This window comes from Zophobas morio, unplaced genomic scaffold (assembly GCF_036711695.1).
Source record: "Zophobas morio isolate AGI-343-1 ecotype UQ-CSIRO unplaced genomic scaffold, CSIRO_AGI_Zmor_V1 ptg000040l, whole genome shotgun sequence".
Lineage (NCBI taxonomy): Eukaryota > Metazoa > Arthropoda > Insecta > Coleoptera > Tenebrionidae > Zophobas > Zophobas morio.
In genome coordinates this window covers 3,105,946-3,394,303 of record NW_026972145.1, presented here as the reverse complement: position 1 = coordinate 3,394,303, position 288,358 = coordinate 3,105,946, and the positions used below count along the sequence as shown (strand labels likewise).

General features: G+C 32.5%; 1 protein-coding gene and 1 long non-coding RNA gene across 4 annotated transcripts; both read left to right on the top strand.

The window, feature by feature from the left end:
* The first annotated feature begins 119,388 nt into the window (after positions 1–119,388).
* On the top strand, positions 119,389–236,736 carry LOC135140559 (LIM/homeobox protein Lhx5). 2 transcript variants are annotated; one of them, XM_064071164.1, is made up of 8 exons: positions 119,389–119,692; positions 135,545–135,740; positions 165,110–165,336; positions 184,766–184,846; positions 203,173–203,336; positions 213,358–213,612; positions 235,604–235,892; positions 235,942–236,736. In XM_064071164.1, the coding sequence occupies exons 2-8, from the start codon at positions 135,568–135,570 to the stop codon at positions 236,142–236,144; spliced, it is 1,392 nt and encodes a 463-aa protein (XP_063927234.1). In that variant the 5' UTR covers positions 119,389–119,692; positions 135,545–135,567; the 3' UTR covers positions 236,145–236,736. The 2 variants fall into 2 exon arrangements, with proteins under 2 accessions (XP_063927234.1, XP_063927235.1); XM_064071165.1 differs by lacking the exon at positions 184,766–184,846.
* On the top strand, positions 194,802–195,733 carry LOC135140560 (uncharacterized). 2 transcript variants are annotated; one of them, XR_010282263.1, is made up of 3 exons: positions 194,802–195,121; positions 195,182–195,315; positions 195,376–195,733. It is a non-coding gene; the product is annotated as an uncharacterized LOC135140560 (long non-coding RNA). The 2 variants fall into 2 exon arrangements; XR_010282262.1 differs by having other exon boundaries at positions 194,802–195,315.
* Positions 236,737–288,358: the final 51,622 nt, after the last annotated feature.

Sequence of the window (288,358 nt, the reverse complement as noted above, 5' to 3'; positions counted from 1 at the left end):
TTATGTTCTTTTGTCGAGCGAGAGTGGCAACTAATAGAATCTAGGATGTGAAAAAAGTGAAAAAAAGCGCTAATCGTAACTCTTTTTGGTCGAATGTGGCAAAAGTGCCGAAATCAGTCTTATCTTATCAAATATTATCCCCGCCCACCCACCCTCTATTTTCTTGTAGGATTTGTCATTTGCCAAAATCTGTGTTATTTTAGCAAATATTAGCCCTACCCGTCCACCCCTTCTTCTCATTCTAACGACTAATTTTATTTCTGTTCAGTATAAGATCATTCCACCCATTTAGAACGGATGAAACCAATCACCAAAATGGAGACCGGGTGGGGCTAATTATCTTTTTCTGTCGAGTGGTAGTGGAAACTAATAATAAAATCTAGGATGTGAAAAAAGTAATATTGCTAAGCTATAACTTCTTTTGTTATACCTACTATTTGCTATTAAATTTATTTCTTATTTCATGCATCTGACCTGACTTGACCTACCGTGACCTGACCTCTTCTAGTTAGAAAAATAGTCGAAAATATCAAAACTGCCAAAATCAGTTTTATCTTATCAAATATTAGCCCCGCCCACCCACCCTCTTTTTTTTTTGGAAGGTATTTGATTTGCCAAATCAGCCTTATCTTAGTAAGAACTAATCCCCCCTTCTCTTCTAATTCTAAGGACTAATTTTACTTCTGTAAAATATAAGATCATTCCATCCATTCAGAGCTGATAAAATTAATCACTGAAAAAGAGGCCGGGTGGGTGGGCGGAGCTATTTATTTTTTCAGACGAGTGGTACTGGAAACGAATTATAGAATCTAGAATAGTCTAATTACAAAAGTAAAAAAAAAACGCTAATCGTATTTTTTTTGTTATACTAATATGTGCTATAAAATTTATTTCTTCTTTCATGCATGTGACCTGACTTGACTTACCGTGACCTGACCTCTTCTAGTTGGAAAAATAGTCTAAAATGTCAAAAGTGCCAAAATCAGTTTTGTCTTATCAAATATTAGCCCCGCCCACCCACCCTCTTTTTTTTGGAAGGTATTTGATTTGCTAAAATCAGCCTTATCTTAGTAAGTACTATCCCTCCCCCCCTTCTAAGGACTAATTTTATTTCTGTTTAGTATAAGATCATTCCACCCATTGAGAGCAGATAAAACCAATCACCGAAATGGAGACCGGGTGGGTGGGCGGGGCTAATTATGTTCTTCTGTCGAGGGGGAGTGGAAACTAATAGAATCTAGGATGTGAAAAAAAGTAAAAAAAGCGCTAATCGTAAGTTATTTTTGGTCGAATTTGCCTAAAGTGCCAAAATCAGTCTTATCTTATCAAATATTAACCCCGCCCGCCCGCCCCCTCTTCTCGTTGTAACGACTAATTTTATTTCTGTTTATGAGATCACTACTTTCATTCAAATTGGATAAAATCAACCATTGAAAAGGAGACAGGGTGGGTGGGCGGGACTAATTTTTGTTATACAATTTGTTATAAAATTTATTACCTATTTCATGCACCCGACCTGACTTGACCTAACGTGATCTGACCTGTTATGACTTCTTTATTGTCTCAAATAAACGAATTTTAAACATTTCTGTGAATATATGAAAACCACAAAATACACTCTTACAACTATTGTTTTTTGTAAAACAAACTTTATTAATAATTTCCCTTTTTATCTACAAAAATTTTATACTGAGCGATTTTGACGGAACTGTAAAAATTGCTATATTTCAATTGGCGATTTTGGAAAAACGGTAAGAATTTGCAAAGAAACGACGCCTAAAATGAATTTTGGATGTCGAAATCTACAAAAATGTTTTCGGAAATCGTTAAAAAATGGTCGAAAATGCCAAAGTTGCCAAAATCAGTTTCATCTTATCAATTACTAGCCCCGCCCACCCACCCTCTGTTTTTTTGGAAGGTATTTGATTTGCCAAAATCAGCCTTATCTTTGTAGGTACTAGCCCCCCACTCCTCTTCTAATTCTAAGAACTAATTTTACTTCTGTTAAATATAAAATCCTTATTTGATTCAGATCGGATGAAATCATTCTCTGAAAAAGAGGAAGGGTGGGTGGGCGGGGCTAGTTATGTTCTTCAATCGAGTGGGACTGGATACTAATAATAGTATCTAGAATAGTCTAATGAAAAAAGTAAAAAAAAACCATAATCGTATATTTTTTTGTTATACTATTTGTTATAAAATTTATTCGTTATATGTATCATGCACCTGACCTGACTCGACCTAACGTGACCTGACTTGTCCTGACTTCTCTATTGTCGCAAATAAACCAACAAATTTTAAACATTTCTGTGAAAATACCTATAAAAATCACAAAATACATTCTTAAAATAATCGTATTTTGTCAAAGCAAATTTAATAAAAATATCCTTTTTTTTATTTACGAAAACTTTATATCAAGCGATTTTGATGGAATTGTAAAAATTGCTATACTTTAATTAGCGGTTTTCGAAAAACGGTAGGAATTCCTGAAGAAATGAAGCCGAAAGTGACTTCTGGATATCGAAATCTACACGACAATGACTTCAACTATTTCGAAAATATTTGAAAAATAGTCGAAAATGTGTCAAAATCAGTTTTATCTTGTAAAATATTAGCCCCGCCCACCCACCCTCCATTTTTTTGTAAGGTATGTCATTTGCCAAAATCTGTATTATCTTAGCAAATATTAGCCCCACCCACCCCCTCTTCTCATTCTAACGACTAATTTTATTTTTGTTCAGTATAAAATCATTCCACCTATTCAGATCGGATAAAACCAATCACCGAAATGAAAACCGGGTGGGTGGGCGGGCCTAATTATGTTCTTCTGTCGAGCGAGAGTGAAAACTAATAGAAACTAGGAGGTAAAAAAAGTAAAAAAAAACGGCTAATCGTAACTTATTTTTGGTCGAATATGACAAAAGTGCCAAAATAAGTTTTATCTTATCAAATATTAGCCCCGCCCACCCACCCTCTGTTTTTTTGGAAGGTATTCGATTTGCCAAAATCAGCCTTATCTTAGTAAGTACTACCCCCTCCCCCCCTCTTCTAATTCTAAGGACCAATTTTACTTCTGTTAAGTATAAGATCATTTATTTGATTCAGATTGGATAAAATCATCACTGAAAAAGAGGCAGGGTGGGTGGGTGGGGCTAGTTATATTTTACCGTCGAGTGGGACTGGAAACTAATAATAGAATCTAGAATAGTTTAATGAAAAAAGTAAAAAAAACGTTAATCGTATTTTTTTTTGTTATACTATTTGCTATAAAATTTATTCCTTATTTGTATCATGCACCTGACCTGACTTGACCTAACGTAACCTGACTTATTCCTGACTTCTCTATTGTCTCAAATAAACAAACAAATTTTAAACATTTCTGTAAAAATACCTATAAAAACCACAAAGTACATTCTTCATATAATTGTATTTTGTGAAATAAAAATTTTTATGGATAATAATTTTATATCTAACGATTTTGATGGAAAGGTAGGAGTTTCCGAAGAAACGAAACCGATAATGACTTCTGGATATTGAAATCTACATGAAAATATCTTTAGGTAATTTTTGAAAATAGTTGAAAAATGTCACAAGTACAAAATCAGTACTGTCTTATCAAATACTAGCCCCACCCATCCACCCTCTTTTCATTCTAACGACTAATTTTATTTCTGGTCAATATAAGATCATTAATTTCCTACAGATCCGATAAAATTAATCACTGAAAAGGAGACAGGGTGGGTGGGCGGGGCTAGTTATGTTATTCTGTCAAGTGGGAGTGGAAACTAATAATAGAATCTAGGATGTGAAAAAAGTAAAAAAACCCGCTTATCGTATATTTTTGTTTCACTATTTGCTTAACTTATCAAATACTAGCCCCGCCCACCCACCCTCTATTTTCTTAGAGAGTATGCCATTTGCAAAATCAGTCTTATCTTAGCAAGTATTAGCCCCACCCACCCGCCCTCTATATTTTTTGAAGGTATGTCATCTGCCAAAATCAGTCTTATCGTAATGGATACTACCCCCGCCTAGCCCCCCTTCTCATTCTAACGACTAATTAATAAGATCATTCATTTCACTCAGATCGGACAAAATTAATCACTGAAAAGGCGACAGGGTGGGTGGGCGGGGCTAATTATGTTCTTTTGTCGAGTGGGAGTGGTAATAATAGAATCTAGGATTTAAAAAAAAGTAAAAAAAATGGTCGAAATTGTTTCGACAGAACTTCCCTTGCTTCTGAAGTACAATGAAACATATCCAGCATTTGTGGAGTTGATTTTTTTCTTTACACAATTTTGTGATGACGTCATTAATGTTGTATTGAATAATGGAGTGAGCCGTTCCTGATTAAATCAATAAAATAAATTCACGCATTCATTAATTTTTCGGGTCACTGTGTATATGGAAATCCAAAAAATTTTCGGACCTATTTCTGCGTACTGTTCGAAAAAACGTAAAAGTAGAGCATTCAGCATGAAACGTCGTTCGCGAAGTTTGAAAACAACACCACACTCAACCCGGACCCCGGCCGCACTCCTTCAAGTCGCACTTTTTCCGCAAAAACCCAAAATCGCGTCCATGCGTCCGGCGAACGGAAACCCATTTATCTGCATTACAACCAAGCCGGAGCTCAACCTCGACCCCAACTATCGCTCCGCGGCGAATTTCTCAATTCCCTCTCGCGTCCGTCCATCCTGACCCTCGACCGGGTGTGGACCTCCAGCCGGGCGATCCTCTCCTCTAGATAAACAGCTATCTATCAAGCATCAGACGAAATTATTAATGAGGCGACCTTGGCTAGGACTCGCGTGTGGCACATACAGGAAACGACAACAATACTCGTCTTATCGAAATCAACTAATCCTCTCAATTCCTCGTCTGCGCGACTGCCAGCAGGACACCGGCCAAAGCACCCATTGTGTCGTCCTCGGCCAGGGCCGGACCCGCTCGCACGCACCTGTTTTTTACCGACCCGATTTAAAATTTAACACAAAATCACCGAAGGCAATTCATCTCAAGATTCTCCATGTGCAACAATAATTGTTTAAAAACTGCATGTGACTGTGTTCCGGAAACCCTGACTATGTTCCAGAGGCCCTGACACTATTTCAGAGGCCGTGACTGTATTTCGGAGGCCGTGACACTATTACAGGGGCCTTGAACGTATTCTGAACGTCTTAACTGTGTTCCGGAACCCCTAACATTATTCTAGAGACCCTGATTGTATTCCGGAGAGTCTGACTATATTCTGGAGGCTCTGAAATTGTTCCGGAAGCCCTGACTATGTTCCAGAGGCCCTGACACTATTTCAGAGGCCGTGACTGTATTTTGGAGGCCCTGACACTGTTACAGCAACCCTAACTGTATTCTGGAGGCTGTGACACTATTCCATGGGCCTTGAACGGATTCTGAAGGTCTTAACTATATTCCGGAACCCCTGACTATGTTCCAGAGGCCCTGACACTATTTCAGAGGCAGTGACTGTATTTTGGAGGCCCTGACACTGTTACAGCAACCCTAACTGTATTCTGAAGGTCCTAACTGTGTTCAGGAAGCCCTAACATTATTATAGAGACCCTGATTGTATTCCGGAGAGTCTGACTATATTCAGGATACTTTGAAATTGTTCCGGAAGCCCTGACTATCTTCCAGAGGCCCTGACACTATTGCAGAGGCCGTGACTGTATTTTGGAGGCCCTGACACTGTTACAGCAACCCTAACTGTATTCTGGAGGCTGCGACACTATTCCATGGGCCTTGAACGGATTCTGAAGGTCTTAACTATGTTCCGGAACCCCTGACTATGTTCCAGAGGCCCTGACACTATTTCAGAGGCAGTGACTGTATTTTGGAGGCCCTGACACTGTTACAGTAACCCTAACTGTATTCTGAAGGTCCTAACTGTGTTCAGGAAGCCCTAACATTATTCTAGAGACCCTGATTGTATTCCGGAGAGTCTGACTATATTCAGGATACTTTGAAATTGTTCCGGAAGCCCTGACTATCTTCCAGAGGCCCTGACACTATTTCAGAGGCCGTGACTGTATTTTGGAGGCCCTGACACTGTTACAGCAACCCTAACTGTATTCTGGAGGCTGTGACACTATTCCATGGGCCTTGAACGGATTCTGAAGGTCTTAACTATATTCCGGAACCCCTGACTATGTTCCAGAGGCCCTGACACTATTTCAGAGGCAGTGACTGTATTTTGGAGGCCCTGACACTGTTACAGCAACCCTAACTGTATTCTGAAGGTCCTAACTGTGTTCAGGAAGCCCTAACATTATTCTAGAGACCCTGATTGTATTCCGGAGAGTCTGACTATATTCAGGATACTTTGAAATTGTTCCGGAAGCCCTGACTATCTTCCAGAGGCCCTGACACTATTTCAGAGGCCGTGACTGTACTTTGGAGGCCCTGACACTGTTACAGCAACCCTAACTGTATTCTGGAGGCTGTGACACTATTCCATGGGCCTTGAACGGATTCTCAAGGTCTTAACTATGTTCCGGAACCCCTGACTATGTTCCAGAGGCCCTGACACTATTTCAGAGGCAGTGACTGTATTTTGGAGGCCCTGACACTGTTACAGCAACCCTAACTGTATTCTGAAGGTCCTAACTGTGTTCAGGAAGCCCTAACATTATTCTAGAGACCCTGATTGTATTCCGGAGAGTCTGACTATATTCAGGATACTTTGAAATTGTTCCGGAAGCCCTGACTATCTTCCAGAGGCCCTGACACTATTTCAGAGGCCGTGACTGTATTTTGGAGGCCCTGACACTGTTACAGCAACCCTAACTGTATTCTGGGGGCTGTGACACTATTCCATGGGCCTTGAACGGATTCTCAAGGTCTTAACTATATTCCGGAACCCCTGACTATGTTCCAGAGGCCCTGACACTATTTCAGAGGCAGTGACTGTATTTTGGAGGCCCTGACACTGTTACAGCAACACTAACTGTATTCTGAAGGTCCTAACTGTGTTCAGGAAGCCCTAACATTATTCTAGAGACCCTGATTGTATTCCGGAGAGTCTGACTATATTCAGGATACTTTGAAATTGTTCCGGAAGCCCTGACTATCTTCCAGAGGCCCTGACACTATTTCAGAGGCCGTGACTGTATTTTGGAGGCCCTGACACTGTTACAGCAACCCTAACTGTATTCTGGAGGCTGTGACACTATTCCATGGGCCTTGAACGGATTCTGAAGGTCTTAACTATGTTCCGGAACCCCTGACTATGTTCCAGAGGCCCTGACACTATTTCAGAGGCAGTGACTGTATTTTGGAGGCCCTGACACTGTTACAGTAACCCTAACTGTATTCTGAAGGTCCTAACTGTGTTCAGGAAGCCCTAACATTATTCTAGAGACCCTGATTGTATTCCGGAGAGTCTGACTATATTCAGGATGCTTTGAAATTGTTCCGGAAGCCCTGACTATGTTCCAGAGGCCCTGACACTATTTCAGAGGCCTTGACTGTATTTCGGAGGCCGTGACACTATTACAGGGGCCTTGAACGTATTCTGAAAGTCCTAACTGTGTTAGGAAGCCCTAACATACTAGAGACCCTGATTGTATTTCGGAGAGTCTGACTATATTCCGGAGGCCCTGAAATTGTTCCGGAAGGTCTGACAGTGTTCCAGAGGCTTTGACAATATTCCAGCGACCCTGACTGTGTCCATTCCAGCGGCGTTGAATGTATTCTGAAGGTTCTAACTGTGTCCCGGAAGCCCTAACATTTCTCTAGGGACCCCTCCGGGGAAAATGTTGACAGCAACCTCGGTGATTTTTTTGTGTTGGCCACCTCGATTTTACGTTTTTTCCAAGCCACGTGTAATACTAACAGAGCGTCTATAAATAAAAAGAGTTCGTTCGAAACTCTTATCTAAATATTCAAATTAATTGTTACGAAACGAAACACTTGCGACGACAAAATATTTAACAATGCTTTCATTTAAAAGCTCCAGCGATCATATCATCCATCTTTGTATAATTTCACTAGTAAATAAAAGAGAAATAATGGCATCCGGTCCGGCCCGAGCTTATCGCGATCAAATCCAAACCACTTGACACTGCCATATTTCAGGCCAGCACCGAAATCTACTAATCTAGTTGCATAAGTCAATACGTAATACCTAAAGAGCGGATTTTAGGCTAAAAAAAGTCTGGTTATTAACGAATTAGATATTTTTCTAAATTATTGGCAGAACATGTTTTTTTTTGGTCGGTTGGAACATTTTTATACGTAGACAAGGATCTCTCAAAAAAGAGAATATTTAAAATTATAAGTTTCCCGAGCGTAAGTAAAGGAAGTATTGTAATCGAATCCGTGGCCGACTCTACCTTTACGTTTTCTCGACCTTTCTTGACCCCTAGAGTACGAAGAAATAGGTCTCCCGTTTCCGTCTGTCTGTCCGTCGCTCAAAAGCTAGTACTTGCTAAGATAAGACTGATTTTGGCACTTTTGACATTTTCGACCATTTTTCAAGTATTTTCGAAAATTAGTTGAACACATCTTCGTCTAGATTTCGATGTCCAGAAGTCATTTTCGGCTTCGTTTCTTCGGAAATTCCTACCGAAATATAGCAATTTTTACAGTTCGGCTCGGTATAAGATTTTTGTAGATTAAAAAGGAAATTATTGTTAATTTTTCTTTCACAAAATACAATTATTATTTTAAGAATTGTATTGTAGGTGCGAGGGAAGTTCTGTCGAAACAATTTTCGACCAATGTTTTTGATTCAAAAAGTTGAAAAATCGAAAATTGAAAATCGGAAAAACTTGAAAAATTGAAAGAAAAACTAAAGAATCGTTAAAATTGTGAAGTGAAAACTGTATTATTAAAAAATTAAATATAAAGAAACTAAAAAATGAAAAATCGAAAAATTGAAAATTTTCCCATTAAAAAAGAAACATTAAAAGACCGAAAAATTGACAAAATACGGACAATAAAAATCCGGAACGAAAAATTGCAAATCCAAAAATTGAAAACATCCAAAATTTGAAAAATCGAAAAACTGAAAAATCTAACAATGAAAACTCTAAGAGTTGCATGTCGTAAAATTGAAAACACCAAAAAAATTAAAAATTGAAAGAAATGAAAAAACAAAGCAAATAAAAAATCGAAACGAAAAATTGAATAATAGAAAAATTGGAAAGTCGAATAAATGAAAAAGTTTTAATATCTGAAAAATGGAAAGCTTCTAAAATCGTAAAATTGAAAACGTGAAATATTTTAAAAAATATTATTATTATTACATATTTAGAATGAAGAAAACACTAGAAAAATTGCAAATCAAAAATTGAGGAAGCGTGAAAATTATGAAACTGAAAAATCTAAAATCGAAAAAACGAAAAATTGAATTCTAAAATTTGTAAAATCGAAAAATTTAAAAATTTCATATTGAAAAAATATATAAACATTTAAAAAGAAAACTCGAAGAAGAAGAAAAAATTGAAAATTCGTGAGATCATAAAACGAAATATTCCAAATCTAAAAATTGAAATATTCAGAAGTTGGAAAATCAAAAAACTGAAAAATTCAAAATGAAAAATTGCAGAATGAAATAAATGGAAAAGTTTTAAAACTGTATTCGATTCAATCGTAAAACTGAAAAAGTGGATAAATTTTAGAATTATAATTATCTATTATTTCTACATATTTAAAATGAAAACTAAACAAATTCCAAATCAAAAATCGAAAAAAAAACAAAATAGAAAAATCGAAAAACTGAAAAATGTAACATTGAAAAAACGAAAAATTAAAAAAAAATAATTTAAAAATTATAATTATTATTATTTCCTCTATTTTCCTAGCAGGTATGTCATTTACCAAAATCGATCTTATTTTAGCAAATTGAAAAATGAAAAGTAGAACAAACGTAACACAAAAAATTGAAAAATTGCAAAATTTACAAATTAAAATAGTGGAAAATCGAAAAATGGAAGATCATAAACTTAAAAAATTGAGAGGTGGAAAAACAAAAAATTAAAAAATTGAAAATTAGAAAAAGAAAATTCAAATATCGGAAAAATGAGACATCAAAAAATTGAAAATTAAAAAATTGAAAGCTTAAAGATTCTAAAAATTAAATACGGAGAAATAGAAAAACCAGTAATTCAGAAACTGATAAATGGAAAAAATCAAAAACTTCAAAATTAAATAACTCAAAAATGGTAAATTGAAGATCCGAAAATTCGAAAATAATTGAAAAATAAATAAAAATATATTGGAAACCTAAAAAAAAAGAAATTAAAAAGCCGGAAGAATAAAAGATCGAAAAATTTTGAAAAATTTACAAATTAAAATAGTGGAAGATCGAAAAATGGAAAATCAAAAACTTAAAAAATTGAGCGGTGGAAAAACAGAAAACTAAAAAATTGAAAATTAAAAAAAGAAAATGCAAATATCGGAAAAATGGGACATCGAAAAATTGAAAATTAAAAAATTGAAAGCTTAAAGATTCTAAAAATTAAATACGGAGAAATAGAAAAACCAGTAATTCAGAAACTGATAAATGGAAAAAATCAAAAACTTAAAAATTAAATAATTCAAAAATTGTAAATTGAAAATCCGAAAATTCGAAAATAATTGAAAAATAAATAAAAATAAATTGGAAACCTAAAAAAAGAAATTAAAAAGCCGGAAGAATGACAGATCGAAAAATTTTGAAAATCGAAGAACTGAAGAAACAAGCATAGAAACATTAAAAAAAAATAATGAATCGAAAATTAGAAAGAAAAAGAACGAAAGCCCAAAAATTGTAGAATCGAAAAGTTATAGATTCGTTGTAAAATCGAAAAACTGTAACACAGATCGAAAAATTGGAATATTGAAATTTTTTTTAAATTATAATTATTATTACATATTGAAAGAGAAAACTAGAAAAATTGCAAAACAAAAGTCCAAAAAACGAAGAATTGAAAAAACGAGAAATTGAAAAATTTTAAATGAAAAAACTAAACATTTTAATCGAAAAATTAAAAAATACAAAAATTGGAAAATTTCACAAAAAATAGAACATTAAAACACCGGGAAATAAAAAACCGAAACGAAAAATTGTAAATCTAAAAACTGAAGAAATGAAAAAGTGAAAAATTAAAATCGAAAAATCTAAAATTCAAAACTGGTGAAATTGCAAAATCAAAAAAATGAACGTCTGTTCAAGTGTTACAGTTTTTCAATGTTTTAATACTATAATCCTGCAGTTCTTCGATTTTCCAATTTTCAATTTTTTTTTAATTTTCCGTTTCGATTTTTCAACTTTTCGAATCAAAAAATGGAAAAATTGCAGCTCTGTCCAATTTTAAAGATGAAAAATGAAATTACGAAAAATTAAAAACTTTGAAAGGTCTGAAATTTGGAATCAAGAACTTGAAAAATCGAAGAAATAAAAAATTAAAAACCGAGAAACCGGAAAAAATGAAAAATTCCAAAATCGAAAAATAAAAAAATTGGAAAAATCAAAAAATTTTTCTGTCGAAATAACCTATTAATTTTTCAAGAGCTCTAAGAGATTCACTAGAAGATTTAATTTTTGTAGTTATGAAAAGCTTTAATTAATTTTTCATTTTTCATTTTTAATTTTAGGCTGTCCTTGTTTTGTGAAGATCGTCATCTTCCGATTTACCTCGAACCCTTAACGAACCATATCATTCAGTACGATCCCAATCTCCCCAGCTTTCTTATTATTACCCCAAAGAAAATCCTCCCTCTGTACACCATATATACGCATTCACACTTTTCCCTCGCCCAATTTTTCCTCCTAATAAAGAAAAATCCCCAAAAAAACCAGTGCACTCCACCCCCACGCTCCGGATTTCGTATGCGTCCCACTAACTCACGCCAGGTTTAGCCTAAGCCGGCTCTAAAATGAATACTGTAAACCATCCCTTTTTGCCCCGTCGCGTGACACCGGAACAACATCTCCCTGATACAGTTTAAGTGAAACCGCAACACGTCCCGAATATTTAAAACCGCCAGATTGTTTTCTTATTGCGCAAGGTTTAATGGAAAAGCTCCGGCGCGTATGTGAAAAACGGGAAAAAAGCGCGTGTGTGTGCGTTGCGGCCGGGCGGCGGCGACGGATATGAGCTCTGCAATGACAGGAGATTAAACAGGAAGCTGGATTCTTGCGGGAGATCGAGGAGTGGGCTCTGGGGCCCTGGAGATGCAGATGGATGGCAGGTGACGGGGAAATTGCTTTTTAAACGTTGCGAACGAATGAATCCATAACTGGAATTTGATTAAGCGGAATTGTTCGCCGAGGGGGCGGAGGGAGCGCTGTTTGTGCGGGTGCGAGTGTTTGCGATTATTTAGAGGGTGCAGCGCAATCTGTTTAATTAGCGGGGGTTGTTTGGAGCGATTTGGGCTGCAGTGGTTTGTGAGGGATAATCTTGAGTAAAATGCTCAGTTTTCACTTACTAAAGTACGAAAAAATTTGTATACCATGAAACCTTGTAAAATTGATTCGCGTATCCCCTTCCAAACAATCGATGACGACATTTCAAAATTTTGCGGAAAACCTAAATCCTCTCTGAAATGTGGAAAATATGGCCTAAACTTTTATGATTTTTCGAAAAATCTTGATTTGTTTACCTTCGACCAATTTTTTGATATCACAGTTTTCCGTTTTTTAATTTCCTTCAATGTTTTTTTCGATTTTATAATTTTTCGTTTCTTCAATTTTTCAACGTCTTGATTTCCAAATGTTAGATTTTTCAAAGTTTTCATTATATGATTCTTTGTAATCTAATTTTTGATTATAAAATTTTCAGTTTTGCAATTTTTCCATTTCAAAAGTGGACATGTAAATTGAAAAATTAATGAATCGAAAAATTGGAAAACCCAAAAATTATGAAATGGAAAAATTATAGATCGAAGATATAAATTAAAAATTGAAATTAGAAAAATTAAATATGGAGAAAATAAAAAATTAAATTCGAAAAATTGAAAAGTCGAATTAATGAAAATTTTTTCGATTTTTAATTTTTGAGTTTCTCAATATTTAATTTTACGATTTTTGCAAAATCGCAAAATCAAAAATGAAAAAAAGAAAAATCTAAAAACTAGAATTCAAAAACTTAAAGGATCGAAGAAATGAAAAACTCAACATCCGAAAAATTAAAATTGAGAAATTTAAGAATCTAAAAAGGCGCAGAATCAAAAAAAGAAATACATATAGGTATGTTGTAAAATAGCAATATTGAAAATGGAAGAAATCGAAAAATCGGATAACTGGAAATCGAAAAATTGCAAAATTAAAAAAATTTGAAACTGGTAAATCGACTAATTGGAAAGTCAATGATTGAAAATTTGAAGACTTTAATAAACGAAAAATTATAGGGTAATATTGTCTAATATAATGGAGAAAATGTAAATTTAAAAATTCAGAAAACGAAAAATAAAAATCTTAAAATTGAATTGAAAAATTGCAGAATCACAACATTGGAAAACCGAAAAATTGAAAAAAGAAAAACTATAAAAACCAAAAGGAAAAATTTTAAGATAAAAAAACTGAAAAATCGAAAAATTGAAAACTCGAAAATCTGCAAATAATCGAAAAATTGCCAAGTCTAAAAATTTAAACATAAAAAAATGAAAAATTAAAAAATGAAACCGCGAAAAATTTTATTTCGGAAACTTAAAAAATCGAAATGGATGAAAAATTATAAAATTACATATCGAAAAATTGAAAAAACGTAAAAACTGAAAAAATTAAAATTGAAAAAACAAAAAATTATTAATAAACAGATTTTAAAAATTTAAAAAATCAGAAAAATTCGAAAAAAATCAAAGAATCCAAAAAATTAAAAAAATGCAAATGGATTCAAAGGATCCAGACACTCCAAAGAATCCAAGGAATCCAAAGAATCTAAAAAATTCAAAAAATCCGAAGAGTACAAAGAATCCAAAAAACCAAAGAATCCAAAGGATTCAAAGAATTAAAAGAATTAAAAGAATTAAAAAAACCAGAAAATACAAAAAATTAAAAAAATCCAAAGAATCCAAAAATCCAAAAACTCCAGAAAATCCAAAAATTAAAAAAATCCAAAAATCTAAGAGTTCAAAGAGTCCATAGATTCCAAAGAATCCAAAGGATCCAAAGAATCAAAAGAATTAAAAAATCGGAAAATACAAAAAATTAATAAAATCCAAAGAATCCAAAAATTCAAAAAGTCCAAAAAATTTAAAAAATCCAAAATTCGAAAAAAATCAAAAAAATCAAAAGAATCCAGAGTCCAAAGGATCCAAATAATTCAAAGAAACCAGAAAATATAAAAATTCAAAAAATTCAAAGCATTTGTACAATTGAAAAAAATCCAAAAAGTCTAGAAAATCCAAAAAATCCAAAAGATTTAAAAAAAAAACTAAAAAATTTAAAGAATCGAAAGAGTACAAGGAATCTAAGGAATCCGCCAAAAAATTTAAAAAATCCAAAAAATCCAAAGAATCTAGAGAACCAAAAGAATCCAAAGGCGCCAAAGGATCCAAAGAATCCAAAAAATCCAAAGAATCCAAAGGCTCCAAAAGATTCAAATTATCCAAAGAATTCGAAGAATCCAGCAAATACAAAAAATTAAGAAAAAATCCAAACAATCAAAAAAGTCGAGAAAATCCAAAAACCTCAAGATTTGAAAAAAATCAAAAAAATTAAATGAATCCAAAAAATCCCAAAAATCTCAAGAATCTCAAGAATCCAAGGAATCCAAAAAAATTCCAGAAATCCAAAAAATTCCAGGAATTCAAAAACAAAGAATTCAACAATTGCAAAAAATCCAAAAATCCAAAAAATCGAGAAAATCTAGTAACTCGTTGAATTCGAAAACTATCGAATTATTTATATATTTATTTATTTATTATCCGATTTCCCGATTTATTTAAGTTTCGATTTTACAATTTGTTTTTCGATTTTGAAGTTTCTCAGTATTTAATCTATCGATTTTTCAATTTTTCAAGTTCTTGATTTCCAATTTTTAAATTTTTCAAAGTTTTCATTTCATAATTTTTCGGAATTTCGTTTTTAATTTTTAAAATTTTATAGTTTTTGAATCGGAAAGTTGGAAAATTTAAAAATTACTAAATCGAAAAATTAAATATACAAGAACTAAAATTCGAAAAAAAATCCAAAAAATCCAAGATTCGAAAAAAAATCCAAAAAATCAAAACAATCCAGAGTGCAAAGGATCCAAAGAGTCCAGAGCCCCAATGAATCCAAAAAATCCGAAGGATACAAAGAATTCAAATAAACCAGAAAATATACAAGTTCAAAAAATTCAAAAAATGTAGAAAATCCAAAAATCCAAAAGATTAAAAAAAAAACTAAAGAATTCAAAGAATCGAAATAGTGCAAGGAATCCAAGGAATCCGCCAAAAAATTTAAAAAATCAAAAAAATCCAAAGAATCCAAGGAATCCAAAGAGTCTAAAAAATCCAAACGCTCCAAAGGATCTAAAGAATTCATAGAATCCAAAATCCAAAGAATCTAGAGAATCAAAAGAATCCAAAAAATCCAAAGGCTCCAAAGATCCAAAGGAACCAAAGAATTCGAAAAATCCAGCAAATACAAAAAATTGAGAAAAAATCCAAACAATCCAAAAAGTTGAGAACCTCCAAAAACCTCAAGATTTGAAAAAAATCGAAAAAATTAAATGAATCCAAAAAATCCAAAGAGTCCAAGGAATCCAAGAAATCCCAAAAATTTCAAGAATCTCAAGAATCCAAGGAATCCAAAAAAATCCCTGGAATCCAAAAAATCCCAGAAATCCAAAGAACCCAAACAATCCAAAGAATCTAAAAAATGCAAAAAATCCAAAATTTGTTTAATGCTTTTTTCGAGTTTATAATTTTTCGTTTCTTGAATTTTTCAAGTTCTTGATTTCCAAATTTTAGATTTTTCAAAGTTTTCATTACATGATTTTTAGTAATTTAATTTTTGATTATAAAATTTTCAGTTTTGCTATTTTTGCATTGTTTGATTCGAAAAGTTGTAAAATTGAAAAATTATTATATCAAAGAACTAAAAAATCGGAAAAAATAGAAAAATTGAAATAGCGAAAAACGGAGAATAAAAAAATCGAAAAAGAAAAATTATAGCATCGTCGAAATTGTAAAGTCAAAAATCTGTCTTTATTGCAATTTTTGATGATTCAGTAGGTTTTTTCGATTTAGTACAATTTTTGGTTTTCCAATTTTTCAATTTCGATTTTTCTTTTTCCTAATTTTTCGATACATTAATTTTTTTCTAATTGGAAAGTCGATGATTGAAAATTTGAAGACTTGAACAAACGAAAAATTATAATACTTTCTAATATAATGGAGACAATGTAAATTAAATAATTCAAAAAACGAAAAATAAAAATCTTAAAATTGCAAAATTGAAAAATTGCAACTCGAAAAATTGAAAAAATTGGAACGAAAAAACAAGAAATTATAAAATCGGGACATTAAAAATCGAAAAATCCTAAAAACGTAACATTGAAAAAGTGATTTTTTTAAATTGTCATTATTATTACATATTTAAAATGAAAACTAGAAATCTTGAAAAATTCAAAAATCGAAAAATTTCACACGGAAAAAATAAAAATTGCAAAATCACAACACTGGAAAACCAAAAAATTGAAAAAAGAAAACTATAAAAACCGAAAGGAAAAATTTTAAGATAAAAAACTGAAAAATCGAAAAATTGAAAAACTGCAAATAATCGAAAAATTACAAAGTCTAAAAATTTAAACAAAAAAAAAAAAATGAAAAATGTAAAAGTGAAACCGCGAAAAATGTATTTCGTAAACTTGAAAAATCGAAGAAACGTAAAAACTGAAAAAATTGAAATTGAAAAAACAAAAAATTATAAATAAACAGATTTTAAAATCTAAAGAATCCAAAAAATTCGAAGAGTACAAAGAATCCAAAAATCCAAAGAATCCAAAGGATTCAAAGAATTAAAAGGATTTAAAAAAATCAGAAAATACAAAAAATTTAAAAAATCCAAAGAATCCAAAAATCCAAAAACTCCAGAAAATCCAAAAATTTCCAAAGATTGGAAAAAAAATCCAAAAATCCAAAGAATCCAAAGAGTTCAAAGAGTCCATAGATTCCAAAGAATGCAAAAGATTTAAAGGATCAAAAGGAACAAAGAATCCAAAGGATCCAAAGAATCAAAAGAATTAAAAAATCGGAAAATACAGAAAATTTAAAAAATCCAAAGAGTCCAAAAAGTCAAAAAGTCCAGAAAATTAAAAAAATCCAAAATTCGAAAAAAATCAAAAAAATCAAAAGAATCCAGAGTCCAAAGGATCCAAATTATTCAAAGAAACCAGAAAATATAAAAATTCAAAAAATTCAAAGCATTTGTACAATTGAAAAAAATCCAAAAAGTCTAGAAAATCCAAAAAATCCAAAAGATTAAAAAGAATAACTAAAAAATTCAAAGAATCGAAAGAGTGCAAGGAATCTAAGAAATCCGGCAAAAAATTTAAAAAATCCAAAAAATCCAAAGAATCAAAGGAATCCAAAGAATCCAAAGGCTCCAAAGGATCTAAAGAATCCAAAAAATCCAAAGAATCCAAAGGCTCCAAAAGATGCAAATGATCCAAAGAATTCGAAGAATCCAGCATATACAGAAAACTAAGAAAAAATCCAAACAATCAAAAAAGTCGAGAAAATCCAAAAACCTCAAGATTCGAAAAAAATCGAAAAAATTAAATGAATCCAAAAAATTCAAAGAGTCCAAGGAAACCAAAAAATCCCAAAAATCTCATGAATCTCAAGAATCCAAGGAATCCAAAAAAACCCCAGGAATCCAAAAACAAAGAATTCAAAAAATGCAAAAAATCCAAAAATCCAAAAAATCGAGAAAATCTAGTAACTCGTTAAATTCGAAAAATATTGAATTATTTATATATTTATTTATTATCCGATTTTCCGATTTATTTAAGTTTCCATTTTACAATATTTTGTTTTTTCGATTTTGAAGTTTCTCAGTTTTTAATCTTTCGACTTTTCAATTTTTCAAGTTCTTGATTTCCAATTTTTAGGTTTTTCAAAGTTTTCATTTCATAATTTTTCGGAATTTCATTTTTAATTTTAAAAATTTTATAGTTTTTGATTCGGAATGTTGGAAAATTTAAAAATTACAAAATCGAAAAATTGAATATACAAGAATTAAAATTTGGAAAAAATTAAAAAATCAAATTAGAGAACAACGGAAAATTTTAAAAATCGAAAAAGTGGTAAATTGAGAACTGAGGAAAAAAAAAATTGGAACACTGAAAAGCTAAAAAATCGAAAAATTGGAACACCCAAAAATTATGAAATGGAAAAATTACCTATAGGATCGTCAAAATTGTAAAGTCAAAAATCTGTAACACGATTTTTCGATCTTTCAGTGACACAGTTTTTCACTTTACAATTTTTGATGATTCAGTAGGTTTTTTCGATTTAGTACAATTTTGGTTTTCCAATTTTTTAATTTCGATTTTTCTTTTTCCTAATTTTTCGATACATTAATTTTTTCGATTTTTATATTTCTCAATTTTTGGTTTTTCAGTGTCTCAATTTTTCGTTTCTTCAGCTACTCTATTTGCAATTATTGGATTTTCAACTTTTCGATTGAAAAAAAAATGGAAACATTGCAAAATTGCAAAATCAACAATGAAAAAAAAAGAAAAATCTAAAAACTAGAATTCAAATACTTGAAAGATTGAAGAAATGAAAAACTCAAAATCCGAAAAATTGAAATTGAAAAATTTAAGAATCTAAAAAGGCGCAAAATCAAAAAAAAGGAATACATATATATTGTAACTGGTAAATCGACTAATTGGAAAGTCAATGAATGAAAATTTAAAGACTTTAATAAAGGAAAAATTATAATATTTTCTAATATAATGGAGAAAATGTAAATTAAAAAACTTAGAAAACGAAAAATAAAAATCTTAAAATTGAATTGAAAAATTGCAAAATCACAACATTGGAAAACCGAAAAATTGAAAAAAGGAGAACTATAAAAATCGAAAGGAAAAATTTTAAGATAAAAACTGAAAAATCGAAAAATTGAAAACTCGAAAAACTGCAAATAATCGAAAAATTGCAAAGTCTAAAAATTTAAACATAAAAAAATGAAAAGTTAAAAAATGAAACCGCGAAAAAATTTATTTCGTAAACTTGAAAAATAGAAGAAACGTAAAAACTGAAAAAATTAAAGTTGAAAAAACAAAAAATTATAAATAAACAGATTTTAAAATCTAAAGAATCCAAAAAATCCGAAGAGTACAAAGAGTCTAAAATCCAAAGAATCCAAAGGATTCAAAGAATTAAAAGAATTAAAAAAAATCAGAAAATACAAAAAATTAAAAAAATCCAAAAAATTCAAAAAGTCCAGAAAATCCACAAATTCCCAAAGATTCGAAAAAAAATTCAAAAATCCAAAGAATTCAAAAAGTTCAAAGAGTCCATAGATTCCAAAGAATCCAAGAGATTCAAAGGATCAAAAGGAACAAAGAATCGAAAGGATCTAAAGAATCAAAAGGATTAAAAAATCAAAAAATACAAAAAATTAAAAAAATCCAAGGAACCCAAAAATTCAAAAAGTCCAGGAAATTAAAAAAATCCAAAATTCGAAAAAAATCCAAGAAATCCAAAGAATCCAAAGGCTCCAAAAGATCCAAATGATCCAAAGAATTCGAAGAATCCAGCAAATACAAAAAACTAAGAAAAAATCCAAACAATCTAAAAAATCGAGAAAATCCAAAAACCTCAAGATTCGAAAAAATCGAAAAAATTAAGTGAATCAAAAAAATCCAAAGGGTCCAAGGAATCCAAAGAATCCCAAAAACCTCAAGAATCTCAAGAATCCAAGGAATCCAAAAAACTCCCAGGAATCCAAAAAATCCCAGGAATCTAAACATTCCAAAGAATCCAAAAAATGAAAAAAATCCAAAAATCCAAAAAATCGAGAAAATCTAGTAACTCGTTAAATTCGAAAAATATTGAATTATTTATATATTTATTTATTTATTATCCGGTTTCCCGATTTATTTAAGTTTCGATTTTACAATATTTTGTTTTTTGGATTTTGAAGTTTCTCAGTTTTTAATCTTTCGACTTTTCAATTTTTCAAGTTCTTGATTTCCAATTTTTAGATTTTTCAAAGTTTTTATTTCATAATTTTTCGGAATTTCAATTTTAATTTTAAAAATTTTATAGTTATTGAAAAAAAAATTTTTTAATTACAAAATCGAAAAATTGAATATACAAGAACTATAATTTGAAAAAAATTAAAAAAAAATATCCAAAAGCTTTAAAAAATAAACCAAAAAATTCAAAGAATCGAAAGAGTGCAAGGAATCTAAGGAATCCGCCAAAAAATTTTAAAAATCCAAAAAATCCAAAGAATCCAAAGAGTCCAAAGAATCCAAACGCTCCAAAGGATCCAAAGAATCGATAGAATTCAAAATCCAAAGAATCTAGACAATCAAAAGAATTCAAAGAATCCAAACGCTCCAAAGAATCCAAAGAATCCAAAAAAATCCCAGGAATCCAAAAAATTCCAGGAATCCAAAAACAAAGAATCCAAAAAATCCAAAAATCGAAAAAATCGAGAAAATCTAGTAACTCGTTAAATTCGAAAAATATCGAATTATTTATATATTTATTTAGTTATTATCCGATTTCCCGGTTTATTTAAATTTCGATTGTACAATATTTTGTTTTTTCGATTTTGAAGTTTCTCAGTTTTTAATATTTCGACTTTTCAATTTTTTAATTTCTTGATTTCCAATTTTTAGATTTTTCAGTTTTCATTTTATAATTTTTCGGAATTTCATTTTTAATTTTAAAAATTTTATAGTTTTGATTCGGAAAGTTAAAAAAATTTAAAATTACAAAATCGAAAAAACTAATAAATCGAAAAATTGGAACACCCAAAAAGTGCAAAATCGAAAAATTATGGGATCGTCAAAATTGTAAAGTGGAAAAACTGTAACACTGAAAGATCGAAAAATTTACAAATAATTTAATAAATAATGAAATTAAAAATTGGAAAAATTCTGAAGTAAAATTGAAAAAGTGAAAATTTTTTAAAATTATTACTACATATTTAAAATGAAAACTAGAAAACTGCAAATCAAAAATTGATGAAACGAGATCTCGAAAAATCCAAAATTTCAAAATTTTACACGGAAAAAAGAAAAATTACAAAATTACAACATTGGAAAAGCGAAAAACTGAAAAAATAATAAAAAGTTAAAATTGCAAAAAAAAACTTATCAAATCAGAACTTTGAAAAATATAAAATTTTAAAATAAAAACAATAAAAAAACCGATGAAGACTCAAGAAATGAAAAATTGAAAAATTAAAGTTGTACTTAATAACACAAAATTATAATATGAAACATTAAAAAATCGAATAATTGAAGAAACAAAGAAAATAAAAAACAGAAGCGAAAAATTGCAAATCAAAAAATTGAAAAATTAAAATTGAAAACTCGAGAAACTCAGATCGAAAAATTGCAAAATTTAAAAATTGAAAAATTCGAAAGTTGAAAAATTAAAAAGCCAAAAAATTAAACTGGATCTTTTTTAAGTTCTTAAAAGAAAGACAATTAAAAAAACACAGCAGAAGTCCTGATTTTTTTTTAAATTTCTTAAAAAAAATACTACGGGCCCTTGAAATTTTATTGTTATTTTTTGAAGCGTTTAAGAGAATCTTGAAAACTTCACTGTCAGTTTTTAAGAATCCGGAATCCCTAGTGTCTTTTTTTTAGACTATAAAAGAATCTTGAGGCCTCCACTGTCTTATTTAAAGACTGTGGAATCTTGGGACCCTTATTACTTTTTTTGAAAGACTTAAAATATGTTCGGTTCTCTACTGTCTTTTTCCGGAATTTTTATTGTTATTTTTTGAAAGACTAACAGAATTTTAGAATTTCTAATGTCTTTTTTTATTAAAACAATCTTGAAACCCTTGACACCTTTTTTTAAAGACAATCAATTCTCGGGCTTTTTGTGTCTTTTATTTGAAATTTTGAATGTATCTTGGAGCAATAACAGTCTTTTTGTAAGAATTTGAAGGACCTTCCGGGACCCCTAGTGTCTTTTTTTTAGACTATAAAAGAATCTTGAGCCCCCCACTGTCTTTTTTAAAAACATTGTTTGAAAGACTTAAATTATGTTCGGATTTTTACTGTCTTTTTCCGGAATTTTTTTTTGTTATTTTATGAAAGACTAAACGAATGTTAAGGTTTCTAATGTCTTTTTTTTTAATTAGAACAATCCTTGATGCCCCTGATTTTTTTTTTAAAGACAGTCAATCTTGGGGTCCCAAGTATCTTTTATTAGATTCTGAAAGATCTTGAGGCATCCACTGTCTTTTTTTTTAAGGAAGTTAAAAAATGGAAGTACTATTTTTTTTTTCAATAAAACAATCTTTTTTTGAAGACAATCGAACCATTAATACAAGAAAGGATCAGAAAAGTGCACGATTATTGACTTTTGTGAATTAAAAATCAGTCTACTCGATCCTTCCGTTTTCGTCACACCGGGCTCCGGCCCGGAATTTTGGGCGAGTCGCCGCTGGTTCGGCTGGATGCTGCGCCCTGGCTTTTTAGAAACAGATTCCAGATAAGAGAGATCGGCCAGAGAGGTAGCGATGGTGACGAGATGGGCTTGGGTCGGATGGTGAGTGTGGGTTACTGTCACCTCGGAGATAAGCTACGGTAGCTGAAACGATTTGGGTTGTCTCTTTCATTGTATTTATTTTTTTTATGAAATCGTATGACAAGGAACACGTGTTCAGTTTTGGGTTCGTTTTCAATGGGATATTAAGTGGTGAATGGAGACCTTTCACTATCTGCGGACGGATCAAGTTGACTCGGTCGGAGAGAAATCCGGGTGATGGGTATTGTTTTTGAATATGAACTTTCGATGAAGCGGAATTTTTGCTTCGAAATGACGTCATCAGGTTTTTGGAAGGGAAGGCACCGACCGACGCTTAGTTCTGATCGGGTGACTTGATTTTGTAGCGTAATCGAAATATTACACCTAATTTCAGAACAACAATGGCGCCCACAAAGCATTTACGAGGGCGTCGTATTTTTTGACAATTAATTGACATTTGAAAACTGCCAAAAATTGTGTCGTCGTAGGAAAAATATTGTGTGCAACTGGCATTCAATGACCATTAAGACACTCATCTTCGTGCAGCAGTAATAACACGGTTCTTCCCTATTCGATCACGCAATCTCGAAAAAATCGTGTAAAAATCAACTCCCGACTTCCGGCTACGTAATCGGAGATCCAGTCGTTACGGGAAATCGCATAGCGTGAGCGCGTGCCAACTTCAAACCACTATAATCACAGTCATGCCAACCTACCTCTTTGACAACCTACCATTATCCCTAGTCCCGAAAAGGGACGTTCCGATTCGAATATATTCAAGTACGAGTATATATGTACTATGTACCTGATCAAAGTGGCTTGTTTTTGGGAAAAATTTTCCCACAACCCTCCCACGCCTCGTCGATGATGGAAAGAGTGTTTTGTAATCAGACCTCGCTCCACCTATAATCTAATAACTTCGAAAATATTCATAGCCTACTAATTACAGGTCTGCCATCCAACCGTCTATTATAAAGAAGCAGAGGCGGTACCGGGCCGAAAACAGAAGAACGGAGCGTTTGGCCATTATCTGGCCCGAACGCATCAAGACGGCCGGGCTCCGGAAAATCGCCACCGAACCACAGAGCGTCGCTCGCTAGATGGCCGCGCCACTTTGCGGCTCCGACCAACGGCGTCTCGCTCGCTCTCATTCCGCGGCATCGCCGACGTCACGTCTCTACCTTTCGTGAAGTTTATGATCAGGTATGCCTCGGTGAAAACAGATGAGCGTTGTGGGCGTGTCGGTGGCCCATGAATGATGATCCTTGGCGAACTCGAAGTTATTAACTGGGGCCCGCTTGCGTCTCGCCTCTCGTGAATATAAGGCAATAAAAATTCCGAGGGTTGATGGGGAAAAAAGAGTGGAAATGCGGGGAGAGGCGGCCGTGGAAAGTCGTTGCTTTGTTTCAGCGAACGCGGCTATCGCAGTAGGCCCTGACGACTTCTTAGCAGCGGGGCGCAACCAATCTTGGCACTCTTGACGTGTAACAAATAGACAGGCATCAGTCATCGCGGGATGAATGATGACCTCGTGGCCCACTCGAAACGTCGGAGGGTCTTGAACCTGGGGAAGGTTCGGAGACGAGGCGATCACGGAGTTCACGAACAAGAAACGTCGAATGTGGGTTTTATGCGCTATGTTGAAAAAATGAGAAGACTGCCTTTTTGCAACGTTGCCGAACTGGAATTATCTGCGTCGATATGGCAACATGCCTGCGCGGTCGTGGTTTTAAAAGTGTCCGATTCTGCGCAGATTATAGGAAGTATAATCGAATTATAAATTTATATAAAAATCTAGAAGCCAAAATCTCTTCTTCTAAATTGAAAAATCGAACCACCACATCGATTTTTATGCAAACGATGTATTCTAAAAATCTTCGGAGCTCCTAGTACTTTTTTTTTAACTGAACAAATTTTGGAACCCTTTGCTGTCTTTTTTAGAATTTAAAAGAACCTCCTGGTGTTTTGTATGTCTCTACTGTTTTTTTTTTTGAAGGAAGATAAACATTTCCGAAACTTTTTTTTGTCCTTTTGCAATTTTTCGACTTTTCAAGTTTAATTTTTTGGTTTTTTAATTTTGCAATTTTCAGTTTTTGATTTTTGCTTCGTTTTTTTTTCTTTATTTCTGCAATTATTCAATTTTTTAATGTTTCGATTTTACAAGTTTTTGTTTTTCAATTTTTATTTTTTATACTCTTCCTTTTTTCAGTTTTCCGGTTTTCCATTGAATTTCTCGTATATTCAGTTTTGATTTGCAGTTTTTCTAGTTTTCATTTTAAAAAATTTTGTAAATGGAAAAGTTTTGGAACTTTTTCATTTCTTCGATTCAGTAATTGAAAATTTGAAAAATTCTGACAAGAAAAAAATTGAAAAAATGAACAATTTTTAAAAACTGTAGGGGAGTAACTATTATTACGTATTTAAAGTGACAACTAGAAAAATTGCAAATCAAGAATTAAAAAACGAAAAAATGTTTTAAAAGTTTTAAAATCCAATTGTTAGAAAATGAAAGGACTCTGAAATCGTAAAGTTGAGAACGTAAAATATTTTAAGAATTATTTTTATTATTACAGATTTAGAATGGAAAAACACTAGAAAAAAAGCAAATCAACAACTTGAAAAAAAGTTTAATAATGAAAATACGAAAAATTGATAAAAAGAATTGAAAAACCGAAACGCAAATTGCAAATAAAAAATTTAAAAACGAAAAAATGAAAAATCTAGAAAGTGAACAATCTAAAATTGAAAAAACAAAAAATTAATATAGCGATTATAATAATCGAAAAATTGAAAAGTCGAGTTGAAAGGTTTTAAAATCCAATTGTTAAAAAATGAAAGGACTCTGAAATCGTAAAATTGAGAACGTAAAATATTTTAAGAATTATTTTTATTATTACGGATTTAGAATGGAAAAACACTAGAAAAAAATCAAATCAACATCTTGAAAAAAAAATTAATATTGAAAATACGAAAAATGGATAAAAAGAATTGAAAAACTGAAACGCAAATTGCAAATAAAAAATTTAAAAACGAAAAAATGAAAAATCTAGAAATTGAACAATCTAAAATTGAAAAAACAAAAAATTAATAGGTATAGCGATTATAATAATCGAAAAATTGAAAAGTCGAGTTGAAAGGTTTTAAAATCCAATTGTTAAAAAATGAAAGGACTCTGAAATCGTAAAATTGAGAACGTAAAATATTTTAAGAATTATTTTTATTATTACGGATTTATCATGGAAAAACACTAGAAAAAAATCAAATCAACAACTTGAAAAAAAGTTTAATAATGAAAATACGAAAAATTGATAAAAAGAATTGAAAAACCGAAACGCAAATTGCAAATAAAAAATTTAAAAACGAAAAAATGAAAAATCTAGAAATTGAACAATCTAAAATTGAAAAAACAAAAAATTAATATAGCGATTATAATAATCGAAAAATTGAAAAGTCGAGTTGAAAGGTTTTAAAATCCAATTGTTAAAAAATGAAAGGACTCTGAAATCGTAAAATTGAGAACGTAAAATATTTTAAGAATTATTTTTATTATTACGGATTTAGAATGGAAAAACACTAGAAAAAAATCAAATCAACAACTTGAAAAAAAGTTTAATAATGAAAATACGAAAAATTGATAAAAAGAATTGAAAAACCGAAACGCAAATTGCAAATAAAAAATTTAAAAACGAAAAAATGAAAAATCTAGAAATTGAACAATCTAAAATTGAAAAAACAAAAAATTAATATAGCGATTATAATAATCGAAAAATTGAAAAGTCGAGTTGAAAGGTTTTAAAATCCAATTGTTAAAAAATGAAAGGACTCTGAAATCGTAAAATTGAGAACGTAAAATATTTTAAGAATTATTTTTATTAGGTTACGGATTTAGAATGGAAAAACACTAGAAAAAAATCAAATCAACATCTTGAAAAAAAAATTAATATTGAAAATACGAAAAATGGATAAAAAGAATTGAAAAACTGAAACGCAAATTGCAAATAAAAAATTGAAAAACGAAAAAATGAAAAATCTAGAAAGCGAACAATCTAAAATTGAAAAAACAAAAAATTAATATATCGATTATAATAATCGAAAAATTGAAAAGTCGAGTTGAAAAGTTTTAAAATCCAATTTTTAGAAAATGAAAGGACTCTGAAATCGTAAATTTGAGAACGTAAAATATTTTAAGCATTATTTTTATTGTTACAGATTTAGAATGGAAAAACACTAGGAAAAAATAAAATCTACAACTTGAAAAAAAGTTTAATAATGAAAATACATACGAAAAATTGATAAAAAGAATTGAAAAACCGAAACGCAAATTGCAAATAAAAAATTGAAGACATTAAAAATTGACAAATTCTAAAAAATGAAATTGAAAAATCAAAAAATTTAGAAAACATTAAAATGGGAGCGCAGTGAGCACGTTCAGGAAATTTCAATTCTACAGACTTTGGTGATCACAAACAATCTTTAAATTCACAACAAAATTGTTTAAATAATTTAGCTTGTCAGGAACACAAATAAATATATTTTTTAAATTACACCTGAACGTGCTCGCTGCGCTCGCATTTTAATCTTGCTTTCTTTCAGCTTTATTCTTACTCAAGTGTGCAAAAAAAATCTCAACAAAGCTATCTAGTATCTGGGTTTTGTTGTAATAATAAATCTCTAAATTTATTACTTAAAAAAAACCTATAGGAGAGCGCAGCGAGCATGCTCAGGTTACCATAGAAATAATATTATATGGAAGTAACTTAGAGAGAGATGCGCGTTGTCAACACAGTCGGACAGAGATGGGTTTCTTTGGGTGGCAACACATTGGCGCGAAACTGCCCGGCAATGTGTTTCTGGGAGGTTTCTTTCGTGTTCTCGCATGGTGTGTGAAGGTGTTTTGTTTGCAAAATTACGTTTAGTGGACTCAAGTTACAATTATTCAAATTAGTAGTGTTCTTAGGTTGCATTTTATCGAACTATTTGTTAAATATGGTGAAATCGTGTTGTGCATATAACTGCACGGAACGTGCAAACGGAAGCAATTTTATTTCATTTCACAGGTAGTAATTACATGTTGTATACAAACGAAGGATTTCGCATAATATAAAAATTTTGTTAGATTCCCTAAACATCCCAATTACGAAAAAAATGGATTATAGCTACAAAAAGGGAGGATTTTATACCTATTGAAAATACTCGTATTTATGGAAAACATTTTCTAGAATCAGATTTCATAATCCATTTTGGTAAAAGACAATTGAAGAAAGATGTTATTCCCAGCGTCTTTAATTTTCCTGAACATTTATGCAAAAATAAAAAAAAACAAAAGAATACTTAAGCGAAGGCGTTCATTTCCAACAAGGTACGTAAACACACTTACTTTACTCATTAATCAATATTATTATTTTTTAACTCATTTTTGGTTATTGTGTTAGTTAATTGTATGTGAATTTAAAAAATTGATCTTGGTAGAGAATTCACACAATTTAATATGTTTAATTAAATTAGTCAAACTGTTAGATTTTCCGAAAGTTTAATTACTTTTATCCTAAAAATTCAGATTTCCAAATGTTAGCTTGAAAAAACAATTATTGTACACTATTAGATTTCGGTAACTTGTAGAAGATTGTTGTATTAACTGAATTCGTAATGTATTGTAGATTCTGCACACATTTCATTTTATTAAAAGAGGATTTCCATCGCTTAACACGATTTCTGTTATTTTAGATTATATATAATTATAATGTAAGCTGTGAAAATATAGTTTTCATTAATAAACGTTTGTTATAATAATTTGTTTGAACAAATTCGGAAGAAAACGTATTAATTCCCGTGCAAATGAAGCGTTTCTTGCCACTCAGCACGTGACACCCAGTCCGCCGTCCTTTCCCCACTGACGCATAACCGGTCTAGCTATTTCTCTCTTATGTTGATTACACTCGCCTGCGTATGGAAACGTATACAAGGCTCCATCCACTCCTTTATTATATCAATGCAGGTTACTCAGTTACTCAATTCTTTTAAACATTGAAAAAATCCTCTCGTTAACAATAATTTAGCTTTCCAGCTACTCCAACGAATAAAATTCGTCTTTAATAACTTTTTTATCTTTTTTAATTAATTTAGTGTCATAAAAATATTTAAGAATACTAAGTTTACTTAGTTTTTTTTATGATATTTCCAGAGATCTCCCTGTGAAGGTAATTACTGTAGAAAAATCTTTAAACTTACATTTTAAAATAACAACAAAATTGTTCTTAATAATTTAGCTTTCCAGCGACTCCGACGAATAAAATTCGTCTTTAATAACTTTTTTATCTTTTTTAATTAATTTAGTGTCATAAAAATATTTAAGAATACTAAGTCTACTTAGTTTTCTATGATATTTTGAGAGATCTCCCTGTGAAGGTAATTAATCTAGAAAAATAAAAAAGGGCGAGCGTAGCGAGCAGTTTCAGGTTTTTCCAGTTTAGCAGATATTATTGTTTACAAAAAATCTTTAAACTTACATTTTAAAATAACAACAAAATTGTTCTTAATAATTTAGCTTTCCAGCGACTCCGACGAATAAAATTCATCTTTAATAACTTTTTTATCTTTTATAATTAATTTAATGTCATAAAAATATTAAAGAATACTAAGCCTACTTACAGTGGCGTAAATAGCACCCCCGCAGACCCCGCAATGCGGGGGGGCGCAGACCGTAACGTAACCGATATATTTTTTTTAAATGTGCAATTTTTAAAAAAGGGGTTTTCATTGGAATTGAAAATGAGATCAGGTAAATTAATAGCTATTTAACGAACAAGTTTGTTAATAAAGGCGATTAATAATCGAGATATTTTAACGCGCGAGGAACGAGTTTTTATATTTTTTCTTTTTCTCAATTTGAAATTTTTCAGTTTTTGGATTTTTCAATTTTTTCTGTTTTCAATTTTTCGTTTCTTCAATTTTTGATTTGCAGGTTTTCTAGTTTCCATTTTAGATATGTAATAATAATTATAATTTTTAATAGAGTTGTTCACTTTATCAATTTTTCGTTTTTGGAATTTTTTAATTTTTCGATCTTTGAATGTTAGTTTTTGGACTTTACATTTTTCGATTTAATTCGTTCTTTGATTCTTTAACTTTTTCTCGATTTTTAGTTTTTCAGTGTTTCTATTTTTCGTTTCTTCAGTTCTACAGTTTTGTCAAATAAATGTTATATAAATTAAAAAAAAGTAACAGTGTAAAATAAAACAAAATTGAATTACAATTTTTCGATTTCTTGATTTCTCAATTTTTAGTTTACTTAATTTTTCGATATTTTAGTTTTACAATTTTTCAATTTTTGCCTTTTTTAAATTTTCATTTTAACATTTCTCAATTTCTCTATTAATCAATTCTTTGATTTTTCGATTTTTCCTCTTTCCAATTTATCGATTTTTGAAGTTTTCGTTGTTCCAATTTTGGGATTTTTCAATAACTCCAATTTTTTAATTTAAAATTTTTCAGTTTTTTGATATTTCGATTTCTCGATGTTTCGATTTTTAAAATTTCTGATTTTTTGAATTTTGAATATTTTGATTTATCGTTTTTTTTTAAGTTTAAATATGTATTTCAGGTTTAAATTTTCCGGTTTTTCGATTTCGGGCTATTTCGATTTCTGGCTATTTCGATTTCTCCATTTCTCGGATCTTTTGATGTCTCAATTTTTTAATTTCGATTTCTCGGCTTTTCCATTTTTCAATTTTTTATTTCTTCAAGTTTTTAGATTTTTAAAATTCTCCATTTTTCGATTTATGTTTTGTTATGCTTCGATCTCCCGATTTTAACCTTTTTAACGTGTATTCCAATTTTTCGATTTCTTACATCTCGATTATTCGTTATTTCGATTTTAAAATGTTTTTACTTTTCGTTCTTTTTTTCGATTTCTGGATTTTTCAAGTTTTCGATTTCTCAATTTTTCAACATTTCAATTTTGAGAATGTTTTATATTTTTCAGTTTTTTGATATTTTCATTTTTCAACTTTTTAAATTTTAATTTTTCGACTTACCGGAAATCGATTTTTGGATTTTTCAATTTTTCGACTTTTCAGTTTTGAGATTTTTCAATTTGTCGATTTTTTAGTTTTTCATTTCTTCAGTTTTTCGGTTTTTCAAGTTTTAGAATTTTTAAATTTAAAATTTTTCAATTTTTCGATTTTATTTTTTTTTACGTTCGGATTTCTCGATTTTAATTTTTTATGCTTTTCAATCTTTGGTTTTTCTAAATTTTCATTTTTCCATTTCTCGATTTCTCGATTTTTCGACTTTTTAATTTTGTGTTTTTTTTAATGTTAAATTTTTCGTTATTGTAATTTTTCTATTTTTTAAATTTTAGATATTTAGATTTTTCGACATCTTGAATTCTCGATCTTTTTTCAGTTTGAATTCCTCGGTTTTTCGATTTTCCAAATTTCGATTTTTCAATCTTTCGACTTTTCAGTTTTGAAAATTTTCGATTTCTCGATTTTTCAGTTTTTGATTTTCCAAATTTTAGATGTTTCAAATTTTAGAGTTTGCAAATTTCACGAGTTTTCAGTTTTTAATTTCGTCAATTTTTCGATTTGTAATTTTTCGTGTGGGTTTTTAATTTTCTTTATTTTTTCAATTTTCGGCTTTCAATTTTCCGTTTCTTTAATTTTTCATTTGCAGTATTTCTAGTTTTCATTTTAATTATGTAACACTCCTAATAATTATAATTTTTAAAGTTGTTCACTTTTTCAGTTTTTCGTTTTTGGAATTTTTCAATTTTTCGGTGTTTGAATGTCACAGTTTTTGGACTTTACAGTTTTCAAGATTCTATAATTTTTCGATTTTACAATTTTTGGATTTTCCAATTTTTCAATTCGAATGGTTTTTCTTCTTTCCCATTCTTCGATTCATTCATTTTTTTTAGATTTTTAAGTTTTTCGGTTTTTAGTTTTTCATTGTTTCAATTTTTCATTTTTTCGAGTTTTTAACTTTTCGAATAAACAAAATCGAAAAATTGTAAAACTGAAAAAGTACAAAATGAAAGCTTCGAAAAATAAAAAAATTGGAAATCAGGAACTTAAAAAATCAAAGATTGAAAATGTAAAAAATTGAATAAACAAAAAATTATAAAATCCAAAGAAACATTTAAAAAATAAAGGTAATGGAAAAATGAAAAACTGTGATATAAAATCAAGAAAATGAAAATTACAAAATCGGGAAGATGAAAATGTCGAAAATCTGAAAAATATAGAAATTAAAAAATTCCCAAAATTGCGATGTTTAAAATTGAGATAGCGAAAACTTAAAAATCGAGAAATCGAAAAATTTTTTAAATTGGAAAATTGAGATATGAGAAATCGAAATTTCCAAAAATGGAAAAAGTGAAACACATTAAAAAATTAAAATCGGGAAATCGAAACATAAAGATTATAAAAGGGAAAAATGAAAAATTTAAAATATATACTAGAAAAATCGAAAATTTTGAAAATCGAAAAACCAAGAAATCGAAATCGAAAACTTGAGACTTCAAAAGATCGAGAAATCGAAATAGGCCGAAATCGGAAAATTCAAAATTGAAATATTTACTTAAAAAAAAGATAAACGGAAAAATCCAAAAACTCAAAAAATTCGATAAACAGAAAATTCCAATTTTTTGATTTTCCGATTTTTCAATATTTCGAATTTTCTAGTTTCCGAATAAACAAAATGGAAAAGTTGTAAAATAGAAAAATTGTAAAATTGAAAACTCAAAATGAAAAAACGCAAAAGTATAAAATGAAAGCTTCGAGAAATCGAAAAACTTGAGAAATTGAAGAAACGGAAAATTCAAAAATCGAAAGATTAAAAATTGAGAAACTTAAAGATCGAAAAATTGAGGTCGAAAACACGAAAATTATTGCAAAATCTAAATATTGAAAATTGGAAAATCGGGGAATTGAAAATGTGAAAAATAGAATAAACGAAAAATTGTGATATAAAATCCAGAAAATGAAATTTGATTATTTTAGTTTCATAAAAATATTTACGAATGCACAAGTCTATGATATTTCCAGAGAACTCACTGTGAAGGTAATTACTCTAGAAAAATCAAAAAAGGGCGAGCGTAGCGAGCAGTTTCAGGTTTTTCCAGTTTCACAGATATTATTGTTTACAAAAAAATTTTTAAACTTACATTTTTAGATAACAACAAAATTGTTCTTAATAATTTAGCTTGTCAGAGATACCAATTAATAATTTTTTAATTACACCTGAACGAGCTCGCTGCGCTCGCATTTTAAACTTGCTCTCTTTGGGCTTTATTCTCATAGAAATGTGTAGGAAAGGATCTCAATAAAATCAGTCTTATCTTTACAAGTAAGAGCCCCACCCACCCGCCCTCGATTTTTTTAGAAGGAATATCATTTGCCAAAATCAGTTTTATCTTAGCAAATACAAAGCCCGCCCACCCGCCCTCTATTTTCTTAAACGGTATATGATTTGCCAAAATCAGTTTTATCTTTACAAGTACCTTATAAGGTCCGCCCCCTGACTAACGAGGAATAGAAAAAATCATCACAATTGAGATAGGATGGGTGGGTTATATTTGATTTGATTTATAATCAAATTGGTTAAATGTGGCAAACTGTCGTTAACAACAATTTAACTTTCCAGGGAAAATGGGCGTGGGTTCAACTTGACAATTTCTTTCTTACTAACTCGAATTTACACTACTAACTATACAACGATTATGTACAGAATAACTCCGACTCGACTGGAATGGATTTGACCAGACTCTACTTCTCCCATTGTCTGGACTTCACTCGTTGACTGAATAATAATCATCGTTCCGTCACCGCTTCTAGACTTGTCTGGAGCACCCATTCCCGACTTCCGCTTCCAGGCTTCGTAACAATATGTATACTTTTTAATGAATTTAATGTAATTAAAACATTTACGAATGAACGATTATCAAAATTACTTAATTTTTATTATAATAATTTAACAAAACTGTCTCTGAAGGTAAATTATTCTGGAAAAATCAACCTCTAAAAAAATGCAACAAATGACCACGAACTCCACTTCATTACTATCAGAAATTTTCTCATCAAAACTAGATTAAGTGGAACTCCTTCATTGTTTATTCCAAACTCATAATTTACATTATCGCACACATTGTCGCCAACAAACGCAATTGATTTATCTAAGAAACTAAAAACGCCATTAAATTTTAGTTTTATGCGATTTTGAGCGTCTAGGCTCCAATTACAACAACGAAGCATTATGTTCGAAAGCTCGTCGCCCACGCACCTGTTAAAAAGAGGAAAATCTAATTATATGCGTCAGTTACGGCTCAATAATATGTATTGTTGCACCTGAAAATGGAAAAATCGCCTGTGTGCCGAGCTCTCGAAGGCGAGGGGAATTTTCCCACAGCCCGGTGTGACGAACACGTGTGTGTTTTACATATTTCGGCGTGTTTGTTTTCGACCTGCTTCAAACACACTTCATCCGGATCTCATTTGCAGTATCTTAGTTCTGACGTCGACGAGTCGTTCGTTGCCATGTCAAAGGGAATTTATGTCTTCACGGGACAAGTAGTGACCATTCGTCATAAACAACGACGTCATTCCGATGTGCATGAGCACTAAAGAGCGGATTTATATGCATGAGTGTGTGTCGTAATAATCGGGGTTTTTCCGAATTTTCCGTGGAAAATTTCGTACTATATTTGTACTTACTAGATTAGATTAGATTAAGATTATTGGGGAAAAATCAAAATTTTATACATATATTATCCGTTCACGATGCGGAAGAATAAAACTTCCCTGAACTTTTTTCGTTAGGTTATGTTTTATTAAATTAAAGATTAAAAAATATGCCAGAAATATAAACATTGCTTTTTGTAACTGTTCACTTCGTATGTAAGGAACAAACACTAAAATTTCACTTAAACATTGTTTTTATATGAATGGGGGTTCAGCATACGACTATTGTCGCATGCCACATTTAGCACCTCATCTTTAATTCTCAATCATCAGTTCGTTCTGCTCGCCCACTCTTCTTAGAAATGGAAATTTCGACCTTTGTGAACAGCCTATTTCCATATCTTCCAACTTCTTTTTTCACTTTTCTAACATTACTAAACGGGTTGGTAAAAGACAACAACCTTGCTCTAGTGCTTTGATGGGTTTAGCTCTTCTGAAACATTTTTCCGGCCTTAAATTGAATGATTTATCTTTATAGCTATTACTAATGCTTACGTAAGTGCTCTTTATTTGCTTTTACTAAGTACCTCCAAACGTTTATTAATAAGAACGTTACTATACGCCTTCTCCACGTCCTTGAAGACTTACAAAAAAAAATGAAAATGCTTAAAATTTGGTGCAAAGTAACAACGTGGATGATCTAACTAAAATTATACTTATTTTGTTGTGCGTCGGATAGTTTTTCACATACTACCTTGGTAAATTTAGATCGAAAGATGCGTAAAAATATCACCCCCCCGACAAGCTACAATTCACTCCATTTCCATTATTTCGCTATGAAAATCTGTATCATCACCGTCATTTTCAAATTCAGATTCTGAATCAGATTCACCTAGCGAAATAATGAAAGGTGGTATAGATTCGTACGAAAGATTTCCCATATTTTTTCCCAATCTGCCAAAATAAGTTTTTCACAATGTTTTTCAAGCCATAAATTCTCCACCCTATTTTTTAATGAAGGTTGAGAATTTATATGCTTGTTGTAATAGTTCTTACAAAACCCCTACGCCATTTCAATTGGATTATATTGACAATGGTACGGAGGTAATCTAAAAACTTCATGGCCACTTTTCCTTAATGTCTCGTCTTTCAAATTCTTTCAAAAACAAAACATCAGAAGGTCTCACGATCTTTCCAAACTTTTCCAAAAACAAAACATTAAGGACCCCCGAGATTATTTCAAGTCCTTTCAAGAACATCGAGGGGTCTTTGACGTAAGAAAACACTATGTGATCACAACAAGATCTTTTCACATTTTTACAAAAAGATTCTTTCGAGAACAAAACACCTGAAGTCCTAAAAAAAACATTAAGAAACCTCAAGATTCCTTCAAACTCTTCCAAAAAGAATTAAATACCAAAAGCTCACGAAACTTTCAAATTCTTGCAAAAATTGAACACTCGCAACCCCCAAGATTCTTTCAGGTTATAAATAAAAATGAAGCAAAAGGAGCCTTTTAGATCTTTTCAAATTTTTTTCAAAATCAAAACACAATTGGTTTAGAAGATTGTTTCATATTAAAAAATATATAGGGGATCACAAGATTCTTTCAAACTCGTTCAAAAGTAAAACTTCTGGAGGGCTCAAGGTCTTTTCAAAAAATTCAGAAAAAAAACACCAGAAACCCCCAACATTATTTCAAGTTCTTTCAAAAAGAAGAACGTCCAACAAACTATGAACAAAACACAAGTAGTTATAATTTTCTCTGAACAACACAATTACTTAGTTAAGAACTTGTGTCACATGGTAATTTTGCGTAAAGAAATAAAGATTTAAGAGATGTTAATATTATTCTCTTTTTTTTAATACACGTACTTTTATTTTCCCAGCCAGAAACATAAAACATGTTTAAAAAGGCACATTTTTGTTGTGAAATATGGATTTTGAAATTATGCCTAGCCCCTCCGTCTGACAACAAATAAAAACTAGTACTTTCTAAAGTACGACTTTGCCAAAATCAGTTCTATCTTAGAAGATGGTAGCCCCACCCACCCACCCTCTCTTTTTTTTAAAAGGTATGTATCTGCCAAAATCAGTTTTATCATAAAAGATACTAGTCCCACCCACCCACCCTCTCTTTTTTTAAAAGGTGTGTCATCTGCCAAAATTATATTTTCTAAGATAGAACTGATTTTGGCAGATGACATACCTTCTAAGAAAAGAGAGGGTGGGTGGGCGGGGCTAGTCCTTAGTAAGATAAGACTGATTTTGGCAAATCACATACCTTCTAAAAAAAAGAGAGGGTGGATGGGTGGGGCTAGTACCTGATAAGATAAAACTCTCGTCTTAGAAGGTATGTCATCTGCCAAAATCAGTTCTACCTTAGAAAGTACTAGCCCCACCCACCCAACCTCTCTCGTCTTAGAAGGTATGTCATCTGCCAAAATCAGTTCTACCTTAGAAAGTACTAGCCCCACCCACCCAACCTCTCTCGTCTTAGAAGGTATGTCATCTGCCAAAATCAGTTCTACCTTAGAAAGTACTAGCCCCACCCACCCACCTTCTCTTTTCTTAGAAGGTATGTCATTTGCCAAAATCAGTTTTATCTTAGTAGTTACTAGCCCCGCCCGCCCACCCTCTCTTTTTTTGGAGGATATGTCATTTGCCAAAATCGGTCTTACACTCAAAGACGAGAAAAGAAAGAGTGAGGAGTGAGTGGGTGGGGCTAGGACTTGATAAGCTAAAACAGATTTTGGCGGATGACAGACTTTCTAAAAAAAGAGGGGGTGGGTGGGTGAACTAGCACTTTATAAGATAGGACTGATTTTGGCAGATAACATACCTTCTAAGAAAAGAGAGGGTGGGTGGGCGGGGTAACACTTTCTAAGGTAAAACTGATTTTGGCAGATGACATACCTTCTAAGAAGAGAGAGGGTGGGTGGGTGGGGCTAGTACTTTCTAAAGTACGACTGATTTTGGCAAATGACATATCCTCTAAGAAAATAAAAAGCGGTTTTTCTTAGAAGGTATGTCATCTGCCAAAATCAGTTTTATCTTATCAGGTCCTAGCCCCGCCCACCCACCCTCTCTTTTCTTAGAAGATATGTTATCTGCCAAAATCAGCCCTATCTTAGAAAGTGCTAGCCCCACCCACCCACCCTTTTTTTCTTAGAAGGTATGTCATCTGCCAAACTCAGTTTTATCTTATCAGGTCCTAGCCCCTCCCACCCACCCTCTCTTTTATTAGAAAATATATCATCTGCCAAAATCAATTTTATCTTATCAGGTCGAATGTTTTAAGGTTACAGGAATATTATATAAAATTTGTCCGTTTTTTGAAAAGAAAAAATCAAAATTTCATGCCATTTTAACCGCTGATGCTTGTAACCTGAACGTATTAATAGTCGAATTGATTCGAAATATAAACATGAAGCATGTACTAAAAAAAAAATTATGATTAAAAGAGTTTCGCGTATAAATTCTAGAAGTTTTCCAAAGTATCATTATACAGTTGCTGAAAAAATCTAGGGAATGGAATTGAGTTTAATTGATCGCTGAAAAAAATCTTTCAGGAGTTAATTTGTTTTGTGTTAATGTGCATAACGGAAAAAATCTCGGGTATAAATTCTAGTTAAGTTTTTCAAACTATCATTATACAGTCGCTGAAAAAATCTATGAATTGGATTTAAGCTTAATTGATCGCCGAAAAAAATCTTTCAGAAGTTAATTTTTGTTGTGTTCATCTAAATAACTGAAAGAATCTCGGGTATAAATTCGGTAAGTTCTTTAAAGTATCATTATACAGTCGCTGAAAAAATATAGGGAATGGATTTAAGTTTAATTGATCGCTGAAAAAAATCTTTCAGGAGTTAATTTGTTTTGTCTTAATGTGAATAACGGAAAATATCTCGGGTATAAATTCTAGTTAAGTTTTTCAAAGTATCATTATACAGTTTTATCTTATCAGGTACTAGCCCCACCCATCCACCCTCTCTTTTTATAGAAGGTATGTGATTTGCCAAAATCAGTCTTATCTTACTAAGGACTAGCCCCGCCCACCCACCCTCTCTTTTCTTAGAGGATATGTCATTTTGCCAAAATAATAATAATCTTATGAGGTGCTATCTCCACCCACCCACCCACCCTCTCTATTCTTAGAAGGTATGTCATCTGCCAAAATCAGTTTTATCTTATCAGGTACTAGCCCCACCCATCCACCCTCTCTTTTTTTAGAAGGTATGTGATTTGCCAAAATCAGTCTTATCTTACTAAGGACTAGCCCCGCCCACCCACTCTCTCTTTTCTTAGAAGGTATGTCATCTGCCAAAATCAGTTCTATTTTAGAAGATGGTAGCCCCACCCACCCACCCTCTCTTGTTTTTAAAAGGTATGTATCTGCCAAAATCAGTTTTATCTTAAAAGATACTAGTCCCACCCACCCACCCTCTCTTTTTTTAAAAGGTATGTCATCTGCCAAAATTATATTTTCTAAGATTGAACTGATTTTGGCAAATGACATACCTTCTAAGAAAAAAAGGGTGGGTGGGTGGGGCTAGCACTTTCTAAGATAGGACTTATTTTGGCAGATAACATACCTTCTATGAAAAGAGAGGGTGGGTGGGTGGGGTAATACTTTCTAAGGTAGAACTGATTTTGGCAGATGACATACCTTCTAAGAAGAGAGAGGGTGGGTGGGTGGGGCTAGTACTTTCTAAAGTACGACTGATTTTGGCAAATGACATATCCTCTAAGAAAATAAAGAGCGGTTTTTCTTAGAAGGTATGTCATTTGCCAAAATCAGTTCTATCTTAGAAGGTGCTAGCCCCACCCACCCAGCCTTTCTTTTTTTAGAAGGTATATCATCTGCCAAAATCAGTTTTATTTTATGGGGTTCTAGCCCCGCCCACCCACCCTCTCTTTTCTTAGAAGGTATATCATCTGCCAAAATCAGTTTTATCTTATCAGGTACTAGCCCCACCCACCCACCCTCTCTTTTTTTAGAAGGTATGCCATCTTCTAAAATCAGTTTTAGCTTATCAGGTCCTAGCCCCGCCCACCCACCCTCTCTTTTTTTAGAAAGTCTGTAATTTGCCAAAATCATTTTTTTTCTTAAAAAGTACTAGCCCCACCCACTCACTCCTCACTCTTTCTTTTCTTGTCTTTGAGTGTAAGACCGATTTTGGCAAATGACATATCCTCCAAAAAAAAGAGAAAAAAGAGGGGGTGGGTGGGCGGGGCTAGTAACTACTAAGATGAAACTGATTTTGGCAAATAACATACCTTCTATGAAAAGAGAGGGTGGGTGGGTGGGGCTAGTACTTTCTAAGGTGGAACTGATTTTGGCAGATGACATACCTTCTAAGACGAGAGAGGGTGGGTGGGTGGGGCTAATACCTGCCAAGAAAAGACTGATTTTGGCAATAATATACCCTCTAAGAAGATAAAGGGTGGGTGGGCGGGGCTAGTACTTGCTCAGATACAAGATTTTTTGGCATTAATAAACCACTAGGGCAACCCAAGATTATTTCAAATTTTTTCAAAATTATCAGGAGAAAAACCTTTTCGAACTCTTTCATAAAATACCGGAAGCTCAAAGTGATATTTATAGGTTTTAATTTAACTAATAACAAAGTACCACGAATATCAACCAAATCGCAGTCTTATTATTCAGAGAAATGCAAAATTTGAAGAGTTTATGTATCAAGATTTCCTAACAAATTGTGTGCTAAACTCGCTTTAGATTTTAATTCCCTAGTTGGTTAAAATTGTCTTTGTATGGACGACCCAAGCATAATAATCCCAACAGATCAAGTAAACTATTCGTACAGAAAAACTAAATAATATTTTGAGTTGTAAGTAGAGAGCGGATTTCTAGGTTTAATGCTTTTTGTGAAAAATGTAAGCACTTCAAAACTTTTTTATATCTGTAAGTATGATACAATTTGGAGTCATTTGACATATTTTTTTTATGCTTATTTGCTTTTTTTTCAATTTTATGCATATTATTATTATATTTTTTTCAACGAATATGAGTTTTAATGCATATTTTGTTCAAATGCCGGCCTTGTCGGGATGACAAATACTTGTTAGTTAGCCGTATCGTATCGTATGCATTTTACCTGGACTTGACCATTGAAGTACACTTACTCAAGACTCTTTCTGTGAATAGGTTCCGGTCGTTTGGGTAATAAAATTTTATTATAGGATTGGAAAAATACTCCATAGATTTGATGACTTTAAATCCTTACTTCCGTTGATAATGAATTAAAGCTTTTAATCAGATGTTCTTTTTCGGCATTTTGCGGCAAGACCGTTGAAGATTTTCTAGAAAAAAGGATTATTGTACCCAACTACCTACCTTAAAATTTTTCTAATGGAACCTTTTAAGTAAATGAACCGTTTATTTCACAACCATCAGTCTATCGCATCTGTCGTAGTACAGTGTTATACGTGGTTCTCCCTTGTTACATGTTGAGTTCTTTTTGGTAATATTACTAATATTTTAAAAGAATGCCGAAAGTAAAATCGACGCCGGATGAGTGGATTTTCCAGAATTAAAATTAGAAAACAACAAAATATTCTGCAGAGCTTGTGTGAAAACAATAAGCCCACTAATTTTTTTCTATCTATTTTCCTTTGTTAATCCTGTATATGTACGTTGTTTTAGATTCAAAGTGATAAAAAATATAACGTGACGCAACATGTCAGAACGACTCTTCATGTAGAAAGGAAGAAAATGTTTGAAGTTTCTAAAATTAAACAGCAGACCATACATGAATCTGTTGCATCTACTTCCACAAAAGATGAGCAGTTTCAGTTTAATTTCGATTTATGTAAAATGATGATCCAGTCCAATATACCTTTAAAAAAATTGGAGAAAAGCCCTCTTCAAGAATTCCTGGAAAAACACTGCAATCGACATATTCCGGTTGAAAGTACTCTCCGAAAAAATTATGTAGGCCCAGTGTTTCAACAAGTTTATACAACGAAATTAAACATCGCATTGGAGATAATTATTTATGGTTCGCTGTTGATGAAACAACCGATATTTGTGGAAGATACGTTTCAAGTTTAATTGTTGGAATCTTAAATGAAAATTTCCCTAGTCGAGGGTATGTAGTAAGTTTGAAAATGTTAGATAAAACAAATGGCAATACGATTACCAGATTTGTAAATGACAGTCTTACGTCACTATTTTTGCCAATAAAATTTTATTGATGATCTCTAATGCAGCTCGTTATATGTTGAAAACAGGGAATAATGTAAAAATATTGTACCCCAATTTAATTCACTCCACTTGCATTGCCCACGGTTTAAACAGAGTGGCTGAAGGAATAGTTTGCAGCTTCCTACTGTTAATAAATTAGTGGCAAATGGTAAAAAGATTTTTGTTAAAGCCCCACTAAGAGTGCAACATTTTAAGGAAAAATTTCCAAACATACTATTGCCCCCAGAGTCGATTATAACGAGGTGGGGAACACGGTTACAGGCCACATTTTATCATGACAAATATATCAAAGAATTTGAGGAAGTAGTTACGGAATTTAGCGAAGATTCTTCTCAATCGATTAAAGATTGCATAAATATTTTGGAAAACAAAGATTTGCGACAAGATCTAGCTTTTCTAAGAAGCAATTATCAATTCGTATGTGAGGTAATAGAAAAGTTAGAAAAACCCAACATGTTGTTGGTAGATGCCATAAACTTAGTGAAAGAATTTAAACAACAAGCAAACGCAGTAAGGGGTGATATTGGTACTAGAGTATCTCAAAAACTTGACGAAGTGTTAAATAAAAATGCAGGTTTCGGTGTTCTTTCCGACGTTGCTCGTGTTTTACAAGGCCAGAAGGTGGAAAATTTGGAGTTAGATTCAACATTAGTTGCAAAATTCAAATTTGCGCCAACAACGAGTGTGGATGTTGAACGCACATTCTCCAATTTTAAACACATTTTAAATGATCGGCGAAAAAATTTTACAGTGGACAACTTGGAACATATTACAATCATAAATTGTTTTAAAGAAAACTGAAATACATGTGTAAAATATAAAGTTTAAGTGTTCTTTGATTTGTAATATGATTATGTTTTTAATGCTTTTTTGCTTAAAATAAAACTTTTTTAATGAAAGTGTTATGTTTATTTAATGCTTTTTTGCTTAAAATAAAACTTTTTTTATTGAAAATGTTGTGCTTATTTAAGCGCTTATTCATAATTTTTTTGTGCTTATAAATCCGCTGTCTATAAATAAATTTAGTTCGGTTTTTTTTTTATTTTTGGGGCATATGCAACTGCATATCTCTGCATATATTAAGAAAGTTACTGCATAATTGCATAAATTTGATGCATATCATATGATCATATTTCCCAAAATTTTGCTGCATATTTTCCGCTCTCTAATAATGAAACTTTAAAGAACTTCCCGAATTTATACCCGAGATTCTTTCAGATATTTAGATGAACACAACAAAAATTAACTTCTGAAAGATTTTTTTCGGCGATCAACTAAACTTGAATCCAATTCATAGATTTTTTCAGCGACTGTATAATGATACTTTGAAAAACTTAACTGGAATTTATACCCAAGATTTTTTCCGTTATTCACATTAAGACAAAACAAATTAACTCCTGAAAGATTTTTTTCAGCGATCAATTAAACTTAAATCCATTCCCTATATTTTTTCAGCAACTGTATAATGTTACTTTAAAGAACTTACCGAATTTATACCCGAGATTCTTCCAGTTATTTAGATGAACACAACAAAAATTAACTTCTGAAAGATCTTTTTCGGCGATCAACTAAGCTTAAATCCAATTCATAGATTTTTTCAGCGACTGTATAATGATACTTTGAAAAACTTAACTAGAATTTATACCCGAGATTTTTTCCGTTATTCACATTAACACAAATCAAATTAACTCCTGAAAGATTTTTTTCAGCGATCAATGAAACTTGAATTCATTCCCTAGGTTTTTTCAGCGACTGTATAATGATACTTTAAAGAACTTACCGAATTTATATCCGAGATTCTGTCAGTTATTTAGATGAACACAACACAAATTAAGTCCTGAAAGAATTTTTTCGGCGATCAACTAAACTTAAATCCAATTCATAGATTTTTTCAGCGACTGTATAATGATAGTTTGAAAGACTTAACTAGAATTTATACCCGAGATTTTTTCCGTTATGCACATTAACACAAAACAAATTAACTCCTGAAAGATTTTTTCAACGATCAATTAAACTTAAATCCATTCCCTAGATTTTTTCAGCGACTGTATAATGATACTTTGGAAAACTTCTAGAATTTATACCCGAAACTCTTTTAATTATAATTTTTTGTTTTTAGGGATCGTCAATCTTTCAGTACATGCTTAATGTTTATATTTCGAATCAATTCGACTATTAATACGTTCAGGTTACAAGCATCAGCGGTTAAAATGGCATGAAAACTTTGATTTCGTCTCTTCAAAAAACGGACAAATTTTATATAATATTCCTGTAACCTTAAAACATTCGACCTGATAAGATAAAACTGATTTTGGCAGATGACATAACTTCTAAAAAAAGAGAGGGTGGGTGGGTGGGGCTAGTACTTTCTAAAGTACGACTGACTTTGGCAAATGACACATATCCTCTAAGAAAATAAAGAGCGGTTTTTTTAGAAGGTATGTCATTTGCCAAAATCAGTTCTATCTTAGAAGGTGCTAGCCCCACCCACCCACCCTCTCTTTTCTTAGAAGGAATATCATCTGCCAAAATCAGTTCTATCTTAGAAGATGGTAGCCCCACCCACGCACCCTCCCTTTTTTTAAAAGGTATGTCATCTGCCAAAATTATATTTTCTAAGATAGAACTGACTTTGGAAGATGACATACCTTCTAAGAAAAGAGAGGGTGGGTGGGCGGGGCTAGTCCTTAGTAAGATAAGACTGATTTTGGCAGATGATATACTTTTTAAGAAAAGAGAGGGTGGGTGGGTGGGGCTAGTACTTAGTAAGATAAAAAATCTTTCAGAAGTTAATTTTAGTTGTGTTTATCTAAATAACTGCCAACCCGCCCTTTATTTTCTTAGAGGATATATCATCTGCCAAAATCAGTTTTATCTTATCAACTACTAGCCCCACCCACCCACCCTCTCCTTTTTTAGAAGGTATGTCACCTGCCAAAATCAGTTTTATCTTATCAGGTCCTAGCCCCGCCCACCCACCCTCTCTTTTCTTAGAAGGTATGTTATCTGCCAAAATCAGTCCTATCTTAGAAAGTGCTAGCCCCACCCATCCACGCCCTCTTTTTTTAGAAGGTCTATCATCCACCAGAATCTGTTTTAGCTTATCAAGTCCTAGCCCCTCCCACAAACCCTCTCTTTTTTTAGAAGGTCTGTCATTTGCCAAAATCAGTTTTTTCTTAAAAGGTACTAGCCCCACCCACACACTCCTCACTCTTTCTTTTCTTGTATTTGAGTCTAAGGCGAATGGTATATCCTCCAAAAAAAAGAGAGAGAGGGTGGGCGGGCGGGGCTAGTAACTACTAAGATAAAACTGATTTTGGCCAATAACATACCTTCTAACAAAAGAAAGGGTGGGTGGGTGGGGCTAGTACTTTCTAAAGTACGACTGATTTTGCCAAATGACATATCCTCTAAGAAAATAAAGAGCGGTTTTTTTTAGAAGGTATGTCATCTGCCAAAATCAGTGATATCTTATCAGGTACTAGCCCCACCCACCCACCCTCTCTTTTCTTAGAAGGTATGTTATCTGCCAAAATCAGTCCTATCTTAGAAAGTACTAGAACCACCCACCCACGCTCTTTTTTTTAGAAGGTATGTCATCTGCCAAAATCAGTTTTATCTTATCAGGTCCTAGCCCCGCCCACCCACCCTCTCTTTTCTTAGAAATTATATCATCTGCCAAAATCAGTGATATCTTGTCAGGTACTAGCCCCACCCACCCACCCTCTCTTTTCTTAGAAGGTATGTTATCTGCCAAAATCAGTCCTATCTTAGAAAGTGCTAGCCCCACCCTCTTTTTTTTAGAAGGTATGTCATCTGCCAAAATCAGTTTTATCTTAGAAAGTGCTAGCCCCACCCACTCACCTCCTTTTTTTTTAGATGGTCTGTCATCCGCCAAAATCTGTTTTAGCTTAATCAAGTTCTCGCCCCGCCCACCCACCCTCTCTTTTTTTAGAAGGTTTGTCATTTGTCAAAATCAGTTTTTTCTTAAAAGGTACTAGCCCCACCCACTCACTCCTCACTCTTTCTTTTCTTGTATTTGAGTGTAAGACCGATTTTGGCAAATGACATATCCTCCAAAAAAAAGAGAGGGTGGGCGGGCGGGGCTAGCAACTACTAAGATAAAACTGATTTTGGCAGATGACATACCTTCTAAAAAAAGAAAGGGTGGGTGGGTGGGGCTAGCACTTTCTAAGATAGGACTAATTTTGACAGATAACATGGCCTCTAAGAAAAGAGAGGGTGGGTGGGTGGGGCTAGTACTTTCTAAGGTAGAACTGATTTTGGCAGATGACATACCTTCTAAGACGAGAGAGGGTGGGTGGGTGGGGCTAATACCTGCTAAGATAAGACTGATTTTGGCAATAATATACCCTCTAAGAAAATAGAGTGTGGGTGGGCGGGGCTAGTACTTGCTAAGATACAAGATTTTTTGGCATTAATAAACCTCTAGGGCAACCGAAGATTATTTCAAACTTTTTCAAAATGATCAGGAGAAAAATCTTTTCGAACTCTCATAAAATACCAGAAGCCCCAAGTGATATTTATAGATTTTAATTTAACTAATAACAAAGTACCACGAAAATCAACCAAATTCCAGTCTTATTATTCAGAGAAATGCAAAATTTGAAGAGTTTTTGTATCATGATTTCCTAACAAATTCTGTACTAAACTCGCTTTAGATTTTGACTCCCTAGTGGGTTAAATTTCTCTTTGTGGGGAGGTAGTTCGGTCAAAATAGACATAAAAATAGTGATCAAATAAGAAAAACTTCGACAGAGCTGAATTTTGGTACAGACCTTGAGTACACCAGTAGAAATAAATTGTCAAAAGTCTCCATAGATCCCATGTGTGCTAAAAAAGTTATTCAAGGTCAAAAGTAGATTTTTTTGGTTTTTTCGATTTTTCTCGAAAAGTTCAAACAAAAATTATAGAGCTTAAAATTATCTAGAAAAATGGTCCTTATACTTTTTTGCCTAAGAATGACCATTCCTAAGATATCGCCGTCTGACCTATATTTTTGATAAAACTTACCGTTTTCGAGAAAAATCCAAAAAACCAAAAATGTTGACCTTTGACCTTGAATAACTTTTTTAGCACACATGGGATCTATGGGGACTTCTGCCACTTTATTTCTACTGGTGTACCCAAGGTTTCTACCAAAATTCAGGTCTGTCGGAGTTTTTTTTATTTGAAATGTCTATTTTGACCGGACTAACAACCCAGCCATAATAATTTCAACAGATCAGGTAAACTATTCGTACAGAAAAACTAAACAATATTTTGAGTTAAAAGCAAAAAAGTAATTCATTTCAATTACTCATTACAGTGACTCATTACTTGTAATTGAATTACTTACTACTGGTATTTTAAAGCAGCGCAATTCGTCGAGCTATGACTATACTTTAAGAAAGAATAATTCAGAAATCAAACCTTTTATTTTTTTTCTATCCAAAAAAACCGCTTCGGCGAAAAATCCCGCGACCGCAGCTGGCGGATGTCGTTCAATTGAAAATGAGAGAGCTTTCGGAGATCTAGGCGAGCTTTGACGTAAAGTCCATGAACGGGCCGAACGCCACAGTTTCGGATATGGAGAGCAAAGCGGCCGTGCAGTGCCCGGTTTCAAATCGGCGAAGGGCTTAAGCCGGGGCTTATTGACTGTCAACGGGTTTAGGACCCTTTCCGCGCTGCGAATTTACGTGTCGGATCGAAATTCTCTCATTATCCTGTGTTTGCTGGGGCGGCACGTGGAAAATGAGCGCTCGGAAAAAGTGCTTTGTGGAAATGGGCGGAAAGCGGGGCGGGGGATGATCGGGGGAAATGCGGGCTGGGTCTAAATGCAAATTTGGGGATGGATTTTTGCGAGCACTCGGAGGGGCGACCTGATGGTGCTTGGCAGGTCATGGAGGGGCAGGTCAGGATCGGTCAGCAAAAAATGATAAAATTAATAAATTGTAAAATAAAGATCAAAAAACTAAAAGGCAAAAAATGGAACTTAAAATCGTAAATGTAGTTGAAAAATCGAAATATCAAAAACTAGGTAGCCTTGTAGTCGAAATAAGTCTACACATATTAAGAAAAAATGGAAAAATGAAGCCCCGCCCACCCACCCTATCTCAATTGTGATGAATTTTTCATTCGTTGTCAGATCGAGGGCGGGGCTTAATTGCAAGATCCATATTTGTCTACTAGAATTTACCATTTTAAACATGTTTTAAGTTTCTTATTATGAAAAGACGACCATGTATATTAAGAAAAAAGACAAAATATAAGCCCCGCCCACCCACCCCATCTCTAGTGTAATGATTTTTTTTATTCATCGTAAGCCGAGGGGCTGTAACTGTAAAATCCTTATTTCCTTACAGAAAATTACCATTTTAAATGCGTTTTAAGATTCTTGGAATAAAAAAATCATCACAATTGGGATGGGGTGGGTGGGCGGGATTTATATTTTTCCTTTTTGTCTTAATATACATAGTATTTTTAAACAGCGCGATACCCAAAAACATGTTTTTAATTTCTTGTAAAGAAATAAGTATTTTGCAGTTAAGCTCCGCCCCCTTGGTCCACGGCGAATAAAAAAAATCATTACAATTGAGATAGGGTGGGTGGGCGGGCCTACATTTTGCCTTTTTGTTTTAGTATGTGCAGATTTCTTTTCACAACATGAAACTTAAAATATGTTTAAAATGGAAAATTTGTATAAGGAAATATCGATTTTGCAATTTCTTGTTATGAAAAGATGACTATGCATATTAAGAAAGAAAAAGGCAAAATATAGGCCCCGCCCACCCACCCTGTTTCAATTGTGATGATTTCTTTTATTCGTCGTAAGCTGAGGGGCGGAGATTATCTGTAAAATCCTTATTTCCTTACAAAAAATTACCATTTTAAACGCGTTTTAAGATTCTAGGACTAAAAAAAATCATCACAATCGAGATGGGGTGGGTGGGTGAGGTTTATATTTTTCCCTTTTTTCTTAATATACATATATCTGAAATAAAGCGATACCCAAAAACATGTTTTTAATTTCTTGTAAGGAAATAAGTATTTTGCAGTTAAGCTCCGCCCCCTTGGTCCACGGCGAATAAAAAAAATCATTACAATTGAGATAGGGTGGGTGGGCGGGCCTACATTTTGCCTTTTTGTTTTAGTATGTGTAGATTTCTTTTCACAACATGAAACATAAAATATGTTTAAAATTGCAAATTTGTATAAGGAAATATCGATTTTGCAATTTCTTGTTATGAAAAGATGGCTATGCATATTAAGAAAGAAAAGGGCAAAATATAGGCCCCGCCCACCCACCCTGTCTCAATTGTGGTGATTTTCTTTTATTCGTCGTAAGCTGAGGGGCGGAGATTATCTGTAAAATCCTTATTTCCTTACAAAAAATTACCATTTTAAACGAGTTTTAAGATTCTTGGAATAAAAAAATCATCACAATTGGGATGGGGTGGGTGGGCGGGGTTTCTATTTTTCCTTTTTGTCTTTATATACATAGTATTCTTAAACAACACGATACCCAAAAACATGTTTTTAATTTCTTGTAAAGAAATAAGTATTTTGCAGTTAAGCTCCGCCCCCTTGGTCCACGGCGAATAAAAAAAATCATTACAATTGAGATAGGGTGGGTGGGCGGGCCTACATTTTGTCTTTGTGTTTTAGTATGTGTAGATTTCTTTTCACAACATGATACTTAAAATAGGTTTAAAATTGCAAATTTGTATAAGGAAATATCGATTTTGCAATTTCTTGTTATGAAAAGATGGCTATGCATTTTAAGAAAGAAAAGGGCAAAATATAGGCCCCGCCCACCCACCCTGTCTCAATTGTGGTGATTTTCATTTATTCATCGTAAGCTGAGGGGCGGAGATTATCTATAAAATTCTTATTTCCTCACAAAAAATTACCATTTTAAACGAGTTGTAAGATTCTTGGAATAAAAAAATCATCACAATTGAGATGGGGTCGGTGGGCGGGGTTTATATTTTTCCTTTTTGTCTATATATACATAGTATTCTTAAACAACGCGATACCCAAAAACATGTTTTTAATTTCTTGTAAAGAAATAAGTATTTTGCAGTTAAGCTCCGCCCCTTGGTCCACGGCGAATAAAAAAAATCATTACAATTGAGACAGGGTGGGTGGGCGAGCCTACATTTTGCCTTTTTGTTTTAGTATGTGCAGATTTCTTTTCACAACATGAAACTTAAAATATATTTAAAATGGAAAATTTGTATAAGGAAATATCGATTTTGCAATTTCTTGTTATGAAAAGATGACTATGCTTATTAAGAAAGAAAAGGGCAAAATATAGGCCCCGCCCACCCACCCTGTCTCAATTGTGGTAATTTTCTTTTATTCGTCGTAAGCTGAGGGGCGGAGATTATCTGTAAAATCCTTATTTCCTTACAAAATATTACCATTTTAAACGCGTTTTAAGATTCTTGGAATAAAAAAATCATTACAATTGGGATGGGGTGGGTGGGCGGGGTTTATATTTTTTCTTTTTTTCTTAATATACATAGTATTCTTCAACAACGCGATACCCAAAAATATGTTTTTAATTTCTTGTAAAGAAATAAGTATTTTGCAGTTAAGCTCCGCCCCCTTGGTCCACGGCGAATAAAAAAAATCATTACAATTGAGACAGGGTGGGTGGGCGAGCCTACAGTTTCCTTTTTGTTTTAGTATGTGTAGATTTCTTTTCACAACATGAAACTTAAAATATGTTTAAAAATGCAAATTTGTATAAGGAAACATCGATTTTGCAATTTCTTGTTATGAAAAGATGGCTGTGCTTATTAAGAAAGAAAAAGGCAAAATATAGGCCCCGCCCACCCACCCTGTCTCAATTGTGATGATTTTTTTTATTCATCATAAGCCGAGGGGCGGAGCTTAATTGTAAAATCCTTATTTCCTCACAAAAAATTACCATTTTAAACACGTTTTAAGATTCTAGGAACAAAAAATATCATCACAATTGAGATGGGGTTGGTGGGCGGGGTTTATATTTTTCCTTTTTTTCTTAATATACATAGTATTTTTAAACAACACGATACCCAAAAACATGTTTTTAATTTCTTGTAAAAAATAAGTATTTTGCAGTTAAGCTCCGCCCCCTTGGTCCACGGCGAATAAAAAAAATCATTACAATTGAGACAGGGTGGGTGGGCGGGCCTACATTTTGCCTTTTTGTTTTAGTATGTGTAGATTTCTTTTCACAACATGAAACTTAAAATATGTTTAAAAATGCAAATTTGTATAAGGAAATTTCGATTCTGCAATTTCTTGTTATGAAAAGATGGCTATGCATATTAAGAAAGAAAAAGGCAAAATATAGGCCCCGCCCACCCACCCTGTCTCAATTGTGGTGATTTTCTTTCATTCGTCGTAAGCTGAAGGGCGGAGTTTATCTGTAAAATCCTTATTTCCTTACAAAAAATTACCATTTTAAACGAGTTTTAAGATTCTTGGAATAAAAAAATCATCACAATTGGGATGGGGTGGATGGGCGGGGTTTATATTTTTCCTTTTTTTCTTAATGTACATAGTATTATTGAACAACACGATACCCAAAAACATGTTTTTAATTTCTTGTAAAGAAATAAGTATTTTGCAGTTAAGCTCCGCCCCCTTGGTCCACGGCGAATAAAAAAAATCATTACAATTGAGATAGGGTGGGTGGGCGGGCCTACATTTTGCCTTTTTGTTTTAGTATGTGTAGATTTCTTTTCACAACATGATACTTAAAATAGATTTAAAATTGCAAATTTGTATAAAGAAATATCGATTTTGCAATTTCTTGTTATGAAAAGATGGCTATGCATATTAAGAAAGAAAAGGGCAAAATATAGGCCCCGCCCACCCACCCTGTCTCAATTGTGGTGATTTTCTTTTATTCGTCGTAAGCTGAGGGGCGGAGATTATCTGTAAAATCCTTATTTCCTTACAAAAAATTACCATTTTAAACGAGTTTTAAGATTCTTGGAATAAAAAAATCATCACAATTGGGATGGGGTGGGTGGGCGGGGTTTCTATTTTTCCTTTTTGTCTTTATATACATAGTATTCTTAAACAACACGATACCCAAAAACATGTTTTTAATTTCTTGTAAAGAAATAAGTATTTTGCAGTTAAGCTCCGCCCCCTTGGTCCACGGCGAATAAAAAAAATCATTACAATTGAGATAGGGTGGGTGGGCGGGCCTACATTTTGTCTTTGTGTTTTAGTATGTGTAGATTTCTTTTCACAACATGAAACTTAAAATATGTTTAAAATTGCAAATTTGTATAAGGAAATATCGATTTTGCAATTTCTTGTTATGAAAAGGTGGCTATGCATATTAAGAAAGCAAAAGGCAAAATATAGGCCCCGCCCACCCACCCTGTCTCAATTGTGGTGATTTTCTTTTATTCGTCGTAAGCTGAAGGGCGGAGATTATCTGTAAAATCCTTATTTCCTTATAAAAAATTACCATTTTAAACGAGTTTTAAGATTCTTGGAATAAAAAAATCATCACAATTGGGTTTATATTTTTCTCTTTGTTTCTTAATGTATATAGTATTAATGAACAACACGATACCCAAAAACATGATTTTAATTTCCTGTAAAGAAATAAGTACTTTGCAGTTAAGTTCCGCCCCTTTGGTTCACGGCGAATAAAAAAATCGTCACAATTGTGATGGGGTGGGTGGGCGGGGTTATATGTAAAAGTAAGTATAATTTTAATCACTGGGTAGAAATATGGATCGTATTAATTTATAGTAGGTATTACTTGATGAGATTGTCCGAAAACATGAACTGGGTTCCAATACAAGAGAAATGAAATAGACTATATAAAATTATATTATATTACATTATATAAATAGCCCAAAATTTGATTAAATCGACCACCTTCGACCAATTTTTTAACTTCGATAAAATTTCTTTTTTGCCTCTCGTCGCGATCTCGGCCTCGGCGCCGCCTCACTGCGCGCTTTGTCTCCCCCCGTTGACACAGCGCTCTCTTAATTAGCAAAAACGCCGCCGCCGCCTCAAAAAGTCGCTGAATTTTCCATTAAAAACCGAAACGGCAGCAGCTGCGCTGATGATGATGACCATGATGATGAAGAAGCACGCTGCTACGCGATGATTAATGGAGGAATAGTGAAGCAGCGCGGTCTCACTGGACGCAATCTTAGACGGTGATTTTTTCCCTTCGAGTGCGTTGCCGTGGTCTTTTTAGAGCCTCCGCGGCTCCCATCTTTTAATTGCAAATGGCGTTTCGAGGCACGCCAGCTCGAATTTTCGAACTGGTTTGCTCGTTTTTTGTTGCCGGACGAGCGCGTCGAGCTCTCCTCTTCTGCTTCTTTTATTTAAAGGGATTGGGATGCGTCTTTGAATACTTATTTACAAAGCGTAAGGATGGGTTTAATCGTTTTGACGGCCGTAATCCTCGACACCGTTAAGTCGGAGTTGATACTTTAAGCCCTTTTTCGGCGGATGACTCGGCGGCCGGCCGGCGGCCGAGTGGGTGGCTTTTTTGGTTTTGTTTGGGGATTTCGAGAGGTGTAAGGGTTTGAGTGGAAGACAGAAGGATGATGTGTGTTGGTGGCATTAAAGACGGAGTTATTTATACTTTTGTGTATGGAAACAAATCGAAATTTTGGAATCATACAAATGTTTTAATGTTACAGGAATCATTATAAATCGTTAATCAAAATTAGTCCGTTTTTTGGGGAAAGAAAATCAAAATTTCATTTAATTTTAACCACTGATGCTTGTAATAATCTGAACGTACTTATATTTAGTCGAACTGTTTCGAACTATAAACATAAAAAGTCGAAGTTAGGCATGTACCTACCGAGAGATTGATGATCCTTAAAAAAGAAAATTTCAGGAGTTAATTTGTGTTGTGTTCATATAAATAATTAAAAGAGTTTCGGGTATAAATTCTAGAAGTTTTCCAAAATATCATTATAGTTTCAATGAAAAAATCAAGGAAATGGTTTCGTCATTCGCTGAAAAAAATATTTCAGGAGTTAATTTGTGTTGTGTTCATCTACATAACTGAAAGAATCTCGGGTATAAATTCGGCAAGTTTTCTAAAGTATCATTATACTATCGCTGAAAAAATATAGAGAAAGAATTTAAATTTCATTGATCGCTGAAAAAAATCTTTCAGGAGTTAATTTTTGTGGTGCTCACCTACATAACTGAAAGAATCGCGGGTATAAATTCGGGAAATTTTTTATAGTATCATTATACAGTCACTGAAAAAATGTAGTAAATTGATTTAAGTTTGGCTGTTCGCTGAAAAAAAAAAACTTCAGGAGTTAATTTTTGTTTAGTTCATCAAATACTGAAAGAATCTCGGGTATAATTTCGGATTTTTTTTAAAGTATTATTATACAGTCACTGAAAATATCAAGAGAATGGATTTAAGTTTGATTGTTAACTGAAAAAATATTTCAAGAATTAATTTGTATTGTGTTAATGTAAACAATTGAAAAAATCTCTGTTATAATTTCAAAAGTTTTTTTAAATATCATTATACAGTCACTAAAAAAATCTAGGGAATGGATGTAAGTTTAATTGTCCTCTGAAAAAAAATATTTCAGGAGTTAATTTGTGTTGTGTTCAACAACATAACTGAAAGAATCTCGGGTATAAATTTGGCAAGTGTCTTAAAGTATCATTATACAATCGCTGAAAAAATATAGGGAATGAATTTAAATTTCATTGATCGCTGAAAAAAAAAAATTTCTGGAGTTAATTTGTGTTATGTCCATCTACATAACTAAAAGAATCGCGGGTATAAATTCGGGAAATTTTTTATAGTATCATTATACAGTCATTGAAAAAATCTAGTAAATTGATTTATGTTGGGCTGTTCGCTGAAAAAAAAAAATCAGGAGTTAATTTTTGTTTAGTACATCAAATACTGAAAGAATCTCGGGTATAATTTCGGTTTTTTTTTAAGTATCATTATACAGTCACTGAAAATATCAAGAAAATGGATTTAAGTTTGATCGTTAACTCAAAAAATATTTCAAGAATTAATTTGTATTGTGTTAATGTAAACAATTGAAAAAATCTCTGTTATAATTTCAAAAGTTTTTTTAAATATCATTATACAGTCACTAAAAAAATCTAGGGAATGGATGTAAGTTTAATTGTCCTCTGAAAAAAAATATTTCAGGAGTTAATTTGTGTTGTGTTCAACAACATAACTGAAAGAATCTCGGGTATAAATTTGGCAAGTGTCTTAAAGTATCATTATACAATCGCTGAAAAAATATAGGGAATGAATTTAAATTTCATTGATCGCTGAAAAAAAAATATTTCTGGAGTTAATTTGTGTTATGTTCATCTACATAACTGAAAGAATCGCGGGTATAAATTCGGGAAATTTTTTATAGCCTCATTATACAGTCACTGAAAAAATCTAGTAAATTGATTTAAGTTTGGCTGTTCGCTGAAAAGAAAAACTTCAGGAGTTAATTTTTGTTTAGTTCATCAAATACTGAAAGAATCTCGGGTATAATTTCGGATTTTTTTTAAAGTATTATTATACAGTCACTGAAAATATCAAGAAAATGGATTTAAGTTTGATCGTTAACTGATAAAATTTCAAAAATTAATTTGTTTTGTGTAAATGTAAACAATTGAAAAAATCTCTGTTATAATTTCGAAAGTTATTTTAAATATCATTATACAGTCACTAAAAAAATCTAGGGAATGAATTTAAGTTTAATTGTTCTCTGAAAAAAAAAAATTTCAGGAGTTAATTTGTGTTGTGTTCAACTACATAACTGAAAGAATCTCGGGTATAAATTTGGAAAGTGTCTTAAAGTATCATTATACAATCGCTGAAAAAATATAGGGAATGAATTTAAATTTCATTGATCGCTGAAAAAAAAAAATATTTCTGGAGTTAATTTGTGTTATGTTCATCTGCATAACTGAAAGAATCGCGGGTATAAATTCGGGAAAGTTTTTATAGTATCATTATACAGTCACTGAAAAAATCTAGTAAATTGATTTAAGTTTGGCTGTTCGCTGAAAAAAAAAAAAATTCAGGAGTTAATTTTTGTTTAGTTCATCAAATACTGAAAGAATCTCGGGTATAATTTCGGATTTTTTTTAAAGTATTATTATACAGTCACTGAAAATATCAAGAGAATGGATTTAAGTTTGATCGTTAACTGAAAAAATATATCAAGAATTAATTTGTATTGTGTTAATGTAAACAATTGAAAAAATCTCCGTTATAATTTCAAAAGTTTTTTTAAATATCATTGTACAGTCACTGAAAAAATCTAGGGAATCGATTTAAGTTTAACTGTTCGCTGAAAAAAAAAAATTTCAGGAGTTAATTTGTGTTGTGTTCAACAACATAACTGAAAGAATCTCGGGTATAAATTTGGCAAGTGTCTTAAAGTATCATTATACAATCGCTGAAAAAATATAGGGAATGAATTTAAATTTCATTGATCGCTGAAAAAAAAATATTTCTGGAGTTAATTTGTGTTATGTTCATCTACATAACTGAAAGAATCGCGGGTATAAATTCGGGAAATTTTTTATAGCATCATTATACAGTCACTGAAAAAATCTAGTAAATTGATTTAAGTTTGGCTGTTCGCTGAAAAGAAAAACTTCAGGAGTTAATTTTTGTTTAGTTCATCAAATACTGAAAGAACCTCGGGTATAATTTCGGTTTTTTTTAAGTATCATTATACAGTCACTGAAAATATCAAGAAAATTGATTTAAGTTTGATCGTGCGCTGAAAAAATATTTCAGGAATTAATTTGTATTCTGTTAATGTAGACAATTGAAGAAATCTCCGTTATAATTTCTAAAATTTTTTAAAGTATCATTATACAGTCACTGAAAAAATCTAGGGAACGGATTTAAGTTTAATTGTTCGCTGAAAAAAAAATATTTCTGGGGTTAATTTGTGTTATGTTCATCTACATAACTGAAAGAATCGCGGGTATAAATTCGGGAATTTTTTTTTAGTATCATTATACAGTCACTGAAAAAATCTAGTAAATTGATTTAAGTTTGGCTGTTCGCTGAAAAAAAAAAACTTCAGGAGTTAATTTTTGTGTAGTTCGTCAAATTCTGAAAAAATCTCGGGTATAATTTAGGTTTTTTTTAAGTGTCATTATACAGTCACTGAAAATATCAAGAAAATTGATTTAAGTTTGATCGTTCGATGAAAAAATATTTCAGGAATTAATTTGTATTCTGTTAATGTAGACAATTGAAGAAATCTCCGTTATAATTTCTAAAATTTTTTAAAGTATCATTATACAGTCACTGAAAAAATCTAGGGAATGGATTTAAGTTTAATTGTTCGCTGAAAAAAAATATTTCTGGGGTTACTTTGTGTTATGTTCATCTACATAACTGAAAGAATCGCGGGTATAAATTCGGGAATTTTTTTCTACTATCATTATACAGTCACTGAAAAAATCTAGTAAATTGATTTAAGTTTGACTGTTCGCTGAAAAAAAAACTTCAGGAGTTAATTTTTGTGTAGTTCGTCAAAAACTGAAAAAATCTCGGGTATAATTTAGGTTTTTTTTAAGTATCATTATACAGTCACTGAAAATATCAAGAAAATTGATTTAAGTTTGAACGTTCGCTGAAAAAATATTTCAGGAATTAATTTGTATTCTGTTAATGTAGACAATTGAAGAAATCTCCGTTATAATTTCTAAAATTTTTTAAAGTATCATTATACAGTCACTGAAAAAATCTAGGGAATGGATTTAAGTTTAATTGTTCGTTGAAAAAAAAATATTTCTGGGGTTAATTTGTGTTATGTTCATCTACATAACTGAAAGAATCGCGGGTATAAATTCGGGAATTTTTTTTTAGTATCATTATACAGTCACTGAAAAAATCTAGTAAATTGATTTAAGTTTGGCTGTTCGCTGAAAAAAAAACTTCAGGAGTTAATTTTTGTGTAGTTCGTCAAATTCTGAAAAAATCTCGGGTATAATTTAGGTTTTTTTTTAAGTATCATTATACAGTCACTGAAAATATCAAGAAAATTGATTTAAGTTTGATCGTTCGCTGAAAAAATATTTCAGGAATTAATTTGTATTCTGTTAATGTAGACAATTGAAGAAATCTCCGTTATAATTTCTAAAATTTTTTAAAGTATCATTATACAGTCACTGAAAAAATCTAGGGAATGGATTTAAGTTTAATTGTTCGCTGAAAAAAAATATTTCTGGGGTTAATTTGTGTTATGTTCATCTACATAACTGAAATAATCGCGGGTATAAATTCGGGAATTTTTTTTTAGTATCATTATGTAGTCACTGAAAAAATCTAGTAAATTGATTTAAGTTTGGCTGTTCGCTGAAAAAAAAAAACTTCAGGAGTTAATTTTTGTGTAGTTCGTCAAATACTGAAAAAATTTCGGGTATAATTTAGGTTTTTTTTAAGTATCATTATACAGTCACTGAAAATATCAAGAAAATTGATTTAAGTTTGAACGTTCGCTGAAAAAATATTTCAGGAATTAATTTGTATTCTGTTAATGTAGACAATTGAAGAAATCTCCGTTATAATTTCTAAAATTTTTTAAAGTATCATTATACAGTCACTGAAAAAATCTAGGGAATGGATTTAAGTTTAATTGTTCGCTGAAAAAAAATATTTCTGGAATTAATTTGTGTTATGTTCATCTACATAACTGAAAGAATCGCGGGTATAAATTCGGGAATTGTTTTTTAGTATCATTACACAGTCACTGAAAAAATCTAGTAAATTGATTTAAGTTTGGCTGTTCGCTGAAAAAAAAAACTTCAGGAGTTAATTTTTGTGTAGTTCGTCAAATACTGAAAAAATCTCGGGTATAATTTAGGTTTTTTTTTAAGTATCATTATACAGTCACTGAAAATATCAAGAAAATTGATTTAAGTTTGATCGTTCGCTGAAAAAATATTTCAGGAATTAATTTGTATTCTGTTAATGTAGACAATTGAAGAAATCTCCGTTATAATTTCTAAAATTTTTTAAAGTATCATTATACAGTCACTGAAAAAATCTAGGGAATGGATTTAAGTTTAATTGTTCGCTGAAAAAAAAATATTTCTGGCGTTAATTTGTGTTATGTTCATCTACATAACTGAAAGAATCGCGGGTATAAATTCGGGAATTTTTTTTTAGTATCATTATACGGTCACTGAAAAAATCTAGTAAATTGATTTAAGTTTGGCTGTTCGCTGAAAAAAAAAACTTCAAAAGTTAATTTTTGTGTAGTTTGTCAAATACTGAAAAAATCTCGGGTATAATTTAGGTTTTTTTTTAAGTATCATTATACAGTCACTGAAAATATCAAGAAAATTGATTTAAGTTTGATCGTTCGCTGAAAAAATATTTCAGGAATTAATTTGTATTCTGTTAATGTAGACAATTGTAGAAATCTCCGTTATAATTTCTAAAATTTTTTAAAGTATCATTATACAGTCACTGAAAAAATCTAGGGAATGGATTTAGGTTTAATTTTTCGCTGAAAAAAAAATATTTCTGGGGTTAATTTGTGTTATGTTCATCTACATAACTGAAAGAATCGCGGGTATAAATTCGGGAATTTTTTTTTAGTATCATTATACAGTCACTGAAAAAATGTAGTAAATTGATTTAAGTTTGGCTGTTCGCTGAAAAAAAAAACTTCAAAAGTTAATTTTTGTGTAGTTCGTCAAATACTGAAAAAATCTCGGGTATAATTTAGGTTTTTTTTAAGTATCATTATACAGTCACTGAAAATATCAAGAAAATTGATTTAAGTTTGATCGTGCGCTGAAAAAATATTTCAGGAATTAATTTGTATTCTGTTAATGTAGACAATTGAAGAAATCTCCGTTATAATTTCTAAAATTTTTTAAAGTATCATTATACAGTCACTGAAAAAATCTAGGGAATGGATTTAAGTTTAATTGTTCGCTGAAAAAAAAATATTTCTGGGGTTAATTTGTGTTATGTTCATCTACATAACTGAAAGAATCGCGGGTATAAATTCGGGAATTTTTTTTTAGTATCATTATACAGTCACTGAAAAAATGTAGTAAATTGATTTAAGTTTGGCTGTTCGCTGAAAAAAAAAACTTCAAAAGTTAATTTTTGTGTAGTTCGTCAAATACTGAAAAAATCTCGGGTATAATTTAGGTTTTTTTTAAGTATCATTATACAGTCACTGAAAATATCAAGAAAATTGATTTAAGTTTGATCGTTCGCTGAAAAAATATTTCAGGAATTAATTTGTATTCTGTTAATGTAGACAATTGAAGAAATCTCCGTTATAATTTCTAAATTTTTTTAAAGTATCATTATACAGTCACTGAAAAAATCTAGGGAATGGATTTAAGTTTAATTGTTCGCCGAAAAAAAAATATTTCTGGGGTTAATTTGTGTTATGTTCATCTACATAACTGAAAGAATCGCGGGTATAAATTCGGGAATTTTTTTTAGTATCATTATGCAGTCACTGAAAAAATCTAGCAAATTGATTTAAGTTTGGCTGTTCGCTGAAAAAAAAAACTTCAGGAGTTAATTTTTGTGTAGTTCGTCAAATACTGAAAAAATCTCGGGTATAATTTAGGTTTTTTTTAAGTATCATTATACAGTCACTGAAAATATCAAGAAAATTGATTTAAGTTTGATCGTTCGCTGAAAAAATATTTCAGGAATTAATTTGTATTCTGTTAATGTAGACAATTGAAGAAATCTCCGTTATAATTTCTAAAATTTTTTAAAGTATCATTATACAGTCACTGAAAAAATCTAGGGAACGGATTTAAGTTTAATTGTTCGCTGAAAAAAAAATATTTCTGGGGTTAATTTGTGTTATGTTCATCTACATAACTGAAAGAATCGCGGGTATAAATTCGGGATTTTTTTTTAGTATCATTATACAGTCACTGAAAAAATCTAGTAAATTAATTTAAGTTTGGCTGTTCGCTGAAAAAAAAACCTTCAGGAGTTAATTTTTGTGTAGTTCGTCAAATTCTGAAAAAATCTCGTGTATAATTTAGGTTTTTTTTTAAGTATCATTATACAGTCACTGAAAATATCAAGAAAATTGATTTAAGTTTGATCGTTCGCTGAAAAAATATTTCAGGAATTAATTTGTATTCTGTTAATGTAGACAATTGAAGAAATCTCCGTTATAATTTCTAAAATTTTTTGAAGTATCATTATACAGTCACTGAAAAAATCTAGGGAATGGATTTAAGTTTAATTGTTCGCTGAAAAAAAATATTTCTGGGGTTAATTTGTGTTATGTTCATCTACATAACTGAAGGAATCGCGGGTATAAATTCGGGAATTTTTTTTTTTGTATCATTATACAGTCACTGAAAAAATCTAGTAAATTGATTTAAGTTTGGCTGTTCGCTGAAAAAAAAAACTTCAAAAGTTAATTTTTGTGTAGTTCGTCAAATACTGAAAAAATCTCGGGTATAATTTAGGTTTTTTTTAAGTATCATTATACAGTCACTGAAAATATCAAGAAAATTGATTTAAGTTTGATCGTGCGCTGAAAAAATATTTCAGGAATTAATTTGTATTCTGTTAATGTAGACAATTGAAGAAATCTCCGTTATAATTTCTAAAATTTTTTAAAGTATCATTATACAGTCACTGAAAAAATCTAGGGAATGGATTTAAGTTTAATTGTTCGCTGAAAAAAAATATTTCTGGGGTTAATTTGTGTTATGTTCATCTACATAACTGAAAGAATCGCGGGTATAAATTCGGGATTTTTTTTTTACTATCATTATACAGTCACTGAAAAAATCTAGTAAATTGATTTAAGTTTGGCTGTTCGCTGAAAAAAAAACTTCAGGAGTTAATTTTTGTGTAGTTCGTCAAATTCTGAAAAAATCTCGGGTATAATTTAGGTTTTTTTTTAAGTATCATTATACAGTCACTGAAAATATCAAGAAAGTTGATTTAAGTTTGATCGTTCGCTGAAAAAATATTTCAGGAATTAATTTGTATTCTGTTAATGTAGACAATTGAAGAAATCTCCGTTATAATTTCTAAAATTTTTTAAAGTATCATTATACAGTCACTGAAAAAATCTAGGGAATGGATTTAAGTTTAATTGTTCGCTGAAAAAAAATATTTCTGGAATTAATTTGTGTTATGTTCATCTACATAACTGAAATAATCGCGGGTATAAATTCGGGAATTTTTTTTAGTATCATTACACAGTCACTGAAAAAATCTAGTAAATTGATTTAAGTTTGGCTGTTCGCTGAAAAAAAAAAACTTCAGGAGTTAATTTTTGTGTAGTTCGTCAAATTCTGAAAAAATCTCGGGTATAATTTAGGTTTTTTTTAAGTATCATTATACAGTCACTGAAAATATCAAGAAAATTGATTTAAGTTTGATCGTGCGCTGAAAAAATATTTCAGGAATTAATTTGTATTCTGTTAATGTAGACAATTGAAGAAATCTCCGTTATAATTTCTAAAATTTTTTAAAGTATCATTATACAGTCACTGAAAAAATCTAGGGAACGGATTTAAGTTTAATTGTTCGCTGAAAAAAAAATATTTCTGGGGTTAATTTGTGTTATGTTCATCTACATAACTGAAAGAATCGCGGGTATAAATTCGGGAATTTTTTTTTAGTATCATTATACAGTCACTGAAAAAATCTAGTAAATTGATTTAAGTTTGGCTGTTCGCTGAAAAAAAAACTTCAAAAGTTAATTTTTGTGTAGTTTGTCAAATACTGAAAAAATCTCGGGTATAATTTAGGTTTTTTTTTTTTAGGTATCATTATACAGTCACTGAAAATATCAAGAAAATTGATTTAAGTTTGATCGTTCGCTGAAAAAATATTTCAGGAATTAATTTGTATTCTGTTAATGTAGACAATTGAAGAAATCTCCGTTATGATTTCTAAAATTTTTTAAAGTATCATTATACAGTCACTGAAAAAATCTAGGAATGGATTTAAGTTTAATTGTTCGCTGAAAAAAAAAATATTTCTGGGGTTAATTTGTGTTATGTTCATCTACATAACTGAAAGAATCGCGGGTATAAATTCGGGAATTTTTTTTTAGTATCATTATACAGTCACTGAAAAAATCTAGTAAATTGATTTAAGTTTGGCTGTTCGCTGAAAAAAAAACTTCAGGAGTTAATTTTTGTGTAGTTCGTCAAATTCTGAAAAAATCTCGGGTATAATTTAGGTTTTTTTTTAAGTATCATTATACAGTCACTGAAAATATCAAGAAAATTGATTTAAGTTTGATCGTTCGCTGAAAAAATATTTCAGGAATTAATTTGTATTCTGTTAATGTAGACAATTGTAGAAATCTCCGTTATAATTTCTAAAATTTTTTAAAGTATCATTATACAGTCACTGAAAAAATCTAGGGAATGGATTTAGGTTTAATTTTTCGCTGAAAAAAAAATATTTCTGGGGTTAATTTGTGTTATGTTCATCTACATAACTGAAAGAATCGCGGGTATAAATTCGGGAATTTTTTTTTAGTATCATTATACAGTCACTGAAAAAATGTAGTAAATTGATTTAAGTTTGGCTGTTCGCTGAAAAAAAAAACTTCAAAAGTTAATTTTTGTGTAGTTCGTCAAATACTGAAAAAATCTCGGGTATAATTTAGGTTTTTTTTAAGTATCATTATACAGTCACTGAAAATATCAAGAAAATTGATTTAAGTTTGATCGTGCGCTGAAAAAATATTTCAGGAATTAATTTGTATTCTGTTAATGTAGACAATTGAAGAAATCTCCGTTATAATTTCTAAAATTTTTTAAAGTATCATTATACAGTCACTGAAAAAATCTAGGAATGGATTTAAGTTTAATTGTTCCCTGAAAAAAAAATTATTTCTGGGGTTAATTTGTGTTATGTTCATCTACATAACTGAAAGAATCGCGGGTATAAATTCGGGAATTTTTTTTTAGTATCATTATACAGTCACTGTAAAATCTAGTAAATTGATTTAAGTTTGGCTGTTCGCTGAAAAAAAAAACTTCAGGAGTTAATTTTTGTTGTGTTCATCGAAATACTGAAAGAATCTCAGGTTAATTTCGGATTTTTTTTTAAAGTATCATTATACAGTCACTGAAAATATCAAGAGAATAGATTTAAGTTTGTTCGTTCACTGAAAAAATATTTTAAGAATTAATTTGTATTGTGTTAATGTAGAGAATTGAAAAAATCTCCGTTATAATTTCAAAAGTTTTTTAAAGTATCATTATACAGTCACTGAAAAAAAATATTTCAGGAGTTAATTTGTGTTGTGTTTATCTACATAACTGAAAGAATCTCGAGTATAAATCCGGCAAGTTTTTTAAAGTAATCGCTGAAAAAATATAGGGAATGAATTTAAATTTCATTGATCGCTAAAAAAAAATCTTTCAGGAGTTAATTTTTGTCGTGTTCATGTAAATAACTAAAAGAATTTCGGCTATAAATTCGGAAATTTTTTATAGGATCATTATACAGTCACTGAAAAAATCTAGGGAATGGATTTAAGTTTCATTGTTCGCTGAAAAATTTTCACTAGTTAATTTTTGTCGTGTTATTGTAAATAATGGAAACGATCTCGGGTATTAAGTCGAGTTAAGTTTTTCAAAGTATCATTATATACAGTAGCTGAAAAATCTAGGAGATGGAGTTAAGTTTCGTTCTTCGGACTAAGATAATACAGTTCGTTAAGACCATTAAAAAATATTTCAGGAGTCCATCACTGAAAGAATATCGAATATGATTACTTCTCAAAGCAACAAAAAGGTGAAAATATCAATTATTAGTAATTAATAACGATAAAATTCTAGACATCTCAGAAAGTCTAAAAATCTTGAAACCAGCTTGGAGCTATGTCTACTATTCATAATTTTCGCTTTGTTTTCGTGTTTCTACCATAGAAATAATATTACTCCTTTATTAGATCAATGGTTTCTACTGTTTTAAATTTAGTTCTCGGGACAATGCCAACCTTGTTGCTTCTCCGTTCATCCCCCAACCCCCAATAACTCGCACCTGTTTACAACCGCCTCACTTTTCCATCGCCCCTTCCCCCCGCCGCCTCCTAAACGAAATCGAATCGCCGTTTTCCTTCTACTCGAACGGGGCGGCTGGGGGAGAAAAACTCAATCAAAAAACAATTTCAACTTTACAGTATTGACATTATTGGCGTGCAAACGCAGAGAGAGAGCGCCGCCGCCTCCGCCGCCGCCCGCCAGACAAGGACGCCCGATTTTCGGATGATACACTCGCCGAAACTTCATTACGATCTCATTCCCGTCAAAATAAAATTATCGAATTAGATTTGGGGAGCGACAGGACCGGACCTAATTATAATAGACCGCGCGACATCTGCGTACACGAGGGGAGCAAACAAATCGGCGAAGTTGGCGGAGTTTCGACGAAATTTTTCCTTTTTGCTCGCCGCCCCCATTAATTGATGTTTTTCGTTTTGGGGGCGGCTGCGTTCCGCCAGGTCATCATATCACCGCGCGACAGACTCACTGAATTGTGAAATTACATCGCTACAGGGCAGGCTCCCCTGGCGGTGGCGGCGGCACATTTCCACGAAAATTATTCATGGAAACGTTGCATTTTTATTTGGGGGCGGCCGCCCTCCGGCACATATCCGCGCTCGACAACTAGCTCTTATTTAATGCCACTCACCCTTTGGAAGGGTAATTTACTAGCGTAATTTAACTATGATGAATTGGGGGCAAACACGACGGACGCACGCTTATTCTTCCGAAATTAGTGGACAAATAAACATTTGCAGTGATTTTGAGACCGAACTATATCTATAAGAAAACCCTGTAGGTATAAATAAACCTTTTTTCGGACAAATATTCTCTGGTTATATTGTACTTTCCAACTAATAGATACTAGTTTTGAAGTTTTTTAGATCTTTACTGTACATTCAATAATAACACGAATTAATAATTAGCAATTAGGTACGGAAATTAATCACAATTAACAGTAAAAATATGCAAAAATTAGTAATTACAGATGTAGATTTCAGGTAATTGAAATTAAATGATAATTGAATGGACAGTTTTTGCCTCCAGCGGTCAGATTCAATCGAATTTCAGCAAAATTAGTTAACAATCAAATGTAATTAATTGTACTTAGCTCAATTACGTGCAATTTGCTAACGACTTCGTAGAAATTTAAATCTTTATTCTACATTAATTTTACTAAAAAGTTCGCCCGCAAGATGAGAGAATTTCACAACAAAACAATTATAATTAACCGTAATTACTTGTAATTTATTGAAAGTAAAGGCTGTTTTTTAGCAATTAAGTTTAGTCAACAGTAATTAACTGTGATCAAAAGAATTATCGGTTTGTCAACATAATAAAATTACAAATTAATCGTAATTAATTGAATTCTAAAGCTAATTAAGTGTAATTAAAGTACTTTTTGGACATAGTAACGTAATTACAATTAGTTAGTTCTTGATTATAATTGATTAAGCTTAATTACACCATACAATTGAACAAAAAATCGTAAAATTCCATTTTTACCGCAAGATTTAGTGCTCGTAAACATTCCGCGGTCCCAAAACTAACCGCTCAATCGTCCACCCGATTGACAGCTGTCTGTCCAACGCCAAAAACACCATCTCACCAACACTTGTCGACAACATGGCGCTCCACCGACTCCCAATTAAGTCGCACACAATAACCAGAAAATTGTGAACCCGGACACCTGCCGCCTAATTTTTCTCCCAATTTCGGCACTTCCGCCATTTACGGGCATTATTCGCGTAACGTCCAATTATTTTTGTCTCTTAGCAGGAATTTTCCGCGCCGGAGAGCCCCGGCGCGATTACTTAATTAGTCCTCGAAATGGAAGAAAAACGGATCGTGACATTCATGCGTCGCTTTTTCGACCACCCTCTATTTGTTATCGCCCTTTCGAGCCCTTTTTACCTGTGGCGCATTAAATATGAAATAACATGGCTTTTGTCGGCTCGGGACCGGGCCGTTCGCGCCCCCCGCCGAGATGTTGATAGATTGATTTGTTTTTTCTTTTGTTTAGGGGGCCACGGGTACGAGAACGAGGAGCGGAGAAGAAATCCAGGTTTTTTTCTTCTCGGAGTTCGAATTTTTAGTGGTAGATAATTTTTCTATTTTTTTTAATTGTTTAAAGAAATTACTAATACACTGTGCATGTCAGAGCGCTTTTTCTTTTTATTGGATTTTTTGGCTGTTCAATAAAATTTGATAAATAACAGAGATAACTAAGTAGTTATATATCAGGTGTCATTAAGTCTAATTGATTCAAATTAAGCTTAATTAATTTAACCTGATAATTGACTAATTGTAATTACATTAAATATTATTACCAGATTAATCACATTTAATTGCCAAAGTCTTTACCTTCAATAAATTACAAGTACTTTAGGTTAATCATAATTAATTTATGTTGCTGCATTCTTTCAAGTGTTGAGCGAATTTTTATAATAGATTTAATATACCTACAATAAAGAACTATAATTCTACAAAACTGTTGTTCACAGGAAAATGTAATTTCAGTAAAGTGCACCTAATTACGTTTAATTATTATTATTAATCATATTTGATTGCTAACAAATTGTACTGAAATTGGATTAAATCTAACTACTAGAACCACGAACTAACCGTTCAATTAGTATTTAATTTCAAGAAATTATAATTAATTTCGATTAATTTCTGTTTAATTTGACACAATTTACTAACAATCTATATCTGCTTTTTGGCGCAAGAAAGTAACTCAATATCTGCTTGTCATTAAGTCTAACTGACTCTAACAATTAACAAGTTGTCATTTTGGACGAATATATCACTTATAATTAATTACTATTAACTATACTTATTTACTAATGAATTACTTTTTACGTTCAATAAATTACAAATAATTTAATTTAATTATATATCTACCGTGACAATTTTTGTAATACTAGAGTTAATGTAGAATAAAGATCTCAAATTCTACAAAACTATGGTTCACAAAAAAATTTAATGTGAGTAAATTGCAAGTAAGTATGCTTAATTATTATTAATCACTTGCGTTTGATCACTAACTGGATTGAAATTCGGTTGAATCTCTAAGAATTTCTAGAAATTATAATTACTTTCGTTTAATTCTGTGTAATTTTATATAATTACTAGAAACCTATAACTGCTGTTTAACGAAACAAAGTAACTCAGTAGCTGTATATCAGCTATCATTAAGTCTAATTGACTTTAATTAAGCTTAATTAATTAGAACCAACAACGAACTAATTGCAGATACATTAATAACATTATAATTTTGGATGATTATATTACTTACACTTAATTACGATTAACAACACTTAATTGCTAAAGAATTAGTATTTACGTTCAAGAAATTGCAAGTAATTTAGGTTATTATAAATGTTTTTTGTTGCTGATTCTTTCATCTACCGTGACAATTTTTGTAATACTAGAGTTAATGTAGAATAAAGACCTAAATTTCATCAGGTCTATTATTCACAAGAAAATTTAATGTGAGTAAATTGCACGTAAGTACGCTTAATTGTTATTAATCACTTGCGATTGGTCACTAATTCGATTGAAATTCGGTTGAATCTGACTGCTAGAGGCAAAAAATGGCCATGGAATTAGTGTTTAATTTCTGGAAATTATAATTATTTTCAATTAATTCTGTTTAATTTTATATAATTACTAGAAACCTACAACTGTTGTTTAACGAAAGAAAGTAACTCAGTAGCTATATATCAGCTTTCATTAATTCTAATTGACTTTCATTAAGCTTAATTAATTAGAACCAACAATGAACTAATTGCAGATACGTTAATAACATTATAATTTTGGACGATTATATTACTTACACTTAATTACGATTAACAACACTTAATTGCTAAAGGATTAGTATTTACGTTCAAGAAATTACAAGTAATTTAGGTTAATTATAAATGTTTTTTGTTGCAGATTCTTTCATCTACCGTGACAATTTTTGTAATACAAGAGTTAATGTAGAATAAAGACCTAAATTTCATCAAATCTATTATTCACAAGAAAATTTAATGTGAGTAAATTGCACGTAAGTACGCTTAATTGTTATTAATCACTTGCGATTGGTCACTAATTCGATTGAAATTCGGTTGAATCTGACTGCTAGAAGCAAAAATTGGCCATGGAATTAGTGTCTAATTTCTAGAAATTATAATTACTTTCGATTAATTCTGTTTAATTTTGTATAATTACTAGAAACCTATAACTGCTGTTTAACGAAACAAAGTAACTCAGTAGTTATATGTCAGCTATCATTAAGTCTAATTGACTTTAATTAAGCTTAATTAATTAGAACCAACAATGAACTAATTGCAGATACATTAAGAACATTATAATTTTGGATGATTATATTACTTACACTTAATTACGATTAACAACACTTAATTGCTAAAGAATTAGTATTTACGTTCAAGAAATTGCAAGTAATTTAGGTTATTATAAATGTTTTTTGTTGCTGATTCTTTCATCTACCGTGACAATTTTTGTAATACTAGAGTTAATGTAGAATAAAGACCTAAATTTCATCAGGTCTATTATTCACAAGAAAATTTAATGTGAGTAAATTGCACGTAAGTACGCTTAATTGTTATTAATCACTTGCGATTGGTCACTAATTGGATTGAAATTCGGTTGAATCTGACTGCTAGAAGCAAAAACTGGCCATGGAATTAGTGTCTAATTTCTAGAAATTATAATTACTTTCGATTAATTCTGTTTAATTTTATATAATTACTAGAAACCTATAACTGCTGTTTAACGAAACAAAGTAACTCAGGAGCTATATATAAGCTATCATTAATTCTAATTGACTTTAATTAAGCTTAATTAATTAGAACCAACAATGAACTAATTGCAGATACATTAATAACATTATAATTTTGGATGATTATATTACTTACACTTAATTACGATTAACAACAATTAATTGCTAAAGAACTAGTATTTACGTTCAAGAAATTGCAAGTAATTTAGGTTAATTATAAATGTTTTTTGTTGTGAGATTCTTTCATCTACCGTGATAATTTTTGTAATACTAGAGTTAATGTAGAATAAAGACATAAATTTCATCAAAACTATTATTCACAAGAAAATTTAATGTGAGTAAATTGCACGTAAGTACGCTTAATTGTTATTAATCACTTGCGATTGGTCATTAATTGGAGTGAAATTCGGTTGAATCTGACTGCTAGAAGCAAAAACTGGTCATGGAATTAGTGTCTAATTTCTAGAAATTATAATTACTTTCGATTAATTCTGTTTAATTTTATATAATTTCTAGAAACCTATAACTGCTGTTTAACGAAACAGAGTAACTCAGTAGCTACATATCAGCTATCATTAAGTCTAATTGACTCTAATTAAGCTTAATTAATTAGAACCAACAATTAACTAATTGCAAATACATTAATAACACTATAATTTTGGATGAATATATTTACGCTCAATAAATTACAAGTAATTTAGGTTAATTATAAAGTTTTTTTGACATTTTTTTCATCTATCGAGCGAATTTTTGTAGTATTTAAAGTTAATGTAAAAAAGATCTAAACTTCTATAAAACTATTGTTCACAAGAAAATTTAATTTCAGAAAATTGCACGTAAGTACGCTTAATTGTTATTAATTACATTAGATTGTTCACTAATTGGATTGATTGAATCTGAGTGCTAGAAGCAAAAGCTCACCGTCGAATTATTACTTAACTTCAAGAAATTATAATTAATTTCAATTAATTCTGTTTAATTCCTGCAATTACTAGAAACCTACATCTGCCGTTTGGTGAAAAAAATATAACTCAGCAGCCGTGTATATATGTTGTCATTAACTTTAATTGACTCTAATTAATTTTAATTAAAAATAACCAACAATTAACCAATTGTCAGTACGTTAAACGACATTATTATTTGCGATGAATATGTCACTTATGGTTAATTATGATTAACCACAATTAATTTCTAAACAAATAACCTTGACGTTCAATAAATTAGTAGTAATTTAAGTTAATTATAAATGTTTTTTCTTGTGATTCTTTCATCTACCCAGAGAATCTTTGTAGAATCTAAAATTATTGTAGAAAAAAGATCTACTATTCTATAAAACTATTATTCAGAAGACAATTTAATTTCTGTAAATTGCACGTAAGTACGCTTAATTGTTATTAATTACATTAAATTGTTCATTAATTGGACTGATTGAATCTGAGTGCTAGAAGCAAAAGCTCACCCTCAAATTATTACTTAATTTCAAGGAATTATAATTAATTTCAATTAATTCTGTATAATTTCTACAATTACTAGAAACCTACATCTGCCATTTGGTGAAAAAAATACAACTCAGCAGCCATGTATATCTGCTGTCATTAACTTTAATTGACTCTAATTAATTTTAATTAAAAATAACCAACAATTAACCAATTGTCAGTACGTTAAACGACATTATTATTTGGGATGAATATGACACTTATGGTTAATTATGATTAACCACAATTAATTTCTAAAAAAATGCCCTTGACGTTCAATAAATTAGAAGTAATTTAAGTTAATTATAAATGTTTTTTGTTGTGATTCTTTCATCTACCCAGAGAATTTTTGTAGAATCTAAAATTAATGTAGAAAAAAGATCTACTATTCTGCAAAACTATTATTCAGAAGACAATTTAATTTCAGTAAATTGCACGTAAGTACGCTTAACTGTTATTAATTACATTAAATTGCTAAGTAATTATAATTGATTTCGGTTAATTTTGTTCAATTTCCCACTATTATTTATTACTAGAAACCTACATCTACTTTTTAGCAAAAAAAAAACTCAGCTGATATGTCATTAAGTTTAATTGACTCTAATTAATTGTAATTAATAAGAACCAACAATTAACCAATTATCACTACCTTAAATAACATTGTTATTTGGGATGAATATATCACTTACAATTAATTACGATTAACCACAATTAATTTCTAAAGAATTAGCCTTAACGTTCAACAAATTACAAGTAATTTAAATTAATTATTTGTTTTTTATTGTAAGGTTCTTTCATCCACCGAGAGAATGTTTGTAGTAGCTATCTAAAGTTAATGTAGAATAAAGATCTATAATTTTACAAAACTAATGTTTAATTTCAGTTAATTGCAGGCAAGTACGCTTAATTGTTATAAATCACATTCGATTGGTCACTAATTGGACTGAAATTCGATTGAATCTGTCTGCTAGAAGCAAAAACTCTCCGTTCAATTAGCATTTAATTTCAAGAAAGTATAATTATTTTCGATTAATTCTGTTTAATTTGATACAATTAAGAACTGCTTTAGAGAAAGAATTAATTCAGTATTCATATTTCAACTGTCATTAAATCCAATTAACTAATTGCTATTACGTTAAATAATATTAAGGTTTTTGCCAAATATATTAATTATAGTTAATTACGATTAGTTATTATTCATTTATGTTGTTAAGTTAAAGTTAATGTTGAATGAAGATCCAAAATCTACAAAACTATTGTTCACAAGAAAATTTAATTTTAGCAAACTGCACGTAATTACGCTTAATTCTAATTAATCACGTTTGAGTGTTTACTAATTGTCCTGAAATTCGGTTGAATATGACTGTTAGAAGCAAAAACTGGCCATTCAATTATCATTTAATTTCAAGAAATTGTGATTACTTTCGTTTACTTAATTCTGTATATTTTGATTCAATTGCCTGAAATCTACATCTGTCATTTTAGAAAAAAAAACTGTTTCGACTGAAAACAAAATAGTAGATTTGATGATTTTTTTCAACAAACTTTGTGTGATAATTAATTACTAATTTTTGCATATTTTTATTGTTAATTGTGATTAATCCTAGTACGTAATTGCTAATTATTAGTTCATGTTATTATTGAATCACTTAATTACTCTAAATGGGTCTGATTTGAAGAAATTATAATTAAATTAAGTTAATTGTGTTTAATTTGCTTCAATTGCGGGACGATTTTTAACATTCTGTTAACGAGTTTTGTATGATAATAATATAATCTAATTAAGATCAGTTCAGATCGATCGACGTGATTAGGTTTTAATTTTAAGGAAGTGAAATTAATTATTATTAATTAGTAAAAACTTTATATTTCCTTTTAATAGGAAACTGAGTATAAAATAAATGAAAGCGAACTACGATTAATTAGTATTATTATTATTATTAATTACAGTTGTCTGCTAATTACATAACGTGATTTATTTTCTCTGTTACGGTTAATTATAATTAAGTACTCTAGTTTAACTTAATTTCACTTCTTTAAATACCATCCCGGGCCCATTGTTATCACCCCATCCAGTGCCATCCCACGATCCACCGCCACCTATTCACACCTCCGCTCCGTCCAGAAGCCGGCTAACAGTACCAGCAGTTAATCTACTTTTCCAGAGGCCGCAACAAAGCAGCTCTCCCAAAAAAATAGCGAATGTGTTTTTAATTTAAATTCCGATTTGTTCGTAACAGCAGTAAAAGGTGAACACACAAGAGAGGAGAACCGAAAAAAAAGTAAAAGAATAGACCGGAGAATGATCCCATGCTACTAAGATCGACAGCTAATCTATGCGTCGTTATTTTTTACAACGTGCCGTGAAATTAGACGCTCGAGATTTTTGGCTGTCATGGTGTGCCTTCACTTGTTCAATCAATCGCTCGCTTATACACATAGATTGCTTGATAGGCGTACGAAAATGGAATTCTCACAAGTGCGCGTATGGCGGCGACAGGCGAGACGAAGCGTTCAGGGGTCTGGTCTGGGGTCGGCGCTGTTCCGACTTTGCGCTAACGATCTGCGACGATTTTTAGACAAACGTATTACAGTATTATATAATTGGAGAGAAAACAAACTTCAAGGAATAAACCTTAATTTTTTAAACAGAAATAAAGTATTCTTAAACAAGAATGGAAAAAATGATTATATATCCCTCCAGAACTCACTTCCGGTCTCGTTTCTTTGAAACCTGCAACCATTTTTCCGGAATCGACCGTCGAAATATCGAAATTTTTAGAACTTCTCAAAAATTCGCATTTCGAGGCCGATTTTTTCGAAAATGTTGCTCCGTGACCATCAACACCCTATATTTTTGGAATCAGCACGTCGAGATCTACGTCCCTGAATTTTTTCAGAATTTTTAGACAACTTTTTTAAAACTGAAATTTTTCCGATGGTCCCCCCTTCTTCAAATTTCGGCCAAATTTTGACATTTTCGAAACTTAACTGAATACATTTTCTTGTAGATTTCGAGGCCTAGAACTCACTTCCGGTCTTGTTTCTTTGATACCTGCAACCGTTTTTCCGGAATCGACCGTCAAAATATCTGGATTTTTAGAAATCTTCAAAAATTCGCATTTCGCGCCGATTCTTTAGAAGATGTTGCTCCGTGATCATCAACACCCTATATTTTTGGAATCAGCACGTCGAGATCTACGTTCCTGAATTTTTTCAGAATTTTTAGACAACTTTTTTAAAACTGAAATTTTTCCAATGGTCCCCCCTTCTTCAAATTTCGGCCAAAATTTGACATTTTCGAAACTTAACTGAATACATTCTCTTGTAGATTTCGAAGCTTAGAACTCACTTCCGGTCTCGTTTCGTTGATAACTGCAATCGTTTTTCCGGAATCGACCGTCGAAATATCGAAATTTTTAGAAATTCTCAAAAAATTGGCATTTCGCGCCGATTCTTTCGAAAATGTTGCTCCGTGACCATCAACACCCTATATTTTTGGAATCTGCTAGTCGAGATCTACGTCCCTGATTTTTTTCGCAATTTTTAGACAACTTTTGTAAAACTAATTTTTTTCCAATGGTCCCCCCTTCTTCAAATTTCGGCCAAATTTTGACATTTTCGAAACTTAACTGAATACATTTTCTTGTAGATTTCGGGGTCTAGAACTCACTTCCGGTCTCGTTTCTTTGATAACTGCAACCGTTTTTCCGGAATCGACCGTCGAAATATCGAAATTTTTAGAAATTCTCAAAAATTCGCATTTCGCGGCAATTCTTTCGAAACTGTTGCTCCGTGACCATCAACACCCTATATTTTTGGAATCAGCACGTCGAGATCTACGTCCCTGAATTTTTTCATAATTTTTAGACAACTTTTTAAGACTGAAATTTTTCCAATGGTCCCCCCTTCTTCAAATTTCGGCCAAATTTTGACATTTTCGAAACTTAACTGATTACATTTTCTTGTAGATTTCGAGGCCTAGAACTCACTTCCGGTCTCGTTTCTTTGATAACTGCAACCGTTTTTCCGGAATCGACCGTCGAAATATCGAAATTTTTATAAATTCTCAAAAATTCGCATTTCGCGCCGTTTCTTTCGAAAATGTTGCTCCGTGACCATCAACACCCTATATTTTTGGAATCAGCACGTCGAGATCTACGTCCCTGAATTTTTTCATAATTTTTAGACAACTTTTTAAGACTGAAATTTTTCCAATGGTCCCACCTTCTTCAAATTTCGGCCAAATTTTGACGTTTTCGAAACTTAACTGATTACATTTTCTTGTAGATTTCGAGGCCTAGAACTCACTTCCGGTCTCGTTTCTTTGATAACTGCAACCGTTTTTCCGGAATCGACCGTCGAAATATCGAAATTTTTAGAAATTCTCATAAATTCGCATTTCGCGCCGTTTCTTTCGAAACTGTTGCTCCGTGACCATCAACACCCTATATTTTTGGAATCAGCACGTCGAGATCTACGTCTCTGAATTTTTTCAGAATTTTTAGACAAATTTTTTAAAACTGAAATTTTTCCAATGGTCCCCCCTTCTTCAAATTTCGCCCAAATTTTGACATTTTCGAAACTTAACTGAATACATTTTCTTGTAGATTTCGAGGCCTAGAACTCACTTCCGGTCTTGTTTCTTTGATACCTGCAACCGTTTTTCCGGAATCGGCCGTCGAAATATCGAAATTTTTAGAAATTCTCAAAAATTCGCATTTCGCGCCGATTCTTTCGAAAATGTTGCTCGGTCACCATCAACACCCTATATTTTTGGAATCAGCACGTCGAGATCTACGTCCTTGAATTTTTTCATAATTTTTAGACAACTTTTTAAAACTGAAATTTTTCCAATGGTCCCCCCTTCTTCAAATTTCGGCCAAATTTTGACATTTTCGAAACGTAACTGAATAGATTTTCTTGTAGATTTCGAGGCCTAGAACTCACTTCCGGTCTCGTTTCTTTGATAACTGCAACCGTTTTTCCGGTATCGACCGTCGAAATATCGAAATTTTTAGAAATTTTCAAAAATTCGCATTTCGCGCCGATTCTTTCGAAAATGTTGCTCCGTGACCATCAACACCCTATATTTTTGGAATCAGCAAGTCGAGATCTACGTCCCTGAATTTTTTCAGAATTTTTAGACAACTTTTTAAAACTGAAATTTTTCCAATGGTCCCCCCTTCTTCAAATTTCGGCCAAATTTTGACATTTTCGAAACTTAACTGAATACATTTTCTTGTAGATTTCGAGGCCTAGAACTCACTTCCGGTCTCGTTTCTTTGATAACTGCAACCGTTTTTCCGGAATCGACCGTCGAAAAATCGAAGTTTTTAGAAATTTTCAAAAATTCGCAATTCGCGTCGATTCTTTCGAAAATGTTGCTCCGTGACTATCAACACCCTATATTTTTGGAATCAGCACGTCGAGATCTACGTCCCTAAATTTTTTCAGAATTTTTAGACAACTTTTTTAAAACTGAAATTTTTCCGATGGTCCCCCCTTCTTCAAATTTCGGCCAAATTTTGACATTTTCGAAACTTAACTGAATACATTTTCTTGTAGATTTCGGGGTCTAGAACTCACTTCCGGTCTCGTTTCTTTGATAACTGCAACCGTTTTTCCGGAATCGACCGTCGAAATATCGAAATTTTTAGAAATTCTCAAAAATTCGCATTTCGCGGCAATTCTTTCGAAACTGTTGCTCCGTGACCATCAACACCCTATATTTTTGGAATCAGCACGTCGAGATCTACGTCCCTGAATTTTTTCATAATTTTTAGACAACTTTTTAAGACTGAAATTTTTCCAATGGTCCCCCCTTCTTCAAATTTCGGCCAAATTTTGACATTTTCGAAACTTAACTGATTACATTTTCTTGTAGATTTCGAGGCCTAGAACTCACTTCCGGTCTCGTTTCTTTGATAACTGCAACCGTTTTTCCGGAATCGACCGTCGAAATATCGAAATTTTTATAAATTCTCAAAAATTCGCATTTCGCGCCGTTTCTTTCGAAAATGTTGCTCCGTGACCATCAACACCCTATATTTTTGGAATCAGCACGTCGAGATCTACGTCCCTGAATTTTTTCATAATTTTTAGACAACTTTTTAAGACTGAAATTTTTCCAATGGTCCCACCTTCTTCAAATTTCGGCCAAATTTTGACGTTTTCGAAACTTAACTGATTACATTTTCTTGTAGATTTCGAGGCCTAGAACTCACTTCCGGTCTCGTTTCTTTGATAACTGCAACCGTTTTTCCGGAATCGACCGTCGAAATATCGAAATTTTTAGAAATTCTCATAAATTCGCATTTCGCGCCGTTTCTTTCGAAACTGTTGCTCCGTGACCATCAACACCCTATATTTTTGGAATCAGCACGTCGAGATCTACGTCTCTGAATTTTTTCAGAATTTTTAGACAAATTTTTTAAAACTGAAATTTTTCCAATGGTCCCCCCTTCTTCAAATTTCGCCCAAATTTTGACATTTTCGAAACTTAACTGAATACATTTTCTTGTAGATTTCGAGGCCTAGAACTCACTTCCGGTCTTGTTTCTTTGATACCTGCAACCGTTTTTCTGGAATCGGCCGTCGAAATATCGAAATTTTTAGAAATTCTCAAAAATTCGCATTTCGCGACGATTCTTTCGAAAATGTTGCTCCGCGACCATCAACACCCAATATTTTTGGAATCAGCACGTCGAGATCTACGTCCCTGAATTTTTCCAGAGTTTTTAGACAACTCTTTTAAAACTGAAATTTTTCCAATGGTCCCCCCTTCTTCAAATTTGGGTCAAATTTTGACATTATAGAAACTTAATTGAATACATTATCTTGTAGATTTTGAGGCCTAGAACTCACTTCCGGTCTGCAACCGTTTTTCCGGAATCGACCGTCGAAATATCGAAATTTTTAGAAATTCTCAAAAATTCGCATTTCTTGCCGATTTTTTCGAAAATGTTGCTCTGTGACTATTAACACCCTATATTTTTGGAATCAGCAAGTCGAGATCTACGTCCCTAAATTTTTTCAGAATTTTTAGACAACTTTTTTAAAACTGAAATTTTTCCAATGGTCCCCCCTTCTTCAAATTTCGGCCAAATTTTGACATTTTCTAAACTTAACTGAATACATTTTCTTGTAGATTTCGAAGCCTAGAACTCACTTCCGGTCTCGTTTCTTTGATAACTGCAACCGTTCTTCCGGAATCGACAGTCGAAATATCGAAATTTTTAGAAATTTTCAAAAATTCGCATTTCGCACCGATTCTTTCGAAAATGTTGCACCGTGACCATCAACACCCTATATTTTTGGAATCAGCACGTCGAGGTCTACGCCCCTGAATTTTTTCATAATTTTTAGACAAGTTTTTAAAACTGAAATTTTTCCAATGGTCCCCCCTTCTTCAAATTTCGGCCAAATTTTGACATTTTCGAAACTTAACTGAATACATTTTCTTGTAGATTTCGAAGCCTAGAACTCACTTCCGGTCTCGTTTCTTTGATAACTGCAACCGTTCTTCCGGAATCGACAGTCGAAATATCGAAATTTTTAGAAATTTTCAAAAATTCGCATTTCGCACCGATTCTTTAGAAAATGTTGCACCGTGACTATCAACACCCTATATTTTTGGAATCAGCACGTCGAGGTCTAGGCCCCTGAATTTTTTCATAATTTTTAGACAACTTTTTAAAACTGAAATTTTTCCAATGGTCCCCCCTTCTTCAAATTTCGGCCAAATTTTGACATTTTCGAAACTTAACTGAATACATTTTCTTGTAGATTTCGAAGCCTAGAACTCACTTCCGGTCTCGTTTCTTTGATAACTGCAACCGTTCTTCCGGAATCGACAGTCGAAATATCGAAATTTTTAGAAATTTTCAAAAATTCGCATTTCGCACCGATTCTTTCGAAAATGTTGCACCGTGACTATCAACACCCTATATTTTTGGAATCAGCACGTCGAGGTCTACGCCCCTGAATTTTTTCATAATTTTTAGACAAGTTTTTAAAACTGAAATTTTTCCAATGGTCCCCCCTTCTTCAAATTTCGTCCAAATTTTGACATTTTCGAAACTTAACTGAATACATTTTCTTGTAGATTTCGAAGCCTAGAACTCACTTCCGGTCTCGTTTCTTTGATAACTGCAACCGTTCTTCCGGAATCGACAGTCGAAATATCGAAATTTTTAGAAATTTTCAAAAATTCGCATTTCGCACCGATTCTTTCGAAAATGTTGCACCGTGACTATCAACACCCTATATTTTTGGAATCAGCACGTCGAGGTCTACGCCCCTGAATTTTTTCATAATTTTTAGACAACTTTTTAAAACTGAAATTTTTCCAATGGTCCCCCCTTCTTCAAATTTCGCCCAAATTTTGACATTTTCGAAACTTAACTGAATACATTTTCTTGTAGATTTCGAGGCCTAGAACTCACTTCCGGTCTCGTTTCTTCGATAACTGCAACCGTTTTTCCGGAATCGACCGTCGAAATATCGAAATTTTTAGAAATTCTCAAAAATTCGCATTTCGCGCCGATTGTTTCGAAAATGTTGTTCCGTGACCATCAACATCCTATATTTTTGGAATCAGCATGTCGAGATCACGTCCCTGAATTTTTTCAGAATTTTTTTTTTTTAAAGTGAGATTTTTCCAATGGTCCTTTTTTGGCTAATCACATATCTTCTAAGAAAATAGGGGCGGGTGGGCGGGGCTAGTAATTCGTAATATTAGGCTGATTTTGGCACTTTGGCCATTTTCGACAAGTTTTCAACAATTTTCGAAAATTTCTACATTTCTTGCAAAATCGCCAATTGAAATATAGCAATTTTTACAGTTCCAGTAGCAAATAGCATAATAAAAAATTTACGATTGGTGCTTTTTTTTTACTTTTTTCACATCCTGGATTCTATTAGTTTTCACTACCACTTGATTGGAAAACACAATTAGCCCCGCCCGCCCACCCTAACTTCATTTCAGTGATTAATTTCATCTGCATTGAATGAAATTAATGATCTTATACTGAACACAAATAAAATTTGTCGTTAGAACGAAAGGAGTGGGAGAGGGCGGGGCTAGTACTTGCCAAGATAAAACTGATTTTGGTAAATGACATACTTTCCGAGAAAATAGAGGACGGGTGGGCGGGGTTTGTATTTGTTTAAGACAAGACTGATTTTGGCTAATCACATATCTTCCAAGAAAATAGGGGCGGGTGGGCGGGGCTAGTAATTCGTAATATTATGTTGATTTTGGCACTTTGGCCATTTTCGACAAGTTTTCAACCATTTTCGAAAATCTCTACATTGCTTCCAAAATCGCCAATTGAAATATAGCAATTTTTACAGTTCCAATAACAAATAGTATAATAAAAAATTTACGATTGGTGCTTTTTTTTTACTTTTTTCACATCCTGGATTCTATTAGTTTTCACTACCACTTGATTGGAAAACATAATTAGCCCCGCCCACCCACCCTACCTTCATTTCAGTGATTAATTTGATCTGCATTGAATGAAACTAATAATCTTATACTAAACATAAATAAAATTAATCGTTATAACGAGAAGAGTTGGGGTGGGGGGGGCTAGAACTAGCTAAGATAAAACTGATTTTGGTAAATGACATACTTTCCGAGAAAATAGAGGGCGGGTGGGCGGGGTTTGTATTTGCTTAAGACAAGACTGATTTTGGCTAATCACATATCTTCCAAGAAAATAGGGGCGGATGGGCGGGGCTAGTATTTGGTAATATTAGGCTGATTTTGGTACTTTGGGCATTTTGGACATGTTTTCAACCATTTTCGAAAATTTCTACATTTTTTCCAAAATCGCAAATTGAAATATAGCAATTTTTACAGTTCCAGTAGCAAATAGTATAATAAAAAATTTACGATTGGTGCTTTTTTTTACTTTTTTCACATCCTGGATTCTATTAGTTTTCTCTACCACTTGATTGGAAAACACAATTAGCCCCGCCCACCCACCCTAACTTCATTTCAGTGATTAATTTCATCTGCATTGAACGAAATTAATGATCTTATACTGAACACAAATAAAATTAGTCGTTAGAACGAAAGGAGTGGGAGAGGGCGGGGCTAGTACTTGCCAAGATAAAACTGATTTTGGTAAATGACATACTTTCCGAGAAAATAGAGGGCGGGTGGGCGGGCTTTGTATTTGCTTAAGACAAGGCTGATTTTGGCTAATCACTTATCTTCCAAGAAAATACGGGCGGGTGGGCGGGGCTAGTAATTCGTAATATTAGGCTGATTTTGGCACTTTGGCCATTTTCGACAAGTTTTCAACAATTTTCGAAAATTTCTACATTTCTTGCAAAATCGCAAATTGAAATATAGCAATTTTTACAGTTCCAGTAGCAAATAGTATAACAAAAAATTTACGATTAGCCCTTTTTTTTACTTTTTCAACATCCTAGATTATATTATTTTCACTACCACTTGATTGGAAAACACAATTAGCCCCGCCCACCCATCCTAACTTCATTTCAGTGATTAATTTCATCTGCATTGAACGAAATTAATGATCTTATACTAAACACAAATAAAACTAATCGTTATAACGAGAAGAGCAGGGGTGGGCGGGGCTAGAACTAGCTCAGATAAAACTGATTTTCGTAAATAACATACTTTCCGAGAAAATAGGGGGTGGGTGGGCGGGGTTTGTATTTGCTTAAGACAAGACTGATTTTGGCTAATCACATATCTTCCAAGAAAATAGGGGCGGGTGGGCGGGGCTAGTAATTCGTAATATTAAGCTGATTTTTGCACTTTGGCAATTTTCGACAAGTTTTCAACCATTTTCGAAAATTTCTACATTTCTTCCAAAATCGCCAATTGAAATATAGTAATTTTTACAGTTCCAGTAGCAAATAGTGTAATAAAAAATTTACGATTGGTGCTTTTTTTTACTTTTTTCACATCCTGGATTCTATTAGTTTTCACTACCACTTGATTGGAAAACGAAATTAGCCCCGCCCACCCACCCTAACTTCATTTCAGTGATTAATTTCATCTGCATTGAATGAAATTAATGATCTTATACTGAACATAAATAAAATTAGTCGTTAGAACGAAAGGAGTGGGAGAGGGCGGGGCTAGTACTTGCCAAGATAAAACTGATTTTGGTAAATGACATACTTTCCGAGAAAATAGAGGGCGGGTGGGCGGGGTTTGTATTTGCTTAAAACAAGACTGATTTTGGCTAATCACATATCTTCCAAGAAAATAGGGGCGGGTGGGCGGGGCTAGTAATTCGTAATATTGGGCTGATTTTGACACTTTGGTCATTTTCGACAAGTTTTCAACCATTTTCGAAAATTTCCACATTTCTTCCAAAATCGCAAATTGAAATGTAGCAATTTTTACAGTTCCAGTAGCAAATAGTGTAACAAAAAATTTACGATTAGTGCTTTTTTTTACTTTTTCAACATCCTAGATTATATTATTTTCACTACCACTTGATTGGAAAACACAATTAGCCCCGCCCACCCACCCTACCTTCATTTTAGTGATTAATTTCATCTGCATTGAATGAAATTAATGATCTTATACTAAACATAAATAAAAAATTAATCGTTAAAACGAGAAGAGTGGGGGTGGGCGGGCTAGAACTTGCTAAGGTAAAACTTATTTTGGTAAATGACATACTTTCCGAGAAGATAGAGGGCGGGTGGGCGGGCTTTGTATTTGCTTAAGACAAGACTGATTTTGGCTAATCACATATCTTCCAAGAAAATAGGGGCGGGTGGGCGGGGCTAGTAATTCGTAATATTAGGCTGATTTTGGCACTTTGGCCATTTTCGACAAGTTTTCAACAATTTTCGAAAATTTCTACATCTCTTGCAAAATCGCAAATTGAAATATAGCAATTTTTACAGTTCCAGTAGCAAATAGTATAAAAAAAAAATTACGATTGGTGCTTTTTTTTACTTTTTTCACATCCTGGATTTTATTAGTTTTCAGTACCACTTGATTGGAAAACATAATAAGCCCCGCCCACCCACCCTAACTTCATTTCAGTGTTAATTTCATCTGCATTGAATGTAATTAATGATCTTATACTGAACACAAATAAAATTAGTCGTTAGAACGAAAGGAGTGGGAGAGGGCGGGGCTAGTACTTGCCAAGATAAAACTGATTTTGGTAAATGACATACTTTCCGAGAAAATAGAGGGCGGGTGGGCGGGGTTTGTATTTGCTTAAGACAAGACTGATTTTGGCTAATCACATATCTTCCAAGAAAATAGGGGCGGGTGGGCGGGGCTAGTAATTCGTAATATTAGGCTGATTTTGGCACTTTGGCCATTTTCGACAAGTTTTCAACCATTTTCGAAAATTTCTACATTTCTTCCAAAATTGCCAATTGAAATATAGCAATTTTTACAGCTCCAGTAGCAAACAGTATAATAAAAAATTTACGATTGGTGCTTTTTTCTACTTTTTTCACATCCTGGATTCTATTAGTTTTCACTACCACTTGATTGGAAAACACAATTAGCCCCGCCCACCCACCCTAACTTCATTTCAGTGATTAATTTCATCTGCATTGAATTAAATTAATGATCTTATAATAAACATAAATAAAATAAATCGTTAGAACGAGAAGAGTGAGGGTGGGCGGGCTAGAACTTGCCAAGATAAAACTGATTTTGGTAAATGACATACTTTCCGAGAAAATAGAGGGCGGGTGGGCGGGCTTTGTATTTGCTTAAGACAAGACTGATTTTGGCTAATCACATATCTTCCAAGAAAATCGGGGCGGGCGGGCGGAGCTAGTAATTCGTAATATTAGGCTGATTTTGGCACTTTGGCCGTTTTCGACAAGTTTTCAACCATTTTCGAAAATTTCTACATTTCTTCCAAAATCGCCAATTGAAATATAGCAATTTTTACAGTTCCAGTAGCAAATAGTAAGTATAATAAAAAATTTACGATTAATGCTTTTTTTATTTTTTTCACATCCTGGATTTTATTAGTTTTCACTACCACTTGATTGGAAAACATAATTAGCCCCGCCCACCCACCCTACGTTCATTTCAGTGATTAATTTGATCTGCATTGAATGAAATTAATAATCTTATACTAAACTTAAATAAAATTAATCGTTATAACGAGAAGAATAGGGGTGGGCGGAGCTAGAACTAGCCAAGATGAAACTGATTTTGGTAAATGACATACTTTCCGAGAAAATAGGGGGCGGGTGGGCGGGGTTTGTATTTGCTTAAGACAAGACTGATTTTGGCTAATCACATATCTTCCAAGAACATAGGGGCGGGTGGGCGGGGCTAGTAATTCGTAACATTAGGCTGATTTTGGCACTTTGGCCATTTTCGACAAGTTTTCAACAATTTTCGAAAATCTCTACATTTCTTCCAAAATCGCCAATTGAAATATAGCAATTTTAACAGTTCCAGTAGCAAATAGTATAACAAAAAATTTACGATTGGTGCTTTTTTTTACTTTTTCAACATCCTGGATTCTATTAGTTTTCACTACCACTTGATTGGAAAACATAATTAGCCCCGCCTACCCACCCTACCTTAATTTCAGTGATTAATTTGATCTGCATTGAATGAAATTAATGATCTTATACTGAACATATATAAACTTAGTCATTAGAACGAAAGGAGTGGGAGTGGGCGGGGCTAGAACTAGCCAAGATAAAACTGATTTTGGTAAATGACATACTTTCCGAGAAAATAGAGGGCGGGTGGGCGGGCTTTGTATTTGCTTTAGACAATACTGATTTTGGCTAATCACATATCTTCCAAGAAAATAGGGGCGGGTGGGCGGGGCTAATAATTCGTAATATTAGGCTGATTTTGGCACTTTGGCCATTTTCGACAAGTTTTCAACAATTTTCGAAAATCTCTACATTTCTTCCAAAATCGCCAATTGAAATATAGCAATTTTAACAGTTCCAGTAGGAAATAGTGTAACAAAAAATTTACGATTAATGTTTTTTTTACTTTTTCAATATCCTAGATTATATTATTTTCACTACCACTTGATTGGAAAACACAATTAGCCCCGCCCACCCACCCTAACTTCATTTCAGTGATTAATTTCATCTGCATTGAATTAAATTAATGATCTTATAATAAACATAAATAAAATAAATCGTTAGAACGAGAAGAGTGAGGGTGGGCGGGCTAGAACTTGCCAAGATAAAACTGATTTTGGTAAATGACATACTTTCCGAGAAAATAGAGGGCGGGTGGGCGGGCTTTGTATTTGCTTAAGACAAGACTGATTTTGGCTAATCACATATCTTCCAAGAAAATCGGGGCGGGCGGGCGGAGCTAGTAATTCGTAATATTAGGCTGATTTTGGCACTTTGGCCGTTTTCGACAAGTTTTCAACCATTTTCGAAAATTTCTACATTTCTTCCAAAATCGCCAATTGAAATATAGCAATTTTAACAGTTCCAGTAGGAAATAGTGTAACAAAAAATTTACGATTAATGTTTTTTTTACTTTTTCAATATCCTAGATTATATTATTTTCACTACCACTTGATTGGAAAACACAATTAGCCCCGCCCACCCACCCTAACTTCATTTCAGTGATTAATTTCATCTGCATTGAATGAAATTAATGATCTTATACTAAACATAAATAAAATTAGTCGTTAGAACGAAAGGAGTGGGAGAGGGCGGGGCTAGTACTTGCCAAGATAAAACTGATTTTGGTAAATGACATACTTTCCGAGAAAATAGAGGGCGGGTGGGCGGGGTTTGTATTTGCTTTAGACAAGACTGATTTTGGCTAATCACATATCTTCCAAGAAAATAGGGGCGGGTGGGCGGGGCTAGTATTTCGTTAGATTAAGCTGATTTTGGCACTTTTGACATTTTCGACCAGTTTTCAACCATTGTCGAAAATTATCTATCTATATGTCAAATGGGGAACCCACATTTATTAATTACATTACATACAAGTGTTGGTGAAACATCCTATACCAGGTCTCTTGAAAATGACGGATTAACTCTCCGTCCTTTTTTTTTTCTTCAAATTTCGGCCAAATTTTGACATTTTCGAAACTTAACCGAATATATTTTCTTATAGATTTCGAGCTCTAGAACTCACTTCCGGTCTCGTTTCTTTGATAACTGCAACCGTTTTTCTGGAATCGACTGTTGAATTATCGTCCACACTGTAACTATTTCACAGTACAATTTGGTCCCATAACCTGTTACGACAGTTTCATTGTACGAAAATCCAAACATACGTCACTCGCTGAATATTTTCTTCAACAACCTATACATTTTCCCCTCTCTCCCCATCAATCCGCCTCCCGGGGCGTCCGCGTCGCCAAACAAACGGAAGTGTAGTACAAAGTGCAAATAATTGAATGTCAATAGAGGAAAACTCAAACACGCGGCCCACTTAGATCGGCAAACACGATCACGACTTGGAAAAACTCGCTTTTTCGGCGGGCCAGGGGAGCGGGGCAAACGTGATTATTTTCGTTTCGATTGTTGACTTCTCCCGCTATAAATCTTGTTATATACAGTGTGTTGAGGATGGAAGTAGTGTCGCTAATAGGGCGTCCCGCGGCGCCCCACGGGGGTCCGGCACCCCTTCACGGCCAACTGTTACTTGCTGCACTCCCCGAGGGCCGCGATTTTACACCAGGAGTCCGTCAGGCGGAAAACGCGCACAATGTAATAAGTCGTTGACGAAACCGCTGAAGAACACCGGACCAGGTCACCCTGCGCGACTCCAGATTTTTCGTTCTGTTCTGTCGGCGGAAATAAGCCGGCTTGTCGCTCTTGATGCGACGTAACGCATGGTCGCCTTTCTGGCTAATTATCTCTGAAAAATCGCGGCTAATTTGTAGCTGCCAAAACACGGGGTGTCGACGCGTCGCCGCCTCGTCACGACACCCTCGCACGGATTTTTCCGTTATTCGTCGGCGTGGCGAGAATTCCAGCAGCGCCCCGGTATTTCCGGTCGTCAATTCGAGAGCAAATTGCCAAATCAAAACACCATTCCGAAACATGATTATGTTTTCGTTGCCGTTAACCGAATTTCGACCGCAAGCCGAGGCGGCGAGGAAACACCGAAATAGCTGCGATTAAGCGCGGAACGGACGACAGGGTGACGTGGGGAACGAAGGCAAACGGGCGACGAACGGAATTTCAAAGTTATCTAGACACATTTTTTGTGAATTTGGTTGGTTTCGGTTTTGTTTCTTACTTGACTGCCACCATTTTTCCGGAATTGTCCATTGAAATACAACAATTTTTGTTTTTTTTTTCACATTCTCAAATTCCCCCTTATGAAAATTTCAACCCATTTTAGACCATTTTCGAAAATTACCTAAACGCATTTTCTTGTAGCATTTCACTCTCTAGAAATTACTTTCGGCTTCTTTTCTTCAATAACTCCTACCATAATTCCAGAATCGTCAGTTGAAAGATGGCAATTTTTTAAATTTTGAGAAAATTTGACTTTTGAAGTGAATATTTTGAAAAAATTACTACTGATGGACCATAAACACGCTATATTTTTTGAATCAGCAAGTCGAGATATCCCAGAATTTTTTGCGGATTTATAGCCAATTTTTTTCAAAATTTAAAATTTCCTATACTTATGAAAATTTCGCCCATTTTCGACCAATTTTGAAATTTATCTAAACACATTTTCTTACAGATTTAAGCCTCTAGAAATTACTTTCTGTTTCGCGTCTTCGGCAACTCCTATCATTATTCCAGAATCACCCGTTGAAATTTGGCAATTTTTAGGATTTAAAAAAAATTGTATTTCAATCCGAATATTTCGAAAATTGTGATCCGAAACCACAAACACACTATATTTTTCAAATCAATACGTCGAGATTCGTATCCTAGAATCTTTTGCGAATTTTTAGGCAATTATTTCAAAATTTCAAATTTCGCAGATTCCATCCATTTTCGAAATATTCCTAAAACTTTTGTAGTAGATTTTACTCTCTAGAAGTCACTTTAGACTTCGTTTCTTAGATAACTCCTACCATTTTTCCAGAATCGCCAACTGAAATTTAAGTATTTAAAAAAAAAATGAATTTTAAGCCGAATGTTTAAAAAATCGTGATCCGAGACCACATATATGTCATATTTTTCGAATCAGCACGTCGAGATTTAAGTATGTCCTAGATTTTTTGTGAATTTTTCCAAAACATTTAATTTTTATATTTCCTATTTTATACAAATTTTGACCATTTTCGACTATTTTCGAAAATTAGCCAACGATATTTTCTTGTGGATTTTGACCCCTAGAAGTTACTTTCGGTCTCATTTTTCCCATATCTTTCGTCATTTTTCAGGAATTATCAATTGAAATACAGCAATTTTTAAAATTGTGAAAAAATTTGACTTTAGAACCAAATATTTCGAAAATTTTACTTCCGTTATTAGCCAACATGTCGAGATCTACAGAACAGATTTTTTTTGGGAATCTTTGGACTACTTTTCCAAGAACTCAATTTTTCAACACTTAGAACAAACATTTTTACTATTTTCGATTATTTTCAAAAATTAGTCAAACACGTTTTCTTGTGGATCTCGACTTCTAGAAGTTTTTTTTTCGATCTCATTGCTTCAATATCTGTTGTCATTTTTTGAGAATCGCCAATTGAAAAATAGCAATCTTTTGAATTTTGAAAAAAACTTGATTTTCCAACGCAATATCTCGAAAATCTTCATCCGGAACCGTAAATTACGCTATATTTTTCGAATCAACACGTCGAGTTTTACATACAAGAATTTTTTGTGAATTTTTAGACAACTTTCCCAAAAGAGCAATTTTTCAACCATTTTCAAAAATTAGCCAAAGACATTTTCTTGTGGATTTCGACCTCTAGAAGTTACTTTCGGTCTCATTTCTTCCATATCTTTTGTCGTTTTTCGTGAATCATCAATTAAAATACGACCATTTCTACAATTTTGAAAAAATTTTACCTCTAACCAAATATTTCGAAAATTGTTCCTTGGAGACCATAAATATCATATATTTATCGAATCGACATGTGGAGAATTTTTTGTAAATTTTTTGACAACTTTTCCAAAAACTCAATTTTTCAATACCTATCCCCTCATATAAATTTTGACCATTTTCGACTATTTTCGAAAATTGGCCACAGACATTTTCTGGTGGATTTCAACCTCTAAAAGTTACTTTCGGCTCATTTCTTCGATAACTCTTGTCATTTTTTGAGAATCATCGATTGAAAAATGAAAATTTTTAGAATTTTGAAAAAAATTGATTTTCCAACCCAATATCTTAATAATCTTGTTCCGGAACTCTGAACTACGCTATATTTTTCGATTTTTTTTCGAATTTTTAGACAACTTTTCAAAGAGGAATTTTTCATACAAAATTTTGATCATTTTTGGACCATTTTCGAAAATTAGCCAGACATTTTCTTGTGGATTTCGACCTCTGGAAGTTACTTTCGGTCTCATTTCTTCGATATCTTTTGTAATTTTTCGGGAATTATCACTGAATTGTGACCGTTTTTAGAATTTTGGAAGAAATTGAATTTTGAACCAAATATTTCGAAAATTTTACTTCCGAGACCAAAAACACGCTATATTTTTCGAATCAATACATCGAGATCTATATACACAAGAAATTTTTGGACACCTTTTCCAAAAGCGCAATTTTTCAGTACTTAGAATTTTGACCATTTTCGACTAGTTTCGAAAAACAGTCACAGACATTTTCTTGTGGATTTCGAGTTCTAAAAGTTACTTTCGGTTCATTTCTTCGATGTCTTTTGCCATTTTGCGAGAACCATCAATTGAAATACAGCAATTTTTAAAATTTTGAAAAAACTTTATTTTTCAACCCAATATCTCGAAAATCTTGTTCCAGAACCGTAAATTACGCGATATTTTTCGAATCAAAATGTCGAGTTCCATGTACCTGGATTTTTTGTAAATTTTTAGACAACTATTCCAAAAGAGGAATTTTTCACTTATAAAAATTTTGACGATTTTTCGACTATTTTCAAAAATTAGCTAAAGACATGTTCATGTGTTTTGCAAACCCTAGAAGTTACTTTTGGCTTCAGTTTTCTGATTTCGAGAATGACAAATGGAAATAAGGGAATTTTTATAATTTTGAAAAAATTTGACTTTCCAACCGAATATTTCGCAAAAATTTCTCGTGTAGAGATCTCAATATATTGATTGGAAAAATATCCAATCAATATATTGATATACACGAGAAATTTTTGTGAATTTTTAGACAACATTTCAAAAGCTCAATTTTTCAGTATAATAACATATACGAGTATATATAAAAATTCTGGGCAGTTTCAACTGTTTTCGAAAATAGGCATCAACATTTTCTTATGGATTTTGACCTCTAGAAGGTACTTTCAGCTCATTTTCTTCGATAACTCTTGTAATATTTTGAGAATCGTCAATTAAAAAATGGCAATTTTGAGAATTTTGCAAAAAAACTTGATTTTCCAACCTAATGTCTCGAAAATCTTGCTTCGAAGCCGTAAATTACGCTATATTTTTCGAATCAACTCGTCGAGTTCTAGATACCAGAATTATTTGTGAATTTTTAGACAACTTTTCCCAAAGAGGAATTTTTCAATACTTGCCCCTTTATAAAAATTTTGATGAGTTTTCCAACATTTTCGAAAATTAGCCAAAGACATTTTCTTGTGGTTTCAACTTCTAAGTCACTTTCGGTCTCATTTGGTGGATATATTTTGTCATTTTTTGGAAATTATCAATTGAAATATGACAATTTTTAGAATTTTGAAAAAAAATGATTTTTGAACCACAGATTTCGAAAATTTTACTTCGGGAACCTTAAACACGTTATATTTTTCAAATCAACACATCGAGTTCTATGTACCAGATTTTTTTTTTGTGGATTTATAGAGAGCTTTTCAAAAAGTTCAATTTTTCATAACTTAATAAAAATTTTGATCATTTTTCGACAATTCTTGAAAATTATCCAAAAACATTTACTTGTGTCTTTCGACCTCTAGAACTTACTTCGTTCCCAAATTTTTCCGTAAGTCGTGTCATTTTTCAAGAATCGCCAATTAAAAAATGGTAATATTTTAAATTTGGAAAAAAGTTGACTTTCCAACTGAATATTTCGAAAACTTTGTTCGGAAACCATAAACACGCTATATTTTAAGAGTGAGGACGTTGATATCTGTATATATACCAGATTTTTTTTATGAGTTTATTGACAACTTTTCCAAAATTTCAATTTTTCAATAATGCCCTCTTACAAAAATTGTGACCATTTCAACTATTTTCGAAAATTAGCGAAACACATTTTCATGTGCTTTTCGATCTTTAGGAGTTATTTTCGGCTTCATTTTTCCGATAACTTTTGTCATCACCCATGAAATAAGGCAATTTATAGAATTTTTAAAAAATTTGACTTCCCAACGGATATTTTGAAAATCTTGTTCCGGAACCATAAATACGCTATATTTTTCGAATCAGCACGTCGAGAATTATGTATTAGAATTTTTTGTAAATTTTTAGACAACTTTACCAAAAGAGGAATTTTTCAATGCCCGCTTATAAAGATTTTGACTATTTTTCGACGATTTTCGAAAATTAGCCAAAGATATTTTCATGTGTCTCTCGACCTCTAAAAGTTACTTTCGGCCTCAGTTTTTTGATAATTATGTCATTTTCTAGAATCACCAATTGAAATAATACAATTTTTAGAATTTTGAAAAAGAAATAAATTTCCAAGCAAATATTTCAAAAATCTTTTTTGGGAACCATAGACATGCCGTATTTTTCGAATTAGCACGTCAAGATCTATATACCAATACCAGATTTTTTGGTGAATTTTTAAACAACTTTTCCAAAAGCACGATTTTTCAAAATTAATGACCCCTTGTAATAATTTTGACCATTTTTGAAATACTATCAAAACATAGGCAAATAAATTTTCTTGTGGATTTATTTATGTACTAGAATTATTTGTAAATATTTTGATAACTTTTCCAAAAAAGAAATTTTTCAATATTGCTACCTTATAAAAATTTTGATAATTTTTTGACAATTTTCGAAAGTTAGCCAGTCATTTTCTTGTATCTTTCGACTTCCAAAAGTTACTTTAGTCCTCATTTCTTCCATAAATCTTGTCATTTTTCGAGAATCACCAATTAAAAAATGGTAATTTTTTGAATTTTGGAAAAAATTGCCTTTCGGAACGAATACTTGGAAAATTTTGCTCCGGAACTATAAATTCAATAAATTTTTCGAATTAACACGTCGAGATTTACCTCCCAGAATTCTTTTGTGAATTTATAGACAACTTTTCAAAAAGCTCAATTTTTCAATACTTTATAAAAATTTTAATCAATTTTCGACAATTCTTGAAAATTAGCCAAAGATATTTTCTTGTGGATTTCGACCTCTTGAAGCTAGTTTCGGCTTCATTTTTCCAATAAATCTTGTCATTTTTCGAGAATAACCAGTTGAAATAAGACAGGTTTTAGAATTTTGAAAAAAATTGACTTTCTAACTGAATGTTTCCAAAATCTTGTTCTGGAACCACAAACACCCAATATTTTTAGAGCGAACAGATTTTCTTTTGAGAATTTTGTGACAACTTTTCCAAAATCTCAATTTTTCAATACTTCCCTGTTATAAAAATTTTGACCGTTTTTCGACTAGTTTCGAAAATTAGCGAAAAACATTTTCATGTGTCTTTCCACCTTTACAAGTTACTTTCGGCTTCATTTTTTCGATTACTCTTGCCATTTATCAAAAATCTTCATTTAAAATTAAGCAATTTTTAGGAATTGGAAAAAATTTTGCTTTCCAAGGGATATTTCGAAAATTTTGTTAGGGAGCCATAAATACGCCATATTTTTCGAAACAGCACGTCGAGAATCATGTATTAGATTTTTTGTACATTTTTAGACAACTTTTCCAAAAGAGGAATTTTTCTATACTGCCCCCTTATAAAAATTTTAATAATTTTTTGACTATTTTCGAAAATTAGCCAAGGACCATTTTCTTGTGTCTTTCGACTTCTAAAAGTTACTTCCGTCCTCATTTCTTCCACAAGTCTTGTCATTTTTCGAGAATCACCAACTAAAAATGGTAAATTTTTGAATTTAGGAAAAAATTGACTTTCGGACCGAATACTTGGAAAATTTTGCTCCGGAACTATAAACTCAATGAATTTTTCTAATTAACACGTCGAGATTTACATCCCAGAATTCTTTTGTGAATTTATAGACAACTTTTCAAAAAGTTCAATTTTTCAATAAATTTTGATCAATTTTCGACAATTCTTGACAATTAGCCAAAGATATTTTCTTTTAGATTCCGACCTCTTGAAGATAGTTTCGGTTTCATTTTTCCAATAAATCTTGGCATTTTTCGAGAATAACCAGTTGAAATAAGATAGATTTTAGAATTTTGAAAAAATTTGACTTTCTAACTGAATGTTTCTAAAATCTTGCTCTGCAACCATAAACACACAATATTTTTAGAGTGAACACGTCGACATCTGTAGATATACCAGATTTTCTTTTGAAAATTTTGTGACAACTTTTCCAAAATCTCAATTTTTCAATACTTCCCTCTTATAAAAATTTTGACCGTTTTTCGACTATTTTCGAAAATTAGCGAAAAACATTTTCATGTGTCTTTCGACCTTTACAAGTTACATTCGGCTTCATTTTTCCGATTACTCTTGCCATTTATCGAAAATCTCCATTTAAAATAAGGCAGTTTTTAGAAATTTGAAAAAATTTGGCTTTCCAATGGATATTTCGAAAATCTTGTTAGGGAGCCATAAATACGCCATATTTTTCGAAACAGCACGTCGAGAATTATGTGTTCGATTTTTTTGTAAATTTTTAGACAACTTTTCCAAAAGAGGAATTTTTCTATACTGCCCCCTTATAAAAATTTTAATAATTTTTTGACTATTTTCGAAAATTAGCCAAGGACATTTTCTTGTGTCTTTCGACTTCTAAAAGTTACGTCCTTCCTCATTTCTTCCACAAGTCTTGTCATTTTTCGAGAATCACCAACTAAAAAATGGTAATTATTTGAATTTTGGAAAACATTGACTTTCGGAGCGAATACTTGGAAAATTTTGCTCTGGAACTATAAAATCAATAAATTTTTCGAATTAACACGTCGAGATTTACATCCCAGAATTCTTTTGTGAATTTATAGACAACTTTTCAAAAAGCTCAATTTTTCAATACTTTATAAAAATTTTGATCAATTTTCGACAATTCTTGACAATTAGCCAAAGATATTTTCTTGTGGATTTCGTCCTCTTGAAGCTAGTTTCGGCTTCATTTTTCCAATAAATCTTGTCATTTTTCGAGAATAACTAGTTGAAATAAGACAGGTTTTAGAATTTTGAAAAAATTTGACTTTCTAACTGAATGTTTCCAATATCTTGTTCTGGAACAATAAACACACAATATTTATGGAGTGAACACGTCGACATCTGTAGAAATACCAGATTTTCTTTTGAGAATTTTGTGACAACTTTTCCAAAATCTCAATTTTTCAATACTTCCCTATTATAAAAATTTTGACTGTTTTTCGACCATTTTCGAAAATTACCGAAAAACATTTTCATGTGTCTTTCGACCTTTACAAGTTACTTTCGGCTTCATTTTTCCGATTACTCTTGCCATTTATCAAAAATCTTCATTTAAAATTAAGCAATTTTTAGGAATTGGAAAAAATTTGGCTTTCCAACGGATATTTCGAAAATTTTGTTAGGGAGCCATAAATACGCCATATTTTTCGAAACAGCACGTCGAGAATCATGTATTAGATTTTTTGTACATTTTTAGACAACTTTTCCAAAAGAGGAATTTTTCTATACTGCCCCCTTATAAAAATTTTAATAATTTTTTGACTATTTTCGAAAATTAGCCAAGGACCATTTTCTTGTGTCTTTCGACTTCTAAAAGTTACTTCCGTCCTCATTTCTTCCACAAGTCTTGTCATTTTTCGAGAATCACCAACTAAAAAATGGTAATTATTTGAATTTTGGAAAACATTGACTTTCGGACCGAATACTTGGAAAATTTTGCTCCGGAACTATAAACTCAAGAAATTTTTCGAATTAACACGTCGAGATTTACCTCCCAGAATTCTTTTGTAAATTTATAGACAACTTTTCAAAAAGCTCAATTTTTCAATACTTTATAAAAATTTTGATCAATTTTCGACAATTCTTGAAAATTAGCCAAAGATATTTTCTTTTGGATTCCGACCTCTTGAAGCTAGTTTCGGCTTCATTTTTCCAATAAATCTTGTCATTTTTCGAGAATAACCAGTTGAAATAAGACAAGTTTTAGAATTTTGAAAAAATTTGACTTTCTAACTGAATGTTTCCAAAATCTTGTTCTGGAACCATAAACACATAATATTTTTAGAGTGAACACGTCGACATCTGTAGATATACCAGATTTTCTTTTGAGAATTTTGTGACAACTTTTCCAAAATCTCAATTTTTCAATACTTCCCTCTTATAAAAATTTTGACCGTTTTTCGACTATTTTCGAAAATTAGCGAAAAACATTTTCATGTGTTTTTCGACTTTTACATGTTACTTTCGGCTTCATTTTTCCGATTACTCTTGGCATTTATCGAAAATCTCCGTTTAAAATAAGGCAATTTTTAGAAATTTGAAAAAATTTGGCTTTCCAACGGATATTTCGAAAATCTTGTTAGGGAGCCATAAATACGCTATATTTTTCCAATCAGCACGTCGAGAATTATGTATAAGAATTTTTTGTAAATTTTTAGAACACTTTTCCAAAAGAGGACTATTTTCGAAAATTAGCCAAAGCCATTTTTTGTAGATTTCGACCTCTAGAAGACACTTTCGTCTTTATTTCTTCGATAACCGTTATCATTTTTCGAAAATCGCCAATTAAAAAAATTGTAGTTATCAGATTTTTGAAATTTTTTTTTTTTCAAAAGCTCAATTATTCAAAAAATCACCACTTTTCGACCATTTTCGAAAATTAGCCAAAAACATCTTCATGTGGATTTCCACCTCTAGAAGTTAATTTCTTCCGAAACTCCAACTATTTTAGCGATTTGATCGCGTAAGTTCAAGAACAGCCGAAACCGGCGTCCCGATTTCTCGTTTTCCCGGACGTACCATACGCTCCCGACTTTTCGCTGAAGGCTACATAACAGTGAAAAATTATGTGTGATACGTTGCAACGTATTTGCTTCAATTTCAATCGTTTCGATGCAGTCAATAAAAATTATATCGTTTGTAATCTGGTTGGGAATATGCGTGAAATAGAGTCATGGTAATGGAAACGCGGCCACAACTAACTACAGAAGCCGTTTAAATGCACGTAGGCGGCTGTTTGTTTTTTTTAATTACGTCGATCATCCAATAATTCTAATTAACTCTAGGTATACGAGTACGTACATACGGGTTTTTTAATTACCTCTCTTGGCTGAACTGTCGTATAATAAGTTGTCGTGTGCGCTTATTTTACCTATAAATTGAAAATTAAATTAGTTAATAATAACAACTGCAGTGGCGATAAAAAATTGGTAACTTTATAAAATTTGATTTTTCGATTTTTGCTTTTTAGCTCTCGATTCGAAAATCAAAAATTCGAGAACTTGAGAAATCAAAAAAAAAATGGAATTGGAAATTTGAATAAACGAAAAGTAAAAAAGTTGAAAATCAAAAATCTAAAAGTAGATTGAAAATTCGAGTGTCGAAAATCGAAAACTCCAGAAATCAAAAAATCGAAAAGTAGAATAATTGAGAAATCGAAAAACTGAGGAATGGAGAAGCTGGAAATTGAAAAGTAAAAAAAAATCAAAAGTCTAAAATCTGAAGAATGAAAAAAACAAAAATCGAAAGTCGTAAAATCGAAAATTCGAAATATGGAAAATTTGAAAAATCGAGAAATACAAAAAAGGGAAAAACCGAAAAATCGAAAAATTAACACATTAAAAAATCGTAAAATTATAAAATTGAAAAATCGAAAAATGTAGCATTTTTCAATTTTTGAAGATTCGAAAAATTGAAAAATCTCAAAACTGAAATGTGGAAAAATTGGGAAATCGAAACATTGAACAATTGGAAAATTGATAGATGGAGAAATCGGAGCGTCCGGAAACCGAATTCGAGAAGAAAAATTGGAAAATCGAGAAATCAAAATAGCCCAAAAGCGAAAAAATCGGAAAATCAAAATTTGAAAAATTGGAAAATTTAAATTTAAAAATGATCTAAAAGTCGAGAAATCCAAAAATTGCCAAATAGAAAAATCAAACTGAATAATTTGAGAAGTCGAAAAACTGATAAAATTGAACAATTTAAATTTAAAAAAATCTAAAATTCGGAAAATCCAAAAATTGGAATATCGAAAAATGTAGACATTGAAATCTCACTAAATGGAAAAATCTAAAATTAAATTAGGCTAAAATATTCAAAAATTTGAAACAAAAAAATTTAGAAATCGAGAAATATAATTTTTTTTTTCGAAAAATGGAAAAATAAAGCGAGGAGTGGAGAAATCGAAAAATCTAAAATTTTTGAAATATAAAAATAAAACATCAAAAAACTGCGGAATCGAAAAATTGAAACACGAGAAATCTAAAAATCGAAAATTAAAATGGTCCAAAATTCTAAAACTGAAAAATTTAAATTTAAAATCGCCAAAAATTCGAAAAATCCAAAAGCAGAAAAATCGAAATCTCGACAAATCGAGATACCGAAAAATTGATAAAACTGAAAAAACTCAAAAATTTAAAACCGATAAATTCAAAAGTCGAAAAATGTAACATTTAAAAGAGGCAATAATTGAAAAATCCAAAAACCGAAACATGGAAATCTCGATAATTTGAGAAATCAAAATCGAGAAATCGAAAAATCCAAAATTTAAGAAATAAAACAATTAAAATGTCAAAAAATTGAAAAATCGCAACTCAAATATTCACAAATTGAAAAATTTTGAAAAGTAGAAAACGCAAAATCCAAAAACTGAAAAACCTAAAAATTTAAACATAGAAATCTAGAAATCGAAAAACCGACAAAACTGAAAAATTAAAAAAATTGAAAACCGAAAAACTGAAAAATCGAAAAACTGAGAAATCAAAAAACGAGAATTCGAGAAATCGAAAAATCTATAATTTAAGAAATAAAAAATTTAAATTTCAAAAAACTGTAGAATCGAAAAATTGAAAAATCCCGAAACTCAAAATCGAAAAATTCATCAATCGATATATCGAAAATTTTAAAATTGAAAAACAGAAAAATCCCAAAAATGAAACATTGAAGATCTGAGATTTCGATAAAATGAAAAACCGAGAAAATCGCGAAAAATTGAAAAATCCCAAAACTTAAAATCGAAAAATTGGTCAATCGGTAAATCGAAGAAAAATTGAGGAATCGAAAAACAGAAAAATCCCAAAAATGGAACGTCAAAATGCTGAAAAATCAAAAAATCTAAAAGTCGAGAAGTCGAAAAGTCAAAAAATCCAAAAATCAAAGTTTGGAAACGATAAAACTCGAAAAATTTAATAATCGAAAAATTAAAAATCGAAAAACTGAAAGAACGACAATCAGTGAAATCGAAAAATAAAAAAATTGAGAAATTGAAAATTTGAAAAATCGAGAATTGAAGAATCGAAAAATTGAAAAATCCCATTAATGAAATTTCAAAAAATTGAAAATAACGAAATTGAAACATTGAGAAATTGAAACTTGAAAAATCGAGAAATCGGATGATATAAAACTCGAAAAATGGAAATGTCAAAAAAAATATATAAATTTCAAAGAAATCGAAAAATTGATTAAACTGAAATTTGAAAAACCGAAAAGAAACTGAAAAATCAGAAAACGAGAAATCGAGAAATCCAAAAATCTAAAATTTAAAAAACAAAAAAATCTAAAAATTGAAGAATCAAAATATAAACTTTAAAATATGCAAAAATTAAAAAATTGAAAAACTGAAAAATCAAAAAACGAAAAATCTAAAATTGAAGGAATAAAAAATTGAAAAATCCCAAAACTCAAAATCGAAAAATTGATCGATCGATAAATCGAAAAATTGAAAAGTAGAAGAAAAATTGAGGTATTCAGAAACCGAAAACTTGAAAAATAGAAGAAAAATGAAACATTGAAAATCTAGGATATCGAAAAAATGAAGAATCGAGAAATCGAAAAGTCGAAAAATCTCGAAAAATTGAGAAACGAAAAATTGAAAGATCCTAAAACTCAAAATCAAAAATTGATCAATCGATACATCTAGGAAAAATTGAGGAATCGAAAAACAGGAAAATCCCAAAAACGGAACGTCAAAATGCTGAGATATCGAAAAACTGAAAAATCTAGAAATCAGAAAGTTGAAAAATTTCGAAAAATCTGAATAATTGAAAATTCAAAAATCGAAAAATTGGGAAATCGAGAGGTGGACAAACCGAAACATCGAAAATTCAAGAGATCGAGGAATGGGAAAATCCAAATATCGAAAAATCTACAAATCGAAAATTCTATAAGTCGAAAAGTCAAAACGTCCAAAAAATTTAAAAATCGAAAAACTGAAAAAATGGCCAACAGAGAAATCGAAAAATAAAAAATTGAAAAATTGAAAATTTTAAAAATTGGGAAACTGAAGAAAAAAATCGATAAATTGAAAATTTGAAAAATCGAGAAATTGAAGAATCCCAAAAATTGAAAACTCCAAATAATAAAATACCGAAAAATTGAGAACTTGAAACTTGAAAAATCAGAAATCGAAAGATTTAAAACTCGAAAAACTGAAAAATCGTAAAATAAGGAAATCGAAAAATAAAAAAGAGAGAAATTTAAAAATCCCATTAACGAAATTTCAAAAAATTGAAAATAAGGAAATTGAAACTTGAAAAATCGAGAAATCGAAAATTTGGAAACTACAAAACTCGAAAAATTTAAAAATCGAAAAATTGAAGAATCGAGAAATTAAAAAACCGAAAAACTAACTAATCTCGATAAATAAATTGAGAAATCGAAAAATTGATAAAACTAAAAAATTCAAAAATTTAAAAACCGAAAAATATAAACTTTTAAATATGGAAAAATTGAAAAACTAAAAAATCAAACAACGAGGAATTGAGAAATCGAAAAATCTAAAATTGAAGGAATAAAAAAATTAAATATTAAAAAATTGAAAAATCCCAAAACTCAAAATCGAAAAATTGATCGATCGATAAATCGAAAAATTGAAAAGTAGAAGAAAAATTGAGGCATCCAAAAACAGAAAACTTGAAAAATAGAAAAAAAATGAAACATTGAAATTCTGAGATACCGAAAAAATGAAGAATCAAGAAATCTAAAAATCGAAAAGTGGAGAAGTCGAAAAGTCAAAAAATCGAAAAATTGAAGAATCAAAAAATTAAAAAATCGAACAACTGAAAGAATGGCAAACAGAGAAATCGAAAAATAAAAATTGAGAAATTGAAAATTTTAAAAATTGGGAAACTGAAGAAACGAAAAATTGAAAAATCCCTATAATGAAATATCGAATTGAGTAATCGAAAAATCGAAAAATTTATACATCAAAAACTGAAAAATCCCAAAATGAATCGATAAATTGAAAATTTAAAAAATCGAGAAATTGAAGAATCCAAAACTTGAAAACTTGAAAACTTAAAATAATAGAATATCGAAAAATTGAGAACTTGAAACTTGAAAAATCAGAAATCGAAAGATTTAAAATTCGAAAAACTGAAAAATCGTAAAATAAGGAAATCGAAAAATAAAAAAAGAGAAATTGAAAATTGGTAAAAATCGAGAATTGAAGAATCCCATTAATGAGACTTCAAAAAATTGAAAATAACGAAACTGAAACATTGAGAAATTGAAACTTGAAAAATCGAGTAATCGATGGATTTAAAACTCGAAAAATTGAAAATAAAAAAAATTAAGAATACATAGAAAAACAAAAATTTCAAAGAAATCGAAATATCGAAAAATTGATAAAACTGAAAAATCGAAAATTTGAAAAACCGAAAAGAAACTGAAAAATCACAAAACGAAAAATCGAGAAATCGAAAAATCGAAAATTAAAATAGTCCAAAATCCAAAAACAGAAAAATCGAAACATCGAAATCTCGACAAATCGAGATATCGAAAAATTTATAAAACTAAAAAATCCAAAAATTTAAAAATCGATAAATAGAAATATTAAAAAAACGCAAAAATTGAAAAATCAAAAATCGGAAAATCGAGTAATCTGAAAGTCTAAAATTTAGAAAATAAAAAATTAAGTATCAAAAATTGAGAAATCGAAAAATCGAAACACCGAACTCTCGATAATTTGAGAAATCGAAAAATTGAGAAAACTGAAAATTTGGAAAATTTAAAAGCCAAATAAACCAAAGAAAAATTAGAGAATCGAATAACACAAAAATTCCAAAACTGAAACATCTAAAAACTGAGATATCGAAAAACTGACAAAACTAAAAAATTCAAAAATTTAAAAACCGAAAAATATAATTTTTAAAATATGCAAAAATCGAAAAATTTAAAATCGGAGGAATAAAAAAAATAAAATATTAAAAAATTGAAAAATACCAAAACTCAAAATCGAAAAATTGATCGATCGATAAATCGAAAAATTGGAAAGTAGAAGAAAAATTGAGGAATCCAAAAACAGAAAAATCCCAAAAGTAGAACTTCGAAACACTGAGATATAGGTAGGTATGTAGCAAAACTGAAAAATTTTGAAATCGAAAAGTCGAATTGAATAACTGAAATTGCGAAAATCGAAAAATCGATAAATCGAGAAATGGGAAAATCCAAGTATCCGAAAATCTAAAACTCAAAGAGCCGAGAAGTCGAAAAAAATCGAAAAATTTAAAAGACGAAAAATTTTAAATAAAGAAATTAGAAAATTGAAGTATCCAAGAAATCGAAATATGTAAAACTAGCAAAATTGAAAATATAAAAAAACTGAGAAAAATTTGAAAAATTTAATTTTAAAAGAAATCGAAAAATTGAAAAATTGACAAAACTGAAAAATTAAAAAAAAAAACTGAAAGACCACAAAAAAACTGAAAAATCCAGAAATCTAAAAGTCGAAAAATTGAAAAATTAAGAAGCTGAAAAATCGCAAAACCGAAAAATTGAAAAATCGAAGAAATGAAAAAACGAAATAAAAAACATTGAGAGAAAATTGAAAAATTTCAATTTAAAAGAAATCGGAAAAACCAAAAATTGATAAAACTGAAAAATCAAAAGTTTGAAAAACCGAAAAAAAGCTGAAAAATCAGAAAACGAGAAATCGAGAAATTGAAAACATAAAATTCAAGAAATATAAAATTGAAAAATGGAAGGAAAATTGCAGAATCGGGAAACACAGAAATCCCAAAATTGAAACAACTAAAAACTGAAGAAAATCTGAAAATTAAAAAATCGAGAACCTGAAATTGAGAAATCGAGAAAAGGGAAAATCAAAATATCGAAAAATCTATTTAGAAACGCCGAAAATTGAACTATTGAAAAATCGAAACTTCACAAATCGAGATATCGAAAATTTGAAAAAGTGAGAAAACGAAAAACTGTGCAAGTTTGACTTTCTTCCCAAAAATCTCTATCTCTAGGATAAAAATTCAACACGGATTCATGTTATTTTTTAAGATTTAAGTAACAAGTAAGTTTTAACATACATATAACATTTGACAACGCTCGGTCCAGTAGTTTCGGAGATCATCTGCACAAACAGACAGACGGAAACCGGGGACCTATTTTTTCGTACTCTAGGCGCCATAAAACGTCGAAAAAACGTATAAGTGGCCAGTGGTTCAATAAACCCGATCAATATTATATCTAAATATGTAGTAATAATAACAATAGAGCAATAAAATGGCCCCAGCCCACTTCCTACAAACAAACTCTCCAGCTAATGCACTCTCCGCATCAGAGGTGCAAACAAAAGGAAACAAGCGCTCTGAAAAGAATTAATTACTGAAACAACAATATAATCAGCGGCATAATTACAGCCTGAAAAACCGTAATCAATAATTAATTACGTAATAAATTACTATCCAAATAAATTATCACGCAATCCCAACGCCGCGAGTAATAAACATGTCATAAAAATATCCTCCATTATACATAACTAGGTATAAAAAAGCGGCGACATGACACCGTAAAAGTACACAATCGACACACGAATTCGCCTCTACGAGGACGACCCCAAACAAAACCCGCACCGAGCTATGGCCATCCAGAGGGGACACTTCATTTTCGGTGTCCCTCGTACCCAGGCGACGAACACAGAAAAAGAACGTCGGCGTAATTGAGGCCCCGGCGTGTTTTGTGGCGTGTTTGGGAAGGTTTCGGGACGCCCCGCTGAGGGGCTCTGTTTCGGCGAACGTCCTGGCCTGGGGGGGCGCCATTACCTCGACGGGGGGTCTTTCACAAACTCATACTCCACCACGCCCCGTCTAGTGTGCTGCGTTCTGTTGTTTATCCATCAGAGCCGACTTGTCTCAGAAACGAAACAATGTGGAAAGGTGCACACGGCCGGGAAAAGGGACGAGGGCGAGGGCGAAGGGACAGAACGCGAAAACGTGTCGGCAAAAAACACAAAGACTTCGGTGGAAAAACAAGAATTTGTAAATTGTTAGCGACGAGATGGGGAAATGTCTTGGGTGTTTGGATTGACGGTCGCAGATGTTGGGCTAAATTAAACACGGGAATTGGAGCGTGGTGGAAATTTCGGAAACTGGTTACTTCGAAATTTTGCCGGATAAATCCGTTGGAATCAAACCGATTTTAAATGTTAACAACCTTTTGACAGCCCATCAAATCGGTCCCATTTACATACATATCTGGGTTCAGCCGGAAATGAACCAATTAAAAAATTAGCCGTCGTTACCTCACAATCGTAACTTATTATAATTACCCCCAAGCCGGGCCTGATTAAGGCTGAAATACGACCGGACCGTCGCCACCTCATCGCCGCCTTCCCTGCTCGGATTTTTATTCATAATGATCCCGTCTCCCGCTAATCCATCCCGAATGAAGAACCGGGAAACGACTGCAGCGCACACACGCGGGGGCGGCGGCGTGGGGTGGCCACTCGATCGAGAAATAGAGTTTAGGAGAATTAGCGGTCGGATAAGCGGAGGGTCGTCGCTGGAGCACACACACGAAATCGAATATTTATAAGCTATATATCTGGTATACATCTATATAGATAGAAATACAGAGCGGGTTCTAGGGAAATGACTTTTCATTTTGGTTGATTACAGGGTCGCTACAATTAACAAAAACCAAACATTCAGTTTTTCTATGCCATCTTTTGACGAATAATTAGGGCACATCTGATTGTAGGTACCTCTGTACCTAATTTCAGGTGATTTGTTCTCACGATATTGATTTTTTGCGAAGGTTATATTTAATATTTTCGGTACTATGAAGTGCTTGCTAAGATAAGACTGATTTTGGTAGATGATATATCCTGAAAAAAATAGAGGGTGGGTGGGCGGGGCTAGTATTTGATAAGATACGACTGATTTTGGCAAATCATATAGCCTGGAAGAATTTGGGTCACGTGATTCTTTCAAACTACTTCAAAAACAGACACAAGGTCCCCGACGTTCTTTCAAACTACTTCAAAAATCAGACAAAAAAGAGGTCCCTGAGATTTTTTCAAACTGCTTCAAAGAGCAGTCTTGAGAGTCATTCGAACTACTTCAAAAACCAGATAGCAGGGAATCCTGAGATTCTTTCAATCTACTTAAAAAAAAAAGACATAAAAAGGGTCTCTGAGATTTTTCTTCAAATTATTTCAAAAATTAGATATAAGAGATATTCAAAATTCTTTCAAACTACTTCAAACAACAGACACAAGGGATCCAGATATTCCTTAAAGCTACTTCAAAAACCAAACACAAAGGATCCTCGACATTCTTTGAAATTACTTCAAAAACCAGATAGAAGAGGTTCCCGAGATTCTTTCAAGTTACTTCAAAAACCAAATACAAGGGCTCTTGGAGATTATTTCAAATTACTTCAAAAACCAGATAGAAGAGGTTCCCAAGATTCTTTCAAACTACTTCAAAAGCAAGACAGAAAAAGGTCGGCGAGATTTTTTCAAGCTACTTCAAAAACCAGACAGAAAAGAGGTCTCCGCGATTTTTTTTAAACTACTTCAAAAACCATACACAAGAGTCACATGATTCTTTCAAACTACTTCAAAAAAAAGACACAAGAGGTCCCCGACATTCTTTCAAAGTACTTCAAAAACCAGACAAAAAACAGGTCCCCGAGATTGTTTTTCAAATTATGTACTTCAAAAATCAGACAGCAAGGATCCCGAGATTCTTTCAAACTACTTCAAAAACAAAACACAAGAGGCCCCCGAGATTTTTTTCAAACTGCTTCAAAGAGCAGCTTTGAGAGTCATTCGAACTACTTCAAAAACCACATAACAGGGAATAATGAGATTCTTTCAATCTACTTCAAAAAAAAAGATAGAAAAGGGATCTCCTAGATTTTTTTCAAATTATTTAAAAAATTAGATATCCCAAAAACGACTTAAAGACAAAACAAAAGAGATCCCCGAGATTCTTTCAAGCTACTTCAAAAACCAGACAGAAAAGAGGTTTCCGAGATTTTTTTTAAATTACTTCAAAAACCAGACACAAGGCTCACATGATTCTTTCAAACTACTTCAAAAAAAGACACAAGAGGTCCCCGACATTCTTTCAAACTACTTCAAAAACCAGACAAAAAGAGGTACCCGAGATTTTTTTTTAAATTATGTACTTCAAAAATCAGACAGCAGGGGTCCCGAGATTCTTTCAAACTAATTCAAAAACAAGACACAAGAGGTACCCGAGATTTTTTTCAAACTGCTTCAAAGAGCAACCACCAGGGATCCTTGAGGGTCATTCAAACTACTTCAAAAACCAGATAACAGGGAATCCTGAGACTCTTTCAATCTACTTCAAAAAAAGACATAAAAAGGATCTCTGAGATTTTTCTTCAAATTATTTCAAAAATTAGATATAAGAGATCTCCAAAATTCTTTCAAACTACTTCAAACACCAGACACAAGGGATCCAGATATTCCTTAAAGCTACTTCATAAACCAAACACAAGGGATCCTCGACATTTTTTGAAACTACTTCAAAAACCAGATAGAAGAGGTTCCCGAGATTCTTTCAAGCTACTTCAAAAACCAAATACAAGGGCTCCTCGAGATTCTTTCAAATTACTTCAAAAACCAGATAGAAGAGGTTCCCAAGATTCTTTCTAACTACTTCAAAAGCAAGACAGAAAAAGGTCGCCGAGATTTTTTCAAACTACTTCAAAAATCAGACAAAAAAGAGGTCCCTGAGATTTTTTTCAAACTGCTTCAAAGAGCAGCCTTGAGAGTCATTCGAACTACTTCAAAAACCAGATAACAGGGAATCCTGAGATTCTTTCAATCTACTTCAAAAAAAAAGATAGAAAAGGGATCTCCTAGATTTTTTTCAAATTATTTAAAAAATTAGAGATCCCAAAAACAACTTAAAAACGAAACAAAAGAGATTCCCGAGATTCTTTCAAGCTACTTCAAAAACCAGACAGAAAAGAGGTCTCCGAGATTTTTTTTAAACTACTTCAAAAACCAGACACAAGAGTCACATGATTCTTTCAAACTGCTTCAAAAAAAAGACACAAGAGGTCCCCGACATTCTTTCAAAGTACTTCAAAAACCAGACAAAAAAGAGGTCCCTGAGATTTTTTTCAAACTACTTTAAAAAGCAAAAACCAGGGATCCTCGAGATTCATTCAAACTACTTCAAAAACTAGACACATAGGATCCTCGAGATTCTTTCAAATTACATACTTCAAAAACCAGACAGAAAAGAGGTCCTCGAGACTTTTTTTAAACTACTTCAAAAACCAGACACAAGGGTCACAAGATTCTTTCAAACTATGTGCTTAAAAAATCAGACACCAGAAATTTCGAAATTGTTTCAACCTACTGTAAAGACCAGACACAAGAGGCCCCCGAGATTTTTTTTAAACTACTTCAAAAACCAGAGACAAGGGTCACAAAATTCTTTCAAACTACTTCAAAAAGCAGACACAAGAAGTCCCCGAGATTCTTTCAAACTGCTTGGTGGCCACTCGATCGAAAAATAGAGTTTAGGAGCATACACACGAAATCGAATATTTATAAGCTATATATTTGGTATACATCTATATAGATATAAATACAGAGCGGGTTCTAGGGAAATGACTTTTCATTTTGGTTGTATATAGGGCCCCAATTATATGGTAACTAATAATACCGAACCAAACATTCAGTTTTTCTGGACGCTGTGTGTGGATTTGCTCCATCTAGGCCATCTTTTGACGAATAATTAGGGCACAACTGATTGTAAGTACCTTTGTACCTAATTTCAGGTGATTTGTTCTCAAGATAATGATTTTTTGAGAAGGTCACATTTAATATTTTCGGTACTATGAAGTAGGTACTTGCTAAGATAAGACTGATTTTGGCAGATGCTATACCCTGAAAAAAACAGAGGGTGGGTGGGTGGGGCTAGTACTTCGTAAGATATGACTGACATTATTTGCCAAAGTCAGTCTTGTCTTAGCAAAATACAAGCCCCGCCCACCCGCCCTCTATTTTCTTACAAAATACATTATTTACCAAAATAAGTCTTGATGTACTCTGTAAGAAAACAAAGGGCGAGTGGGCGGGGCTAGTACTTGCTAAGATAAGACTAATTTTGGCAGATGATGTACCTTCTAAGAAAATAGAGGGCGGGTGGGTGGGGCTAGTACTTCGTGAGATATGACTGACATCATTTGCCAAAGTCAGTCTTGTCTTAGCAAATACAAGTCCCGCCCACCCTCCCTCTATTTTCTTACAAAGTATATAATTTGCCCCATCTGTCTTTTTTTTAAAGAAAGTGAAACCTTCTCGAGAGCCCTAAGTGTGTTTTTGTGAAAACGGGGACCCTAACTGTCAATCGTTTTTGTTTAAAAATTTTAAAAGAAAAGATAATACTGATTTCGGCAAATAATATAGCCTGTGAGAATTTTTTGACGAATAATTAGAGCACAACTTCTTGTACCCTTATATACCTAATTTGTATAATTTGTTCTCAAGATATTTAACCGTTTCCATACATTCTAGCCACACTGTTGGTTTAAAGAAACCAAACATGGTAAACATTTTTTAGCTTCTTAGGGACATGAATAAATAATTTTTTTAATTACACCTGAACGTGCTCGGTGCGCTCGCATTTTAAACTTGTTTGTTCAGCTTTTTTCTCATTTTTTTAAAATTAATTTAGTGTAATAAAAACGTTTACAAATGCACGATCAGCAGGACTATTTAGTTTTTATTTTTATAATTTAACAAAACTCCATGTAAAGGTAAATTAGTCTGGGAAAAATCAAACTGTAAAGGGCGAGCGAAGCGAGCATGTTCAGAATTTTTCAGTTCTACGGACTTTAGTAATCACAAACAATCTTTAAACTCAAATTAAAAAAAAAATATTGTTGTAATAATTTAGCTCCTCACGAACACCAATAAGTCAATTTTTGTAAAGTACACCTGAACGTGCTCGCTGCGCTCGCATTTTAAAATTGTTCTTTTTTCGACTTTAATGTCATAGAAGTGTAACGAAAAGAATCTCAGTCTGATAAATGTCGAGACTTATTACTTTAAAAAATCCGTTAGAATGCGAGCGCAGCGAGCAAGTTCAGGTTGCCGGGGTCTTTCCGTCTTTATTAATTGTGAAGGTAAATTACCTTGGAAAAATCAATCTCTACCTAAAGGGTGAGCGAAGCGAGGACGTTTAGGATTTTTACTTATCACAGACATTAGTAATTACAAACAATCTTTAATTTTATGTTTTTGAATAACTAGTAAATTGTTCTCCATAATTTAGCTCCTCGGACTCCAATAAATAACGACGCGCGCCGGAATAGGATGTCGAGTTCGGACTCGAATTCGGTGTCGGTGTCGGTGTCGGTGTCGGTGACAACAATTGACATTACATGGATATTTACTTTAATTAACCCAATCGTCATCATTAATCATCATTTTATCAAAAAATACAATATTTTTGGGTCGACGCAGTCTTTTTTTTTTTCAACTTTAGTGTCATAGAAGTGTTCAGGAAAGTATCTCAGTTCTATCTTAATCTTAAAAAAAAGCACATTTAGAATTTTTACTTTCCACAGACATTAGTAATTACAAACAATCTTTAAATTTATCTTTTTGAATAACTACTAAATTGTACTACATCATTTAGCTTCTCAGGGACCCCAATAAATATTTTTTAAAATTTCACCTGAACGTGCTCGCTGCGCTCACATTTAAATCTTGTTTTTTTTTTCAACTTTATTCTCGTGGAACTGTGCAGGAAAGAATCTCAGTTCTATCTTATTCTGATAAATCTCGATACTTACGACTTAAAAACAAACGTTAGAATGCGAGCGCAGAGAGCACGTTCAGGATTTTTCAGTTCCACAGGCATTAGTAATTACAGATAAATCTTTAAACTTATACTTTTGAACAACAACAAAATTGTTCTTTATAATTTAGCATCCAAGGACGCCAATAAAATTACACCTCGCTGCGCTCGCATTTTAGTTTTGTTTTTTTTTTTTCAACTTTATTCTCGTATAAGTGATGTGTATGTAAGAATCTCAGCAAAGCTGTCTAGGTTTTATTCTGTAATAATATAATAAATCTCTAGACCTGCTTTAGAAGAACAAACCTTTAAAATGCCAGCGCAGTGAGCAGGTTAAAGAGATTTCGGTCCAGCAGACTGTGGTGATCACAAATAATCATTAAACTCATATTTTTTAAACAACAACAAAATTGTTCTTAATAACTTAGCTTCTCAATGATATCAATGAATATAGTTTTTTAATTACACCTGAACGTGCTCGCGGCGCTCGCATTTTAAGCTTTTTTTTTCAAATATATTCTCAAAGAAGTGTCCACGAAAGAATCTCAGTTCTATCTCAATCTCGAGACTTATTACTTAAAAAGAAAAACCTTTAGAATGCGAGCGCAGCGAGCACGTTCAGGTTGCCGGGATCTTTCCGACTTTATTAATTGTGAAGGTAAATCACTTTGGAAAAATGAACCTCTAAAGGGCGAGCGAAGCGAGCACGTTTAGGATTTTTACTTTCCGCAGACATTGGTAATTACAAACAATCTTTAAATTTATGTTTTGAATAACTACTAAATTGTTCTTCATAATTTAGCTTCTCAGGGACTCCAATCAATATTTTTTTAAATTTCACTTGAACGTGCTCGCTGCGCTGGTATTAAAATTTTTTTTTTCAACTTTGTTCTCGTGGAAGTGGTGCAGGAAAGAATTTCAGCAAAGTTGTCTAGGTTTTCTTCTGTAATAATAAATCTTTAGACTTGTTACTCTAGAAAAACAAACCCTTAGAGTGCGAGCGCAGCGAGCACGTTTAGGAGGTTTCGGTCCCACAGACTTTACTGATCACAAATAATCTTTAAACTCACATTTTTTAAATAACAATAAAATTGTTTTAATAAATTAGTTTCTCAGGAACACCAATCAATATATTTTTTAAATTACACCTAAAAGCGCTCGCTGCGCTCGCATTTTAAGTTTGTCTTTTTTTCAACTTTCGTCTCATAGAAGTTTCCAGAAAAGAATCTCAGTTTTATCTCAATCTTATGAATCTCGAGACATATTATTTAAAAAAAAAACTTAAAATGCGAGCGCAGCGATCACGTTCAGGCTGTCGGGGTCTTCTCGACTTTATTACCCGTGAAGGTAAATAACTGTGGAAAAATCAACCTCTGAAGGGCGAGCGAAGCGAGCACGTTCAGGATTTTTCAGTTCCACAGACATTAGTAATTACAGACAATCTTTAAACTTATATTTTTGAACAACAACAAAATTATTCTTCATAATTTAGCTTCTTAGGGACACCAATAAATAATTTTTTAAATTACACCTGAACGTGCTCGCTGTGGTCGCATTTTAATCTTTTTTTTTTTTTCTTTAGTACCATAAAAAAAAAACTTTAGAATGCGAGCGCAGCGAGCACGTTTAGGTTGCCGGGGTCTTTCCGACTTTATTAATTCTGAAGTTAAATTATTTTAGAAAAATAAAATTCAAAAGGGCGAGCGTAGCGAGCACATACAAGATTTTTCAGCCCATAGACATTAATAATCTCAAACGCTCTTTAAACTTACATTTTTTATCTAACAACAAAATTGTTCTTAATAATTTAGTTTCTCAGGAACTCCAATAAACATATTTTTTAAAGTACATGTGCTCGCTGCCAGGCGCGGATCAAGGGGGGGGGGGGCAATGGGTTGATGATTATTGATTGATACACGACCTAGGTAGGTACTTTATATTGACCAAATCTCAAAATTTTGAAATCGCATTTCATTTTGTAAATACAGTACCTACAACCTCTATAATCCGAATTCACGATTATCCGAATATCCAGTAATCCGAACAGAAGCTATTTGAAGTCGATGCTTCTTTAATCCGAAGAAAAACTCTGCAATCCGAACTGAACTTGGAAACACGCACCTACTTGCAAAAATGACGCAAGATCTTTCTACATAATTATGTTGTATGGAATATTTTGAAATTTTTAAAAATTGTCATATTTCAATGCACTGAATTAATTAACTATTTCTGGAATAAGGTTGAAATTATTATCGAAGAAATGAGGCCCAAGAAAAGGTATTTAGGTAGTTAAATTTTGAAAATAATGAGTCGAAATTTGCATGAGGAACATTTCATTTTTGAAAACGTTTCCTAGAAATACTGAAAAAATTCAGGGATATATGTCAAAATTTGGCCGAAATTTGAAGAAGAGGGAAAAATTTCAGTTTTAAAAAAGTTGTCTAAAAATTCTGAAAAAATTCAGGAACGTACCTATATCTCGACATGCTGATTCCAAAAATATCGATTCCGGAAAAACGGTTGCAGTTATCAAAGAAACGAAACCGGAAGTAAGTTCCACACCTCGAAATCTACAAGAAAATGTATTTAGTTAAGCTTCGAAAATGTCAAAAATTGGCCGAAATTTGAAGAATTTCAGTTTTAATAAAGTTGCCTAAAAATTCTGAAAAAATTCAGGGACGTAGATCTCGACATGCTGATTTCAAAAACATAGCATGTTAATGGCAACAGAGCAATATTTTCGAAAACTCGGTGTGAAATTCGAATTTTTCGAAATTTTTAAAAATTGCGATAAGTATTTCAACTGGACGAATCTGGAAAAATGGTTTAAGTATCGAAGAAATGAAGCCCGATGTGACTTCTGAGACCTAAAATCTACAAGAAAATGTATTTAGTTAAATTTCGAAAATCGTCCACAATACATAATGGAAAATTTCATTTTTGAAAAATTTATCTAAAAATTTTAAAAAAATTCCCGGCGTGTTGATTCCAAAAAGATAGCGTGTTTATGGTCACGGAGTAATATTTTTTTTGAATGTATCTATTATCCATTATTGCTTAAGAATTCTTTAATTTTGTTTAATAAAATTAAGGTTTATTTCTTCAAGTTTGTTTTCAAGTGTGAATGAAGTTGTTATTCAATTTCCTTTCAGATTTTTGGGAACATCGCTGATCCGAACAAATCATTAATCCAAACACACCTTAATTCGGATTATCGAGGTTCTACTGTAGACTGACTATACCTACATGTAACGAAAAGAACCAAATGTGACCCATGTTATCTGAAAAAGAGTATATGTACTAGTAAAATTTTATAATTTTTTTGTTTAGAACGAATTTCTGGGAGATAGGTAAAATCGCAGAAAAATTGTCTCCCCTAAACGAAATCCTGTATCCGCGCCTGCTCGCTGCGCTCGCATTTTAACCTTGTTTTCTTTCAGTTTTATTCTCACAGAAGTGTATAGGAGAAAATCTCAACAAAGCTATCTAGGTTTTGTTGTAATAATAAATCTCCAGACTTATTACTTAAAAAAAAAGAAATCTAAAGAATGCGAGCGCAGCGAACACGTTCAGGTTGCTCAGTTTCTCAAGATCTACTTCTATTAGACACTAAAAAGTCCTGTTGTTAACAATAATTTAGCTTTCCAGAGACACCGACGAGTAATAATTTATCTTTAATAATATGTCCTGTTTTAATTAATTTAGTGCCAAAAAAACAATTTACGAATGAAAAAGTCTGCTTAATTTTTATTATAATATTTCCAGAGATCTCCCTGTGAAGGTAAATTACACTAGAAAATATAAAAATTACAATTATTATTGTTTGAAACTCGAAACCCCATCGTTTTAAGCTGATTAGTATTTATTAATTGAAAACTAGTAGTAACTTCTGCATTTTCACTGTTGGTTGAAAGTCCGTAGGTGTTGATGAAGTTGATTCAGCAACAGATGTGTTAAGAACATCAGCAATGCGTTTGGAAACAACTATTTTGTTTGAAGTGGATTCTTCAATATAGCCATATTCACGCTCATTCCACTATTTGCCATGATGGCAGCCGAACTTCGTCCAAAAGCATGACCAGTGTATTTCTCAGCGTCTGTGAGATTCACAAAACGGGCTACATGAAAAGGACATTTTCCAAAAGTATTAATTCCAACAACTTGCTTAGTGCATTTTCCATTGGCATACTTCAAAAACACTATCTGTAGTTAGATTTTCTGGACGGAGGGACAGATATTTGTTGAATAACTTGACACACAATACGTCAGAATCATTAATAACCGCAAATTTTCGGTTTTTTTTTAGATTCATAAAAGTACGGAATTTATAAAAATCGGCTGAATTAATCCTTTTTTTAATTCTCAACATCCTCTTCTATGCACAAAAATTTTCCAACAGACAAAAGGAAAATCCCGTCATTGGAAACACGAGTAAATGCACCAAGAGGAAAAATCGTGTGTGTATCGAGTGCGATCGCGTCTATAAAAGCGAACGGTATTAGGAAATGTCAATCGGAGAACGATCAGGCTTGATGTAAGCAATCGGTTTTTAATGGTGGCGTTAATGGATTTATGGGTTTGTGGTCGGATCGGGAGGAAAATTGGAATCTGGGTCGGGTCATGGACGGGGCGACGGGATGCTGCTGAAGTTAGCTCGAGCGATGAATGCAGATTTCGGGAACGCGAAAATTAAATAAAACCTAAAAACATTTTTTTACATTTCGGATTTCTCCATATCCATTTCGTGCTCCATCAAAAATCCATAACATCAACTTTACGCACGTCCTCGCAGCGGTACGTCTCGTACTCCCGCTGCGTTCCCCTGTCGACACTCCATTCCCGCGCATCCCGATCACGTGATTTATGTCAAACCCCTCGCGTTCCTGGACGTCCGGCTCCCGTTTAAAGGAACTGCCGTGACGAATCTGTTTTGCCATAATTCTGTGTACACAAAAACATGTGTGCAGTCGGCCAGCGCGCTAGTACCGGTGGTACCGCCCGGCGACAAAGCCGCATCGACTTGGTCCAGCGCTCACTGCGTACAGACAGCAGCCTTGATTTCAGCTAATTGCGTGTTAATTACGAAGACGGGATGTGTAAATGGACCGTCCATTCTCGGACCCGACGGGTACTACCACTACACAATACTACTTTCATTCTAATCATACCACTACACAATACTACTTTCATTCTAATCAATTTCAAGCCAAAAACGTCGGGTAGTACCGCTCTCAAAACCGATATAGTAGTGGTACTCGAGGGGTGTTTTTGGCACCCGCGGTACTCCCGCCCGGCCGCAAGCAATTTCTCGCTCGTTACGCCATTCTCGTCGGTAGTACCGCAATCCATGCGGCACGCAGCCGCTCATTACGGATTTGTCATGTGTCATTAAAAAGTACGATGGTTTTTCGGCGAAGTGTAGGCTAAGGAGGCCCGGCAAAAACTCCAATACATCATGCTATCCGTGGACAGTTGAAAAATGAAGATCGGACCGCCGAGACCGGTCAGACTGTGACCCAACTCACCCTCCAGCCGTCGGGACCGTCACGTTCTAGCGCCCATGATGCGGTAGTCAAAATGTTTTCCTATATGCCATGGGAGTTTATGGGGTTCTCGAGTCGGGTTAATTAGTATGGTAATTAGAAAGGTGATTTTGCTTTTCTTTTCGATTACAGGTAGTTTTATGGCTGGCGGCGCTTTTTTGTGTCTCGGGACCAGAGAGACCATTAATTTCGTTTTTTATGAAATATTTCGTTCGTTATTTATATGTTAAACGTGGACCTAATGATTTTTTTCCCATCGTCGGAGGAATCATTAATTTAATTACCATAACTGATAGGTACGGGCAGTACTGGGGAAAATCAAAGGCCGATATCGATCGGGGGATTAAATGTACGCCGGATGGTATAAATTAACTCGAAATTAGAAATCAACGCGGTAGTACCGCCAGGTACTGCAACAAAAAAACCACCCAATTAATGAAAAAAGTCACCAAAATAGAATCAAGTATCATCCACCAAACCAAGATTAACCCCAAAATAACAAAAGTAGTACCCAATCGTAGTACCGGCGACGAAAACGAGAGTCTAATTTAAAACAAACACTCAAAACCCAAACCACATATCAGTACCACTCAATTACTATAAAGTTCAAACACCGTGAAGCAGTACCTACGTACTCTCGCCAAAACTCAAGATTGGCTAATCACGAGATTGTTGTTTTTCACAAATCTCGAAACAATCCAACTTTAACTATTCATTAAAATCGTACCTACGTTTAATCAGAAGTACTAGAGTGATTTATCTCGGAAGCATCAACGTGCAGGCAATAAATAATTATTCTTTGTACTGCTAAGCATCTAATTTAATTACATGGTGTAAATTGAAATAACGCAAAAGCAATTTGTTCGCTGTAACGTAATTATTTTGACGTCAGAAATTAAATCTATATCGGTACTGAAATGGTACCATCACGGCTCCAGTAGCGACTAAAGTGATTGGATTTCAAGTACCACCAGTACTAAAAATTTTAAAATTTTAACTATGCCACTAATAACTACAAACTCGAATAACAAGTCAATTTCGGTAAGTATATAAAATTAATTATAAGTAGTACCTTCATACGCGTTACACGATAATTTATCGAAGGAACTTGTCAAGATAATTTGCAGTTACACACTAATAAATCTTAAACATTTTAATTATAATTGTAATACCTATAATTTTTGTTTTTATCTAAATGGTACGTCGATGAGTACCATCCGCAGTGATTTTAGCACCACTTCCACTTCCATTTCACCTCCAGTCCTGATACCATCGACCCTTGTCGTTCAAATTTGTAAAATCACGAATAATGCGCTGCGGTACCTTGCGGTACGACCAATATTTTCGTGTCTAATTTTTCGTCTTTTCGTGTGTATTCTTAGTCGCTCTAGTAATGCAGCTTTTCAGTTATAATCAAAATATTTCAATTTTTTGTTTTTATTTTAGTCGTAGGTCACTCGGTACTGCGTCCACAGCTATTATAGTAGTGTCGGTTTGTAAAGATTTTTTTGTCGTTTCCGATCACCCTCTCACTAATTTTCAAATTTCGTCTCACTGTTAATTATATCGCGCGGTACCGCCGGGTACCGCCGCCACCTTCACCCTCAACCACCGGACTTCGCACGCCCGCTTGACACCCCTTCCCGCGACGAATCCCGGCACGCGTCTTCCTATCGCTTGCGCCAAACACCCTCACCCCCATCCGCCGCCCCCGATATTATCGTTCAATTAGCATAAACGTGGCGTCCGAATCAGCGGCGGCGATTCGTTTCGCGCGTGTCCGATTATGACGTCACACGTCAATTTTTGCCGAGTCGGTCGGAGGGAAAAGGGGTGAAAAAGCTATTAATTCGGATCACAATGGGACGGTATCGGTACAAGGGGTCCCGTCTCTGGAGGATTCTAAGCCGGCGAATTCCCCAGCGCTGAGCTATTCAAGAATGGAGTGTCCCTGATGCGTGCACGAGTTTTCGCTGATACCGACATAGAGATGCGGAGTCCCGAGGGAAGGGCCCTGTGTGCTGGGCTGTCCTGTGTGTGATATAACACGGCCGAGTAAATTACGGTGCGGTGATTCTTATTAAACGCGCTTGGGGTCGGATTTGGGGTGGGGGAGGGGTTGTTTGGGTTCGTTATTAATTGGAAAATTAGTGTCGGGGTTAAATATGCACTTGTAGAATGATGAAAGTGCGAGAGGAATTCGTAGAAACGATACAATGGTTACTGCAATTTACATATAGCGGAGTACCGGAGAAAACTCTTTAATGTATAAAAGTAACTTTTTTTCGTACTTTTAAAGCTTATTCTAAAGATAGAAAGTATATTATACAAATTAAGCTAAGAGGTACTACCATATAGTGTGTTAAGTACTCTCTCCACGTGTATCTATGAGTTATTAAGCTTAAAGTTACGCAGGTGTGGACCCCAAAAATAAATCCTCTTACGCATTTTAGATTTTAATTAACAGTACGATGCGATATAGAGTAGTACCCATTATAATATGAAACTATTGTCACAAAGAAACAACAGATTTTCAAATAAGTTTGATCATTTCGACAACAATAACGACAATAACAAGATATATTGAACCGAAGAGAGTACTTTGTGGTACCAACTATTAAATAAAAATTGTTGCCTGCCTTAATTGTCTGAAAGCAACTGTAGCGTCACCAAAATTTTTTTTTTAAATAAAGAACAATTGAATTTTAATTTTTTATTGACTCGACAATCGATAAATTTAGGTTCTGTTTTCGATAACTCTTCCAAATTTAAAAATGTCAACAATCTGTCAATTTTGATAGCTAAAACTCAACTGAACTAAAAAATCATGAAAGGATATTAATTAATACAAAATTTATTCATAAAGCCGAAAGTACTACAAAGTACTCATAGCTTATTCATTAAATAAATATTATTATTATCAATTTCCCCTAGTACTACAATCTAGATCCGCACGTACCACGCCAAAAATTAGCACTCACACTTGCATGTAAACTGTACAACCCAATAACACGTGTAACAAATTACATTAAGTACCAACACAAAAAACGGTACTACTTACTACGACAGGTAATTAATTGTTCAAGTTTTAAGTAAGTTTTTATGGTAGAGTGCGTCCAAACCGTGCAACTATTACAGTTATTGTAATTTGTAAAAATGATACTCGGTACTACTTGCTACAAAAATCCAACTACATGTAATTTGATTAACATTAAAACGTTTCAGTTTACTAATGCACACTGATTGTCGTGACAAGCAACTCTGCGATAAATTATCCCGTACCGTACACAAAGGTACCACCTATAATTAATTTTATATTCTTACCGAAATTGACTTGTTATTCGACGCGAAGTCATTAAGGAGATACTTAAAATTTTATAACGCGCCTAAGTTTTAATATTTGTAGTAAAACTAGGAGTACCGTGCTGGCGTATAGGTATCTGCGTTCCGTCGAAACTTTGAGTACCGGTTTGAATTTTGCAGGCGCAATTCCGAATATTGTCGTATATAATGTTGTAGTACTTGACGGTACTACAATAGATTATATAACGCGTCGTATTGGAAAGTGCTGGTAATGCGTACGTAATATGGAAGGTAATTAATAATGATAATGAGAAAAGTCCACAAAAATTGCGTTTTTAATCGATGAGGATGGTAGGTAATTATGTAAGAGTACTAAGCGGTACTTATCAAGTAAAGCGGTACTTGTAAAGTCTTATTGGTGAAAAAACGCGCAACTTTTTCGCTTTAAGTGTGCTTAACGCGAGGTCTATAGCTTGTGGTACCACCTCGAAGAAATCCGCTCGATCTTTTCCAAGTTCAAAGAACAGCTAAACAAGAAATTTCCATTTCGTTCCCCGTCCGGAGGAGCCCCAAAAAAGCGCTGATTGCGTTTACACGAAACCGTTACGGTACTTTAGTTCCAGCCAATATAAATAAAAATTAATCAGAAACTATGTATGAACGTCGTTTCCGTCTTCTTTCATCGGCTTAGACGCAAATAATAAAATTTAACCGTCAAATTGGCCGCGCTTTTTGCCGGTGGTACCGCGGGGGTCGAACGTGACGAAATTCAAAAAAATGGCCACCACAATGACTGTGCTGCGGTTCTTCCCCGACGGTACTAGCGCGACTGCGAAAACCGTCCCGCGGTACTGCCGCGTCCGGCGCTGCGCTCGCTCACAAGATTAGAGAAAAAATCGTTCCACAGCCCACAAAAACAAATTTCCCATACTCTCCAGTAGTCATAAACACGATTTACAACCGCACCGAACGCATTTCGTTTTACACATCACCTCGAGGTGAAACTAATATGAAAAGATGCAAAACAGTAGCGCAAGACGGGAAAAAGGCCGTGAGCCTTATGTCGGGGGACATAAGGGCGGCGGTCCGGTCCGCGCGATAAGATCGCGAGCTGATGGCTACCTGCCGTGGGCGGAGTCTAAATATGGGCGTGCCGCGGCGCCGCGATTGGCCGGCGAGTCGGAGAGGGGACGGATCGATGCAAAGGAGGGATGCTGACAGCCGAGAATCGCCCGTCAGTCGCTTGTTTCGTATCGTTAAGGTCGCATCGCACGTCCTTCGTCCCCGGGTACCATATTAACTTTTTTTTTGTTTTTGCTTTTCGGTCTCCGTAGTGCCGCAAGTGTCCAGGAACGTAGCGAGTGTTTTTTAAGTGGGTGTTGTGCAACGAGTCAATCTGGCGGCCTACCTTGAAGGAGGGCCCGCTTGCACCTCTGTCGGGGCCCTTACGCTGAGGGCCGGCCTGGCCCATGTGCCCATCGGGCCCAGTTCCAGCTACATCCAGCACTCAGCCCACAATATAGGTCAGTGCGGCCCCGACTCCGGCCCTGCACTCGCGGTACTGTTTTCGGTACTCGTTGGATCCGTCGCGCTCGACCGAGCCGACTTTTTGGTGCGCGGATTTTTTCGCCGGTCCGTCGGCAACGTTTCGACGGCCGTCCTCAGAATCCCTCGACCGTCGCCGCCTTGATCGCTTGACTAAACCCAAAGTTAAAAGTGTGACGAATCGTAGGTCATGAAAAATCGCTTTTTTCCGTCCTATCGGTGTCAATATCACCGAGACCTCCGCGCCGTCGTAAACCAGATTCGCCCTTATCGCGGTACTCACAATATAAACTTTACAGCCGTGGAAACGGAGGCGGCCACGGGAATTAATCACTCACCGATAAGGTTTTACTGTTGGGAAATGTCATTTTTGCGTTCGACTGCCAGCTTTTTCAAGCAAAAACGCAACTTTGATCCGCCGCCCACCGCCTAACCTCGATACATGAACTAACGTTACGTACACGATCGTAATTTGAATAAAACATCGCGCGGCGGCACACCATTTCCATGTAAATTTAGCCACAACTGAGGATGCTTGTTGATTTAGCGCGAAACGTCGCCAGAACCGTCACGAGCGCGGCTCGCAGAATCCATGCACCGAGTTGCGTCCGGATGGGGCGACTTCCAGGTAGTACCTTTGGGTACCGCGGCCTGCGGTCGCCCGCCGCACCGCAAAATCGCCGGAATTTTCGACAATTCGTCGTGGTCGGACCCCTCTCCGCCCCTAGACGAAGCCACCACGCGATAATAACAGTAATAACAATAATACGCGCGCATAAATTGATCCTCATTAGATTAAGAGATATCGTAATTATTGGACGGGACTCGATTCGAGTCGGGTGTCGCGCGATTATAAAGTACCATACGGTTGTGTAAACAAACGCTATATTTTCTCCGGCGGAGAGGCTGAATGGGTGTTGAAATTGTGAGAATCTGGGTAATTTACGATGAAGACGTTTCGTAAGTGGACGCGGTCATCCTCAGGCGGATTTTGTCACAGCGATGACACAAGTTGCGGTGTGGAGAAATCGGACAATTTAAAAATAGAAGGATGCCTAATTTTTCCCGTGTGTTCCCAATCGCAATTAATTTGATTGATCTAAACCACCACACAAACACCACCAGACACATGTTCCCAAAATCGCTTCCGTTTGATCTTCGTAAAAACACAGAATTAATGGTAAAAAAACACAAGACCGCACGTTCCTAATTCGTTTCGTGTCAATGTTGAAATTAATTACAAGTAGGCGCACCTGCACATGTTTTTCTTTGGAAAAAAGCGTTTTTAATTTTCCCCGTTCACCTACAGCGTGGTCGCAAAAAATAGTCGCGAACTAGTGAACCCGAAACTTGGAAATTGTGATTAGGTGTGCTATACAGGGGGCGCAGAAATTCCGCCCAGCCCGTCGGATTGTTTGACGTTTCAGTCCCGGCCACCTTCGATCGCTGGTATTTCCAGCTTGTGTCGAGAAAGTCATAGCCACGCTTGATTTGCCGAGAAAATATGGTACGAAAGTTGCAGCGTTGTGATCGCGGTCGGAGGACGAAAAAGTCGGAGGCGGTAAAAAAGCACAAAAAGCGTGAAGAAATTTGTAAGAAAGGCGGCGTCTGGCGTGCGGGGAAAATGCGTCTTTTTGGATTCGGAGTGGTTTGGGTTTAATGGGTTTGAAAAAATATCGCTGGTCGCATTTTCTCTGATATGTAAATCGAGTGTAATAGCAGATACGTTCATTATTTAATATTCTAAGCAAATTTATTCATTGGGTTAATTATTTAACAAGTAATTAGAGATTAGCGCTAACTGTTTTGACTAGCATATGTTATTAAGTTAGATAGGTATACAAATTTGATGCTTGGTTTTCTTCGTTAATAATAACCTCTTGGAGAAGAAAGTCGGAAAAAAATTAATTTGGACTTTGCTGTGCCTTCAAAAACGTAGTCTTCAGTTGTGACAGTTTTGGTTTTTTCCATTTCAAAATGTTTATAATAAAGTTTGTGTCTGGAATTTCAAAATTGAAGGTTATCGGACTAAGGATAAATCGCTTGTCGAAATTTATCCGTTTACGACCCCCTAAAACCTGATTAATTTTTCGTCTCGCCATATTTTAATTCTCAACTTGGTGTTGCGTTTTCTTAATAGCATTTATTTCAATCAAAAGTATATAACAATATTTTCCATTTAATTTTGAAATTGTAAAGTGCGAAACCAAATCTTTTGAAATATTGAAATGTTTTAGGTTATCAGAAACAATTAATCATTAATTAAAATTTTATCTCAAATTTTTGCCTATTATTTAAAACAAGCAAAATATTTTGACTTTATTCTTTTACCAAAATATTCATTGCTTTTTTTATTACTTCTACAGGGTGACTGAAAAAATTTAATGAATGGGCTAGTCTATTCTATTGATCAAATCAAGAACGGCTCACCACATTTTCCTGAAAATATTATAACTATCTTGAGACCAAATCAAATACTTATCTATTTCTCACTATTCGATGAGCTTATCTTCTAGAAATTCATTAAAGCTGTAATAGCTTTTATCAAAAAAAGAACTAAAAGGTTGTTCACAAATTGATTTAAATTAAATTAAAACCCTGTATAGCTATTTGACTATATTATTCCTGTATAATGAGGATTATTTTCCTAAGAAGATATCCTGATGAAATAATTATAAGAAAGAATCTCAGCCAAACTGTCTAGGTTTTTTTTATACCTAATAATATTCTCTAGATTTTGGTACTACTTAAAATTTAATTAATTATTCTTAATAATTTACCTTCTTAAGGACACCAATAAGTATTTTTTTGAATTACACCTGAATGTGCTCGCTGCACTCGCATTCTGAATAGGGTAAATGTGTACAAGAGTACGCACTTAGTGTAAAAGTGTCAATAACTTTTTAATTTTTTTGGATAGACAAATTTTATGATATGGGTTCGTTATATACATGTTTAGAGATCAGATATATTTAATTGTACGTCTCAAGACCACTATATTTTAAGAGTAATTTCAATTTTTGTCAAGATGTGTAAATGCGCACTCTTAGACAGTTCATTGCACAAGAGTGCGCATTTGAATACTTATGAGTGCGCATTACATTTTATAAAAAAATATTTGTTTCTAAGGTGAAAATAAATGGGAATAAGTGACTACAGACTACACATAAAACGGGAGACCTATTTCTTCGTACTCTAGGGGTCTTGAAAAGTCGAGAAAACGTAAAAATAGAGAGTCGGTCGACGGACTCGATTACAACACGCTCAGGAAGTAAAAATAAAAAAAAATCACCATAACCACCACCACACAACTTCGGAAGCAGTACAAAGTAGTATAGTTAAATAATTCATTATCGTATGATATGTATCTCCAAGACTATTAGACTACGTATTGCAAGCAATGCGCACTCTTATACAATACCTCGCTGCGCACTCTTGTACATTTGTACATAACCTAATGTTTTCAAAGTTAAAAGCTTTTGATGGATAGAAAGTATAAAAGTGTTAGTGTATAACGAGACCTTAAAAGTTACAACTAATGAAAATTATTACTGTAAAATAAAAGAACTGGTACGTACCTTACAAAAAACTAAAACTATGAGCGGTAAAAATTACATCCACACAACGTGTGAACATAAAATCGTCAGAACGACCAAACTATAAACTATATTCAGGTCACTTTTGCACCTTTATCTCAGGTTTAGCATTAAATTCTGATTGGTATAACTTCATCTTACCCAGATGGCACTAATAAGCAGAAATCATGAGTGCGTACTCTTATACATATTCGCACTCTTGTACACACTTACCCTATATATATTTTTTAATTAATTTAGTGTCATAAAAACATTTCCCAACGAACAAATCTACTTACCTAATTTTTATTGTAATATTTCTCAAGATCTCCCTGTGAAGAATTTTTCTCAATAATTTAGCTTCTCAGATACACCTTTAAAATTAATTTATATCTTAAGTATGATAATTGAAATATGTACATCCGAACATGCTCGCTGCGCTCGGATTTTTATCTTTTTTTTCCGACTTTATTGTCGTAGTAATGTGCAAGAACGACTGTCAGCAAAGTTGTCTCAGTTTTCTTCTATAATAATAAACCTCTTATTACTGTAGTAAAATAAACCTTTAAAATGCGAGTGCAGCGAGCACATTCAGAAAGTTTCAGTTCTACAGACTTTGGTGTCTTTAAACCCACATTTTTTAAATAACAACAAAATTGTTTTAATAATTTACCTTCTCCGGGACACCAATAAATATATTTTTTAAATTACACCTGAACGTGCTCGCTGCGCTCGCATTTTAAACGTTTTTTTAACTTTATTCTCATAGAAGTGTTAAAGGAAGAATTTCAATTCTGTCTCAATCTAATAAATCTCGAGACTTATTATTTAAAAAAACCGTCTAGAATGCGAGCGCAGCGAGCACGTTCAGGTGTAATTTAAAAAATCAATCATTGGCGTCCCTGAGAAGCTAAATTATTTAAACAATTTTGTTGTTATTTAAATACGTAAGTTTAAAGGTCATTTGTAATAACTAGTTTCTCTAGGAGTGAAAAATCCTGAACGACCGACGACCAATTTTGCATTATACCTAAATGTGCTCGCTGCACTCGCATTGTGAATATATACCTTTTTTCAATTAATTTAGTGTAATAAAAACCTCTGCGAATGAACTTAGTTTTTATTATAATAATTTAAGAGGTCTGAATGTGAAGATTAATTACTCCAGAAGAATCAACTTCTAAAGGGCGAGCGCAGCGAGCAGTTTTAAGACTTTTTAGTGTCTTAGATTTTAGTAATCACAATCAATATTTAAACTAAAATTTTAGATAACAACAAAATTGTTTTAATAATTTAGCTTCTCAGGGACACCAATAAATAATTTTTTTAATTACACCTGAACGTGCTCGCTGCGCTCGCATTCTAAACGTTCTTTATTTACAATTTAGCCTCAGAATAATTACTCAAGAAAGGGTTTAATCGAAGTTGTTTGGGTTTAATTAAAACAATAAAATCTCTAGACATAGATTTTGAAAACACATTCTTAGAATACGAGCGTAGCGAGCCTGTTTAGTTTTACCCAACTTTAGTTTTTTAACTTTTTTTTAATATTCAATTTTTTGTAGACGACAAATGCATTTTTTTTGTAATTTAGCTTCTCCAGGACAGCAGTGAATTATTTTTAATAATACTGGCACAAATGCATTTTTTTTGTAATTTAGCTTCTCCAGGACAGCAGTGAATTATTTTTAATAATACTGGCACACGCTCGTTTCGCTCGCATTCAGGCTTTTTTTCAATTTTAGTCTCAGACGTGATAAAGAAAGAATCTCTTTTTCAATTAATTTAGTGTAATAAAAACCTCTGCGAATGAACTTAATTTTTATTATAATAATTTAAGAGGTCTGAATGTGAAGATTAATTACTGCAGAAAAATCAATTTCTAAAGGGCGAGCGCAGCGAGCAGTTTTAGGACTTTTCAGTGTCTCAGATTTTAGTAATCACAACCAATATTTAAACTAAAATTTTAGATACCAACAAAATTGTATTAATAATTTAGCTTCTCAGGGACACCAATAAATAATTTTTTCAATTACACCTGAACGTGCTCGCTGCGCTCGCGTTCTAAACGTTCTCTATTTGTAATTTAGTCTCAGAATAATTACTCAAGAAAGGGTTTAATCGAAGTTGTTTGGGTTTAATTAAAACAATAAAATCTCTAGACATAGATTTTGAAAACACATTCTTAGAATACGAGCGCAGCGAGCCCGTTTAGGTTTACCCAACTTTAGTTTTTTAACTTTTTTTTAATATTCAATTTTTTGTAGACGACAAATGCATTTTTTTTTTGTAATTTAGCTTCTCCAGGACAGCAGTGAATTATTTTTAATAATACTGGCACACGCTCGCTTCGCTCGCATTCAGGCTTTTTTTCAATTTTAGTCTCAGACGTGATAAAGAAAGAATCTCTTTTTCAATTAATTTAGTGTAATAAAAACCTCTGCGAATGAACTTAATTTTTATTATAATAATTTAAGAGGTCTGAATGTGAAGATTAATTACTCGAGAAAAATCAACTTCTAAAGGGCGAGCGCAGCGAGCAGTTTTAGGACTTTTTAGTGTCTCAGATATTAGTAATCACAACCAATCTTTAAACTAAAATTTTAGATAACAACAAAATTGTTCTAATAATTTAGCTTCTCAGGGACACCAATAAATAATTTTTTCAATTACACCTGAACGTGCTCGCTGCGCTCGCGTTCTAAACGTTCTCTATTTGTAATTTAGTCTCAGAATAATTACTCAAGAAAGGGTTTAATCGAAGTTGTTTGGGTTTAATTAAAACAATAAAATCTCTAGACATAGATTTTGAAAACACATTCTTAGAATACGAGCGCAGCGAGCCCGTTTAGGTTTACCCAACTTTAGTTTTTTAACTTTTTTTTAATATTCAATTTTTTGTAGTCGACAAATGCATTTTTTTTTTGTAATTTAGCTTCTCCAGGACAGCAGTGAATTATTTTTAATAATACTGGCACACGCTCGCTTCGCTCGCATTCAGGCTTTTTTCAATTTTAGTCTCAGACGTGATAAAGAAAGAATCTCTTTTTCAATTAATTTAGTGTAATAAAAACCTCTGCGAATGAACTTAATTTTTATTATAATAATTTAAGAGGTCTGAATGTGAAGATTAATTACTGCAGAAAAATCAATTTCTAAAGGGCGAGCGCAGCGAGCAGTTTTAGGACTTTTCAGTGTCTCAGATTTTAGTAATCACAACCAATATTTAAACTAAAATTTTAGATACCAACAAAATTGTATTAATAATTTAGCTTCTCAGGGACACCAATAAATAATTTTTTCAATTACACCTGAACGTGCTCGCTGCGCTCGCGTTCTAAACGTTCTCTATTTGTAATTTAGTCTCAGAATAATTACTCAAGAAAGGGTTTAATCGAAGTTGTTTGGGTTTAATTAAAACAATAAAATCTCTAGACATAGATTTTGAAAACACATTCTTAGAATACGAGCGCAGCGAGCCCGTTTAGGTTTACCCAACTTTAGTTTTTTAACTTTTTTTTAATATTCAATTTTTTGTAGACGACAAATGCATTTTTTTTTTGTAATTTAGCTTCTCCAGGACAGCAGTGAATTATTTTTAATAATACTGGCACACGCTCGCTTCGCTCGCATTCAGGCTTTTTTTCAATTTTAGTCTCAGACGTGATAAAGAAAGAATCTCTTTTTCAATTAATTTAGTGTAATAAAAACCTCTGCGAATGAACTTAATTTTTATTATAATAATTTAAGAGGTCTGAATGTGAAGATTAATTACTCGAGAAAAATCAACTTCTAAAGGGCGAGCGCAGCGAGCAGTTTTAGGACTTTTTAGTGTCTCAGATATTAGTAATCACAACCAATCTTTAAACTAAAATTTTAGATAACAACAAAATTGTTCTAATAATTTAGCTTCTCAGGGACACCAATAAATAATTTTTTTAATTACAACTGAACGTGCTCGCTGCGCTCGCATTCTAAACGTTCTTTATTTATAATTTAGCCTCAGAATAATTACTCAAGAAAGGGTTTAATCGAAGTTGTTTGGGTTTAATTAAAACAATAAAATCTCTAGTCATACATTTTGAAAACACATTCTTAGAATACGAGCGCAGCGAGCCCGTTTAGGTTTACCCAACTTTAGTTTTTTAACTTTTTTTTAATATTAAATTTTTTGTAGACGACAAATGCATTTTTTTTTTGTAATTTAGCTTCTCCAGGACAGCAGTGAATTATTTTTAATAATACTGGCACACGCTCGCTTCGCTCGCATTCAGGCTTTTTTTCAATTTTAGTCTCAGACGTGATAAAGAAAGAATCTCTTTTTCAATTAATTTAGTGTAATAAAAACCTCTGCGAATGAACTTAAATAATTTAAGAGGTCTGAATGTGAAGATTAATTACTCGAGAAAAATCAACTTCTAAAGGGCGAGCGCAGCGAGCAGTTTTAGGACTTTTCAGTGTCTCAGATTTTAGTAATCACAACCAATCTTTAAACTAAAATTTTAGATAACAACAAAATTGTTTTAATAATTTAGCTTCTCAGGGACACCAATAAATAATTTTTTTAATTGCACCTGAACGTGCTCGCTGCGCTCGCATTCTAAACGTTCTTTATTTACAATTTAGCCTCAGAATAATTACTCAAGAAAGAGTTTAATCGAAGTTGTTTGGGTTTAATTATAATCATACTAATCACAACTTTTTTTTAATTGGTAGATATTCAATTTTTTCTAGACGACAAATACATGTTTTTTTATAATTTAGCCTCTCAGGGACAGCAGTGAATTATTTTTAATAATACCCGCACACGCTCGCTGCACTCGCATTTTACATTTTTTCCAATTTTAGTCTCATAGAGGTGATAAAGAAAGAATTTCAGCGAAGCTCTCTACCATTTGTCGTAATAATGAATCTCTAGATTTATTACTGCAAAAAAACCTTTAGAATGCGAGTGGAGCGAGCACGTTCAGGAACTTCCAGTCCTACAAACTTTGATGATCACAACCAATCTTTAAACTCATAGATTTTAAATAACAAGAAAATTTTTCTTAATAATTTAGCTTCTCACGTACAACAATTAATAATTTTTTAAATTACACCTGAACGTGCTCGCTGCGCTCGCATTTTAATCTTGTTTTCGTACAGTTTTATTCTCACAGAAAGTGTCCAGAAACAATGTTAACAAAGTTGTCTCAATTTTATTATAATAATAAATTTTTAGATTTATTACAGTAAAACCTCTAGAATGCGAGCGCAGCGAGCACGTTTGAGAAGTATCAGACTTTGGTGATTACCAACAATCTTCAAACTCGCATTTTTTAAATAACAACAAAATTGTTTTAATAATTTAGCTTCTCAGGGACGCCAATAAAAATATTTTTTTAATTACACCTGAACGTGCTCGCTGCGCTCGCATTCTAAACGTTCTTTGTATGTAATTTAACTCAGAATTATTCAAAAAAGGGATTAAGCGAAGTTGTTTGGGTTTAATTATAATATCGAACAAAATCTTTATAGATTTTGAAAATACATCCGTAGAATACGAGCGCAGCGAGCCCGTTCAGGTTTACCCAACTTTAGTAATCACAACTTTTTTATAATATTCATTTTTTTGCAGACGGCACATTTTTTTTTTAATTTAGCTTCTCAGGGACAGAAGTGAATTATTTTTAATAATATCAGCACACGCTCGCTGCGCTCGTATTCTAAGTTTTTTTTGAATTTTAGTCTCTTAGAGGTGATAAAGAAAGAATCTCAGCGAAGTTCTATACCTAATATTTGTCGTAATAATGAATCTCTAGTTTTTAAATAACAACAAAATTGTTCTTAAATTTAGCTTCTCAGTTACACCAATAAATATATTTTTTAAATTACACCTGAACGTGCTCGCTGCGCTCGCATTTTAATCTTGTTTTGTTTCGGCTTTATTCTCATAGAGAGTGTCCAGAAAGAATGTTAACAAAGCTGTCTCAATTTTATTATAATAATAAATTTTTAGATTTATTACAGTAAAACCTCTAGAATGCGAGCGCAGCAGAAAGTATCAGACTTTGGTGATCACCAATAATCTTCAAACTCGCTTTTTTTAAATAACAACAAAATTGTTTTAATAATTTAGCTTCTCAGGGACGCCAATAAAAACATTTTTTTAATTACACCTGAACGTGCTCGCTGCGCTCGCATTCTAAACGTTCTTTGTATGTAATTTAACTCTTAATTATTCAAAAAAGGGATTAAGCGAAGTTGTTTGGGTTCAATTTTTCAATTTTTCAAATTTTCAAATCTTTAATTTTTCAGTTTCTCCAATTTCCAGTTTTTAAATTTTTCAATTTTCTAATTTTCAATATTTCTATGCTAGAATGCATATTTCGCTTTTTCGATTTTGCTCTTGTTCTGTTTTTAGCTTTCTCAATTTTTAATCTTCCAATTTTTCATTTTTCTTTTATTCAATTTTTCAAGTTGTTGATTTCCAATTTTTAGATTTTTCATTGTTTTCGTTTCATATTTTTCGTTACTTCATTTTCGATTTTTTAATTTTACAGCTTTGCAATTTTTCCATTTTTTTTATTCAAAAATTGAAAAATGAAAAAGAAGAATTAACGAAACGAAAAATTAAAAATTGAAAAAGTGATAAAGAAAGAATCTCAGCGAAGTTCGATAATATTTGTTGTAATAATGAATCTCTAGTTTTTAAATAACAACAAAATTGTTCTTAATAATTTAGCTTCTCAGTTACACCAATAAATATATTTTTTAATTACACGGAAGGAAGGATTTCAGGAATTTCAAAAAATTAAAAAAAGCTAGAGAAGCCGGCAATTTAAAAACTCTAAAGGGTTTAAGGGATTTCAAAAATTCCGAAGATTTCACAGATTCCAAATATTTAAAGATTGGAAAGACGATAAAAATCCTAAAGTTCTAAAAATATTTAATTTCTAGAGACACTGAAATATCTAAAAATAATGAAAATCTGAAAACTCTAAAGATTATAGAAATTCTAGTGATTCTAGATTCTAGTGATTCTAAAGATTCCAAAGTGGTTTGAAAAATTCAAAAAGTATAAAAGCTTTCACGGATTACACATACTAGAAACTGTGAATTGTAAAGACACTTAAGATTCTAAATAAACTAAAGCTCTAATATTTTAAATATAAAAAAGATCCAACAAACTCTTAAAAATTTTAAAGAACCTGGGGGTACTAGTGATCCTACAAATTGCAGAAATTTTAGGCTTTATGAAACTCCTAAAGTGTTCAAAATTTCCCTAGATTGGAGAGGCTTTAAAGGGTCTAAAGACTCTGAGGATTCTAAGGAGTTAAAAGCTAAAATTCTGTTTCGAATCCTTGAAAATTTCTAAAGGTTCTAGAGAAATTCCAAAAGGCCAAAGATTATAAAACTTGTAAAAATCGCGTGAACTCTTAAAATAGCAACGATTTCAAAAATTCCAAAGACTTTAAAGAAAACAAACATCTTAAAGACCTAAAAATCGTAAAGATCGGAAAAATGCTTTCTTTAATTTTTATAAATCCTAAAAGCACTGAAGGCCTTGAACACCCTAATTATTATTTCATAAATCTTGAAGACTGTATAGATTCCAGAGATTCCAAAAATTCCAAAGATTTAGACTCTTGAGATCTATAAATTTTAGAAAATTTGAAAAAATTTAGAAAGGATGAGAAAAATGTGGTAGACCTAGAAATCTTGAAAATATTGGAAAAGGTTGAATTTCAAAATTCTGGTATAACTGGAGCCTGTTAAATTTGGAAATTTTGGAAAATGTGAAAATTCTTGTAATTTTGTGTACTTCGAAAAGTTGGACTAAATTAGAAAATCTGAACATTCTGGAAATTTTGAAAATTTAGCAAATTACAAAATTTCCCAACAATGAAAAGAAAAAAAATGGACTCAAAATTTCAAAAGTTTACACAATCTTAAGACTGTAGATATTCTAAAAATTCCAAAGTTTCCAAATGTTTGATATATTTACAAGGTTTCAAACTTTTCAAAAATTCTAAAAATCTTAAAATTTTCATACACTAGAATAAAATTGAAAACGGAAATATCGGAGAGCTTAAAAATCCAAGGATGGGAAAATTGAAAAATCCAAAAATCTAAAATTTGAATCAACGGAAAATCGAAGAATCGAAAAACTCAATCAAGAAATTAAAAAATTTCAAAACAGATATAAAAAATTGAGAAACATCGAGAAATCGAAATAGCAATTTTTCAATTTATCGGTTCTTCAATTCTTCAGTTCATCGATATTTCTATTTGTTTATATGTTTGCTTTTTTCCTTATTTTACATAGTTTTCTTTGAACAACCCGATACTCAAAACCATGTTTTTAATTTCTTGTAAAGAATTAAGTACTTTCCAGTTAAGCTCCGCCCTCTTGGTTCACGACGAATACAAAAAAATCATCACAATTGAGACAGGGCGGGTGGGCGGGCTTACATTTTGTCTTTTCGTTTTAGTACGTGCAGACTTCTTTTGATAACATGAAACTTAAAATCTAACCATGTTTTAAGCTTCTTGTTGCGAAAAGATGGCTAGGTATATTAAAAAAAGGCAAAATATAAGCCCCGCCCACCCGCCCTATCTCAATTCTGATGATTTTTTTATTCGTCGTAAGCTGAGGGGCGGAGCTTAATTGCAAAATCCTTATTTCTTTAGAAGAACTAAAAAAGATGTTTTTGAGTATCGTGTTATTCACAGAATACTATGTATGTCAAGAAAAAAGCAAGCCAAAAATTAAGCACCTCCCATATCCATCCCAAGCTCAATTGTGACGAATTTTTCATTCGTTGTCAGACCGCGGGGCGGAGTTTAATTGCAAAAAATCGATATTTCCCTTTAGAAATTTGAACATGTTTTAAGTTTTTTGTTGTGAAAAGATGACTATGCATTTTAACAAAACAAGGAAAAATATAAGCCCCGCCCACCCACCCAATCTCAATCGTGACGAATTTTTTATTCGTCGTGAGCCAAGGAGGCGGAGTTTATCTGCAAGATCTTTATTTCTCTACGAGAAATTACAAACATTACAATTTTCCAAATGTTTGAAATACTTAAAAGGTTTCAAACTTTTCAAAATCTTAAAGTTTTCATACACTAGAATAATAGTAAAGGCACCAAAGACGCTAAATAAACTAAAGTTTTAGGTTCTAAATCGAAGAAACATCCAACAAAATCTTAAAAATTTTAAAGATCTTGGAAGTATTAATGTTCTTAGAAATTATAAAAATTTTAAACTTTATAAAATTTCTAGTAATTTTGAAGTATCCAAAATTCCCAAAGATTGTTAAGACTCTAAGGACTCTAAAGATTCTAAATACTCGAAGGACTCAAACAATAAAAAAGTTATAAAAATTCTGTTCCAAATATTTCAAAAAAAACGCATGAACTCTTAACATGACAAAAATTTTAAAGATTCCAAAGACTCTAAACAAAACAAAAATTCTAAAAATCTGAAGAATGCTTCTTTTAATTTTTATCAATCCTACGAATATTCGGGGTCTTGAACCCCCTAATTATTATCTTATACATCTCCGAGATTCTAAAGATTCCAGAGATTCCAAAAATTTCAAATATTTAAAGACTCTTGGGGTCTATTAATTTTAGAAAATCTGGAAATATCTAGAAAGTGTGAAATATGTGCAAGACCTGGAAATCTTGAAAACTGAGGAAAATGTTGAATTCTGGCATATCTGGAGAGTGATATTTTTATAACATTTACAAAATCTGGAACTTCTGGAAATTTCAAAAATTTACTCGATTCTAGAAATTCTAAACATTTTACTGAATTTGTGAAAATATTTCAAATAGTGTGAAACTTCAAAGTCTTCTCTAAATTTCAAAGAGGTGAAACCTTTTAGTTTTAGACTCTTGAGATCTATAAATTTTAGAAAATTTGAAAAAATTTAGAAAGGATGAGAAAAATGTGGTAGAGCTAGAAATCTTGAAAATATTGAAAAAGGTTGAATTTCAAAATTCTGGTATAACTGGAGTTTGATAATTTTAGAAATTTTGGAAAATATGAAAATTCTTGTCATTTTGAGTACTTCGGAAAATCTGAAAAATTGGTCTAATTTGGAAAATCTGAACATTCTGAAATTTTGAAAATTTTGCAAATTACGAAAATTCGCAAAAATTAAAAGAAAATACAAAAATATTGAATCTCAAAATTTCAAAAGTTTACACTATCTTAAGATTGTAGATATTCTAAAAATTCCAAAGTTTCCAAATGTTTGATATATTTACAAGGTTTCAAACTTTTCAAAAATTCTAAAAATCTTAAAGTTTTCATACACTAGAATAAAATTTAAAAAACGGAAATATCGGAGAGTTTAAAAACCCAAGGATGGGAAAAAAAAAATAGAATAAAATTGAAAAAACGGAAATATCGGAGAGCTTAAAAATCCAAGGATGGGAAAACTGAAAAATCCAAAAATCTAAAATTTGAATCAACGGAAAAATGAAGAATCGAAAAACTCAATCAAGAAATTAAAAAATTTCAAAACAGATATAAAAAATTGAGAAACATCGAGAAATCGAAATAGCAATTTTTCAATTTATCGGTTCTTCAATTCTTCAGTTGATCGATATTTCTATTTGTTTATATGTTTGCTTTTTTTCCTTATTTTACATAGTTTTCTTTGAACAACCCGATACTCAAAAACATGCTTTTAATTTCTTGTAAAGAATTAAGTACTTTCCAGTTAAGTTCCGCCCTCTTGGTTCACCACGAATACAAAAAAATCATCACAATTGAGATAGGGCGGGTGGGCGGGCTTACATTTTGTCTTTTCGTTTTAGTATGTGTAGACTTCTTTTGACAACATGAAACTTAAAATTTAACCATGTTTTAAGTTTCTTGTTGCGAAAAGATGGCTAGGTGTATTAAAAAAAGGCAAAATATAAGCCCCGCCCTATCTCAATTCTGATGATTTTTTTATTCGTCGTAAGCCGAGAGGCGGAGCTTAATTGCAAAATCCTTATTTCTTTACAAGAACTAAAAAAGATATTTTTGAGTATCGTGTTAGTCACAGAATACTATGTATGTCAAGAAAAAAGCAAGCCAAAAATTAAGCCCCTCCCATATCCATCCCAAGCTCAATTGTGACGAATTTTTCATTCGTTGTCAGACCGCGGGGCGGAGTTTAATTGCAAAAAATCGATATTTCCCTTTAGAAATTTGAACATGTTTTAAGTTTTTTGTTGTGAAAAGATGACTATGCATTTTAACAAAACAAGGAAAAATATAAGCCCCGCCCACCCACCCAATCTCAATCGTGACGAATTTTTTATTCGTCGTAAGCCAAGGAGGCGGAGTTTATCTGCAAGATCTTTATTTCTCTACGAGAAATTACAAACATTGCAATTTTCCAAATGTTTGAAATACTTAAAAGGTTTCAAACTTTTCAAAATCTTAAAGTTTTCATTCACTAGAATAATAGTAAAGGCACCAAAGACGCTAAATAAACTAAAGTTTTAGGTTCTAAATCGAAGAAACATCCAACAAAATCTTAAAAAATTGTAATGATCTTGGAAGCATTAATGTTCCTAGAAATTATACAAATTTTAAACTTTATAAAATTTCTAGTAGTTCTGAAGTATCAAAAATTCCCAAAGATTGTTAAGAGTCTAAGAACTCTGAAAACTCGAAAGATTCTAAATACTCTGTTCCAAATATTTCAAAGATTCTATAATTTGTAAAAAACGCATGAACGTTACGGTTGCTCGCATTGTGGTTGTATATCTGTTTTTTAATTAATTTAGTGTAATACAAACATTTACGAATGCACGATCAGCAAGACTACTTAGTTATTATCTTTCTGTGAAAGTAAATTACTTTGGCAAAATCAACCTCTAAATAAAACATAATTTTTTAAATTATACCTGAACGTGCTCGCTGTGCTCGCATTTTAAACGTGTTTTTTTTCACTTTTGGAACTCACCATTTTTAAATAATACAAATTATGAACTCGGGGATGTCTTCTCGAAATTCTTCCATAAATAACATATCTTAAACCTCGAAAAAATGATCCCTAAGTCTAGGAAACACTGTCGGGTGTCAATTATCTGTCAACCCGACTGCATAATTTGTAATTTACACCAGTTATTACTTTCTGTCATTTTATTTATAAGTTCGTACGGCGTCATTAGACATTTCTCAACCCCCTCTTAATCAATTCGCTCCCTTTCTATTAGTACCTCGCAACCAACACGAAAAATCACGTCTGTTTGGAATTTCAGGTCGGTGCGAGCCAGCCGCCGGTATGTTGATAGCCTGCGCAGGCTGCGAGAAGCCAATCCTGGATAAATTCCTGCTGAACGTCCTGGAGAGGACGTGGCATGCGGACTGCGTCCGCTGCTTCGACTGTCACGCCCCCTTAACAGACAAGTGCTTCTCGAGGGAAGGAAAGCTGTTCTGCAGGAGCGACTTCTTCAGGTAACCCACCAAAACCACTGAAAATCCGCGCCACACGTGTTCCGACACGTGGAGGGTGCTCACTTGCACAAAACCAGCACCGAGTTTCTCACCCGTCACACTAAACCATGACGCACATTCCCGACTCCATTCCCATTGTTCATTCGGTATACTTAAAGGAAACTACGATAACGTGAAAGTTTTATCGGAGCTAGTTCAATACAATCTCTATCAGTGCAACATCTGTGGAGATCTGAATGCAATTGGAATGTTAATGAGTGTGCAGGGAGCTTTTACGGAATTCTCTTCCTTTTTATGTCTTCGAGACAGTCGTTATACGGCTGAACATTACATCAAGCGGAACTGGAAAGCAAGCACTATATGCGACGAGATTGGTCGACAATGTGGTTTTTCGCAAGTGCGGGTTTAATTTTGATGTTAAGTATCGCGCAAACTGCACTTCGTTATCGATTCGGGGCGCCCACGAGCCACAGCGGAACGAAAGGGCCGATTACGGGCTAAAATCCGGCGTAAATTGTGTGATGGAAAACGCATCGATCAAAAAATTAAACGAAGTAAAATGAAGCTGCGACTGCTAACTTTCCTAAAATTAGGAAGACAGTGACGTGCCTACAAAAGTTATCCCACGTCCCATTATACCGGAACGAAATAATAAAATTTTTAAAAGGCACCATAAAACAATGATGAAATAGTAGTCGAAGAAGAAATTGTTTGTAGCTCACTTATAAGAAAGCGATGGCCCCGCCCACCCACCCCATCGTCATTCTAGTGACCACTCTTAATGCTATTACTTAATTACAACAATTATTTTATTAGAATTCTACTCAAATCTGTTATATCGTTGGTGAAAAAATAAATCCGTTGTTAAACAAAACGTCTAGAAAATGTTAAGCCGGTGTTAAATAAGCATAGCCGACGTGAGAATCATTTACAAAGCAATATTACCGATGCCCCTCCCACTCGCATAAGCACCACCCTAATAAATCATTCATTGGACAGAAGATCATGACGACACAGTCGTTAATTTGCTTAGAGGGTCTGTGATTTGCCAAAATCAGTCTTGTCTTAGCAATTACTACCCCCGCTCTCCCCGCCTCTCATTCCGACAGATAAAATAAATCACTAAAACACAAGGCGGGTGGGTGGGCGGGGCTAAGTATATTCTTCTGTCGAATGGGAGTGGAAACTAATAGAATCTGGGATGCGAAAAACCTAAACAAAGTAATTTCTTGTATAAAAAGTGTATTTGTTATTTCAGAAGAAAAAAAAGAGAACGGACGGGTGGGTGGGCGGGAAGAAGTTTAACTTTTCCTTAGTGAGTCTTTTTTTGACGATTTTCGAAATTTAACTAAACACATCTTCTTGTAGATTTCGGGCCACAGAAGTCACTTGAACCTCATTTCTTCGATAACTAAAACCGTTTTTCCAGAATCGACCTATGAATTATCGTAATTTTTAAAAATTTCAATGAATTCGAATTTCACACAGTATATTCCGAAAATGTTGTTCCGCTACCATAAACACGCTATATTTTTGGAATTAGCACGTCAAAATATATAATCTTCGAAAAATGTTTAGAATTTCTAGAATCGAGTAACTTTTTGCAATTTACTAGATTTTTAGAATTTTTGATAGGTTTGAAACCTATTAAATATTTCAAACATTTGGAAACTTTGAAATTTGAAAAAATTGGGACCCCTGAGAAGGTTTCACATTATAAAAAAACAGTTGGGGGCCTGGAGAAGGTTTCACCTCTTAAAAAAAATTGAGTTGGGATTCCTGACAAGGTTTCACATTTAAAAAAAAAACTGTTGGTGCTCCCGAGAAGGTTTCACCTCTTAAATAAAATTCAGTTGGGACCCCTGAGGTTTCACGTTATAAGAAAAAAAAACAGTTGGGGACCCCTGAGAAGGTTTCACATTATAAAAAAACAGTTGGGGGCCTGGAGAAGGTTTCACATTAAAAAAAAAACGGTTGGTGCCCCAGGAAAGGTTTCACCTCTAAAAAAAAATCAGTTGGGACCCCTGAGAAGGTTCACATTATAAAAAAAAAAAACGGTTGGTGCCCTCGAGAAGGTTTCACCTCTTAAAAAAATACAATTGGGACTCCTGACAAGGTTTCATATTATAGAAAAAAAAACAGTTGGTGCTCCCGAGAAGGTTTCACCTCTTAAAAAAAATACAATTGGGACCCCTGAGAAGGTTTCACATTATAAAAACAAGCAGATGGGGGCCCCGAGAAGGTTTCACCTCTTAAAAAAAATTCATTTGGGACCCCTGAGAAGGTTTCACATTATAGAACAAAAAACAGTTGGTGCTCCCGAGAAGGTTTCACTACTTAAAAAATACATTTGGGACCCCTGAGAAGGTTTCACATTATAGAACAAAAAACAGTTGGTGCTCCCGAGAAGGTTTCACCTTTTAAAAAAAATACAATTGGGACCACTGAGAAGGTTTCACATTATAAAAACAAGCAGATGGGGGCCCCGAGAAGGTTTCACCTCTTAAAAAAAATTCATTTGGGACCCCTGAGAAGGTTTCACATTATAAAAAAAAAAAAACAGATGGTGCCCCCGAGAAGGTTTCACTTCTTAAATTTCACATTATAAAAAAAAATGAAGTTGTGAACCCTGAGAAGGTTTCACCTCTTAAAAAAATACAACTGGGACCCATGAGAAGGTTTCACATTATATAAAAATAACAGTTGGTGCTCCCGAAAAAGTTTCACCTCTTAAAAAAATACAGTTGGCGCCCCCGAGAAGGTTTCACCTCTTAAAAAAATACAATTGAGACCCCTGAGAAGGTTTCACCTCTTAAAAAAAATTCAGTTGGGAATCCTGAGAAGGTTTCACCTTATAAAAAAAAAGTTGCGGCCCCTAGATTCTTAAAAAAAAACAATTGAGGGACTCCTAGAAGGTTTCACTTTCTTGAATAAAAACGAAGCCCCCGAGGTTTTATCTCTTAAAAAAATTGGTTGAAAGTGATTTCGACAGAACTTCCCTTCAGTTTTTCCATATATTTTTTTTTTGATAATTTAATCTTAATAGACTCCTTAGAGTTGTGGCACTTTTAGAATCTTCGAAAGCTTTGAAATTTAGAGAAGACTTTGAACTTTCGCACTATTTGGAATATTTTCACAAATTCAGTAAAATGTTTACAATTTCTAGAATCAAGTAAATTTTTGAAATTTCCAGAAGTTCCAGATTTTCTAAATGTTATAAAAATATCACTCTTCAGATATGCCAGAATTCAACATTTTCCTCAGTTTTCAATATTTTCAGGTCTTCCAAATTTTTCACACTTTCTAGATATTTCCAGATTTTCTAAAATTAATAGACCCCAAGATTAAAGACTCTCTTTGAAATTTTTGGAATCTCTGGAATGTTTAGAATCTCTGAGATGTAATAATTAGGGTGTTCTAAATTATAACATAATTTTTATTATTTAAAAATGGTGAGTTCCAAAAATGAAAAAAAAACAAGTTTAAAATGCGAGCACAGCGAGCACGTTTAGATGTAATTTAAAAAATATGTTTATTGGCGTCCCCGAGAAGCTACATTATTAAAACAATTTTTGTTATTTAAAAAAATGTGAGTTTTAAGATTGTTTGTGATCATCACTGGAACTTCCTGAACGTGCTCGCTGCGCTCATATTCTAAAGATTTTTCTAAGTAATTTGGAAAGTTTGGAATTTTTACAATATCTACAATCTTAAGATAGTGTAAACTTTTGAAATTTTGAGATTCAATATTTTTGTATTTTCTTTTAATTTTTGGGAATTTTCGTAATTTGCAAAATTTTCAAAATTTGAGAATGTTCAGATGTTCCAAATTATACCAATTTTTCAGATTTTCCGAAGTACACAAAATGACAAGAATTTCCATATTTTCCAAAATTTCTAAAATTATCAAACTCCAGTTAAACCAGAATTTTGAAATTCAACATTTTCCAATACTTTCAAGATTTCTAGGTCTACCACATTTTTCTCATCCTTTCTAAATTTTTTCAAATTTTCTAAAATTTATAGATCTCAAGAGTCTAAAACTAAAAGGTTCCACCTCTTTGAAATTTAAAAAAGTTTGAATTTCACACTATTTGAAATATTTTCACAAATTCAGTAAAATGTTTAGAATTTCTAGAATCGAGTAAATTTTTGAAATTTCCAGAAGTTCCAGATTTTCTAAATGTTATAAAAATATCACTCTTCAGATATGCCAGAATTCAACATTTTCCTCAGTTTTCAAGATTTCCAGGACTTCCACATTTTTCACACTTTCTAGATATTTCCAGATTTTCTAAAATTATAAGACCCCAAGAGTCTTTAAATCCTTGAAATTTTTGGAATCTCTGGAATCTTTAGAATCTCTGAGATGCATTAGATAATAATAAGGGTGTTTAAGACCCCTAATACTTGTAGGATTGATAAAAATTAAAGGAAGCGTTGTTCAGATTTTTACGATTTTTAGATTTTTAGGATTTTTGTTTTCTTTAGAGTCTTTGGAATCTTTAAAATTTTTGTCATGTTAAGGGTTCATGCGTTTTTTACAAATTAAAGAATCTTTGAAATATTTGGAACAGAAATTTAAAAACCTTTTTAACGTTTAAGTCCTTAGAGTATTTAGAATCTTTAGAGTTTTCAGAGTCCTTAGAGTCTTAACAATCTTTGGGAATTTTGGATACTTCAGAATTACTAGAAATTTTATAAAGTTCAAAATTTTTATAATTTCTAGAAACATTAATATTTCCAAGATCTTTACAATTTTTAAGATTTTGTTGGATGTTTCTTCGATTTAGAACCTAAAACTTTAGTTTATTTAGCGTCTTTGGTGCCTTTACTATTATTCTAGTGTATGAAAACTTTAAGATTTTGAAAAGTTTGAAACCTTTTAACTTTTAAGTATTTCAAACATTTGGAAAATTGTAATGTTTGTAATTCCTCGTAGAGAAATAAAGATCTTGCAGATAAACTCCGCTTCCTTGGCTTACGACGAATAAAAAATTCGTCACGATTGAGATTGGGTGGGTGGGCGGGGCTTATATTTTTCCTTGTTTTGTTAAAATGCATAGTCATCTTTTCACAACAAAAAACTTAAAACATGTTCAAATTTCTAAAGGGAAATATCGATGTTTTGCAATTAAACTCCGCCTCGCGGTCTGACAACGAATGAAAAATTCGTCACAATTGAGCTTGGGATGGATATGGGAGGGCCTTAATTTTTGGCTTGCTTTTTTCTTGACATACATAGTATTCTGTGAATAACACGATACTCAAAAACATCTTTTTTAGTTCTTCTAAAGAAATAAGGATTTTGCAATTAAGCTCCGCCCCTCAGCTTACGACGAATAAAAAATCATCAGAACTGAGATAGGGCGGGTGGGCGGGGCTTATATTTTGCCTTTTTTTAATATACCTAGGCATCTTTTCGCAACAAGAAACTTAAAACATGGTTAAATTTTAAGTTTCATGTTGTCAAAAGAAGTCTACGCATACTAAAACGAAAAGACAAAATGTAAGCCCGCCCACCCGCCCTATCTCAATTCTGATGATTTTTTTGTATTCGTCGTGAACCAAGAGGGCGGAGCTTAACTGGAAAGTACTTAATTCTTTACAAGAAATTAAAAACATGTTTTTGAGTATTGTGTTGTTCAAAGAAAACTATGTATATTAAGAAAAAAAAGCAAACATATAAACAAATAGAAATATCGACGAACTGAAGAATTGAAGAACCGATAAATTGAAAAATTGCTATTTCGATTTCTCGATGTTTCTCAATTTTTCATATCTGCTTTGAAATTTTTTAATTTCTTGATTGAGTTTTTCGATTCTTCAATTTTCCGTTGATTCAAATTTTAGATTTTTGGATTTTTCAATTTTCCCATTCTTGGATTTTTAAGCTCTCCGATATTTCCCTTTTTTCAATTTTATTCTAATGTATGAAAACTTTAAGATTTTTAGAATTTTTGAAAAGTTTGAAACCTTGTGAATATATCAAACATTTGGAAACTTTGAAATTTTTAGAATATCTACAGTCTTAAGATAGTGTAAACTTTTGAAATTTTGAGATTCAATATTTTTGTATTTTGTTTTAATTTTTGTGAATTTTCGTAATTTGCAAAATTTTCAAAATTTCAGAATGTTCAGATTTTCCAAACTAGACCAATTTTTCAGATTTTCCGAAGTACACAAAATGACAAGAATTTCCATATTTTCCAAAATTTCTAAAATTATCAAACTCCAGTTATACCAGAATTTTGAAATTCAACATTTTCCAATATTTTCAAGATTTCTAGGTCTACCACATTTTTCTCATCCTTTCTAATTTTTTTCAAATTTTCTAAAATTTATAGATCTCAAGAGTCTAAAACTAAAAGGTTTCACCTCTTTGAAATTTAGAGAAGACTTTGAAGTTTCACACTATTTGAAATATTTTCACAAATTCAGTGAAATGTTTAGAATTTCTAGAATCGAGTAAATTTTTGAAATTTCCAGAAGTTCCAGATTTTCTAAATATTATAAAAATATCACTCTTCAGATATGCCAGAATTCAACATTTTCCTCAGTTTTCAAGATTTCCAGGTCTTCCACATTTTTCACACTTTCTAGATATTTCTAGATTTTCTAAAATTAATAGACCCCAAGAGTCTTTAAATCTTTGAAATTTTTGGAATCTCTGGAATGTTTAGAATCTCTAAGACGTATTAGATAATAATTAGGGTGTTTAAGACCCCTAGTACTTGGAGAATTGATAAAAATTAAAGGAAGCGTTCTTCAGATTTTTACGATTTTTGGATTTTTATGATTTTTGTTTTGTTTCGAGTCTTTGGAATCTTTAAAATTTTTGTCATGTTAAGAATTCATGCGTTTTTTACAAATTATAGAATCTTTGAAATATTTGGAACAGAAATTTAAAAACCCTTTTAACGTTTGAGTCCTTAAGAGTATTTAGAATCTTTAGAGTTTTCAGAGTCCTTAGAGTCTTAGCAATCTTTAGGAATTTTGGATACTTCAAAATTACTAGAAATTTTATAAAGTTTAAAATTGTTATAATTTCTTGGAACATTAATACTTCCAAGATCTTTACAATTTTTAAGATTTTGTTGGATGTTTCTTCGATTTAGAACCTAAAACATTAGTTTATTTAGCGTCTTTGGTGCCTTTACTATTATTCTAGTGTATGAAAACTTTAAGATTTTGAAAAGTTTGAAACCTTTTAAGTATTTCAAACATTTGGAAAATTGTAATGTTTGTAATTTCTCGTAGAGAAATAAAGATCTTGCAGATAAACTCCGCCTCCTTGGCTTACGACGAATAAAAAATTCGTCACGATTGAGATTGGGTGGGTGGGCGGGGCTTATATTTTTCTTTGTTTTGTTAAAATGTATAGTCATCTTTTCACAACAAAAAACTTAAAACATGTTCAAATTTCTAAAGGGAAATAGCGATTTTTTGCAATTAAACTCCGCCCCGCGGTCTGACAACGAATGAAAACTTCGTCACAATTGAGCTTGGGATGGATATGGGAGGGGATTAATTTTTGGCTTGCTTTTTTCATGACATACATAGTATTCTGTGAATAACACGATACTCAAAAACATCTTTTTTAGTTCTTCTAAAGAAATAAGGATTTTGCAATTAAGCTCCGCCCCTCAGCTTACGACGAAAAAAAAAAATCATCAGAATTGAGATAGGGCGGGGCTTATATTTTGCCTTTTTTAATATACCTAGCCATCTTTTCGCAACAAGAAACTTAAAACATGGTTAAATTTTAAGTTTCATGTTGTCAAAAGAAGTCTACACATACTAAAACGAAAAGACAAAATGTAAGCCCGCCCACCCGCCCTATCTCAATTCTGATGATTTTTTTGTATTCGTCGTGAACCAAGAGGGCGGAGCTTAACTGGAAAGTACTTAATTCTTTACAAGAAATTAAAAACATGTTTTTGAGTATCGGGTTGTTCAAAAAAAACTATGTATATTAAGAAAAAAAAGCAAACATATAAACAAATAGAAATATCGACGAACTGAAGAATTGAAGAACCGATAAATTGAAAAATTGCTATTTCGATTTCTCGATGTTTCTCAATTTTTCATATCTGCTTTGAAATTTTTTAATTTCTTGATTGAGTTTTTCGATTTTTCAATTTTCCGTTGATTCAAATTTTAGATTTTTAGAAATCTCAATTTTCCAAGTTTTTGATTTTTCAGTTTTTCAAATTTTAGAATTCTCAGTTTTTCGAGTTTTCGATTTCTCAGTTTTGGGATTTTTCAGTTTATGAATTCTTCAATTGAAAAACTGAAACATCGAGAAATCGAAATGTCGAGAAGTTGAAAAATCGAAAATTGAGAAATCGAAACACGAAATAACACGATACTCAAAAACGTGTTTTTAATTTCTGGTGACACAAGAATTTTGCAGTTAAGCTCCGCCCTCTTGGCTCACGACGTATAAAAAAATCATCACAAACGCGATAGGGTGGGTGGGCGGGGCTTATATTTTGCCTCGTTTTCTTAAAATGTATAATCATCTTTTCACAACAAAAAGCTTAAAACATGTTTAAAATGGTATATTTTGAAAGGAAACATGGATTTTGCAATTATGGGGCGGTGCCTAGTTGTAATATTGATATGTCCTTATACAAATTTTCCATTTTAAACATGTAAGTTTCATGTTGTAAAAAGAAGTCTACACATTTAAAAACAATAAGTCAAAATGGCATGGATTTACTCGGCAAAAGTTTGTGAAAACGTCATCAATTTTTGGAAGGAGCGAAACGAATAAATTCTGCGTAACTATTTACCATGATTACGATAACGTTAAACTATTTACAATTTCCACCCATGCCTCTCGATGGAAAATAGCGTTTTCAGAAAAGCTCTAACGTTTCGGGCCGCTACACCTCTGGAACAATGGTCAATCCATCTCCAGTCAGATGACCCAATTTCCAACAGCCCGCTCCTCTGTGCATCGCCTCAAAACGCCTCTTTCTTCTTCGGCTCAAGACCTCTTTATGGTCCTTTTCAACATCTCTGGCGCAATGCAGCATGACGTCACCGCCTTCATAAATCCGTACGCACGTCGCATCTCCCGATTCAACCGAAAACTATAAACCCATCAATCTGTCAAAAGATCGTTGATTTAAAATCGCTTTAAGGCGCTCCCAGACCACGTTTTATAGGCATATTTGGCCTTGGCTTCGGCTGGCCGCTGCACGATTTTTCACATCGAGGAGCGCGCATTTGCGCCCAAGGCCGCACCAAACATCTACAGGGTGTTGCCGATCCGGCTCGAAGGAGCGAACGCCAACCAGCCCGCGGAGGCCGGGTCAAGGGTGAGAGCGCGACCCTCGATAAAAAAAATTAAGACGGCGCTGCTTTAATTGCGTTTTATTTATTTAGAGTTAATTTAATTAAGTTAAGACTATCGATGATTAGTTCTCGGGTCGTTTATCATTTTTGTACGAATCGAGAGCGATAATAATAATAATGGGTTTGTGTGCTTGTAATTTATGGGCGATGATTTTTGTCAAGTCGTACTTGTTACCGGGGAGTCGCGGACCTACCCGATCAATAAAGGGGCAAATAGAACAAAAGGCAAGTTTTAACGAGCTGGAGCTCGTATATTTCGCAACGCTACACCTTCGACAGGTTTTTGTTTTCAAAATAAATGGCTTGTGTGTCGACGACCGAGCTGTAAATATTTTCAAAACACTGCGGCGAGAGAAAAAAAAACTGTGATAAATAGCAACGGTTGAAAAAGAAGTTCAAAAATCGCCAAAATCGGGCGCTAGCCCTGGGTTCCCGGAACGAATCCGGCGAACAAAGAACCTCCAGCAACCCGACCCACATCGGGCCATTATTACGTGCGGAATAATGGTCAATATTCAAATCGGATTCTTTAACAAACATGTTTTCGAGTTAACAAGGCCGGTCCGTAACGAGGCAATTTTGGCCTCGTGCACCGGGAGAACGCAGCCGTTCCTGCAATAAAACGTAATCGAGCACCGACACGCCGAACCCGTGACCAATGGGTTATATTTCGTCGCCCTGATGGGATTGGGTTTCATGGGGCTGGGTTTTTTCGCGTTTTGAGGAACTGGGCGGCGTTGCCGGAGCGGAATTGCTTATAGCAACGTGGAAAAAACCCCGTTTTGGGAAAATAATCAACTAAAGAACAAGTTTTTCCAGGCACAGCAAAGTCCAAATTGGAATTAAGTGTGACAAATTTAAAAACTCGTCCAAATTTTCGATTAATTTTGTAAAAATTCTATAAATCCCACCCAGAAGCACAAACACGCGTCCCGCCGATCGCGTAAATAACGCTCGCTTATCTTTTAATTAATTTCAGATCGGCGGCAAAAAATGCCTCTTATGAAATTATAATAAGTCACCATTTACGTCAGTGTCGTACAAGTTTACGACATCCGATTTGATAACGCGGCGGTTTTTTGGCGCTCAACCCCCGCCGATAAAGTGCACTTTCATTTATTTATGGTAATCGCCATGAAGCGTTTAGGGATGGCCGGGGGCCCCCAGACTGCTTGACTTTCAAAACGCCTGTGAGCCACTCGATAAATTATGGAGATGGAGTAATTAAAGAGCGATTTTTTGGGGTCGCAAGACGGGAAAATCGCGGCTGGGGGAGGAAGCGGAGCGTTTACACGCCGAAAATAATATTTGGATTAGCCGGAACGAGATGTTTGAGGGGGTTTTTAATTCCGGACGGGAGAATTGCGGGTGCATTGGGAATTTTTGGTTAAGTGGTGGTGGTTTATGATGAAAGGGCGGATTTTGGGGTAAAAAAGCAAAATAATTTATTGTTTTACGTGATTTTCGGTAAATTAGATATTTTGTAAATTTTCAGCAGAAAAATTGAAGTATCTTAGATCTTAGAAATTCCAAAGACTTAAAAAAAACAAAAATCTTAAAGACCTAAAAATCGTAAAGTTCGGAAAAATGCTTTCTTTAATTTTTATGAATCCTAAAAGCACTGAAGGCCTTGAACACCCTAATTATTATTTTATAAATCTTGCCATTTTGCCTTTTTGTTTTTAAATGTGTAGACTTCTTTTTACAACATGAAACTTACATGTTTAAAATGGAAAATTTGTATAAGGAAATATCAATATTGCAACTAAGCACCGCCCCATAATTGCAAAATCCATGTTTCCTTGCAAAATGTACCATTTTAACCATGTTTTAAGCTTTTTGTTGTGAAAAGATGACTATACATTTTAAGAAAACGGGGCAAAATATAAGCCCCGCCCACCCACCCTACCGCGTTTGTGATGATTTTTTTATTCGTCGTGAGCCAAGAGGACGGAGCTTAACTGCAAAATTCTTGTGTCACGGGAAATTAAAAACACGTTTTTGAGTATCGTGTTATTTCGTGTTTCGATTTCTCAATTTTCGATTTTTCAACTTCTCGACATTTCGATTTCTCGATGTTTCAGTTTTTCTATTGAAGAATTCATAAACTGAAAAATCCCAAAACTGAGAAATCAAAAACTTGGAAAATTGAGAATTCTAAAAATCGAAGTCAAAAAATTTGTAAAAATCAAAAAAATTAAAAATCCGAGGATGGGAAAATTGAAAAATCCAAATATCTAAAATTTGAATCAACGGAAAATTGAAGAATCGAAAAACCCAATCAAGAAATTAAAAAATTTCAAAGCAGATATGAAAAATTGAGAAACATCGAGAAATCGAAATAGCAATTTTTCAATTTATCGGTTCTTCAATTCTTCAGTTCATCGATATTTCTATTTGTTTATATGTTTGCTTTTTTTTCTTAATATACATAGTTTTCTTTAAACAACCCGATACTCAAAAACATGTTTTTAATTTCTTGTAAAGAATTAAGTACTTTCCAGTTAAGCTCCGCCCTCTTGGTTCACGACGAATACAAAAAAATCATCACAATTGAGATAGGGCGGGTGGGCGGGCTTACATTTTGTCTTTTCGTTTTAATATGTGTAGACTTCTTTTGACAACATGAAACTTAAAATTTAACCATGTTTTAAGTTTCTTGTTGCGAAAAGATGGCTAGGTATATTAAAAAAAAGGCAAAATATAAGCCCCGCCCACCCACCTTATCTCAATTCCGATGATTTTTTTATTCGTCGTAAGCTGAGGGGCGGAGCTTAATTGCAAAATCCTTATTTCTTTAGAAGAACTAAAAAAGATGTTTTTGAGTATCGTGTTATTCACAGAATACTATGTATGTCAAGAAAAAAGCAAGCCAAAAATTAAGCCCCTCCCATATCCGTCCCAAGCTCAATCGTGACGAATTTTTCATTCGTTGTCAGACCGCGGGGCGGAGTTTAATTGCAAAAAATCGATATTTCCCTTTAGAAATTTGAACATGTTTTAAGCTTTTTGTTGTGAAAAGATGACTATACATTTTAAAAAACGAAGCAAAATATAAGCCCCGCCCACCCACCCTATCGCGTTTGTGATGATTTTTTTATACGTCGTGAGCCAAGAGGGCGGAGCTTAACTGCAAAATTCTTGTGTCACGAGAAATTAAAAACACGTTTTTGAGTATCGTGTTATTTCGTGTTTCGATTTCTCAATTTTCGATTTTTCAACTTCTCGACCTTTGAATTTCTCGATGTTTCAGTTTTTCTATTGAAGAATTCATAAACTGAAAAATCCCAAAAACTGAGAAATCGAAAACTTGGAAAATTGAGAATTCTAAAAATCGAAGTCAAAAAATTTGTAAAAATCAAAAAAATTGAAAAAACGGAAATATCGGCCAGCTTAAAAATCCAAGGATGGGAAAATTGAAAAATCCAAAAATCTAAAATTTGAATCAACGGAAAATTGAAGAATCGAAAAACTCAATCAAGAAATTAAAAAAATTCAAAAGAGATATGAAAAATTGGGAAACATCGAGAAATCGAAATGGCAATTTTTCAATTTATCGGTTCTTCAATTCTTCAGTTCGTCGATATTTCTATTTGTTTATATGTTTAATTTTTTTTCTTAATATACATAGTTTTCTTTGAACAACACAATACTCAAAAACATGTTTTTAATTTCTTGTAAAGAATTAAGTACTTTCCAGTTAAGCTCCGCCCTCCTGGTTCACGACGAATACAAAAAGATCATCACAATTGAGATAGGGCGGGTGGGCGGGCTTACATTTTGTCTTTTCGTTTTAGTATGTGTAGACTTCTTTTGACAACATGAAACTTAAAATTTAACCATGTTTTAACTTTCTTGTTGCGAAAAGATGGCTAGGTATATTAAAAAAAGGCAAAATATAAGCCCCTCCCACCCGCCCTATCTCAATTCTGATGATTTTTTTATTCGTCGTAAGCTGAGGGCGGAGCTTGATTGCAAAATCCTTATTTCTTTAGAAGAACTAAAAAAGATGTTTTGAGTATCGTGTTATTCACAGAATACTATGTATGTCAAGAAAAAAGCAAGCCAAAAATTAAGCCCCTCCCATATCCATCCCAAGCTCAATCGTGACGAATTTTTCATTCGTTGTCAGACCGCGGGGCGGAGTTTAATTGCAAAAAATCGATATTTCCCTTTAGAAATTTGAACATGTTTTAAGCTTTTTGTTGTGAAAAGATGATTATACATTTTAAAAAAACGAAGCAAAATATAAGCCCCGCCCACCCACCCTATCGCGTTTGTGATGATTTTTTTATACGTCGTGAGCCAAGAGGGCGGAGCTTAAGTGCAAAATTCTTGTGTCACGAGAAATTAAAAACACGTTTTGGAGTATCGTTTATTTCGCGTTTCGATTTCTCAATTTTCGATTTTTCAACTTCTCGACATTTCGATTTCTCGATGTTTCAGTTTTTCAGTTGAAGAATTCATAAACTAAAAATTCAAAAACTGAGAATTCTAAAATTTGAAAAACTGAAAAATGAAAAACTTGGAAAATTGAGAATTCTAAAAATCGAAGTCAAACAATTTTTAAAAATCAAAAAAATTGAAAAAAAGGAAATATCGGCGAGCTTAAAAATCCAAGGATGGGAAAATTGCAAAATCCAAAAATCTAAAATTTGAATCAACGGAAAATTGAAGAATCGAAAAACTCAATCAAGAAATTAAAAAATTTCAAAGCAGATATGAAAAATTGAGAAACATCGAGAAATCGAAATAGCAATTTTTCAATTTATCGGTTCTTCAATTCTTCAGTTCGTCGATATTTCTATTTGTTTATATGTTTAATTTTTTTTTTCTTAATATACATAGTTTTCTTTGAACAACCCGATACTCAAAAACATGTTTTTAATTTCTTGTGAAGAATTAAGTACTTTCCAGTTAAGCTCCGCCCTCTTGGTTCACGACGAATACAAAAAAATCATCAGAATTGAGATAGGGCGGGTGGGCGGGCTTACATTTTGTCTTTTCGTTTTAGTATGTGTAGACTTCTTTTGACAACATGAAACTTAAAATTTAACCATGTTTTAAGTTTCTTGTTGCGAAAAGATGGCTAGGTATATTAAAAAAGGCAAAATATAAGCCCCGCCCTATCTCAATTCTGATGATTTTTTTATTCGTCGTAAGCTAAGGGGCGGAGCTTAATTTCAAAATCCTTATTTCTGTAGAAGAACTAAAAAAGATGTTTTTGAGTATCGTGTTATTCACAGAATACTATGTATGTCAAGAAAAAAGCAAGCCAAAAATTAAGCCACTCCCATATCCATCCCAAACTCAATCGTAACGAATTTTTCATTCGTTGTCAGACCGCGGGGCGGAGTTTAATTGCAAAAAATCGATAATTCCCTTTAGAAATTTGAACATGTTTTAAGCTTTTTGTTGTGAAAAGATGACTATACATTTTAAGAAAACGGGGCAAAATATAAGCCCCGCCCACCCACCCTACCGCGTTTGTGATGATTTTTTTATTCGTCGTGAGCCAAGAGGGCGGAGCTTAACTGCAAAATTTTTGTGTCACGAGAAATTAAAACACGTTTTTAAGTATCGTGTTATTTCGTGTTTCGATTTCTCAATTTTCGATTTTTCAACTTCTCGACATTTCGATTTCTCGATGTTTCAGTTTTTCAATTGAAGAATTCATAAACTGAAAAATCCCAAAACTGAGAAATCGAAAACTCGAAAAACTGAGAATTCTAAAATTTGAAAAACTGAAAAATCAAAAACTTGGAAAATTGAGAATTCTAAAAATCGAAGTCAAAAAATTTGTAAAAATTGAAAAAACGGAAATACCGGCGAGCTTAAAAATCCAAGGATGGGAAAATTGAAAAATCCAAAAATCTAAAATTTGAATCAACGGAAAATTGAAGAATCGAAAAACTCAATCAAGAAATTAAAACATTTCAAAACAGATATGAAAAATTGAGAAACATCGAGAAATCGAAATAGCAATTTTTCAATTTATCGGTTCTTCAATTCTTCAGTTCATCGATATTTCTATTTGTTTATATGTTTGCTTTTTTTTCTTAATACACATAGTTTTCTTTGAACAACCCGATACTCAAAAACATGTTTTTAATTTCTTGTAAAGAATTAAGTACTTTCCAGTTAGGCTCCGCCCTCATGGTTCACGACGAATACAAAAAAATCATCACAATTGAGATAGGGCGGGTGGGCGGGCTTACATTTTGTCTTTTCGTTTTAGTATGTGTAGACTTCTTTTGACAACATGAAACTTAAAATTTAACCATGTTTTAAGTTTCTTGTTGCGAAAAGATGGCTAGGTATATTAAAAAAAGGCAAAATATAAGCCCCTCCCACCCGCCCTATCTCAATTCTGATGATTTTTTTATTCGTCGTAAGCTGAGGGGCGGAGCTTAATTGCAAAATCCTTATTTCTTTAGAAGAACTGAAAAAGATGTTTTTGAGTATCGTGTTATTCACAGAATACTATGTATGTCAAGAAAAAAGCAAGCCAAAAATTAAGCCACTCCCATTTCCATCCCAAGCTCAATCGTGACGAATTTTTCATTCGTTGTCAGACCGCGGGGCGGAGTTTAATTGCAAAAAATCGCTATTTCTCTTTAGGAATTTGAACATATATTAAGTTTTTTGGTGTGAAAAGATGACTATACATTTTAACAAAACAAGGAAAAATATAAGCCCCGCCCACCCACCCAATCTCAATCGTGACGAATTTTTTATTCGTCGTAAGCCAAGGAGGCGGAGTTTATCTGCAAGATCTTTATTTCTCTACGAGAAATTACAAACATTACAATTTTCCAAATGTTTGAAATATTTAAAAGGTTTCAAACTTTTCAAAATCTTAAAGTTTTCATACACTAGAATAATAGTAAAGGCACCAAAGACGCTAAATAAACTAAAGTTTTAGGTTCTAAATCGAAGAAACATCCAACAAAATCTTAAAAATTGTAAAGATCTTGGAAGTATTAATGTTCCTAGAAACTATAAAAATTTTAAACTTTATAAAATTTCTAGTAATTTTGAATTATCCAAAATTCCCAAAGATTGTTAAGACTCTAAGGACTCTGAAAACTTTAAAGATTCTAAATACTCTAAGGACTCGAACGTTAAAAATGTTTTTAAAATTCTGTTCCAAATAATTTGTAAAAAACGCATGAACTCTTAATATGACAAAAATTTTAAAAATTCCAAAGATTCGAAATAAAACAAAAATCCTAAAAATTCAAAAATCGTAAAAATCTGAAGAATGCTTGCTTTAATTTTTATCAATCCTACAAGTATGAGTGGTCTTGAAAACCCTAATTATTATCTTGTATATCTCAGAGATTCTAAAGATTCCAGAGATTCCAAATATTTCAAAGATTTAAAGACTCTTGGGGTCTATTAGTTTTAGAAAATCTGGAAATATCTAGAAAGTGTAAAAAATCTGGAAGATCTAGAAATCTAGAAAACTGAGAAAAATATTGAATTCTGGCATATCAGAAGACTGATATTTTTATAACATTTAGAAAATCTGGAACTTCTGGAAATTTCAAAAATTTACTCAATTCTGTAAATTCTAAACATTTTACTGAATTTGTGAAAATATTCCAAATAGTGTGAAAGTTCAAGTCTTCTCTAAATTTTAAAGATTTCGAAGATTCTAAAGGTGCCACAACTCTAAGAAGTCTATTAGTATTAAATTCATATATGTGCCTTTGCTAAAAAGTTAATAACGTTATCAAAAAAATATATATGGAAAAACTGACTATAAAGACAAAAAAAAAAAAGAATTCTCAAAGTTAAAATATTTTAAAACTAGATAATTGTTAAATAGAAAAACCGAGAATTCGAAAATCCAAAATTTAAAAAATTGAAAGTTGAAAAATGTAAAACTAGGAAGGCACAAATTAAAAAATAGAAATATCAATGAATTGAAAAATCGAGAAATCGAAACTAAAATTTTAAAAATGGCAAAATTAAAATCGAAGTACGGAATAAAAATTTAAAAATCTCAAAATGAAACATGGAAAAATTGAGAAATCGTTAAAATCGAAAAATCGAAGTCAAAAACTTTTAAAAATCGAGAAATTGAAAAATTCCAAACTGAAATGACGAAAAATTGGGTAATTAATATCAAAATATGGAAGAAAAATTGAAAAATCGAGAAGTCCAATTCGAAAAATCGAATTTTTAGATGGAAAATAGAAAAACCGAGAAATCGAAAAACCCAAATTTTAAAAATCGGAAAGTTGAAAAATCGAAAAATTGAAGAATCGAAAAAATCAGAAATGAAAAAACTCCAAAACCAAAGGACGAAAAATTGCGAAATTGAAAAAGTGGAATTCAAAACATCGAAGAACTGGAAGATCGAAAAATTCATAAATCTGAAACCAAGAAATCGAAACTAAATTTTTCAAAATTGAAAAAATAATATTGAAATTCGTAACAAAAATTGGAAAATCTGAAAATGAAACATCGCAAAATCGAATTTATAGCTGGAAAATAGAAATGACGAAAAAATGGGAAATTGAAAATTCGAAACATCGAAAAACTAAAAAATCGAAAAATTCATACATCTAAAACAAGTCAACAAAATTCAAAATACAAATATGAATGAACTGAAAAATCGAAAAATCAAAATTAAAATTTTAAAAATAAAAAAATGAACATCGAAATATGGAAGAAAAATTGAAAAATCTCAAAATACACATCGAAAAATTGAGTAATCGTGCAATCTAAGTTGAAAAATCGAAGTCAATGAATTTTAAGAACCAAAAAACCGAGAAAATTGAAAATCCAAAATTTAAAAAATCGAAAATCTAAAAAATAGAGAAATTAAAAAATACCAAAACTGAAATGACGAAAAATCGAAAATTCGAAACAGAAAATTTGGAAAATCGAAAATTTCGGGGGAACCAACTGTTGGTTTTTATTCAAGAAAGTGAAACCTTCTCGGGGTCCCTCAACTGTCTTTTTTTAAGAATCTTAAACCTGCTAAGGGGCTCCAAATTTTTCTTGTGAAACCTTCTGGGTAGTAATTGTATATTTTTTAGAGGCGAAACCTTCTCGGGGCTCCCAACGGTTTTTTTTTTATGATGTAAAACCTTCTCAGGGGTGCCAATTGTATTTTTTTTTAAGAGGTGAAACCTTCTCGACATTCTAAAGATTTCAGAGATTCCAAAAATTTCTCTTGGGGTCTATTAATTTTAGAAAATCTGGAACTATCTAGAAAGTGCAAAAAATCTGGAAAACCTAGAAATCTTGTTCTAATTCTAGAAGACGATTTGACTTTTTTAAAAATGGCACAAAATACCAGACGATAACCAGCTCTTTATTTACGATTTTTCCACTCTAAATTGGAAAAGAGTTTTTAAACACGAAATAAAAACTGCATGGGTGCCACTTTTGTTTGCACGCTTTATGACCCGCGACGAATACCCACAATAAAAAATAAACTAGTAATCTGCTATAAAAAAACCAGTACCTATATAAAAATCCGTGTAATAAGTATTTACAAAATACGATACTTTATTGTTGTGTTTGCGCGATTTTTTCGTCGATCGTCGTTTCGTGCTCATTTAAGTGGAGGTTAGTACATATACACGTACGTATATATGTTTTTAATTCAGGGCCAGTGGCAATTTCGACACCCCGCGCACATCCCACAGCACCAATCGATCTTCAGAAAACCTAGTCGAAGACGAATAATGTTAAATCAATTTTTTCCGATTAAGTGATAACTTTGTTGAACGGTTTTTATAACAACCAATAAAATAAATATATTTATGGGTTTTTTGTGCACAATCTGGACACAAATCTAAAATAATTTAACGACACTGGTGACACGCTAGCTGCGTCCCGAGGGACGCATTTCCCAAGATTTATTAATACGGTTGTCAGAATTTTACTGAAATTTGATGGAGCGTAGCTGCTGTAGCACACAGTTCGTGGTAAACTGGTAGTTCAATGTCATGTAGATGGCTAAATGCTAACCAAAATTTGGCTAATCATCCCCATTTTAAGATGATTTAAATGTTATACAAAAATATACTTCTATACTTGTAGTGTACGAATTCGTTTTCAGTTTTTTCGCTTTATTTAATTATGATCAAATAAGAACAATAATAATCATATTTAAAGCATTTTGTTCCATTGTCGCTTAATTAATTTTTTTAGTTCTCTATTTTGAGGAGACAACACATTCAAATCAAAGAAATTTCTACGTGACATTCTTTCGATGTATAAATATAAATAATCGGGGTTAAGCATGTAGACTAATATTAATACAGTCTTATTTTTTCATAATTTTTCAAAAAAGCGGAATTTGTTACACTCTACTTCTAGGACGAGGGAAGTTCCGTCGAACTAAACTAAGTCCAAATATTTAAATAGAATGTACTAAACTCATAGTCCACTGTTCCCAAATGTATTTTTTTATAGAATTTAAAAGAATTCCGGAGATCTCTTTTAATAGAGTTTAAATCAATCTCATGAATCCTCAGTCTCTTTTTTTCCGAGTAAAATTTAAATGAATCCTTGGGTCTCCTGATGCCACTATTAATAGAATTTAACAGAATCTCGGTCGTCAATAATGTCTCTTTTTTCTATAGAATTTAAAGCATCTCGAAGGCCGCTAGAAGTTTTTCAATAGAGTTTAAAAGAATTTCTGTACTCTGTAGTGTCTTTTTTAATAGAGTTTAAAGGAATTTTGTGAGTGTTTATTCCCTTCTTTTGAATAAAATTTTAGAGAGGGTGGAGTTAGTACTTGCTAAGATAAGACTGTGATTGGCAAGAAGAAAATAGAGGGTGGATGGGCGGGGTGGCATTTCGTAATATATGGCTGATATCATCTGCCAAAATCAGTCTTATCTTATCAAATACTAGCCCCGCCCACCCGCCCTCTATTTTCTTAGAAGGTACATCATCTGCCAAAATCAGTCTTATCTTATCAAATACTAGTCCCGCCCACCCGCCCTCTACTTTCTTAAAAGATATATAATTTGCCAAAATCAGTCTTATTCTTACCAGTACTACCCTATCCAACTCCCCTCCATTTTCTTAGAAGGCGGGCGGGTTGGGCTAATACTTGCTAAGATATGACTGATTTTGGCAGATGATGTATCTTCTAAGAAAATAACGGGTGGGTGGGCGGGGTTAGTATTTGATAAAATCAGACTGATTTTGGCAGATGATGTACCTTCTAAGAAAATCGAGGGCGGGTGGGCGGGGCTAGTATTTGATAAGATAAGACTGATTTTGGCAAATGATATACCTTCTGAGAAAATAGTGGGCGGGTGGGCGGGGCTAGTACTTCCTAAGATATGACTGCCATCATTTGCCAAAGTCAGTCTCATCTTAGCAAATACAAGCCCCGCCCACCCACCCTCTACTGTCTTTTTTTTGAAGATGAAACCTCGGTGGTCTCCAGGGTCTTTTTTTTAAGAATCTTCTCAGGGGTCCAATTGTCTTTTTTTAATAATGTGAAACCTTCTCGGGAACCCCAACTGTCAATCGTTCTTTTTTAAAAATGTAAAAGAATCCTTGGATGTCCTGGTGCTTTTTTTAAACAGAATTTAATAGAAACTCGGTGGCCAATAATGTCTCTATTTTATAAAAATTAAAAGAATTTCTGCACTCTCTAGTGTCCTTTTTAATAGAGTTTAAAGGATTTTTATGAATGTCTATTCTCCTTTTTCGAATAAAATTTAAAAGCATCTTCGGATCTCTTGGCGTTTTTTTTTAGAATTTAAAGAAATCTCTGGGTCCTCAAGTGTCTTCTTTGATAGAATTAAACAAAATCTCCGGTGCCACTTTAACGTCTTCTTTATATTTAGAATTTAGAAGCATCTAGTATTTTTTAATAGAGTTTAAAAGAATCTCGTAAACCTAGACTCTCTTATTTGAATGGAATTTAAAAGGATCTCGTAGGTTTCTAGAGTCTTTTTGAATAGAACTCAAGCTCATAGTCCATTGTTTGAAGAGAATTTAAGAATCTCGGAGTTCCCGAGTGTCTCTAATTAAAAGAATTTCGAGAGCTCTCTTGTATTTCTTTATTACAAAATTGAACAGAATTCCGGAATTCTTAGTGTTCTATTTTAATAGAAATTGAATGAGTCTCATGAATCATCCTTACACTCTTTTTTTTGAGTAGAATTTAAAAGAACCTCCGGGCCCCGTAGCGTTCTTTTTTAAAAATTTAAAAGAATCTTTGCGTGTCCTAGTGCTTTTTTTAATACAATTTAATAGAATCTCGGACACCAATAACGTCTCTTTTTTATAGAAATTAAAAGAAATTTCTGTACCCTTTAGTGTCGTTTTTGAAGAAATTTAAAAGAATCTCTGGAGCTCATGGTGTCTTTTTTAATAGAGTTTAAAGGAATCTCGTGAACACCTAGCCTTTTATTTGAATAGAATTTAAAAGGATTTCGTAGGTTTCTAGAGTCTTTTTGAATAGAATTTAAAACTCGTAGTCCATTGTTTGAAGAGAATTTAAGAATCTCCGAGCTCCCTAGTGTATTTTTTATGTAATTTGAAAGAACTTCGTGGTCCCTAGTGTCTCTAATTAAAAGAATGTCGAGAGCTCTCTTGTATTTCTTTATTACAAAATTGAACAGAATTCCGGGATCCTTAGTGTTCTATTTTAATAGAAATTGAATGAGTCTCATAAAACATCCTCAGACTCTTTTTTTTGAGTAGAATTTAAAAGAATCTCCGAGCCTCGTAGCATTCCTTTTTAAAAATTTAGAAGAATCTTTGGGTGTCCTAGTGCTTTTTTTAATACAATTTAATAGAATCTCAGACACCAATAACGTCTCTTTTTTTATAGAAATTAAAAGAAATTTCTGTACCCTTTAGTGTCGTTTTTGAAGAAATTTAAAAGAATCTCTGGAGCTCATGGTGTTTTTTTTTTAATATAGTTTAAAGAAAACTCGTGAACATCTAGCCTTTTATTTGAATAGAATTTAAAAAGATTTCGTAGGTTTCTAGAGTCTTTTTGAATAGAACTTAAGAATCTCGGATAGTGTCTTTTTTATGTAATTTGAAAGAACGTCGGGGTCCCGAGTGTCTCTAATTAAAAGAATCTCGAGAGCTTTTTCGTGTTTCTTTTTACAAAATTGAAAAGAATTTCGGGATTCTTAGTGTCCTTTTTAATAGAGATTGAATGGGTATCATGAATCATCCTTATTCTTTTTGTTTTGAGTAGAATTTAAAAGAATCTCCGAGCCCCGTAGCGTTCTTTCTTAAAAATTTAAAAGAATCTTTGGGTGTCCTAGTGCTTTTTTTAATAAAATTTAATAGAATCTCGGACACCAATAACGTCTCTTTTTTTATAGAAATTAAAAGAATTTCTGTAACCTCTAGTGTCGTTTTTGAAGGAATTTAAAAGAATCTCTGGAGCTCATAGTGTATTTTTTAATAGAGTTTAAAGGAATCTCGTCAACACCTAGCCTTTTATTTGAATAGAATTTAAAAGAATCTCGTAGGTTTCTAGAGTCTTTTTGAATATAATTTAAAACTCGTAGTCCATTGTTTGAAGAGAATTTAAGAATCTCAGAGCTCCCTAGTGTCTTTTTTATGTAATTTGAAAGAACGTCGGAGTCCCGAGTGTCTTTAATTAAAAGAATCTCGAGAGCTCTTTTGTATTTCTTTTTTACAAAATTGAAAAGAATTTCAGGATTCTTAGTGTCCTTTTTAATTATGATTGAATGAGTCTCATAAATCATTCTCAGAGTTTTTTTTTTTTTGGGTAGAATTGAAAAGAATCTCCGAGCCCCGTGGCGTTCTTTTTTAAAAATTTAAAAGAATCTTTGAGTGTCCTAGTGCTTTTTTTAATACAATTTAATAGAATCTCGGACACCAACAACGTCTCTTTTTTTATAAAAATTAAAAGAAATTTCTGTACCCTTTAGTGTCGTTTTTGAAGAAATTTAAAAGAATCTCTGGAGCTCATAGTGTCTTTTTTAATAGAGTTTAAAGGAATCTCTTGAACACCTAGCCTTTTATTTGAATAGAATTTAAAAGGATTTCGTAGGTTTCTAGAGTCTTTTTGAATAGAATTTAAAACTCGTAGTCCATTGTTTGAAGAGAATTTAAGAATCTCGGACATCCCTAGTGTCGTTTTTATGTAATTTGAAAGAACGTCGGAGCCCCGAGTGTCTCTAATTAAAAGAATGTCAAGAGCTCTTTTGTATTTCTTTTTTACAAAATTTAAAAGAATTCCGGGATTCTTAGTGTCCTTTTTAATAGAGATTGAATGAATCTCATGAATCATCCTTAGACTCTTTTTTTTGGGTAGAATTTAAAAGAATCTCCGAACCCGGTAGCGCTCTTTTTTAAAAATTTAAAAGAATCTTTGGGTGTCCTAGTGCTTCTTTTAATACAATTTAATAGAATCTCGGACACCAATTACGTCTCTTTTTTTATAGAAATTAAAAGAATCTCTGTAACCTCTAGTTTCGTTTTTGAAGGAATTTAAAAGAATCTCTGGATCTCATAGCGTCTTTTTTAATAGAGTTTAAAGGAATCTTGTCAACACCTAGCTTTTTATTTGAACAGAATTTAAAAGGATCTCGTGGGTTTCTAGAGTCGTTTTGAATAGAATTTAAAACTCGTAATCCATTGTTTGAAGAGAATTTAAGAATCTCAGAGCTCCCGAGTGTCTTTTTTATATAATTTGAAAGAACGTCGGGGTCCCAAGTGTCTCTAATTAAAAGAATCTCGAGATCTCTTTTGTATTTCTTTTTTACAAAATTGAAAAAATTCCGGGATTCTTAGTGTCCTTTTTAATAGAGATTGAATGAATCTCATGAATCATCCTTAGAATCTTTTTTTTATGTAGAATTTAAAAGAATCTCCGAACCCGGTAGCGCTCTTTTTTAAAAATTTAAAAGAATCTTTGGGTGTCCTAGTGCTTTTTTTAATACGATTTAATAGAATCTGAGACACCAATAACGTCTCTTTTTTTATAGAAATTAAAAGAATCTCTGTAACTTCTAGTGTCGTTTTTGAAGGAATTTAAAAGAATCTCTGGAGCTCATAGTGTGTTTTTTAATAGAGTGTAAAGGAATCTCGTGAACACCTAGCCTTAAATTTGAATAGAATTTAAATCGCGTAGTCTATTGTTTGAAGAGAATTTAAGAATCTCGGAGCTCCCTAGTGTCGTTTTTACGTAATTTGAAAGAATGTTGGTGTCCCGAGTGTCTCTAATTAAAAGAATCTCGAAAGCTCTTTTGTATTTCTTTTTTACAAAATTGAACAGAATTCCGGGATTCTTAGTGTTCTATTTTAATAGAAATTGAATGAGTCTCATAAATCATCCTTACACTCTTTTTTTTTGAGTAGAATTTAAAAGAATCTCCGAGCCCCGTAGCGTTCTTTTTTAAAAATTTAAAAGAATCTTTGGGTGTCTTAGTGCTTTTTTAATACAATTTAATAGAATCTTGGACACCAATAACGTCTCTTTTTTTATAGAAATTAAAAGAATTTCTGTAACCTCTAGTGTCGTTTTTGAAGGAATTTAAAAGAAACTCTGCAGCTCATAGTGTCTTATTTAATAGAGTTTAAAGGAATCTCGTGAACACCTAGCCTTTTATTTGAATAGAATTTAAAACTCGTAGACCGTTGTTTGAAGAAAATTTAAGAATCTCAGAGCTCTTTAGTGTCTTTTTTATATAATTTGAAAGAACGTCGGGGTCCCAAGTGTCTCTAATTAAAAGAATCTCGAGATCTCTTTTGTATTTCTTTTTTACAAAATTGAAAATATTCCGGGATTCTTAGTGTCCTTTTTAATAGAGATTGAATGAATCTCATGAATCATCCTTAGACTCTTTTTTTTGGGTAGAATTTAAAAGAATCTCCGAACCCGGTAGCGCTCTTTTTTAAAAATTTGAAAGAATCTTTGGGTGTCCTAGTGCTTTTTTTAATACAATTTAATAGAATCTCGGGCACCAATAACGTGTCTTTTTTTTATAGAAATTAAAAGAATTTCTGTACCCTCTAGTGTCGTTTTTTAAGTAATTTAAAAGAATCTCTGGAGCACATAGTATCTTTTTTAATAGAGTTTAAAGGAATCTCGTGAACACCTAGCCTTTTATTTGAATAGAATTTAAAACTCGTAGTCCATTGTTTGAAAAGAATTTAAGAATCTCAGAGCTCTTTAGTGTCTTTTTTATATAATTTGAAAGAACGTCGGGGTCCCAAGTGTCTCTAATTAAAAGAATCTCGAGATCTCTTTTGTATTTCTTTTTTACAAAATTGAAAAAATTCCGGGATTCTTAGTGTCCTTTTTAATAGAGATTGAATGAGTCTCGTGAATCATCCTTAAACTCTTTTTTTTGAGTAGAATTTAAAAGAACCTCCGAGCCCGGTAGCGCTCTTTTTTAAAAATTTGAAAGAATCTTTGGGTGTCCTAGTGCTTTTTTTAATACAATTTAATAGAATCTCGGACACCAATAATGTCTCTTATTTTATAGAAATTAAAAGAATTTCTGTACCCTGTAGTGTCGTTTTTTAAGGAATTTAAAAGAATCTCTGGAGCTCATGGTGTTTTTTTTTTAATATAGTTTAAAGGAAACTCGTGAACATCTAGCCTTTTATTTGAATAGAATTTAAAATGATTTCGTAGGTTTCTAGAGTCTTTTTGAATAGAATTTAAGAATCTCGGATAGTGTCTTTTTTATGTAATTTGAAAGAACGTCTGGGTCCCGAGTGTCTCTAATTAAAAGAATCTCGAGAGCTTTTTCGTGTTTCTTTTTACAAAATTGAAAAGAATTTCGGGATTCTTAGTGTCCTTTTTAATAGAGATTGAATGAGTATCATGAATCATCCTTATTCTTTTTGTTTTGAGTAGAATTTAAAAGAATCTCGTAGCTCCGTAGTGTTCTTTTTTAAAAATTTAAAAGAATCTTTGAGTGTCCAAGTGCTTTTTTTAATATAATTTAATAGAATTTCGGACACCAATAACGTCTCTTATTTTATAGAAATTAAAAGAATTTCTGTACCCTGTAGTGTCGTTTTTTAAGGAATTTAAAAGAATCTCTGGAGCTCATGGTGTTTTTTTTTTTAATATAGTTTAAAGGAAACTCGTGAACATCTAGCCTTTTATTTGAATAGAATTTAAAAAGATTTCGTAGGTTTCTAGAGTCTTTTTGAATAGAACTTAAGAATCTCGGATAGCGTCTTTTTTATGTAATTTGAAAGAACGTCGGGGTCCCGAGTGTCTCTAATTAAAAGAATCTCGAGAGCTTTTTCGTGTTTCTTTTTACAAAATTGAAAAGAATTTCGGGATTCTTAGTGTCCTTTTTAATAGAGATTGAATGAGTATCATGAATCATCCTTATTCTTTTTGTTTTGAGTAGAATTTAAAAGAATCTCCGAGCCCCGTAGCGTTCTTTCATAAAAATTTAAAAGAATCTTTGAGTGTCCTAGTGTTTTTTTTAATACAATTTAATAGAATCTCGGACACCAATAACGTCTCTTTTTTTATAGAAACTAAAAGAAATTCTGTACCCTCTAGTGTCGTTTTTGAAGGAATTTAAAAGAATCTCTGCAGCTCATAGTGTCTTATTTAATAGAGTTTAAAGGAATCTCGTGAACACCTAGCCTTTTATTTGAATAGAATTTAAAACTCGTAGACCGTTGTTTGAAGAAAATTTAAGAATCTCAGAGCTCTTTAGTGTCTTTTTTATATAATTTGAAAGAACGTCGGGGTCCCAAGTGTCTCTAATTAAAAGAATCTCGAGATCTCTTTTGTATTTCTTTTTTACAAAATTGAAAATATTCCGGGATTCTTAGTGTCCTTTTTAATAGAGATTGAATGAATCTCATGAATCATCCTTAGACTCTTTTTTTTGGGTAGAATTTAAAAGAATCTCCGAACCCGGTAGCGCTCTTTTTTAAAAATTTGAAAGAATCTTTGGGTGTCCTAGTGCTTTTTTTAATACAATTTAATAGAATCTCGGGCACCAATAACGTGTCTTTTTTTTATAGAAATTAAAAGAATTTCTGTACCCTCTAGTGTCGTTTTTTAAGTAATTTAAAAGAATCTCTGGAGCACATAGTATCTTTTTTAATAGAGTTTAAAGGAATCTCGTGAACACCTAGCCTTTTATTTGAATAGAATTTAAAACTCGTAGTCCATTGTTTGAAAAGAATTTAAGAATCTCAGAGCTCTTTAGTGTCTTTTTTATATAATTTGAAAGAACGTCGGGGTCCCAAGTGTCTCTAATTAAAAGAATCTCGAGATCTCTTTTGTATTTCTTTTTTACAAAATTGAAAAAATTCCGGGATTCTTAGTGTCCTTTTTAATAGAGATTGAATGAGTCTCGTGAATCATCCTTAAACTCTTTTTTTTGAGTAGAATTTAAAAGAACCTCCGAGCCCGGTAGCGCTCTTTTTTAAAAATTTGAAAGAATCTTTGGGTGTCCTAGTGCTTTTTTTAATACAATTTAATAGAATCTCGGGCACCAATAACGTATCTTTTTTTTATAGAAATTGAAAGAATTTCTGTACCCTCTAGTGTCGTTTTTTAAGGAATTTAAAAGAATCTCTGGAGCTCATGGTGTTTTTTTTTTTAATATAGTTTAAAGGAAACTCGTGAACATCTAGCCTTTTATTTGAATAGAATTTAAAAAGATTTCGTAGGTTTCTAGAGTCTTTTTGAATAGAATTTAAGAATCTCGGATAGTGTCTTTTTTATGTAATTTGAAAGAACGTCGGGGTCCCGAGTGTCTCTAATTAAAAGAATCTCGAGAGCTTTTTCGTGTTTCTTTTTACAAAATTGAAAAGAATTTCGGGATTCTTAGTGTCCTTTTTAATAGAAGTTGAATGAGTCTCATCAATCATCCTTAGACTCTTTTTTTTTTAATAGAATTTAAAAGAATCTCCGAGCCCCGTAGCGTTCTTTTTTAAAAATTTAAAAGAATCTTTGGGTGTCCTAGTGCTTTTTTTAATCCAATTTAATAGAATCTCGAACACCAATAACGTCTCTTTTTTTATAGAAATTAAAATAATTTCTGTACCCTCTAGTGTCGTTTTTGACGGAATTTAAAAGAATCTCTGGAGCTCATAGTGTCTTTTTTAATAGAGTTTAAAGGAATCTCGTCAACACTTAGCTTTTTATTTGAATATAATTTAAAAGTATCTCGTAGGTTTCTAGAGTCTTTTTGAATATATTTTGAAAACTCGTAGTCCATTGTTTGAAGAGAATTTAAGAATCTCGGAGCTCCCTAGTGTTTTTTTTTATGTAATTTGAAAGAACGTCGGGGTCCCCAGTGTCTCTAATTAAAAGAATCTCAACAGCTCTTCTGTATTTTTTTTTTTAGAATTGAAAAGAATTCCGGGATTCTTAGTGTCTTTTTAATAGAGTTTAAACGAGTCTCATAAATCATACAGAATCTTTCAGGTCTTTAATTTTTTTTACTGAATTCGAAGGAATTTTTGAGAATTCTAGTGTCTTTTTTCGACAAATTAAAAGGTCCTCGGGCACTAAATACTAATGCATTTTTTTTTAATAGAATTTAAAAGAATCTTTTGGTGTCTTAGTGTTTTTTTTCTTTTTTATAGAATCCTTACTTTTGTATTTTTAATTCAACTGAATCCATCTGGAACTATGTCAGAGCATCAGGGATCAGGAAACACAACAATCACTCTGAGAGCTCTCCAACTTAGTAAATGTCATACGTGAACAACTACAAGCAATTAATTACACGTCCAAAGTGACAAAAGTGCATGTAACACGTTAGAAAAGTGTATTTAAACGTCCCCACAAAACATTATAATTATGTACTGTTAATAAGGATACATCATCGTCTCTTAATAATGATAGTGACAGGTTATTATTATTATTATTGTTGTGTGTTTTTTTTTTTTAATATAAGTGAGATAATCGTCATTTACCGTTTATTAGTTGATATTTATACTTATGATTAATAATAATAAATAATAATAATAATGATAGTGATATATTTTGTCTAAATATTTCTAATTCGTGTCTTTTGTTGCAGGAGGTACGGTACAAAGTGCGGTGGTTGTGGCCAAGGCATATCGCCTAGTGACTTAGTGCGCAAAGCTCGAGACAAAGTGTTCCATCTCAACTGTTTCACCTGTCTCGTGTGCAGGAAACAGCTCTCGACCGGCGAAGAACTTTACGTGTTAGACGATAACAAGTTTATATGCAAAGACGATTACTTGAACGGAAACAAGACGGCAGCCATCAGCGGACACCACCAGGGTAAGTCACCCTAGCATCCCCAAAAAGCGCAAAAACGGGCCGCCCCCGGGGCCGGTCCCCCAATGCGGCGCGGCGCCTCGCGCATCGGCGGTGGGACGCGCGCGCGATTGGCCGGGGGGCGGGGCCGGGCGGCCCCGCCCCGCCCGCGGCCGGCCGAGCGCTGGCGGGCAGACGACGGCGGGCGCCGCGGCGGCACGACGGACGGCCGCGGGCGCGCTGGCGGGGAGGGGGCGAGTTTTTCGTCGCCGAGATTCGACCGGCTTATAAATATTTAATGAGGGGATTTTAGGAGAGCGGCGAGCTAGTGAGATGCTAATTTTATAGTTGTTTTAACGTATGCTGGACGGGTGTAATTAACTGCGATGCCGTTGAAATGATGGCACTGTGTTTAGATTTGTTGAATCATGGCCTGAGCTGCGCCGAGGCGGTGGAGGAGGTCGAAGGCACGGCGAGACAAAAGAAAGCGGGCTTGGACGGGATGGTGATGAGTAGAGGGGAATCGGCGATCGCGATACTGTTGTGAAGTGGACACTCTGTATTTAAAACAAAAAATTGTTTGTTTTTTTCTAAACAGTGATTTTGTTGTTTTAAGTGTTTTTCGAAATATAACTTTACCGCCTTTTGTGGATAAAAACAGAAATGGATAAAGTTAGTAAATGACCCTTATTGACTAAAAAATTCCTATATTAAAAAAGGGTTTTCGAAATGGCGTTCACTTTTTACGTGATTTATTTATGTTTTTAGCTGAGGCGAATTTACAATTTGATTTTTTCGTGCAACAAAGTATGTATCGATTGTATTTTTCTACAAAGGCGAAAGTTCAAGCTTTAAGAACTAGAAGTTTCTAAGTATTAAAAAAACTACAAACAAGATTAAAATTAAAATGGAAACTTATGGAATACAATTATTTTTCGTTATTTTTAAAGTTAAAGCTCCAAAAACTACAACTTCTCTTAAAAGAACTACGATAAAAGTGAAATTTTCTTTGTAAATGTTGACTAAAATACAAAATCTGATGACTTCTAATTTAAGACTAACTTTTCTTATTTTTTTATAAAATTTTTGTTTATCAGAGACATATACCTACCGAATGTGACGCCATTCATTATAAAATAATTCGTAAAAAATTGGCCGAACGTTATTGGGACAGAACTTCCCTCGCCCTTGAACTACGATCCAACAAATTCTGCTTCTTTGGAAAATTATGAAATTTGATTTTGTGAAATTTTACTTTTTTGTGATAACCTCTATGGAATCAAATAATATATAATGTACTAGTCACAGTATAAGAAAAAAAGGTTTTATCTTGTTAAAAAAAAAGAGACTTGAGGCCCCCGAGTAGGTTTCATCTTCTTATAAAGAAAAACACTTAAGAACCCCGAAAAGGTTTCACATTATTAACCAAAAAGAATTGGGGTCCCCGAGAAGATTTTAACTTGTTAAAATGACATACCACAATATACATTACTGTATCTACTTGGTGAATAAACTAATTATTATTAAAAACCAAGACACTTGGGAACCTCGAGAAGGTTTCACATTAATAAAAAAACTTTTGGGGCCCTTAGAAGGTTTCACATTTAAAAAAAAAACACTTGGGGTCCTTGAGAAGGTTTCACATTAAAAAAAAACACTTGGCCCCCTGAGAAGGTTTCACCTTTTAAATAAAGCCACCTGGGCCCCCGAGAAGGTTTTAGATTATTAAAAAATGGCAGTGGGAACCACCAAGAAGGTTTCACTTTTTTTTACAAAAAGACAATTGGGGCCCTCGAGAAGATTTCACTTTAATTAAAAAAAAGACACTCAGGAACCCCGAGAAGGTTTCACATTTAAAAAAAAAACCGCTTGGGATCCCTGAGAAGGTTTCATATTTAAAAAAAATCTACTTGGGACCCCTGAGAAGGTTTCAAATTAAAAAAAAGCCACTTGGGACCCCCGAGAAAGTGTCACATTATTAAAAAGACATTGGGGACCCCCGAGAAGTTTTCACTTTTTTCACAAAAAGACATTTGGGGCCTTCGAGAAGATTTCACTTTTATTTAAAAAAAGACACTCAGGAAACCCGAGAAGGTTTCACATTTAACAAAAACCACTTGGGACCCCTGAGATGGTTTCATATTTTAAAGAAAGTCACTTGGTGCCCCCGAGAAAGTTTCACATTAAAAAAAAACACTTGGAACCCTTGAGAAGGTTTCATCTTTTAAATAAAACCACTTCGGGCCCCGTGAGAAGGTTTCATATTTTAAAGAAAGCCACTTGGTGCACCCGAGAAGGTTTCACATTGTTAAAAAAACCTACTTGGGGCCCCTGAGAAGGTTTCACATTTAAAAAAAACCACTTGGAACCCCTGAGAAGGTTTCACCTTTTAAATAAAGCCACTTAGGGTCCCCGAGAAGGTTTGCCATTATTAAAAAGACAGTTGGGACCCCCGAGAAGTCTTCACTTTTTTCACAAAAAGACATTTGGGGCCCTCGAGATGATTTCACTTTTATTTAAAAAAAGACACTCAGGAACCCCGAGAAGGTTTCACATTTAACAAAAACCACTTGGGACTCCTGAGATGGTTTCATATTTTAAAGAAAGCCACTTGGGGCTCTCGAGAAAGTTTCACATAAAAAAAAAATACTTGGAACCCCTGAGAAGGTTTCATCTTTTAAATAAAGCCACTTAGGCCCCCGAGAATGTTTTAGATTATTAAAAAAAGGCAGTGGGAACCGCCGAGAAGGTTTCACTTTCATTAAAAAAAAAGACACTCAGGAAGCCCGAGAAGGGTTCACATTTAAAAAAAAACCACTTGGGATCGCTGAGGTTTCATATTAAAAAACAAATATTTGGGACACCTGAGAAGGTTTCACATTTTAAAAAAAACCACTTGAGACCCCGAGGTTTCACATTAATAAAAAAACCACTTGGGGCCCCTGAGAAGGTTTCACGTTTAAGAAAAAAACACTTGGAACCCCTGAGAAGGTTTCACCTTTTAAATAAAGCCACTTGGGGTCCCCGAGAAAGTTTGACATTATTAAAAAACAGTGGGGACCCCCGAGAAGTTTTCACTTTTTTCACAAAAAGACATTTGGGGTCCTCGAGAAGTTTTCACTTTTATTTAAAAAAAGACACTCAGGAACCCCGAGAAGGTTTCACATTTAACGAAAACCACTTGGGACCTCTGAGACGGTTTCATATTTTAAAGAAAGCCACTTGGGGCCCCCGAGAAAGTTTCACATTTAAAAAAAAAATACTTGGAACCCCTTAGAAGGTTTCATCTTTTAAATAAGGCCACTTGGGGCCCCCGAGAAGGTTTTAGATTATTAAGGAAAGACAGTGGGAACCGCCGAGAAGGTTTCACTTTTTATTACAAAAAGACACATGGGGCCCTCGAGAAGATTTCATATTTAAAAAAACCCACTTGGGACCTCTGAGAAGGTTTCACATTAAAAAAACAGCCACTTGGGGGCCCCGAGAAGGTTTCACATCGTTAAAAAAACGTATTTGGGGCCCCTGAAAAAGTTTCACATTTAAAAAAAAAATACTTGGAACCCCTTAGAAGGTTTCATCTTTTAAATAAGGCCACTTGGGGCCCCCGAGAAGGTTTTAGATTATTAAGAAAAGACAGTGGGAACCGCCGAGAAGGTTTCACTTTTTATTACAAAAAGACACTTGGGGCCCTCGAGAAGATTTCACTTTCATTAAAAAAAAGACACTCGGGAACCCCGAGAAGGTTTCACATTTAAAAAAAAAACACTTGGGACCCCTGAGAAGATTTCATATTTAAAAAAACCCACTTGGGACCTCTGAGAAGGTTTCACATTAAAAAAAAAGCCACTTGGGGGCCCCGAGAAGGTTTCACATCGTTAAAAAAACGTATTTGGGGCCCCTGAAAAGGTTTCACATAAAAAAAAAAACACTTGGAACCCCCGAGAAGTTTTCACTTTTTTCACAAAAAGACACTTGGGGCCCTCGAGAAGATTTCACTTTTATTTAAAAAAGAGACTCAGGAACCCCGAGAAGGTTTCACATTTAACTGAAACCACTTGGGACCCCTGAGATGGTTTCATATTTTTAAAAAAGCCACTTGGGGCTCCCGAGAAAGTTTTACATTTAAAAAAAAAAAAACACTTGGAACCCCTGAGAAGGTTTCATCTTTTGAATAAAGCCACTTGGGCCCCCGAGAAGGTTTTAGATTATTAAAAAATGGCAGTGGGAACCGCCGAGAAGGTTTCACTTTTTTTTACAAAAAGACACTTGGGGCCCTCGAGAAGATTTCACTTTCATTAAAAAAAAAAGACATTCAGGAAGCCCGAGAAGGTTTCACATTAAAAAAAAAACACTTGGGACCGCTGAGGTTTCATATTAAAAAAAAAACATTTGGGACCCCTGAGAAGATTTCACATTTTAAAAAAAAGCCACTTGGGGCCCCCGAGAAGGTTTCACATTATTAAAAAAAATGTACTTGAGGCCCCTGAGAAGGTTTCACAAAAAAAAACCACTTGGAACCCCTGAGAAGCTTTCACCTTTTAAATAAAGCCACCTGAGGCCCCTGAGAAGATTTCACAATTAAAAAAAAAACAATTAGAACCCCTGAGAAGGTTTCACCTTTTAAATAAAGCCACTTGGGGTCCCCGAGAAGGTTTCACATTATTAAAAAGACAGTGGGAACCCCCGAGAAGTTTTCACTTTTTTCACAAAAAGACAACTTGATGCCCTCGAGAAGATTTCACTTTTATTTAAAAAAAGACACTCAGGAACCCCGAGAAGGTTTCACATTTAAAAAAAAAAACCGCTTGGGACCGCTGAGATTTCATATTAAAAAAAAAACCATTTGGGACCCCTGAGAACGTTTCATATTTAAAAAAAACCCACTTGGGACCCCTGAGAAGGTTTCACATTTAAAAAAAAAACACTTAGTACCCCTGAGAAGCTTTCACCTTTTAAATAAAGCCACTTGGGGCCCCCGAGAAGGTTTCACATTCTTAAAGAAAGACAGTTGGGACCCCCGAGAAGGTTTAGATTATTAAAAAAAGACAGTGGGGACCCCCGAGAAGGTTTCACTTTTTTTCACAAAAAGACACTTAGAGCCCTCGAGAAAATTTCATTTTCATTAAAAAAAATACACTTAGGAACTCCGAGAAGGTTTCAACTTCTTAAAAAGCAACACATTTGGGAACTCCAAGAAGAAGAAGGTTCAACTTTCTTTAAAAAAACAGATAGTTGAGAAACCGAGACGATTTCACATTATTAAAAAAAAAAACTGTTGGGGCCCTCAAAAAGGTTTCACTTTCTTTATAAAAACAGAGTTAGGGCCCTTAAGAAGGTTTCACATTCTTTAAAAAAAAATACATGGAATTTCTATTGTGTCAGAGATATGGGAAGTGTGACCATTCATTCATAACAATATCGAACTACTTACTTAATAAAATTCGTAAAAAAATACATGAAACAATCAGCTAAACTCAGTAAACTAATTCAAGCAAAAATTAATGTTATTTGTAGGGAAAATATGAGTTTGAATCAAATATTAGTCACAGAATCCACTCTTGACAAGATATTCGAATTAATAATACCTACAATTGAAGCTTAACCTGCTTATCAGAGAAATAATGTGACTCCATTAATAGTAAAATCTAACAAATAATTTGTAAAAAAAAAATACTTGAAACTATCAGCCAAACTCAATCAACTAATTCAAGACCAAAAACCGCAGAAAACGAATACCCTCAAAAGTAATAAGGTAAAAATTAATGTTACTTTCTATCCGAAATTTACCATATTAGTTTATCTCAGACCAGATTTACAAGTTATGAAGATTCGGACGCTCACTTTTTAGGTACGTGAACACGTGCTAACTCCATTTGTTCGGTAAACAAACTATAGACATGATGATAACTTCAAGAAATTTGGAATATGGAAAAAGTAAGTTTGGACCAAATATTATTCCCAGATTTATAAAAAAAATCCACTTTTGACAAGATATTCGACTTAGTTGTAATTGAAACTTAACTCGGAATTTCTGTTTATCAGAGACAAACTAATAAATTCGTAAAATAAACTAAAAACTCCAGAAAACGAATATCCTCAAAAGTAATAAAGCAACAATTAATGTTACTGTCTATCCGAGATTTATCAATTTACCTCAGACCAAATTCACAACTTCTGAAGATCGGGACGCTCACTTTATACGAAACGCACGCAATCACTCCATCTGTTCAGCAAACGGACTATAGACCTGATGATAAGTTCAAGAGATTGAACTCTCGCAGTTTGGTCATTTACAAGTCAAAGTTTCGAACGAGAAGCTCTAAATTTCGAAACGAATTTAAATTTCATTGCTTTAAACAAATCTCTACTGTCTGCAAATTTCAAGTTCCAAAAACGACAATTTTCCTCAGAAAAAACCACAATAAAAGCGAAATTTTCTTTGTAAATAGTAGTTAAAATGCAAATGTGGAAGCTTCTGAGTCAAGACTAACTTTTCAGAATTTTTTAGCTAGTGGTACAATATTTTTCGGTATAAATACAGAGAATGTTATGCTAGAATGTGTGGAGACGGTACTAAACCCACCCATTTGCCCTTTCTTTCTTTTAGAGGGTATGTCATTTGCCAAAATCAGTCAAGTACTAGCCCCGCCCACCCACCCGTTATTTTCTTAAAGCGTATATCATCTGCCAAATTCAGTTTTATCTTAGAACGTACTAGCCCCGCCCACCCACCCTTTATTTTCTTCGAAGGTATGTTGTCTGCCAAATAAGTCATATCTTACGAAGTACTAGCCCCGCCCACCCACCCTTTCGTAATCTTGGTAGATTAGTAAGCAAAATTTATTCCTTTAACTTGTTCCAGAAAATTGATGACGTCATCTCAAAATTTTGCCGAATAAATCCTATCCAAAATGTGCAAAATATAATGAGTTATTGCATTAAAAGTTTTTAAATTTTTTATACAGGGTGACTTATAAAAACTAATGAATTAGTCAATTTATTTAATTGATGAAGTCGAGAATGGTTGACCCGTTTTCTCCTTAATTGACGTTTCATGCACAATTTTAATTCTAGAAATTACGGACATTCTAAAATTCTGACTGAATTTGTGGAAAAATTCCAAATGTTGTGAAAGTCCCAAAAATTATGAAGATTCCACAGATTCCAAATATTTAAAAATTGGAAAGGTGATAAAAATCCTAAAGATCTAAAAATATTTAAAATTCCACAGATACTGAAGTACCTAAAAATAATGAAAATCTGAAAGCTCTAAAGATTATAGAAATTCTAGTGATTCTAAATTCTAGGGTTTCTAAAGATTCCAAAGTGGTTTGAAAGATTCAAAAAGTATAAAAGCTTTCACGGATTACATACACTAGAAACTGCGAATTGTAAAGACACTTAAGATTCTAAATAAACTAAAGTTCTAATGTTCCAAATATAAAAAAGATCCAACAAAATCTTAAAAATTTTAAAGAACCTGGGGTACTAATGATCCTAGAAATTGCAGAAATTTTAGGCTATATAAAACTCCTAGTAATTCCCAAAGTGTTCAAAATTTCCATAGATTGGAAAGACTCTAAAGGGTCTAAAGACTTTGAGGACTCTAAGGGGTCAAAAGCTAAAATTCTGTTTCGAATACTTGAAAGATTCTAAAGGTTCTAGAGAAATTCCAAAAGGCCAAAGATTCTAAAACATGTAAAAATCGCGTGAACTCTTAAAATACCAAAGATTTTAAAAATTTCAACGACTTTAAAGAAAACAAAAATATTAAAGACCGAAAAATCATAAAGATAGGAAAAATGCTTTGTTTAATTTTTATAAATCCTAAAAGCACTGAAGGCCTTGAACACCCTAATTATTATTTTAGAAATCTTGGAGACTGTATAAATTCCAGAGATTCCAAAAATTCCAAAGATTTAGACTCTTGAGATCTATAAATTTTAGAAAATTTGAATAAATTTAGAACGGATGAGAAAAATGTGGTAGACCTAGAAATCTTGAAAATATCGGAAAAGGTTGAATTTCAAAATTCTGGTATAACTGGAGCCTGATAAATTTGGAAATTTTGGAAAATGTGATATTCTTGTAATTTTGTGTACTTCGATAAGTTGGACTAAATTGTAAAATCTGAACATTCTGGAAATTTTGAAAATTTAGCAAATTACGAAATTTCCCAACAATGAAAAGAAAAAAAATGGACTCAAAATTTCAAAAGTTTACACAATCTTAAGACTGTAGATATTCTAAAAATTCCAAAGTTTCCAAATGTTTGATATATTTACAAGGTTTCAAACTTTTCAAAAATTCTAAAAATCTTATGGTTTTCATACACTAGAATAAATTTGAAAAAACGGAAATATCGGAGAGCTTAAAAATCCAAGGATGGGAAAATTGAAAAATTCAAAAATCTAAAATTTGAATCAACGGAACATTGAAGAATCGAAAAACTCAATCAAGAAATTAAAAAATTTCAAAACAGATATAAAAAATTGAGAAACATCGAGAAATCGAAATAGCAATTTTTCAATTTATCGGTTCTTCAATTCTTCAGTTCATCGATATTTCTATTTGTTAATATGTTTGCTTTTTTTTCTTAATATACATAGTTTTCTTTGAACAACCCGATACTCAAAAACATGTTTTTAATTTCTTGTAAAGAATTAGGTACTTTCCAGTTAAGCTCCGCCCTCTTGGTTCACCACGAATACAAAAAATCATCACAATTGAGATAGGGCGGGTGGGCGGGCTTACATTTTGTCTTTTCGTTTTAGTATGTGTAGACTCTTTTGACAACATGAAACTTAAAATTTAACCATGTTTTAAGTTTCTTGTTGCGAAAAGATAGCTAGGTGTATTAAAAAAAAAGCAAAATATAAGCCCCGCCCACCCGCCCTATCTCAATTCTGATGATTTTTTTATTCGTCGTAAGCTGAGGGGCGGAGCTTAATTGCAAAATCCTTATTTCTTTAGAAGAACTAAAAAAGATGTTTTTGAGTATCGTGTTTTTCACAAAATACTATGTATGTCAAGAAAAAAGCAAGCCGAAAATTAAGCCCCTCCCATATCCATCCCAAGCTCAATTGTGACGAATTTTTCATTCGTTGTCAGACCGCGGGGCGGAGTTTAATTACAAAAAATCGATATTTCCCTTTAGAAATTTGAACATGTTTTAAGTTTTTTGTTGCGAAAAGATGACTATGCATTTTAACAAAACAAGGAAAAATATAAGCCCCACCCACCCACCCAATCTCAATCGTGACGAATTTTGTATTCGTCGTAAGCCAAGGAGGCGGAGTTTATCTGCAAGATCTTTATTTCTCTACGAGAAATTACAAACATTACAATTTTCCAAATGTTTGAAATATTTAAAAGGTTTCAAACTTTTCAAAATCTTAAAGTTGTCATACACTAGAATAATAGTAAAGGCACCAAAGACGCTAAATAAACTAAAGTTTTAGGTTCTAAATCGAAGAAACATCCAACAAAATCTTAAAAATTGTAAAGATCTTGGAAGTATTAATGTTCCTAGAAATTATAAAAATTCTAAACTTTATAAAATTTCTAGTAATTATGAAGTTTCCAAAATTCCCAGATTGTTAAGACTCTAAGGACGGAAAACTCTAAAGATTATAAATAGTCTAAGGACTCAAACGTTAAAAAGGTTTTTAAAATTCTATTCCAGTCGGACAGAAGCGCCTCTTTCAGTCACTGTCATCGCGTCCTTCGAAGGTCGACATTCCCCTTTAATCCCATTTTCATTGTCGCTTCTTTTTCGTTTCGTGTAAGCATCGCCGCCACTCACATTCCGCACGCCGCCCCCGTGTAATTAGCGCCTCCCCGCCCCCTTGGCCCTGCGCGCGCTCTGGGCGCCTATGGCGACAGTTTCACCATCACGAACCGCCGTCAGATCAGACAGACAGCATTCAAAAAGACCTTGATGGAGCGTGGTACGTAAAACCACAGAACATGGGCATTTCACGCTACGGGTCCGTAGACACAGCCAGCCAACTGTGACGTGTTTCGTGTTAAAAATAAAAATATCACACGGACGAAGGTTCAGGAGAGCCACAAAAAAAATCATATCTACAGACGTTCTCCACCGAAGCGGCTACTGGCCGGCGCAGGGGCCGCAAAAAGCGAAAATCTAACACCGAAAATTTTACCAAAAATCGTTTATTCCTGAGCCATCCAGGAAGCGTTTTCGCGTTTTCCTGGTGGGTTTAGTTTTCACACCTCGTACCTGCGCTGCTCCCATTTGTCCGATTTCTCGCTTCCACTGACCCTACTTTTTCGTGGCGTTTTTGCGTCCTTCATCCACTTTCGCGCTTGATTAGCTTTTTTTATCACGTCGGCGACGGACCGACAAGGTCACGTGATTTCACACCCCTGTGTGAGCCAATGGAGCGTGGGCGACACTTCGAAAAATCCGACGGGGGTCAGAGGAGGTTTTCGCTGACGGGTGAAATTTGGAGATGTTGCGTAACGGCGTCACGGATTTTGGTTACGTTTCTGAAATTTTTATTGTTGATTTTTATGACAAGTTGAGTTTTTTGGGCGAGAGGTCACAGGCGAGCTGTTGGCAATTAGCGTTTTCGCTGATTAACGATTTTCTTGTTCAGCAAGAACAGATTTGGATGCAGAATTAATTAAAAAAGTCGGTTTTCTTGAAACTAACTTCTACGTGACATTCTTACGATGTATAAACATAAATAAACACTCGAGCTTCAGATCGCTATTACCTAGTGCTGAAGAACATTTTATTCCGTTAGTTATGCCTATAGATTTTTTATTATAACAAAACTAAGACACTTTGTTAAGATTCGTTCCTGGACACTTCTATGAAAATAAAGCACGTTCAGGTGTATTGTTAAAAATTATTTATTTATGTCCCTGAGAAGCTAAATTAATAAGAACAATTTTGTTGTTATTTAAATTATTAAACATGCTCACTGTGCTCGCATTGTAAAGGTTTGTTTTTTTTTTAAGTAATTAATAAGTCTAGAGATTTATTATTCTTACAACAAAATCTAGACCGGTTCGTTGAAATTCTTTCTTAATTACTACTGCGAGATTAAGCAGCAAAAAAATAACGATTAGAATGCGAGCGCAGCGAGCACGTTCAGGTATAATTTAAAAAATATTTATTGGTGTTCCTGAGACGCTAAATTAATAAAACAATTTTGTTATTTTTAAAAATGTGAGTTTAAAGTTTGTTTGTGATCACTTAAAGCTCCCCAATTGCTCGCTACGCTCGCCCTTTCGGAATTGTTTTTTTTTTAGAGTAATTTATCATCATAGGGAGATCTCCAGTTATTGAAAAAATGAAGCATAGAATAGGACCAAAAAACGAGAAAAAACAAAGTTTACAAAAACTTCGGTCACCAAAAAATGCGACAAAAAAGACCGCGGTGAAATTGCGACAACAAAAAGACGACACAAAAATGCATTAAAAAATGTAACAAATAAAGGATGATACAAAAGGAACAAAAAATAATGGAGGTAAGAAAACCAAAGAAAGACGATAAAAAAATTCGGGTGCCACAAAAGCAGTGACAAATAGAAAACGACTAAAAAATCTAAAAATGGCGACAAGAAACGTGAAAAAATAAATAAAAATGGCAAAAAGCAGACCACAAAAAATGAAAACTAGAAAATGATAAAAAACGAAAAATCCAAGAGCCGACAAAAGTGACAGAAAAGCAATAAAAATGACAAAAAAGGTGCTAAAAAAGGACAAAAACCAGTGATAAAAGAAAGAACGACAAAAACTTAACGAAAAAAATGCGAATAAAAAGGCCACACAAACAATAAAAAAAAGACAGCAAAAACAAAAAGGCGAGAAAAAAACGAAAATAATGCCACGAAAAATGCGATTGAAATCATGTAACAAAAAAAAAACAGGCAAGAAAAAACGTACGACACAAAAAAATGCCACAAAAAAGCGAAAAGGAAACGTTAAAAAAGTAGTCAAAAAACGCCACAAAAGAGAAATGCTACGAAAAAAGACAAATTGAAGGCCACAAAGAGGAACAAAAAATGTAACTACAAAAAATGCAACTGAAAAGTCACAAAAACCAAAAAAACGGGTAAAACGATAAAAGAAATAACAAAAAAAGACAATATAAAAAAAAAAGAACAAAAAAGAACGTGACACAAAAACGCCGTAAAAAATAGATGTCGAAAAGACGAATTAACAATCGAGAAAATCAAAAATGATAAATTGAAGACTAGAAAAACTGCAAATGCAAAAACTGAAGAAACGGAAAATCGAAAATTCAAGTAGAGTTGCGGACCGTTAATTCGTAAATATTTTTGTGACACTAAATTCGTTAAAAAATGGATAGCTAAATTATAATTATTAATGAGAATATGTGTTGGTGTCTAAAAAAGTAAATCTTGAAAACGTTCGTGAATAGTAAAAAGACCTCAGCAACCTGAACGTGCTCGCTGCGCTCGCATTCAAACCGTGTATTTTTTAAAATCTAGACATTTATTATTTGAATTGAACAACTACATTTTCAGGGGTAAATTAAAAAATTATTATTATTGATGTCCCTAAGAAGTTAAATTAAAAACATGTTTTAAGTTTCGTGTGGTGAAAAAAAGTCTACACACATTAAAACAAAAAGACAAAATGTCAGCCCGCCCACCCACCCTATCTCAATCGTGATGATTTTTTTATTCGTCGTGAATCAAGAGGGCGGAGCTTGACTGCAAAATACTGATTTCTTGACAAAACTGCTGTAATAAGTCTTAAGAAAAAATATAAACCCCGCCCACCCACCCCGTCTCAATTGTGATGATTTTTTTCTTATTAGAAACCTAAAATGTGTTTAAAATGGTAATTTTTTGTAACGAAATACGGATTTTTCAATTAGGCTCCGCCCCTAGGTCTACAAACAAATGAAAACTTCATTACTATTCAGATCAAGACGGGGCTTAATCTTTGGCTTTCATTTTTTCTTAATATACATAGTATTCTTTGAATGACACGATACTCAAAAACATGGTAATTTCTTCTAGAAAAATAATAAGGATTTTGCAATTAAATTCCGCTCCTTTGGCTCTCGACGATTAAAAAAAAAATTACCACAATTGAAATAGAGCAGGTGGGCGGGGCTTATAGTTTACCTTTTTTTCTTAAATATGTACTCATCTTTTCACAACAAGAAACTTAAAACATGTTTAAAATGGTAAATTTGTAAACGGAAATATCGATTTTGCAATTAAGCTCCGCCCCCGGCTTACGACGAATAAAAAAAAATAATCACAGTTGAGACGGGGTGAGTGGGCGGGGCTTATATTTTGCCTTTTTTTGTCTTAATATACAGCCATCTTTTCACAACGAGAAACTTGAAACATCGTCAAAATAATACATTTTTTCAAAAAAATATGGATTTTGCAATTATGAGGCGGAGCTTAATTTCAAAATCGATATTCCTCTATACAAATTTTGGATTTTAAACTTGTTTTAAATTTCATGTTGTAAAAAAAAAGTTTATAGAATAAAACAAATAGGCAAAATGTAAGCCCGCCCACCCACCCTATCTCAATCGTGATGATTTTTTTTATTCGCCGTGAACCAAGAGGGCGGAGCTTAACTGCAAAATACTGATTTCTTGACAAGAAATTAAAAACATTTTGAGTATCGGGTTTTTTGAAAAATACTATGTACATTAAGAAAAAACGCCAAAATATAAATCCCGCCCACCCACCCCGTCTCAATTGTGATGATTTTTTATTATTAGAAACTTAAAACGTGTTTAAAATGGTAATTTTTTGTAACGCAATATGGATTTTCCAATTAAGCTCCGCCCCTAGGTCTACCAACAAATGAAAACTTCATTACTGTTTAGGTCAAGGCAGGTATGGATGGGGCTTAATTTTTTCTTAATATACACAGTATTCTTTGACAACACGATACTCAAAATATGTTTAAAACGGTAAATTTGTATAGGGAAATATCGATTTTGCAATTACGCTCCGCCCCTCGGTCTGACAACGAATGAAAAATTCATCAGGATTGAGATCAAAACGGATGGGCGGGGCTTCTATTTAGTTTTCTTTGTATAAGTAACACGGTTACTAAGGAACATAGTTCACATGGTAATTTCTCGTAGAAAAATAAGGATTTTACAATTAAGCTCCGCCCCTCAGTTACGACGAATAAAAAAAAATCATCAGAATTGAGACAGGGTGGGTGGGTGGGGCTTATATTTTGCCTTTTTTTTTTCTTAATATACATAGCCATCTTTTCACAACAAGAGACTTAAAACATGCTTAAAATGGTCCATTTTTGCAAGGTAATATCGATTTTGCAATTACGGGGGGAGCCTAATGTTTGAAGTTTCATGTTATGAAAAGTCTACACATTTTAAAACAAAAAGGCAAAATGTAAGCCCACCCACCCGCCCTCTCTCATTCTTGATGATTTTTTATTGGCAATGAACCAAGAGGGCGGAGCTTAACTGCAAAATACTTATTTCTTAACAAGAAATTAAAAACATATATTTGAGTACCGTGTTGTTCAAAAAATACTATGCATATTAAGAAAACAAGGCAAAATATAAACCCCGCCCACCCACCCCGTCTCAATTGTAATGATTTTTTTATTCATACAAACTTAAAATACGTTTACAATGGTAAATTTTTGTAGGGAAGTATGAATTTTGCAATTAGGCTCCGCCCCTAGGTCTGGCAACGAATGAAAACTTCATTAGGTACTACATATAGTATGATCTAAATCAGGACAAGTATTGGTGGGGCTTAATCTTTGGCTATAATTTTTTCTTAATATACATAAGTAATATTCTTTGAACAGCACGGTACTCAAATACATGTTTTTAATTTCTTGTATAGAAATAAGGATTTTGCAGTTAAGTTCCGCCCTCTTGACTCACGACGAATGAAAAATATCATTACAATGGAGATTGGGTGGTGGGCGGGGCTTATATTTTGCCTTTTCTTTTCTTAATACCATAGCCATTTTTTCACAACAAGAAACTTAAAACATGGTCAAAATTATACATTTTTGGAAACAAATATGGATTTTGCAATTATGGGGCGGAGCCTAATTCCAAAATCCTTATTCAAATTTTCCAATTTAAGCATATTTTAAGTTTCATGTTGTGAAAAGAAGTCTAGACATATTAAAACAAAAAGACAAAATGTAAGCCCGCCCACCCACCCTATCTCAATCGTGATGATTTTTTTTATTCGCAGTGAACCAAGAGGGCGGAGCTTAACTGCAAAATACTTATTTTTTTACAAGAAACTAAAAACATGTATTTGAGTACCGTGTTGTTCAAAGAATACTATGTATACCAAGAAAACAAGGCAAATTATAAAACCCCGCCCACCCACCCCGTCTCGATTGTGATGATTTTTTTATTCATAAAAACTTTAAAGACTTTGAAAATGGTAAATTTTTGTAGGGAAATATGAATTTTGCAATTAGGCTCCGCCCCTAGGTCTGGCAACGAATGAAAACTTCCTTACTACATATAATATGATCTAAATCAGGACAGGTATTGGTGGGGCTTAATCTTTGGCTATAATTTTTTCTTAATATACATAAGTAGTATTTTTGAACAATACGATACTGAAACACATGTTTTTAATTTCTTGTATAGAAATAAAGATTTTGCAGTTAAGCTCCGCCCTCTTGACTCACGACGAATGAAAAATATCATTACAATGGAGATTGGGTGGGTGGGCGGGGCTTATATTTTGCCTTTTATTTCTTAATACCATAGCCATCTTTTCACAACAAGAAACTTAAAACATGGTCAAAATTATACATTTTTGGAAGCAAATATGGATTTTGCAATTATGGGGCGGAGCCTAATTCCAAAATCCTTATACAAATTTTCCAATTTAAGCATATTTTAAGTTTCATGTTGTGAAAAGAAGTCTACACATATTAAAACAAAAAGACAAAATGTAAGCCCGCCCACCCACCCTATCTCAATCGTGATGATTTTTTTTATTCGCAGTGAACCAAGAGGGCGGAGCTTAACTGCAAAATACTTATTTTTTACAAGAAATTAAAAACATGTATTTGAGTACCGTGTTGTTCAAAGAATACTATGTATACTAAGAAAACAAGGCAAATTATAAACCCCGCCCACCCACCCAATCTCAATCGTGACGATTTTTTTATTCATAGAAACTTAGAACACGTTTAAAATGGTAAATTTTTGTAAGGAAATGGGGATTGGGCAATTAGGCTCCACCCCTAGATCTACCAACGAATGAAAAATTCATCACGATTGAGAGGGAGACGGATGGGTGGGGCTTCTCTTTTGGTTTTCTTTTTTAATTAATACATTTAGTTTTCTTTGTATAACACGATTACTTAAATACAATCATATTTCACATGGTGGTAATTTCTCGTAGAAAAAAAAAACAGATTTTACAATAATTAAGCTCCGCCCCTCGGCTTACGACGAATAAAGGAAATCATCAGAATTGAGACAGGGTGGGTGGGGGGGGGGGGGTTATATTTTGTCTTTTCTCTTGATATACGTAGTCATCTTTTCAGAACAAGAAACTTAAAACATGTTTATAATGGTAAATTCTGTAGACAAACATGAAATCTGCAATTAAGCTCCGCCCCTCGATTTAATAACGAATGAAAAATTCATCACAATTGAGAATTGAGATCGGGGTGGATATGGGTGGGGCCTAATCTTTGGATTTATTTTTTTTTATTAGGATGTATAGTATTCTTTGAACAACACGAAACTCCAAAACATGTTTTTAATTTCTCGTGGAGAAATAAGGATTTTGCAGTTAAGCTCCGCCCTCTTGGCTCACAACGAATAAAAAAAATCATCACAATTGCGATAGGGCGGGTGGGTGGGGCTTATATTTTGCCTTTTCTCTTGATATACGTAGTCATCTTTTCAGAACAAGAAACTTAAAACATGTTTATAATGGTAAATTCTTCAGACAAACATGGATTCTGCAATTAAGATCCGCCCCTCGATTTAATAACGAATGAAAAATTCATCATAATTGAGAATTGAGATCGGGGCAGGTATAGGTGGGGCCTAATCTTTGGATTTATTTTTTTTTTTGTTAGGATGTATAGTATTCTTTGAACAACACGATACTCCAAAACATGTTTTTAATTTCTCGTGGAGAAATAAGGATTTTGCATTTAAGCTCCGCCCTCTTGGCTCACAACGAATAAAAAAAATCATCACAATTGAGATAGGGTGGGTGGGTGGGGCTTATATTTTTCCTTTTTTTGTCTTAACATCCGTAGCCATCTTTTCCCAAGAAGAAACTTCAAACATGGTTAAAATTGTACATTTTTGCAAAGAAATATGAATTTTGGAATTATGAAACGGAGCTTAATTTCAAAATCGATATTTGCTTATACAAATTTTCCATTTTAAACATGTTTTTAATTTCATGTTGTGAAAAGAAGTCTACACATACTAAAACAAAAAGGAAAAACATGAGCCCCGCCCACCCACCCCATTTCAATCGGGATGATTTTTTTTATTCGTCGTGGACCAAGAGGGCGGAGCTTAACTGCAAAATACTTATTTCTTTACAAGAAATTAAAAACATGTTGTTGAGTGTCGTGTTGTTCAAAGAATACTATGTATGCTAAGAAAACAAGGCAAAATATTAACCCCGCCCACCCACCCCGTCTCAATTGTGATGATTTTTTTATTCTCAGAAACTTAAAACGCGTTTAAAATGGTAATTATTTTTAAGTAAATATAGATTTTTCAATTAGGCTCCGCCCCTAGGTCTACCAACGAACAAAAACTTCATTACTGTTTAGTGTTGCTTAATCTTTTGCTTTAATTTTTTCTTAATATACTTAGTATTCTTTGAACAACACGACCTCAAAAACATATTTTTATTAAATACTTACTTGTAGAGAAATAAGGATTTTGCGGTTAAGCTCCGCCCTCTTGGCTCACGACGAATAAAAAAAATCATCACAATTGAGATAGGGTGGGTGGGCGGGGCTTATATTTTGCCTTTTTTTCTTAATATACTTAGTATTCTTTGAACAACACGATACTCAAAACATATTTTTAATTTCTCGTGGAGAAATAAGGATTTTGCAGTTAAGCTCTGCCCGTTTGGCTGACGGCGAATAAAAAAATTCATCACAATCGAGATAGGGTGGGTGGGCGGGGCTACATTTTTCCCTGTTTTTCTTAATATGTGTAGACTTATTTCGACAACAAGAAACTTAAAACATGTATAAAATGGTTTGAATTGAATTTCAACTAATTTCAGTTGGTTTGTACAACTGGTTCTCAAGGTTCTAGCGTCCCTGTATTACCATGACAGTCCGACTTCAAAGACCATATTTTAACGTAAGGTGCAAATGATGATGTTATTTGACCGGAAATAGAAACGTCACCGATGTTAATTAGTAATCTACACGTTATATAAGTTGTGATAGAGATCTACGATCTAAAAAATAAAGTGTTAAAATTACAATCTACAACAAGCCCCGACCACCCACCGTCCGATTTTTCCGTGCCGCAAATCTCAATAGCCGCCCCGAAAAACATAAATTAAGGAAAGAGCCCTCGAATGTTTATTCAAGGAGTATCGCACAATGCCGCCGGCTCACCGCCACCATCCCCGGATAAAAATCCCCTTTAAAATAATATTTGTGCAATGCACGGGGTAACAACTCGGCACAAAGGGGGCTGTTTTCTCAGCCTCCCTATAGCGGTTTTAACTTATCTGTGTGTGCGAGCCGAGGGCACGACCCTGGAATAACGTATTGATCTTTGATTTGATGGGCTTGGGGGCGGCCGCACAACCCCGACTCCCGATTATTGCACAACCCCGACTCGACTCGCTTTCGAAAAAACCGCCAAACCTATCAGAAAACCTATCGGAAAACGAACGATCCCGTTGTCCCCTCCCCGCGTTCCCACGCCGACTGCGCTCGTATTAAATCACACTCATCCCGGCAATATCTCACATTAAATTGGTTCCACCACTTGCTAGTAACATATTAATAACACAAAGTGTTAATAAATATTCACGTATCATTATTTATGTTTCGCATTATATTAGTTTCCGTGCGTGGGAGGCAAACCGTACCTGTTTCTGTTGTTTCTTGACCATCTACCTGCGCGCCAGGGCCGGACCGCGACAGGTGCAGTCGCCAATTTGTAATAGCGCGTCCGCGTAATTTTCCCAGTGCGGCCCTGCATGATTTTCTTTGGCGCGGTCCTCGCCGCCGGTGTAAAGGTCGGTTCAGACACAGCTCTGACACCACACTGACACCGAAACGATAAGGGTTAAAGGTCTTACCACGGGGTATAAACACGGACCACAGACTTACCTGACGCCAGGACGTCGCCCTTTATCACGTTTAATGCGCCTTTTGTAGTGTTGTTATGATGTTTGAAACGACGTTTCAGCTTTGTATACAGGGTGTTTTTGTTTTTGTCAGGTGGGTCCAGTTCCGAATTAACGATATGTAAGGGCATCGCTCCGGTCACTAGCGTCTCGCCGACGTTCAATTTCAAGTCAAGTAAGTCTTTATTTATTTATTTTTTATGTTTTTAGTGGGACAAGCGGGCTGAGTGTGAAAGGGGATTCGAATTTGGCGCGGGAACGCGGTGATGAGATTGGCTGGAAGGGGCGTGACGTCAGAATCATTGTTCGGCTACTTCACGTACATGCAAGTGAAAAAGTTGGTTGAAAGTTATTTCGAAAGAATTTATCTTGCTATAGCTTTTTTTAAAATTTGATTTCGCCAAATCTTACTTTTTCCTGATAATCTCTTTTAGAAAAAGACAGTTGGAGGCCCCGAGAAGATTTTACCTTGTTTAAAAAAATACAGTTGGGACCCCTGAGAAGGTTTCACCTCTTAATAAAAATACAGTTGGGAGCCCTGAGAAGGTTTCACTTCTTAAAAAAAATACAGTTGGGACCCCTGAGGAGGTTTCACATTATAAAAAAAAACAGTTGTGGGCCCCGAGAAGGTTTCACTTCTTAAAAAAAATACAGTTGGGACCCCTGAGGAGATTTCACATTATAAAAAAAAAACAGTTGTGGGCCCCGAGAAGGTTTCACTTCTTAAAAAAAAATACAGGTGGGACCCCTGAGAAAGTTTCACCTCTTAAAAAAATACAGTTGGAACCCCTGAGAAGGTTTCATATTATAAAAAAAAAACAGTTGGTGCCCCCGAGAAGGTTTCACCTCTTAAAAAAAATACAGTTGGGACATATGAAAAGGTTTCACCTCTTAAAAAAAATACAATTGAGACCTCTGAGAAGGTTTCACCAATTAAAAAAAAATAGAGTTGGGACCCCTGAGAAGGTTTCACATTATTAAAAAAAAAGTTGGTGCCCCCGAGAAGGTTTCACTTTTTTAAAAAATACATTTGGGACTCCTGAGAAGGTTTCACATTAAAAAAAAACAACAGTTGCTGCCCCTGAGAAGGTTTCACTTCTGAAAAAAAATACAATTGGGACCCCTGAGAAGGTTTCCCATTATAAAAAATAAAACAGTTGGTGCTCCCGAGAAGATTTCACCTCTTGAAAAAAATACAGTTGGGACCCCTGAGAAGGTGTCATATTATAAAAAAGAAAACAATTGGCGGCCCGAGAAGATTTTAGATTCTTTAAAAATAACAGTTGAGAGACCTCAAGAAGGTTTCACTTTCTTGAAAAAAAAACAACAGTTGATGCCCCTGAGAAGGTTTTACATTATAAAAAAAAACAGTTGGTGCCCCCGAGAAGGTTTCACCTCTTAATAAAAATACAGTTGGGACTTCTGAGAAGGTTTCATATTATAAACAAAACAGTTGGGCGCCCCGAGAAGGTTTCACCTCTTAAAAAAATACAGTTGGGACCCCTGAGAAAGTTTCACATTATTAAAAAAAAAGGTTGGTGCCTCCGAGAAGGTTTCACTTCTTAAAAAAATACAGTTGGGACTCCTGAGGACGTTTCACTTAAAAAAAAAATCCAATAGTTGCTGCCCCTGAGAAGGTTTCACTTCTTAAAAAAAATACAATTGGGACCCCTGTAAAAAATAAAACAGTTGGTGCCCCCGAGAAGGTTTCACCTCTTGAAAAAAATACAGTTGAGACCTCTGAGAAGGTTTCACATTATAAAAAAGAAAACAATTGGGGGCCCTAGAAGGTTTTAGATTCTTAAAAAATGACAGGTGAAAGACCCCAAGAAGGTTTCACTTTCTTGAAAAAAAAAAACAACAGTTGGTGCCCCTGATAAGTTTTGACCTCTTAAAAATGATACAATTGGAAGCCCTGAGAAAGTTTCACCTCTTGAAAAAATATAGTTGGGACCCCTGAGAAAATTTCACATTATAAAAAAGAAAACAACTGGGGGCCCTAGAAGGTTTTAGATTTTTAAAAAATGACAGTTGAGAAACCCCAAGAAGGTTTCACTTTCTTGAAAAAAAAAAACAACAGTTGGTGCCCCTGAGAAGGTTTCACCTCTTAAATATAATACAATTGGAAGCCCTGAGAAGTTTTCACCTTTTTAAAAAATACAGTTGGGACCCCTGAGAAGGTTTCACATTATGAAACAGAAAACAATTGGGGGCCCTAGAAGGTTTTAGATTCTTAAAAAATGACAGTTGAGAAACCCCAAGAAGGTTTCACTTTCTTGAAAAAAAAAACAACAGTTGGTGCCCCTGATAAGTTTTGACCTCTTAAAAATGATACAATTGGAAGCCCTGAGAAAGTTTCACCTCTTGAAAAAATATAGTTGGGACCCCTGAGAAAATTTCACATTATAAAAAAGAAAACAATTGGGGGCCCTGGAAGGTTTTAGATTCTTAAAAAATGACAGTTGAGAAACCCCAAGAAGGTTTCCCTTTCTTGAAAAAAAAAACAACAGTTGGTGCCCCTGATAAGTTTTCACCTGTTAAAAATTATACAATTGGAAGCCCTGAGAAAGTTTCACCTCTTAAAAAAATATAGTTGGGACCCCTGAGAAAATTTCACATTTTAAAAAAGAAAACAATTGGGGGCCCTAGAAGGTTTTAGATTCTTAAAAAATGACAGTTGAGAAACCCTAAGAAGGTTTCACTTTCTTGAAAAAAAAAACAACAGTTGGTGCCCCCAAGAAGGTTTCGCCTCTCAAAAAAATTGGTTGAAAGTTATTTCGACATAACTTCCCTAGCCCCTAAAGTACGGTTGAACAAATACAGTTTCGAAAAATTATTATTATCAATTTTTCAATTTCTAGATTTTCAAATTTTTCAACTTTCCAATTTTTCCACTTTTATTTCTGGTTTTTCAATCTTTCGATTATTCCACTTCTGGGTTTTACATTTTCGAATATTCGATTTTGGCTTGTTTCGATTTTTCAATTTTTCGATTTTCCAAATTTTCTGTTTCGAATTTTCGATTTTTCATCATTTCAGTTTTGGTATTGTTTAATTTCTCCATTTTTTAGATTTTTGATTCTTCAATTTTCAGATTTTTTAACTTTTCGAATTTTTAAATTTTGGATTTTCAATTTTCTCGGTTTTTTGGTTCTTAAAATTCTTTGACTTCGATTTTTCAACTTAGATTGCACGATTACTCAATTTTTCGATGTGTATTTTGAGATTTTTCAGTTTTTCTTCCATATTTCGATGTTAATTTTTCTATTTTTAAAATTTTAAGTTTGATTCTTCGATTTTTCAGTTCATTCATATTTGTATTTTCAATTTTGTTGACTTGTTTTAGATGTATGAATTTTTCGATTTTTTATTTTTTCGATTTATTCCAAGTTTTTCGATGTTTCGAATTTTCAATTTCCCATTTTTTCGTCATTTCTATTTTCCAGCTATAAATTCGATTTTGCGATGTTTCATTTTCAGATTTTTCAATTTTTGTTCCGAATTTCGATATTATTTTTTCAATTTTGAAAAATTTAGTGTCGATTTCTTAGTTTCAGATCTTTGAATTTTCCGATCTTCAAGTTCTTCGATGTTTTGAATTTCACTTTTTCAATTTCGCAATTTTTCGTCATTTAGTTTTGGAGTTTTTTCATTTCTAAATTTTTCGATTCTTCAATTTTTCGATTTTTCAACTTTCCGATTTTTAAAATTTTGGTTTTTCGATTTCTCGGTTTTTCTATTTTCCAGCTATAAATTCGACTTTTCGAGTTGGACTTCTCGATTTTTCAATTTTTCTTCCATATTTTGCTATTAACTACCCAATTTTTCGTCATTTCAGTTTTGGAATTTTTCAATTTCCCGATTTTTAAAAGTTTTTGACTTCGATTTTTCGATTTTAACAATTTCTCAAGTTTTCCATGTTTCATTTTGATATTTTTAAATTTTTATTCCGTACTTCGATTTTAATTTTGCAATTTTTAAAATTTTAGTTTCGATTTCTCGATTTTTCAATTCATTGATATTTCTATTTTTTAATTTGTCCCTTCTTTGGATTTTCGATTTCTCGGTTTTTCTATTTATCAATTATCTAGTTTTAAAATATTTTAACTTTGAGAATTCGTTTTTTTTTTCATCTTTACAGTCAGCTTTTCCATATATTTTTTTTTGATAACGTTATTAACATTTTAGCAAAGACACATATATGAATTTAATACTAATAGACTTCTTAGAGTTGTGGCACCTTTAGAATCTTTGAAATCTTTGAAATTTAGAGAAGACTTTGAACTTTCACACTATTTGGAATATTTTCACAAATTCAGTAAAATGTTTAGAATTTCTAGAATTGAGTAAATTTTTCAAATTTCCAGAAGTTCCAGATTTTCTAAATGTTATAAAAATATCAGTCTTCTGATATGCCAGAATTCAACATTTTCCTCAGTTTTCAAGATTTCTAGGTCTTCTAGATTTTTCCCACCTTCCAGATATTTCCAGATTTTCTAAAATTAATAGACCCCAAGAGTCTTTAAACCTTTGAAATTTTTGGAACCTCTGGAATCGTTAGAATCTTTGAGATAAGCATTTTGTTTTGTTTAGAATCTTTGGAATCTTTAAAATTTTTGTCATGATAAGAGTTCATGCGTTTTTTACAAATTATAAAATCTTTGAAATATTTGGAACAGAATTTTAATAACCTTTTTATTGTTTGAGTCCTTCCAGTATTTAGAATCTTTAGAGTTTTCAGAGTTTTTAGAGTCTTAACAATCTTTGGGAATTTTGGATACTTCAAAATTACTAGAAATTTTATAAAGTTTAAAATTTGTATAATTTCTAGGAACATTAATACTTCCAAGATCTTTACAATTTTTAAGATTTTGTTGAATGTTTCTTCTATTTCGAACCTAAAACTTAAGTTTATTTAGCGTCTTTGGTGCCTTTACTATTATTCTAGTGTATGAAAACTTTAAGATTTTGAAAAGTTTGAAACCTTTTAAGTATTTCAAACATTTGGAAAATTGTAATGTTTGTAATTTCTCGTAGAGAAATAAAGATCTTGCAGATAAACTCCGCCTCCTTGGCTTACGACGAATAAAAAATTCGTCACGATTGAGATTGGGTGGGTGGGCGGGGCTTATATTTTTCCTTGTTTTGTTAAAATGCATAGTCATCTTTTCACAACAAAAAACTTAAAACTTGTTCAAATTTCTAAAGGGAAATATCGATTTTTTGCAATTAAACTCCGCCCCGCGGTCTGACAACGAATGAAAAATTCGTCACAATTGCGCTTGGGATGGATATGGGAGGGGCTTAATTTTTGGCTTGCTTTTTTCTTGACATACATAGTATTCTGTGAATAACACGATACTCAAAAACATCTTTTTTAGTTCTTCTAAAGAAATAAGGATTTTGCAATTAAGCTCCGCCCCTCAGCTTACGACGAATAAAAAAATCATCAGAATTGAGATAGGGCGGGTGGGCGGGGCTTATATTTTGCCTTTTTTTAATATACCTAGCCATCTTTTCGCAACAAGAAACTTAAAACATGGTTAAATTTTAAGTTTCATGTCGTCAAAAGAAGTCTACACATACTAAAACGAAAAGACAAAATGTAAGCCCGCCCACCCGCCCTATCTCAATTGTGAAGATTTTTTTGTATTCGTCGTGAACCAAGAGGGCGGAGCTTAACTGGAAAGTACTTAATTCTTTACAAGAAATTAAAAACATGTTATTGAGTATCGGGTTGTTCAAAGAAAACTATGTATATTAAGAAAAAAAAGCAAACATATAAACAAATAGAAATATCGATGAAGTGAAGAATTGAAGAACCGATAAATTGAAAAATTGCTATTTCGATTTCTCGATGTTTCTCAATTTTTTATATCTGTTTTGAAATTTTTTAATTTCTTGATTGAGTTTTTCGATTCTTCAATTTTCCGTTGATTCAAATTTTAGATTTTTGGATTTTTCAATTTTCCCATCCTTGGATTTTTAAGCTCTCCGATATTTCCGTTTTTTCAATTTTATTCTAGTGTATGAAAACTTTAAGATTTTTAGAATTTTTGAAAAGTTTGAAACCTTGTAAATTTATCAAACATTTGGAAACTTTGGAATTTTTAGAATATCTACAGTCTTAAGATTGTGTAAACTTTTGAAATTTTGAGTCCATTTTTTTTTTCTTTTCATTGTTGGGAAATTTCGTAGTTTGTTAAATTTTCAAAATTTCCAGAATGCTCAGATTTTCCAATTTAGTCCAACTTTTCGAAGTACACAAAATTACAAGAATTTTCACATTTTCCAAAATTTCCAAATTTAACAGGCTCCAGTTATACCAGAATTTTGAAATTCAACGTTTTCCAATATTTTCAAGATTTCTAGCTCTACCACACTTTTCCCACACTTTCTAAATTTTTTCAGATTTTCTAAAACTTATAGATCTCAAGAGTCTAAATCTTTGGAATTTTTGGAACCTCTGGAATCTTTACAGTCTCCAAGATTTATAAAATAATAATTAGGGTGTTCAAGGCCTTCAGTGCTTTTAGGATTTATAAAAATTAAAGAAAGCATTTTTCCGATCTTTACGATTTTTAGTTCTTTAAGATTTTTGTTTTCTTTAAAGTCTTTCGAATTTTTAAAATCTTTGGTATTTTAAGAGTTCACGCGATTTTTACAAGTTTTAGAACCTTCGGCCTTTTGGAATTTCTCTAGAACCTTTGGAATCTTTCAAGTATTCAAAACAGAATTTTAGCTTTTGACCCCTTAGAGCCCTCAGAGTCTTTAGACTCTTTAGAGCCTTTCCAATCTATGGAAATTTTGAACACTTTGGGAATTACTAGGAGTTTTATAAAATCTAGAATTTCTATAATCTTTAGAGCTTTCAGATTTTCATTATTTTTAGATACTTCAGTATCTCTAGAATTTTAAATATTTTTAGATCTTTAGGATTTTTATGTTTGGGATATATTCTAGGAGTCATGAAACGTCCAGAAAACATAAAAGCGGGCAGTCGTCCGTGCAGCCAAACTTACACCGCCAAAAACCACCATCAATTACCCAAAAGTAACAACTGTATCACATCTGCTCGCACTTATTTTCCCCATTAATTCACCTCGTTTAATTTAAGCTTGGTTATTTTTGTACCATCAGCTAATAAATCAGCGAGTGCTGAATGAAGTCTTAAAAAAACCATGAATTATTTATTAAATAATATATTCATTCATTACTCGTTTACAGTACCATCATTCGAAAATAAATCAAACGCGGGTTCACTCCAGGTCATCCGTTTTTTCAACGTATGTGTAATCTTCACTTTCTTCTCTGTTGTTTTCCTTGTAATTTCTCCTACCACTGCGAGTACCGTAATTCCATCTAATTTACCAGTCAATAATTTCCCTCTTGGTACCATTCAACAAAGTCGAGTAGTACCATCTAGTACCACAAACACACACTCTCGATTTTATAACAATGATGATGATAATAATAAGACGAAAAGCAGCACGTAAATCTTCACGGATCTCGTCCGTGACGTCATCCTCTCGTTTACCAGTACCATTTTCGTGGGTGTACAAGGTGTGAACGATCGTCTTTCTGTCTTCCTGTCGGTGCCGGTGAGCGGCCCGTCGGCTCTGTCCGAGATGATGGTGCGGCAGAGGGCGAAGGGGTGATTAATGCCTTGTTTCCCAGCAGGTCCGGTACTAATTGGGGCCTGTTCCACGGTGGACCCCATGCGGTCACCAGGTACGGCCATAATTGGCCGATGTGTGTTGTACGTTGTGTGTGTTGTGTTTTGGGCCGTCTGGAGGCTCTCTGGGAAACGACAAGTGGAATGCGAGAGTTCACGGCGAGGACGAGGGGGCGGTCGCGAAATGAATGATGGAATTGAGAGGTCTTGGTACCGAACGGCAGCGGAGTTGAGCTGGGAAGTACCATTTTCGTGTGGGTTTAGGACGAGGGAGGTGGGTGTGAGGGGGTTGGCTGGAGCATAATTGGGGATAAGGGACTATTTTCGTAATTGAGATAGTGCTACTATTGCACGTGGGTACTACTATCAAAATTGTCTTAAAATAAAAAAAGTGATTTGTAAGAGGTGTACTAGTCTGGATTAAAAGTAACTGCACAATTTGAGGGTAGTACCACTATCCATAATGATGAACACAATTTACGACTGTTATCAAAATTACCTTAGTACTTAAAAAAAATGACACTAAGTGATTTCAATTCTAAGTTATTAATCGATAGTAGTGCAATATTATCAGCAATATTTTACAACGAAAAAGTTGCCAATCATCTACTTAATTTAGGAGAAGACAGCGATAATCTATCGTTGTACTTGCAAAAGTACTCTTATCAAAAATATCTTAGAATATAAATGACGGTTTTGCAAGAATATTTTTAGTGTCAAAAATTAGGCTAAATGAGTTGAAAGTTTTTGAATGTAAAACAAAAATATCATTGGTACGACTGCAATAGTACCATTATCAAAACGATATCACAATTTAAAGAAAAAAGCGAGATTTTTACCAAATTGGGTAAAACGTAAATTAGAATAACTCGAGAGTTATCGACTAAAGACTAACGACATTATTGCTGTGGTTACGGTAGTACCATTTGTCAAATATGTCTAAAAATCTAAAATATGGTTTCAACGGGTTTACTAAATTCGAACGAAAAGAAAAGGTAAATTATGGGACAGTTCATTTATATGGAACAGCTATGAACAAGTGCGGTACCATTATCAAAAATATCTTAAAACACAAAAAATATCACGATTTCTCAAATATTTACTATAATTCATAGAATCACAAATGGGACTAAGTTACTTTAATAACTAATTATAAATCTAGGGTACTTACCATATTGGCAACAGTACCATTATCAATAATAACTTACAAAGAAAAAAGTTGCCTGTAATCTGCTTAATTTTGCTTGAAACTGATTCAAAATAATTTAACCAATCTTGAGAATACAGCGATAATGCTATTGTTGTACTTGCAAAAGTACTCTTATCAAAAATATCTTAGAATATGAACAATGGTTTTGCAAGAGGAATTTTACTATAAAAAATTATGCTAAATGACTTGAGAGTTTTTGAATGTAAAACAAAAATATCATTGGTACGACTGCGATAGTACCATTATCAAAACGATATCACAATTTAAAGAAAAAAGCGAGATTTTTACCAAATTGGGTAAAACGTAAATTAGAATAACTCGAGAGTTATCGACTAGAGACTAACGACATTATTGCTGTGATTACGGTAGTCCCATTTGTCAAATATGTCTAAAAATCTAAAATATGGTTTCAACGGGTTTACTAAATTCGAACGAAAAGAAAAGATAAATTATGGGACAGTTCATTTATATGGAACAGCTATGAACAAGTACGGTACCATTATCAAAAATATCTGAAAACACAAAAAATTTCACGATTTCCCAAATATTTACTATAATTCATAGAATCACAAATGGGACTAAGTTACTTTAATAACTAATTATAAATCGAGGGTACTTACCATATTGGCAACAGTACCATTATCAATAATTACTTAAAAAGAAAAAAGTTGCCTGTAATCTGCTTAATTTTGCTTGCAACTGATTCAAAATAATTTAACCAATCTTGAGAATACAGCGATAATGCTATTGTTGTACTTGCAAAAGTACTCTTATCAAAAATATCTTAGAATATGAACAATGGTTTTGCAAGAGGAATTTTACTATAAAAAAATATGTTAAATGACTTGAGAGTTTTTGAATGTAAAACAAAAATATCATTGGTACGACTGCAATAGTACCATTATCAAAACGATATCACAATTTAAGAAAAAAGCGAAATTTTTACCAAATTGGGTAAAACGTAAATTAGAATAACTCGAGAGTTATCGACTAGAGACTAATGACATTATTGCTGTGATTACGGTAGTACCATTTGTCAAATATGTCTAAAAATCTAAAATATGGTTTCAACGGGTTTACTAAATTCGAACGAAAAGAAAAGGTAAATTAAGGGACAGTTCATTTATATGGAACAGCCATGAATAAGTACACAGAAAAAAGTCGTGTAAATTTACAATTATTTTACTGTTGCTTTTTATGTATTTTTTTACTTAAATTTAGTAAATTTACGTAAGTTAGCAGCATTGTGCATAAAATAAGTAAACTTGTGTCACTATTTGTATTTTCACAAGTCAAATTGAAAAAACACAATACAGAATCGCAATTGTAAATGTATATTCACTTTATAAATGAATTATACTTTATAATACCGTAAATATACTAACATTTTTTACAATTACTTCCAACTTTGTAAAATAATCCAGTCTACCGGTGAAATCACATGCATACTGTGAATTGTTGATGCGCACGCAATCATTACTATAACGCTTGCAGGTTATAACAAGTTGGAGTGCATTAGTTGTGGTAATATATTTTGTACAAAATAGTGTATTTTGTTGTTAAAGGTAAGTACTTTACTATTCTGGTTTACTATTTTCCTCCAGTTACAAAAGTACACTTTCCAGGCGGATAATTACTTACTATAATTTGCCCATGTCATCTTTAATTGTTATGTTAATGCAATTTTTATCACAGGGTGATGATATGAATAATTTAAATGAAATTATCAAGGTGGCTGCGCCATGTGTAATTGAAATAGGCAAGTATTTAAAACGTCTTTGTACCTATAACATTTTAATGTATTTTTGTATTTTTCTAGAGAGCGATCCACAAACAATTTATCACGTAGTTTTAGAACGACAAGTAGTGATTCCAAGTGTTGTCACTTTAAAAGATGCAGTATCTTGGGCGTTTGGATTATATTTTATAATGAATTTAGAATATCCAGACGAAGTATCAGCAGTTTTGGAAATGATGCAAAGATTTTTTTTGAAAATACATCCAGATCAAGGATCCAAATCAAAAAGAATAACACCAACAAAACGCAAAGTAATTGGCCTTATGAACAAATTAAATTAATGTAAAGTATATACAACATCAATGACTTTGTTTTGTGTTTATGATTTTATTACATGTTTATTATGTTTTTCACCATAAAATAAAAGGTTCACTTTGTCCGACATGGTTTCTTTGATTAAAACTAGTACTAAAAATAACAATAATTTGTGTAAATTTACATATCAATTCACGGAAATTTACATACCAATTCACGGAAATTTACATACCCATTCACGGAAATTTACATATTTTATTGTAAATTTACAATCGTCAAAATTACATTTTACTTGTAATTTTACATGTTCTTTTGTAATTTCGATTTACATTCAAAAAGTAAATATCACATTCAAACTTAAAAATACATTTCGTTGGAATATTACCCTTATTATCTCGGGTTACAAATTACCTGTGATTTTCACAGTAAATTTACAAGTAAACTTTTTTCTGTGTACGATACCATTATCAAGAATATCTTAAAACACAAAAAATATCACGATTTCTCAAATATTTATTATAATTCATAGAATCACAAATGGGACTGAGTTATTTTAATAACTAATTATAAATTGAGAGTACTTACCATATTGGCAACAGTACCATTATCAATAATAACTTACAAAGAAAAAAGTTGCCTGTAATCTGCTTAATTTTGCTTGAAACTGATTCAAAATAATTTAACCAATCTTGAGAATACAGCGATAATGCTATTGTTGTACTTGCAAAAGTACTCTTATCAAAAATACCTTAGAATATGAACAATGGTTTTGCAAGAGGAATTTTACTATAAAAAAGTATGCTAAATGACTTGAGAGTTTTTGAATGTAAAACAAAAATATCATTGGTACGACTGCAATAGTACCATTATCAAAACGACATCACAATTTAAAGAAAAAAGCGAGATTTTTACCAAATTGGGTAAAACGTAAATTAGAATAACTCGAGAGTTATCGACTAGAGACTAACGACATTATTGCTGTGATTACGGTAGTACCATTTGTCAAATATGTCTAAAAATCTAAAATATGGTTTCAACGGGTTTACTAAATTCGAACGAAAAGAAAAGGTAAATTAAGGGACAGTTCATTTATATGGAACAGCTATGAACAAGTACGGTACCATTATCAAAAATATCTTAAAACACAAAAAATATCACGATTTCCCAAATATTTATTATAATTCATAGAATCACAAATGGGACTAAGTTACTTTAATAACTAATTATAAATCTAGGGTACTTACCATATTGGCAACAGTACCATTATCAATAATAACTTACAAAGAAAAAAGTTGCCTGTAATCTGCATAATTTTGCTTAAAACTGATTCAAAATAATTTAACCAATCTTGTGAATACAGCGATAATGCTATTGTTGTACTTGCAAAAGTACTCTTACCAAAAATATCTTAGAATATGAACAATGGTTTTGCAAGAGGAATTTTACTATAAAAAATTATGTTAAATGACTTGAGAGTTTTTGAATGTAAAACAAAAATATCATTGGTACGACTGCAATAGTACCATTATCAAAACGATATCACAATTTAAAGAAAAAAGCGAGATTTTTACCAAATTGGGTAAAACGTAAATTAGAATAACTCGAGAGTTATCGACTAGAGACTAATGACATTATTGCTGTGATTACGGTAGTACCATTTGTCAAATATGTCTAAAAATCTAAAATATGGTTTCAACGGGTTTACTAAATTCGAACGAAAAGAAAAGATAAATTATGGGACAGTTCATTTATATGGAACAGCTATGAACAAGTACGGTACCATTATCAAAAATATCTTAAAACACAAAAAATATCACGATTTCCCAAATATTTATTATAATTCATAGAATCACAAATGGGACTGAGTTACTTTAATAACTAATTATAAATCGAGAGTACTTACCATATTGACAACAGTACCATTATCAATAATAACTTACAAAGAAAAAAGTTGCCTGTAATCTGCTTAATTTTGCTTGCAACTGATTCAAAATAATTTAACCAATCTTGAGAATACAGCGATAATGCTATTGTTGTACTTGCAAAAGTACTCTTATCAAAAATATCTTAGAATATGAACAATGGTTTTGAAGGAGGAATTTTACTATAAAAAATTATGCTAAATGACTTGAGAGTTTTTGAATGTAAAACAAAAATATCATTGGGACGACTGCAATAGTACCATTATCAAAACGATATCACAATTAAAAAAAAAAAGAGATTTTTACCAAATTGGGTAAAACGTAAATTAGAATAACTCGAGAGTTATCGACTAGAGACTAATGATATTATTGCTGTGATTACGGTGGTACCATTTGTCAAATATATCTAAAAATCTAAAATATGGTTTCAAGGTGTTTACTAAATTCGAACGAAAAGAAAAGATAAATTATGGGACAGTTCATTTATATGGAACAGCTATGAACAAGTACGGTACCATTATCAAAAATATCTTAAAACACAAAAAATATCACGATTTCCCAAATATTTATTATAATTCATAGAATCACAAATGGGACTAAGTTACTTTAATAACTAATTATAAATCGAGGGTACTTACCATATTGGCAACAGTACCATTATCAATAATAACTTACGACGAAAAACTTGCCTGTAATCTGCTTAATTTAGCTAGAAAATGATTCAAAATAATTTAACCATTCTTGAAAATACAGCGATAATGCTATTGTTGTACTTGCAAAAGTACTCTTATCAAAAATATCTTAGAATATGAACAATGGTTTTGCAAGAAGAATTTTAGTATAAAAAATTATGCTAAATGACTTGAGAGTTTTTGAATGTAAAACAAAAATGTCATTGGTACGGCTGCAATAGTACCATTATCAAAACGATTTTACAATTTAAAAAAATGAGATTTTCACCAAACTGGGTAAAACATAATTCAGAATAACTTGAGAATTCTCGACAAGAGAACAGAGATATTATCGCTGATTGGGAAGGTACTACTTATCAAATAAGTCTCAATCAAAACCTTAAATATGGTTTGCAGGGGTTTGCTACATTTAAACTAAAAATATAGTAAATGATGGGATTATTTTGGAAAATAGAACGACAATGGATAAATATATTCTAAATGTATAACGGTACTACTATCAAAAAATGTTAAAACAAAAAATTACGTAGTTTCCCAAATGTCCATTATTTAAAAAATACACCGATAAGGCTAAGTGGTTTGAGTTCTTGACTTTAGATGGGCGGTACTTTATCTGAACTGCATCAGTACCATTATCAAAAATATCTTACAGCGAAGAAAGTTGCCAGTAATCTATTGAATTCAGCTCGAAAATGATTTGAAAAAATTTAAGAATTCTTGAGAATACAATGACAATGTTATTATTGTACTTGCAAAAGTACTCTTATCAAAAATATCTCAGATAATGAAAAATAATGGTTTGGAAGAACAGTATTAGAATTATTTCAAACGTGAAGATAAATGACTTGAGGATTGTTGAATATAGAACAACGATATCATTGCTACAACTGCAATAGTACCATTATCAAAACTATCTTAAAATAAAAAAAAAGGTGTTTACCAGATTACGTAAAACATAAATCAGAATAACTTGAGAATTATCGAAAAAAGAACAGCGATATTATCGCTGATTGCGAAGGTACTACTTATCAAATATGTTTTAAATTCTAAAATACGGTTTGCAGAGATTTGTTAAATTTAAACCAAAACTATAGTAAATAATGGGATTATTCTTGGAAATAGAACGACAGTGTACATACAAATATATTCTAAATGTATAACGGTACTATTATCAAAAAATCTTAAAACAAGAAAATTACGTAGATTCCCAAATATTCATTACATTTACAAACACGCAAATGAGGCTAAATGGTTTGAGTTCTTCGTTATAGATCGACGGTACTTTACCAGAACTGCATCAGTACCATTATGAAAAATATCTTACAACGAAAAAAATTGCCAGTAATCTATTAAATTCAGCTCGAAATAAAATAATTAAGATTTCTTGAAAATACAACGACAACTTTATTGCTGTACTTACAAAGGTACTCCTATCACAAATGTCTTAGAATTTAAAGAAAGATTTTCAAGAAGAGTATTAGAATTGATTAAAAAATGTGGCTAATAGACTTGAACGTCGTTGAATAAAGAACAACGATTACTATTATTGCTGTAACTACAAAAGTACCATTATCAAAACTATTTAAACATGACAAAAAATGAGTTTGCGGGAAATTTACCAGTTTGGGAAAATCGTAAAGCAGAACAAATTGGCAATTCTCGAAAAGAAAGAAATGATACTCTCGCTGACTGCGAAGGTACTACTTATCAAATATGTCTTAAAATCTAAAATACGGTTTGCAGAGATTTGTTAAATTTAAACTAAAACTATAGTAAATTTTGGGATTATTCTTGGAAATAGAACGACAGTGTACAAATATATTCTAAATGTATAACGGTACTACTATCAAAAAATCTTAAAACTAGACAATTACGTAGTTTCCCAAATGTTCATTACATTTACAAACACACAAATGATGCTAAGTGGTTTGAGTTCTTCATTATAGATCGACGGTACTTTACCAGAACTGCATCAGTACCATTATGAAAAATATCTTACAACGAAGAAAATTGCCAATAATCTACTAAATTCAGCTCGAAATGAAATAATTTAAGACTTCTTGAAAATAAAACGACAACTTTATTGCTGTACTTACAAAGGTACTGCTATCAAAAATATCTTTGAATTTAAAGAAAGATTTTCAAGGAGAGTATTTATAATTGAATAAAAAATGTGGCTAAATGACGAACGTCTTTGAATACAGAACAACGATAACTATTATTGCTATAACTACAATAGTACCATTATCAAAACTATATAAACATGAAAAAAAAGGAGTTTGCGGGAAATTTACCAGTTTGGGAAAATCGTAAAATAGAACAAATTGACAATTCTCTAAAAGAAAGAAATGATACTCTCGTTGACTGCGAGGGTACTACATATCAAATATGTCTTAAAATCTAAAATATGGTTTGCAGATATTTGTTAAATTTAAACTGAAACTATAGTAAATTATGGGATTATTCTTGGAAATAGAACGACAGTGTACAAATATATTCTAAATGTATCACGGTACTACTATCAAAAAATCTTAAAACAAGAAAATTACGTAGTTTCCCAACTGTTCATTACATTTACAAAAACACAAATGAGGCTAAGTGGTGTGAATTCTTGATTATAGATCGCCGATAATTTACCAGAACTGCGTCAGTACCATTATCAAAAATATCACACAACGAAGAACGTTGCCAGTAAGCTACCAATTCAGCTCGAAAATAATTCGTAAAAAATTTAAGAATTCTTGAGAATACAACGACAATATTATTGTTGTACTTGTAAAAGTACTCTTATCAAAAATATCTTACAATTTATAAAGAATTAGTTTGTGAGAAATTTACCAGATTGGATAAAACGTAAATCAGAATAACTTGAGAATTCTCGGAAAAAGAACAGCGATGCCATCTCTATTTGCGAAGGTACTACTTATCAAATATGTCTCAAAGTCTAAAATATCGTCTACAAGGTGTGCTAAATATAAATTAAAAGTAAGGGTAAATGATGGGACAGTTCTCACAAATAGAACGCCGATGAATATATATATTCTATATTTATAACGGTACCACTATCAACAAATCTTAAAACAAAAAATTACGCAATTTTCCAAATGTGCATTATATTAAAAAACACACAAATGAGACTAAGAGGTTTGAATTCTTGAGTATAGATCGTCGGTACTTCACCAGAAAAAACATCTTACAACGAAAAATGTTGCCAGTAATCTACCAAATTCAGCTCGAAAATGATTGGTAAAAAATTTAAGAATTCTTGAGAATACAAAGACAATATTATTGTTGTACTTGCAAAAGTACTCTCATCAAAAATATTTTACAATTTAAAAAAAATTAGTTTGCGAGAAATTTACCAGATTGGGTAAAACGTAAATCAGAATAACTTGAGAATTCTCGAAAAGAGAACAGCGATGTCATCTCTAATTGCGAAGGTACTACTTATCAAATATGTCTCAAAGTCTAAAATATCGTCTACAAGTTGTGCTAAATATAAATTAAAAGTAAGGGTAAATGATGGGACAGTTCTCACAAATAGAACGCCGATGAATATATATATATATTCTATATTTATAACGGTACCACTATCAACAAATCTTAACACAAAAAATTACGCAATTCCCTAAATGTCCATTATATTAAAAAACACACAAATGAGACTAAGTTGTTTGAATTCTTGAGCATAGATCGTCGGTACTTCAGCAGATCTATGTCAGTACCATTATCAAAAAACATCTTACAACGAAAAAAGTTGCCAGTAATCTACCAAATTCAGCTCGAAAATAAATCGTAAAAAATTTAAGAATTCTTGAGAATACAACGACAATATTACTGTTGTACTTGCAAAAGTACCATTATCAAAACTGTCGTAAATTGTAAAATATGTACAGTACCACTATCAGTAATATATTATAAAGAAAAAATACATATTTGAATATTCTTTTCGACCTGAGATGCAAATAAATCTAAAAAATGTAGGAACAAAAATACTGTATCATACTTGAAAAAGTACTATTATCAAAAAAATCTGAAAAATGAATAAGAGATTTATTATGACCGGGAAGAAAATCAAATTAAATGATTCGAGAAATTTTCACTGTAAAACGATGGTACTTTGCTATAACTGTAGCAGTACCATTATCAAAAGTATATAGGTTAGAATAAATCGAAATAATAATTTATGGGAAGTCTACTAGATGATCAAAAATAAATCTTTAAAGCTAAAATATGGTTTACAAAGAGTACGTTTGATGGTACTATTATTACTATTAGTGTTTATATTCGCTCGTTATAAGTTAACCAGATCTCCTGATATAATATCCCGATCATCCCTCTTTGTGTTAGCTCTTCGCCCTTCCGGAAATCCTCTCCAGTCCCCATCCCGCTCTTTTCCGCCATAATTGGATTCGACTTAACTTAAATCCCGTTTCAAAAAATACGCCACTCGCCTCACTTTTCCCAACATTCAACAACAACCCTTCTCTTCGCAATCGCACCACCAACTCCTTCCCCACGCCTTCCCAGATCCATCCGACCCACTTAATTAATTTCATCGACAAAACATTTCCTCCTCCAATCGATTTCCACTTCACGTTTGCTCCCTCTGCGGTCGCACACAGCCACTTAATGTTGATTATTGATCAAAGACCCTACCGCCGCCCCTTCACACATATAACTTACACCCTTCGGAGCGTTCTAGTTCGACAACAACAACACTCCACTCGAGTCGAGTGTTTCAGGAAGGAATTAGCCAAACATGTGTAAGTTTTCGTGTAAACAAGATCACTTATGTTTACCGACGGAACGAGGGGGAGGGCGCCCCACGTAGCATTGTAGCAATCGTACAGAGCAGGACTCACGCCTGTCATTTTTATTAATTAATTAATTCGTTTTTGTGTTTTTATAGTTATCATTATCAATGTTGTTGTTGTTGTTCGTTGTAGACTCGTTGATGGGCTCGGCTTCCGAAGACGAAGAGGACGACGACAACAGCACGGCGTCGTCGGTGCTCAAACACCACTCGCTGCACGGTTCCTTACCCCCCGCCCCCGGAGAGACCAACAACAACTCGTTACCCCACTCGGACATCAGCAGTTCGATAGGGCAGGTGAGGGACTGTTTTTTTCAATTATTTTTAATTACGATGAAGGCGTAATTGGGTCGTGTGAAAATTGTCGGATTTCGTTCTTGCTCCGTGCTTTAATTTTATTGTTCTTAAAGAGTGTGTTATCTGGGCGGCTGTCACGCTACACCTTTACTTTTATTTTCGGTTGTGAGAAAATGCGATTTGACACGAACACGTTTGCTTAAAATTAGAGCGAGAGGTGTAATTTTATGGAATTGGCGCATTTATTGCTTGTTGACAGGTGGTTATAATTAAATATTGTGGGGTTTTTTCTTTGTTGGAATGGGAATGGCGGCGTAAAGGAGACAATAACAAGCGGATTGGTTGTCGGGTTGGAGTCCAAGTCGACGTGTGTGGAATATTGTTGTGCTTGCTTGATTAAACGAAAAATAAATAAGCCAATAATTTTTTGGACCTATAAGGGATGAAAGAAAACTAACAATAAACGAAACTTGTATTCAATAAAAAAAATGTAAACAAAATAGAATTTGAAGATATAGCTGAAATTTATAGAAAAACATTTTCAAGACCTTTTTTAAAATTAATTGTGTCCATTCTACACGATGTATTTAATTGTTGGCTAAGCTTTAGAATTAATGTGGGGAATTGCTGCTTAAATCTTCGAAATGATATCAACGAAATTTCTTCCATAATTTCTCTTAAATTTTCCACCACCGTTGCTGTTTTATTTTTTTTTTTTGTCTTGATTCTACCCTTTTTTGCCCTTTCAAAAACATTAAAAAAGACACTTGGCTTCCAGGAGAATGTTCTAGCTCTTTCAAACAAAAGAAATACTTGAGATTTTTTTAAACTATACTTCTAAAATAAAACAGAGAGAATCCGCGAAATCCTTCAAAATATTTCAAAAATAAAATCCAATAGGTTCCAGAGATTCTTTCAAACTTTTAAAAAATAACGCAATAGGAACTCCCGAGATTTTTCAATCTGTTTCAAAAATACTACGACAGAAATAAATATCCGGGATTCTTTCAGACTAATTCAAATGTATTACAATAGGAGCCCCCGAGATTCTTTCAAACTACTTCAGAATACTACGACAAGAATCCTCGCTATTCTTTCAATCTTGTTCAAAAACACTAGGACAAGAACCCTCGGAATTCTTTCAAACTAATTCTAAAATACTACAACAGGAACCCTCGCGATTCTTTCAAACTTATTCAAAAATACTACGACAGGAACCCACGGGATTCTTTCAAACTGATTAAAAAATAATACGATAGAAACACCCGAGATTTTTTCAAACTAATTCAAAAATACTACAACAGTACCCCATGATTCTTTCAAACCCTTTGAAGATTAACACAACAGGAACCCTCGAGATTCTTTCAAACTGTCTCAAAATACTACCACAAGAACCCTCGAGATTCTTTCAAATTAATTCAAAAATACTACGATAAGAACCCCCGTGATTCTTTCAAAATAATTTAAAATACTACGACAGGAACCCTCGAGATTCTTTCAAACTAATTCAAAAATACTACGATAGGAACCTCCGAGATTCTTTCAAACTGATTCAAAAATACTACGACAGGAATCCTCGAGATTCTTTCAAATTACTTCAAAATACTATGAAACGAATCTTCGTGATTCTTTCAAACTTGTACAAAAATACTACGACAGGAACCCTAGGGATTCTTTCAAACTACTTGTAAAATACTACAACAGGAACTCTCAGGATTTTTTAAAACTGATTCAAAAATACTACGATAAGAATTTCCGAGATTCCTTCACACCAATTCAAACTACTACGCCAGGAATCCTCAGAATTCTTTCAAACTAATTCTAAAATAATACAACAAAAACCCTCGGGATTCTTTCAACCTGGTTCAAAAATACTAAGACAGGAACCCTCAGGATTCTTTCAAACTGATTCAAAATTCTACGACAGGAACCCTCAGAATTCTTTCAAACTAATTAAAAATACTACGATAGGAACCTCCGAGATTCTTTCAAACTAATTCAAGAGACTAAGACGAGAACCTTAAGAATTCTTTTAAACTGTGTAAAAAATTATACCATAGGAACCTACGACAGAAACCCTCAGGATTCTATCAAACTGATTAAAAATTAATACAATAGAAAGCCCCGAGATTCTTTCAAACTCCTAAAAATAACACAGTAGTAACTCTCGAGATTCTTTCAAACTAATTCTTAAATACTACGATAGGAACCCTCGGGATTCTTTCAAACTTGTTCAAAAATACTACGACAGGAACCCTCAAGATTTTTCAAACTGATTAAAAAATAATTTTGTGGGAACCCCTGCGATTCTTTCAAAGTAACTCAAAAACACTACGTCAGGAACCCCCGAGATTCTTTCAAACTGATTCAAAATACTGCGACAGGAACTCCCGGGATTCCTTCAAACTAATTCTAAAATACTACGACAGGAGCCCTCTGGATTTTCTCAAACTTGTTCAAATACTATGACAGAAACCCTTGGAATTCTTTCAAACTGATTCAAAAATACTACGATATAAACCTCCGAGATTCTTTGAAACTAATTCAAAATACTAAGTCAGGAACCCTCAGAACTCTTTCAAACTGATTCAAGAATAATACGATGGGTACCCACGACAGGAACCCTCAGGATTCTTTCAAACTGATTCAAAAACAATAGGATAAGAACCCCCGAGTTTCTATCAAACTAATTAAAAATACTACGATAGGAACCTCTGAGATTGTTTCAAACTAATTCAAAATAGTAAGACGAGAACCGTAAGAATTCTTTTAAACTGATTAAAAAATTATACCATAGGAACCTACGACAGAAACCCTCAGGATTCTATCAAACTGATTAAAAATTAATACAATAGAAAGCCCCGAGATTCTTTCAAACTCCTAAAAATAACACAGTAGTAACTCTCGAGATTCTTTCAAACTAATTCTTAAATACTACGATAGGAACCCTCGGGATTCTTTCAAACTTGTTCAAAAATACTACGACAGGAACCCTCAAGATTTTTCAAACTGATTAAAAAATAATTTTGTGGGAACCCCTGCGATTCTTTCAAAGTAACTCAAAAACACTACGTCAGGAACCCCCGAGATTCTTTCAAACTGATTCAAAATACTGCGACAGGAACTCCCGGGATTCCTTCAAACTAATTCTAAAATACTACGACAGGAGCCCTCTGGATTTTCTCAAACTTGTTCAAATACTATGACAGAAACCCTTGGAATTCTTTCAAACTGATTCAAAAATACTACGATATAAACCTCCGAGATTCTTTGAAACTAATTCAAAATACTAAGTCAGGAACCCTCAGAACTCTTTCAAACTGATTCAAGAATAATACGATGGGTACCCACGACAGGAACCCTCAGGATTCTTTCAAACTGATTCAAAAACAATAGGATAAGAACCCCCGAGTTTCTATCAAACTAATTAAAAATACTACGATAGGAACCTCTGAGATTGTTTCAAACTAATTCAAAATAGTAAGACGAGAACCGTAAGAATTCTTTTAAACTGATTAAAAAATTATACGATAGGAACATACGACAGAAACCCTTAGGATTCTATCAAACTGATTAAAAATTAATACAATAGAAAGCCCCGAGATTCTTTCAAACTCCTGAAAAATAACACAGTAGTAACTCTCGAGATTCTTTCAAACTAATTCTTAAATACTACGACACGAATCCTCGCGATTCTTTCAAACTTGTTCAAAAGTACTACGACAGGAACCCTCAAGATTTTTCAAACTGATTAAAAAATAATTTTATTGAGAGAAATAATTGAGATTCTTTCAAAGTAACTTAAAAATACTACTTCAGGAACCCCCGAGATTCTTTCAAACTGATTCAAAATACTGCGACAGGAACGCCCGGGATTCCTTCAAACTAATTCTAAAATACTACCACAGGAATCCTCCGGATTCTCTCAAACTTGTGCAAATACTATGACAGAAACCCTCGGGATTCTTTCAAACTGATTCAAAAATACTACGATATAAACCTCCGAGATTCTTTCAAACTAATTCAAAATACTAAGACAAGAACCCTCAGAATTCGTTTAAACTGATTCAAAAATTATACGATCGGAATCTACGACAGAAAGCCTCAGGATTCTATCAAACAGATTGAAAAATAATACAGTGGAAAGCCTCGAGATTCTTTCAAACTCCTGAAAAATAACATAGTAGTAACTCTCGAGATTCTTTCAAAATGATTCAAATACTACGATATAAAATTCAGAAATTCTTTCAAACTAATTCAAAATATTGCAACAGGAACCCTCAAAATTCTTTCAAACTAATTAAAAAATTATACGATAGGAACCTACGACAGGAACCCTCAGGATTCTTTCAAACTGATTCAAAAATAATACAATAGAAACCCCCGATATTCTTTCAAACTCCTGAAAAATAACACAATAGTAACTGTCGAAATTCTTTCAAATTCTTTCAAAAATACTACGACAGGGACCATTGGGATTTTTTCAAACTAATTCCAAAAATACTACGATAGCAACCCTCAGAATTCTTTCAAATTTGTTCGAAAATACTACGGCAGGAACCCTCGGAATTTTTTCAAACTGATTCAAAAATCATACAATAGAAACCCCCGAGATTCTTTCAAATTCCTGAAAAATAACACAATAGTAACTCTCGAGATTCTTTCAAATTTGTTCAAAAATACAACGACAGGAAGCTTCGCGATTCTTTCAAACTAATTAAAAATACTACCACAGGAGCCTCCGAGATTCTTTCAAACTAATTCAAAATACTAAAATAGGATCCCTCTGAATTCTTTCAAACTGATAAAAAAATAATACAATAGAAACCCCCGAGATTCTTTCAAACTCCTGAAAAACAACACAGTAGTAACTCTCGAGCTTCTTTCAAATTGTTTCAAAAATACTACGAAAGAAACCCATGGGATTCTTTCAAATTAACTCTAAAATACTACGGCAGAAAATGTCAGGGTTCTTTCAAATTGATTAAAAAATAATACGACAGGAACCCTCGAGATTCTATCAAACTAATTCAAAATACTACGACAGGAATCCTCCGGATTCTTTCTAACTGATTTAAAAATACTACGATAGAAACCATCGGGATTCTTTCAAACTGATAACTAATTCAAAAATACTTGAATAAGAACCACCAGAATTCTTTCAAACGAATTCAAAATAGTACAACAGGAATCTTAAGGATTTTTTTCAAACTAATTCAAAAATACTGCAATAGGAACCCTCGGCATTCTTTCAAACTAATTCAAAAATACTTGAATAAGAACCACCGGAATTCTTTGAAGCTAACTCAAAATACTACAACAATAAGAACCATCGGGATTCTTTCAAACTGTTTCAAAAATAATACGATAGAAACCCCGGAGATTCTTTCAAACTAATTTAAAATACTACGATAGCAACCTCGGGACTCTTTCAAACTGATTAAAAAATACTATGACAGGAACCGTCGGGATGCTTTTAAACTGAATAAAAAATATTTCAACAGGAACCCTTAGCATTCTTTCAAACTGATTAAAAAATACTACGTTAGGAACCTCTGAGATTATTTCTAACTCTTTCAAAAATAACACAACAGGAACTTTCGCGATTCTTTCAAACTGATTCAAAAATACTTCTTCACGAAACCTCAACATTCTTTCAAACTAATTCAAAAATACTACAACGGAACCCTCGAGATTCTTTCAAACACCTTCAAAAATAACAAAATGTTTTTAAAATAAAACATAAGATTTCGTAGAAACCCCCGAGATTCTTTTAAACTCCTTGAAATATAAAGGAAACCTCCGAAATTCTTTCAAACTGTCTCAAAAATAACACAACATTAAGCCCCGAGTTTCTTTTAAACTCTTTTAAAAATCCAACAATGGAAGTCCCGGGATTCTTTCAAACTCTTTCACAAATACAACAAAAAAAATCCCCGGGATTTTTTCAAACTTCTTGAAAAATAACGGAAGTCTCCGAAATTCTTTCAAACTCTTTAAAAAATCCAAAACTACAAGTCCTCGACATTCTTTCAAATTCCTTCAAAAATAACACAACATTAAACCCTGAGATTCTTTTAAACTCTTTCAAAAATCCAACAATGGAAGTCCCGGGATTCTTTCAAACTCTTTCAAAAATATAACAATAAAAATCCCCGAGATGCTTTCAAATTCCTTGAAAAATAACAGGAACCTCCGAGATTTTTTCTACATCCTTCAAAAATAACACAATATGAAGCCCGGAGATTCTTTTAAACTCTTTCAAAAATCCAACAATGGAAGTCCCCGCGATTCTTTCAAACTTCTTCAAAAATAACACAACGGAAATCTCCGAGATTCTTTCAAAATATTTCTAAAATAAACCATAAGATTTCCTAGAGATTCTTTCAAATTGGTTCAAAAATAATACAACTTAAACCCCCGAGATTCTTTCAAACCCTTTCAAAAATACAACAATAAGAATCCCAGAGATGCTTTCAAACTCCTTGAAAAATAACGGAAGTCTTCGAAATTCTTTCAAACTCCTTCAAAAATAACACAACATTAAGCCCCGAGATTCTTTTAAACTCTTTCAAAAATCCAACAATTGGAGTCTCTGAAATTCTTTCAAACTCCTTCAAAAATAACATAACGGGGATCTCTGAAATTCTTTCAAAATATTTCTAAATTAAAAAAAAAACATAAGATTTCCTAGAGATTCTTTCAAATTGATTCAAAAATACTACAACTTAAACCCCCGGGATTCTTTCAAACTCTTTCAAAAATACAACAATAAAAATCCCCGAGATGCTTTCAAATTCCTTGAAAAATAACAAGAACCTCCGAGATTCTTTCAAACTCCTTCAAAAATAACACAACATTAAGCTCAGAGATTCTTTTAAATTCTTTCAAAAATCCAACAATAGAAGTCCCCGCGATTCTTTCAAACTCCTTCAAAAATAACACAACGGAAATCTCCGAGATTCTTGCAAAATGTTTCTAAAATAAAACATAAGATTTCCTAGAGATTCTTTCAAATTGATTAAAAAATACTACAACTTAAACCCCCGGAATTCTTTCAAACTCTTTCAAAAATACAACAACAAAAATCCCTTGGATTCTTTCAAACTCCTTGAAAAATAACGGAAGTCTCCGAAATTCTTTCAAACTCTTTCAAAAATCCAACACTAAAAGTCCTCGAGATTCTTTCAAACTCCTTCAAAAATAACACAACATTAAGCCCCGAGATTCTTTTAAACTCTTTCAAAAATCCAACAATTGAAGTCTCCGAGATTCTTTCAAACTCCTTCAAAAATAAAATAACGGGGATCTCTGATATTCTTTCAAAATATTTCTAAATTAGAAAAACATAAGATTTCCTAGAGATTCTTTCAAATTGATTCAAAAATACTACAACTTAAACCATCGGGATTCTTTCAAACTCTTTCAAAAATACAACAATAAAAATCCCCGGGATTCTTTCAAACTCCTTGAAAAATAACGGAAGTCTCCGAAATTCTTTCAAACTCTTTACAAAAATCCAACACTACAAGTCCTCGAGATTCTTTCAAACTCCTTCAAAAGTAACACAACATTAAGCCCCGAGATTCTTTTAAAATCTTTCAAAAATCCAATAATAGAAGTCTCCGAAATTCTTTCAAACTCCTTCAAAAATAACACAACGGGGATCTCTGAAACTCTTTCAAAATGTTTCTAAATTAAAAAAAACATAAGATTTCCTAGAGATTCTTTCAAATTGATTTAAAAATACCACAACAGAAACCACCTGGATTTTTTCAAAAATATAACGATAAAAATCCCCGAGATGCTTTCAAATTCCTTGAAAAATAACAAGAACCTCCGAGATTCTTTCAAATTCCTTCAAAAATAACAAAATATTAAGCCCCGAGATTCTTTTAAATTCTTTCAAGAATCCAACAATGGAAGTCCCCGAGATTCTTTCAAACTCCTTCAAAAATAACACAACAGGAATCTCCGAGATTCTTACAAAATGTTTCTAAAATAAAACATAAGATTTCCTAGAGACTGTTTCAAATTGGTTCAAAAATACTAGAACTTAAACCCCCGAGATTCTTTCACACTCTTTCAAAAATGCAACAATAAAAATCTCCGGGATTCTTTCAAATTCCTTGAAAAATAATGGAAGTCTCCGAAATTCTTTCAACTCTTTCAAAAATCCAACACTACAAGTCCTCGAGATTCTTTCAAACTCCTTAAAAAATAACACAACATTAAGCCCCGAGATGCTTTTAAACTCTTTCAAAAATCCAATAATAGAAGTCTCCGAGATTCTTTCAAACTCCTTCAAAAATAACATAACGGGGATCTCTGAGATTCTTTCAAATTGATTCAAAAATACCACAACAGAAACCCCCGCGATTCTTTCAAACTCTTTCAAAAATATAACAATAAAAATCCCCGAGATGCTTTCAAATTCCTTGAAAAATAACAGGAACCTCCGAGATTCTTTCAAACTCCTTCAAAAATAACACAACGGGAATCTCCGAGATTCTTTCAAAATGTTTCTAAAACGAAACATAAGATTTCCTAGAGTTTTTTTCAAATTGATTCAAAAATACTACAACAGAAACCCCCGGAATTCTTTCAAACTCTTTCAAAAATACAACAATAAGAATTCCCGGGAATCTTTCAAGCTTCTTCAAAAATAACAGGAACCTCCGAGATTCTTTCAAACTTTTTCAAAAATCCAACACTACAAGTCCCCGAGATTCTTTCAAACTTCTTCAAAAATAACACAACATTAAGCCCCGCGATTCTCTCAAACTCTTTCAAAAATCTAACACGGCAGTCCCCGAATTCTTTTAAACTTCTTCAAAATTAACATAACAGGAACTTCCGAGATTCTTTCAAAAAGCTTATAAAATAAAACATAAGATTTTCTATAGATTCTTTCAAACTGATTCAAAATTATGATGACAGGAACCCCCGAGATTCTTTCAAACTCTTTTAAACACAGCACAACAAGGACCCCCGAGATAAAGAAAAAATAAAAACATAGGACAACAGGAACCTCCGAAATTCTTTCAAACTAATTTATTATTAATGACTAAAAAATAAAACAACAAAAGCCTCGAATTTTTTTCAATTTCATTCAGAAAAGAAGCAAGGAGTTTTTAAAAATAAGACAACAATAATCCCCGAGAACCTTTCAAACTCTTTCAAAAAGGAAACAAGAAGTTTCCGAGAATTCTTCAATTTTTTTCAAAACCAGGACCCCAGGAATCCCCGAGATTCTTTCAAAATCATGCAAGAATAAAAGAAGAAGTATCCCGGAAATTCTTTCAAACTCACTCAAAAATACCACAACAGTGGTAGCCGAGATTCTTTGAAATTCTTTCAAAAAGGATACATGAAGGTTTCCAAGAATTGTTCAGATTCTTTCAAAAATCAGAACAGGAATACCCGAAATTCTTTCAAACTATTTTAAAAATAAAACACAAGGGTCCCCGGAGATTCTTTCAAACTCGTCAGAAATAAAACACTAAGTTGTCCAAGATTCTTTCAAACTCTTTAAAAAATTCAACAACAAAAAATCTCGAGCTTAATTCGATGAGATAATTTAACAACTTAAATTGAGAAAAAAACTATTTTTTTTTAGTTGCACCTCTAAAAAAAACAGTTATTGACAATAGTTACATTGGTAATTGGTACGGTGGAGGTTATAATTTTAGATTTTGATCTAATTCTAAAGATTGAGCAAACTTTATCCGCTGTCGGAGTTAAACTACATATATACCAGAACTAAAATACAAGGTTCTTTCAAATTCTTTGAAAAATAAAAAACATAACAGGCCCCCAAGATTTTTTTCATAGTGTTACAAAAACAACACACGACAGATCTCCGTATTTTTTACAGAAAAAGAGCTCAAAACAAGTACGAATAAAACTCTTGAGGAGAACAAAGGGGACAACAAAGGAAGACAAAGACTTGTTAAATTAGTTAGTTAGAAGTAAATGTCCTGCTGGCGTTTTTCTCTAATTCCGTCTTTTTCTTTTCCAGGACTCGAAAACCGGCCAGGACGACTCCGAAGACCAAAACTCCCTCGACGGCGACGCCGAGATGCGCGACTCCCAGACCGAGAACAAGAGCCCCGACGACAGCAGCGCGGGCTCGAAGCGCCGGGGGCCCCGGACGACGATCAAAGCCAAGCAGCTCGAGATCCTGAAGACGGCCTTCTCGCAGACGCCGAAGCCCACGCGGCACATCCGGGAGCAGCTCGCGAAGGAGACCGGCCTGCCCATGCGGGTGATCCAGGTAATGCCGGACTTTCCCCGAAAAAAACCTCTTCGGTTCCCGCCGATAAATAACGCCTTTACGATCAGGATTCTGGCACTAATGGCGAATTTTCTTAATTTAAACCGGCGCGGTTTACGGCGTGCGCTCATTATAATTGGTTCTGGTTTATGTTTATGTGAAAAAATCGTATCGTTTTATGTGCAATGTTGGACCACACCTTTAAGACGTTCTGCACAATTTCCAGCGACATTTGCTTCAGTTTGCTTCGACGCGCTTGAAATCACCTTCAAATCAACTCGGCGGAGTTGGTGGCTGTTATTTCTGGTGGCAAAGAGACGAAAAAACGAGGACTGAGCGGGACGGCGTGTGAAGTCTGGAAAAAATAGACCACAATCGTCGTTCAAGTTTGCATAACAAATTAGATATTTTTTGAAATTTTCCTTTTTTCTACCTAGAGAATATTTATAATTAGAAATTTCATTATTTTGCATAAACAGAGATCCTAATCTTCGTTAAAATTTGCGTAAAAAGTTAGATATTTTGTACTTGTACTACCTAATTTCGGCAGATAACATACTCTCAAAAAAAATAAAGGGTGGGTGGGCGGGGTTAATACTTGCTAAGATAAAACTAATTCTGGCAAATGATATACCTTCTAAGAAAAATCGATTTGATAGATTTCAAAGAATCGAAATGTCCCAAAAATTCCAAAAATTTTCGATATTATGAGACTCTTGGGATTCCAGAATTTGTAAAGATTTCGAAGACCGAAGTTCCAAAACTTATGAAAACTAAAAATTTTGAAGATTCTGAATACTATAAAGATTCCAAATACTTTAAAGATTTCCAAGGTTCCAGCAATTCCAAAGATTCTCGGTTTTCCGAAACTAGAGATTCCATAGATTCTAAAGAATATGAAGACTTTAAATAGTTCGAAGGCTGAAAATTCCAAAAGTTGTGAAGATTTTGAAGATTCCCAGGATTATATTTAAATATTCCAAAAATTTCAAAAATTCCATGGTTTCCAGAGATTGCACAAATTCCAAAAAATCCGGATCTTTCGAGACTTCAGAGGTTCCAGAAACCCTAAATATTCATAAGATTCTAAAAATTCTATATACATAGAATATACATTCGTATTCTAGTAATTTTAGAGATTCTAACGAATTTAGATTCTAAATAATCTAAAAATTTTAGTGATCTTGAAGGTTCTAAATAATCCACAGATTCTAGAGATGCTACAAATTCTAAAGGCTCTAGCACGTCTTGAGAAGATTCTAAAGATTCTACAGATTCTAAAAATTCCAAAAATTTTCGATATTATGAGACTCTAGGGATTCCAGAAATTGTAAAGATTTCGAAGACCGAAGTTCCAAAACTTATGAAAACTAAAAATTTGGAAGATTCTGAATACTATAAAGATTCCAAATACTTTAAAGATTTCCAAGGTTCCAGCAATTCCAAAGATTCTCGGTTTTCCGAAACTAGAGATTCCAGAGATTCTAAATAATATGCAGACTCTAAATATATAGTTCGAAGGCTGAAAATTCCAAAAGTTGTGAAGATTTGAAGATTCCCAGGATTATATTTAAATATTCCAAAAATTTCAAAAATTCCATGGTTTCCAGAGATTGCACAAATTCCAAAAAATCCGGATATTTCGAGACTTCAGAGATTCCAGAAACATTAGATATTCATAATATTTTGAAAATTCTATATACATACTCGTATTCTAGTGATTTTAAAGATTCTAACGAATTTAGATTTTAAATAATCTAAAAATTTTAGTGATTCTAAAGGTTCTAAATAATCCACAAATTCTAGAGATGCTACAGATTCTAAAGGCTCTAGCACGTCTTGACAAGATTCTAAAGATTCTACAGATTCTCATGTTTCTGAATATTTCAAAGACCGAAGATTCTAAGATTTCTGAAAATTATGACCATTCCATATATTTCAAAGATTACAAATGTTCCAAAAATTCCAAAAATTTTAGATATTATGAGTCTCTAGGGATTCCAGAAATTGTAAAGATTTCGAAGGCCGAAGTTTCCAAAACTTATGAAAACTGAAGATTTTGAAGATTTTGAATACTATAAAGATTCCAAATACTTCAAAGATTTCCAAGGTTCCAGCAATTCCAAAGATTCCCGGTTTTCCGAAACTAGAGATTCCAGAGATTCTAAAAAATATGAAGACTCTAAACAGTTCGAAGGCTGAAAATTCCAAAAGTTGTGAAGATTTTGAAGATTCCCAGGATTATATTTAAATATTCGAAAAATTTCAAAAATTCCATGGTTTCCAGAGATTGCACAAATTCCAAAAAATCCGGATATTTCGAGACCTCAGAGATTCCAGAAACCCTAAATATTCAGAAGATTCTGAAAATTCTTTATACATAGTCGTATTCTAGCGATTTTAGAGATTCTAACGAATTTAGATTCTAAATAATCTAAAAATTCTAATGATCTTAAAGGTTCTAAATAATCTACAGATTTTAGAGATGCTACAGATTCTAAAGGCTCTAGCACGTCTTGACAAGATTCTAAAGATTCTACAGATTCTCATGTTTCTGAATATTTCGAAGACCGAAGATTCCAAGACTTCTGAAAATTATGAAGATTCCATATATTTCAAAGATTCCAAATGTTCCAAAAATTCCAAAAATTTTCGATATTATGAGACTCTAGGGATTCCAGAAATTCTAAAAATTTCGAAGACCGAAGCTTCCAAAACTTATGAAAACTGAAGATTTTGAAGATTCTGAATACTATAAAGATTCCAAATACTTTAAAGATTTCCAAGGTTCCGCAATTCCAAAGATTCCCGGTTTTCTGAAACTAGAGATTCCAGAGATTCTAAAGAATATGAAGACACTAAATAGTTCGAAGGCTAAAAATTCCAAAAGTTGTGAAGATTTTGAAGATTCCCAGGATTATATTTAAATATCCCAAAAATTTCGAAAATTCCATGGTTTTCAGAGATTGCACAAATTCCAAAAATTCGGGATATTTCGAGACTCCAAAAATTCCAGAAATCCTAAATATTCTTAGAGGGTATGTCATTGGCCAAAATCAGTCTTATCTTATCAAATACAAGCCCCGCCCACCGGACTTATCAACCCGATTTTCGTTAACGATTTCCTGACTTTGAAACTAGCTAAGGTATGCAGGTAATGAAACGTTTAATTAAGTTTTTGCGCTCAACTGTGCATCACTAACTACTACATCGGTCGCTAAAAAGTGGAAAAGCTTTGAATAGTTGGGATGCTGGTTTGCGGCTGCAATGGATGATTAGAGAGAATAATGGACCTGGGGAAAGAGAAAGCAGCGGAAATTTGTGCAAGATTGGTAAAAGCGGCAACTAAAAAATAAAAATCCTGGTAAATACGCATTCTTGTATTCACTTATCTCTCAAAAACGGCCACTTTTAATTTATTTTCCGCTAGATCGAACGCCAGTTGTGGCTGTCGCTCTAGACACGAAATTTTCATTTACGAGTTTTCGATTTCGCAAGTTCATCGTTTTCGCTCCATAATTCGAATTCTGCAGTGATATTTTCCTCCGGTTTTTCTGGTTTCTTTAATGCTCCATTAACATACTTCCACAGACCATTCCTAATTAAAATAGTTCGCTTCTATAAATAAATATAATGACAGTTGCCAGATTGAATGTACTATTAGTCATAAAGACACCTCGGAGTAGAGGATGCACATAGGAACAATATTTAAAACAATAAATTGCTACAATATATCTATATAGTATATAAGCAATTATTTACAAAGTAGCGAAGCCTAAAATAAACACTGGTTATTAAAAACAAGATTCACATAATGAATGATGAAAAACAAGAATAATTTACCTAATCACTGTCGCTATTACATCGCTCCGAAGATGATGAATTATTTATCGTTGTTAACTGTAATAAATTATATGTTTTGTGGTCCCCGGGTCTTTCAAATTTATTCAGGAACAAAGATTTTTTCAAATTCTTTCGAAAACCAAACTCCAAGGGACTCCAGTTTCTTCTCGCTTCTTCTCTTAAAATTATATAAAGACAAAGTTTTAAATTCTATAAAAAAAATTGGGAGTCTCCGAGATTTTAATAAATTCTATGAAAGAGATACTCGAAGCCCCGGAGGTTCTTTTAATTCTTTAAAAAAAGACACTAGGGGAGCCAGAGGTTCTTTTAAATTCTATAGAAAAGGACACAAGTGTTCCCCAGTAGTCTTTTAAATTCTATATAAAAAGACCCAGACGTTCTTTTGAATTCTATATAAGAAAAACACTACAGGACTCTGAGATTCTTATTAAATTAAATAAAAAGACGAACGAGCCTCCGAGATCCTCTCAAATTCTATTTAAAAAAAATACACACAACACCAAACTCACCAGGGGACTCGAAATTCTTTTAAAATTATAGAAAGAAAGACACTAGAAGTCCCCAAGATTATTTTAAATTCTATAAAAAACAGTGGGGACCCCGAGGTTTTTATAAATTCTATGAAAGATACTCGAGGCCGCGGAAGTTTTTCGAATTCTTTAAAAAACGACACTATATAAAAATTTACATTTTAAACATGTTTTATTTTATTTGTCATGATCTTGGGGGCGGAGCTTAATTGCAAAATTCATATTTCGCTATTAAAATTTAACATTTTAAACATATTTCAAGTTTTTGATTATGAATAAAAGACTAAATATAACAAAAAAGAACAAAATATAAGCCCCGCCCACCCACCCTGTCTCAATTGTAATGAATTATGATTTTTTTATTTGTCGTGAGCTTGGGGACGGAGCTTAATTGAAACATGTATATTTTCCTATAAAAATTTACGATTTTAAACATGTTTTAAGTTTTCGGTTATGAAAAGAAGACCAAATATACTAAAAAATAGGCAAAATATGAGCCCCACCCACCCGCCCTGTCTTAATTGTAATGATTTTTTTTATTTGTCGTGATCTTAGGGGCGGCGCTTAATTGCAAAATTCATATTTCTCTATAAACATTTACCATTTTAAATATGTTTCAAGTTTTTGGTTATGAAAAGAAGACCAAATATACTAAAAAATAGGCAAAATATAAGCCCCACCCACCCGCCCTGCCTTAATTGTGATGATTTTTTTTTATTTGTCGTGATCTTGGGGACAGAGCTTAATTGCAAAATTCATATTTCTCTATAAAAATGTATCATTTTAAATACGTTTCAAGTTTTTGATTATGAAAAAAAGACTAAATATTACAAAAAAAAACAAAATATAAGCACCGCCCATCCACCCTGTCTCAATTGTGATGAATTATGATTTTTTTATTTGTCGTGAGCTTGGGGACGGAGCTTAATTGAAACATGTATATTTTTCTATAAAAATTTACGAGTTTAAACATGTTTTAAGTTTTTGGTTATGAAAAGAAGACCAAATATACTAAACAATAGGCAAAATATGAGCCCCACCCACCCGCCCTGTCTTAATTGTTATGATTTTTTCTATTTGTCGTGATCTTAGGGGCGGAGCTTAATTAAAAAATTCATATTTCTCTATAAAAATGTATCATTTTAAATACGTTTCAAGTTTTTGATTATGAAAAAAAGACTAAATATTACAAAAAAAAACAAAATATAAGCACCGCCCATCCACCCTGTCTCAATTGTGATGAATTATGATTTTTTTATTTGTCGTGAGCTTGGGGACGGAGCTTAATTGAAACATGTATATTTTTCTATAAAAATTTACGAGTTTAAACATGTTTTAAGTTTTTGGTTATGAAAAGAAGACCAAATATACTAAACAATAGGCAAAATATGAGCCCCACCCACCCGCCCTGTCTTAATTGTTATGATTTTTTCTATTTGTCGTGATCTTAGGGGCGGAGCTTAATTAAAAAATTCATATTTCTCTATTAAAATTTACCATTTTAAATATGTTTCAAGTTTTTGGTTATGAAAAGAAGACTAAATATACTATAAAATAGCCAAAAAATAAGCCCCACCCACCCGCCCTGTCTTAATTATGATCATTTTTTCTTTATTCGTCGTAATCTTGGGGGCGGAGCTTAATTGCAAAATTCATATTTCTCTATAAAAATTTACCATTTTAAACATGTTTCAAGTTTTTGATTATGAAAAAAGACTAAGACCCGATTTATAGAAAGCGAAGTTAAAGTTAATTCGCGATTAACTTTTAACTGAGGTCCGTTGCGAGGCAACGCGCATATTTTAACCAATCACGGGCTCATATTCCACATTTTAATTCTCTGTTAAACTAATCGAGGATTAAATATTTAACTCGCTGTTCTATAAACCGGCCCTAAATATAACAAAAAAGAACAAAATATAAGCCCCGCCCACCCACCCTGTCTCAATTGTGATGAATTATGATTTTTTTATTTGTCGTGAGTTTGGGGACGGAGCTTAATTGAAACATGTATATTTCTCTATAAAAATTTACCATTTTAAACATGTTTTAAGTTTTCGGTTATGAAAAGAAGACCAAATATACTAAAAAATAGGCAAACTATAAGCCCCACCTACCCCCCCTCTCTTAATTGTAATGATTTTTTTTATTTGTCGTGATCTTGGGGGCGGAGCTTAATTGCAAAATTCATATTTCTCTATAAAAATTTACGATTTTAAAGATGTTTCAAATTTTTGATTATGAAAAGAAGACCAAATATACTAAAAAATTGGCAAAATATAAGCCCCACCACCCGCCCTGCCATAATTGTGATTATTTTTTTATTTGTAGTCATCTTGGGGGCGGAGCTTAATTGCAAAATTCATATTTGTCTATAAAAATTTACCATTTTAAACATGTTTATAGTTTTTTGTTATGAAAAGAAGACGAAATATACTAAAAAGTAGGCAAAATATAAGCCCCACCCACCCGCCCTGTCTTAATGGTGATTTTTTTTTATTTGTAGTGATCTTGGGAGCGGAGCTTAATTGAAAAATTCATATTTCTCTATAAAAATTTACCATTTTAAACATGTTTTAAGTTTTTGGTTATGAAAAGAAGACTAACTATATTACAAAATAGGCAAAAAATATAAGCTCCACCCACCCGCCTTGTCTTAATTGTGATGATTTTTTTATTCGTTGTAATCTTGGGGCCGGAGCTTAATTGCAAAATTCATATTTCTCTATAAAAATCTACTACTTATTTCAAACATGTTTCAAGTTTCTAATTATGAAAAGAAGACTAACTATAAAAAAAAATACGCAAAATATAAGCCCCGCCCACTCACCCTATCTCAACTGTGATAAATAATGATTTTTTTATTTGTCGTGAGCTTGGGGGCGGAGCTTAATTGCAACATGTATATTTCTCCATAAAATTTTACAATTTTAAACATGTTGTAAGTTTTTGATTATGAAAAGAAGACTAAATATATTAAAAAATTGGCAAAAAAATATAAGCCCCACCGTCCCCACCCGCCTTGTCTTAATTGTAATGATTTTTTTTATTTGTCGTGATCTTGGGGGCGGAGCTTAATTGCAAAATTCATATTTCTCTAAAAAATTTACCATTTTAAACATGTTTTAAGTTTTGGTTGTGAAAATAAGACCAAATATACTAAAAAATTGGCAAAATATAAGCCCCGCCCACCCGCCCTGTCTTAATTGTGATGATTTTGTTATTTGTCGTGAGCTTGGGAGCGGAGCTTAATTGCAAAATTCATATTTCTCTATAAAAATTTACCATTTGAAACATGTTTCAAGTTTTTGATTATGAAAAAAAAGATTAAATAATATAAAAACCGGCAAAATATAAGCCCCGCCCACCCACCCTATCTCAATTGTAATGAATGATGTTTCTATTTGTCGTAAGCCTGAGGACGGAACTTAATTGCAACATGTATATTTCTCTATAAAAATTTACCATTTTAAACATGTTTTAAGTTTTTGGTTATGAAAAGAAGACTAAATATATTAAAAATGGGCAAAATATAAGCCCCACCCACCCGCCCTATTGTAATTGTGATGATTTTTTTTATTCGTCGTAATCTTGGGGGCGGAGCTTAATTGCAAAATTCATATTTTTCTATAGAAATTTACAATTTTGAACATGTTTCAAGTTTTTGATTATGAAAAAAAGATTAAATATACTAAAAAACAGCAAAATATGTGCCCCGCCCACCCACCCTGTCTCAATTGTGATGAATTATGATTTTTTTATTTGTCGTGAGCTTGGGGATGGAACTTAATTGCAACATCTTTATTTTTATTTAAAATTTACCATTTTAAACATGTTTTAAGTTTTTGGTTATGAAAAGAAGATTACATATATTTCTAAAAAAGGCAAAACATAATATATTATATAAAATAATTTGTCCTTACTTATTAAAAAAAACTCGGAACAGGGTGAATACAATCAGGCAAAAATGGCTACTGGTCTCTTCAAGAACTCAGGACAGAGATCACAAACTGCGGTTGTCAATAGTCAAAAATTCAGAATTAAAAAATGTCAAAATAGCTAATCATGAAACAATAAAATTGTAATTGTTGGAAATTTTAAAAAGAAAATTGCCAAAATCAAAAATTGTCAAATTTCGTGGATACAAATATCAGTCTTCGGAAACATCATGCATTAAAATGTGGAATTTCAACATTAAATGCACAGTTTAAATGTCAAAAATTTTCAAACTTGAATATGTTAAAAATTTGAACTGTCATAACGTCAAAAACATAACGAGGATACACTTAAGTGTCAAAAGTGACTTAATGATGTTGTCATCAAATTTCAGAACTGCTACATATGAAACAAGAGAACGTCAACGGTCAAAGTGTCATCCACGAAAAATTTTAGAGTAAAAGAAAATTTTTAACTGTAAAAAAACAAAAATGTCAAGTTAATGTAACAGTGCGTATAAAATAACGAGATATTTGTTAATCTTGATACAAGACAAAGATTTTCGCCAAATTTCTGTGGCAAATCGTCGATTGCAAAAAAAATATCCCAAGAATGAGGAAGTCTCAACCTCTCCATTCCCGTCCATCCAACCTTTCCCAACAATGCCATCGAGTGTCCGTTTCGCAAAACACCAATTAAAAACGTAATCTCCAACAATTGCGGCCTATCACGTCTCCACCGGCCATTTGCGCTCCACTACCAGTTTTTCCGGTCGATCCGTCCCCGACCAGAATCGCATTTCCACTTTCCATCCGCGTGGAAAGACCACACAATTAAGCGAAACAAGAACACCCGCAGTCACCGCCGCCCACCGCGCCGTCGTTACCGCACCGCTCGCCGCCCATTTTTTACCGCACCGCTATTTCGAAGCCGTCGGCGTCGGCAATGGGCCGTCGCGACGCTTCCCCGACAACTAATCTGTTTGAAGACGCGTCGACGGCGCAATTAGAATTTTCCGAATTCCGGCGCGAAAATAAAACATTCCGGAGAAAATTGAACCGAATAACTCACTTCAATTTTCTCGGGAATGTTTCGGGGAAAATATGCATGAGGTGTCAATTACTGCGATTTATCGATGGACGCGGCGTCCATAAAGTGGCTGATTTATGGGGTATGGACACTTCTGTGGTGGGTTGCGATGGAGCGGCCTTGGAGGGGGCTCCAGGAGGCGCGAAGCGGCGTGGGAGCCATAAAGTGCGATTTATTGAAATGACATTTGACACGGGATTTGCAGTGAGGATTTTTCGACGTTTTGCGGCTTTCGTGGGAAAAAGGCGCGATTATGCGGAAGCGAGCGGCGATTGTTTTCGATGCTGGGATGGCGTGGTGAATCGGAGCCAGCTGGGTTTAATAAATAAAAAATACGATTCACAGGTGAATTGTTTCCTTTGTTTGGCTGAAATAAATTTTAAATCTTGCAGAGAAAGGATTTTCTCTGTTTGCAGAATTTTTCCGCAGTTTGTGACCTCTGACCTGAGTTCCTGAAGAGACCAGTAGCCATTTTTGCCTGAATGCAATTTGTTTATATTACTTCAGATGTTCCAAGTTTGAAACAAAAATTTTGATTTTGACAGTTTTTTTCGATATTTAAAATTTTATTGTCTCGTGATGTTTCGTATTTTCTATATAATGCACCAAAAGCGCCTAAGATACAAAAAATTTTACAAAATTCTAACAATCCTGACAGTTTTTATGAATTTTGACAATATTAAGCCGTTCGCAAAGTTTTTTAAAATTTGACAGTTGTTTTCTCTTCAAAGTTTTATCAATTTTCATCTTTGGCTCTTTTCCTTCATGACTATGTAACATATGAAGTTTTCTTATTTAATGTGTGATAATTCCGAAATTTGATGATTTTGACACTTTTTGACCGAACTGTAATCACAAATATATGACATTTTTTAGTAATTTTTAAAACTCGAAACGCATGACAATAAATGGTCAAATGAAGATTAATTACTTCATGATCAGCGCCTTTTATGTAGTGTTTCCGACAGTTGACAATTTTTAATTCTAAATTGTTGACTATTGACACCTTCATTATCTAACATTTTCTACTGGTGTTTCGTATTTTCGATAGAGTACTGCAAAAACACCTTAAAAACAACAAACATTACAAAGATTTGACAATTCTGACACCTGTTTCTTCAATTTTGACAATATTAAGTGGTTTCCAAATTTTTTAACTTTAACAGTTTTTGTTCTTCAAGATTTCACAAACCCTTTGTTAAACCTTTCGGTTAATGACACTTTGACACTTTAAGTTCTTTGATTCTGCATGTGACAGTTCTGAAATTTGACGATTTTGACAATTTTTAACCGAACTGTGATCACAAATGTTGGAAATTTTCGAGTAATTTTGAAAAGTTGGAACATGTGTCAAAAATGAAATCTCCCTTATGGCATTTCCAACACATTAAATTTGTTTTTCTGATTTTAGAGTTCCGAATTTTAATAGGTGATGTTTCTAAAGACCAACATTTGTGTCTCTGAAATTTGACAATTTTTGATTTTCTCAATTTTATTTTTTTTTTTAATTTTCGACATTTGAAATTTTATTGTTTCATGAATAGCACCTTTGACGTTATATGTTTCTGGCAGTTGACATTTTTCGAAATGCAGTTGTTGCCATATAACAATTTTGACATTTTTTATTTCTAAATTTTTGACTATTGACACCTTCGTTATCTAACGTTTTCTGGTGTTTCGTATAATCCATAGAGTACTGCAAAAACATCTTAAAAACAACAAACATTACAAAGATTTGATAATTCTGACACCTGTTTCTTCAATTTTGACAATATTAAGCAGTTTTCGAATTTTTTAAGTTTGACAGTTTTTGTTTTTCAAAATTTTACAAACTATTCGAAAACCTTTTGGTTAATGACACTTTGACACTTTAAGTTATCTGATTCTATATGGAACAGTTCTAAAATTTGATGTTTTTGACAATTTTTAACCGAACTGTAACATTTGTGTCTCTGAAATTTGACAATTTTTGATTTTGTCAATTTTTTTTGAAATTTTATTGTTTCATAATTAGTACCTTTGATGTTATATATTTCTGGCAGTTGACATTTTTCTAAATGCAGTTGTTGCCGTATTTTGACATTTTTCATTCTAAATTTTTGACTGTTGACAACTATGTTATCTAACTTTTTCTGATGTTTCGAATTTTCGATATATTACCTCACAAGCGCCCTAGAAACAACAAATTTCATAAAATTCTGTCACTTTTTATGAATTTTGACAATATTAAGCCTTTTGCATATTTTTTTTAAATTTAAAAGGCTCTTCTCTTGAAGGTTTCATAACCCATTTTTAAAATTTTTCATTGATGACGCTTGGACCTCTGGAGTTTTCTTGTTTAACGTGTGACAGTTCTGAAATTTAATGATTTTGACACTTTTTGACCCAACTGGAATCACAAATTTTGGACATTTTTGAGTCATTTTTAAAAGTCGAAACGCTTGTTAGAAAATTATCTCACTAGTGGCACTTTCAACACTTTAATTGTGTTTGTAATAGTAGAGTTCTAGATTTCAATGTATGATATTCCTGAGGATTGACAATTCTGAAATATGACAGTCTTTGTTTTTGACAGTTTTATTTTTTAAAATTTTCGACACTTGAAGCTTCATTGTTTCATGATTAACACATTCGATGTTATGTAATTCAGACAGTTGACATTTTTCTAATTGCAGTTACTGGCGTGTAACAATTTTGACATTTTTCTAATCCTAATTTTTGACTATTGACAACTTCGTTATCTAATGTTTCCTGGTGCTTCGTATTTCCGATATAATAAATTGAAAGCGCCGTAGAAACAACAAATTTTACAAAATTTTGACAAATCTGACACTTTTTTACAATTTTGACAACAATCAATCCGTTTGCAGAGTTTTTTGAAGTTTGACAGGTTTTTTTCTTTTATTGAAAACTTTTCAATTATGACATTTCGACCTTTGAAGTTTTCTTGTTTAATGTGTGACAGTTCTGAAATTTAATGATTTTTGACACTTTTTGACCGAACTGGAATCACAAATTTTGCACATTTTTGAGTAATTTTTGAAAGTCGAAACGCTAATTAGAAAATTATGTCACTAGTGGCACTTTCAACACTTTAATTGTGTTTGTAATAGTAGAGTTCTAGATTTCATTGTATGATGTTCCTGAGGATTGACAATTCTGAAATATGACAGTTTTTGATTTTGACAGTTTTATTTTTTTAAATTTTCGACACTTGAAGCTTTATTGTTTCATGATTAACACATTCGATGTTATGTAATTCAGACAGTTGACATTTTTCTAATTGCAGTTACTGGCGTGTAACAATTTTGACATTTTTCTAATCCTAATTTTTGACTATTGACAACTTCGTTATCTAATGTTTCCTGGTGCTTCGTATTTCCGATATAATAAATTGAAAGCGCCGTAGAAACAACAAATTTTACAAAATTTTGACAAATCTGACACTTTTTTACAATTTTGACAACAATCAATCCGTTTGCAGAGTTTTTTGAAGTTTGACAGGTTTTTTTCTTTTATTGAAAACTTTTCAATTATGACATTTCGACCTTTGAAGTTTTCTTGTTTAATGTGTGACAGTTCTGAAATTTAATGATTTTTGACACTTTTTGACCGAACTGGAATCACAAATTTTGCACATTTTTGAGTAATTTTTGAAAGTCGAAACGCTAATTAGAAAATTATGTCACTAGTGGCACTTTCAACACTTTAATTGTGTTTGTAATAGTAGAGTTCTAGATTTCAATGTATGATATTCCTGAGGATTGACAATTCTGAAATATGACAGTTTTTGATTTTGACAGTTTTATTTTTTTAAATTTTCGACACTTGAAGCTTTATTGTTTCATGATTAACACATTCGATGTTATGTAATTCAGACAGTTGACATTTTTCTAATTGCAGTTACTGGCGTGTAACAATTTTGACATTTTTCTATTCCTAATTTTTGACTATTGACAACTTCATTATCTAATGTTTCCTGGTGCTTCGTATTTCCGATATAATAAATTGAAAGCGCCGTAGAAACAACAAATTTTACAAAATTTTGACAAATCTGACACTTTTTTACAATTTTGACAACAATCAATCCGTTTGCAGAGTTTTTTGAAGTTTGACAGGTTTTTTCTCTTATTGAAAACTTTTCAATTATAACATTTCGACCTTTGAAGTTTTCTTGTTTAATTTGTGACAGTTCTGAAATTTAATGATTTTAACACTTTTTGACCGAACTGGAATCACAAATTTTGGACATTTTTGAGTAATTTTTAAAAGTCGAAACGCTTTTTAGAAAATTATCTCACTAGTGGCACTTTCAACACTTTAATTGTGTTTGTAATAGTAGAGTTCTAGATTTCAATGTATGATGTTCCTGAGGATTGACAATTCTGAAATATGACAGTTTCTGATTTTGATAGTTTTATTTTTTTTAATTTTCGACACTTGAAGCTTTACTGTTTCATGATTAGCACATTTGATGTTATGTAATTCTGACAGTTGACATTTTTCTAATTGCAGTTACTGGCGTGTAACAATTTTGACATTTCTTCGCAAGATTCTGACAATTTTGACACTTTTAACAGTTGACGTTTTCTTTATTTACAGTTATTGACACTTTGTGGTTCGTATTTTTGACAAAAATAATACAAAACGTAAACAACGTATCACGTTCTGAATAATATTGACAGTTGGCCCAAACTAGTCCCGAGCTTCGCTCGCTCATTCACTGATTTTCAGAAACAACAATAAATAACAAATAAAAATAACCTTAAATAGATAAAATAAGAACCAGCACTCCCCCTATAACCACATATATCGCTTGATCCAAAATTAGCCCCCCTCCTCGCACCCTCGCGCCAAAAAGTAACATACTGACGTTACGCCCACTTGCACTTGTCATAAATTCACATAATTCCCTTCAAAGAACACCCATTACCCACCCAGCCCTTATTACCCGGCTAAATGGGCCATGTGCGGCGGAAAATTGCCAAATCTAGGGGTTGCAAACCCACCTCGCCGTCCGCGCCCAGATCAAGGCCGCCGAGTCGCCTTCTGGGTCCCACCATCTGCGGGATGCCACGGTTTCGGCGGCACCCATAAAGGGCGCCCCGGGAGCCCCGACCACAAAAGGTGCGCGCGGGGGGTGGGTTCCCCATTCGTCACGCTTGTGTTCCAGAAATAATATATTGAATAAGAATTTTTTTCCTTTCGGCCTTCTGGACCCACGCCCTCATTATCGGAACGGACAAAGCCGACCCTGCGAGTTGCGGTTTTTTACCCAATTTAATATTTCGAGTCGGGGATTTATGGGCGAATTTTGTGTCATTAAGTTTTAAAACTATCAACGGGTAAGTTATGTGGGTGCGAAGAGGGGAATCGCCAAATGACGTGTGACGGGTTTATAGCCGAACTTTGATTATGATAATTCGGTGCGAGTTTTTATGTCGACACAGTTTGCTTGATAGTGAATATTAAAAAATTATTAGAATGTAAATCTTTTTTTTGTCGTTGCGGTAGGTGCTGGATGAAGCAGAGGGGAATCGCTAGAGTTGACGCTAAATGACATTTGACGGTTTTATGGGTAAACTTTGATAATTATAATTCGTTGAGGGTTTTTATGCGCCAAGTTTGAAAAGTATCAGCATGTAAATCTGCGTTTTATTTATTGCGGTAGGTGGTGTTGGGTTGAAGAGGGGACTCGCCACGATTGGACGCGCAATAATTTGCTTCGTTGTGAAGATATCTAGTGAAATTAAAAACCGTTGTAACTGTCATTAGGATTACCCTCATTCCGGCCCTAATCCCTCACGTCACACAGCATCAGCACAATCTCCCGACCGTGAAGTTTTCGATTTTTATGAATTTAATTCGCCGCATTAGGCCGCCCATAAAAACACCCATAACATACCATAAGCGCCCATGCCACGTTTTTATCACTTCACGGAACGAAGCCGTAAGTCGTCCGACGAGTAGGTGGATACGTGCACCGAAATCCTTCAAAATAAAATTTGACGTTTATATTTCCACGGTCCGAGCGGTCAAAAGAGGCCGATTTTATAAAATATCGTGGATACAAAAATCTTAACACCTGAATATATAAAATATTTATAAAGTCGTAAAACACATATTAAAAATAATATTTATATATGTGAAAAAGGACCGCCATTCGGTTTTACGGCGATTGTGACTTGTTTATGACGACCGCCTCAAAACTCGGGAGGCCATGAATTCCCATATAATCCAAGTGTGTATGTGTATAAGCGCTATGTGTTGTTTTTCAACAGCCTACTTTGCGTGTCCATAAATTACCCCGACGTAAACTCGGGCTTAAATCATGCGCCCCGCGACCCCTCGGGCGGAACAAAACGCTCGCTTTTTTCTTCACGCGGCCGGCGCGATTTTTCACAAAAAGAAACGCGCGAGACGGGAGATTACATCACGGACGAATTATTTGCGTCGTGGCGGCTCCCCTCTTCTCCCCACACGGACATAGCGTTTCCCCAAAAATTGAAATTTTCGAAACGAGCAATTCGTAAACGATTTCTGTCTACTATGCAAGCTTGCCTACACTCTTACATTCTTTTTTCAATAAACACTCTATGAAAAAAATGGACAGTTGTGTGTGGCGAGTCACCTCTTCTTCACTAATCTGTTTTAAACCGAATACGCACCACACCTGACCCAATTCCACTGAATACCTCACACAAGTCTTTTACACAAACCGCATAATAAACAACACTCATAAATAATACATACACCGAAGATCAACGAAAAAATTAATGATTTACAAACACGCGAACGTTGAGTAATTGAAACTGGCGAAAATAGCCGTCTTTAAAAACGTTTCGACCCACAAATCTGGCATCTTCAACCATTACACGCACTAAATCCCGTCGCCGAAGAACAAAACGTCAAGGAAACGGAACGAGGATCTGCACGTGACTTATGTTAAATTCGACACGGTCCTCTCAGAAGAATGGCTCGGCTTTGAAGACAGTTGTTACTCAATAATGGACGAAATAATGGCCACGAGCAGGTCAAGGCTCCCGAAATTCGCATGGTTGGCGTCGTGAGGCGCCCCAAGAGACACTCTTGGGATCTATCTTTTACTGAAATGACAGCACGGGTGTTTGGGGTGGCGAAATCGGTTGGTTTTGGCTTGGTCTCGTTGTTGAAATGAATCAGGAATCGATAAAGTGTACTCATCTATTAACAGTCAAAAATTTTGTCTCTTGTTTAACTGTCACATTCAGTTTTATTGAATTCTTGGTATAGTATTGTAAAAATAATTAGAAACAATGTTTGATTTGTGGCAATTCTGAATTCTTTTGACATTTAAGTTCGTGTTCGTTATTTCATATACAAAGTTACTTCAAGTTGACATTATCGTTTTTGACAAATGACAGTTTAAATTTTTAGAATATTCAAGCTTTAAAATTTTTGATAATTAAAGTTTGACATTAAATTTTCAGATGTTTCTAGTTTATAAAGTTTTCTAATTATTGGAGCTGTTGACAGTCAAAAATTTTGACATTTGTTGATTCCAAATTTTGACACTTTCTCAACTGTCACGTTCAGTTTTGATTTTCTTTCGTTGCGTAGTCTTGACATAGTATTGTAAAAGTACTCAGAAACAACGAACCTTGAAATCATTTTTATCAGTCGTTGTCTAAAATTTTTCACAGATGACACTTTGACAGTTGAATTTCTCTTGTTTGATATGTGGCAGTTCTGAAATTTGATGACAACATCGTTAAGTCACTTTTGACATTTAAATTTGTCCCCGTTATTTCACATACAAAGTTACATTATTGTTTTTGACAAATGACAGTTTATATTTTAAGCATGTTCAAGCTTTACAATTTTTGACAATTAAAGTTTGACATTAAGTTTTCGTTTCTAGTTTACAAATTTATCTAATTATTGAAACTATTGACAGTCAGAAATTTTGACATTTGTTGATTCCATATTTTGACACTTTCTCAACTTTCAATGAACCTTGAAATCATTTTACCATTCGTTGTCTAAAATTGTTCGTAGATGACACTTTGACAGTTGAAGTTCTCTTGTTTGATATGTGGCAGTTCTGAAATTTGATGAGAATATCGTTAAGTCACTTTTGACATTTAAGTTTGTCCTCGTTATTTCACATACAAAGTTACATTATTGTTTTTGACAAATGACAGTTTATATTTTTAGCATGTTCAAGCTTTAAAATTTTTGACAATTAAAGTTTGACATTAAATTTTCGTTTCTAGTTTACAAAGTTTCCTAATTATTGAAGCTATTGACAGTCAGAAATTTTGACATTTGTTGGTTTCATATTTTGACACTTTCTAAACTTTCAATGAACCTTGAAATCATTTTACCATTCGTTGTCTAAAATTTTTCGTAGATGACACTTTGACAGTTGAAGTTCTCTTGTTTGATATGTGGCAGTTCTGAAATTTGATGACAACATCGTTAAGTCACTTTTGACATTTAAATTTGTCCTCGTTATTTCACATACAAAGTTACATTATTGTTTTTGACAAATGACAGTTTATATTTTTAGCATGTTCAAGCTTTAAAATTTTTGACAATTAAAGTTTGACATTAAGTTTTCGTTTCTAGTTTACAAAGTTTTCTAATTATTGAAACTATTGACAGTCAGAAATTTTGACATTTATTGGTTCCATATTTTGACACTTTCTAAACTTTCAATGAACCTTGAAATCATTTTACCATTCGCTGTCTAAAATTTTTCGTAGATGACACTTTGACAGTTGAAGTTCTCTTGTTTGACATGTGGCAGCTCTGAAATTTGATGACAACATCGTTAAGTCACTTTTGACATTTAAATTTGTCCTCGTTATTTCACATACAAAGTTACATTATTGTTTTTCACAAATGACAGTTTATATTTTTAGCATGTTCAAGCTTTGAAATTTTTGACAATTAAAGTTTGACATTAAGTTTTCGTTTCTAGTTTACAAAGTTTCCTAATTATTGAAGCTATTGACAGTCAGAAATTTTGACATTTATTGATTCCATATTTTGACACTTTCTAAACTTTCAATAAACCTTGAAATCATTTTACCATTCGTTGTCTAAAATTGTTCGTAGATGACACTTTGACAATTGAAGTTCTCTTGTTTGATATGTGGCAGTTCTGAAATTTGACGACAACATCGTTAAGTCACTTTTGACATTTAAATTTGTCCTCGTTATTTCATATACAAAGTTACATTACTGTTTTTGACAAATGACAGTTTATATTTTTAGCATGTTCAAGCTTTAAAATTTTTGACAATTAAAGTTTGACATTAAGTTTTCGTTTCTAGTTTACAAAGTTTCCTAATTATTGAAGCTATTGACAGTCAGAAATTTTGACCTTTGTTGATTCCATATTTTGACACTTTCTAAACTTTCAATGAACCTTGAAATCATTTTATCATTCGTTGTCTAAAATTGTTCGTAGATGACACTTTGACAGTTGAAGTTCTGTTGTTTTATATATGACAGTTCTGAAATTTGACAACATCTTTAGTCACTTTTGACATTTAAGTTTGTCTTCATTATTTCATACACAAAGTTACTTCAAGTTGACATTATCGTTTTTGACAAATGACAGTTTAAATTTTTAGAATATTCAAGCTTTAAAATTTTTGACAATTAAAGTTTGATATTAAATTTTCAGATGTTTCTAGTTTATAAAGTTTCCTAATTATTGAAGCTGCTGACAGTCAAAAATTTTGACAATTGTTGATTCCAAATTTTGACACTTTCTCAACTGTCACGTTCAGTTTTGATTTTCTTTGGTTGCGTAGTCTTGACATAGTATTGCAAAAGTACTCAGAAACAATGAACCTTGAAATCATTTTTATCAGTCGTTGTCGAAAATTTTTCATAGATGACACTTTGACAGTTGAAGTTCACTTGTTCGATATGTGACAGTTCTGAAATTTGACGACAACATCTTTAGTCACTTTTGACATTTAAGTTTGTCGTCATTATTTCATACACAAAGTTACTTCAAGTTGACATTATCGTTTTTGACAAATGACAGTTTAAATTTTTAGCATATTCAGGCTTTAAAATTTTTGACAATTAAAGTTTGATATTAAATTTTCAGATGTTTCTAGTTTATAAAGTTTCCTAATTATTGGAGCCGTTGACAGTCAAAAATTTTGACATTTGTTGACTCCAAATTTTGACACTTTCTCAACTGTCACGTTCAGTTTTGAATTTCTTTCGTTGCGTAGTCTCGACATAGTATTGCAAAAGTACACAGAAACAATGAACCTTGAAATCATTTTTATCATTCGTTGTCTAAAATTGTTCGTAGATGACACTTTGACAGTTGACAACATCGTTAAGTCACTTTTGACATTTAAATTTGTCCTCGTTATTTCACATACAAAGTTAGATTATTGTTTTTGACAAATGACAGTTTATATTTTTAGCATGTTCAAGCTTTAAAATTTTTGACAATTAAAGTTTGACATTAAGTTTTCGTTTCTAGTTTACAAAGTTTCCTAATTATTGAAGCTATTGACAATCAGAAATTTTGACATTTGTTGATTCCATATTTTGACACTTTCTAAACTTTCAATGAACCTTGAAATCATTTTACCATTCGTTGTCTAAAATTGTTCGTAGATGACACTTTGACAGTTGAAGTTCTCTTGTTTGATATGTGGCAGTTCTGAAATTTGATGACAACTTCGTTAAGTCACTTTTGACATTTAAATTTGTCCTCGTTATTTCACATACAAAGTTACATTATTGTTTTTGACAAATGACAGTTTATATTTTTAGCATGTTCAAGCTTTAAAATTTTTAACAATTAAAGTTTGACATTAAGTTTTCGTTTCTAGTTTACAAAGTTTCCTAATTATTGAAGCTATTGACAGTCAGAAATTTTGACATTTGTTGATTCCATATTTTGACACTTTCTAAACTTTCAATGAACCTTGAAATCATTTTACCATTCGTTGTCTAAAATTGTTCGTAGATGACACTTTGACAGTTGAAGTTCTCTTGTTTGATATGTGACAGTTCTGAAATTTGATGACAACATCGTTAAGTCACTTTTGACATTTAAATTTGTCCTCGTTATTTCACATACAAAGTTACATTATTGTTTTTGACAAATGACAGTTTATATTTTTAGCATGTTCAAGCTTTAAAATTTTTTACAATTAAAGTTTGACATTAAGTTTTCGCTTCTAGTTTACAAAGTTTCCTAATTATTGAAGCTATTGACAGTCAGAAATTTTGACATTTGTTGATTCCATATCTTGACACTTTTTCAACTTTCACGTTCACTTTTGATTTTCTTTCGTTGCGTAGTCTTGACATAGTATTGCAAAAGTACTCAGAAACAATGAACCTTGAAATCATTTTTATCATTCGTTGTCTAAAATTTTTCATAGATGACACTTTGACAGTTTGAGTTTTCTTGTTTGATATGTGGCAGTTCTGAAATTTGATGACAACATCATTAAGTCCCTTTTGACATTTAAGTTTGTCCTCGTTCTTTCATATACAAAGTTACTTCAAGTTGACATTATTGTTCTTGACAAATGTGTGGCGAGTCACCTCTTCTTCAGCCACCGGACATACCATTACTATTATTATTTTTGCTTTTATCTCGTTGTTGCGGTGGATTATCGTCAGAATTCTCCCGAACACCATCATCAGCTAATTAAATCGTCCGTTCTCCAATATTTCAGCGACTTTATGTGACAATGGGCAATAGAAGTCTCCTCCGATAAGTCGTGACGTCACCGCGTTGAGTTATGGGCGCCATAAAGTTTTTTCTCGGCTTGCAGCATCAGGGACAGCGCGCTCTTGACTAATCGGAAAATGTTTAAAGGCCGTCCAGGGCCGGCTGCGATTATGGCCCGGGAACTAATTAGCTCCGAGCGGACAAGAAGTCGCCATCAATCACGCGAAACGAATGTTTTGCGGGAAAGTTTGACGGATGAGTGGCGCCATTTTCGCCGGCTTTTGTTCACATGGGCGCAGATGGGTCGATTAGAAAGTCTCCAAGAGGAACAATTGGCATAAATAATGCGAATTAGCATTTTCGAGTAGTAAGTGGATGCGTTACCTTCAAGCCTGAATGGAGTTTATTATAATGAGGTACGGCGATAAACACGTTTTATGGTGCGAGATTAGAAAAAAAATTCAGGTGTTGTTGTTTGGTGGCTTGAAAAACAAACTTTTTTGGCTTCTCGAGCATAATTGCGCGATATTGAATAATTGGCAGGTACGGGTTCAAATTAAGGTTTCCTCTTCTCGTAAATAACCATTGAAGAATTCTAACCATGCTGCTACCGAGTGTAATTGATAGGTTTCGACTGTGGCCGCGAGCGCCGTTTTAGGCCGGATTTATTCAAAATGTATTAAATTTAACTATAGGCTAGCATTTTTCCTCAAATAACTTGTAATTTGAATTAAGTATGAGTTGCTTAATTCTGGCCATGTGGGACCGCGGGCATGCCGTAAATCTCGCTAATCGGCCACCACCACACTCCCCGCCTTTGTTAGTTTGACGACTTGTATAACCGTATTCTCCGTCTTTCCAGGTGTGGTTCCAGAACAAGCGGTCCAAAGAGCGCCGCCTCAAGCAGCTCACGTCCATGGGCCGCGGCCCGTTCTTCGGGGGTTCCCGGAAGATGCGCGGGTTCCCCATGAACCTGTCGCCCGGGGGGCTCGAGGACGGCCCGCCCGGTTTCCCTTATTTCGCCACCGCCGACGGCAAGTTCGAGTTCAGCTACGGCGGGCCGCCCTTCCACCCGCACGACGGGCCCTTTTTTCCCGGCCACCACCCCGGCGGCGGCCCCGGCGGCCAGGGCATGCCCTTCAACCAAGGAGGTACTAACCCCACCCCCAACCGAACGCAATAATTCCCTTTCGTTTCAAGGTGGACCCATGGACCACGGGCCCATGAACATGGGCGGCGAGTTCGCCGGCATGCCCGGCGAGCAGGGCCAGTTCATGCCGCAGCAGCCCGCCCCCGAGCAGATGATGCAGGGCGGCGGCGGGCGGGGCGGCAGCCCCGAGTTCATGTCGCCGGGATCGTTCTCCGACAACCCGCAGCAGCTCAACGAGGGGCTCGTTTGGTAGCTGGCGAAGGCTCTAGCCAAGAGGGCTAGAGAGTAACTGTACATAGAGCCCGGTGATTTCGGTGGTACCGAACTGTTTCTTTTCGACGCCCATGATGTGCAATTTAACCACGTGTATGTTTCTTATTATTAACGTTATTTGTTCATGGTCCTATGATGGTTGTACATACTTCTTTGCTTTTGCTAGGATTGACGAGAACACCTTGTACATACTGTTTTTGGTTATGTATGACGGTACCACGACACACTTGATTTGCGTGAAAGCAAAGAACACTTCTGAAAGTGCCAAGCGGGCGCAGGCTGGGGGGCGCCCGGGTACAGGGCCGCACCCGAGACTGCGCGTTACTCGATTGTTTTATTTATACACACACCACATTGTACTATTTATGAATGTATAAAAGGTTTCCTAGCTTTTAAAGTGCTTGTATATAAATCGAAGGACGGTTGATATGTTATTATGTTTTCATTAGGCCTAGCTGTCGTACAAAATATTTGTACAGGGACTTGACACGCTGTATAAAAGCCATCCGATTATATAATTAGTGTATATTGTTAATTTTAGGTGTACTATCCAATAAAACAAATTCTATAAGGGTCTTTGTTTCATTTCGCAGTAACCGGTTATGGGACCACTACATATACATGAAGTCAAGAATCAAGATACCCACGTATAATAAAAGCACAAAGAACCACAAAAAATACCATTTTGAACCTGCTTTAAGTTTCCAAGAATAAAAAAAATCATCACAATTGAGATGGGGTGGGTGGGCGGGGTTTATATATTAATTTTAACACGAATCTCAAAAACATGTTTTTAATTTCTTCAAAAAAAATAAGTATTTTGCAGTTAAACTCCGCCCCCTTGGCCATTTTGACCATGTTTTCAGTTTCTTGTTGTGAAAAGATGGCTATGTATATTAAGAAAAAAAATGCAAAATATAAGCCCCGCCCACCCACCCTGTCTCAATTGTGATGATTTTTTTATTCGTCGTGAGTCAAGAGGGGCGGAGTTTAATTGCAAAATCCTTATTTCTTTACAAGAAATAAAAACTGTGGACGTCTTCCACGTACACCAAGTTAAAAATTTTTAAAATAATCTCAATCCGGTCCTGAAAAAATAAGCAACATTTTAAGTCAATATAAAGTCTAATAGTTGTCGCGATGAGTAGAAAAAAAGATTTAGAACCTCTGGAACATTGAGAATCAGAATATCAGGATTTTTTTGGATTTTTGGAATCTTTGGAATCTTGGCAATCTCCAAATTTGTCAGAAGTTTTGGTATTTTAGTTTTTGATGTCTTGGGAATTTCTATTCTCTGAAATCCTTGAAATCTATATAACTTCAGAGTTTTTAGGACTTTCAATCTTCGAAACATTTGAAAAATTAAAAATCTGTAGAATCTCTAGAATCTAAAATTTCTCGAAACGCTCTATAGTTCATAGGATCTGTAGATTACTTAGAATCTAGATTCGTTAGAGTTTCTAAAATCAGTAGAATAAATCAAATCTTCAGAATATTTAGAGGTTCCGGAATCCGTAGTCTCGAAATTTCCGGAATATTTGGAATTTGTGGAATCTCTAGAATCTTTGAAATCTTTACAATATCCGGGAATCTTTTAAAATCTTTGGAATCTTCAAAATGTTTGAAGTCTTCAAAGTCTTCAGAATTTTTGGAATATTTGGTCTTCGAAATCTTCAAAATCTTTACTATTTCTGGAATTTTTAGTCTCGGAATTTCCGTCATTTTTTGGATTTTGTGGAATCTCGGGAAGCTTTGAAATCTTTAGAATATTTATAATCCTTCAAACCCTCTAGAATTTTTGGGATCTTCAGTTTTGGAATTACTCAAAATCTTCATATTCTTTAAAATCTCTGAAATTTCTCCGGTTTCGGAATATCTAAATCTTTGGGATTACTAGAATTTCTAAAACATTTGGAATCTTTATTTCTTCAAAATCTTCAACTCTTCAAAGTCTTAAAAATTTTTGGAATATTTATTTAGTCTTAGAAATCTTCAGAATTTTCAGACTCGCTGGAATCTTTAAACCTTTGGAATATTTATAATTCTGGGAATCTTCAAAGTCTTCAGAATTTTTGTGATCTTCAGCCTTTGAAATATTCAAAATTATCATATTCTTTAGAATCTCTGAAATCTTTTGGGTCTCGGAATATTTAGAATTTTTGGGATTACTGGAATTTCTGAAACTTGAAATCTTTTGAAATCTTTGGAATCTTTTTTGTTCAAAATCTTCCAAGTCCTCAAAATCTTCAAAATCTTGTGAATCTCTGAAATTTCTAAGCTTTGAATATCAAGAAAATTTGGGACTTCTAAAATAACTGAAACCTTTGGAATCTTTATAATCTTCAGAATTTTTTGAATCTTCAGTCTTCGAAATATTCAGAATTTTTAGAATTTGGGGAATTGTGGAATCTCTGGAATCGTTGAAATCTTTAGAATATTCATAATCCTAAAAATTTTCAAGGTCTTCAGAAGTTTTGTGATCTTCAGCTTTCGAAATATTCAAAATTTTCATATTCTTTATAATCTCTGAAATATTTCGGTTCTCTGAATATTTAGAAGCTTTGGAATTACTGGAATTTCTCAAACTTGGCTTCTTTTGAAATCTTTGGAATATTTTTTGTTCAATATCTTCGAAGTCTTCAAAATTTTCAAAACCTTTAGAATCTCTGAAATTTCTAAGCTTTGAATATTCAGAAAGTTTGAGATTTCTAGAATAACTGAAACCTTTGGAATCTTTATAAACTCCAGTCTTCGAAATATTCAGAATCTTTAGAATTTCTGAAATCTTTAGTCTCGGAATTTCCGTAATTTTAGAATTTTGTGGAATCTCTGGAATATTTGAAATCTTTAGAATATTCATAACCCTGAAAATCTTCAAAGTCTCCAGTTTTGTGACCTTTGAAATATTCAAAATGTTTCTATCTTTATAATCTCTAAAATATTTCGGATCTCGAAATATTTAGATATCTTTGGATTACTGGAATTTGTGGTACTTTTGGAATCTTTTGAAATCTTTGGAATCTTTTGAAATCTTTGGAATCTATTTCTTCAAAATCTTTGAAGTCTTCACAGTCTTCAGAATCTTCTAGAATCTCTGAAATCTCTAGGCTCTGAATATCTAGAATCTTTGGGATTTCTGGAATAACTGAAACCTTTGGAATCTTTATAATCTTCAGAATTTTTAGTATCTTCAGTGTTCGAAATATTCAAAATGTTCATATTCTTTAGAACCTCTAAGATCTTTCGATTCTCGGATATTTAGAATTTTTGGAATTACTGGAATTTCTGAAACTTGGACTCTTGAAATATTTGGAATTTTTTTGTCCAAAATCTTCGAAGCCTTCAAAATTTTCAAAATCTTTAGAATCTCTGAAATTTCTAAGCTTTGAGTATTCAGAAAGTTTGGCATTTCTAGAATAACTCAAACCTTTGGAGTCTTTATAATTTTCAGTCTTCGAAATATTGAGAATCTTTAAAATCTCTGAAATTTCTCCGATCTCAAAATATCTAAACCTTTGGGAATACTAGAATCTCTGGAATCTTTGAAATCTGCAGAATATTCATAATCTTGGGAATCTTCAAAGTATTCAAAATTTTTGCGATCTTCAGTCTTTGAAATATTCAGAATTTTCATATTCTTTAGAATCTCTGAAATCTCTCCCCGGAATCTAGGATCCTGAAATCTGGAATCTTAGTATAGTATTCCACATTAAGAAATCTGGATCATAGAATTCAAGAATTTGAGACTTTCTAGTATCTTCACAGCAAGAATCTTGGGATCTAGAATTTTAGATTCTAGAATTTTGGAATCTGGAAGTCTAGAATTTTGGAATGTATAATCTGGAACATTGGGATCCAGAATCTTGAAATCTAAAATCTGGCATCTAGAATTTGGATTATCAGAATCTAATCCCGTAATGTAGAATATCGGAATCGAAAACCTCGAAATCCTGTAGTCAATAATCTTGGAATCTAAAATCTTAGAATCTAGGATCCTGGACTCTAGAATCTTAATATTTAGAAGCTTGTAATTTCAAAACTAAAATGTAGAACTGAAAGTATATAATACATTAAGAATTCTGGATCATATAATTCAAGAATTTGAGACCTTCTAGAATCTTGGCATCAAGAATCTTGGGATCTAGGATCTGGAACTCTAGAATCTCTGAACTTAGAATCTAGAATATTTTAATCTAGAATCTATGAATCTATAATTTTAGATTGTTATATTTTATGGGATCCAGAGTCTTGACATCTAGAATCTTAGAATGTAGAATCTTGGAATCCAGAATCTTGAAATCTAAAATCTTGGAATCTAGAATCTTAGAATTCAGAGTCGGTATCTAAAATTTTGGAGTTTACAATTTGCACTCTCGGAATCTAGAACCTCGAATCTAGAATCCCATAATCTAGAATCTCAAATCTTTGATCTTGAAATCTAGAATTTTAGTATTTAGAAGCTTGGAATTTCAAAACTAAAACGTAAAACTTAAAATGTATTACACATTAAGAATTTTGGATCATAGAGTTCAAGAATTTGGGACGTTCTAGAATCCTGGCATCTAGAATCTTGGGATTTAGAATCTTGGAATCTCGAAATCTAGAATCTCTAAACTTCGGATCATGGAATCTATGATCTAGAATGTTGGGATCCAGAATCTAAAATCTTGGAATTCAGAATCTCGGAATCTAGAACGTCGAATCCCGTGATCTAGAATACCGGAATCTAAAATCTCGGAATCCTGTAGTCTATAGTGTTGGAATTTAGGATCTCGAAATATACGATCCTGAAATCTAGAATGTTAGTATTTAGAAGCTTGGAATTTCAAAACTACAACGCAGAACTTAAAATGTATTACACATTAAGAAATCTGGATCATTGAATTCAAGAATTTGAAACTTTCTTGGCATCAAGAATCTTGGGATCTAGAATTTTAGATTCTAGAATCTTGGAATCTGGAAATTTAGAATCTTAAGATTGTATAATCTCGAATATTGTAATCCAGAATCTTGGAATCTAAAATCTGGCATCTAGAATTTGGACTATCGGAATCTAATCCCGTAATGTAGAATATCGGAGTAGAAAACCTCGAAAGCCTATAGTCCATGATCTTGGAATCTTTTTAGAAGCTTGTAATTTCAAAACTAAAACGTAGAACTGAAAGTGTGTGACACATTAAGAATCTTGAGATAAAGAATTTGGAAATCTAGAATCTTTGAATCTATAATTTTAGATTATTATCTTGGAGTCTTTTGAAATCTTTGGAATCTTTAATTCTTCAAAATGTTCGACTCTTCAAAGAACTCTTAACAATTTTTGGAACATTTAGTCTTCGGAATCTTCAGAATTTTTAGAATCGATAGAATCTTTGAAATCTTTGGAATATTTATAATTCTGAGAATATTCAAAGTCTTCAGAATTTTTGTGATCTTCAGCCTTTGAAATATTCAAACTTTTCATATTCTCTAGAATCTCTGAAATCTTTGGGGTCTCGAAATATTTAGAATCTTTGGGATTACTGGAATTTTTAAAACTTGAAATCTACCTTTTTTTCAAAATCTTTAAAGTCCTCAAAATCTTTAGAATCTCTAAAATCTTTAAGCTTTGAATATTCAGAAAATTTGGAATTTCTAGAATAACCGAAATTTTTGGAATCTTTATAATCGTCAGAAATTTTGGAATCTTCAGTTTTCGAAATATTCAGAATCTTTAGAATTTGTGGAATTGTGGAATCCATGGAATCTTTGAAATCTTTAGAATATTCATAATCTTGGGAATCTTCAAAGTCTTCAGAATTTTTGTGATCTTCAGTCTTGGAAATATTCAAAATCTTTAACTCTTTGGGGATACTAGAATTTCTGGGACGTTTGAAATCTCTTGAAATCTTTGGATCTTTCATTCTTCAAAGTCTTCGACTCCAGAAAGTCTTGTAAATTTTTAGGATATTTAGTCTTCGAAATCTTCAGAATTTTTAGAATCGCTGGAATCTTTGGGGTTAGTAGAATTTCTGAAACTTTTGGAATCTTTGAAATCTTTAAAATCTATTTCTTCAGAATCTTTAGAATCTCTGACATCTCTGGGCTCTGAATATCTAGAATCTCTGGGATTTCTGGAATAACCTTTAGCATCTTTATAATCTTCAGAATTTTTAGAATCTTCAGTCTTCGAGATGTTCAAAAACTTTAGAATCATAATAATAGAATAGATCCTGGAAATCTACAAAATCTTCAGAATCTTTGTGATCTTCAGTCTTGAAAATATTCAGAATCTTCATATTCTTTAGAATCTCTGAAATCTCTCCGGTCTCTGAATATTTAAATCTTTTGGATTTATGAAACATTTGGAATCTTTATTTCTTCAAAATCTTCTAATTTTCAAAGTTTTCAAAATTTTTGGAATTCTTAGTCTTCGAAAGATATATATAGAATTTTTAGAATCGCTAGAATCTCTGAAACCTTTGGAATACTTATAATTCTGAGAATCTTCAAACTCTTCGGCATTTTTGTGATCTTCAGCCTTTGAAATATTTAAAATTTTCATATTTTTTAAAATCTCTAAAGTCTTTCGAATATCGAAATATTTAGAATCTTTGGGATTACTGGAATTTTTGAAACTTGGTATCGTCTGAAATCTTTGGAATTTCTTTTCTTCAAAATCTTCGAAGTCCTCAAAATCTTCAAAATCTTTAGAATCTCTGAAATTTCTAAGCTTTGAATATACAGAAAATTTGAGAATTCCAGAATAACTAAAACCGTTGGAATCTTTATAGTCTTCAGAATTTTCAGAATCTTTGTCTTCGAAATAAGTATTCAGAATCCTTAGAATTTCTGAAATCTTTAGTCTCGGAATTTCTTTAATTTTTTAATTTTGTGGCATCTCGGAAAACTTTGAAATCTTTAGAATATTTATAATCCTGGGACTCTTCAAAGCCTTCAGAATTTTTGGGATCTTCGGACTTTAAAATATTCAAAATTTTCATATTCTTTAGAATCTCTAAAATCTTTTGGGTCTCAGAATATTTAGAATCTTTGGGATTACTGAAATTTCAAAAACTTGATATCTTTTGAAATCTTTGGAATCTTTTTTGTTCAGAATCTTCAAAATCTCTGAAATCTCTAGGCTTTGAATATCCAGAAAATTTGAGATTTCTAGAATAACTGAAACCTTGGAAATCCTTACAATCTTCAGAATTTTTAGAATCTTCAGTCCTCGAAATATTCAGAATCTTTAGAATTTCTGAAATCTTTAGTCTCGGAATTTCCGTAATTTTAGAATTTTTTGGAATCTCTAGAATCTTTGAAATCTTTAGAATATTCATAATCCTGGAAACCTTCAGTCTTCAAAATTTTTGTGATCTTCAATCTTGGAAACATTCTGAACGCAAAGCTTAAAATGTTTTACACATTAAGAAATCTGGATCATAGAATTCAAGAATTTGACACATTCTAGTATCTTCTCATCTGGAATCTTGGCATCGAGAATATTGGGACCTAAAATTTTAGATTCTAGAATCTTAGAATCTGGAAGTCTAGAACATTGGGATCCAGAATCTTGAAATCTAAAATCTGGCATATAGAATTTGAATTATCAGAATTTAATCGCGTTATATAATAATATTTATTAATAATAAATTAGAAATTCGTGAAAAGAGCCCTACTTTTAAGCCAAAACGAAGCTCTGATGTTGCTGCCACCAAACCGAATTCAAAACTTTTTCGGTTTAATTATCATATATTAATAGTTATCATATTTAAACATTATGAATTATATTAATTTTGACCCACCAACTTCACCGATACATCGCCGCATAGGTTTTTTATCAATAGTGCCAACGCAATGTTATAAAAACATTGCTGATTTAGTGATGACGCTTATCAAAGAAACGACTCCTACCAAAGGTAGAAGTTGCCGAGGAAAAAAAGGAAAATGAAGAAAAAATTTGTTAATAACTTGTCTTCGCATTTGTCCTTATAAATAATAAATTAAATGTAATATATTTTTATTTCCTTAAGAATACAAAGTTAACAAAGTTAGTTGAGTTATAAAAGTCTCTTTTGCTCCACGTTGGCCACCAACGAGCGATTTTCGAGATTATTGTGAAACTTTGCTGGTTTTGAATTTGAATTTTCTGTCCTCGATAGTTGATGCTCAGCAAGAACCACGGGAAGGTCTGGAGCAGATCTCGCTAGGAAAGGAGAGGGCTAGGATTTGTTAATGAGGGATAGAACGTTATACAGTACAATACAACGGAAATACAATACAGGTACCTACAATCTAACTACAATACAGAATACACTACAGATACAGATACAATTCAGATACAATACAAATGCAAAGTTAGTACCCAATACACCACCGGAAGAAATTGCACCAAAAAATGAGAATGTTGCAAAATGAAAACCCAAGCAAGCACACCGATGGAACTCGGGACGAAATCTATTGGTCGCAGCGCTCACACGCCCAAGAGAGAACGCAGCCGCATAAATCCAAGGCCGACTGACCTCATCCTTATCGGATGATGCGACCCAGCGTCTAAGGGCCACAGAACCCCCCAGACCAGAGCGTCTGACGACATGGAGAATTCAGTCTCGGAACCAAAGAATGCACTGTTGCAAAATTAAAACCCAAGCAAATGCACCGTGAAAACAAAGCATTTGCACCACTGGAGCTAAATCGGCAAGACCCAAGTTAAGTTAGTAACACATACAATATACAGTACAAAATGCTTCAATTACAAAAGTTACAATATACAAATTTCTCCACGTTTGCCGCCAAAGAGCGATGACTCTGCTCGCTCGTTGCTGTTGCCCAGCAAGAACCAAACAATACGAGGAGGTCTGGAGTGCGTCTTGCCATTAAAAGAGAGGACTAGGGTTTGATAGCATGGGTCAAGGACACCGTATTTTGTAAATTTGGACGCCGTACTTTAAGAATGATGCATACGGTATTTTGTGAATTATGAACGCAGTACTTTGTATATTCCAAAGCCGTACTTTACCAGTGCTGAATGTATGTTATTAAGAACAAATAAATTTCAAATCGGGCACTTTTGGAAAAATATCCACTTTCCTTGGTGTTCACAGCACTTAATACAAAACATTTTCGCTAATATTTATTAACAATAAATTAGAAATTCGCGAATTCGTACTAATTTTAAACCAAAACGGAGGTCCAGTGTTGCTGCTACCAGACCCGAATCAAAGCTGAACACAAAGGATCCAAAATATGACATTTTATCAGGCAGCTCACGTGACAGTAACGTCATCGTAAGTCACGATGAGATTGCAAAAATTATTTTTCATATTTTGGCAGGGAAAATTCACATTTTCGGGGATAATTTAACATTGTTTAAACAAACTAATTTGTTTTTGCTAACCTCGTGTTCTTAGGAAAATGGATTTCGGTTTAATTATCATATATTGATAGTTATCATATTTAAACATTATGAATTGTATTAATTATGTCTAAATTTTATTTAATTATATCGCGAAAATGTATAGCTTTGACCCACCAACTTCAATCGTTTCGAAAATTTTTTCAAAATTTAAACATTGTCGAATAAACGAATCATGGAATCCGATAAATTAAAACTGAAGACGTACTTACCCTGTTTTCGGTTCTTTTCGGAAAAATATCCATTTTCGTTCGTGTTCACAGCACTAACACAACAAATTTTCCTTAATATGTATTAATAATAAACTTGAAATTCGCTAAAACGCTCCACTTTTACGCCAAAACGACGCGACGATCTTGCCGCCATCAAGCAGAAATTAAGACTGAACACAACAGACCGCAAAACGTGACCTTTATACAGGTAGCTCACATGACATTGACGTCATCGTACGTCACGATGAGACTGCAAAATTTATTTTTCATATTTTGGCCTGGAAAATGCACATTTTCGGGGATAATTTAACATTGTTTAAACAAATTGATTTGTTTTTAATAATTTCGGGTTTGTAGGAAAACGAGTTTCGGTTTAATTATCGTATATTGATGCCCATCACATTTAAACATTATAAATTATATTAATTATGTTTAAAATTTATTTATTTATATCGTGCAAATGTACAGCTTTGATCAACCGACTTCAATCGTTTCGAAAATTTTGCCAAAATTTAAACATTGTCGAGTGAACGAATCACGGAATCCGATAAATTAAAACTGAAGTCGTACTTACTCTGTTTTCGGTCCTTTTTCGAAAAATATCCATCCTCGTTCGTTTTCATAGTACTAATACAACACATTTTCACTCATTTTTATTAATAATAAATTAGAAATTCGTGAAAAGAACCCTACTTTTAAGCCAAAACGAAGCTCTGATGTTGCTGCCACCAAACCGAAATCAAAACTAAACACAGAGGACTGAAAATGTGACCTTTTATCAGGTAGCTTAGGTGACAGTGACGTCATCGTACGTCACGATGAGATTGCAAAAATTATTTTTCATATTTTGACAGCGAAAATGTACATTTTCGGGAATAATTTAACAATGTTTAAACAAACTAATTTGTTTTTGCTAACCTCGTGTTCTTCGGAAAATGAATTTCGGTTTAATTATCATATATTAATAGTTATCATATTTAAATATAATGAATTGTATTAATTATGTCAAAATTTTGTTTAATTATATCGCGAAAATGTATAGCTTTGACCAACCAACTTCAATAGTTTCGAAAATTTATCCAAAATTTAAACATTGTCGAATAAACGAATCATGGAATCCGATAAATTAAAACTGAAGTCGTACTTACTCTGTTTTCGGTTCTTTTCGGAAAAATATCCATTTTCGTTCGTGTTCACAGCGCTAACACAACAAATTTTCCTTAATATGTATTAATAATAAACTTGGAATTCGCTAAAACGCTCCACTTTCACGCCAAAATGACGCGACGATCTAGCCGCCATCAAACAGAAATTAATCATGAACACAAAGGACCGCCAAACGTGACCTTCGGACAGGTAGCTCAGGTGACAGTGACGTCATCGTACGTCACGATGAGATTGCAAAAATTATTTTTCATATTTTGGCCGGGAAAATGCACATTTTCGGGGATAATTTAAAAATGTTTAAACAAATTGATTTGTCTTTAATAATTTCGAGCTTTTAGGACAACGAGTTTCGGTTTAATTATCATATTTATGCTTATCACATTCAAACATTATAAGTGATATTAATTATGTTTAAAATCTATTAGTTTATTACGTGCAAATGTACAGCTTTGATCAACCGACTTCAATCGATTCGAAAATTTTCCCAAAATTTAAACAATGTCGACTAAAGGAATCACGGAATCCGATAAATTAAAACTGAAGTCGTACTTACTCTGTTTTCGGTCCTTTTTCGAAAAATATCCATCCTCGTTCGTTTTCATAGTACTAATACAACACATTTTCACTCATTTTTATTAATAATAAATTAGAAATTCGTGAAAAGAGCCCTACTTTTAAGCCAAAACGAAGCTCTGATGTTGCTGCCACCAAACCGAAATCAAAACTAAACACAGACCACCGAAAAATGTGACCTTTTATCAGGCAGCTCACGTGACAGTGACGTCATCGTACGTCACGATGAGATTGCAAAAATTATTTTTCATATTTTGGCCGGGAAAATGTACATTCTCGGGGATAATTTAACATTGTTTAAACAAACTAATTTGTTTTTGCTAACCTCATGTTCTTAGGAAAATGGATTTCGGTTTAATTATCATATATTAATAGTTATCATATTTAAATATAATGAATTGTATTAATTATGTCTAAATTTTGTTTAATTATATCGCGAAAATGTATAGCTTTGACCAACCAACTTCAATAGTTTCGAAAATTTATCCAAAATTTAAACATTGTCGAATAAACGAATCATGGAATCGGATAAATTAAAACTGAAGTCGTACTTACTCTGTTTTCGGTTCTTTTCGGAAAAATATCCATTTTCGTTCGTGTTCACAGCGCTAACACAACAAATTTTCCTTAAAATGTATTAATAATAAACTTGAAATTCGCTAAAACGCTCCACTTTTACTCCAAAATGAAGCGACGATCTAGCCGCCATCAAACAGAAATTAATACTGAACACAAAGGACCGCGAAACGTGACCTTCGGACAGGTAGCTCAGGTGACAGTGACGTCATCGTACGTCACGATGAAATTGCAAAAATTATTTTTCATATTTTGGCCGGGAAAATGCACATTTTCGGGGATAATTTAACAATGTTTAAACAACTTGATGTGTTTTTAATAATTTCAGGTTTTTACAACAACGAGTTTCGGTTTAATTATCATATATATTTATGCTTATCATATTTAAACATTATAAGTGATATTAATTATGTTTAAAATTTATTAATTTATATCGTGCAAATGTATAGCTTTGATCAACCAACTTCAATCGTTTCGCAAATTTTCCCAAAATTTAAACATTGTCGAGTGAACGAATCACGGAATCCGATAAATTAAAACTGAAGTCGTACTTACAAACATACAAAAAAACGCAGATAAAGCCGCCCCGCGTTGGGCGCCACTCCATCGATCACCCATCGCCGTCCCCTATATCATTGAAACGCAAGCCGCCGCCGCCGCCCCCCGCCCCTAATTGTGTCATTAAGCGACGCAAATAACGGACAGGTGTCTTCATTAGTCATTCAAAGAACCCGCAACGTTACATGGTAGTGTTTTGTTTGGTTTGTTGGCACGCAAAGGTCACTCGGATCACGCGACCGATCCGAAACGAGATGACACCGCCGCCTGCTCGATAATTGAGGTAATCCAGGCGATAATTAGTGAGCAAACACATGAATGTTGATTTTGGTAATTGGGGCGGTTCGTGTTTTTTACACGAAATCAAACAAGGGATAGATCGGATCTTTGTTGTGTTTAATAAGAGCTGCGGAGTGTCCGGTGGGCGATAAATAACCCTCTCGGTAGGAAACGACAGCTGAATCGGTAATTGTGGATCGAAGGGAATGGGTTTTTTAAATTGGCGTGTAATTTCGATGCGTTACTGGTTCCAAGTCCCGGCCGGCTGGGGAGAGGAAATTGGCGTTTTTCGAAATTATATGGGGTGGTACCGGGTACTGAAGCCGTACCAGAATTTCGGTTAAACTAAACTTCTAGCTTTTTTACGACATTTTTAATTGGATAATTGTCGAAGACGGTACTTCCGGACGTGGTACCACGAGTACCCGCTGTCTCCTCGGCCTCAGAACCAGTCGGAAATCAACACTTTCTCAAATTATACCCCCTACGAATCCGTTCGCACCACATCCTCTCAATCTTCTCCGTAGCTCCTCTTGTGTAATGCGAGCTCGAGGCGGCGGGTGGACCAGCTCGGGTCAGTAATGCCAGCAATTTGTGGCCACGATTATCATAATAACGTAATATCGGAGCCGAACTAACGCTAATAACAGATCAGGAACGTCGCTGACGGTTGTCGACCCGCGATTGTTTCGGTCACAGGGCCCCGGGTTGGGCGCCACAGATGTCGTACCGCTGGCGGTACCGCGGACGTCTTTTTGCTTGCAGGATTTCCACGATGATGATTCCTGCATTATTTTAATTTATTCTTTTCACATCCTGCTTTATGTGTCGTTACATGATTAAGGTTTCCTTTAAAGTCAAAGCGGCGGTGTAATTCTGACGCTTTTTCTGTTTGGATCATGGAACGGCGACACTCAACATCGTGTTATGTAAAACTGCGGCATCTGCTATAATTGGAAGTCAAACCACCTCAAAGGTGTCTAAAAGTATTACTGTTGAATGGTTGAAATAAGTGTAAAGAAACAAATTTATGATTTTCAAAAATTTTCCAAAAAATTTGTTCAAATGGGCTCCTTCGACTGAAAATTGGTGTTAAATTGTAGACAATCTTCAACTAATTACAACTCCGAAAGCACCGTTACGTGATCTAATCAAATAATTCTAACAAGTGAGTTCAAAATTTTCAAAAAAAATCCAAAAAAATGGCTACAATTAGTTGAATTTAATGAAAATTGATGTCACCTTGTACATATCTTCCTTTAATTACAAATTCGAAATCGCCGTCACATCATATATTCAACAAAGCGTGAAAAGTGAGATAACAATTTTCAAAATTTTTTCAACAAATTTGTTCAAACGGGTTTCATTGACTGAAATTTTCTGCTAAATTGTAGACGTCTTCCGTTAATTTCAAGTCAGAAACTGCTGTCACGACATCGATTCAATTAAGCGTGAAAAGTGAGCTGAAAGTTTTCAATATTTTCTCAAAAAATTAGTCAAAATGAGTTTAAATCACTGAAAATTGGTGTAAAATTTTAGATAATCTTCCGCTAATTGCGCCGTCACGATATCTGCTCCAATAAAACCGAAAAGTGAATCCAAAATTTCCAAAAAATTTCCAAAAAAGTGGTTAAAATTGGTTCAAACGACCGAAAATTGGTGTCAAATTGTGGATAATCTTCTGCTAGTAACGAATCTGAAATCGCCATCACGATATCTGGTCCAATAAACACGAAAATTGAAGCCAAAATTTCCAAAAATTTTCAAAAAAAGTGGTCAAAATTGATTCAATCGACCGAAAATTGATGTCAAATTGTAGAAAATCTTCCACTAGTTATGAATCTTGAATCGCCGTCACGATATCTACTACAATAAACACGAAAAGTGCATGCAAAATTTCCGAAAATTTTCCAAAAAAGTGTTTACAATAGAATCAATCGACCGAAAATTAGTGTTAAATTGTAGCTATTCTTCCGCTAGTTTCGAATTTGAAATCGACGTCACGATATCAGCTCCAATACACACGAAAAGTGATCCCAAAATTGTAAAAATTTTCCAAAAAAGTGGTCAAAATTGGTTCAATCGACCGAAAATTGATGTCAAATTCTAAATAATCTTCCGCTAGTTATGAATCTGAAATCGCCGTCATGACATCAGCTCCTAAAAACCCGAAAAGTGAATTCAAAATTTCCAAAAAGTTTCAAAAAAGTGCTTAAAATTGGTTCAATCGACCGAAAATTGGTGTCAAATTGTAGATAATCTTCCGCTAGTTACAAAACCTAAATCACCCTCACAATATCTGCTCCAATAAACCTGAAAAGTGATTCCAAAATTTCCAAAAATTTTCCAAAAAAGTGGTCAAAATTAGCAAAATCGACCGAAAATTGGTGTCAAATTGTAGATAATCTTCCACTAGTTACGAAACCGAAATCACCCTTACGATATCTGCTCCAATAAACCTGAAAAGTGAATCCAAAATTTCCAAAAATTTTCCAACAAAGTGGTTAAAATTAGCAAAATCGACCGAAAATTGGTGTCAAATTCTCGATAATCTTCCGCAAGTTACTAAACTGAAATCGCCAACACGATATCTGCTCCAATAAACCCGAAAAGTGAATCCAAAATTTCCAAAAATTTTCCAAAAAGTGGTTAAAATTGCTTCAATCGACCGAAAATTGGTGTCAAATTCTCGATAATCTTCCGCAAGTTACGAAACTGAAATCGCCATCACGATATCTGCTCCAGTAAACACGAAAAATGAAACCAAAATTTCCAAAAATTTTCCAAAAAAGTGGTTAAAATTAACAAAATCGACCGAAAATTAGTGTCGAATTCTAGATAATCTTCTAAACTGAAAACACCGTCACGATATCTGCTCTAATAAACATGAAAAGTGATTCCAAAATTTCCAAAAATTTTCCAAAAAAGTGGTCAAAATTGGTTCAATCGACCGAAAATTGTTGTCAAATTCTAGATAATCTTCCACAAGTTATGAATCTGAAATCGGCGTCACGATATCGCCTCCAATAAACATGAAAAGTGAATCCTAAATTTTAAAAAATTTTCCAAAAAAAGTGGTTAAAATTGTCAAAATCGACCGAAAATTGGTGTCAAATTCTAGATAATCTTCCGCTAGTTATGAATCTGAAATCGACGTGACGATATCTGCTCCGATTAAACCGAAAAGTGATTCCAAAATTTCCAAAAATTTTCCAAAAAAGTGGTTAAAATTAGCAAGATCGACCGAAAATTGGTGTCAAATTCTAGATAAACTTCCGTTAGTTATGAATCTGAAATCGCCGGCACGATATCAGCACCAATAAATCCGAAAAGTGAATCCAAAATTTCAAAAATTTCCCCAAAAAGTGGTTAAAATTGGCTCAATCGACCAAAAATTGGTGTCAAATTGTAGATAGTCTTCCGCTAGTTACGATTCTGAAATCGCCGTCACGATATCTGCTCTAATAAACACGAAAAGTGATTCCAAAATTTCCAAAAATTTTTCAAAAAAGTGGTTAAAATTGGTTCAATCGACCGAAAATTGGTGTCAAATTGCAGATAATCTTCCGCTAGTATCGAATCTGAAATCGCCGTCACAATACCTGCTCCAATAAACCCGAAAAGTGAATCCAAAGTTTCCAAAAATTTTCCAAAAAAGTGGTTAAAAGTGTTTCAATTGACCGAAACTTGATGTCAAATTGTAGATAATCTTCCGTTAGTATCGAACCTGAAATCGCCGTCACGATATCTGATCCAATAAACACGAAAAGTGAATCCAAAATTTCCAAAAATTTTCCGAAAAAGTGTTTAAAATTGGTTCAATCGACCGAAAATTGGTGTCAAATTCTAGATAATCTTCCGCTAGTTATGAATCTGAAATCGCCGTCACGATATCTGCTCCGATTAACACGAAAAGTGACTCCAAAATTTCCAAAAATTTTCCAAAAAGGTGGTCAAAATGGGTTCAATCGACCGAAGATTGGTGTCAAATTCTAGATAATCTTCCACAAGTTATGAATCTGAAATCGCCTTCACGATATCTGCTCCAATAAACCTGAAAACTGAATCCAAAATTTCCAAAAATTTTCCAAAAAACTGGTTCAAATTGGTTCAATCGACCGAAAATTGGTGTCAAATGCTAGATAATCTTCCGCTAGTTACAAATCTAAAATCGCCGTCACGATATCTGCTCCGATTAACCCGAAAAGAGATTCCAAAATTTCTAAAAATTTTCCAGAAAAGTGGTTAAAATTGGTTCATTCGACCAAAACTTTGTGTCCAACTCTAGATAATCTTCCGATAGTAACTAAACTGAAATCGCCGTTGCGATATCTGCTCCAATAAACACGAAAAGTGATTCCAAAATTTCCAAAAATTTTCCAAAAAAGTGGTTAAAATTGGACCAATCAATCGAAAATTGGTTTCAAATTCTAGATAATCTTCCGCTATTTATGAATCTGAAATCGCCGTCACGATATCTGCTCCAATAAACCCGAAAAGTAAATCCAAAATTTCCAATATATTTCCAAAAAAGTGGTTAAAATTGGCCCAATCGACTAAAAATTGATTCTCGATAATCTTCCGCAAGTTATTAAATTGAAATCGCCGTCACAATATCTGCTCAAATAAACACGAAAAGTGAATCCAAAATTTCCAAAAGTTTTTCAAAAAAGTGTTTAAAATAGATTAAATCGAGCGAAAATTTGTGTCAAATTATAGATAATATTGCACTAATTACGCATCTGAAATCGACGTCTCGATATCTGCTCCAATAAACACGAAAAGTGATCCCAAAATTTCCAAAAATTTTCCAAAAAAGTGGTTAAAATTGGCTCAATCGACCGAAAATTGGTGTCAAACTGTGGATAACCTTCCACTAGTTACGAATCTGAAATCGCCGTCACGATTTCTGCTCCAACAAACCCGAAAAGTGAATCCAAAAGTTCCAAAATATTTCCAAAAAAGTGGTTAAAATTGGCCCAATCGACTGAAAATTGATTCTCGATAATCTTCCGCAAGTTATTAAACTGAAATCGCTGTCATAATATCTGCTCCAATAAACACGAAAAGTGAATCCAAAATTTCCAAAAATTTTTCAAAACTTTAAAAAAAAAGTGGTTAAAATTGGTTCAATCGACCGAAAATTGATGGCAAATTGTAGAAAATCTTCCACTAGTTATGAATCTGAAATCGCCGTCACGACATCTACTCCAATAAACACGAAAAGTGCATCCAAAATTTCCGAAAATTTTCCAAAAAAGTCTTTAAAATAGATTCAATCGACCGAAAATTAGTGTAAAATTGTAAATATTCTTCCGCTAGTCACGAATCTGAAATCGCCGTCACGATATCTGATTCAATATACACGGAAAGTGATTCCAAAATTTCCAAAAATTTTCCAAAAAAGTGGTTAAAATTGGCTCAATCGACCGAAAATTGGTGTCAAACTGTGGATAACCTTCCACTAGTTACGAATCTGAAATCGCCGTCACGATTTCTGCTCCAACAAACCCGAAAAGTGAATCCAAAAGTTCCAAAATATTTCCAAAAAAGTGGTTAAAATTGGCCCAATCGACTGAAAATTGATTCTCGATAATCTTCCGCAAGTTATTAAACTGAAATCGCTGTCATAATATCTGCTCCAATAAACACGAAAAGTGAATCCAAAATTTCCAAAAATTTTTCAAAACTTTAAAAAAAAAGGGTTTAAATTGGTTCAATCGACCGAAAATTGATGTCAAATCGTAGATAATCTTCCACTAGCTATGAATCTGAAATCGCCGTCACGATATCTGCTCCAATAAACACGAAAAGTGAATTCAAAATTTCCAAAAATTTTCCAAAAAAGTGGTTAAAATTAGCAAAATCGACCGAAAAACGGTGTCAAATTGTAGATAATCTTCCGCTAGTTACGAACCTGAAATCGCCGTCACGATATCAGCTCTAATAAACAGGGAAAATGATTGCAAAATTTCCAAAAATTTTCCAAAAAAGTGGTTAAAATTTTCTCAATCGACCGAAAATTGGTGTCAAACTGTAGATGATCTTCCACTAGTTATGAATCTGAAATCGCCGTCACGATATCTGCTCCAATAAACCCGAAAAGTGAATCCAAAATTTCCAAAAATTTTCCAAAAAAGGGTTTAAATTGGTTCAATCGACCGAAAATTGGTGTCAAATCGTAGATAATCTTCCGCTTAATACGAATCTGAAATCGCCGTCACGATATCTGGTCCAATAAACCCGAAAAGCGAATCCAAAATTTCCAAAAATTTTCCAAAAAAGTGGTTAAAGTTGCTTAAATCAACCCAAAATTGGTGTCAAATTCTAGATAATCTTCCGCTAGTTACTAAAGTGTAATCGCCGTTACGATATCTGCTCTAAAAAACCCGAAAAGCGAATCCAAAATTTCAAAAAATTTTCCAAAAAAGTGGTTAAAATTAGCAAAATCGACCGAAAATTAGTGTCAAATTCTAGATAATCTTCCGCTAGTTACGAATCTGAAATTGCCATCACGATATCAGCTCTAATAAACACGGAAAATAATTGCAAAATTTCCAAAAATTTTCCAAAAAAGTGGTTAAAATTGGTTCAATCGACCGAAAATTGGTGTCAAATCGTAGATAATCTTCCGCCAGTTACGAATCTGAAATCGCCGTCACGATATCTACTCCAATAAACCCGAGAAGTGAATCTAGATTTTCCAAAAATTTTCCAAAAAAGTGGTTAAAATAGGTTCAATCGACCGAAAATTGATGTCAAACTCTGGATAATCTTCCACTAGTTACGAATCTGAAATCGCCATCACGATATCTGCTCCGATAAACCCGAAAAGAGAATCCAAATTTTTCAAAAATTTTCCAAAAAAGTGGTTAAAATTGGTTCAATCGACCGAAAATTGGTGTCGAATTCCAGATAATCTTTCGCTAGTTACGAATCTGAAATCGCCGTCACGATATCTGCTCCGATAAACCCGAAAAATGAACCCAAAATTTCCAAAAATCTTCCAAAAAAGTGGTTAAAATTGGTTCAATCGACCGAAAATTGGTGTCAAATTCTAGACAATCTTCCGCAAGTTATGAATCCGAAATCACCATCACGATATCAGCTCCAATAAAGACGAAAAGTGAATCTAAAATTTCCAAAAATTTTCCAAAAAAGTGGTTAAAATTGGCAAAATCGACCGAAAATTGGTGTCAAATCGTAGATAACCTTTCGCTAGTTACGAATCTGAAATCGCCATCACGATATCTATTCCAATAAACCCGATCAGTGAATCCAGAACTTCCAAAAATTTTCCAAAAAAGTTGTTAAAATTGGCTCAATCGACCGAAAATTGGTGTCAAATTGTAGATAATCTTCCGCTAGTTACGAATCTGAAATCGCCGGCACGATATCTGCTCCAATAAATCCGAAAAGTGAATTCAAAATTTCCAAAAATTTCCCAAAAAAGTGGTTAAAATTGGTTCAACCGAACGAAAATTGAAGTCAGATTGTAGATAATCTTCCGCTAGTAACGAATCTGAAATCACCATCACGATATCAGCTCCAATAAAGACGAAAAGTGAATACAAAATTTTAAAAAATTTTCCAAGAACGTGGTTAAAATTAGCTCAATCGACCGAACATTAATGGCAAACTGTGGATAATCTTCCTCTAGTTACGAATCTGAAATCGCCGTCACGATATCAGCTCCAATAATCACGAAAAGTGAAGCTAAAATTTCCAAAAATTTTTTAAAATTTTTCCAAAATTTTCCAAAAAAGTGGTTAAAATTGGTTCAAGCGACCGAAAATTGGTGTCAAATTGTAGATAATCTTGCGCTAGTTATGAATCTGAAATCGCCATCACAATATCTGATCCAATAAACACGGAAAGTGATTCCAAAATTTCCAAAAAGGTGGCTAAAATTGGTTCAATCGTCCGAAAATTGGTGTCAAATTCTAGATAATTCTCCGCTAGTTACTAAACTGAAATCGCCGTCACGATATCTGCTCCAATAAACCCGAAAAGTGAATCCAAAATTTCCAAAAATTTTCCAAAAAATTGGTTTAAATTGGTTCAATCGACCGAAAATTGGTCTGAAATTGTAGACAATCTTCCACTAGTTATGAATCTAAAACCGCCGTTACGATATCTGCTCAAATAAACCCGAAAAGTGAATCCAAAATTTCCAAAAATTTTCCAAAAAAGTGGTTAAAATTGACTCAATCGACCAAAAATTGATGTCAAATCGTAGATAATCTTCCGCTAGTTACGAATCAGAAATCGCCGTCACGATATCTGCTCCAATAAATCCGAAAAGTGAATCCAAAATTTTCCAAAAATTTCCAAAAAGGTGGCTAAAATTGGTTCAATCGTCCGAAAATTGGTGTCAAATTCTAGATAATTCTCCGCTAGTTACGAATCTGAAATCGCCGTCACGATATCTGCTCCAATAAACCGGAAAAGTGAATCCAAAATTTCCAAAAATTTTCCAAACAAATGGTTAAAATTGGCTCAATCGACCGAAAATTAGTGTCAAATTGTGGATAATCCTCCGCTATCTGATATCTGCTCCGATAAACCCGAAAAGTGAATCCAAAATTTCCAAAAATTTTCCAAAAAATTGTGTCAAATTGTAGATAACTTTTCGTTAAGAACAAATCCAAAATTCCCAAGTCACCACATTTATCCAAATAAAGATGAAAAATGAGCATAAAATTTTCAAAATTTTTCCAAAAAATGGTTAAAGTGGGTTTAATGGACTCAAAATTGATGCTAAATTGTGGACCATCTTGAGCTAATTACACTATAATTACAATTAAATAATATGGACTCAAAAAAACAAAAAAAATGTGCTTAAAGAATCGACAAAAAGTCGAAAAAAGTGTCAAAAAAGAGGTAACTATAAAAATATAAAAAGATGTGATAAAAAACGGCAAAAAGGCCAAAAAAAGATCAAAAAAGTCAAAAATAACGAAGTCAAAAGAGCCTCAAAAACACCAAAAAACTTCTTAAAAAAAATGAAGGCAACAAAAAAAAATTCGAGAAGAAACCGAAAACAGAAAACGGAAAAATTACAGAAAAAAAGTAAATGAGTCGAAAAAACAATAAAAAAAAAAGCTCAAAAAACACTTCAAATGCTACAAAAATGAGTAAAAAAACAGTATACACTGTAAAAAATTAGTAAAAAGCGACAAAAAAATGTAACAAAAAAAAACTACAGAAAAAAAGGAACCATAAAAGGCCATAAAAAATGTAACAAAAAAGGAAGCAAATAACAATAAAAAAATGTGCCTAAAGGACCAAAAGCCGAAAAAAAGTGTCAAACAAGAAAGTCAACAAGCGTCAAAAGCACCAAAAAATCTTGACAAAAAGAAAAACGAAGGCAAAAATTAATTGACTAGAAATTGATCCTAAATTGTAGACAATTTTGAGCTAAAAAAAACTTCACAAAAAGAAAAACGAAGGTAACAAAAATACAACAAAAAAATACGAGAAAAAATCGAAAAAACAATGAAAAAACGACAATCAAATGAAAAAAAAGACAAAAAAAGATTAAGTATGAGTCAAAAAAGCGATTAAAAAAGCTACAAAAAAGTGAAAAGAATGTGCCAGAAAAACGGCAAAAAGGCCAAAAAGGATGAAAAAGTCAAAAATAAGAAAGTCAAAAACGCCAAAAAGTTTCACAAATTCCACAAAAAAAATACGAAAAAAGCCCCAAAAAACACAAAAAGCGACAATAAAATGAAAAAAAGACAAGAAAGGGTAAAATTGGATCGAAACAGCGATTAAAAAAAAGCTACAAAAAAGGGATAACTAAAAAAGTGAAAAGAATGTGACAGAAAAACGGCAAAAAGGCCAAAAAAAAATCAAAAAGGTCAAAAATAAAAGAGTCAAAAAGAGCGCCCAAAACATCAAAAACTTCACAAAAAGAAAAACGAAAGTAACAAAAATACAACAAAAATTCTAAATTTACCAGAAAAAACTGAAAACTAAAAATCAAAAAACGACAAAAAGAGTAAAAATGAGTAGAAAAAGCGCTTAAAAAAGTGAGCAAAAAACATGTAACAAAAAATTAACCAAACAAAAAAAGGAGAACAAAAGAAGGAACCATAAAAGGCCATAAAAAATGTAACAAAAAAGGAAACAAAAAATAGGGACTCAAATAAAAACGAGAAAAAAACAAAGGAAAAATATGTGTCAAAAAAAGACAACTAAAAAAATGAAAAAAATGTAACCAAAAATCGGCAAAAAAAAGCCAAACAAAGATGAAAATGTCAAAAATAAGACAAGTCAAAAAAGCGCCAAAAAACTTCACAAAAAGAAAAACGAAGGTAACAAAAATTCAACAAAAATATCACGAAAAAATACGAAAAACCAAAACAAAAAATCAACGACAAAAAATGGAAAAAACGACAAAAAAGATTAAACATGGGTGGAAAAAACCACTAACAAAGCTACAAAAAGGTCTTAAAATGGGACAAGAAAGAGTAAAAAAAAACGAAAATTACGGTAAAAATGGGTAAAAAGTGTCAAAAAAAGTAACAAAAAACTACCAAAAAGAGACAACAGAAAACCACCAAAAAAAGACAACAGACAAATGGAACTATAAAGCTAATTACAAATCCGAAATCGCCCTTACGAGGACTATTCAAATAAACTTGAAAATTCGGTTCAAAATTTTCAAAAAAAAATCCAAAAAATTGTTAAAATGGCTTCAATCGACAGAAAATAGGTGTCAAGTTGTCGATAAGCTTCTGCTAAGAACAAATCCAAAATCGCCGTCACCACATCTATCCAAATAAATGTGAAAAATTAGTATAAAATTTTCAAAATTTTTCCAAAAAATGGTTAAAGTAGGTATAATTGACTGAAAATTAAAACTAAATTGTAGACAATGTTGAGCTAATTACAAATCCGAAATCGCCCTTACAAGACCTATTCAAATAAATCTGAAAAGAGAGATCAAAATTTTCAAAAAAATTTAAAAAAATGGTTAAAATGGTTTCAGTAGACTGAAAAGTGGTGTCAAGTTGTAGGCAATCCTCAGTTTATTACAAATCCCAAATAGCCCTCAAGACATATATTCAAACAAAGGTGAAAAGGGAGTTAAAATTTTCAAAATTTTTCCAAAAAATGGTTAAAGTGGGTTTAATTCACCGAAAATTGATGCTAAATAGTAGACAATCTTGAGCTAATTACAAATCCGAAATCGCCCTTACGAGGTCTATTCATATAAACTTGAAAATTCAGTTCAAAATTTAAAAAAAAATCCAAAAAATTGTTAAAATGAGTTCAGTCGACTGAAAATAGGTGTCAAATTATAGATAACCTTCCGATAAGAACAAATCCAAAATCGCCGTCACCACATCTATCCAAATAAATATGAAAAATGAGTAAAATATTTTCAAAATTTTTCCAAAAACATGGTTAAAGTGGGTTTAATTGACTGAAAATTCATGCTAAATTGTAGACCATCTTGAGCTAATTACACTCTAATTACAATTAAAAAATACGGACACAAATAAAAACAGAAAAAATGTGCTTAAAAATCGACAAAAAGCTGAAAAAAAGTGTCAAAAAAAGAGATAACTAAAAAAATATAAAAAACTGTGATAAAAAACGGCAAAAAAGGCCAAAAAAGACAAAAATAAAAAAGTGAAAAAAGCGTCAAAAATACCAAAAAAATTCATAAAAATAAAAATGAAGGCAACAAAAATTACACAAAAAAATACGAGAAAAAACCGAAAACAAAACCGAAAAATTACAGAAAAAAAGTAAATGAGTAGAAAAAAACAATAAAAAAAAGCTCAAAAAACACAAATGCTACAAAAAAAATGAGTAAAAAGCGACAAAAAAAATTAACAAAAAAAAATACAGAAAAAAAGGAACCATAAAAGGCCATAAAAAATGTAACAAAAAAGGAAGCAAAAAACAAAAAAAAAATGTGCCTAAAGGATTGACAAAAAGAGACCAAAAACCGAAAAAAAGTGTCAAAAAAGAAAGTCAAAAAGCGTCAAAAGCACCAAAAATACCTCACAAAAAGCAAAACGAAGGCAAAAATTAATTGACTGTAAATTGATCCTAAATTGTAGACTATTTTGAGCTAAAAACTTCACAAAAAGAAAAACGGAGGTAACAAAAATACAACAAAAAAATACGAGAAAAAAATCGAAAAAAATTATGAAAAAACGACAATAAAATGAAAAAAAAAGAGAAAAAAGAGTAAAAATGAGTCGAAAAAGCGATTAAAATAAGCTACAAAAAAGAGATAGCTAAAAAAGTGAAAAGAATGTGCCAGAAGAACGGCAAAGAGGCCAAAAAGGATGAAAAAGTCAAAAATAAGAAAGTCAAAAACTCCAAAAAATTTCACAAATTCCACAAAAAAAATACGAGAAAAACCCAAAAAAAAACAAAAAGCGACAATAAAATGAAAAAAAGAGATAACTAAAAAAGTGAAAGGAATGTGACAGAAAAACGGCAAAAAGGCCAAAAAAAGAATCAAAAAGGTCAAAAATAAGAGAGTCAAAAAGAGAGCCAAAAACATCACAAAAAAAACGAAAGTAAGAAAAATACAACAAATATTCTACAAAAAATACCAGATAAAACTGAAAACTAAAAATCGAAAAACGACAAAAAATGAAAAAACGACAAAAAATGAGTAGAAAAAGCGATAAAAAAAGTGACAAAAAAAATGTAACAAAAAATTAACCAAACAAAAAAAGGAGAACAAAAGAAGGCATCATAAAAGGTCATAAAAAACGTAAATGTAACAAAAACAACAAATTTGTGTCAAAAATAAGACAAGTCAAAAAAGCTCAAAAAACTTCACAAAAAGAAAAACGAAGGTAACAAAATTCAACAAAAACATCACGAAAAATACGCAAAAACCAAAACAAAAAATCAACGACTACTAACGACACTAACAAAGCTACGAAAAGGTCTTAAAATGCGACAAGAAAAAGTCAAAAAGAACAAAAATTACGGTAAAAATGGGTAAAAAGTGACAAAAAAAAAACAAAAAACTACCAAAAAGAGACAACAGAAAACTACCAAAAAACGACAATAGATAAATGGAACCATAAAGCTAATTACAAATCCGAAATCGCCCTTACGAGGACTATTCAAATAAACTTGAAAATTCAGTTCAAAATTTTCAAAAAAATTCCAAAAAATTGTTAAAAGGGGTTCGATCGACTGAAAATCGGTGTCAAATTGTAGATAATCATCCACTAACTACAAATCCTAAATCGGTATAAAGTGATATAAAAAGAGGCCAAAAAAGACGATAAAAATTACATCAAAATTTTGCATGGTCAATGCTATGTAAAATTTATAAAATAACGTACTCCTGTACTTGTGGTTTATAAACCCGCCTCGATTTCTTCTCTGTCAATTGTGCCATTTGTGGAACAACTAAATGAAACATTCACGAAAGGATATTTTTATTTTGAATTCTGTCATTATTTTGTTAAACGAATAATTGTTCTAACTCAAAAAAACCTTTTTTCTTAGACAGTAAATCGTCGTCTAGGCTATTTTTAACCCGGCGGCTCCGTCCCGACCCATTTTCCAATTTGGCGAATTATGTTTCCAAACCGATTAGATCGATAATAGCCCACCGCAAAGTGCCCCTCGGATTAGTAAAAATTGCGCCCCCAGACGGTCTAATTGTTTAATGTCGTCTCGAAATCCTCCGAGTCGCGCGAAATTACCGTCTGCCGTAAATAGCCCGTCCGTCCGGCCGGGAAAAAATCGGGAAAGCGGGTAAGAACGATGGCGAGGGCCGATAAAAATGATGGATCGTTATTGGGCCGTCGAAAAAACCTTCACCGATGTACACCTCCGACAAATAAATAAAAACGAAGTGAAGGGCGTGCTCCTCCTACATCGTCACGTCTCCAGGAGCACGTCTACGGAGAGAGGCTGCGTTTACTCTATAATTACCGACCGAGCTTCTACCTTAATAACATCTTACCGCGGACGCTGTGCTATTACGGTGTCCGCGAACTCGCGGGGTCAACGCGAAAATAAATATTTTGGCGCCCGATCGAGGCGGGGTGCGACAGGGGTCTGCGCTAGAACTCGTACTTTTCGCGCACTTTGCGAGTGACATCCACGATCGCCAAAACTGGACGAACCGCCTCAAAATAACAAATCGCAGTTGGCCAAAACGACGAAGACGGTTTTACAGCCCCATAAAGGTAAAAATAAATTATGCGTTGCGGTAGTGAGCAATTACGTAAAATAATGCCGTGTGTGTTTAGTAAATTCCGCAGACATTACGCTTCTTTGACATTCACATCAGTGCTCCCGCTAACCTTTGCAAACTAAAAAGGAAAAACCCGATATTCAGAGCCCGTTATTTTCATTCGTAATAATAGGTAGTAAACGCAAAGCACAAATTATTGACTACCAAACGGTTACGGGTACGTTCAAACGTGTATTTATATGTGGCCTAGGAGACTAAATACAAATGAACTTTTTCCCAAGGTGTGATGTAATCCGCGGTTTTTATGGTTGAAGTTGGCTGTGCTTGGTGGAGTGGCGAACGGTTTCGTGTTTACGTCTTCAGGATCGTGGACGGTTTTATGTTAAGTGGCGTTGTGTCAAGGATTTTAATTAATGAATGATAGCCGTTTTTGCAGATTTCAAATATTTTGCAACAAATCAAGAGCCGATAAATAAAATCGTAAAAAAACGAAAAAAAGTGTCAAAAAAAGGGCAACAAAACCAGGGACCAAAAATTTCAAAGCACTAAATATGATAAAAGAAGACCCCAAAAAAGATGAAAAGTAGAAAATGTGACAAAACCGACAAAAAAGGAGTAAAAAAAATATGGAGTCAAAAGCGACAACGGAAAAAGCAATAAAAAAAAGGTACCCAAAAAAGCAAGAAATAAAGAGAAAGTCAAAAAGTAACATAAAACCCAAAAGGGACCACCAAAAAAGGAGCAAAATAAGAAGCAAAAAACGACAAAAAATTGTCCAAAAAAGGTAACGAAATAAAGGACCAAAAAAATTTGACGGAAGAAAATGACAAAAAAAACGGCAAAAACGCCAAAAAAGGATTAAAAAAATGTCAAAAATAAGAAGGTCAAAAAGCGTCAAAAGAACCAAATAAACTTCACAAAAAGTAAAACGAAGGCAACAAAGATACAACAAAAATTAAACAAAAAAAATACCAGAAAAAAACCGAAAACAAAAAATCAAAAAACAATAAAATTAAAAAAAAGAAAAAAAGAGTAAAAATGAGTCGAAAAAGCGATTTAAAAAAACTACTAAAAAGTGAAAAGACTGACACAAAAACGGCAAAAAAGCCAAAAAAATCAAAAAAGGTAAAAAATAAGAGCCAAAAAGAACGCCAAAATCATCAAAAACTTCACAAAAAAATACCAGAAAAATCTGAAAAGAAAAAAATCGAAAAAAAAGACTAAAAGCGATAAAAAAGGTGGCAAAAAAATTAACAAAAAATTAACCGAACAAAAAAAGGCGAACAAAAGAAGGAACCATAAAAAACTACAAGAAAAACAAAAAAAGAAAACATAAAAAGCCATAAAAAATGTAACAAAAAGGAAGTAAAAACTCAAAAAAACGAGACAAAAATGTGCCTAAAGTTCAAAAAAACGGCAAAAACACCAAAAAACAAAACAACAAAAATCAAAAAAACGACAAAAAGAGTAAAAATGACTCAAAAAAACGATTAAGAAAATCTACAAAAAGGCCCTAAGATGCGACAAAAAAAAGAGTCAAAAAGAACAAAAATTACGGTAAAAAGTAACAAAAAAAGTAACAAAAAACTACCAAAAAAAGACAACAGAAAAACGGAACCATAAAAGGGCATAAAAAGGGACTCACAATAAACGAGAAAAAAAATGTGCCTACAGAATAGACAAAAAATTGGCAAAAAACCGAAAAAAAGCTGGCAAAAAGGAGATGACTAAAAAAGTGAACAAAATGCGAGAAAAAACGGCGAAAAGGCCAAAAAAAGAATAAAAAGAAAGTCAAGAATAAGAGAAAAAAACGACAAAAATGAAAAAACGACAAAAATGAAAAAAACGACAAAAAAAGTAAAAATGAGTCGAAAAAAACTATTAAAAAAGCTACAAAAAAGGCCTTAAAATGCGACAAAAAAGAGTCAAAAAGAACAACCATTCCGGTACAAAATGAGTAAAAAGTGACCAAAAAAAAATGTAACAAAATAAAATAGCAAAAAAATAACAAAAAAGGAACCAAAAAAGGCCAGAAAAAATGTACCAAACAAAAGCAAAAAATAGGGCCCCAAAAAAATCGAGAAAAAAACGTGCCTAAAGAATCGACTAAAAGCGACAAAAAAGCGGAAATAAAGGTTTCAAAAAAACAGACAACAAAAAAAAGTCAAAAATAAGAAGAGAGTCAAAAATGCGCCGAAAACACCAAAAATCTTCACAAAAAGAAAAACAGAAGTAACAAAAATACAACCAAAATATCACATAAAAATACGAGAAAAAACCGATTGAAAAAGCTACAAAAAAGAGTTTAAAAAAACAAAAATTACGGTAAAAATTAGTAAAAAATAACAAAAAAGCAACAAATCAGGAGCCGACAAATAAAAACGTAAAAAAGACAAAAATAGACACAAAGAATGTGACTAAGGGAGTGCAAAAGAAAGGCAAAAAACGAAAAAAAGTGTCAAAAAAAGGGTAACAAAACCAGGAACCAAAAATTTCAAACAAAAAAAACACAAAATATGATAAAAGAAGACCCCAAAAAAGATGATAAAAAAGAGAAAAGTACAAAAAGTGATCAAAAACGGCACTAAAATACGACAAAACCGACAAAAAAAGGAGTAAAAAAATGGAGTCAAAAGCGACAACGGAAAAAGCAATAAAAAAGGTACCCAAAAAAGCAAGAAATAAAGAGAAAGTCAAAAAGTAACATAAAACCCAAAAGGGATAAGAATAAGAAGCAAAAAACGACAAAAAAAAGGTAACGAAATAAAGGACCAAAAAAATTTGACCGAAGAAAACACAAAAAAGGCAAAAAAGAAGATTCAAAAAAGTTAGACAGAAAAGGATACCTAAAAAAGACAAGAACAAAAGGCAACTCGAAAAAAATATACAAAGAAGACTAAAAATGTGCCAAAAATACCGCAAAAAAATGACGAAAAAGCAACAAGAGAAAAGAGTAGAAGAAAAAAAAATGTTAAAAACAAAAGCGGCTATCGACAATAAAATACGACAAAAAGCGATAAAAAAGAGGAAAAAAACGACTAAAATAGCAATAGAAATGTAGCAAAATGGTGAAAAAAAAGTTAATCAACAAAAATCGGCCAAAAAGAGCGAAAAAGCAAAAACGAGAAAAAAGAGAATCAAGAGCCCCAAAAGACACCAAAAAAAGCCACAAAATAAGAAAGCAACAAAAAATTACCATAAACAAAGAACTGGCAAAAAGAAACAAAAATTTCAAAAAAAAACAAAATGTGTCTAAACAATCGACAAAAACAGGCAGAAAGCCGAAAAAATGTGTCAAAAAAATAAAAAATTGTGACAAAAAAACGGTAAAAAAGCCAAAAAGGATAAAGTCGAAAATAAGAGAGTCAAAAAAGTGCCAAAAACACCAAAAAACTTCACAAAAATAACATCGAAGACAACAAAAATACAACAAACAAAAAAAACCGAAAACACAATCGAAAAACTACAAAAAAAGAGTCAAAAAGAACAGAAATTACTGTAAAAAATGAGTAAAAAGTGACAAAAAATGTAACAAAAAAACTACAAAAAAAAGACAACTGAAAAAAAAAGAAATAATAAAGGCCATAAAAATGTAAGAAAAAGGAAACAAAAAACTCGGGCTCAAAAAAATCGACAAAAAACCCAAAAAAAAGGTAACTGAAAAAATAAAAAAGTGTGACAAAAAAAACGCCAAAAAGGCCGAAAAAAATCAAAAAGACAAAAATAGGAGGGTCAAAAAAGCTTCAAAAACACAAAAAGAAAAACCAAAGCAACAAAAATACAACAAAAATTCCACAAAAAAAAATACGAGAAAAAAAACGAAAGTAGAAAAGGGATTAAAATGCTACAAAAAAAGGGTAAAAAAGAAAAGAAATTACTGTGGAATATGAGTAAAAAATGACAAAAAAATGTAACAAAAAATACTAGAAAAAAGACAACAGAAAAAAGGAACCGTAAAAGGCAATAAAAAATGTGATAAAAGGAAACAAAAAGTACAGACTCAAAAAAAACAGGGAAAAAATGTGCCTAAAGAATCGACAAAAAACGAAAAAAACCAAAAAAAATATCAAACAAAAGAGGTAACAAAAAATATTTAAAAAATTGACAAAACAACGGCCAAAGAAGGTCAAAAAGCGTTAAAAACACCAAAAAAACTCAAAAAAACTTCACAAAAACTAAACCAAGACAACAAAAATACAACAAAAATTCCACAAAAAAAAATACGAGAAAAAACCGAAAGCAGAAAATCGAAAAACTACAAAAGCAAAAGTAAAAATGAGTCGAAAAAAAAACAATTAAAAAAAGGTACAAAAAGCCCTTAAAATGCTACAAAAAGTGTCAAAAAGAACAGAAATTACTGTAAAAAACAAGTAAAAAGTCACAAGAAAACTACAAAAAAAGACAACACAACAAAAAGGAAACCAAAAATACGGATTCAAAAAAAAAACAAGAAAAAAGTGTCCCTAAAGAATCGACAAAAAGGGACCAAAAGCCTAAAAAAGGGGATAACTAAAAAATAAAGATGTGTGACAAAAAAAAAACAGCAAAAAAGCCAAAAAGGATCAAAAAAGTCAAAAATAGGAAAGTCAAAAAGCATCAAAAACACCACACAAACTTCACAAAAAGAAAAACGAAGGTAACAAAAATTCCACGAAAAAAATACTTACGAGAAAAAACCGAAAACAAAAAATTAAAAAACGACAATAGAATGAAAAAACAAGACAAAAAGGGTAACACTGAGGCTTTAAAATGCTACAAAAAGAATCAAAAAGAACAAAAATTACTGTAAAGAATGAGTAAAAAGTGACAAAAAAATACACAAAAAAAAGGCACCAGAACAAAAAAAACATAAAAGACCATAAAAAATGTAACAAAAAGGAAACAAAAAATACGGACTCAAAAAAAAGAAACACATGTGCCTAAAAAATCGACAAAAAGCCGAGAAAAAAGAGAAAACTAAAGAAATAAAAAAGTGTGACAAAAAAACAGCAAAAAACCCAAAAAGGATAAAAATAAGTCAAGAATAAGAAAGTCAAAAAGCGTCAAAAGTACCAAACACGAAGGCAACAAAAATTCTACAAAAAAATACGAGATAAAACCGAAAACAAAAAATCAAAAAACGACAATAAAATGAAAAAAAAAAGAGAAAAAATAGTAAAAATGAGTGGAAAAAGCGATTAAAAAAAGCTACAAAAAAAAGATAACTAAAAAATGAAAAGAATGTGATAGAAAAACGACAAAAATGCCAAAAAGGATCAAAAAAGTCAAAAATAAGAAAGTCAAAAAAGCGTCAAAAACTCCAAAACACTCTATGAAAAGAAAAACGAAGGCAACAAAAATACAATAAAAATTCTTTAAAAAAAAACGAAAAAAACACAAAAAACTTACAACAAAACTACTACAGAAAAAAACAGAAAAAACTTTAAACAAAAAATCGAAAAACAACAAAAAATGAAAAAAAATATAAAAAAAAGTAAAAATGAGTCGAAAAAGCGATTAAAAAAAGTGATCAAAAAAATGTAACAAAAAGTCAACCAAAATACAAAAGACAACAAAAAAAGGAACCATCGAAGGCCATAAAAAATAAATAAATAAAAAATGTAACAAAAAGGAGACAAAAAATTGCGTCAAAAAGAACAAAAATTACGGTAAAAAATTAAGAAAACGTGACCAAAAAAGTTAAAAAAACTACCAAAAAAAGAACAAGAAAAGAAGGAAGCATAAGAGGCCATAAAAAGTGTAACAAAAGGAAGCAAAAAATAGCAGTCCAAAAAAATCGAGAAAAAATCCACAAAAAATCTGCAAAAAACGACCAAAAAAAGGTCAAAATAGTCAAAAATAAGACACGTCAAAAAAGCGCCAAAAACACCAAAAAACTTCACAAAAAGAAAAACGGGGGTAACAAAAATACAACAAAAATATCACTAAAAAAACGAAAACAAAAAATCAAAAAACTACAAAAAAAGAAAAAAGCGACAAGAAAAATTGAAAATTAGTCAAAAAAACATTAAAAAAAGCTACAAAAAGGTCTTAAAATGCCACAAACAAGAGTCAAAAAGAAAAAAAATGCGATAAAAAACCGAGTAAAAAGTAACCAAAAAATGTAATAAAAAACCTACCAAAAAGAAGGACAAAAAAAAAGGAAGTAAAAACTCAAAAAAACGAGATAAAAAATGTGCCTAAAGAATTGACAAAAAGCCGCAAAAAGTCGAAATAAGGTGTCAACAAGGGTAACTAAAAAAGTCAAAAACACAGAGTCAAAAAAGCATCAAAAACTTCACAAAAAAGAACAAAGGCTATAAAAAAATACACCATAAATAACATAAAAAATGGAAAAACACCAAAACGAGTCGAAAAAACGATCAAAAAATGTACAAAAAGTGCCTTAAAAGCCGACATAAATAGAGGTCAAAAAAGAGACAAAAAAGCGCCAAAAAAACGACAACACAGGTGACAAAAGATGCGACAAAAAGCGACAATGACCAAAATAAGTTGTAAAAAAATTTAACTGCAAAAACGACAGAAAAAGCAGCTTTTGACTTAAAATTGTAACAAAAAAAAAGAAAAGACAACAAAAATGGAACAAAAAAGCGACTAAATAAATACACACCACATAACACAAGAAAAGAAGACAACAAAAAAAGTAAAAAAGACCAAAACGTGTAACAAAAAAAAAACACCAAAAAGATGAATAAAACCACAGAAAATTTCAGAAAAAGGTGTCAAAACAGGCTACTAAAAATCGAAAAAATGAGGAAATTGAAAATTTGAACATCGGAAAACCAAAATTTCGAAAATCTAAAAATCGAGAAATTAAAATTCAACAGAATACCAAGAGCCTCCAAATTTTTTTTTTTTTAATTGTTCAAATAGAAAAGTCACAGGAGGGAATTTTTCAAAAACGGAACACCAAAAACCCCCAAGTTTTTTTTTGTTCTTTAAACAGAAAACCTCTGGAACTTTTTCAAAAACAAAACGCCATTGATGCACAAGTTTCTTTCACATTTTTTTCAAAAAAAAAATACAGAGAGAAAATGGGAAACTATAAAAATCTAAAAAAGAACAATAAGTAAGATTGACGGAAATGAGGACAAAATCAGACAAATCGTCAAAGTCAGGGAGTACAAACGTGGAATGTAGAATATAGGAAGAACGGAAGGAAGTTGAAGTAACAAAAACATCAGTTTGAATTTAAGTTGTGAAAAAGCTCATCTGGAGAAGTTTCGTCGCAAAACCACGTAATTGTCACCAGTAATTACAACACCATTGTTTACTCTGTTCGATTTCGGTACTTTTTCGCTGTCGGCCGCTAATTAGCCGCCTCCTGCGGACGCGTATGACCATCATGCATGTAATTTTTCCGTCCGTCCGTCCGTCCGTCGACCGTGTTATTACCTTCTAATGTGTGTAAGCCTACGATGCGAAATACCGTCACGTCTTTTTGAAGATGACGATGATGAGTCCGGTAATGATACGGCGCGGCTACCGCGCCTGGAAAAGAAAGGACGCCCGAGGACGAGAATGGCGAGCTCGGTCCCGAACGAACAAACGCGGCACACCAGCGAACCCAAGAAATTACCTCGTGGACTCCATGCATCCACAAAACCATCATCGCAATCACGGGATAATTTCAGTATGGATTTCTGAAAGTTTATAATAGGCGATAATCACCGGTTCGGAATCAATATATTTCCCTGACATGTCAAAAATAATTACAGGCGGGATCGTCAACCTGAACGGCTTCCGATTTGTCCCGAGGCGGACGGCTAAATCACTCCTCGGAACGACGGACGGCGAGGAAATTGGAGGCTTTCCCAGTTTGGCGAATTATGTTTTTAGGGCGATTAGGAGCGGCCCGAATGGGCCGCAATGTGGGGCAGTTACGATACCAAAACAAAAAAAATAAAATAAAAAAGTGGAAAATTAATATTGGGTGATTCAGATTTTGGTCCGAGGGTTGTGGGTTCAGTAATGGTTTTGAGGTGGCTGTGGTAAAAGCTGGGTTTGATGGCAATTTGAGGAGCACGACAACATGGAGACCCCGAAAGTACGAAAAAGCAGTCTCCCGTTTCCGTCTGTCTGTCTGTCTGTCTGTCAAAATGGAAAATCGAAAAAATAGAAAAATCCTTTCGGAAAGTCAAAACTGAAAAATCGAGACATTGAAATTTAAAAAATTGAAAATTAAAAATATCTAAACACCGGAAGTTTGAAATATCGAAAAATCGAAAGTCGAAAAATCAAAAATTCGATACATAAAATATTCTACAATTGAATAAACAAAAGTTTGAAAAATCGGAGTCGAGAACTCAAGAAATCAAAAAATCGAAAAGTAAAAAAATTAAAAGTCTAAAAACTTAAGAATGTAAACATTGAAAAAAACTGAAAATTTGAAAAATCAAAAATCAAAAAGTCCAAAGGCAGAAAGATTGAAAATTCGAGTGCCGAAAATCGAAAATCAAAAAGTCGAAATGTAAAAAAACTGAAAATCGAAAAGTAGAGAAATTGAAAATTCCAATATCGAAAAACCGAAATTTTGAAAATCTAAAAATCGGAAATGGAAAAGTCGAAAAATGGAAAAATTGAAAAATCGGGATATTCAAATTAAAAAAATTGACAATTAGAATATCGAAAGTCGAAAATTCGAAATATAGAACAATAGAAAGTTGAAAAATTAAAAATTCGATGAACCAAATATATATTCGAACATTGGGAAAACGAAAATTTGAAAAATCGGAAAGTCCAAAACTCGAGAAACCAAAAAATAGAAAAGTGAAAGAATTGCAAACGGAAAAATTGCAGAACGAAAAAATTGAAAAAAGAAAATTTGAAAAATCGAAAAACTAAAAAATTGGAAAGAACTGAAAAAAAGAAAATCGAAAAAATTGAAAAATCTTTCGGAAAGTCAAAAAATCGAAAAGTAAAAAGGCTGGAAATTCTAACATCGACAAATCGAAAATTCGTAATATGTATCGATAACTCGCAAAATCAAAAATCGAAAAGTTAAAAGATTGAAAAACTAAAAAATCGAAAAGTAAAAAATTTAAATGTCTAAAAACTCAAGAATGTAAAAATTTTAAAAATCGAAAATTTGAAAAATCAGAAATTGCAAAATCGAAAAGTAAAAAAATTAAATGTCTAAAAATTTAAGAATGTAGAAATTGAAAAAAACTGAAAATTTGAAAAATCAAAAATCGAAAAGTCGGAAGGTAGAAAGATTGAAAATTTGAGTGCGAAAATCGAAAACCCGAGAAATAAAAAATCGAAATGTAAAAAAACTGAAAATCGAAAAGTAGAGCAACTGAAAATTCGAATATGGAAAAATTGAAAATTCGATAAATCGAATACTCCAAAATAAAAATCCGAAAAATCGAAAAACCGAAATTTTGAAAATCTAAAAATCGGAAATGGAATAGTCGAAAAATGGAAAAATTGAAAAATCGAGACATTCAAATTAATAAAATTGACAATTAAAATATGAAAAAATCGAAAATTCGAAATAGAAAACAATCGATGAATCAAATATATATTTGAAAATTGGGAAAACGAAAAATCGGAAAGTCGAAAACTCGAGAAATCAAAAAATAGAAAAGTGAAAGAATTGCAAATGGAAAAACTGCAGAATGAAAAAATTGAAAAAAGAAAATTTGAAAAATCTAAAAACTAAAAAATTGAACTGAAAAAGAGAAAATCGAAAAATTGAAAAAAGTCAAAAAATCAAAAAGTAAAAAGGCTTTAATTCTAATATCGACAAATCCAAATTCGGAATATGTATCGAAAAATTTAAATATCTAAAAACTCAAGAATGTAAACATTAAAAAAATCGAAAATTTGAAAACTCGGAAATTGCAAAATGAAAAAGTATACATTGCAAATTCGAGCATAGAAAATCGAAAACCCGAGAAATTAAATATTCGAAAAATGAAAATCCGAAAAGTCGGAAAACCTACATTTCGATAATCTAAAAATCGGAAATGGAAAAGTCGAAAAATAGAAAAATTGAAAAATCGAGACATTCAAATTAAAAAAATTGATACAATTAGAATATCAAAAAATCGAAAATTCGAAGGATAGAACAATATAAAGTTGAAAAATTAAAAATTCCATGAATCAAATATTCGAAAATTGGGAAAACGAAAATTCGAAAAATCGGGAAGTCGAAATCTCGAGAAATCAAAAAATAGAAAAGTGAAAGAATTGCAAATGGAAAAACTGCAGAATGGAAAAATTGAAAAAAGAAAATTTGAAAAACCGAAAAACTAAAAAATTGGAAAGAACTGAAAAAAAGAAAATCGAAAAAATTGAAAAATCCTTTCGGAAAGTCAAAACTGAAAAATCGAGACATTGAAATTTAAAAAATTGAAAATTAAAAATATTGAAACACCGAAAGTTTGAAATATTGAAAAATCGAAAGTCGAAAAATCAAAAATTCGATACATAAAACATTCTAAAATTGAATAAAGGAAAGTTTGAAAAATCGGAGTCGAGAACTCAAGAAATCAAAAATCGAAAAGTAAAAGAAATTAAATGTCTAAAAACTTTAAAACGTAAAAATTGAAAAAAACTTAAAAATTTTAAAAATCAAAAATCGAAAAGTCTGCAGAATGGAAAAATTGAAAAAAGAAAATTTGAAAAACCGAAAAACTAAAAAATTAGAAAGAACTGAAAAAAATAAAATCGAAAAAATTGAAAAATCTTTCGGAAAGTCAAAAAATCGAAAAGTAAAAGGCTGAAAATTGCAACGTCGACAAATCGAAAATTCCGAAAATCAATAACTCGAAAATCAAAAAATCTAAAAGTGGAAATCCGAAAAGTACGAAAAAGCAGTCTCCCGTTTCCGTCTGTCTGTCTGTTAACTCCGAAAAATCGAAAATCGAAAATCGAAAAAATGGAAAAATCCTTTCGGAAAGTCAAAACATCGAAAAGTAAAAAAATTGAAGAATGGAAAAACTGAAAAATCGAAGAGTTAAAAATTCGAAAAGTAAAAAATAAAAATGTCTAAAAACTCAAGAACGAACGTATAGATAAGTATAAAAATTGAAAATTTGATAAATCAAAATCGAAAAATAGAAAAGTAAAAAAACTAAACAATCGAAAATCTAAAAATCAGAAATGGAAAAGTCGGAAAATGGAAAAACTGAAAAATCGAGACATTGAAATTCAAAAAATTGAAAATTAAAAATATCGAAACACCGAAAATGCGAAATATCGAAAAATCGAAAGTCGAAAAATCAAAAATTCGGTGAATAAAGTATTCGCAGAGTCGAGAACTCAACAAATCAAAAAAAAAAAAACGAAAAGTAGAGAAATTAAATGTCTAAAAATTTAAGAATGGAAAAATTGATAAAACCGAATATTTGAAAAATCAAAAAGATTGAAAATTCGAGTATCGAAAATCGAAAACTCAAACATTCGATGAATCAAATATTCCAAAAATAAAAATTCGAAAAACCGAAAAACAGAAATTTTGAAAATCTAAAAATCGGAATGGAAAAGTCGAAAAATGGAAAAATAGAAAAATCGAGACTTTGGAATTAAAAAAAATTGAAAATTAAAATATCAAAAAACCGAAAATTCGGAATACCGAATATTCGAAAGTCGAAAAATCGAAAGCAGAAAAATCGAAAGTCGAAAAATCAAAAATTCGATGAATCAAATATTCAAAAATTGGAAAATCGAAAATTCGAAAAATCGGGAAGACGAGAATTCAACAAATCAAAAAAAAATCGAAAAGTAGAGAAATTAAATATCTAAAAATTTAAGAATGGAAAAATTGATAAAACCGAAAATTTGAAAAATCAAAAAGATTGAAAATTCGAGTGTCGAAAATCGATAACTCAAAAATTCGATGAATCAAATATTCCAAAAATGAAAATCCGAAAAACCGAAATTTTGAAAATCTCAAAATCGGAACTGGAAAAGTCGAAAAATAGAAAAATAGAAAATTCGAGACTTTGAAATTAAAAAAAATTGAAAATTAAAATATCGAAAAACCGAAAATTCGAAATACCGAATATTCGAAAGTCGAAAAATCGAAAGCAGAAAAATCGAAAGTCGAAAAATAAAAAATTCGATGAATCAAATATTGAAAAATTGGAAAAACGAAAATTGAAAAAATCGAGACATTGAAATGAAAAAAATTGAAAATTTCAATGCCGAAAAATCAAAAATTCGCTAAATCAAAGTTTCGAAAAATGAAAATCCAAAAAATCGAAAAACCAAAACTCCGAAAATCTAAAAATCGGAAATGAAAGTCGAAAAATGCAAACATCGAGACATTGAAATTACAAAACTCGAAAATATCAATATCAAATAATCAAAAAATCCATGAATTGAATATTCGAAAATTGAAAAAACAAAATCAGAAAATCGAAAATTTGGAAAATCGGAAAACTAAAAAACTAAAAAAACTGAAAAATGTAAAATCGAAAAAATAGAGAATTCTTTCAGAAAGTCAAAAAATCGATGGTTGAAAATTCTAATATCGACAAATCGTAAAATTCGACAAATCGAGAACCCCAGAAATCAAAAATTGGAAAAGCAAATGAATTTAAAAACGGAAAAATTGAAAGACCGAAAATCCGAGTATAGAAAATCGAAAACACGAGAAATAAAAAAATTGAAAAAATTAATGAAAAAATTGAAAATCGAAAAGTAAAGAAATTGACAAGTATTGAATCGAGAAATCGAAGTAGGTAAGTTTATGGGTAATTAAAAACTGAAAATTGTAAATTAAAAAAAAAACGATAAATCAAAAAATTCAAAAAACGACACAAATTCAAAGATCGGAAAATCAAAAATTTTAGGAATCCAAAAATTGAAAAGCTGAAAAATTTGAAACCGAGAAATCGAAAAATCTAAAATTTAGGAAACGAAAAATTAAAAGATCGAGAAACTGAAGGATAAAAAAATCGAAACATCAGAACATCGAAAAGTTGAAAGATCGAGACATCGAAAAATCGAACTGTAAAAAAATTGAAAATCGAAAAGCAGAGAAATTGAAAATTCGAATATCGAAAATTCGATGAACCAAATACTGCAACAATGAAAATCCGAAAAACCGAAAAACAGAAATTTTGAAAATCTAAAAATTGGAAATTGAAAAGTCGGAAAATAGAAAAACAGAAAAATCGAGACTTTGAAATTAAAAAAATTTGAAAATTAAAATATCGAAATACCGAAAATTCGAAGTACCGAATATTCGAAAATCGAAAAATCGAAAGCAGAAAAATAGGAAGTCGAAAAATCAAAAATTCGATGAATCAAACATTCAAAAACTGAAAAATCCTAAAATTGAAAATTCGGGAATTCGAAAAGTAAAAAAAATAAATGTCCAAAAACTTCGGAACGTAAAAATTGAAAAATCAAAAATTTGAAAAATCAAAAATCGAAAAGTCAAAAAGTAGAAAAATTGAAAATTCGAGTTCGAAAATCGAAAACTCGATAAATAAAAAAATCGAAAAGTAAAAAAAATTGAAAATCGAAAAGTAAAGAAATTGAAAATTCAAATATCGAGAAATCAAAAATTCGCTAAATCAAATCTTCGAAAAATGAAAATCTAAAAAATCGAAAAACCAAAATTTCGAAAATCTAAAAATCGGGAATGGAAAAGTCGAAAAATGGAAAAATTGAAAAATCGCGACATTGAAATTAAAAAACTCGAAAATTTCAATATCGAAAAATCAAAAATTCCATGAATCGAATATTCGAAAATTGAAAAAACGTAAAATCGGAAAGTCGAAAAGTTGGAAAACCCAGAAATGAAAAAGTGTAAAGTAAAAGAATTAAAAAATGTATAAAACCGAAGAATGGAAAAAATGAAAAATCGAAAATTTGAAACATCAAAAAACTAAAAAACTGAAAAATCTAAAATCGAAAAAATATAGAATTCTTTCAGAAAGTCAAAAAATCGAAGGTTGAGATATCGACAAATCAAAAATTCGAAAAATCGAGGACTCCAAAAATAAAAAAATTCAAAAAGCAAAAAAATTTAAATAACCCAAAACTAAAGGATGTAAAAAATTAAAAAATCGAAAATTTGAAAATCAAAAAATCCAAAAGGAGAAAGACCGAAAATTCGAATATAGAAAATCGAAAACTCGAGATATAAAAAAATTGAAAAAATAAATGCAAAAATTGAAAATCAAAAACTAAAGAAATTGACAATTATTGAAACATCGAGAAATCGAAGTAGGTAAGTTAATGGGTAATGAAAAGCTGAAAATTTTAAATTAAAAAAAAAACGATAAATCAAAAAATCTAAAAATCGACACAAATTCAATGATCGAAAAATCAAATTTTAGGAACCCGAAAATTTTAAAACCGAGAAATCGAAAAATCTAAAATTTAATAAACGAAAAATTAAAAGATCGAGAAATTGAAGGATAAAAAAATCGAAACATCAGAACATCGAAAAATCCCAAAACTGAAATATTCAAAAATTGGAAAATCGAAAAATTCTAAACCAAAAAATCGAAACATCTAAAATTGAAAATTTTAAATTGATGAATTCGAAAAATCGAAAAACTGAAAAAATGAAAACCGAAAAATTGCAAATCGAAGAACTGAAGAAACGAACAATCGAAATAAATTAATAAAACGAAAAATCTGAAAGAAGGAAAAACGAATTGATAAAAAAATTGGAAAATCCAAAAATTGAAAAACCGAAAAACAATAGAATCGCCAAAATTGTAAAGTCGAAAAACTGTAACTGTAAACAAAAAAATGAAAAATTGAAAAATTGCAAATCGAAAAATTGAAAATGAAAAAACAAAAACTTGTATTGAAAAATTGACAATCGAAAAATTGAAGAGATGAAAAATCGAAAAATCTAAATATTGAAACATCCAAAAGTTGGAAAATCGGAAAACTCAAACATTTAAAAATGAAAACCCGAAAATATGTATATTGTACAATGAAAGAAACAAAAAACTCAAAAACTAGAAATTGGAAAAACAAAAATTAAAAAATTATAAAACCAGAACATCGAAAATTCGAAAAATCGTAAAAATAAAAAGAAAAAATCGAGACGAAAAATTGCAAATCGGAACACTGGAAGATCGAAAAATTGAAAAATGGGGTAAATTAGAGTATATTAGAATTTGAAAAATTAAAAATCAAAGAAGTGAAAAATCCAGTAAATGAAAATTTTAAAATCCAATAACAGAAAAATGGAAAACATCAAAAAGTGTTTTTTTTAATTATAATAATTATTAGATACATATTTAAAATGAAACCTAGAAAAATTACAAATCAAAAATTGAATAAACGAAAAATTGAAAAATCCAGAAACTGCAAATAGAAGAAAATAAAAAACCGAAACGAAAAAGCTGCGGGAGTGTTATTTTTCATAGAAACCTGATTCGTTGGGCTGCACTTCAGAGGCGAGGGAAGTTCAATCGAAATAACCTCCAACGAATTTTTATCGGGGTTGCGAAGCGGCGTTTTCTTATCGTCTCGATTTTTCGAGATGGAGCCGCTTAAAAAGCCGGGGAAAATAGGATCCATGTGGGCTGGACCCGGCCGCCGTTCACATTATTATAATAATAATAAATGGCCGGGTACGCCCCAGCGAGGGTAGATAGTAAAAGTTAATTTCCGGTGACGATATCGCAGCCCACTAGACCAGAGGACGAGCTGCCGTGAATGAACCGAACCGGTCATTATCTGCGATCAGTGAGCATCGCCGTTTAGGTCGTAATCGATGTGAAAACGCTCCTCAGACATAATCGCCCTTCTTTTTTCCACTGACTCAATCGGGCGCCCTTGCGGCCCAGAGTCGGACTAATTTATCGCCGGTTTAATTGCAACCCTTCAGCGGGGGCAAGTACACCTGTTGGGCGCGCAGAAGTGGAAACGCGGGCGTTTTGTGTTCGGGCTGCGAAAGTTATTTCCGTTGTTATTGATTTCTGGACAACTTTTAAGGTCTTTATATCGTATTCAAATTCTGGCATTTTTCAATTTTTCGATCTTCCAATGTTTCGTTTCGCGATTTATTTTTTGCTTTTTTTTTACAAATTTTTGGACTTTCCAGTTTTCCGATTCTATGATTTTTGTTATTCTAATTTAAATTTTTTTCAGATTTTTCTTTCATTTTTAAATTGTTCTGTACATAATCTCCGTAATCGGTGTATAATCTCCGATTTATAGATCTTGCAATTTTTTAATCTGCAAAGTTCACCAGCTTTCAATTTTTCAATTTTTAGATTTTTCAGTTTTTCGGTCCGGTTTTTGATTTTCTTTATTTTTACGATTTTTCGATTTTTTAGTGCTCTGATTTTATAATTTTCTGTTTTTTTCAATTTCAATATCTACAATTTTTCGATGATTTTTTTTTTCCATTTTTTTTGTTTTTTCAAATTATGTTAGTATCTTTATTATCTTTTTCGTTTCTCAATTTTTCAATGTTCCCACTTTACAATTTTTTTTTCATTTTCAATTTTTCATTTTTTTTTGTTTCTTCAATTTGACGATAGGCATCTTTTCGAGTTTTCATTTTTAAATTTTTTGGGTTTTTTATTTCTTTATTTGCTCAATTTTTCGGTCGTTCAGTGTTTAATTTTCCATTTTTGGTCTTTCCATTTTCCATTTTTCAGTTTCTCGATTTTTCAATTTTTTGTTTCTTCAATTTGTGGTTTACAATTTTTCTACTTTTCATTTTAAATATATATCTAATAGTAATTATAGTAATTTTAAAAATTTTTCACTCTTCCAATTTTTCGACTTTATAATTTTGACGATTGTATAGATTTTCGATTACATAATTTTTGGGTTTTCCAATTTTTTGATTCCATTCTTTTTCCTTCGTTCAAATTTTTCGATTCATTAATTTTTCCAGTATTTCCGTTTTTCAATTTTTCGAATTTATCAATTTAAAAATTGTCAATTTTAGATGTTACGATTGTTTGTTTTTTTTCAGTTTTTTAATTTTTCAATTTTTCCATATTTCAGTTTTGGGATTTTTCGACTTTTCGATTTCTCGATTTTTTAACTTTTCGATATTTTGATATTTCGATTTTTCAATTTTTTTATCTTTCCATTTCACGATATTTTGATGTTTCGTTTTTTAAATTTTAGATTTTTCGATGTTTCAGTTCTTCAATTTTTGGCTTTTCCAATTTTTTGAATCAACTCGTTTTTCCTTCTTTCAAATATTTCGATTCATTAATTGTTTTCAATTTGTAGTTACCTATTCAATGTTTTGATTTTTCGTTTCTTCAGTTCTTTTTTCATTTTTTCAGTATTTCGATTTTTCCTTTTTCAATTTTTGATTTTTCGATTTTTGAGTTTTCAGTTCTCCGATTTTTCAATTTTTCGATTTATCAACTTAAGAATTTTCAATTTTTAGATGTTTCGACTGGTTGGTTTTAAATTTTTCAAATTTTCAATTTTTCGATTTAAAACAATCTAATTTTTCGATCTTCGAGTTTTCCGATTTTTTGAATTTAACGTTTTTCAATTTTTCGATATTTCAATTTTGGGATTGTTCGACTTTTCGATTTCGCGATTTTTCAACTTTTCGATGATTTGATGTTTCGATTTTTCAATTTTTCATCCTTCAATTTCTCGATATTTCAATTTTTCGTTTTTTAACTTTTAATAATAATAATAATAATAATAATAATGCATTTATTTCCAACGGGTTAGACAACCACCCAATTACAGGAAAAATAATATAACAGAAAGATTAATTCAAAATTAAAAAAAAAAGGAAAAAAAAAGAAAAAATTTTTCGGTTTCTCGATGTTTCAGTTCTTCAATTTTTCGATTTTTTCGATTTTCTACTTTTGATTACTCGATTTCTTGATTTTTCAAATTTTCCATTTTTCCATTTTTTTATGTTTTAATTTCCCGATTTTTCATTTTTCAGATTTACATTTTTAACTTCTCAAGTTCAATTTTTAAAAATTTTCACTTACGAGTTTTCGCTTTTAAATTTTTCAGTTTTTCAATTTCTCAGTTTAAAAATATATAATTTTGCGATCTTTGAATGTTTCGATTTTCCGATTTTTTGATGTTTCGATTTCTAGATTTTCCGATTTTTTTTAATTTTACGTTTTTCAATTTTTCAATTTCCCAATTATTCGATATTTCTACTTCTGATTACTCGATTTCTTGATTTTTCAAATTTTTGATTTTTCAAATTTTCCATGTTTCCATTTTTTTGATGTTTAATTTCTCGATTTTTCATTTTTCAGATTTACATTTTTCGACTTCTCGAGTTTTCAGTTCTCCGATTTTTCAATTTTTCGAATTTATCAATTTAAAAATTTTCACTTTCGATTTTTCGCTTTCAAATTTTTCAGTTTTTCAATTTTTCAATTTTAAAAACTGTAATTTTTCGATCTTTGAATGTTTAAATTTTTCAGTTTTCCAATTTTTCGATTTAAAAAAATTTAATTTTTGGATCTTCGAGTTTTCTGATTTTTTGATGTTTCAATTTCTCGATTTTCCGATTTTTTTTTTTACGTTTTTCAATTTATCAATTTCCCAATTTTTCGATACTTCAATTTTGGGATTGTTCGACTGATCGATTTCTCGATTTTTCAACTTTTCGTTGTTTTGATGTTTCCATTTTTCAATTTTTTTATCCTTCAAATCTCCATATTTCAATTTTTCGAATTTTTCAATTTTCTACTTTTGATTACTCGATTTCTTGATTTTTGAAATTTTTGACTTTTGAAATTTTCCCTTTTTCCATTTTTTTTAATGTTTTAATTTCTCGATTTTTCATTTTTCAGATTTACATTATTCGACTTCTCGAGTTTTCAGTTCTCCGATTGTTCAATTTTTCGAATTTATCAATTTAAAAATTTTCACTTTCGATTTTTCGGTTTTAAATTTTTCAGGTTTTCAATTTCTCGGTTTAAAAAAATGTAATTTTTCGATTTTTGAATGTTTCGATTTTCCGATTTTTTGATGTTTCGAATTCTCGATTTTCCGATTTTTTTTAATTTTACGTTTTTCAATTCTTCGATTTCCCAATTTTTCGATATTTCAATTTTGGTGTTGTTCGACTTTTCGATTTTTCGATTTTTCAACTTTTCAATTACTTGATGTTTCGAATTTTCATTTTTTTTATCCTTCAATTTCTCGATATTTCAATTTTTCGTTTTTTAAATTTTAAATTTTTCGGTTACTCAATGTTTCAGTTCTTCAATTTTTCGAATTTTTCAATTTTCTACTTATGATTACTCGATTTCTTGACTTTTGAAATTTTCTCTTTTTCGATTTTTTTTTTTTGATGTTTTAATTTCTCGATTTTTTTTTTCAGATTTACATTTTTCGACTTCTCGAGTTTTCAGTTCTCCGATTGTTCAATTTTTCGAATTTATCAATTTAAAAATTTTCACTTTCGATTTTTCGCTTTTAAATTTTCCAGTTTTTCAATTTCTCGGTTTAAAAAAATGTCATTTTTCGATCTTTGAATGTTTCGATTTTCCGATTTTTTGATGTTTCGATTTTTCGATTTTTTGAATTTTACGTGTTTCAATTTTTCGATTTCTCGATTTTTCAATTTTTCGATATTTCAGTTTTCGTTTTTTAAATTTACAGTTTTTCGGTTTCTCGATGTTTCAGTTCTTCAATTTTTCGAATTTTTCAATTTTCCACTTTTAATTACTCGATTTCTTGATCTCTCAACTTTTTGATTTTTGAAATTTTCCATTTTTACATTTTTTTGATGTTTTAATTTACATTTTTCGACATCTCGAGTTTCCAGTTCTTCGATTTTAGAGTTTTCGATTTCCAAAGTTTTCAGTTCTCCGATTTTTCAATTTTTCGAATTTATCAATTTTTCACTTTCAAATTTTTCAGTTTTTCAATTTTTCAATTTTAAAAAATGTAATTTTTCGATCTTTGAATGTTTAAATTTTTCAGTTTTCCAATTTTTCCATTTCCCAATTTTTATTTCAGTTTTGGGATTTTTCGACTCCTTGATTTCTTAATTTTTCTACTTTTTGGATTTCTCGCTTTTTCGGCTTTTCGATGTTTTTCGCAATATTTTAATTTTTCGTTTTTCAAGTTTTGGATTTTTCGATTTTAGATTTTTCAATTTTTCATTTTTTGGTGTTTCAGTTTCTCGATTTTTTCTTTTTCAGTTTTAAATTTTTCCATTTCTCGAGTTTCCACTTCTTCGATTTTTCGATTTCTCGGTTTTAAATTTTTCAATTTTTCAATTTTTGGATTTTTAAAATTTTTGATTTTTCAATCATTGAATTTTTGTGTCGATTTTTCGATTGTAGGATTTTTTTTCAGTTTTTAATTACTCATTTAGGCCACCTCGATTTCTGGTTTTTTCGATTTTTCGGCTTTTTGATTTTTAGATTTTTGGGTTTTTGAACTTTTTGAATCAAAAACATGGAAAAGTTGTAAAAAAACCTTTGAAAAATCTAAAAATTGGAAATCAGAAACTTGAAAAATTGGAGAAACGAAAGATTGAAAAATCGAAATATGATTAATTGAGAAACTTAAAAATCGAAAAAACGAAAGATTGTAAAATCGGAATATTGAAAATTAATGAAATCGGAAAGTCGGATAATAGAGAAATACAAAAATTGCAAATTTGAAATTTAAAAATTGGAAAATCGAGGAACTGAAAATTCAAAGTTTTAAAATATGAAGAATTGAATAATCGAAAATACGTTGAAAAAACAAAGGTAATGAGAAAACGAAAAATTGCGATATAAAACCGAGAAAATGAAGATTAAAAAAATCTAAAAAAGATGAGTAAGAAAAAAACGATAAATAAAAACCACAATAAGTTTCACAAAAAAAAATAAAAAAAAGGACAAAAGAATAAACAAAATAAACGACAAAAAGCTGTAACAAAAAGACGACTAAAAAATACAAAAAAAAAATGCGGAAAAAAGACAACCGGAAGAAAGCAAAAAATTGAAGAAACGAAAAATTGGAAAATTTGAAAGTCGAGAAACTGAAAAATTGAAAAAATTGAAGTTGATAAAACTAAAAATTATGAAACTGAAGATAGTATTTAATTTTAGTAATTCTGAAAACCATAAGTGCATTCATAAATCACAAGTATACTTTTTCGTACTCTAAGGGTTACGAAAGGTCGAGAAAACACAAGAATAGGCAGTCGATTACAATACTTCCTCGGGAATAAAAATCGGGTGGAGTGCGGCAAGGCCGACTTGGGTGCCGCATTATTTCAGACTTACGCCATCGATGTACACACAAACTAGAAAATCGAGCATGAACTCATGATCAATGACGGACGTCCAGCCGTCAGGTGTGTATTATATAAAATTCATGAATTATTTAAGCGTGCGTAAGCTAAGGTATTATTAGGGAGCTTCTGTTCAAGGAAACCATGAAATGTCGCCGCGGGTCGAAATTGTATGAATTATGGGCCAATTATGGGCCAATCAACGAGACCTGCATATGCAAACGTCAACGATATTTACTACTGCTATTATGTTGCATAAAAAGCGTGGAGTGTTGGGGCGATTGTTAGACGACGGAATTTAATTGGAGAGGCTCGACGACGCTGAGTGTATAGTTTCGATACACCGGCCACCGCTTTCGTCGCACTTCGGCCAATAAATGAATTTGTTTTGGCGGATTTATCAATCAAGATCTGACTTAATGAAGGCCGAGCGTGCGGTTTCTTTATTTGGCATCTGCGTTTTCCCACCCCGGAGCGTGTTGACCGTCGGTAACACGCCGTAATTCGGTCGTAACATCCATCAATGTGTTGGAGCAAACATATAAATGTAGGACGAAGCACATGAGGGGGTTATTTATTGTGTAAACCTTACCACATGCCGTCTAACCATCAACTAATCTATTTGTCACCGACAGAATCGCACTGAATTATGGAACGACCGGGGGCAGGGAATCGATTTTGCACTAAATAACGAAAAAACGAGGGTGCTCCCTAATTTTGCCACTTGCTACTAATAGAACAACAGGTGTAATTATGACCTGGAACGTTCAATTAGCGGATGAAGGGGCGCGTTCGGACGAATTGGAATGGGTTTGGGTTTGGAGGCGAGGGTGGTTCGGGTTGGAATTAATTAGGTGCTTAGTTAGTTGGGTAATGATGAATTTGTTTCGCATGTTTTCGGTGAATCAAAAAACTTGTCATCGAACTTAGCTTTTACCGCTTGTTGATGTCTTGGTTAGTTAACTAGAAAACTGTCTGGAAAACTTAACGTTCTACTGTTTTTCATTTTTTTAAGTCTATTTTATATGCTTTCGAAGACTTTCCAAAGTTTTGTTTACATTTTTAAACAAAAAGTTTTTTTGGTAAAATAATTAACTATTTCATTACACTAAGAAAAAAGTACAAATTGGTCTATTTATTTAGAGAAAATTTTACTCCCTTCTGAAGTAAAATGAAGCAACTTGAATACAGAAAAACAAAAAAAACAACAGTTTCCTGATTTCTCTAATTTTCGATTTACCGATTTCCCAAGTTTATGACTTTTTGTTTTTTCAATTTTTCGATTTATTAATTTCCGGTTTAACAATTTTTCGATTTTTCAAGTTTTTGATGTGTAGTTTTTTGATTTCCCCATTACCGATTTTTGAATTTTTCGAATTTCAGTTTCTCGATTTTTGAATTTTTCGATTTTCCAATTTCTCAATTTCCCAAATTTTCGACTTCTCGGACTTTCGAGGTTTCAATTCCACAATTTGTCAAATTTTCGATTTTCCGGTTTCCAAATGTCTCAATTTTTCGGTGTTTTGATTTCCCAATTTCTCGATTTTTCATTTTATCAATTTTTAAAGTTTATCAGTTTTTTGATTTTGCGTTTTCTCGATTTTCCATTTCCCTCCCCTTTTTCGATTTTTGAAATTTTCGATAATTCAAATTTCTGATTTTTCGCATTTTGATGTTTCGATTTTCTGATTTCTCTAATTTTTGATTTTTTAATTTTCGACCTCGATTTCCCGATTTCCCAAATTTATGACTTTGTTTTTTCGATTTTCCGGTTTCGCAATTTTTTGATTTCTCTATTTTCGAATTTCCGGTTTCACAATTTTTCGATTTTCCTATTTCACAATTTCTCAAATTTTCGACTTTTCGGACTTTCGAGATTTCAATTCCACAATTTTAGAAATCTTCGATTTTCCGGTTTCCAGATGTCTCAATTTTTCAGTTTTTTGATTTTGCGTTTTTTCGATTTTTCCATTTCCCCTGCCCATTTTCGATATTTCAAATTTCTGATTTTATCACATTTTGATGTTTCGATTTTCTGATTTCTCTAATTTTTGATTTTTTAATTTTTCGACTTCGATTCCCCGATTTACCAAATTAATGACTTTGTTTTTTCAATTTTTCGATTTTTCAATTTTCCGGTTTCACAATTTTTCGATTTGTCTATTTTTGTTTTTTCAAATTTTCATGTTTCTGATGTGTAGATTTTTGATTTTCACTTCACCCGATTTTTTAAATTTTCGATATTTCAGTTTCTCGATTTCGCAATTTTTGGGCTTTTTGGTTTCCCGATTCCCCAATTTTTAAACATTTTGGAATTCTCGATTTTTCAATTTTTCGCGATTTCGAATTCCCTCCTGATTCTCGATTTTTCGATATTTCAATTCCCCAATTTTTCAAATTTTCGATTTTAAGGTTTCCAAATTTCTCAATTTTTCGCTATTTTGATTTCCTAATTTCTCGATTTTTGAAATTTGCGATATTTCAAGTTTTTGATTTTTCACATTTCGATTTTTCGATTTCCCAATTTCTCTAAATTTCGATTTTTGAAAAAAATGCAAAAATTAAAAAAAAAGATCAAAATGCAACAAACAAGAGGAAAAAACGGTTAAAAAAAGGTAGAAAAAAAAAATTATCAAAAAAAAAGCGAAAAGTAAAAATCAACAAAGAAAAAAACACATAAAAAAGGTGACCAAAAAATCACAAAAAAGCGATGAAAAAAAGATAGAAAAAAAACGACAAAACAAAAAGGCTCAAAAAAGTCGTGGAAAAAAGTAAGCGATAAAAAAGCTAGAAAAAACGCGGCAAAAAAGGTATTTAAAAAGGCTACAAAATATGGTAAAAAAAACTGCCAAAAAAATAAATGACAAAAACTGTAACAAAAAGAACGACTAAAAAATACAAAAAATAAGAAAAAGTGTGGAAAAAAACTACCGGAAGAAAGCAAAGAATTTCAAAAAAAATCAAAATGCACAAAAAGAGGAAAAAAACTGTTAAAAAAAGGTAGGCAAAAAAATTGATGAGAAAAAAAAGGGGAGATAAAAACCAACAACGAAAAAACCACAAAAAAGTGGACAAAAAATAACAAAAAAACGAATTCGTCGAAAAAAAAAGCTACAAAAAACGCGACAAAAGAAAGGACAAGAAAAAAGCGACAAGAGGAATAAGCTACCACAAAAAAATACGACAAAAATGAAAAAAAAAATTAAAAAAAACAAGTAGGGTTCAAAAAGGGCACAAAAAAGGGATAAAAAAAACTCCAAAAAAAGCATGAGAAAGATAAAACAATAAAGAAAAACCACAATAAGTTTGAGCAAAAAAAAATAAAAAACGACAAAAGTCAACAAAAAAATCTTTTTTTTTTTTCAAAACAAGAGCGAAAAAAGCAGTCACAAAACAAAAGCGATGAAAAAGGTAACAAAAACAAGGCAATCAACAAACGTAACAGAAAAGATGGTAAAAAGTGTCAAAACGAAAAAAGAAATAAAATAAACAACAAAATCTATAACAAGACTACGACTAAAAATACAAAAAATAAGAAAAATCTGGAAAAAAAGACTACCGCAAAAATGTAAAATTTAACAAAAAAAAGATCAAAATGCAACAAACAAGAGGAAAAAACGGTTAAAAAAAAAGTAGGTAAAAAAAAGATGAAACAAAAGGGGGGAATAAAAAGCAACAAAGAAAAACCACAAAAAAAGGTGACCAAAAAAATAACAAAAAAAGCGATAAAAAAAGAGGCTGTCAAAAAAAAAACGTTTTAAAAAAACAGGCAATTAAAAAACGACAAAAGAAAGGACAAGAAAAAAAGCGTCAAGAGAAAAAGGCTCCCAGGAAAATACGACAAAAATGGAGAAAAATAATTTAAAAAAACAACAAAAAGGCTCTAAGAAAGGGCTCAAAAAAAGGTATTAAAAAACGCTGAAAAAGTGACAAAGAAAAAACGCTGAAAAAGTGACAAAGAAAAAACGATAACAACGATGACAAGAAACATAACAGAAAAGGTGGCAAAAGTGTCAAAACGAAAGAGATAAAATGACAAAAAGACGACTAAAAA

What these genes read in the sequence shown, in the direction of transcription:
- LOC135140559 (XM_064071164.1), top strand. Translation starts at nt 135,568, where the DNA reads ATGTTGATAGCCTGCGCAGGCTGCGAGAAGCCAATCCTGGATAAATTC. An exon ending in TGCAGGAGCGACTTCTTCAG is followed by an intron (nt 135,741 to 165,109) that starts GTAACCCACCAA and finishes CTTTTGTTGCAG; the next exon opens with GAGGTACGGTACAAAGTGCG. An exon ending in CATGCCCTTCAACCAAGGAG is followed by an intron (nt 235,893 to 235,941) that starts GTACTAACCCCA and finishes TTTCGTTTCAAG; the next exon opens with GTGGACCCATGGACCACGGG.